The sequence below is a fragment of the Manis javanica genome, chromosome X (genome assembly GCF_040802235.1).
Source record: "Manis javanica isolate MJ-LG chromosome X, MJ_LKY, whole genome shotgun sequence".
In the NCBI taxonomy this organism is placed as follows: domain Eukaryota; kingdom Metazoa; phylum Chordata; class Mammalia; order Pholidota; family Manidae; genus Manis; species Manis javanica.
This window is the reverse complement of record NC_133174.1, coordinates 58,925,869-59,214,226: the sequence shown is the minus strand read 5'-3', so window position 1 is coordinate 59,214,226 and position 288,358 is coordinate 58,925,869. Positions and strand designations below refer to the sequence as shown.

At 40.2% G+C, this 288,358-nt stretch overlaps 3 protein-coding genes, 1 long non-coding RNA gene and 1 pseudogene across 15 annotated transcripts; 2 read left to right on the top strand and 3 right to left on the bottom strand.

The window, feature by feature from the left end:
• Nucleotides 1-57,084: 57,084 nt before the first annotated feature.
• On the bottom strand, nucleotides 57,085-103,586 carry OGT (O-linked N-acetylglucosamine (GlcNAc) transferase). 3 transcript variants are annotated; one of them, XM_017659551.3, is made up of 22 exons: nucleotides 103,322-103,585; nucleotides 100,095-100,275; nucleotides 98,984-99,227; nucleotides 90,646-90,714; nucleotides 87,242-87,358; nucleotides 83,887-83,966; nucleotides 83,201-83,396; nucleotides 82,810-82,950; nucleotides 82,118-82,218; nucleotides 81,828-81,981; nucleotides 81,638-81,739; nucleotides 81,263-81,442; nucleotides 80,430-80,588; nucleotides 80,194-80,283; nucleotides 72,970-73,095; nucleotides 72,405-72,575; nucleotides 72,177-72,293; nucleotides 71,914-72,084; nucleotides 70,510-70,662; nucleotides 62,526-62,778; nucleotides 62,167-62,290; nucleotides 57,085-59,339 (listed from the first exon to the last, which is right to left on the bottom strand). In XM_017659551.3, the coding sequence occupies exons 1-22, from the start codon at nucleotides 103,356-103,358 to the stop codon at nucleotides 59,165-59,167; spliced, it is 3,141 nt and encodes a 1,046-aa protein (XP_017515040.1). In that variant the 5' UTR covers nucleotides 103,359-103,585; the 3' UTR covers nucleotides 57,085-59,164. The 3 variants fall into 3 exon arrangements, with proteins under 3 accessions (XP_017515040.1, XP_017515042.1, XP_017515043.1); XM_017659553.3 differs by having other exon boundaries at nucleotides 100,095-100,245; XM_017659554.3 differs by lacking the exons at nucleotides 57,085-59,339; nucleotides 62,167-62,290 and adding an exon at nucleotides 69,972-70,011 and having other exon boundaries at nucleotides 62,527-62,778; nucleotides 103,322-103,586.
• Nucleotides 103,557-107,547, top strand: LOC118969203 (suppressor of cytokine signaling 6-like; annotated as a pseudogene).
• Nucleotides 107,548-127,155: 19,608 nt separating this feature from the next.
• Nucleotides 127,156-252,783, bottom strand: TAF1 (TATA-box binding protein associated factor 1). Of its 7 annotated transcripts, none has more exons than XM_073227386.1 (39): nucleotides 252,592-252,783; nucleotides 251,452-251,566; nucleotides 251,184-251,300; nucleotides 240,228-240,347; nucleotides 238,488-238,729; nucleotides 237,860-238,078; nucleotides 237,256-237,474; nucleotides 236,706-236,913; nucleotides 235,321-235,497; nucleotides 234,855-234,982; nucleotides 234,652-234,759; nucleotides 234,358-234,531; nucleotides 233,707-233,880; nucleotides 233,375-233,479; nucleotides 231,629-231,829; nucleotides 231,322-231,463; nucleotides 230,807-230,937; nucleotides 230,042-230,122; nucleotides 220,587-220,736; nucleotides 220,284-220,403; nucleotides 219,833-220,008; nucleotides 219,032-219,210; nucleotides 208,765-208,978; nucleotides 208,125-208,290; nucleotides 206,595-206,806; nucleotides 203,891-203,999; nucleotides 197,660-197,758; nucleotides 197,185-197,362; nucleotides 193,586-193,653; nucleotides 192,327-192,449; nucleotides 191,481-191,573; nucleotides 191,314-191,398; nucleotides 168,845-168,912; nucleotides 168,387-168,503; nucleotides 165,089-165,205; nucleotides 163,779-163,935; nucleotides 162,984-163,161; nucleotides 128,454-128,578; nucleotides 127,156-127,632 (listed from the first exon to the last, which is right to left on the bottom strand). In XM_073227386.1, the coding sequence occupies exons 1-39, from the start codon at nucleotides 252,766-252,768 to the stop codon at nucleotides 127,532-127,534; spliced, it is 5,673 nt and encodes a 1,890-aa protein (XP_073083487.1). In that variant the 5' UTR covers nucleotides 252,769-252,783; the 3' UTR covers nucleotides 127,156-127,531. The 7 variants fall into 7 exon arrangements, with proteins under 7 accessions (XP_073083487.1, XP_073083486.1, XP_073083485.1 ...); XM_073227385.1 differs by having other exon boundaries at nucleotides 165,080-165,205; nucleotides 208,765-208,975; XM_073227384.1 differs by having other exon boundaries at nucleotides 127,157-127,632; nucleotides 165,080-165,205.
• A 121-nt stretch (nucleotides 252,784-252,904) lies between these two features.
• Nucleotides 252,905-261,826, top strand: LOC140847319 (uncharacterized). Its single transcript, XR_012127270.1, has 2 exons — nucleotides 252,905-253,213; nucleotides 261,386-261,826. It is a non-coding gene; the product is annotated as an uncharacterized lncRNA (long non-coding RNA).
• Nucleotides 254,798-271,633, bottom strand: LOC108403317 (rho-related GTP-binding protein RhoG-like). 4 transcript variants are annotated; one of them, XM_073227391.1, is made up of 5 exons: nucleotides 271,439-271,633; nucleotides 263,251-265,127; nucleotides 262,924-263,007; nucleotides 259,943-260,040; nucleotides 254,798-259,770 (listed from the first exon to the last, which is right to left on the bottom strand). In XM_073227391.1, exons 4-5 carry the CDS (start codon nucleotides 259,952-259,954, stop codon nucleotides 259,180-259,182), a joined length of 603 nt encoding a protein of 200 aa, XP_073083492.1. In that variant the 5' UTR covers nucleotides 259,955-260,040; nucleotides 262,924-263,007; nucleotides 263,251-265,127; nucleotides 271,439-271,633; the 3' UTR covers nucleotides 254,798-259,179. The 4 variants fall into 4 exon arrangements, with proteins under 4 accessions (XP_073083492.1, XP_073083493.1, XP_073083494.1 ...); XM_073227392.1 differs by having other exon boundaries at nucleotides 263,679-265,127; XM_073227393.1 differs by lacking the exon at nucleotides 262,924-263,007.
• Between the last annotated feature and the right edge of the window lie 16,725 nt (nucleotides 271,634-288,358).

Genomic DNA, 288,358 nt, shown 5'->3' with positions numbered 1-288,358 from the left:
GGGAGTGTTCAGGTCCTGCCAGGTCACAGCTTTGTATCTTACCCTTTTTGTGAGATGGTGAGTTCTCACAGATGTCTGTAGATATAGCCTGGCTGTTGTACTATACCTTCTGGTCTCTCTTTTAGGAATAGTTGTATTTGCTGTATTTTCAAAATATATATGGTTTTGGGAGATTTCTGCCGCCCTACTCATGCCGCTATCTTGAGTGCCCCCTCTCTCCCACTATTATTTTTTTATTTTACAGAGAGTAGTGACAAAAAACCAGTCACCCAAGCCCAGTGGAAATTTTCAAACCACATTCTCTAAGTAGCATTGTGTAGGTGCTCAATGGTTCCCAAACACAGGTCTGCAGACTCATGTATTTTCACTGGCCCGCAGACAAATATGAGAAAGTAGAATAATAAAGTGGATTTTTTCCCATCAAGTTCAATTTCTTCATTTAAAGGACTGTCCTTACCTTGAGATTACACTATTACTAAACTTTTGGCACTCTTGATGAAATTATGGTGATAGTAAATGGTGGTGGGATTTTGATTCCATCATTAGACAAATTAAAAATTGGCAACTCTATGTTAGCCATGAAAAGTTAAGTTTCTAACTAGTCCCTCACTGCAGAGCTCTCAGAACAACTGATACAAGGGTGAGGAGTTAAGTCCTAATGTTGATTTACTTTAGCACTGAGAGGCCTTGGGAACATTCAGAATGTCACCACCCTCATTCAAGGGTCCTTTGATCTGGACATGTGGATGGCTTATCTACTGCCACATGCTCTCTGGAGTCTGTGTACAGCTCAGTTCCAGGTTTCTGTGATTCTGCATGTAAAAACTGAAACAACAGTACTGGCAAGATGTGAGAATACATTTATGGTGAAAAAACCCTTCATCCTAAAATTTCAGGTTTGGAGTAATATATTTTGACAGTTTCTTCTATTTGAATCAATTACCAAAGAACTTTAGATACGCAATATGGAAAGAAAAAGGAGTGGGTGTTCCTCTGGTAAAAAAAAATCATCATTACTCGAAAATTGAAAGACTTTCCACCTGCAGTTAAAACTTTTAAAAAAATAGTAGGGACATGAGAGGATTAAAGATGGTGGAGTGAGAGGTGAGACACAGACCTCCTCCTAAAACCACATATAATATGAAAATATAATTAATACAACTAATCCTGAAAGAGCAACAGGAAAGAAGGCTATGCCAGACTACATACACCTGGAGAAAAGAAAAGACCTCACAGAAAAGGGTAACGTACCAAGCCATGACCTGGTGGGACCCAAGCCCTTCCCCCACCCCAGCTCACTGGCAGGAGTAAGAGAAACAGTGGCGAGGGAGTGGAGGCCTGGGACTGCTGAACACCTAGCTCTGAAGATTTGCTCAGGGAGCATGAACCTACATTTTTTTCTCTCTTTTTTTCTTTTTTTCTTTTGGTATCATTAATCTACAATTACATGAAGGACATTATGTTTACTAGACCCCCCCTTCACCAAGTCCCCCCCCCACATACTCCTTCACAGTCACTGTGCATCAGCATAGTAAGATACTGTAGAATCACTACTTGTCTTCTCTGTGTTGCACAGCCCTCCCCGTTCCCCCCACACACACTATGCATGCTAATCGTAATGCCCCCTTTCTTTTTCCCTGCTCTTATCCCTCCCTTCCCACCCATCCTCCCCAGTCCCTTTCCCTTTGGTAACTGTTAATCCATTCTTGGGTTCTGTGATTCTGCTGCTGTTTTGTTCCTTCAGTTTCCCTTTGTTCTTATACTCTACATATAAGTGAAATCATTTGGTACTTGTCTTTCTCTGCCTGGCTTATTTCCCTGAGCATAATACCCTCTAGCTCCATCCATGTTGTTGCAAATGGTAGGATCTGTTTTTTTCTTATGGCTGAGTAATATTCCATTGTGTATATGTACCACATCTCATGAACCTATATTTTATGGTGCTCTGATGATTAGTGGGGTTGGAAAGCTAAAAAAGTTGTAATACCTTAAGAGACTGATATTCCAGCTGCTTGTGGAAAACCGGGATCCATATCTAGCTGCTCTAGTCTGGCAGTCTGAGAGACTTCCTAACAGCAAGAGGGCTGCTAAAGGGACAATGACTGACAAAACTTGTCAGGTACACTCTGCTCAGCAGGTTGGGAACTTTCAGGAGCTTCAGGCACTTCATCCCACTGGCTGGCTATGCAGCTCCAAGACCCCCTACCATGATATGCAGCCTACGGTGCCTTCCTCCCGGCCACCCCACACCTCTCTCACAAACTGGAAATGCCTACACATCATCAGGACAGCCATAGGGAAGCCCCAACTACAAAAGCTCCAAACACAAAGCATAGAGGCTTACACCTGTGTATTCAGCCCACTGCTTCTGGCAGTGCAGATAGGCACAGCATCCAGAAAGCAAGAAACACCTCTTTCCTCCCCCCAGGCAACAGGACCAATTCCCTGCAACCCCCAGCATCACTCCAGGGGCTGACCAGCTCCAGAGAGTAGAGCTTCTGGGCACTAGAGGGCACCACATAAAAATGAATTGTGAAAGGAACCTGGTTCAAACAAAAATCTCACAAACACCAGAAAAAGGATCTGTGAGGCTGAACTAATCAATGTTCCTGAAAGAGATTTCAAAATAAAAATCATGAACATGCTCACAGAGGTACAGAAAACTATTCAAGAACTCAGGAATAAATTCAGGGAGGATACCCAATCATTAAGGAACACAATGGAGGGATTTAAAAGCAGATTAGATACAGTGGAGATGATAAATGAAATGGAAATTAGAGAAGAGGAATACAAAGAAGCTGAGGCACAGAGAGATAAAAGGATCTCTAAAAATGAAAGAATATTGAAAGAACTGTGTGACCAATACAAACTGAATAATATTCATATTATAGGGGTACCAGAAGAAGAAGAGAGAGAAAAAGGGATAGAAAGTATCTTTGAAGAGGTAATTGCTGAAAACATCTCCAATCTGGGGAAGGAGATAGTCTCTCAGGCCATGGACATACACATACCTCCCTACACAAGGGACCCAAGGAAGACAGAATGAAGAGATATAATAATTAAAATCTCAAAGATCAAGGGTAAGGACAGACAACTGAAAGATCCAGAGAGACAAAAAATATCACATACAGAGGAAACCCCATCAGGCTATCATCAGACTTCCCAGCAGAAACCTTACAGGCCAGAAGGGATTGGCATGATATATTTAATGCAAATGAAGCAGAAGGGCCTCAAACCAAGAACATTCTAACGGGCAAGCTTATCATTTAAATTTGAAGGAGGGATTAAATAATTTCCAGATAAACAAAAGCTAATAGAATTTACCTACCACAAACCATCTCTACAGTGCATTTTGGAGGAACTGCTATAGATGAAAGTGTTCCTAAGGCTAAATAGCTGTCACCAGAGGTAATAAAATCAAAATAAAGAAAGTATAACAGTTAATTACTCAGCAAATGCAAAATTAAATCAACTACACCCAAGGTTAGTCAAGGGATAAACAAAGAGTACAGAATGATACCTAATGTATAAAGAATGGAGGAAGAAGAAAAAGGAGGAGAAAAAAAAAGACCTTTAGATTGTGTTTGTATTAGCATACTAAGTGAGTTAAGTTAGACTGTGAGATAGGAAGGAAGTTACCCTTGGACATTTGGTAACCACGAATCTAAAGCCTGCTGTGGCAATAAGTACATACCTATCGATAATCACCCTAAATGTAAATGGTCTGAAGGCACCAATCAAATGACATAGAGTCACTGAATAGATAAAAAACAAGACCCATCTATATGCTGCCTACAAGAGACTCACTTTAAATCCAAAGACATACACAGAATAAAAGAGAAGGGATGGAAAAAGCTATTTCATGCAACTAATAGGGAGAGAAAAGCAGGAGTTGCAGTAGTTGTATGAGACAAAATAGACATCAAAACAAAGAAAATCACAAGGGACAAAGAAGGACATTACATAATGATAAAGGGGTCAATCCAACAAGAGGATATAAACGTTATAAATATCTATGCACCCAACACAGGAGCACCGACATATGTGAAACAAATGCTAACAGAATTAAAAGGGAAAATAGAATGCAATGCATTCATTCTAGGAGACTTCAACCTACCACTCATTCCAAAGGACAGATCAACCAGACAGAAAATAAGTAAGGACACAGAGGCATTGAACAACACATTAGAACACACAGACCTAACAGATATCTACAGAACTCTACACAAAAAAGCAGCAGGATATACATTGTTCTCAAGAGCACACAGAATATTTTCAAGAATAGATCATCTACTAGGCAACAAAAAGAGCCTCCAGAAATTCAAAAAGATTGAAATTATACCAACAGCTTCTCAGACAAAAACAGTATAAAAGAAGAAATAAATTATGTAAAGAACAAAAAGGCCAACAAACACATGGAGGCTTAACAACATGCTCCTAAATAAAAAATGGATCAATGACCAAATAAAAACAGAGATCAAGCAATACATGGAAACAAATGACAACAATAATTCAACACTGCAAAATCTGTGGGATGCAGCGAAGGCTATGTTAAGAGGGATGTATATTGCAATTCAGGCCTGCCTCAGGAAAGAAGAACAATCCCATTTGAACAGTCTAAACTTGCAATTACCGGAATTAGAGAAAGAAGAACAAATGAGACTCAAAGTCAGTAGAAGGAGGACATAATAAAGATTAGAGCAGAAATAAATAAAATTGAGAATAAAACAATAGAAAGAATCAATAAAAGCAGGAGCTGGTTATTTGAGAAAATAAACAAAATAGATAAAACCTAGCCAGCCTCATCAAGAAAAAAAAGACAGTCTACACACACAAACAGAATCAGAAATGAGAAAGGAAAAATCACTACAGAAACCACAAAAATACAATGAATTATTAGAGAATACTATGAAAAATTATATGCTAACAAACTGGATAACCTAGAGGAAATGGACAATTTTTAGAAAAATACAACCTTCCAAGGCTGACCCTGGAAGAAACAGAAAATCTGAAAAGACCAATTACTAGCAAAGAAATTGAATTGGTAATCAAAAAACTATCTAAGAACAAAACACTTGGACCAGATGGCTTCACTGCTGAATTTTATCAAACACTTAGTGAAAAACTAATACCCATCCTTCTTACATTTTTCCAAAAAGCAGAAGAGGAGGGAATTCTTCCAAACTCATTCTGTGAGGACAGCGTCACCCTAATGCCAAAACCAGGCAAAGACACCACAAAAAAGAAAATTACAGACCAATATCCCTGATGAACATAGATGCAAAAACACTCAACAAAATACTAACAAACCAAATTCAAAAATACACCAAAAAGATCATCCATCAAGGTCAAGTAGGATTTATTCCAGAGATGCAAAAATGTTACAATATTAGAAAATTCATTAACATAATCCAGATCAACAAAAAGAAGGACAAAAACCACATGATCATCTCCATAGATGCCGAAAAAGCATTTGACAAAATTTAACACCCATTCATGATAAAAAAAAAACTCTCAACAAAATGAGTATAGAAGGCAAGTACCTCACCATAAAAAAGGCCATATATGACAAACCCACAGCCAACATCATACTTAACAGTGAGAAGCTGAAAGCCTTTTCTTTAAGATCGGGAACAAGGCAAGGATGCCTACTCTCCCCACTTTTATGCAACATACTTCTGGAGGTCCTAGGCATGGCAATCAGACAAAACAAAGAAATAAAAGGCATCCAGATTAGTAAGGAAGAAGTCAAACTGTCACTGTTTGCAAATGACATGATATTGTACATTAAAAACCCTAAAGAACTATTAGATCTAATATCTGAATTCAGCAAAGTTGTAGGATACAAAATTAATACACAGAAATCTGTTGCATTCCTATATACTAATGATGAACTAGCAGGAAGAGAAATCAGGAAAACAATTCCATTCACAATTGCTTTAAAAAAAATACCTACAAATAAACCTAACCAAGGAAGTGAAAGACCTGTACCCTGAAAACTATGTGACAGTTGTGAGAGAAATTAAAGAAGACACCAATAAATATAAACAGATCCTGTGCTTATGGATAGAATCAATATTGTCCAAATGGCCATCCTGCCTAAAGCAATCTAGAGATTCAATGGAATCCCTATCAAAATACAAACAGCATTGTTCAAGAAACTAGAGCAAATAGTTCTAAAACACATATATAACCACACAAGACCATGAATAGTCAAAACAATCCTGAGAAGGAAGAAGAAATCTGGGGCAATTAGGCTCCCTGACTTCAAGCTCTACTACAAAGCTACAGTAAACAAGACAATTATGTACTGGCACAAGAAAAGAATGATAGTACAGTGGAACAGACTACAGAGCCCAGATATAAATCCAAGCATATATGGTCAATTAATATATGATAAAGGAGCCATGGACACACAATGGGGAAATGACAGCCTCTTCAACAACTGGTGTTGGCAAAACTGCACAGCTACATGCAAGAGAATGAAACTGGATTATTGTCTCTCCCCATACACAAAAGTAAACTCAAAATGGATCAAAGACCTGAATGTAAGTCATGAAACCATAAAACTCTTAGAAGACAACATAGGTAAAAATCTCCTGAATATAAACATGAGCAACTTCTTCCTGAATGCATCTCCTCAAGCACGAGAAATAAAAGCAAGCAAATATGAACACAATGGACTACATCAAAAGGTTTTGTACAGCAATGGACACCATCAACAGAAAAGGCATCCTACAGTATGGAAGAATGTCTTTGTAAATGACATATCTGACAATGAGTTAACATCCAAAATATATAAAGAACTCACATGACTCAACACCCAGAAAACAAATAAATGGGCCCTATTAAAAAATGGGTGGAGGATACAAACAGACAATTCTCCAAAGAAGAAATTCAGATGGCCAACAGGCACATGAAACAATGCACCACATCACTAATTATCAAGGATATGAAAATAAAAACCACAATGAGATATCACCTCACACCAGTTAGGATGCCCAGTATCAAAAAGACTAAGAACAACAAATGCTGGTGAGGATGCAGAGAAAGTGGAACCCTCCCACACTGCTGGTGGGAATGTAAGCTAGCTCAACCATTATGGAAAGCAATATGGAGGTTCCTCAAAAACCTAAAAATAGAAATACCATTTGACCCGGGAATTCCACTCATAGGAATTGACCCAAAGAATAGAACTTCTCAGATTCAAAAAGACACCCGTTTATCGCAGCATTATTTATTACAGCCAAGATATGGAAGCAACCTAAGTGTCCATCAGTAGATGAATGGATAAAGATGTGGTACATATACACTATGGAATATTACTCAGCCATAAGAAGAAAACAAATCCTACCATTGGCAACAACATGGATGGAACTATAGGGTATTATGCTCAGTGAAATAAGCCAGGCAGAGAAAGACAAATACCAAATGATTTCCCTCATTTGTGGAGTATAACAACGAAGCAAAACTGAAGGAACAAAACAGCAGCAGACTCACAGACTCCAAGAAGTGACTAGTGGTTCCCAAAGGGGTGGAGTGGGGGAGGGCGAGTGGGGAGGGAGGGAGAAGGGATTGTGCGGTATCATGATTGATGCACATGGTGTGTGTGGTGTTATGGGGAAGACAGTGTAGCTCAGAGAATACAAGTAGGGACTCTGTGGCATCTTACTACACTGATGGACAGTGACTGCAATGGGGTATGGGGGGGGACATGATAATATGGGTGAATGTAATAACCACATTGTTTTTTCATGTGAAACCTTCATAAGAGTGTATATCAATAATACCTTAGGGGAAGGAAATCCCAGAGGTGAGAGCCATGTTACAGGTGGAGGCCTAAAGCTGATTTGATTCTTACAGAAATTAAAGAATGTGACACACTTTTCATGCCAATATTTTAGAATAAAATTCATAACCATTACAGACATTTAAGTAAAAGAAGCTAAAAGAGTCCCATATGGATATAGCACAGGAGATGACAGTTTTGAAACAATCAAAAATAAAAGGCAAAAGTTAATGTCCCAGTAGTAATGAAGAGTTGAAGAAAGAATAGCAAACAGAAAGAAAATAAACATCTATTAGGCTTCCCCATAGAAACAGAGCCAATAGTATATATATATATCTAGATCTATATTTAGATGTATCTAGATATAGTTAGATATCTACATAAATTGATGTCTATACTGAGAGAAAGAGATTTATTTGAAGGAATTGGAAGGCATTATGGAGGCCTGGAAAATCCAAAGTCTGCAGGTAGGCCAGCAGACTGGAGATGTAGAGAAGTTGAAGTTCTATCCCAAAGTCAGTCTGCTGAAAGAACTAATTCTTGCTGAAGAGAGGTCAATCTTTGTTCTATTAAGATATTCAGCTGATTGGATAAGACCTTTCCATAACATGGAGTGTAATTTGCATTACCCAAATCCACCAATTTAAATAATAACTTCATCGAAAAAACACTTTCACAGAAACATTCAGAAAAATGTTTGGCCAAATTATTGGGACACTGTGGCCCAACTAAGTTGACAAAATAAACCACCACATCAAAAAGAACTATCAGACAAAACAAAGAACTACAAGGAATCCAAATTGGTAAAGAAGAAGTCAAACTGTCACTATTTGTAGATGACATGATATTATACATAAAAAACCCTAAAGACTCCACTCCAAAACTACTAGAACTAATATCAGAATTCAGCAAAGTTGCAGCATACAAAATTAATACACTTGCTTTCCTATACACTAATGATGAGCTAGCAGAAAGAGAAATCAGGAAAACAATTCCATTCACAATTGCATCAAAAAGAATAAAATTCCTAGGAATAAACTTAACCAAGGAAGTGAAAGACCTATACCCTGAAAACTACAAGACACTCCAAGAGAAATTAAAGAGGACACCAATAAATGGAAATTCATCCCATGCTCTTGGCTAGAAGAATTAATATTGTCAAAATGGCCATCCTGCTTAAAGCAATCTACAGATTCAATGTAATCCCTATCAAAATACCAACAGCATTCTTCAACAAACTGGAACTAATACTTCTAAAATTCATATGGAACCACAAAAGACCCTGAATAGCCAAAGGAATCCTGAGAAGGAAGAATAAAGCAGGGGGTATCTCCCTTCCTAACTTCAAGCTCCACTACAATGCCACAGTAGTAAAGACAATTTGGTACTGTCACAAGAACAGACCCACAGACCAGTGGAACAGAATAGAGAGTCCAAGACATTAACCCAAACATATACAGTCAATTAATATACAATAAAGGAGCCATGGACATACAATGGAGAAATGACACCTCTTCAACAGCTGGTGTTGGAAAAACTGGACGGCTACATGTAAAAGAATGAAGCTGGATCACTATCTAACTCCATACACAAAAGTAAATTCAAAACAGATCAAACACCTGAATTTAAGTCATGAAACCATAAAACTCTGAGAAGAAAACATAGGCAAAAATCTCTTGGATATAAACATGAGCAACATCTTCATGAACATACCCCCCCCAGGCAAGGGAAACAAAAGCAAAGATGAACAAGTGGGACTATAGCAAGCTGAAAAGCTTTTGTACAGCAAAGGACATCATCAATAGAACAAAAAGACATCCTACAGTATGGGAGAATATAGTCATAAATGACATATCTGATAAAGGATTGACATCTAAAATATATGAGCTCACGCACCTCAACAAACAAAAAGCAAATAATCCAATTACAAAATGGGCAGAGGATCTGAACAGAGACTTCTCCAAAGAAGAAATTCAGATGACCAACAGGCACATGAAAAGATAGTCCACATTGCTAAGCATCAGAGAAATGCAAATTAAAACCACAATGAGATATCACCTCACACCAGTAAAGATGGCCACCGTCCAAAAGACAAACAACAGCAAATGCTGTCAAGGTTGTGGAGAAAGGGGAACCCTCCTACACTGGTGGTGGGAAAATAAATTAGTTCAACCATTGTGGAAAGCAGTATGGAGGTTCCTGAATAAACTCAAAATAGAAATACCTTTTGACCCAGAAATTCCACTTCTAGGAATTTACCCTAAGAATGCAGCAGCCGAGTTTGAAAAAGACAGATGCACCCCTATGTTTATCACAGCACTATTTACAATAGGCAAGAAATGGAAGCAACCTAAGTGACCATCAGTAGATGAATGGATAAAGAAGATGTGGTACATATACACAATGGAATACCATTCAGCCATAAGAAAGAAACAAATCCTACCATTTGCAACCACATGGATGGAGCTGGAGGGCATTATGCTCAGTGAAATAAGCCCAGTGGAGAAAGACAAATGCCAAATGATTTCCCTCATTTGTGGAGTATAGCAGTCAAGCAAAACTGAAGGAACAAAATGGCAGCAGACTCAGAGACTCCAGAATGAACTAGTGGTTACCAAAGGGGAAGGGTGTGGGAGGGCAGGTGGGGAGGGAGGGAGAAAGGGATTGAGGGGTATTCTGTTTAGCACACATGGTGTGGGGGATCACGGGGAGAACAGTGTAGCACAGAGAAGGCACACAGTGGATATGTGGCATCTTACTACACTGATGGACAGTGACTGCATTGGGGTATTGGTGGGGACTTGATAATATGGGCAAATGTAGTAACCATATTGTTTTTTCATGTGAAACCTTCATAAGAGTGTATATTAATCATACCTCAATAAAAAATAAAAATAAAGAAGAAAACAAATCCTACCATTTGCAACAACATGGATGGAGCTAGAGGGTATTATGCTCAGTGAAATAAGCCAGGTGGAAAAAGACAAGTATCAAATGATTTCACTCATATGTGGAGTATAAGAACAAAGAAAAAAACTGAAGAAACAAAACAGCAGCAGACTCACAGAACCCAAGAATGGACTAACAGTTACCAAAGGGGATGGGACTGGGGAGGATGGGTGGAAAGGGAGGGACAAGGGGGAAAAGGGGGCATTATTATTAGCAGACATAATATAGGGGGGGCATGGGGAGGGCTGTACAACACAGAGAAGACAAGTAGTGATTCTATAGCATCTTACTATGCTGATGGACAGTGACTGTGAAGGGGTATGTGTTGGGGACTTGATGATGGGGGGAGTCTAGTAACCATAATGTCGCTCATGTAATTGTAGATTAATTATACCAAAATTTTAAAAAAAGCACCGACTGCCAGAGCAACCTCCATTTTCCTGTGTAAGAGACCTTCAGCTATAAATACTTAGGTATCCATGTTAGAGATCATTTAAAGAGATATAAAATGCAAAAAATGTTACTAAAAATATTTCAAAGCAAGAGATACATCTATATGTAAGGGTCTATCGTAAAAAATTTTAAGGCTGAAAAATGAAAAACTCTTTCAAAATAGTGGAAACACTTGAAAGCTGATTTTAAAAGATTGTATCTTATAAGGAGTTTGTGTGAAGCCATTCTGTTAGGGAGAAAGACAGGCATGAGCAGGATGAAAAGAGGGTGGGACCAACAGAACTCAGGGAGTTAATCAGATAAAGCCAGAGAGCCTGAGATAACTCAGAGAGTTAATTAAATGAAGCCACAGGGACCCAGAGTGACTTGAAGGGCACAGACACTCCCCAGATAGAAAACCTGAGAGTACAGGTACTCCCCAGAAGACAAAAACTCCCCAGATAAAAAATGTGAGAGCACATCCCAAGTCTTCAGTCCTTGAATCAGATCAGCCCCCAAGGGCAAAGAATGTCAATCAAGAACTACTCTGCCCTACCAAAAACCCCATAAAAGAAGCCTCACAGTAAGGAGCCCACCTCTGTCTACCTTGACTCTGGCCTACTCTTCCATTGGAGTGTAATCAAATAAACCTGACTTTGTCTACCTTGACTCTGGCCTGCTCCTCCCTTGGAGTGTATTCAAATAAAACTTCCATTCTGCTTCAAAAAATAATAATACCTTAATTTTTTTAAAAAAAGGAGTGGGGGGGGGCGGAGCCAAGATGGCGGCGTGAGTAGAGCAGTGGAAATCTCCTCCCAAAAACACATAGAGCTATGAAAATATAACAAAGAAAAATCTTCCTAAAATAGAGACCACAGGACACAGGACAACATCCAGACCACATCCACACCTGCAAGAACCCAGCGCCTTGTGAAGGGGGTAAGATACAAGCCCCGGCCCGGCGGGACCCGAGCGCCCCTCCCCCCGGCTCCCGGCGGGTGGAGAGAAACCGGAGCGGTTTTTTTTTTTTTTTTTTTTTTTTTTTTTTGGCGAGCGCTTTTTGGAAGCCTTAGAGGGACGGGCCCCCATTGCTGGGGAGGCAGGGTGGCGGGACCGGTGAGGAGGTGCCTGGGAACAGCGCCGGAGGACAAAGAATATCCCGCGTTTCTCCCTGCGAGACCTGGGGGCGGGTGCCTGAGACCGGTGCCTGAGGACGGAGGAGGTCGCGCGTTTTTCCCCTTTATTTTTTTTTTTCTCTTTTTGGCGAGCGCTTTTTGGAAGCCTTGAAGGGACGGGGACCCCAGTGCTAGGGAGGCACGGTGGCGGGACTGGTGAGCGGGTGGCTGGGACCGGCGCCTGAGGACAAAGAATATCCCCCGTTTTTCCCTGCGGGACCGGTGGGCGGGTGCCTGAGACCGGCACTTGAGGACAGAGGAAATCGCGCGTTTTTCCCCTTTTTTTTTTTTCTCTTTTCTGCGAGTGCTTTTTGGAAGCCTAAAAGGGACAGGGACCCCGGTGCTAGGGAGGCAGGGCGGCGGGACTGGTGAGCGGGTGCCTGGGACCGGCACCTGAGGACAAAGAATATCCCGCATTTTTCCCTGTGGGACCGGTGGGTGGGTGCCTGAGACCAGCACCTGAGGACGGAAGAAATCGCGCGTTTTTCCCCTTTTTTTTCTCTCTTTTTGCCGAGTGCTTTTTGGAAGCCTTGAAGGGACAGGGACCCCGGTGCTAGGGAGGCAGGGCGGCGGGACTGGTGAGCGGGTGCGTGGGACCAGTGCCTGAGGACAAAGAATATTGAGCATTCCTTCCCTGCGGGACCGGTGGGTGGGTGCTTTTTGGAAGCCTTGAAAGGACAGGGACCCTGGTGCTAGGGAGACAGGGCAGCAGGACCAGTGAGCAGGTGCCTGGGAACGGCACCTGAGGACAAAAAAAAAAAAAATCGCTTGTTTTTTCCTTTTTTTTCCTTTTTTTTTTCTCTTTATTTCTGTTCCCTCTCTCATTGTTGCTGCTGTTGTTTTGGTTTGGAGAGTGCTTTTTGGAAATCTTAAAGGGGCAGGACAGGTCACTTAGACCAGAAGCAGGGAATCTGGGGATCTCTGGGCACTCTAACCCCCTGGGCAGCAGGGAGCACAGAGGCCCCTTACGGAGATAAATAGTCTCCTGGCTGCTCCCCCTCCAACGGGGCTCCACCATTTTGGAGGAACAGCCCCAGCCAGGCCAAGCCCACAGCAACAGCGGAGATAAACCCCAAAGCAACTGGGCAGGAAGCAGAAGCCCTGTCTGCGCACAGCTGCCCAGCACAAGCCACTAGAGGTCGCTATTCTCCCAGGAAAAGGCTACAAACCAACAAGAAGGAAAGCTCTTCCAGCGGTCACTTGTACCAGCTCTGCAAACTATCTCTATCACCATGAAAAGGCAAAACTACAGGCAGACAAAGATCACAGAGACAACACCTGAGAAGGAGACAGACCTAACTAGTCTTCCTGAAAAAGAATTCAAAATAAAAATCATGAACATGCTGACAGAGATGCAGAAAAAAATGCAAGAGCAATGGGATGAGATGCAGAGAAAAATGCAAGAGCAGTGGGATGAAGTCCGGAAGGAGATCACAGATGTCAGGAAAGAGATCACTGAAGTGAAACAATCCCTGGAAGGATTTATAAGCAGAATGGATAAGATGCAAGAGGCCATTGAAGGAATAGAAGCCAGAGAACAGGAACGTATAGAAGCTGACATAGAGAGAGATAAAAGGATCTCCAGGAATGAAACAACACTAAGAGAAATATGTGACCAATACAAAAGGAAAAACATTCGTATTATAGGGATACCAGAAGAGGAAGAAAGAGGAAAAGGGATAGAAAGTGTCTTTGAAGAAATAATTGCTGAAAACTTCCCCAAACTGGGGGAGGAAATAATCGAACAGACCATGGAATTATACAGAACCCCCAACAGAAAGGATCCAAGGAGGACAACACCAAGACACATAATAATTAAAATGGCAAGGATGAAGGACAAGGAAAGAGTTTTAAAGGCAGCTAGAGAGAAAAAAGTCACCTATAAAGGAAAACCAATCAGGCTAACATCAGACTTCTCAACAGAAACCCTACAGGCCAGAAGAGAATGGCATGATATACTTAATGCAATGAAACAGAAGGGCCTTGAACCAAGGATACTGTATCCAGCACGACTATCATTTAAATATGATGGTGGGATCAAACAATTCCCAGACAAGCAAAAGCTGAGGGAATTTGCTTCCCACAAACCACCTCTACAGGGCATCCTACAGGGACTGCTCTAGATGGGAGCACCCCTAAAAAGAGCACAGAACAAAACACACAACATATGAAGAATGGAGGAGGAGGAATAAGAAGGGAGAGAAGAAAAGACTCTCCAGACAGTGTATATAACAGCTCAATAAGCGAGCTAAGTTAGGCAGTAAGATACTAAAGAAGCTAACCTTGAACCTTTGGTAACCACGAATCTAAAGCCTGCAATGGCAATAAGTACATATCTTTCAATAGTCACCCTAAATGTAAATGGACTTAATGCACCAATCAAAAGACATAGAGTAATAGAATGGATAAAAAAGCAAGACCCATCTATATGCTGCTTACAAGAAACTCACCTTAAACCCAAAGATAAGCATAGACTAAAAGTCAAGGGATGGAAAAACATATTTCAGGCAAACAACAGTGAGAAGAAAGCAGGGGTTGCAGTACTAATATCAGACAAAATAGACTTCAAAACAAAGAAAGTAACAAGAGATAAAGAAGGCCACTACATAATGATAAAGGGCTCAGTCCAACAAGAGGATATAACCATTCTAAATATATATGCACCCAATACAGGAGCACCAGCATATGTGAAGCAAATACTAACAGAACTAAAGAGGGAAATAGACTGCAATGCATTCATTGTAGGAGACTTCAACACACCACTCACCCCAAAGGATAGATCCACCGGGCAGAAAATAAGTAAAGACACAGAGGCACTGAACAACACACTAGAACAGATGGACCTAATAGACATCTATAGAACTTTACATCCAAAAGCAACAGGATATACATTCTTCTCAAGTGCACATGGAACATTCTCCAGAATAGACCACATACTAGCTCACAAAAAGAGCCTCAGTAAATTCCACAATATTGAAATTCTACCAACCAATTTTTCAGACCACAAAGGTATGAAAGTAGAAATAAATTCTACAAAGAAAACAAAAAGGCTCACAAACACATGGAGGCTTAACAACATGCTACTAAATAATCAATGGATCAATGAACAAATCAAAATAGAGATCAAGGAATATATAGAAACAAATGACAACAACAACACTAAGCACCAATTTCTGTGGGATGCAGCGAAAGCAGTCTTAAGAGGAAAGTATATAGCAATCCAGGCACACTTGAAGAAGGAAGAACAATCCCAAATGAATAGTCTAACATCACAACTATTAAAACTGGAAAAAGAAGAACAAATGAGGCCTAAAGTCAGCAGAAGGAGGGACATAATAAAGATCAGAGAAGAAATAAACAAAATTGAGAAGAATAAAACAATAGCAAAAATCAACGAAACCAAGAGCTGGTTCTTTGAGAAAATAAACAAAATAGATAAGCCTCTAGCACAACTTATTAAGAGGAAAAGAGAGTCAACACAAATCAACATAATCAGAAATGAGAATGGAAAAATCACGACAGACTCCACAGAAATACAAAGAATTATTAAAGACTACTATGAAAACCTATATGCCAACAAGCTGGAAAACCTAGAAGAAATGGACAACTTCCTAGAAAAATACAACCTCCCAAGAGTGACCAAGGAAGAAACACAAAAGTTAAACAAACCAATTACAAGCAAAGAAATTGAAACAGTAATCAAAAAACTACCCAAGAACAAAACCCCGGGGCCGGACGGATTTACCTCGGAATTTTATCAGACACACAGAGAAGACATAATACCCATTCTCCTTAAAGTGTTCCACAAAATAGAAGAAGAGGGAATACTCCCAAACTCATTCTATGAAGCCAACATCACCCTAATACCAAAACCAGGAAAAGACCCCACCAAAAAAGAAAATTACAGACCAATATCCCTCATGAATGTAGATGCAAAAATACTCAATAAAATATTAGCAAACAGAATTCAACAGTATATCAAAAGGATCATACACCATGACCAAGTGGGGTTCATCCCAGGGATGCAAGGATGGTACAACATTCGAAAATCCATCAACATCATCCACCACATCAACAAAAAGAAAGACAAAAACCACATGATCATCTCCATAGATGCTGAAAAAGCATTTGACAAAATTCAACATCCATTCATGATAAAAACTCTCAGCAAAATGGGAATAGAGGGCAAGTACCTCAACATAATAAAGGCCATATATGATAAACCCACAGCCAGCATTATACTGAACAGCGAGAAGCTGAAAGCATTTCCACTGAGATCGGGAACCAGACAGGGATGCCCACTCTCCCCACTGTTATTTAACATAGTACTGGAGGTCCTAGCCACGGCAATCAGACAAAACAAAGAAATACAAGGAATCCAGATTGGTAAAGAAGAAGTTAAACTGTCACTATTTGCAGATGATATGATACCGTACATAAAAAACCCTAAAGACTCCACTCCAAAACTACTAGAACTGATATCGGAATACAGCAAAGTTGCAGGATACAAAATCAACACACAGAAATCTGTAGCTTTCCTATACACTAACAACGAATCAATAGAAAGAGAAATCAGGAAAACAATTCCATTCACCATTGCATCAAAAAGAATAAAATACCTAGGAATAAACCTAACCAAGGAAGTGAAAGACTTATACTCTGAAAACTACAAGTCACTCTTAAGAGAAATTAAAGGGGACACTAATAAATGGAAACTCATCCCATGCTCATGGCTAGGAAGAATTAATATCGTCAAAATGGCCATCCTGCCGAAAACAATATACAAATTTGATGCAATCCCTCTCAAATTACCAGCAACATTCTTCAATGAATTGGAACAAATAATTCAAAAATTCATATGGAAACACCAAAGACCCCGAATAGCCAAAGCAATCCTGAAAAAGAAGAATAAAGTAGGGGGGATCTCACTCCCCAACTTCAAGCTCTACTACAAAGCCATAGTAATCAAGACAATTTGGTACTGGCACAAGAACAGAGCCACAGACCAGTGGAACAGATTAGAGAACCCAGAAATTAACCCAAACATATATGGTCAATTAATATTTGATAAAGGAGGCATGGACATACAATGGCAAAATGACAGTCTCTTCAACAGATGGTGCTGGCAAAACTGGACAGCTACATGTAGGAGAATGAAACTGGACCATTGTCTAACCCCATATACAAAGGTAAACTCAAAATGGATCAAAGACCTGAATGTAAGTCACGAAACCATTAAACTCTTGGAAAAAAACATAGGCAAAAACCTCTTAGACGTAAACATGAGTGATCTCTTCTTGAACATATCTCCCCGGGCAAGGAAAACAACAGCAAAAATGAGCAAGTGGGACTACATTAAGCTGAAAAGCTTCTGTACAGCGAAAGACACCATCAATAGAACAAAAAGGAACCCTACAGTATGGGAGAATATATTTGAAAATGACAGATCTGATAAAGGCTTGACGTCCAGAATATATAAAGAGCTCACACGCCTCAACAAACAAAAAACAAATAACCCAATTAAAAAATGGGCAGAGGAACTGAACAGACAGTTCTCCAAAAAAGAAATACAGATGGCCAAGAGACACATGAAAAGATGCTCCACATCGCTAATTATCAGAGAAATGCAAATTAAAACTACAATGAGGTATCACCTCACACCAGTAAGGATAGCTGCCATCCAAAAGACAAACAACAACAAATGTTGGCGAGGCTGTGGAGAAAGGGGAACCCTCCTACACTGCTGGTGGGAATGTAAATTAGTTCAACCATTGTGGAAAGCAGTATGGAGGTGCATCAAAATGCTCAAAACAGACCTACCATTTGACCCAGGAATTCCACTCCTAGGAATTTACCCTAAGAACGCAGCAATCAAGTTTGAGAAAGACAGATGCACTCCTATGTTTATCGCAGCACTATTTACAATAGCCAAGAATTGGAAGCAACCTAAATGTCCATCTGTAGATGAATGGATAAAGAAGATGTGGTACATATACACAATGGAATACTACTCAGCCATAAGAAGTGGAAAAATCCAACCATTTGCAGCAACATGGATGGAGCTGGAGAGTATTATGCTCAGTGAAATAAGCCAAGCGGAGAAAGAGAAATACCAAATGATTTCACTCATCTGAGGAGTATAGGAACAAAGGAAAAACTGAAGGAACAAAACAGCAGCAGAATTACAGAACCCAAAAATGGACTAACAGGTACCAAAGGGGAAGGAACTGGGGAGGATGGGTGGGCAGGGAGGGATAAGCGGGGGGAAGAAGAAGGAGGGTATTAAGATTAGCATGCATGGGGGGGAGGGAGCAAGGGGAGGGTGGGCTGCACAACACAGAGAGGACAAGTAGTGACTCTACCACATTTTGCTAAGCTGATGGACAGTAACCGTAATGTGGTTGTTAGGGGGGACCTGATATAGGGGAGAGCATAGTAAACATAGTATTCTTCAGGTAAGTGTAGATTAAAAATTTTTTAAAAAAAAAGAAAGAAAGAAAGAAAAGGGGGATTACTCCTTAACAGGATAAAACTATTGGTAAATCAAAGATCAACGCATGCTTTAAATATCCTTAATGTTGATCACTTAAAGGGTGTCAGATGATCAGCTATGGAGGTACTCTTTTCTGATAATATTCCTTTCTCTTAATTAAAAAAAAAAAAAAAAAAAGCAGTTACTGTGTGCTGACCTCCAATGAGTTCTGCACAGTGGTATAGAGGGCATGTCAAAGTGTGGGTGAAGGGTCTGTTTGTTTCTACGCAGAAGATCAAGGCCTAGCTTGGATACCCAGAAAATGAACTAAGATACGATATGAGGAGGAGCTTCCGGCATCAGCACTCTCTGGAGGACTTGTGCCGGGGGATGATCATCAAAAAGCCTCCACATGTATCCAGACGATGCTGCGGTTGTGGCTGCATCCAGCCCACCGTCTCCTGGACTTGCCATAAGAAGGAGGAGGGAGATGTCTAGGCTGGCATGTGCATACAGTGAGACAACGAATTTGACTGGATCTGTACTGTTGGAACTCAACCAGGAGTTGGGAGGGGTGCAAGTTGTAGCACCCCAAAATCTCATGACTATAGACTATCTATGGTTAAAAGAACATATGGGATGTGAACAGATCCCAGAAATGGGCTGCTTTAATTTGTCTGATGGTTCAAGTACAGTTGGAAAATATCCATCATATCATAGATAAATTTTCACAAATGCCTAGGGTGCCTAAATGGTTTTCTTGGCTTCACTGGAGATGGCTGGTAATTATAGATTTGCTTTGTTTATGTCACCGTATTCCTATTATGTTAATATGTGTGTGCAAATTAGTTAGTAGTTTAAAACCTATACATACTTAAGGTACTCTACAAGAAGATATGTCAAAGAAATAATCAATCCTCCCAAGTTTCCTTCATATGCTACATCTATAGCTTTTCTTCTTCCTTCCTAATTACAAACCTTAAATAGAATTCGTGCCTCATATCGAATTTACCGAGTATCATAATTCCTCCAGGTGGTAAAGATACCTCGAGACAAGTGCTGGGCATAGAAGCCACAGGGCATAAATCTGCAAAGAAGTAAAAAGCTAACCTTTGCAAACAATATGGCTTCTCTCTCACTTACCAACTTTACATTTCCCTGTATGGCCCCGGAAGATGACTGGTTAGCCAGAGACGGGTAAGATTCCTCAAGGGAGGAACAACCTAAGACAGGCACAGTCGCAGGGGGGCCATCAGGTGAGAATTTGGGGATCAACAGAGGTGAGGCTCAGAACCTCACCCCCCCTGCTTTGAGAGAAATCTTCTGCATCCGTGGATGTCTTGCTGCCCTTGTCTAGCCTGGATTAATACTTAGTCCATAGGCACACACCTGATCATCTGATCATCTACATTTGCCTTCTTACAGCACTAAACTATGTTTTCTACCTTTATCTTGCATCTACCTACCACTTCAGCATTTTATTAAAAATAAAAATAATAATAATAATAGGAGAAATGTGGGATCAACATATAAATCAAGTACAAAAATCAAATGAATATTCATATTTGACCTGATGGTTTATAGGTCATATTGCATGATCAAAACCGAAAGTTTCTGTGATGAATGCCCTTGTACTGTTCACCATGTAAGAATTTATTCACTCTGTAAGAATTCGTTCACCATGTAAGAACTTGTTCGTTATGCTTCAGAAGATTGGAGACTGACGAGAATTAGGCTTGAGATGGATTAATGATTGTACATTGAGCATTGACCCCCCTATACTGAATTTTATTGTTGTTAACAACCATTTGATCAATAAATATGAGAGATGCCCTCTCAAAAAAAAAAAAAGAATGAAAAAAAAAAAAAAAAAAAAAGGAGTGGGGACACACTGCTTACAATCTTAAAAAAATGACTATACGTTGACAAAGGGTAGAAGTGAGGTTGGAAGTATGTGTCAAAGCTCCTCGGTCTTTTTTTTCTATAAAATTACCTAAATCCATTACAAAACAAAAGAAACGGCAAGCCGGGAGGTGCTGTCATTTCACACCCACTGAGTAGGTTCTGAACTGCGAATAAAGATCCACGCCTCCGAAAAGGCTAAAAGGACGCCTGAATCCAAAGAGACAATGATCTGAGGGATAGCGGGCCCTAAGCTAAACAGGAATCTCTGGAAAACATAAATGGAGCAGTGAAAAGCAAGGACAAATGGCTAGATGGAGAAAGCAAGGACTCCCTGAGAAGTCACCACTGCCTGCAGGCCCACAGCAGTCACCCACCTAATTCTCCATCAGGCTGCAAACAAGCCGGTGCTTCCTACTCCTCCTCATGGTTCCCACGCACAGAGGAGGAGGAAAGAGCAGGGCCGGAGGCGCATGGCAGCCTTCGCACTTAGTCTCAGTGCTTGACCTCATGCCTCCACTCCCTCGATGCCGAGCTAGTAGATGAGAACTGCCCTGAAGGGGCTCCCCAAAGTGTAAGGTAGCAAGGAAATTCACCAGCAGGTGTAGGGAACCCAGCCATACCCACATCAGGAAAGGAACGGTGGCACTTGCTACCAAGTGATTCGGAAATGGCATGCTGTGGACTCTTATGGTGAGACGGCTGTGTGTGACCCGGCTACCAGACTGCAGTTGGCTGCTTCTCTTAGGGGTATACTTGCCTTCACTACACATCTTAGACATCTTAGTTTTGTTTTGCTCATGGAAGTATTCATCTTCAGAGTCTGAGTCAAGCACCACGTAGCTGAATGAGGAGATGGAGCAAAACAAGGGAAACATGAATTCAACATTCTTCCCAGCATTCCCTACAATGGATGCGATCACTTCGAAATGTTCTGGTTTGTTTCCTGCAATAAGTGTTCTCCTTCTTCAGAACTATTCAATCATTATTCCTGAATTTTCATCTTTTCCATCTTTCTGCTGAATCTTTCCATCTGTCTCAATCCCTTCAAAAGGAGGTATCCTGTCAAGCACTGAGAGTGAAATGGGCTATCAGAGGGCATGTATTCTAACAGGGGTTTTTTTAGGGGGGTTGGGGGAGGTTGGGTAGAGAAATGTCCAGCTGATTGCTGTTTTCCTTTTTTGGTATTGAGAGCTAGCTGCCTGAGAAGGGTAGAGGGCCACAGGTGAAGAGAGGCAGCCTCCAAGCAGAGAGTTTTCTCCTGGGTGCTGCTATGCAACCCCAAGCTAGCACCCTAGCTGACAGATCGCTCTGGTGGCGGTCAGACTCAGCAGTACCCTGGGCCAAGCAGAGTGCCTGCCAGTGATGAGTACCCCTCTGGGCCCTCATTCTCGGCTGGCCCTGGTATTTGGGTCAGAAAGTTGAAATTCACCCCCTTTCTGTATTTTCTGAACAGTGTATATTAAGTCTGATATATGTTTATGATGAGAGAGGAGTACTTAAATCCCATTAGAGGACTTGTCTGCACCTGTTATAGACATGAACCAATTACTCCATTTCCATCAGATTCACCACTTTTAAGCTGCCAAGTTCATGGGCCTTTGCTATCCTGTTGACCATTCCCTCCTTAACATTCTCTCTTTTCTTGATTTCAGGGCCACTGGTCTGTTTTGGTTCTCCCTCACCTTTCTATCCCCTCTGCACTCACTTCTTTTCCTCAACTCATTCCCAGGCTTTATCCACAGCCCTTTCAGAGCAATCCAATAATTCCTAAGGCTGGGGTAAGCATTCTCCGTCTGCCAGCCCCATCCACTCGGCATCTGACCTTTGGCTCCACAGTTTCAGCTTCCTACCTGGATATCCTGTGGGTAGCACCAGTTTTTAGTCAGCATGCACAGGAATAGCCTTACCAACTAGTTATTGCTGGCATCTGTCCTGACCAGGCAGGCAGCTAACCTGACTAATCCCTCTGTACTCTATTGGCTGTTAAACTGTTTTGACTATCAGCTTTGCCCACAGGCCCCTCAGTTCCAACATGCCCAAGTAGAATTCATCACCTTCCTCCCCAGGTTCACCCTACCTACACTGTCCCACATATAGAAACCACCTGGGACTGGACCAATATCTGGGGCACTCCTTTCAGGTCTCTTAAAATGGATTTTCTTTATGTATTTGTTCAACATCTATCTAATGGAAGCAGGAAGATTTCAATCTTTCTATTTAAAAATTAGGTACTTTTTAATTTACCAAATAAGGACTTTACTGCATATAATATCATTAACCAGACTATTTCTAAGGATCCATAATAAACCATTTATAATGTAAATGACAGTGATGGAAATATCAGCATCTCTGATGGTGGTGATGGTTAGGCTACCACATCTGCTTGTCAAAATGTATCAAACTGTACTAGTCCTAAAAAGGGGCAACTTTGCTGTATGGAAATCAGACCTCAATAAACCTAACTTTAAAAGTAATAAAACCAATCATCTCCAATAAATAGCTGGATACAATACATTATTTGGTTCTTGGATTTCAGCTGACTGCAACTGCTGAGTTTAAATCACTTTTCACACATCAATCAGTGTCAGCTTTGGTGGCTTACATGTCATAAAATAGTCAACAGAGATAAATCAGAGCTGGCCAGAAAAATTCTTCCCATTTGACAGCACTATTTGGCCTGGTGGGAGAAAAAGGATGAGCAATTCATCTCTCTCCCAATAATTCAAGGAGTTGCTGTGGAAACCACAACGGTCCAGCACCATGTTTTGGATTTGTTATTTTTTCAGCACATCCTATTGTTTGATGTGTTGATATGCAACACCCCTTCGTCTAGCTCTGGTTAGAGCAGAGGTCTCCTGAATCAGAGCAGTGGTAGGTAAGTAATGCTGACAGGTACGTTAGGGTCAGATCTCGAAGGACTTTACCTATCAGGCAATAAAGCTTGATTTTCCGATGATAAGCAATTTGAATAGGGCTCAGTCTGAGCAAAGCAGCACTTCAGCAGATTAATCTGGAAGCAGATGCAGACTAGATCAGAGGAGGAAGAGATCAGGGGGAGGGGCCCACTGTCTCGCCAATGGGTTTCAGCCCCAGGAAATTTCGCTATGGATTCAGTGTGACCAAAGAAATTGACAGCAAAACGTTCTTTAGAGTGAAAGGGTTTATAACCTGGCTTGTTCTCTGGTGGTAGGTCGAGCACTAGCGTCTCTGCCTCCACCCAGAGCACTGGTTGAGCTCTCTATATAGCACAATAATAGCTTATTGCCTAAAGGTGTGGAAGTGGCAGCCCAGCAACAGGCCAGTTACATCATCAGGTGGTTTCAGTGAGGATCCTGGCCATAGGAACCCCAACTTCCCCACACTCCACCCCTCCAGGATTCTTGCCTTACAATCTACATGCTTTCAATCTTCTGCAATGGTCCCTGTATGAGAAAGCTGGAGCACTGTAACCAGATTCCACAATAGCAACAGAGGATAACAACTTAGAGATAATAAAAATTAAGATACAGCAAGATTTTTTTAAGCTCTAAAAGTATTTGGTGGCATGTGTTTATTACTATCAACATTAAAATTTAATGAAAAAATTTTAAAGTTGAATTCTGGTAGCAAAGAAGTTGGGGTAAATAAAGGACAGCATCTGCCTCAGGTGTCAATCAACTGCTAGCCACACAGACCACTCATAGGGAGTCTGTTCTCTGAACCCCTTGTTGTAAATCAGGTCGCATTTGAGATTTTTGAATCAGTCAGGGGAAGCAAACTAATTTTGTGCTAACAGCCTACTCTTACCCCTGCTGGGTCTGCTGCTGCCTGAACCATGCAGGCTGGGGATGAGGCAGGGCATGCACACCGGCTCTTAAGAGCTTTGGCCTCCAGGCACATCCCATTGGCTTGAAATAGTCCCATGGCCTCACCTGCTGAAAAGGTGCCTGGGTTAGCTGTTTGCTCTCCAAGCAAGGGTTTCCAGGATGGGAAAAGTGATGAGTATTAGTAATAATGTTATGTACCTACTCCCCATGACTACCTTTGGCCCCACTCTAGGATGATAAGAATCCCTAAAATTTAGATACAGAAGGCCTGTGGGTCACTCTTCGGGGAGCACTACTTTAGCGAGATGTATTTCACATCCAAGAAATGGAGCAGATGATTTGTTAAGCTACTTTCCTAGAGCCACACAGTGAGTTGGAGGCACAGCCTGGACTGAAACCAGTAATCCTGCCTTAACCTCCTCCAGGTGGGTCAAAAATATTTACTGTCAGATATATTAATCCATGCCAGGAAACCAATGTGGTGCTTAGGATTTTTGAACATGCCATGCTAATTCATGGAGATGATTTATAAGTAAAGTATTGTAAAGTATTTTTACACAAAGTAAAAATATTTCTTCCTAGGTTTCCAGGGGGAAATTGGGTAGTTAGCAAGGAAGGGTAATTATTTGGGATAAGCAAGATTGAGCTAGGGTTCCAAAACAGATTTTGGAAGTGGACAGCCCCTGTCTCCTGCTTTGGGCTGGCTGTTTTGCTGGGCTAGGCTGACTAAGACACAGCAAGATTTTGATACAAAAATTATAATAATCCTCAAGCCAGAGGAAGTTTCCAATCCACAAAGACTTTAGGGGCGATAGGACACGTTTTAATGTCACCAACATAGGTAAATCTTGTCCATCAGGTAGAATGCATGCAAGAGAGTGGTCCTGTGATAGGACTATAGCAGGAAGGGGGTCCTTTCCAGGTCTAGCACACCATACTTTTACTCTTTTGCCCGTGGGGGTTACTGAAGGGTCTATATATAGTGCTACTGGAGGTGTGTGCACTGGCCATAATGATAAAACAAAACTCCCCAGTAAGATGCTCCTACCTTCTGGCCGTTCAGGATATACTACTGTGACATTTGGCAGCCACTCTGTGGTTATTCCAGGAATACACAAGAGGCCAGCTTCCAGGCCTTGTCCCCAAGGTGCCAGGAGAGCCAGCCATCATTGGTCCAATTGTCAAAATGTCCAAGGCCACGTCCACTCAATGGAGTTTCCAGGGTTCAGTGCAGTTGGTGCTGGCAGCAAGATGTTATTCTGGTGGCCAAACCTCGGCTTCAGTGATTCTTCCTTGGTTTGTACTTGCAGTTGTAAAGGGGAGGCAGCCATATGAGTTAACATGTCTACGGGGCTCAGAGCTCCCTTTCGGGGTCTCTCATTCAAACGTCGTAGCACGGTCCATAAGCAAACTGACCATCCCCGCAGACTATTGTTATCTGACTTTAGTCCAGATTTTAACAAGCCATTGTGCCTCTCTATCATGCCTGCTGTGGTAGGATTGTATGGCACATGAAACTTCCATTTGATTCCCAGCTGTCGTGCCCATTCTTGCAGTGTATGTCCAGTAAAATGGGTGCCCTGATCACTCTCAATCACCTGTGGTCAGCCATAGGCAGCAAAGAGATGCTCCAGGCCTCTTTTGGTCATCTACTGGTCTGCACAATGGGTAGGAAAAGCAACCAGAAGTCCAGTAGCTGTGTCCACACAAGTCATCACATACCGATATCCTTCTGACACAGGTAGAGGCCCAATATAGTCTATCTGCCACCAGACAAAGGGTATAGGCCCCTTAGCTATTGGCCTATGTTGCTGTGGAACTCGGGGTAAGTCCCTTTTGGAGCACACAACACACTCCTGCCGGGCTCTACTAACTTTTTTGAAGGTCAAAGGCAAGCCCCACCAACAGGCTACAGCCCAAGTTGTCTTTTGCCATGCATGCAACAAATGCTGATGTAGCCATTGGGCTACATCAGAGGCAGGCTTTCCTTCTAACCAATGTATCTGGGCCAATTTATCTGCCTCATCATTTTCTAGGGATGCCAGTGGCAAATGACCTGTCACAGGGTATACTGTAATTATTTTAGTCTGACCACAGGCCTGTAAGTCTTGCCATAATTCTTGGCCCCAAAGGGGCTGGTGACCAACCAGCCAGTTGGCATGGTACCAGGTTGGTAGCCACAGGGTCAAGCCCTGATAGACAGTGCAGCTATCAGTGCAGACAACTATAGGGAAGGGCTCCTTGCTGATCACAAGCCACACAGCCCGCAACTCTGCCCATTGGTTGCTCTTCCCCTCACCATCTTCCATCCATATTGTCTCAGTCTTAGGATGGAAAGCTACGGCCCTCCATTTTGGGGGGCTGCCCACGGCTGGAGCCATCTGTATACCATGCGTCTTTGGGTAGAGGGGCTTTTCCCTCCTGATAGGGACTCTCTGCTGCTAATGGTTCAAAAGCAAGTTCTTCCTGTTTTTCACTACTATATGTCACCAGCCCCAACAAGCATTGGAATTCTTCACTCAAGGGGCTACTAGAGAGGGCGCTATGCTGCTGTAGGTAAGCACCCCACTTGGATAGTGTGGGTGTTTGTGCCACACCACTCCTTGGTTTTTGGGTCCAGTCTCGTATCCACCCCAAGATGGGATAGGTGGTTATTACCTTTATTGGGGCCATTCCACTGATGGGTTCTGTAGCCAGCAAGGCGTGATACATGGCAGCCAGTTGTTTTTCTATCAAAGTGTTTGTTTTTCTATCAAAGTGTATCGTACCTCTGCCCCTTTCCAGAGTTGTGACCAGAATCCAACGGGTTGGCAAGTTTGTTCAAGCCACTGCCAGAGACCCCAGCCATGACTATCTTCAGTGAAATGAACATCCAGCTCACAGGGCCTTGATGGGTCTATCACACTCAAGGCCTGTACGGCCTTGACTGCCTGTTTTGCTGTAGTAAAGGCAGATGCACATGTCTCATCCCAGTCCCACCTGAGGCCTTTTCGTACCAACTCGTTTAAGGGCTTCAGAATTTGTGCCAAGTGTGGGATAAATACTCTCCAGTAGCCTAGAAGACCCAGAAACTCCTGTAGCAATGCTACTGTTGCGGGGGTAGGAAAGGCCTGGACTATAACTGATTCTGGTATAACCTTGGTCTTACCTGACGAGAAGACCCCCAAGTATTTAACAGCCAAACCAGGTCCCTGAACCTTGGTGCTGTTCACAGCCCATCCTTTCTCCTGTAAAAGTTGCAGCAGTCTAGGTGCTGTACCTTCCAGATCTGAAAGAGAATTGGACGTGAGCATGACATCATCAATATAATGGTACAGCTGCACCATTGGCGGTTTCTCCCATGTAACCACGTCCTGGGCTACAAGTACATGACAGATGGTGGGGCTGTGGAGGTATCCCTGTGGGAGGACGGTGAAAGTCCACTGCTGTCCTTCCCACATGAAGGCAAACTGTTCCTGACTTTCCTGCTCAATATCAATAGAAAAGAAGGCATTAGCAAGATCTACCACATAATGGTATGTTCCTAGTTCATGGCCGAGGCTATCCATCAAGCCTGCAATAGAGGGGACAGCAGCATGCATAGGGAGTATGACTTTATTCCATTCTCTGTAATCCACAGTCATACACCAGGAGCCATCTGGCTTTTTGACAGGCTACACTGGGGAATTGAAAGGACTATGGGTGGGCTTTATAATACCCACCTTTTCCATCTCCTGGAGAGTTTCTCCAATCTCTTTATGCCCTCCAGGCAGGTTGTATGGTTATTTATTAGTCACCCATCCATGGCACAGGCAATGCTATGGGCGGGTGCCTAGCATGTCCCCTCAGAACTGCCTTCACCACATGTACTCTCAGGCTGAACTCACCTGCAGTGGTCTACAACCATAGACCATGCAGGATATCAATCCCCAAAATATACTCAGGAATAGGAGATATATACACAGTATACTCTTTTGGGGGTAGATGCACAATTCCCAAAGAGATTTTTGCTTTTTTTTACTCTGATAGCCTTCCCCCCATATCCATCTATGATAGTGGGAGTCCCAGGGAACTGCTCAGGGTTAGCATGAATCAGTGAACATTCAGTCCCTGTGTCCACCAGAGCCAGGACACATTGTACGTTCACTGGGGACCAATGGATAGCTTTTTTTAACATGTGGCTTCCGGTCCCCCTGGGCAGATACCTTGACCTTTCCCTCAGTCAAACCGTGTTCCCCAATCACCTTCCTGTGTGGGCTCAAGTGAGGTTGGCTCGCTCTCCAGCAGGAAGTCTTGCAAACACACAGGCCAGACTCATGGCTCTGTCTCTGACCTCTGCCTCTTTGGTCTTAATGGCTGGAACTGCTGCTCTGGTTTCAGCTGTTGCCACAGCTCTAGTAAGATCCTATATGACTTCCCAACTAATTTCCTTCCATCTGCTCCTGCCTGTATTAAACCAACCCACATCTGGGTCCTCATAACCTTCATAGGGCCTTGTAAATTCTTCTTGTGAGTGACAGGTCTTATTTCTTTCTGGATTCTCATTGCTTCTGCCTCTTCTAAGTCTGCTACTGTACGTGTTACCTCGCTTATGGGATGCCCTAAGTGAGGGGAAAGAATGGCCACTAGAGACCCAAAGAGGGATGTAGGAGCCGTTTGAAGTACAATATTTCTTATCCCAGTAGTGAAAATCTCTTCATCTGGGTTATAATTCTCTGGACTATAGATGGCATTTCTTATGCCTAGCTCTCGTAGCACCTGTTGGAGTTCAGCATGTCTGCCATCTAACAGGAATGGATGGCAGATCACCCGGATTGGGTCACACAGCATGAAGTGCAGCCATAAGCCAGTCGAGGAGGGAGTGACTCCCTGGGGTCTGATGTGCATTTTGTAATCACTGCCTCAATGCAGGTTGCACTGTCAGGGAAGCCAGCTTTCCCATCTCTGATCCTGACAGAACAATTCCATCCACCTCTGAGTCCCACAGACGCAGGAGCCAAGCTGATACTGACACCGAGGGCTTCTGCCTAAACCAGGAGCCCAAATCCACCAGCTCAGCCTGAGTATAGGGGTGGACCGTAGAGTGCTCCACGACCTTGGGAGGGGGCTGCTCCTCTCCTTGGGGAACTTTCAGCTGCTGGGTCTTTATTTTCTTTACAACCACTGGGAGTGCTTTCAATACAGGAGGAGCCAGTGCCTCCGGCACCACCCCTCCATTCTTCTCCAGCTCCTCCATTTCTGGGGATGATGGCACCTTTATTTCCCCTCCCCTGAGTGCCTCCTCTGCTACAAACTTTACCTTTTTTACTGTGCCTCGCAGCAATGCTACCTCTGTCTTCAGAAGCTCTCTTGCATTCAGCTCAATGCTTTGCAGCTGATGTTCTCATGCCACCTCCGCCTGTGCTTCCCTCAGGAGTTCGTCTTTTTCCTTGAAGGCCTCTTCCTCCTTCAGAACACCTGGCAGCACTGCCGTCTTGTCTCCAGTGACACCTTGCTGCCAGCGCTCTTGTGCTGCCTCCTCCCTCATCCCTGTGTCTGTGGGACTCAGGGGTGGATGGAATTGTTCTGTTGGTGATCAAAGATGGGAAAGCTGGCTTCTCTGACAGTGCAACCTGCCTTGAGGCAGTGATTACAAAATGCACATCAGACCCCAGGAGTCACTCCCTCCTCGATTGGCTTATGGCTGCACTTCATGCTGTGTGGCCTAATCCGAGTGATCTGCCATCCTCTCCTGTTAGGTGGCAGACATGCTGAGGGAGGAAGGCCATCTCCTTCCTCAGGGAATCCACACAGGTTTGCAGCTCGCGTTCTCGTGCCACCTCTTGCATCAATGCCATTTCCCTTCTCAGGGAATCTACTGAAGTTTGCAGCTCATGTTTTCGCGCCACCATTTCTTGGGTCTCCTCTATAGAACTTTTTAAGACTGTGAGAAGCAGCCAACCCACAGTACCCGCTGCCTCATGGGCACTCTGTTTCTCAAAGGATCTACTTACTATACCAAGAGCCACCCCTACTGCCTCAGGTGTCACCTCCACTTGCCTCCAGTCCTGGGGTGGGCCCCAGTCCTCTAGGAGGCAAGCCACCTCAGACCACATACACACTGGGTGATGATCCACTGTTTCCCCATTCACAGGGGCAGCCCACGGAAGTACCCCTCCCATAAGGGCAGCCTGTCTTTTTCCTTGGTCAACACTGAACCCTGCCGACTTTCACCAATTGTCTTGCCAATGGGTTTCGGCCCCGGGCAAGTTCACTATGGATTCAGGGTGACCAAAGAAATTGAAAGCAAAATGTTCTTTGGGGTAAAAGGGTTTATTACCTGGCTTGTTCTCCGGCAGTAGGTCTAGAACTACTGTCCCTGCCTCTGCCCAGAGCACTGGGTTGAGCTCTCTATATAATGCAATAATAGCTTATTGCCTAAAGGTGTGGAAGCGGCAGCCCAGCAACAGGCCAGTTACATCATCAGGTGGTTTAAGGTCAGTGAGGATCCTGGCCATAGGAACCCCAACTTCCCCACACCCACTTTAAAAGCTCCTGCACTAATACAAGAGTAAAAACTGGTGAAGCCTAACTAGCAGAGTGTGAACATGAAGGATGGTTCACAGAGACATTTTGAGGAATATGATCAATTAGATAATGGACCAGGGATAAGGAGTCTAATATTTTGAAACTGGTTGTGAGATCAAACACCCATTATGTTCCTGCACATAATGTTTGTGGAGTAAATGTGATGTTTACTCTTAAAACTCCTTACCCAGGACATCGTTCCTTAAAAAAACATCCAGTTTCACTAATTCTCCTACTCACCTCATGTTCCCTTCCTGCACGCATGCTTTTGGCATACCTAAATCAGAGAACGAAAGAGGGCATCAAAAGCATCTGAAGCATGAGAAAATCTGGTTACCCATGTCTTTCACTCCCTAAAGCCCAAGTCCTTATATTAGAGCTGGTTAAAAATTATGGTGGACTCTCACATCCCCCATGAGAGAGAGAGGAATTAAAAGGAAGGAGATCTAGAATGAAAAAGTTAAAGGAAGCAAACTGGAAAAGCAGCACAGAGATCTTCTGTGCCTAACAGTAGGGAAATAAACTTCACTTCACCAATCTAGAGAGGTGACAAACCCAGAACCAACTTAAAGCCAATGTGCCAAGTCACCTTTTGGTCATCTCTACAAAGAAGTGGGTCAATTACACTTTAAGATGTAAATTACTGCTTTGTGTGGCTCTAATTACAGGTCTTATATTCTTCATCACTGCTTGAATCCACAGAAAGAATATTACTGCAAAAATAAAATACACACTGTTTTAAAGGAAGGCTACTAACATCATAAGCAATCAAATGTTAAAAATCTCAAATGAAACATAACCCAAGAATGGACTAACAGTTACTAAAGGGAAACAGACTGGGGAGGATGGGTGGGAAGGGAGGGACAAGGGGGAAAAGGGGGCATTACGATTAGCAGACATAATGTAGGGGGTGGGGGTTACGGGGAGGGATGTACAACACATAGAAGACAAGCAGTGATTCTACAGCATCTTACTACACTAATGGACAGTGACTGTAATGGGGTATGTGGTGGGGACTTGATGATGGGTGGAGTCGAGTAACCATAATGTCGCTCATGTAATTGTAGATTAATGATACCAAAATTAAACAAAAAATAAAGAAGGTTATATAGTAAAAAAAAAAATCTCAAATGAGGAAACTCATCAGTTTCTGAAATGCAGAAAGGGTTTGAAGGGCTTATGAAATTAAATCACAATAGGAGAGGTGAAGAAAAATTAGAAGCAACAAGCTGCTTGGTCTTTACTGAGGATCCAAAGCCAGGGGAAGAATGTTAGTTGCATATCATTAGCGATCAGTGAGAAGCTAATAACCTGTGTTCTGTCAAGTGACTTGTTTTTATTTAAAGACAAGACGGGGAATCCTGAGGAAAAGGCCTGGAGGATGTCGAGGGTTCAGTTAGAAATCAAAAAGGCAAAAGAGCAGGAAGGACACCTTTCAGGGCTGGACTGCTTGCAGAGGGCCTACTTGCTGGGAATGGCTATGTAGCTGAATGGACAAACCCCATAATCCATTTCTTGGGGAGCAAACAAAAGGGTGATTTCAAAGCTGCAGCTGCTCCCTGAAGTGAACCGTGCTGTCGGGGCCTCTTGCTTCTCTGCCTCAGTTTTGCAGAGCCCCCATGGCAGGCTGTATGGCCTTGTCACCACTGTGCAGGGATGGATATCTGAGGGGCCATCAGAGCAAATTCTGGCTGAGGATCCTTCACTCTTAACCAGCCATTCATGATGTACATCCAAAATCCATCTCAGAGAAGTCAGGTTGCTGTAAGCATCCCTTCAGAGATGGAGCCGGACTACATTCTAGGACCTGACCATGGTCATCTTATCATTAGTCTCCATGCCACATGGCTTACAGAGGAAACCAAAGGTGCTCAAGAAGGCAAACAGAATGGCTCTAGGGATTTACATATATTTATATGGTTTTGCATACTTACAAGGTTTTACATATAAAAAGTTAGCCTTCACCACCTCTTGAAGACTTTTGTTTTGGCCTTAAGGTTGATTACTAGACTGATCACCTTTTGAGTCTTCCGAGACATAGGTTGGCTCACCCTCTTGATTATATTTCCTACTCATCTATTAACCTATTAATGTAAATTGGACTTATTCAGGAGCAGGTTTCAAGTGGCTTTTTTTTTTTTGAGAGGGCATCTCTCATATTTATTGATCAAATGGTTAATCCATCTCAAACCTAGTTCTCGTCAGTCTCCAATCTTCTGAAGCATAACGAACAAGTTCTTACATAGTGAACGAATTCTTACATAGTGAATAAGTTCTTACATGGTGAACAGTACAAGGGCATTCATCACAGAAACTTTCGGTTCTGATCACGCATTATGAACTATAAACAATCAGGTCAAATATGAATATTCATTTGATTTTTATACTTGATTTATATGTGGATCCCACATTTCTCCCTTTATTATTATTATTTTTTTTATTTTTAATAAACTGCTGAAGTGGTAGGTAGATGCAAGATAAAGGTAGAAAACATAGTTTAGTGTTGTAAGAGAGCAATTGTAGATGATCAGGTGTGTGCCTGAAGACTATGTGCTAATCCGAGCTAGACAAGGGCAATAAAACATCCATGGATGCAGAAGCTTTCTCTCAACACGGGGGGGAGGGGGGGTGAGGTTCTAAGCTTCACCACTGTTGTTCCCCAATTTCTCACCTGATGGCCCCCCTGCGACTGTGCCTGTCTTAGGTTGTTCCTCCCTCTGAGGAATCTTACCAGTCTCTGGCTAACCAGTCATCTTCCGGGACCATACAGGGAAATGTAAAGTTGGTAAGTGAGAGAGAAGCCATATTGTTTGAAAAGGTTAGCTTTTTACTTCTTTGCAGATTTATGCCCTGTGGCTTCTATGCCCAGCACTTGTCTCGAGGTATCTTTACCACCTGGAGGAATTATGATACTCGCTAAATTCGATATGAGGCACGAATTCTATTTAAGGGTTGTAATTAGGAAGGAAGAAGAAAAGCTATAGAGGTAGCATATGGAAGAAAACATGGGAGGATTGATTATTTCTTTAACATATCTTCTTGTAGAGTACCTTAAGTTTTAAACTACTAACTTGCACACACATATTAACATAATAGGAATACGGTGACATAAACAAAGCAAATCTATAATTACCAGCCATCTCCAGTGAAGCCAAGAAAACCATTTAGGCACCCTAGGCATTTGTGAAAATTAGTCTATGATATGATGGATATTGTCCAACTGTACTTGAACAGTCTGAGAGAAATCAGACAAATTAAAGCAACCCATTTCTGGGATCTGTTCACATCCCATATGTTCTTTTAACCGTAGATAGTGTATAGTCGTAAGATTTTGGAGCACTACAACTTGTACCCCTCCCAACTCCTGACTGAGTTCCAACAGTACAGATCCGGTCAAATTCGTTGTCCCACTGTATGCACATGCCAGCCTAGACATCTCCCTCCTCATTCCAATGGCAAGTCCAGGAAACGGTGGGGTGGACGCAGCCACAACCACAGCATCGCCCGGATCCCTGTGGAGGCTTTTTGATGATCCTCCCCTGGCACGAGTCCTCCAGAGAGTGCTGATGCCGGAAGCTCCTCCTCATATCGTATCTTAGTTCATTTTCTGGGTAGCCAAGCTAGGCCTTGATCTTCTGCATAGAAACAAACAGACCCTTTGCACAAGTGGCTTTTTTTTTTAATTAGGAAAGAAAACTCTTGCTGTTGTATAAGGTTTCCCAGGTATGGGTCAAAATGTGATCCTGGGCTATCTTGAAACCTGTTTTCAATAAAGAACACCATATACAAAAACTAAAACATGATTTATATTTCATCTGTCTTACATGTTTTTATGTGATACACACACAGGTCAGGCAAAAGGAATAAGAGATCAGAAACATGACACAGAAAGTCATACAGCAGAGTCCTACTATCCCTAAACCAAATACTGAATTCCAGGTTGGATAGTAGCCCACAGGAAAAGTGGCCTGAGGAAAGGACTAAGGAAGAAATAGGTGGTCAAAAAGGAGGCAGATTTTGTTTAGATAGCTTCCCGAGTAAAATTCACCATCAGGAGTACAAGTCCCAAGAAATTGTTTCAAGGCTCATATCACTGTTATGAGAAAATTTATGCACTTAGGAAAAGCCAGTTGGCTTAACCAGAACTCTATCATGAAAGGACTAAGAAATCACATTAGATGATACATTTGAAGATATATCAAACAAAATCCTCAAAAATTTTAAAGAATCTGAGGAAGCGCTCCAATACTGGGGCCATAAACCATGATGATTGTATATGCTTTTATATGACTATAGAAAAAGACCTAAAAGAGCCAACACCAAATTAATAATTATTACATCAGAAGAAAGGAATGGTGTGTACATGTGAGGGTAGACTTTCATTTTTTACTTAGATGCTTCAGTAATTGTTTACTTTTATGGTATGGCCTGTATTCCTTTGGTAATTTTTGAAACTCAATAAATATGGTATAATTAAATCTGATGGGTACATCTGTGGATGATTCATTCATTGATTCAACATTTATTGAGCATCTGTACTAGCCCACTCGGTGACCCATTTGCTTTCCTGATCCAATCATTTTAAGCTGTGTACAAGGTAATCTTTATAAACAGTCTTTCTGCATGTCTATCTTGTGGTAGCTTAAACAAAACAAAGAATTTGAGCTAAAAAAACAGACTGTAGTGAGCACCAAAAGGTAGTAATTAGGCTTTGACCGGCCAATGAAAACTAGGCCCCCACCCCTTGCACTAAGCATTTCAGTAGTGCTTCTGCCTTCAAACTGCCAAAACTCCTTCCCTCTGTTAATGACCTTGTCTCGTAAGTCACTGGGAAAATAGAAGCAGTCAGACAGGAACTCCCTCATCTACCCACCTGTTGGCAACTATGCCGGCTCTCTGCCTTCTGTACCATTACCACCACAAACAGTGGCCCTACCACTAGCGAGGGCCAAACCATCCCTTGTACTTTGGGTCTCATCCTCCTCTAGCCTTCTCAAGGATTTTATTCCTGCAGTTTTCCATTTTGTGCTACATTATTGTCCCCTCTCTCCTGGATCATTTGGTTTACTATCCCTAGACCACATGTCCCCTAACTTTATATTTCTGGCCTCAAACTCTCCACTGAACTCCAACTGTAACTGTCTATTGGACATGCTGGACATTTACTAAGTACCTGAAACATCACATAGCCGACATAGAATCCTTGATTCCCTACCTCAGTCTTGTCCCTATACTGTCCATCTTACCCATCTCAGTCAGTGGCACCACCATCCACCCAGTAATGCAAACCAAAACCTTGAGAGTCATCCTTGAGTTCTCTCCCTCCTCCCCCATCCAATCCATCAGCAAGACATGTTGGCTCTACCTCATAGAGTATGTTTCTTCTAATCTAAGACATAAGTACTTCTAAGAAAAAAACCCCACCACATTACAGCATACTATCAAATGTATGATGCATCCCAATTACAGAAATATTAAAATGTGGAAAAAAGGTCTTAGAATTGAGGAACTACAATTCATCCAAATCTCTCCAACTCCACTATGACCACCCTGCTCTAAGCCACCATCACTGTTCACCTAGACTTCTGTAAATCAAGTTCTTGTGCCTCAGTTGTAAAAGAACCATTTATCTCATAGGGCTATTGTGAAAATTAAGTAAGATACTGCCTGCCCTGCTGTTGGTTCACGTACTTCTCCCTCATCACACAATACTATAATTGCCTATTTATGTATCTCTATCTCCTTGCTCAGCTGGTAAGCTATAAAAGGATTTGGAAGTATATCTTTTTACATTGTTCAGTAGTACAAAATCAGTAGTCAATAAATATTTGCTGAATAAAGGAAAGAATGAATCTCAAAAAGTGGCTTTAAGGACCCCTTTTATTATGTTACGCCCTCCCACCCACACCCTAATAGAACATCATTTTTAGAGGATTTGGCCTAACAGATCTAAGTAATGATTTTCTCCATTTAAAAATTGATTATACATATCCACTTATGTGAAGGCTTGAGGTACAGAGTCAGCCCAAAGTAAAAACAAACACAAAAACTAACAATATTGTCTGTACTAATGAAAACAGAGTGCCCCGATCCTGGGATGTAATGGACCTGACTTGCAGCAAGAGTGGGTGGAGAGACTGGCAGGTTGCTGTCCAGCCTCAGGGGTGATCTCTAGCTAGGAGTCCAGGATCTGGACTCTGCACCTCTGTATTCAGCAACTCAGATTTCTCAATTCTTCATGAATTGCTAGAGGAGTGACTGCTGTTAACCAAATTTGCAAGGGACTGACTAATAAACCAGAGTGCCTGTTAATTTCTCAGGAAAACTAATGCCAACCATCTGCCCTGGGCACTCCCTTTTTGGGATGAGCAACTGGGGGTCATGGAGAAAGCTAGGATTTTGCTGTGTATATTTTTCATCACACACATTATTTTTTTTTTGCTGCAACAAGCATCTTCAGACATTTAATTACTTTCGTAAGTGGGATTTTCCTACAATTTATTCCCGAAACTCAAATTACTCAATGAAAAGTAGGACTAATTGGGGGAGAGCTCAAGATGGCGGAGTGAGTAGGGTGGTGGAAATCTCCTCCCAAAACCACATATATTTTTGAAAATACAACAAATACAACTATTCCTAAAAGAGACAACAGAAGATACAGTACAACAGCCAGGCTACACCTACATCTGAGGACTCAGCATCTCATAAAAAGGGTAAGATACAAAGTGGTGGCCCGGTGGGACCTGAGCACTCCCCCCATCCCAGGTCACCAGTGAGAGGAAAAGAATCAGAGTGGGGAGGGAGTGAAAGCACAGGACTGCTAAAAAAAACCCAGCCCTAGTAATCTGCACCGGGAGCATAGACACACATTGCATGGTGTACTGGATATTAGAGAAATGGAAAAGTAAAATCTGAGACAGAGACTGGAAGCAGGTCCCCACAGCTGGCTCCCCTGACATAAAAGAAAAGCAGGTGCTTTTAAAACTCTTAAAGGGACAGGGGCTCAACAGCTGGACAAAATTGTCCCAGCACACTAAGCCCAGCAGGCTGGGAATCTTGAGAAACTTCAGGCCCCCTAACTCCCTGGGGGGTAAAGGAGACCTGAAGCCCCTCACGGCAATAAGCAGCCTGCCATTCACTCCCCCTGGTGGGTGTTGCAAGCAAACCAGCTGACCCACCACAGCTGCAGAGCAGCCAAAGAACAGCCCCACCCACAGCAACCACACAGTCTTCTCCCAGCATGTAGCTAACCAGGACAGACAGAGGAACCCACAGCAAGATCTGGAAGGCACAAAAGGGCACCTTTCTCACAGAAGAACACACCTGAAATGACTGCCACCCCCCACAGTGAGCTAGGCTATCCCGAGGGCCGCCCCACCTGCAGCACCTCAGGAGATTATCCAAGAGAATGCTCCTGGTGTGCAGGTAACCAGCACAGGCAGCAGAAGCCAGAGCAAGGTCCAGAAGGCACGAAGGGGTGCCATTCTCGCAGGGGAACACACGTGGTGGGGCTGCCACCCCCACAGTACAATAGGCTATCCTGAGGGCTGCTCCGCTTATGGCAGCTCAGGTGATTATCCCAGAGACTGCTCCCAGTGTAGGGGTAACTGGCACAGGCAGTGGAAGCTGGAGCAAGGTTTGGAAGGCACAAAAGGGCGCTGTTCTTGCAGGAGAACACACGTGGCGCAGCTGCCAAACCCTGAACTGTGATAGGCTATCCCGAGGGTGGCTCTGCCCATGGCAGCTCAGGAAATTATAGCAGAGACCCCTTCTGATGTGCAGTTAACCAGCACAGGCACTGGAGAAGGGCAGGGTGACCAATAAGCAGGAAGAGACTTTGTTCTCCCAGCTGACACATGTGCCACCTGCCTGCAAACACTACTATGAAAAGGCAGAAGAATCTGGTCCAGTCAAACATCACACAGACAATCACAGAGAGAGGGCCTGGTGAGATAGATATAACCAATCTTCTGAAAAAAGAGTTCAAAATAAAAGTCACAACCATGCTGATAGACCTGCAGAGAAATATGCAAGAGCTAAGGGATGAAGTCTGGAGGGAGATAACAGAAATGAAACAATCAATAGAAGGTCTTAAGAGCAGACTGGACAAGGTGGAAGAGAATATTAATGGATGGAAATCAGAGAACAGAAATAAAGAGAAACTGAGGCATAGAGAGATAAAAGGATCTCTAGGAATGAAAGAATATTAAGAGAACTGTGACCTATCCAAACAGAACAATATTCGCATTATAGGGGTACCAGAAGAAGAGAGAGAAAAAGGGACAGAAAGTGTCTTTGAAGAAGTAATTGCTGAAAACATTCCCCAAACTGGGGAAGGAAATAGTCTCTCAGAAAATGGAGGCCCACAGATCTCTCAAAACAAGGAACCCAAGGAGGACAACACCAAGACATAAAATAATTAAAATGGCAAAGATCAAAGACAAGGACAGAGTATTAAAGGCAGCCAGAGAGAGAAAAAAGACCACCTACAAAGGAAAACCCATCAGGCTATCATCAGACTTCTCACCAGAAACCTTACAGGCCAGAAGAGAATGGCATGATATATTTAATGCAATGAAACAAAGGGGCCTTGAATGAAGAACACTGTATTCAGCAAGATTATCATTTAAATTTGAAGGAGGGATTAAATAATTTCCAGACAAGCAAAACTTGAGGGAATTTGCCTCCACAAACCACATCTACGGGATATTTTAAAGGGACTGCTCTAGATGGAAGCACTCCTAAGGCTAAATATATGTCAATACAGAAAATAAAATCACAGCAAAGAAAGCAGACGAAGCAAATACAACCTAAAGGCAAAAAATAAAAACAACTATCTACAAGAGCAGCCACGGGAAACACAAGAGAGTACAGAAAAAAACACCTAACATATAAAGAATGGAGGAGGAAGAGTAAGAAGGGCAAGAAATAAGAATCATCAGACTGTGTTCATAACAGCTTAATAAGAGAGTTAAGTTAGATGATTTAATAGTAAAGAAACTAACCTTGACCCTTTGGTAACTATGAATCTAAAGCCTGCAATGGCAATAAGTATCAATCTATCAATGATCACACTAAATGTAAATGGAATGAATGCACCAATCAAAAGACACAGAGTAACAGAATGGATAAAAAAGAAAGACCCATCTATATGCTGCTTACAAGAGATTCACCTCACACCCAAAGACACACACAGACTAAAAGTCAAGGGATGGAAAAAGATATTTCATGCAAACAATCAGGAGAAAAAAGCAGGTGTTGCAGTACTTGTATCAGACAAAATAGACTTCAAAACAAAGAAAGTAAAAAGAGATAAGGAAGTACATTACATAATGATAAAGGAGGAACTCCAACAAGAGGATATAACCATTATAAATACACATACACCCAACACAGGAGCACTAACATATGTGAAACAATTACTACCAGAATAAAAGGAGGAAACAGAATGCAATGCTTTCATTGTAGGAGACTTCAACACACCACTAGCTCCAAAGGACAGATCAACCAGACAGAAAATAAGTAAGGACACAGAGGCACTGAACAACACAATAGAACAGATGGACCTAACAGACATCTATACCCAAAAGCAGCAGGATACACATTCTTCTCATGTACACATGGAACATTTTCCAGAATAGCCCACATACTAGGCCACAAAAAGAGCCTCAGTAAATTCAAAAAGATTGAAATTATACCAACCAACTTCTCAGATTACAAAGGTAGAAAACTAGAAATAAATTGTACGAAGAAAACAAAAAAGCTCACAAACACATGGAGGCTTAACAACATGCTGCTAAATAATCAATGGCTCAATGACCAAATTAAAACAGAGATCAAGCAATATATGGACACAAATGACAACAATATCACAAAGCCCCAACTTCTGTGGGATGCAGAGAAGGCACTTCTAAGAGGAAAAAATATAGCAATCCAGGCCTATTTAAAGAAGGAACAATCCCAAATGAATAGTCTAAAGTCACAACTATTGAAACTGGAAAAAAAAGAACTAATGAGGCCCAAAGTCAACAGAAGGAGGGCATAACAAAGATCAGAGAAGAAATTAAAATTGAGAAGAATAAAACAATAGAAAAAAAATCAATGAAACCAAGAGCTGGTTCTTTGAGAAAATAAATAACCTAGCTAGACTTATTAAGAGAAAAAGAGAATCTACACACATAAACAGAATCAGAAATGAGAAAGGAAATATCATGATGGACCCCACAGAAATACAAAGTATTATTAGAAAATACTATGAAAATCTATATGCTAACAAGCTGGAAAACCTAGAAGAAATGGACAACTTTCTAGAAAAATACAACATTCCAAGACTTACCAAGGAACAAACAGAAAATCTAAACAGACCAATTACCAGCAAAGAAATTGAAGTGGTCATCAAAAAACTACCCAAGAACAAAACCCCTGGGCAAGAAGGATTCAGCACTGACTTTTATCAGACATATAGAGAAGACATAATACCCATTCTTCTTAAAGTTTTCCAAAAGATAGAAGAGGAGGGAATATTTTCAGCCTCATTCTATGAAGCCAGCATCACCGTACTACCAAAACCAGGCAAAGACCCCACCAAAAAAGAAAATTACAGACCAATATCCCTGATGAACACAGATGCAAAAAATACTCAACAAAATATTTTCAAATTGAATTCAAAAATACATCAAGAGAATCATACACCATGATCAAGTGGGATTCACCTCAGGGATGCAAGGATGGTACAACATTTGAATATCCATCAACATCATCCACCACATCAACAAAAAGAAGGACAAAAACCACATGATCATTTCCATAGATTCCAAGAAAGCATTTGACAAAATTCAACATCCATTCATGATAAAAACTCTCAAAAAAAATGGTTACAGAGGGCAAATACCTCAACACAATAAAGGCCATATATGACACACCCACAGCCAACATCATACTGAACAGCGAGAAGCTAAAAGCTTTTCACCTAAGATAGGGAACAAGACAAGGATGCCCACTCTCCCCACTGTTATTCAACATAGTACCAGAGGTCCTTGCCATGGCAATAAGACAAAACAAAGAAATAAAAGGCATCAGGATTGGTAAAGAAGAAGTCAAACTGTCACTATTTGCAGATGACATGATATTGTACATAAAAAACCCTAAAGACTCCACTCCAAAACTACTAGAATATCGGAATTCAGCGAGTTGCAGCATAAAAAATTAATACACAGAAATCTGTTGCTTTCCTATACACTAACAATGAACTAGCAGAAAGAGAAATCAGGAAAACATTTCCATTCACAATTGCATCAAAGAATAAAATACCTACGAATAAACCTAAGCAAGGAAGTGAAAGACCTATACCCTGAAAACTACAAGACATTTTTAAGAGAAATTAAAGAGGACTCAAAACAAATATAAACTCATCCCATGCTATTGGCTAGGAAGAATTAATAGTGTCAAAATGGCCATCATGCCTAAAGCAATCTACAGATTCAATGCAATCCCTATCAAAATACCAACAGCATTCTTCAACAAACTGGAACAAACAGTTCTAAAATTCATATGGAACCCCAAAAGACCCTGAATAGCCAAAGTAATGCTGAGAAGGAAGAATAAAGCAGGGGGGATATTGCTTCCCAACTTCAAGCTCCACAACAAAGCCACAGTAATAAAGACAATTTGGTACTGTCACAAGAACAGACCCACAGACCAGTGGAACAGAATAGAGAGTCCAGACATTAACCCAAACATATACAGTCAATTAATATACAATAAAGGAGCCATGGATATAAAATGGGGAAATGACAGCCTCTTCAACAGCTGGTGTTGGCAAAACTGGACACCTACATGTAAGAGAATGAAACTGGATCATTGAGTAATGCCATATGCAAAAATATATTTGAAATTGATCAAAGACCTAAATGTAAGTCATGAAACCATAAAACTCTTAGAAAAAAACATAGGCAAAAATCTCTTGGACATAAACATGAGCAACTTCTTCATGAAAATATCTACCCAGGCAAGGAAACAAAAGCAAAAATGAACAAGTGGGACTATAGCAAGCTGAAAAGCTTCTGTACAGCAAAGACACCATCAATAGAACAAAATGGCATCCTACAGTATGGGAGAATATAGTCATAAATGACATATCCAATAAAGGATTGACATCTAAAATATATAAGAGCTCACGCACCTCAACAAACAAAAAGCAAATAATCCAATTACAAAATGGGCAGAGGATCTGAACAGACTTCTCCAAAGAAGAAATTCAGATGACCAACAGGCACATGAAAAGATAGTCCACATCACTAATCATCAGAGAAATGCAAATTAAAACCACAATGAGATATCACCTCACACCAGTAAGGATTGCCAACCATACAAAAGACAAATAACAACAAATGTTGGCGAGGATGTGGAGAAAGGGGAACCCTCCTACACTGATAGTGGAATGTAAATTAGTTCAAACCATTGTGGAAAGCAGTATGGAGGTTCCTCAAAAAACTCAAAATAGAAATACCATTTGACCCAGGAATTTCACTCCTAGGAATTCACCCTAAGAACGCAGCAGCCCGGTATGGAAAATGGAAGCAACCTAAGTGTCCGTAAGTAGATGAATGGATAAAGAAGACATGGTACATATACACAATGGAATATTATTCAGCCATAAGAAGAAAACCAATCCTACCATTTGCAACAACATGGATGGAGCTGGAGGGTATTATGCTCAGTGAAATAAGCCCAGTGGAGAAAGACAAGTATCAAATGATTTCACTCATCTGTGGAGTATAAGAACAAAGGAAAAACAGAAGGAGCAAAACACCAGAAGACTCACAGAACCCAAGAATGGACTAACAGTTACCAAAGGGTAAAGGACTGGGGAGGACAGGTGGGAAGGGAGGAATAAGGGGGGAACGGGGAAACAAAGGGGGCATTATGATTAGCATGTATAATATGGTGGGGAAAGGGGAGGGCTGTACAACACAGAGAAAACAAGTAATGATTCTACAACATCTTACTATGCTGATGGACAATGACTGCACTGGGGAATGTTGGGGGAACTTGGTGATGGGAGGAGTCTAGTGAACATAATGTTCCTCATGTAATTGTAATGATACAAAAAAAACTAATAGTTCTTCCTGGCAGTATTAAATAAATAAGTAAATAAAAAAGTAAATAAATAAATAAGCAAGTCAGCAGGTAAATAAATGGATAGATAAATAAATAGAATAAAAGAATGCAGCATCCCAGTTTGAAAAAGACATATGCTCCCCTATGTTTATCGCAGCACTGTTCACAATAGCCAAGAAATGGAAGCAACCTAAGTGTCCATCAGTAGATGAATGGATGAAGAAGAGGTGGTACATATACACAATGGAATATTATTCAGCCATAAGAAGAAAACAAGTCATACCATTTGCCAACTACATGGATGGAGCTAGAGGGTATTATGCTCAGTGACATAAGCCAGGCAGAAAAAGAGAAGTATCAAATGATTTCACTCATCTGTGGAGTATAAGAACAAAGAAAAAAACTGAAGGAATGAAACAGCAGCAGACTCACAGAACCCAAGAATGGACTAAGAGTTACCAAAGGGAAAGGGGCTGGGGAGGATGGGTGGGAAGGGAGGGACAAGGAGGAAAAAGGAGCATTACGATTAGCAGACATAATGTGGCGTGGGCACAAGGAGGGCAGTACAACACAGAGAAGACAAGTAGTGATTCTAGAACATCTTACTACACTGATGGACAGTGACTGTATTGTAATGGGGACTTGATGGTGGGAGGGTCTAGCAACCATAATGTTGCTCATGTAATTGTAAATTAATGATACCAAAGTAAAAAATAAAAAAAATAAAAATAAAGTAAGACTAATTGTACAGGTCTTGGTACACTTGCTTAATCCTTTCCAAAGGGTTATATCAGTACACAATCAGCAGCAGTAGTATAAGAGGAATATTTTTTTTACATACTATACTGTCTTTTTTTTGGTATCATTAATATACAATTACATGAGTAATATTCTGGTTACTAGATTTCCCCCATTATCAAGTCCCCACCACATACCCCATTACAGTCACTGTCCATGAGCATAGTAAGATGCTATAGTCACTACTTGTCTTCTCTGTGCTATACTGCCTTCCCCATGCCCCACCCCCATGATATGTCTGCTAATCATAATGCCCCTTATTCCCCTTCTCCCTCCCTTCCTACCCCCATCCCCCAGTCCCTTTCCCTTTGGCAACTGTTAGTCCATTTTAGGGTTCTGTAGTCTGTTGCTGTTTTGGTCCTTCAGTTTTTGCTTTGTTCTTATGCTCCACAGATAAGTGAAATCATTTGGTATTTGTCTTTCTCCGCCTGGCTTGTTTCACTGAGCATAATACCCTCTAGCTCCATCCATGTTGTTGCAAATGATAGCATTTGTTTTCTTCTTATGGCTGAGCAATATTCCATTGTGTATATGTACCACATCTTCTTTATCCATTCATCTACTTATGGACACTTAGGTTGCTTCCATTTCTTGGCTATTGTAAATAGTGCTGCAATAAACATAGGGGTGCACATGTCTTTTTCAAACTGGGCTGCAGCATTCTTAGGGTAAATTCCTAGGAATGGAATTCCTGGGTCAAATAGTATTTTTATTTTGAGTTTTTTGAGGAACCTCCATACTGTTTTCCACAATGGTTGAACTAATTTATATTCCCACCAGCTGTGTGGGCGGGTCCCCCTTTCTCCACAACCTCACCAGCATTTGTTGTTCATATTCTTTTCTATGTTAGTCATCCTAACTGCTGTGAGGTGGTATCTCATTGTGGTTTTAATTTGCAGTTCCCTGATAATTAGTGATGTGAAGCATCTTTTCATGTGCCTGTTGGCCATCTAAATTTCTTCTTTGGAGAATTGTCTGCTCATATCCTCCGCCCATTTTTTAATAGGGTTATTTGCTTTTTGGGTGTTGACGTGAGTTCTTTATATATTTTGGATGTTAACCCCTTGTCAGATATGTCATTTACAAATATATTCTCCCATACTGTAGGATGCCTTTTTGTTCTGCTGGTAGTGTTTTTTGCTGTAAACAAACTTTTTAGCATGATGCAGTCCCATTTGTTCATTTTTTATTTTGTTTCCCTTGCCCGAGGAGATGCATTCAAGAAAAAGCTACCCATGTTTATATTCAAGAGATTTTTGCCTATGTTTTCATCTAAGAGTTTTATGGTTTCATGACTTATACTCAGGTCTTTGATCCATTTTCGGTTTACTTTTGTATATGGAGTCAGACAGTAATCCAGTTTCATTCTCTCACATGTAGCTGTCCAGTTTTGCCAACACAAGCTGTTGAAGAGGCTAAGAGGAGTGTTTTAAATCCGCTGATTTAGGAGGTAAGTAATTTTTAAATTAGCACTTTTTATCAGTTAAGATATATTTTTCAATGTTTGTTTGCTGCATTCTTTTGCTAATCCCATTTTAATGACTATCATGAAATGTTTACCAGATAATTTTGTGACTGAGAAAGAGCACTGAAAAGAGGAGTGAGGAACACTTTGCCCCTTTTCTTCCAACCATCCCACTCCCCAGAGACAAGGTAACTCAATACCTAGGAAGTTCTTTAGTATAAGCACATACTAGAACAAGTCAAGCACACACACACCTTAAAAAAAAAGTGTTATGCTATATGTAATTGTTCTGCAGCTTACAGTTTTTCACTTTATATAGCTTAGTAGTCTTTCCACTGTCAGTACCTATAGCTCTTACCACATTCTTTGGATGAACCATAATTTATGCACACCCTTAAGACATTTTAGCTCTTTCAAATTTGTGCTATTACAAAGTTGTGATGAACATCCTTGTATGTATTTCTGTGTACTAGTAATTTAGTCATATAGCTTTCTTCCACCGAATTAAACAGAGACCAAAACAGTCTGCATGTGCCTGAATATGATTAAATGAACATGGATTACAGGGAGAAAGGACACAGGAGAAGGGGGAAAGGAATCAAGAGAAGTAAGAGCAAACTACAATAAGAACATATAACCACATCTATGCACCTATGTATATGTAAATTATATGAATACAGAATTTAAATAAAATTGTTCTCAAAATGAAAGAAAAGGTCCTAGAAGTGGAATTACTGGATCAGAGGACATGGCCATTTAAAAATGTTCATATTGCCAGATTGCCCTCCAAAAAGTTTGTACCAATTTATATTCCCACCAGGACTACATGAAATTACCTGTTTCCCTACAAATTTGCCAGCTCTGGGTATTATCACATTTTTAAAAATCTTTATCTATCTGACATATAAATATGGTACCTCGTTTAAAATTTTTTCAGTTCTTTAAATATAGGTAATATAATTAAAAGTTGAATAAATTTTAATGTCCATGAGCCAATTGTATTTTTTTCCCTAAGAACTACTTTCTAAATCTTTTGCCCATTTTCTATTTGTTTGTTCACCTCTTTTTAATAGTTGATTTATAAAAGTTCTTTGTAGATTAAGGAAAGTAGCCTTTTATCATAGGTAATACAAATATTTTTCCATTTTATTATTTGCCATCTGTATGCTTTTGTTTGATATCAAACTTAGATTTTCTTCACTCCAAAATTATTGGGAAACAAAATCCAACTATGTTTTCTAACATTTTTAATGGTGTCTTTTTTATTTTTCAATATTTTATCCATGTGTAATTTATTTTGGTATAAGAAATAATGAGGAAAGAATCCGATTTTTTTTCCCAATTGGTCAGCCAATTATCTTCAAATTATTTGTTGACTAACCCATCTTTTCTGATTTGAAATGCCACTTTTTTCATGAACTAAATGTTCTTATGTATTTGGGTTTATTTCCAGACTCTCTATGGTTTCTACTTTCTCCCAAATCATATGCTTACGTGCTTGTCTGTGAAGGAGGGAAACAGGGCAGTGTTCCAGGAGGGAGAAGACTTAGTAGAGAAAAGACATCTTAAAATAGCTCCTTACCTGGGAGAAGAAAAATACTTCATCTGCATATCTCTAGGGGGCAGCACTGTGAACAATGGGATGGAAGTAACATACGGACAGGTTTGAAGTTCATCAGAGTGAAGAACTTTCTAGAAATTAACACGTACTCAGCAGTGCATTGTGTTGCTTCATGGACTTGTGCCTACATGGCAGCTAAAAGGAATACTACACAGAGAATTAATGCATTGGGGAGGATGCTGGTCTCCTATAAATCTAAGATCCCGTTTCACAATTCTCATTTTGTGACTAATCCAGTTATACACACTGCAGACTCCAAAGGAAATAAATACATACTTTTTGAGAAAGTCATTTTGCCAATGGAGTAGGACTAAACTAAGAGAAATTAGAATTTTTCAAATCTCAGCAATCATCCTCCTCCATCTTCAACTGGCCAGCTTTTTCTTTGAATATCTGCATCTGCCCTCAAGACAAAGTATTTTTTTTTTTTTCACTTATGTATCTGACTTTTATTCAATAATAGGTGTTGGAGTTATTTACATGTTGGTTCCTATAAATTCCTCTTGTTCTTTTTTTTTTTTTTTTGCTTTTCTATTTTTTTTTTTTTTTTTTTTTTTTTGAGAGGGCATCTCTCATATTTATTGATCAAATGGTTGTTAACAACAATAAAATTCAGTATGGGGGGTCAATGCTCAATGTACAATCATTAATCCATCTCATGCCTAATTCTCGTCAGTCTCCAATCTTCTGAAGCATAACGAACAAGTTCTTACATGGTGAACGAATTCTTACAGAGTGAATAAATTCTTACATGGTGAACAGTACAAGGGCATTCATCACAGAAACTTTCGGTTTTGATCATGCAATATGACCTATAAACCATCAGGTCAAATATGAATATTCATTTGATTTTTGTACTTGATTTATATGTTGATCCCACATTTCTCCTATTATTATTATTATTTTTATTTTTAATAAAATGCTGAAGTGGTAGGTAGATGCAAGATAAAGGTAGAAAACATAGTTTAGTGCTGTAAGAAGGCAAATGTAGATGATCAGATGATCAGGTGTGTGCCTATGGACTAAGTATTAATCCAGGCTAGACAAGGGCAGCAAGACATCCACGGATGCAGAAGATTTCTCTCAAAGCAGGGGGGGTGAGGTTCTGAGCCTCACCTCTGTTGATCCCCAAATTCTCACCTGATGGCCCCCCTGCGACTGTGCCTGTCTTAGGTTGTTCCTCCCTTGAGGAATCTTACCCGTCTCTGGCTAACCAGTCATCTTCCGGGGCCATACAGGGAAATGTAAAGTTGGTAAGTGAGAGAGAAGCCATATTGTTTGCAAAGGTTAGCTTTTTACTTCTTTGCAGATTTATGCCCTGTGGCTTCTATGCCCAGCACTTGTCTCGAGGTATCTTTACCACCTGGAGGAATTATGATACTCGGTAAATTCGATATGAGGCACGAATTCTATTTAAGGTTTGTAATTAGGAAGGAAGAAGAAAAGCTATAGATGTAGCATATGAAGGAAACTTGGGAGGATTGATTATTTCTTTGACATATCTTCTTGTATAGTACCTTAAGTATGTATAGGTTTTAAACTACTAACTAATTTGCACACACATATTAACATAATAGGAATACGGTGACATAAACAAAGCAAATCTATAATTACCAGCCATCTCCAGTGAAGCCAAGAAAACCATTTAGGCACCCTAGGCATTTGTGAAAATTTATCTATGATATGATGGATATTTTCCAACTGTACTTGAACCATCAGACAAATTAAAGCAGCCCATTTCTGGGATCTGTTCACATCCCATATGTTCTTTTAACCATAGATAGTCTATAGTCATGAGATTTTGGGGTGCTACAACTTGCACCCCTCCCAACTCCTGGTTGAGTTCCAACAGTACAGATCCAGTCAAATTCGTTGTCTCACTGTATGCACATGCCAGCCTAGACATCTCCCTCCTCCTTCTTATGGCAAGTCCAGGAGACGGTGGGCTGGATGCAGCCACAACCGCAGCATCGTCCGGATCCCTGTGAAGGCTTTTTGATGATCATCCCCCGGCACGAGTCCTCCAGAGAGTGCTGATGCCGGAAGCTCCTCCTCATATCGTATCTTAGTTCATTTTCTGGGTATCCAAGCTAGGCCTTGATCTTCTGCATAGAAACAAACAGACCCTTTGCCCACACTTTGACATGCCCTCTATACCGCTGTGCAGAACTCATTGGAGGTCAGCACACAGTAACTGCTTTTTTTTTTTTTTTAATTAAGAGAAAGGAATATTATCAGAAAAGAGTACCTCCATAGCTGATCATCTGACACCCTTTAAGTGATCAACATTAAGGATATTTAAAGCATGCGTTGATCTTTGATTTACCAATAGTTTTATCCTGTTAAGGAGTAATCCCCCTTTTCTTTCTTTCTTTCTTTTTTTTTTTAAATTTTTAATCTACACTTACCTGAAGAATACTATGTTTACTATGCTCTCCCCTATATCAGGTCCCCCCTAACAACCACATTACGGTTACTGTCCATCAGCTTAGCAAAATGTGGTAGAGTCACTACTTGTCCTCTCTGTGTTGTGCAGCCCACCCTCCCCTTTCTCCCTCCCCCCCATGCATGCTAATCTTAATATCCCCCTTCTTCTTCCCCCCCCTTATCCCTCCCTGCCCACCCATCCTCCCCAGTTCCTTTCCCTTTGGTACCTGTTAGTCCATTTTTGGGTTCTGTAATTCTGCTGCTGTTTTGTTCCTTCAGTTTTTCCTTTGTTCCTATACTCCTCAGATGAGTGAAATCATTTGGTATTTCTCTTTCTCCGCTTGGCTTATTTCACTGAGCATAATACTCTCCAGCTCCATCCATGTTGCTGCAAATGGTTGGATTTTTCCACTTCTTATGGCTGAGTAGTATTCCATTGTGTATATGTACCACATCTTCTTTATCCATTCATCTACAGATGGACATTTAGGTTGCTTCCAATTCTTGGCTATTGTAAATAGTGCTGCGATAAACATAGGAGTGCATCTGTCTTTCTCAAACTTGATTGCTGCGTTCTTAGGGTAAATTCCTAGGAGTGGAATTCCTGGGTCAAATGGTAGGTCTGTTTTGAGCATTTTGATGCACCTCCATACTGCTTTCCACAATGGTTGAACTAATTTACATTCCCACCAGCAGTGTAGGAGGGTTCCCCTTTCTCCACAGCCTCGCCAATATTTGTTGTTGTTTGTCTTTTGGATGGCAGCTATCCTTACTGGTGTGAGGTGATACCTCATTGTAGTTTTAATTTGCATTTCTCTGATAATTAGCGATGTGGAGCATCTTTTCATGTGTCTCTTGGCCATCTGTATTTCTTTTTTGGAGAACTGTCTGTTCAGTTCCTCTGCCCATTTTTTAATTGGGTTATTTGTTTTTTGTTTGTTGAGGCGTGTGAGCTCTTTATATATTCTGGACGTCAAGCCTTTATCAGATCTGTCATTTTCAAATATATTCTCCCATACTGTAGGGTTCCTTTTTGTTCTATTGATGGTGTCTTTCGCTGTACAGAAGCTTTTCAGCTTAATGTAGTCCCACTTGCTCATTTTTGCTGTTGTTTTCCTTGCCCGGGGAGATATGTTCAAGAAGAGATCACTCATGTTTATGTCTAAGAGGTTTTTGCCTATGTTTTTTTCCAAGAGTTTAATGGTTTCGTGACTTACATTCAGGTCTTTGATCCATTTTGAGTTTACCTTTGTATATGGGGTTAGACAATGGTCCAGTTTCATTCTCCTACATGTAGCTGTCCAGTTTTGCCAGCACCATCTGTTGAAGAGACTGTCATTTTGCCATTGTATGTCCATGGCTCCTTTATCAAATATTAATTGACCATATATGTTTGGGTTAATTTCTGGGGTCTCTAATCTGTTCCACTGGTCTGTGGCTCTGTTCTTGTGCCAGTACCAAATTGTCTTGATTACTATGGCTTTGTAGTAGAGCTTGAAGTTGGGGAGTGAGATCCCCCCTACTTTATTCTTCTTTTTCAGGATTGCTTTGGCTATTCGGGGTCTTTGGTGTTTCCATATGAATTTTTGAATTATTTGTTCCAATTCATTGAAGAATGTTGTTGGTAATTTGAGAGGGATTGCATCAAATTTGTATATTGCTTTCGGCAGGATGGCCATTTTGACGATATTAATTCTTCCTAGCCATGAGCATGGGATGAGTTTCCATTTATTAGTGTCCCCTTTAATTTCTCTTAAGAGTGACTTGTAGTTTTCAGAGTATAAGTCTTTCACTTCCTTGGTTAGGTTTATTCCTAGGTATTTTATTCTTTTTGATGCAATGGTGAATGGAATTGTTTTCCTGATTTCTCTTTCTATTGATTCGTTGTTAGTGTATAGGAAAGCTACAGATTTCTGTGTGTTGATTTTGTATCCTGCAACTTTGCTGTATTCCGATATCAGTTCTAGTAGTTTTGGAGTGGAGTCTTTAGGGTTTTTTATGTACAGTATCATATCATCTGCAAATAGTGACAGTTTAACTTCTTCTTTACCAATCTGGATTCCTTGTATTTCTTTGTTTTGTCTGATTGCCGTGGCTAGGACCTCCAGTACTATGTTAAATAACAGTGGGGAGAGTGGGCATCCCTGTCTGGTTCCCGATCTCAGTGGAAATGCTTTCAGCTTCTCGCTGTTCAGTATAATGCTGGCTGTGGGTTTATCATATATGGCCTTTATTATGTTGAGGTACTTGCCCTCCATTCCCATTTTGCTGAGAGCTTTTATCATGAATGGATGTTGAATTTTGTCAAATGCTTTTTCAGCATCTATGGAGATGATCATGTGGTTTTTGTCTTTCTTTTTGTTGATGTGGTGGATGATGTTGATGGATTTTCGAATGTTGTACCATCCTTGCATCCCTGGGATGAACCCCACTTGGTCATGGTGTATGATCCTTTTGATATACTGTTGAATTCTGTTTGCTAATATTTTATTGAGTATTTTTGCATCTACATTCATCAGGGATATTGGTCTGTAATTTTCTTTTTTGGTGGGGTCTTAAGACAAAGTATTTTTAAAAACCTAGCACCAATTAAACATTTCTACATTCTACATTTATCTTTGAGCAGCTTCTTCACCCTTATTTAAAGCCAAAACTTTGCTCTCCAAAATGAAAAGTATGTTTGTTGGAGACTTTTCCTGCATGGAAAAAACTAGATACAAATTACTGGGGAGAATACACCCTCTCCCACCTTGCCCCACCAAGGTTTTTGCAGATCAATCAGAAAGTCCAAACAAAGCACATGGCAGCCCCTGATGTTAAGTCACTCAACCTCTTGGTGTTAGAGATGTGCAAGGAGGACAACCATTCATTTATAGCCCCCAGGAAAATTATCTCCCCATTGTAAGGCTTTAGCATGCACTAACTGCTACCAGGTTCCCTACCCAGTGCATTCTTAGCCCCCCAAACAGATCCTAACTTCCTCCACATCGCTGCCAGCCCTCCACTTTCCCCATGCCTTTGCTCCCCCTGCTCCCACCTCACACCCCAAGAAAGTCTTCCACATATCAGGGCTTTGACCCCTCAACCACCCCCCCACCCCTCCAACCTCAGTCCTCCTACCCCAGTGAGTCTTGCACAAACCAGACTGCCACACCCCACATGCACCTCTGTGTAACCTCCATCCTTCCCACATTCTACTCCCACCTTCCACTTACCTTACACCAATCCGGGCACCCAACCCTCAATCACTCTCTGCCCCCACCTTCCTGTTCCCACCTTTTGCCCCAGCCAGTCTTGCCCAGATCAGGCCCCAGACCCTCCACTCACCCTTCCAGGCCTCCTCCCAACTCTTAGCACCAGGAGGTCTTACACCAGCAGGCCTTGGCCCCTCTCCCTTCTACCACCCACCCCCAGCTGGTTTTGCACCAATCAGGACTCAACACTGCCACTCAACCCCATGCTACTCATCCTCACACCTCCACCCCCATTCTTCCCCAGCTCTTAAAACAGGAGCAGGCCCCTCCCCCACCCCAGCCATTCTTGCACCAATCAGACCTCAACACTTCCACTACTCCTCCCCCACACTCCACCTTCATTTCCGTGCCCCGCCTCCCCTACCTCTCCCCACCACCACTTACACCAACAGGCTCTGCTCCTCCCCTCCCATCATTCTTGCACCAATGAGGCCTCAGCACCTCCATTCACCCCTCCTTCCTCCCCACCACCCCTTCTCCCAAGGAGGTTTTGTGCCAACAAGGCTCCCACCCTTCCCCTAGCCATTCTTGTACCAATCAGGCCTCAACACCCCCACCCCCTAAACACATCTCCCCACACACCCCAGCCTCCTCTGCCCAGGAGGTCTTACACCAACAGGCTGCCCGCCCCTCTCCTCAGTCATTCTTGTACCAATCAGGCCCCAACACTTCCCCCTACACACACACCTCCCACCCTCCCTCCCTGAGAGGCCTTACACCAACAGGCCCAGGCCCAGGGTCCCTCCACCAGTCAGTCATTATTGCACCAATAAGGCTTCGACACCACAACTCATCCCCACGCCTCCTGCCCAGTACTGCCTCTCCTCCCTAGAGGATTTTACACCAACAGGCCCAGAGCCCCTCCCACCACAACCAGACCTCAACACTACCACTCACCCGACTTCCACCTCAGACCCAGCCCATCAGGCATCGACCTCCCCCAAACACATACCCCTACCAGCCCCCACTTCTAGCCCCTACTCTGATCTCAACCAGTCAACTGGCTTTTCACTCACCCACCAGCACTCCACTTCCCCACACCCGCCATCTGTACCTTGCTTTGCCAGGCAGTATTCTGCGGTTCAGACCCAGATCCCACCAACCACACACCACCTCCCAAGCCTCTAACTCCCTCCCGCTACCACTGGAAACTGTAACCCCCATTTTCATCTGTTTTAGATTAATATCACTAACAAAAAAACCTTCCAGAAGTTGTTTTTTTTTTCTTTTTAAAGTGAAAACAGGATATTTTGCCAGAATCTCAGTCCCACAGTTCACAGGCAGTGGTCTGGGGCGTATGACGGCCCTGATTTTAAGTAAGTCTCTCAAGTAGGATGAGCTTCAAAATTGATCCCGCTTCAGTACCCACAGTAGCTTTACTAGTCACCTACCTGCTCCTGCTGCCTCTCTGGCGTAGCCAATTGCAGCTCTCCTCTGTGACTGGAAACTGGGGTAGCTCCTCAGCAACTGCCAGTAAATGCCAGCACGTGAGCTTTTACACAGCCTGGGCTCAGCACGCGGCCGGAACTGATGTGTTCCCGCCTTCTGCTGTACCCACCTATCACAGCAGGGTCACAACACAAACTTAAACTTCATGACTCTAAATTCAGTTTGGTGCCCAGCCACAGTGCTTCTGGAGTCAGGTGTATCACTTCCACAAGGTGTCACTTGTTGGTCCGGAAAATGCCATTTTATGCAGAATTCAGGGTCCTAAGCCTGTCTTTGTAGTTTGGCAAACCCTAAATTAACTTTTTGAGTGACAAGGAAAAACTGAGCAGAACCCTCCCGAATAAAGTTTCATCTTTGTGAGGACACAGATAAGCGAGCACAGTTCCTTGCTTGAAAACACCCAAACCTCTGAGTCGGCTTGCCTGTACTCCAAACCACTCAGAGCAGCAGCGAGCGGGGGGACACCCAAGCAGGAGGCAAGGGCTGGGCAGGCAGCACAGGGGTAACCTAAACCCCTAGGTAAAAGCAAGGCAGCAATCCAACAGCACAGTACTGAACTATGACATTTGCTTCCATAACCCTCCAAACCCTGGAGATAAAGAGGGGTTGGTTACTTGAAGCTTTTTGGCACCCGCTCCAATCACACCAAGAAAAACATAAGCCGGGGAAGCAGATGCTTTTGGATTGTGCCTGTTTCTCTAAGAGACGTCCGTACATTTTACAACTTAAGCACTGGGCCGATAGAATACAAATAAAATGCTCTTGCATTTAAACATATTAACAACCGAGTTTATTTCATGCTAGGCCACTGTTCAAGGGTTTTACGGAGATTTAGTCCTTACATTTTAAAACATAGGCAATGTTAGCATTCTCTTTTTACAGCAATCACACAGCTAGAAAGTGGCAGAGCCGGTATGCAAACTCTAGCAGCACTAGTTCCAAAACCTCAACTTTTATTAATGCACCAAACTGCCTACATATATAAAGGTACTAAGTTGATAGGGAATTGGATAAAAGAGGCTTATCATTAGTAACCCAATCTCTACAACAAACTTCAAGTTTACCTCTACAAGCCTCTTACACAAAAATGGGAGTTACAGATAGCTGTGTGCCTTAGAGGTTTGGGCAAAGAACCTGAATGTCAGCTGTTAGGATTAAGTGGTATGTACCTCAGGTAAAGAGGGAGTCAGAATTGGAATGAATTCCTAAATTGCAAAAGTTTATTCAAGGTACAGAAGCAAGTCCTTTAAACTGAAGGCAGGAGGAGCTGAAGTAGGCTTGAAATAAAGGATGTAGATTCCTAACAAATAGAGGAGGGTGGGGGTTTATAAGTAGGCCACAGGACACTATAATCCCCCATCATCTTTTAGGAAACAAACACTAACCCACATTAGAGCTGTGAAGGTCACAACCCACAGAAGTTGGGAGGTAAATTACCTGAAATGTTACTGAAAAACATTTTCTCATTTAATCTGAGAACACAGGCAGGCTAATAAACAGCCCATCCTCACTGAGGCATTGATACCCTCCCTTCCTCACACCTGTGTTTGAGTTCAACCACAGTACAGAGCAGGAATGGTCTATTTGAAGAATGACTTACAAGGGTAAAGCAAGCCAGAGGTCAAACAAAAAACAGGAATAAGCATGAATGGGTGTGCTGGGAGGTGCAGGCTTTGCTGCCTTAATGGATCATACACCAATCCCAGCCCTACACCACACATGGCTCAGAAAACAAAATAATTCTTAGTACATAGCTGCACTAGGGAAATCTGGTCCTGTTGTTCTTCGGAGCTGTTCAAATTTAAGTTTCACCATGGGATGACCCCATTATTCTGTGCAACACTCAATTTAACAGAACATAAAATACATGAGCCATATTAGGGGCAAATCATTCATTTATTGTTTAAAGATCACAAGACAACATCTGAATTTATGTAGCACAATTTAAATGTTTTACTTTTGATAAAGCAGAGTATAATAGAAAAAACAATCGGTTTCCAGTAATATCTATATCTCTACTCATAAGTAAGTCTTCCACAGACATGTTACCTGGAAACAAAAGCCTATTACAATAAGCAAAGCTTCAATGAGAGCGGCTACTTTTCGTGCCAGGAAAAAGTTCATCCCTATAGGAGGAATGATGTGCTATGTAAAATGGCTGTAAGGTCACAGCCTTGAGGGCATTGGAAGTATATTATCCTATTCCACATTAAGTAGTTTGGTGAATTTCACACATCAGTTTTTCTGCAACTATGCTGGCAACCTCTGATATTTCAATCATGTAAAAAATAAATTAAGAAATCGCTAAACTGATGTTTCTTGATTTACACTGTTAAAAGGTACACAGTTCATTAACATGTAATTCTGGCAAGAATTACATTTGAGACTCCTTGCACAGATTTTGGTTAACAGTAATTACCTTTCAGAAATTCAAGTTCTTATTGATCAATAATTTGTCAGCTAGGATACATTCAGGCATCAGCTGCAGCTACAAAATAGGTGCACTGCCTCAGCACTTTGGAAAGACATAATCTAGAACACTACTAGCAGACAAAAATTACCTGTTACTGATAGCATAAGTGCAGTACAGCAACACAAAACATATATTCATATGTCAGCTTGTTTAAGCCTCAAGTCCTCGATACTTTATTAAAATTCAGTAATTTTATTCCTATGGTTTTTAATACCAAGAACTCAAGCTCCAGGAGGGCTACAGTCTAATTTGTAGTCCAAACCGAACAGCAGTACAGTTCACTACTACTGAGGCTGAATCCATACAGACTTCAAGACCAAGTCCAGAAGACAGTTATTTATATAATACCTAGAAGGTCTGGAAAAGAATTACTCATATACACAGCTGGTCCTTCAGAGCTTCTTACCTATGTTTTTTGATGCAAGTTATTCATGTATTGGAGATAATTGTGACTTACTGATCTATATTTGAATACTTATACTTACCTGGGATCTCATTTCTGCTGAAAGAAATAGGAAGAACAGGACTCACTTAAAAAACAAACTTTAGAGAGGAAGGTAAAAATCTTATTATACACTATCACTTTTGGAAGCAGCATAAAGAGGCAGTCAAAGGTAAAACACTGGTGAAATAGTTGAAAACTAGGCCAAAAAAATCTCTATTATCATCATCAATGACAGTACCAAAACTGTGCCCTTCATAATTATTAACTCCTCCTAACAATTTTCATTTGGCACCAGATGATGTGTTTAAGAGAAACACTTTGGGGTGTTCAGAATCAGACTTGGTTTTGTTAGTCCAGTTACAGGAGAAATTAAGTAGGGGGAGGGGAAGAAAAGGAAATGGACCCTAAAAATGTTGAGTCATCATCTAAACAAAGCACTGATAGCTCCAAACATTAGGTCAAACACTAAAATGACTGATATAGGCTCAAGTGGTTTATAAAACCTATAAAAAAGACTACACCAGCAAAGTCCCCATTCATCTGAAGAGTTCAGAAACTAAAACAAAGAGCAACATTTTAGCTTAAAACCTCATCTTAAGAGAATCATACACACTTCACAAGAATAAAAATACCTGAAACCAAACATGTTTAAGAGCTCCACGACCCAAAATATAAAGAAAAAAATTAATTCAGAAGACTCAGTCAGTCCATGGAATCACAGAACGGCTGAATAATCTGTATCTCCCTTCCACACTAACCATCCCATGGAAGACCAAGGGAGATCAGACCTTCCAGACCTATAGGCCACCTGGTTGCTGCAAAATTCTATGGAGATTCCTTGTGGAACTGCACTTTCCCATCTGCTGTCTCTCTCCCTATCATGCAGGAAGCAAGTCTGGCTGTGCTATCTATTATCATTATTTGTCACCCATCTGCAACATGATACTGTACAGATAAGTAAAAGTATGTTATCTAGTTTCCTTTCCCCAGAAGGTCGAGGCTCAGGTATAGGGGTAATTCTCCTCTGCAGAATCTTTATTCAGGCTGACTCCGTGGCTTCGACAGGCTTAATCATGTGATCAGGTTTGTTGCCAGCTGCATAATGCTCCCACATCTGCAGATAGAGCCGCTCTAGCTCCATTGTGTACTGTTTGGTGTTGAACAGAGGACTAGATACTCTCTGCTTCCAGACTTTGCCACGAATTTTCTTCAAACTGGGTAATAAAAAAAAGAGTCAAGTTTACAAATCAGTGCAGAAACTCGGAACTAGCCCCTTTGAATACCTAGTCACCTTTGTGGTAAAATGTAAGACCAAACTTCACACTATTCTCTCTTCTGAATGGCCCCCTTATCTCAATGCTGGAAAATGAAAGGGTCATAGCTAACACTTAAAATCGAGTTCACCTCTATGTCCTCTGAAAAAATTTAGTTCTTTCCTAAGCAATTATATGCAAGAGATACCATGTTTTCTCCATTTCATCTCACTTCTACATTTAAAATAAAAACATAATTGGCAATGATACATGTCTACTCCTATGTATTACTGGTTAGAATGTCAACCTCTTATGCCTTTGGTAAACAATTTAGCAATGTGTGTATGAAGAACTTTAAATGTTCATAATCCTCTGACCTATCACTAACACTTAAATCTACTTAAAAGAAATAATCAGAGAGGCAGACACACCTGGCCATGCAAAGATTTTCACTGTAGCATCGTTTACAATAGCTAAGACACAACTGAGACATTTTGACGTAAATTTCAGACATCAGTACTCTTCTCCCTAAATACTTCAGAATGGACATTATTAACTAGAGTTTTAACATAAGATGAAGTATTCAGTTTATGACTATTCTGATGAAATAGGAAAACAAGGAGAAAAGAAATGCAGTATGTCTACCACAATTTTCCATTTGCACATTAACTGAGTTGTTTATTTAGATTTAAAGTGTTCCTAATACAACCAAGACTGTGGTTCTGCTCCAAAACATGAAAAAAAGCAATAAATTCTTTTGGGAACAGAGGGGGTAAGAATTCTCTATCCCCTTTCTGAACATATCATTTGTCATGAGATTTTTCTTATATGGAGAGAATTATTACTTTAGACTGAGAGGCTACAACATTCCTGTGCATTTTTTAAAGCAATCAGTAAAAAAGTCCTTTTCATGTTTGTTGTTGACAGGATTAATAAAATGGCTATGTATTATCTCTTGGCCTCAATCCAACCATGACCCTACTAATGCTACCTTCCAAACAAAACCATGCCTGTGCTCTGTATGTCAGTAAGAGAATGGTTAAACTGTGCTATATCTATACAATACTACTCAGCAATAAAAAGGAATGAACTACTGATAAAAATCAACATCATGAATGAATCTCAAAACATGCTGGGTGGAAGAAGCCTTTAGAGTACATCTGCCTGGCTCCATTTGTGTAAGTCTAGAAAAGCAAAACTAAAATTATGGTAAGAAAAAAAATTCAGAACAGTGGTTGTCTCTGAGGGTTGGTGAGGAGGGCCAGCTGAGAAGGGGCATTAAGAAACTTTCTGGAGTGATGGTACTGTTCTCTATCTTGTTAGGGGTTTGGATTATGAAGGTCTTTCTCAGAACTCACTTAAGATTTGTGTATTCCACTGGATATAAATTGTCTCAAAACAAAAAAATTAAAATTAAACTCTAATTAATAATGTCCATTCTGAAGTATTTAGGGAGAATACTGATGTCTGAAATTTGTCAAAATGTCTCAACTGAGATGGACTGCTAGATGGAGAGAGGACTAAATAGACAAATAAGTACTTGATAAAGCAAGTAAAATGTTAGTGGTAGAACCTAGGCAGTAGGACAGAAGTGTTTATTGTAAAACTGAAATTTTCCTTAACAAAACGTTGAGAAAAAGTATTGCATGAATCAACTAAGTTCCAAAAAGTAAAAAAATATATATTTACTGTAGTTATCTCTGGGATGATGGATATTAACCATAATTTTTTTAAATGCAAGGGCTCAAAACTTTCACTCACTTTCCTTACTGTATATGATGTCAGTAGAGAAAATACAGAATTATCTGTTGCATACCAAATACCAAGAACTGTTTTACATGGGACACCTTTTCTTAATCCTCACAACATCTCTGCAAGGTAGTACTACCATTCATCTCTGCTTTACAGACAGAAAAACCAAGGCACACAGAGACTGACTTGCCCTAAGTCACAAAGCTTGTAAGTGGGAGAGTCTGGATTCAAACTCAGGCAGTCTGACTCAAAGAGGGTGCTTCTTTAAGCTTCTGCTGTAATATGCTACCTCCCAGAGAAACATAAAGGAAAAAAATCACCCATAGCACCCCCCAAAAAAACTCATTTACGAGAGAAACACTGTTTCATTGTATGGATAAAGTATTGTGCATGTACCTAAGCATCACCCTTTGGATTTCCAGGCATTTGGGGGCATTAAGTTATGATTTTCTTTTATTATGCTATAGTGAATATGTGACATTATTAGGGTCAAAGGTCTGGCTTTAAGGCTCTTAAAACTTTTAAAGGTTGTACCCAACTTACTCACCAATGTATGAAATGGCCAGCACCTTAATGCTCCCTTACCACTGATATCATATAAAAAATATTGTTTTATATGCAAATAATGGGTATACCTCCATGTTATTTTAATTTATAGTTTTACTACACAGGTTGAAATTTTTTCTTGTTAACCATTTCTACTTCAATGAGTTGTCTGGTCATTTCCTTGTTTACCTTCCTATTAAGGGATTTAAAATCTAAATATTCTTTAGTCTTTATATAGCCAGGCTATTAAGAAACAGATTGACTTAACTTTTACCCAGCCATTTACTCTTACATAATAAAACCTATTTATTGATCACTTCATTTATAAAGTCTAAAAGCTCTTCTCCCATCCAGAGATCATACAATGAATTCACCTACTTTGTATTACCCTTATTTAATTATTTCACTTTATAACACCTATATTCTAAATTTTCCTCATTTTCTTCACTTTACCATATAATTTGTTTATGGAAAGAAAGGGTTTACTTACTATTCTAGATCAGTTCCCAGTTTCACAGCTATGTCTTCATATTCTTGTCTATTTTTAGCAATAAGCTCAAGACAACCTAAACAGGTGAGCTGGGAAGCTGCAACTCGAGAAGCAAGAGTCTCTCCTGTAATAGAACAAATGCACATCTGAGAACGCAAACAGCAGTGTTATTAACGTTAAGTATCCACAAAATGCAGATGAAAAGAATGGAGCCGCATGCTCAGACTTGGACAAGTCTCATTTTTTATCATCTTGCCTGAAATGTTACTTCTAGTATACATGATTTTACCTGAAGTACCTCCCACAAAGGAGATATTAGAAAGAACAAGGAAGATTCTGATGATTTATCAGCAACTCACCTGGCATAGTCACCATGGGTGTCCCTGCCCAGAGGACATCCATCCCTGTGGTGTGCCCATTACAGAGTGGAGTGTCCAGACAAACATCAGCCAGCTGGCCTCTCCTGACATGTTCCTCCTTAGGAGCAACAGGTGAAAAAATGATACGGTTCTGGGGAAGGCCCATGTTTTGTGCATACTGCTGAATATTGGGTTCTCCTACTGCTGGGAAACGCAACAGCCACAGCACGCTATTGGGAACACGCTTCAGAATCTAAAGTAGAGAAAATAAAAATAATTAACAGCAGCTCTGCCTTTCTCAAGAAGAGCTCCCACAGATCTCTAATAATTCTACCATACTCTATCCTTTCCACCCAGATAGCAGCCTACTGATAACTTGAGTCATTCCTTTGCAAGGATGAATTAGATCAACCAAATTACAGGTTTCAGTTCTGATCAGCTATCCCCAAAGAGAGCTCAAAGAAAGAAGTGACTGATGAGAAACAACACACAGCTTGAGTTGCTAACTGGCAAAATCTGAGGCGGCTATATCCTATGGCAACTTGATACTAACAGTGGTTTTTGTTGATTAGATAGGAATTTTCCATTTTCAAAATTTAAATCTTCCACAATGACACAACAAACAAAAGTTATCTCACCCTTAGCCCTAACTTTATTTGCCTAATCTAGATCAGGTGTTAGCAGACTTTTTCTGAAAAGGAGCAGAGAGCAATTATTTTTGGCTTCTGGCCACATGCACTCTGTTGGTAATTGCTCATTTCTTCCCCTGTCACTGGAAAGCTGTCATAAACAATATGCAAAACAAATAGGTGTGGCTATGCCAATAATATTTTATTTAAGAAAACAGGCAGTGGGGCTGGATGTGGCCCACAGGCCAGTTTGCCAACCCAATTTAGACCTACATCTATTCAATGTACCACACAAGTTCACCATCCCATTTCTGAAAGCCACGAGAACAGACAGAATTCAGAATACTTCAGATCTTTAAAAAGCAGTACAGTGCATATACAGTACACAACACTCTCAGCTGCACCTCCCTGTATACAAACACATGCATATCTCTGCATCAAGGTACAGAAATATGAGGATTGGATTAAAGATGGCGGCATGAGAGGAGAGACAGAGGCTTCCTCCTAAAACTGGATACAATTAGAAAATTTAATTGGCGCAACTAATCCTGAGAGAGCAACAGGAAAGAGGATGGTGTCAGACTGCACACACCTGGAGAAAAGAGCAGGCCTCAGAAAATGGGATAACCTACCAGAGCTGTGGCTCCACGGGACCCAAGCCCCACCCCCCACCCCAGCTCACCGGCTGGAGGAAGAGAAACGGAGCAGGGAGGGAATGGATGGCTTGGGACTGCTGAATACCTAGCTCCGGAGATCTGTGCTGAGAGCCAAACCTACATTTCATGGTGCTTTCGTGAGACTTGCATGACTACCGGGTTGGAAAGTTAATACAGGCAGAGTTCCTGGGGAGACTGGGATTCCGGCCACTTGTGGAAAACAAGGATCCATACCCGGCTGCTCGGGGACAAAAACTTACACCTGTGTGCCCGGCCCACTGACTCAGGCAGTGGAGACAGCCTGCACAGCAGCTGGGAGGCGGGGAAGAGGCCTTTCCTCTCCGCAGGCACCAGTACCACTCCCCTGCAACCCCCAACACTGCTCCAGGGGCTGAGCACCTCCAGATAGAGCTTCTGGACACTAGAGGGTGCCATATACAAACATGAAACAACAAATGAACCTTGTTCAGAGAAAAAATATTAATACAACTCCCGAGAAAGATTTAAGTGATACGGACCTCGTGACTCTTCCTGAAAGGGAGTTCAAAATAAAAATCATCAACATTCCAATGGAGGTACGGAAAGACATCCAAGAACTCAGGAATGAATTCAGGTCGGAGATCCAGTCGTTGAAGAGCATAATGGAGGGTATTAAAAGCAGGTTGGATACGATGGAGGAGACAATAAATGAAACAGAAACTAGAGAAGAGGAATACAAAGAAGCTGAGGCACAGAGAGAAAAAAGGATCTCTAAGAATGAAAGAATATTGAGAACTGTGTAACCAATCCAAGCAGAACAATATTCGCATTATAAGGATACCAGAAGAAAAGAGAGAGAAAGGGACAGAAAGTGTCTTTGAGGAGGTAGTTGCTGAAAACTCCCCAATCTGTGGAAGGACATAGGCTCTCAGGCCATGGAGATCCACAGATCTCCCAACACAAGGGACCCAAGGAAGACAACACAAAGACACATAGTATTTAAAATGGGAAAGATCAAGGATGAGGACAGACTGCTAAAAGCAGCAAGAGAGAGAAATAAGATCACATACAAAGGAAAGCCCATCAGGCTAACATTGGACTTCTCAGCAGAAACCTTGCAGGCCAGAAGGGAGTGGCATGATGTATTTAATGCCATGAAGCAGAAGGGCCTGGAACCAAGATTACTTTATCCGGCAAGATTATCATTTAAGTTTGAAGGAGGAATTAAACAATTTCCAGATAAGCAAAAGCTGAGAGAATTTACCTCCCACAAACCATCTCTACAGTCTATTTTGGAGAAACTGCTATAGATGGAAGTGCTCCTAAGGTTGAAGAGCTGTCACCAGAGGTAATAAAACCACAGTGAAGAAAGTAGAACAGCTAATTACTAAGCAAATGCCAAATTTAATTAACTATCCTCAAAGTCAATCAAGGGATAGACAAAAACTAAGAATTTGATACCTAATATATAAAGAATGGAGGAGGAAGAAAAAGGAGGAGAAATAGTAAAGAACCTTTAGACTGTGTTTGTAACAGCATTCTAAGTGAGTTAAGTTAGACTCAGACAGTAAGGAAAGTAACCTGGAACCTTTGGTAACCACAAATCTAAACTTGAAATGGCAATAAGTACATACCTATCGATAATCACCCTAAATGTAAATGGACTGAATGCACCAATCAACAGACATAGTCACCGAATGGATAAAAAAACAAGACCCGTCTATATGCTGCTTACAAGAGACTCACCTTAAACCCAAAGACGTACACAGACTAGAAGTCAAGGGATGGAAAAAGATATTTCATGCAAACAATAGGGAGAAAAAGCAGGTGTTGCAGTACTACTATCAGACAAAAGAGACTCAAAACAAAGAAAGTAACAAGAGATAAAGATGGACATTACATAATGATAGAGGGCTCAGTCCAACCAGATATATATATGCACCCAACACAGGAGCACCAGCATATGTGAAACAAATACCAACAGAACTAAAGGAGGAAATAGAATGCAATACATTCATTTTAGGAGACTTCAACACAACATTCACTCCAAAGGACAGATCCACCAGACAGAAAATAAGTAAGGACACAGAGGCACTGAACAACACACTAGAACAGATGGACCTAATAGACATCTACAGAACTCTACACAAAAAGCAACAGGATAAACATTCTTCTCAAGTGCACATGGAACATTCTCCAGAATAGAACACATACTAGGCCACAAAAAGAGCCTCAGTAAATTCAAAAACACTGAAGTTCTACCAACCAACTTTTCAGACCACAAAGGTATAAAACTAGAAATAAATTGTACAAAGAAAGCAAATAGGCTCACAAACACATGGAGGCTTAACAACATGCTCCTAAATAATCAATGGATCAATGACCAAATTAAAATGGAGATTCAGCAATATATGGAAATAAATGACAACAACAACACAAAGCCCCAACTTCTATGGGATGCAGCAAAAGCAGTCTTAAGAGGAAAGTATATAGCAATCCAGGCATATTTAAAGAAGGAAGAACAAACCGAAATGAATAGTCTTAACATCACAATTACCAAAATTGGAAAAAGAAGAACAAATGATGCCTAAAGTTAGCAGAAGGAGGGACATAATAAAGACCAGGGAAGAAATAAAATTGAGAAGAATTAAACAATAGAAAAAAAATTAATGAAACCAAGAGCTGGTTCTTTGAGAAAATAAACAAAATAGATAAGCCTCTAGCCAGACTTATTAAGAGAAAAAGAGAATCAACACACATCCACAGAATCAGAAACAAGAAAGGAAATATCACAACGGACCCAACAGAAATACAAAGAGTTATTAGAGACTACTATGAAAACCTATATGCTAAGAAGCTGGAAAACCTAGAAGAAATGGACAGCTTCCTAGAAAAATACAACCTTCTAAGACTGATTAAGGAAGAAACACAAAATCTAAACAAACCAATTACCAGAAAAGAAATTGAAGCGGTAATCAAAAAACTACCCAAGAAGAAAACCCCGGGGCCAGATGGATTTACCTTGGAATTTTATCGGACATACAGAGAAGATGCAATTCCCATTCTCCTTAAAGTTTTCCAAAAATAGAAGAGGAGGGATTACTCCTAAACTCATTCTATGAAGCCAACATCACCCTATTACCAAAACCTGGCAAAGACCCCACCAAAAAAGAAAATTACAGACCAATATCCCTGATGAATGTAGATGCAAAAATACTCAACAAAATATTAGCAAACCGAATTCAAACATACATCAAAAGGACCATACACCATGACCAAGTGGGATTCATCCCAGGGATTCAAGGATGGTACAACATTCGAAAATCCATCAACTTCATCCACCACATCAACAAAAAGAAGGACAAAAACCACATGATCATTTCCATAGATGCTGAAAAAGCATTTGACAAAATTCAACATCCATTTATGAAAAAAACTCTCAACAAAATGGGTATGGAGGGCAGGTACCTCAACATAATAAAGGCCATATATGATAAACCCAGAGCCAACATCATACTAACCTGTGAAGAGCTGAAAGCTTTTCCTCTGAGATCGGGAACAAGACAGGGCTGCCCAATCTCCCCACTGTTATTCAACATAGTACTGGAGGTTCTAGCCACGGCAATTAGACAAAACAAAGAAATACAAGGAATCCAAATTGGTAAAGAAGTCAAACTGTCACTATTTGCAGATGATATGATACTGTACATAAAAAAACCCTAAAGACTCCACTGCAAAACTACTAGAACTGACATCGGAATACAGCAAAGTTGTAGGATACAAAATTAACACACAGAAATCTGTGGCTTTCCTATATACTATCAATGACCTAATATAAGGAGAAATCAGGAAAACAATTCCATTCACAATTACATCAAAAAGAATAAAATACTTAGGAATAAACCTTACCAAGGAAGTGAAAGACCTATACCTTGAAAACTATAAGACACTCCTAAGAGAAATTAAAGAGGACACTAACAAATGGAAACTCATCCCATGCTCTTGGCTAGGAAGAATTAATATTGTCAAAAATGGACATCCTGCCCAAAGCAATATACAGATTTGATGCAATCCCTATCAAATTACCAACAACATTCTTCAACGAACTAGAACAAATAGTTCAAAAATTCATATGGAAACACCAAAGACCCCACATAGCCAAAGTAATCCTGAGAAGTAAAAATAAAGTGGAGGGGCTCTCGCTCCCCAACTTCAAGCTCTACTACAAAGTCACAGTAATCAAGACAGTTTGGTACTGGCACAAGAACAGAGCCACAGAAAGTGGAACAGAATAGAGACCCCAGATATTAACCCAAACATTTATGGTCAATTAATATATGATAAAGGAGCCATGGACATACAATGGGGAAATGACAGTCTCTTCAACAGATGGTGCTGCCAAAACTGGACAGCTACATGTAAGGGAATGAAACTGGATCACTGTCTAACCCCATACACAAAAGTAAATTCGAAATGGATCAAAGACCTGAATGTAAGTCATGAAACCATAAAACTCTTGGAAAAAACATAGGCAAAAATCTCTTCAACATAAACATGAGCGACTTCTTCATGAACATATCCCCCCAGGCTAGGGAAACAGAAGCAAATATGAACAGGTGGGACTATATCAAGCTGAAAAGCTTCTGTACAGCAAAGGACACCATCAACAGAACAAAAAGGTATCATACAGTATGGGAGAGTATATTCATAAATGATAGATCTGATAAAGGGTTGACATCCAAAATATATAAAGAGCTCACGCACCTCAACAAACAAAAAGCAAATCATCCAATTAAAAATTGGGCAGAGGAACTGAAGAGACAGTTATCCAAAGAAGAAATTCAGATGGCCAACAGACACATGAAAAGATGCTCCACATTGCTAGTTATCAGAGAAATGCAAATTAAAACCACAACGAGATATCGCCTCACACCAGTAAGGATTGCCACCATCCAAAAGACAAACCACAAATGTTGGTGAGGTTGCGGAGAAAGGGGAACCCTCCTACACTGCTGGTGGGAATACAAATTAGTTCAATCATTGTGGAAAGCAGTATGGAGGTTCCTCAAAAAGCTCAAAATAGAAATACCATTTGACCTAGGAATTCCACTTCTAGGAATTAACCCTATGAATGCAGCAGCCCAGTTTGAAAAAGACAGATGCACCCCTATGTTTATCACAGCACTATTTACAACAGCCAAGAAATGGAAGCAACCTAAGTGTCCATCAATAGATGAATGGATAAAGAAGATGTGGTACATATACACAATGGAATATTACTCAGCCATAAGAAAAAAACATCCTACCATTTGCAGCAACATGGATGGAGCTAGAGGGTACTATGCTCAGTGAAATAAGCCAGGCGGAGAAAGACAAGTACCAAATGATTTCACTCATATGTGGAATATAAGAACCAAGAAAAACTGAAGGAACGAAACAGCAGCAGAATCACAGAACCCAAGAATGGACTAATGGTTACCAAAGGGAAAGGGACTGGGCACAAGGGATGGGAAAGGAGGGATAAGGGCAGGGAAAAAGAAAGGGGGCCTTACAATTAGCATGTATAATGTGTGGGGCGGGTGCATAGTGAGGGATGTGCAATACAGAGAAGACAAGTAGTGAGTCTATAGCATTTACTATGCTGATGGATAGTGACTGTAATGGGGTTTGTGAGGGGAGACTTGGTGAAGGGGGGAGTCTAGTAACCATAATGTTCTTCATGTAATTGTAGATTAATGATAATAAAATGAATATAAAAAATCATTCAACAGTCCTAAAAATAAACTTTTTTCATATTGAAAAAAAAAAGATACAGAAATATTCATAATAAGTGGGATAAATAAAAGACGACCAACAGCCTAACCTCTGTTTCAGGTAGTTTTGCTGGCAAATAAATAAATCTGCCACCAGCTTATGAAAAAGCTTTTGGTTTGCAGACTTTATGAACATTGGAAAGTGAAGATTAAGGGACAGTTAACTTGTCCTCATCTGTTTCCTCTTTCCACCCTCCCCTTCAGAAAGACAAAAACTAACCAACCAAACACAAAAACCCAGACATCAGGGGGAACAAAACCAACCAAGAATTATCTCCATTTTTATTCCAGGGTATAAGGGCCAGTTACAGATAGCAAAGTTTGAACATTCAGATGCCATACTTATACAAACTGGTCTCATGAACTGACCATGAGGTAATGGCCCAGATCGATTCCTCCTTGGTTGCAACTGTAAAATAGTACAAGAATGTTAAACATGGGTGGATGTACATGACAGCTTTTGCTCTCAGTTTAGACCATGGGTTGGCAAACTACAGCCTGTGAGGTAAATATGGCACGTTGCCTCTTTTTGTAAATAAAATTTTATTGGAACACACCTTTTTTCATTCATTTACATAATGTCTGTGGCATTTTCCTGCTATAGGGGCAAAGTTGAGTACATGTTAACAGAGAATATGGAGTACAAAACCAAAAATATTTACTATCTGGCTCTTTAGAAGAAAAAGTTTGCTGATCCCCAGTTTTGAATAAATTTATAAGGTTCATAATGTGATATTTAGACACTGGTAGGAGAAATCAAAAATGGCTGAAACTCTACAACTCTTTTGCAGATCAGAAATGAGTACACAGCTCCTGAATGGGGGTGGGACGCAGCTTAGCAAGATATGACCTGTATACAGAATCTTTACTAGTCTCTATAGACATTATTGAATCTACGCATACTCACATTTGCCCACATCTGCAAAGTAGAAGGGTCAATTTTGTATAACTGATTAAAGTTACAGTACACGATGGCATCTTCTGGTAATCCGTACTGAGAACGTGTGGTTACAATAATGGTACGGGGAACCTCCTCTCCAGTGGCAGCCTTATTGTTGATCTAGAACAAGAATGATTACATTTAAAGTGAACTTAGTCTTTTTTTAAATCAATAAAGTTATATTTAAGGTGCAAAAGTCCTATCAAGACATACAAAGTTAAAAACAAGGGGAAAAAGCAAACAGCATTATCTTAAATTTGGGGGAACTGTGCTATGGAACTTCTCACTTAAGCCAAAAAGTTCTCTTCAAAACTCCATTTGTTCAACAGCAAGCTTTTGTTCACTCTTTTCTTCATGAATGCAATGTCCTCTTCTAAGTCATACCCACCCTTCAAGGCTGATCTCTAAGACCATCTCTCCTCACGCTGATCATCACTATTTCCAAGCACCTATGTACACAATTATAGTCATACCTTGCAATTCCCACATACCTGAATACTGTCTCACATTGCTATTTAACTGTTTTGGGTGTGTATGGACATTTCATACATGTGGGCACTGTGTTTTCACTCAAACTCTTTGTCCCTGTGTTTCAAGAACTGTACTTTTTTTTCCCTTAAGTTAAGCATGTCTGCCTTATTGTTTTAAATGCCAGGTAACCAGAGTGGGGAAGAAAAACACATCACTGTCTTTTTAGCCCAATACACATTCTGAGTGACTACTTTATCTGAATAGGAGCTGGCCTGAGAGCAGAGTTCATTTTGAGCACCTTTGGCATAAACTGCTAAAACCACTAAAAGTTTTAACTCCTAAGAGGTCAGAAATCCTTATCTTACAATCTCTTGACAGAGCTACATATTCTCTTACTAAAGTACCCAAGTACACAATATGGATCTACTGGACATATACTGCATTACTGTGGCTATGACATGGGCCCTAATGTAATTCAATTCAATGGAGAATACAAACCTAGGGAATTACAACATGTTGTGCTAAATGTAAAGATTTTTCCCAAATATTACAGAAGCAAAAAATACAGGTACCAGTGGAGCAGGGAAGGAAAGGTTAGGGAAAAGGAAAGGAATGGATTACTGGAGGAGCTAAACTAAAACTGTATGATGCCTACTATAGTTCACTGTTGATAAGAGTAAAGCCACAGGCAGGGAATGATATTAAGACAGTAGATTCTCATTAACCCATCCACTGGCTGAATACAGGAGACCTGTTAAAATCAGACACATCTATGTAAGATGCCAATTTCCACTGAATTCATTTCCTCACCTATAAAGAAGGAATAATGATGCTTACCTCCTGGAATTATGAGCATTAGAGGATATAAGTGCATATGTGGTAGTATATTTTTATTCTCACCTGGGTAGTTGCCAGTCCATTGCTAATACTGAATCCATTAATTGTTATCTGAATTTGTCCTCTGTTAATCATTTCAATAACTGCTTCTGCAATAGTATTCATAGGAATGACAGGCATATTAAGAGCAGTATTACTGCTGTCCACATTGTCTCCTCCATCAGGATATTTCATCTTTTTAAGAAATGACACAAAATGCATCATTAGGGAAAAGATCCCAAATGCATGTAATTTTATTTCAATGACAGTATTGTCTAGGTTCTGACCTTGACGATTTTCACATCTGGTAGACTATCAAGAAATGCTTTGAGGTCAATGCCATTTAGAACAATCCGGTTGTCATAAATGTGCCCATTGGACTTAAAATCGATGACTGCTTTTTTCTAATAGAAAAAAAGTTTCAGAAATGTCTTTTAGGATGCATAGCAATAATACCAAGGCAATAAATGACTGCAGTTCTTTCCAAGTCCCCTATACACTGTTTTTCTGCCTACCTTCAGGTGAGGGAACATATTAGCATGATCACCAATAAAGAAAGTATGGGGCATATAAGCCAATTTCTCAGAATACTGCTCAGCAACTTCAGCTGGTGAAGTTTCCTGATCAGTAATGATATAATCCATGAAAAGCGCACCGCTAGTCCCAGGGTATCCCAGCCACATTGCCTGAAAAAAAAAAAAAAATCAGACCAAAACTGACTAGGAACCTTCATCAAAAGGGTCCAAAATCAAGTAAACAAACAAGGAAGATTGATTTCCTCTGCAAAGACTAATCAGGTAGTATTTTAGGCTAGCTTTCAAAGTGCTAAAATGGTTTTCTAATTTATAAGGTAGAACTGTTTATACCAAACTATGAATTACACATTTCCATATATATGTACCTGTAGCCACTGTGTTCTTCCTCAAAATTCTTTGGTCCTGTGCACTTCAAGAACTATACTTTTTTTCTCAAGTCAAGCATGTCTGCCCTATTGTTTCAAATGCCAGGTAACCAGAGGGAGAAAAAAAAATCACTGTCTTTTTAGCCCAATGAACATTGTTGAGTGATTAATTCCTTCACCTGAATAGGAGCTGGCCTGAGAGCAAAGAGTTCATTTCGAGCTCCCTTGGTATAGCCATTCATATTTACAAGAATGTGTATACCATCCTGATGGATACGATCAGCTGCTTTTCCATTGCATGGAATCTGTGGGATTAAAAAAAATGAGAAATCACCATGTATAACCTCAGGCTAGTTCAATTACTTTTAATAGCGTTAAAAAGAATTCAGATTCCCAGATGCAAAAGTGGTAAGAATACAAATTACATTAATGAAGGGTAAAAATATGGTGAATTACCATTAAAATGGATCCAAAGCATTAAAGAAACAGAACACAGGAGAGTTTACCTCTAGATTGAATATACAAATAACAAGGCTTTGGAGAGGAACGGGTATCTGAAATGGGCCTTCAGAGATGGATAGGAGTTTGAGGAAGTTGGACAGACCACAGTATGAGCCAAGAACAGTTTGAACAAATAAGCAAAGTAAAGTGCGTGGTAGGTTTAAAATACTATGAGTACTGAAGAACGACTTCTCCAAAGAAATTCAGATGGCCAACAGGCACATGAAAAGATGCTCCACACTGCGAATCATCAGGGAATTGCAAATTAAAACTACAATGAGTTACCACCTCACACCAGTTAGGATGGCCAACATCCAAAAAACAAGCAACAACAAATGCTGGCGAGGATGCGGAGAAAGGGGAAATCTCCTACAGTGTTGGTGGGAATGGAAATTAGTTAAACCACTGTGGAAAGCAATATGGAGGTTCCTCAAAAAACTAACAATAGAAATACCATTTGACCCAGGAATTTCACTCCTAGGAATTTACCCTAAGAAAACAGGATCACACATTCAAAAAGACATGCACCCCTATGTTTATTGCAGCACTATTTACAATAGCCAAGAAATGGTAGCAACCTAAGTGTCCATCAGTAGATGAATGGACAAAGAAGAGGTAGTATATATACACAACGGAATATTACTGAGCCATAAGAAGAAAAGAAATCCTGCCATTTGCAACAACATGGATGGAGCTAGAGGGGATTACTCTCAGTGAAATAAGCAAGGTGGAAAAAGACAAAGTACCAAATGATTTCACTCATCTGCGGAGTATAAGAACAAAGCAAAAACTGAAGGAACGAAACAGCAGCAGAATCACAGACCCCAAGAATGGACTAGTGGTTATTACCAAAGGGAAAGGAGTTGGGGAGGTTGGGTGTGAAGGGAGGGAGAAGGGGATTAAGGGGTATTATGATCAGGCACATAATATAGGGGGACACAGAGAAGGCAGTATAGCACAGAGAAGACAAGTAATGACTCTATAAGCATCTTACTATGCTGATGGACAGTGACCGTAATGGGGTATGTAGTGGGGACTTGATAATAAGGGGGAATGTAGTAACCACAATGTTGCTCATGTGAAATCTGAGCATAAGATTGTATATCAATGATACCTTAATAATAAATAAATAAAATATGGTGAGTGGATCACTCTAAGGTACAGGGTATACACGAGAGCAAATGATGGGTGAGAAGTATTGGCAAACACGGTTGTGTTCAAACTCAGAAAGGTTATGAAGGCCATCCTGAAACATTTAGACCAGTCAATTAGCAGTTGAGAGACTCAGAGGTAGAAGGTGGTATACTTTTTGTCCACGAAAAGTCCAACTGTACATCAAAAATGGTCTGGCATACCTCTAAAGCAACAACCATATTGCACAAGATGTTGGTACACATTATTTAATAAATGCCAAGAGTCTCACAAGCCTTATGCTAGGACTTCAATGATTCATATATGAATTACTAGTATACTATACACTGCATATATTTTCTTATCACCATCACCAAAGTGGTCAACAGAATTTTATACAGAAAAAAATTAGTCTACACCCTCAGCAAATTAATTCCCAAACAAGTTTTCATCTTAATTTATCATAAAACTTTTGCCCGTGAGGAAACAGCAATAGAGCAAGTATAGAAATACAGAAAACCAAAGGCAAAGGCCCATAAAACTCTTTGAATGACCTATTTATTCTTCTTCAAAGTTACCATTTTATTCAATTTATTCAGTTAATATTAAGTGTCTACTCACTCTTAAGAGAAATTGAAGAGGACACTAACAAATGGAAACTCATCCCATGCTCTTGGCTATGAAGTATTAATATTGTCAAAATGACCATCCTGCCTAAAGCAATCTACAGATTCAATGAAATCTCTACCAAAATAACAACAGCATTCTTCAATGAACTGGAATAAATAGCTCTAAAATTCATATGGAACCACAAAAGACCCCAAATAGCCAAAGCAATCCTGAAAAGGAAGAAGAAAGCAGGTGGGATCTTGCTTCCCAACTTCAAGCTCTACTACAAAACCACAGTAATCAAGACAATTTGGTACTGGCACAAGAACAGAGCCACAGACCAGTGGAACAGATTAGAGACTCCAGAAATTAACCCACACATATACGGTCAATTAATATACGATAAAGAAGCCATGGACATACAGTGGGGAAATGACAGCCTCTTCAACAGCTGGTGCTGGCAAAACAGGACAGCTACATGTAGGAGAATGAAACTGGACCATTGACTAACCCTATACAAAAGTAAACTCAAAATGGATCAAAGACCTGAATGTAAGTCATGAAACCATTAAACTCTTGGAAAAAAACATAGGCAAAAACCTCTTAGACATAAACATGAGTGACCTCTTCCTGAACATATTTCCCCGGGCAAGGAAAACAACAGCAAAAATGAGCAAGTGGGACTACATTAAGCTGAAAAGCTTCTGTACAGCGAAAGACACCATCAATAGAACAAAAAGGAACCCTACAGTAAGGGAGAATATATTTGAAAATGACAGATCCGATAAAGACTTGACGTCCAGAATATATAAAGAGTTCACATGCCTCAACAAACAAAAAACAAATAACCCAATTAAAAAATGGGCAGAGGAACTGAACAGTTCTCTAAAAAAGAAATACAGATGGCCAACAGACACATGAAAAGATGCTCCACATCGCTAATTATCAGAGAAATGCAAATTAAACCCACAATGAGATATCACCTCACATCAGTAAGGATGGCTACCATCCAAAAGACAAACAACAACAAATGTTGGCGAGGTTGTGGAGAAAGGGGAACCCTCCTACACTGCTGGTAGGAATGTAAATTAGTTCAACCATTGTGGAAAGCAGTATGGAGGTTCCTCAGAATGCTCAAAATAGAAATACCATTTGACCCAGAATTCCACGTCTAGGAATTTACCCTAAGAATGCAGCACTGCAGTTTGAAAAAGACAGAGGCACCCCCATGTTTATCGCTGCACTATTTACAATAGCCAAGAAATGGAAGCAACCTAAGTGTCCATTAGTAGATGAATGGATAAAGATGTGGTACATATACACAATGGAATACTACTCAGCCATAAGAAAAGGGCAAATCCTACCATTTGCAGCAACACGGATGGAGCTGGAGGGTATTATGCTCAGTGAAATAAGCCAAGTGGAGAAAGAGAAATACCAAATGATTTCACTCATCTGTGGAGTGTAAGAACAAAGGAAAAACTGAAGGAACAAAACAGCAGCAGAATCACAGAACTCAAGAATGGACTAACAGGCACCAAAGGGAAAGGGACTGGGGAGGATGGGTGGGTAGGGAGGGATAAGGGGGAGGGAAGAAGAAGGGGGGTATTAAGATTAGCATGCATGGGGGGGTGGGAGAAAGGGGAGGGCTGTACAACACAGAGAAGACAAGTAGTGATTCTACAACATTTTGCTATGCTGATGGACAGTGACTGTAAAGGGGTTTATAGGGGGGACCTGGTTTTACAGAGGATCAAAGCCTTAGTTGGCTAGCCCAAAAATGAACTAAGATACGATATGAAAAAGAACTTCCAACATCAGCACTCTCTGGAAGACTCATACCAGAAGATGATCATCAAAAAACCCCTACAAAGATCCACGTGCTGCTACAGGTGTAGATGCACTCATCCCACTGGTTCCTGGACTTGCCATGGGAATGAAGAAGGAGATATCTAAGCTGGCCTGTGCATACAGTAAAACAACAAATTTGACTGGATCTATACTGTTGGAACTCAACCAAGAATTAGGAGAAGTGCAAATTGTAGCACTCCAAAGTCTTACAACTACAGACTATCTACTGTTAAAAGAACATATGGGATGTGAACAGTCCCCAGGAATGGGCTGTTTTAATTTGTCTGATTTCTCTCAAACTGTTCAAGTTCAGTTCAACAATATCTGCCATATCAGAGATAAGTTTTCACAAATGCCTAAGGTGCCTAACTGGTTTTCTTGGTTTCACTGGAGATGGCTGGTAATTATAGGTATGCTTTGGTTATGTAACTGTACTCCTATTATGTTAATGTGTGTGTACAATTTAATTAGTAGTTTAAAACTTATACATGCTTATGTTACTCTACAAGAAGATATGTCAAAGAAATAATCAATCTTCCCATGTTTTCTTCCGCCTGCTACTTCTATAGCTTTTCTTCTTCCTTCCTAATTACAACCCTTAAATAGAATTCGTGCCTCAAATCGAATTTACCGAGTATCATAATTCTTCCAAGTGGTAAAGATACCTCAAGACAAATGCTGGGCATGGAAGCCACAGGGCATAAATATGCAAAGAAGTAAAAAACTAACCTTTTCAAACAATAAGACTTCTCTCTCACTTACCAACTTTACATTTCCCTGTATGGCCCCGGAAGATGACTGGTTAGCCAAAGACGGGTAAGATTCCTCAGAGGGAGGAACAACCTAAGACAGGCACAGTCACAGGGGGGCCATCAGGTGAGAAATTGTTGATCAACAGAGGTGAGGCTTAGAACCTCTCCCCCCCTGTTCTGAGAGAAATATGCTGCATCCGTGGATGTTTTATTGCCCTTGTCTAGCTTGGATTAACACATAGTCTACAGACACACACCTGATCATCTACATTAGATCTCTTACAACACTAAACTATGTTTTCTACCTTTATCTTGCATCTACCTACCACTTCAGCATTTTATTAAAAATAATAATAAAGAGAGAAATGTGGTATCCACATATAAATCAAGTATAAAAATCAAATGAATATTCATATTTGGACTGATTGTTTATAGTTCATAATGCATGATCAAAACCGAAAGTTTCTGTGATGACTGCCCTTGTACTGTTCACCATGTAATTTATTCACTATGTAAGAATTTGTTCTCCATGTAAGAACTTGTTCGTTATGCTTCAGATTGGAGACTGATGAAAATTAGGCTTGGGTGGATTAATGATTGTGCATTGAGCATTGACTCCCCTATACAGAATTTTATTGTTGTTAACAACCATTTGATCAATAAATAGGAGAGATGCCCTCACAAAAAAAAAAAAGAAAAAAGTACACACTTCCAATTGTAAAATAAATAAGTAACCGGGAATATAATAAAAATATTGTAACAACTTGGTATGGTGATAGCTGGCACCTAGAATTATCATATATATAAATGTTGAATCACTCTGTTGTACACCTGAAACTAATGTAATACTGTGTGTCAACTACCCATTAATAAAAAATAATTATTTACAAAAAAAAAAGCCATGGACATACAGTGGGGAAATGACAGCCTCTTCAACAGCTGGTGTTGGCAAAACAGGACAGCTACATGTAAGAGAATGAAACTGAATCATTGTCCAACCCCATACACAAAAGTAAAATCAAAACGGATTAAAGACCTGAATGTAAGTCATGAAACCATAAAACTCTTGGGAAAAAAAGGCAAAAATCTCTTGGACATAAACATGAGTGACTTCTTCATGAACATATCTCCCCAGGCAAGGGAAACAAAAGCAAAATTGAACAAGTGGGACTATAGCAAGCTGAAAAGCTTCTGTACAGCAACGGACACCATCAATAGAACAAAAAGGCATCCTACAGTATGGGAGAATATATTCATAAATGATAGATCCGATAAAGGGTTGACATCCAAAATATATAAAGAGCTCACGCACCTCAACAAACAAAAAGCAAATAATCCAGTTAAAAAATGGGCACAGGATCTGAACAGACACTTCTCCAGATAAGATATTCAGATGGCCAACAGACACACGAAAAGATGCTCCATGTTGCTAATCATCAGAGAAATGCAAATTAAAACTAAAATGAGATACCACCTCACACCAGTAAGGATCGCCACCATCCAAAAGACAAACAACAAATGTTGGCGAGGTTGTAGAGAAAGGAGAATCCTCCTACACTGGTGGTGAGAATGTAAATTAGTTCAACCATTGTGGAAAGTAGTATGGTATTTCCTCAAAAAACTCAAAATAGAAATACCATTTGACCCAGGAATTCCACTCCTAGGAATTTACCCTAAGAATGCAGCAGCCCAGTTTGAAAAAGACATATGCACCCCTATGTTTATTGCAGCCCTGTTTACAATAGCCAAGAAATGGAAGCAACCTAAGTGTCCATCAGTAGATGAATGGATAAAGAAGATGTGGTACATATACACAATGGAATATTACTCAGCCATAAGAAGAAGAAAAATCCTACCATTTGCAACAACATGGATGGAGCTAGAGGGTATTATGCTCAGTGAAATAAGCCAGGTGGAGAAAGATAAGTACCAAGTGATTTCACTCATCTGTGGAGTACAAGCACAAAGAAAAAATGGAAGGAACAAAAGAGCATCAGACTCACAGAACCCAAGAATGTACTAACAGTCACCAAAGGGAAAGGGACTGGGGAGGACGTGTGGGAAGGGAGGGATAAGGGATAAGGGAAGGGGGGGAAGAGTCAATTACTATTAGCAGACATAATGTAGGGGGGTGCATGGCGAGGGTTGTACACCACAGAGAAGACAAGTAGTGATTCTATCGCATCGTACTATGCTGATGGACAATGACTGTAATGGGGTTTGTAAGGGGGACTTGGTGAAGGGGGGAGCCTAGTAAACATAATGTTCCTCATGTAATTATAGATTAATAATACCAAATTTTAAAAAAATTAAGTGTCTGCTGTCACAAGTACAGGCTCAATCCCCAGAGTTTTATGTCCAAGCACAAATATACATTTCTTTCATTTGCAACCTCAGCAAGATCCATGCCAATTACAAATGTAAATGATCAAGAAAGTAGTATCAAATCAATTATCCATATGCAGCAGATATTAAATACCTGTCATGAAAAATACAGTCTATATGCCAGTAGTTTTATTCACTATTTGCTCAAAATAAGAAGTCGAGAGTGTAACCTACCTGAGAAAGATCAATGAAATGATTGGCTTCTGCCATCACCTTCACTCGGAAGTTTGTGCCATCATCTGGGCTCAGGGCATAACAGAATACCTGAAAGGCAGCACAGGGTATATTTAATAATTGCAGCTCAAATCTTTCCAAAAGACACTAGCTTAACACATGATGGTGACAATAAAGCCATCACTATGGGTTTGTTTTATAAATAAATGACAATGCCAAAGAAACACCAGTCTTACCTCAAACTTATCAGGATTGTGCATGCCTGGAATAGACTGCATGAGGTGAGAAGTAGGATGATTCCCAAAGTCAGAACTCACATACCCTACTCGCAGCCGACCATCACTGAGCTTCAAGTCTTTTGGATGTTCATACAGTGGTTTATGAAGGACATTAATCTACCAATGGAATCCAATTGTCAGTCAAGGCTATACCTAAATTTTCATCTATGTAAAAATGACTAAAAACACAACACCAAACCTGAACCTCAGACCTGTTGGGAATAGCTTGTCCAGAATACTTCATTAAATTCATTAACCAGTTCAATGCAGCCTTAGCAGTTTATGTAACATGCTTCATACTTTGACCTGTTCCTGAAGCCTATGGATAGCCCAAGCAAATTTAAACCTTGTAGGAGGGAGGCAGTGTGGACAAAGCATGACAAACCCTGCATCTTAGAAAATTCTATAGGGAAGCATTTTTTAAAAACAAAATTACACCCAGCAGCACTCCAGTCTACTCTGCCAAACAAACTGCCACCTTTGATCGAGTAGCACTGTAATTCTCAAAGATGAGTATAAAATATCACTTTATTGAAAAGTATGGTGTTCAAATTAAAGGAAAACACCAACAGTTAGTATTTTGTTTAAAGAGTCCACGTTATGAGATGGAGAGAGTTATGACTGCAGCAGGACATAATGGAAGAGGCTTCTGGGCTGGCTAACAAAACTTGTTTTCAATTTGAGTAGTGTTCACTTGGTAATTAATTCATCAAGCCACACATTTGATGCCTGTCACTTTCTGTATTTGTGTTTTATTTTACAACAAAAAGGTTAAAACCAAAGAATCGTACCTTATCCAAGCAAAGGTTCCCATGCCGCTCAGCAATTGCCTTCCTGAAGCCATGAGAAAGAGGATACAGCATACTATGATGAGGATGCACAGAAGGCAACCTATTTTTCTCTAACTGGTCAGCCACAATACTGACCAACTTCTTCATTCGCTCATCATAGTCTGTCCAATCACAAACAATCTAGAAGAGGCAGAAAGAAGTTATTATCCAGAAACCCTATTACAGGATTTGCCATTTTATGTGTCTCTGGCCTGAAGTAATGTCAGACACATATTAAAAAACACTGTCTCCAGTCAGGCTTGGATTAATATGGCACATAACAATTAAAAAGAGATTACAACACTGAAAGACAATCACTGGCCTATTATTCCTTACCTGCAGGCAATGAGCCAAATTACAATAAGCATCAGGAAAATCAGGTTTAAGTTTCAGAGCAGTGCGGTAAGAAGCTATTGCTTCTGGAATATTCCCTGAATCCTGGAAATAGATAAAGTGGTATGGTTAAACATTTTCATAAAATTAAGCATTAAGTGCTAAGATGAACAATTACAATAAACAGTAGTACCTTGTGAATGGAAGCGAGATTGCTGTGGGCATCTGCAAACGCAGGGTTAATCTGAATGGCACGAGTGTAACACTGCAGGGCTCCCTGGACATCCTGCATCTCCTTTAGAGTGTTTCCCATGTTAGAGTAAGCATCGGCAAAGGTAGGGCTGATTCTAAAGGGGAAGACAAAAACTTTATCTAGCACAAAACCCTTTAACCCCTTATAATGTTAATTTAGATGTCATCATTAAAAACCACATGCCAAATGTAAAAAATTTGAAGACAAAGAAAGAAGGCTGAGTCTCTTACCGAATAGCCTCCTTATAATGCATAAGAGCTTCCTGCAGTTTTCCCTGCTGCTGCAGTACACTTGCTAAATTTGAATGGGCAGCAGCGAACTCCGGGAAGACCTAGAAAGAGCCAAGATGGTAACAGGTTTTACACAACACTTCTCAAAACAGCAGCAGTAACTTGCCACACCAAGAACTTGGCTGAAATACCTTTTTATCTGTTACACTTCTCTCCACCTTCTCTATGTCTACTCACTTTTCAAAGCTGAATAGCTCAAACTCTACCTCTTCCTTTTATACCTTTGTTTCAAAACATGAGGTAGACCTCTCCTCATCTTAGTTTATGCTGATTACTCTGGCATCCTTCTCTTCTGAAATTTCTCTCTTCTAAACCCATACCACACCTGCCAACCACCATTACAGCCATCAGGCACTGAAACGATATTCTTATTGGTAACTTTTCTTTAACTGTTGCTTAGTATTTTTTTTGTGTAGATCTTATCTACCCATGAAATAAACGCAATGTAAAGATTTGCTTGAATGTCAACACAGGCTCTTACTCATACCTTAGATACTCAATTACCGGTTTAATGAATGATTCAACCACTACTTATCTTTTACAAAAGAGGTGGGTGACATGGGCAGATTTAACAGTCTTCCTTCTACTATCACACAGACAAAACACCCAGCCCACAACCACCCTTAACCTACTTCTAATGCTTTACGATACAAACGAACTGCCTCTTCAATGTTTCCTTGTTCTCGTTTGATATTGGCTAGGTTATTCAGGGAGTCTGCATGGGTGGGACACAGCCGGAGAGCTGTATTATAACAATCTTCTGCTTCAGCGACCTAGAAAACAAAACAAACTATTCACAATCTATACAGAGGAATCATAGAGCCACCACCGATGTTCTAACAATTGCTTACATAAAGCCTAGTGGCTGGTAATATTCCACAAAAAGATATTTTCAGTATTCTTCCTTTCAACTAAATTTCCAAAGTAAAACAATTTACCACCTCACTACTTAATAACAATATGTATAAAAAAAAGACTTTTTAAGTCCTACCAAGTAAAAAGAGACTGAATAAAAATCCTTACACTGCCCTTCTCTTTGAGAGCATTGGCTAGGTTGCAGTAAGCATCAGGGAAATGTGGTTGCAGTTCAATAGCTCGCCTGTAGGTGTCTATTGCCAGATCTATCAAGCCTTGCTCATAGTATACACAAGCCAGGTTGCCATGTACCACTGCATGATTTGGACTCAAGCTTAGGGCTCGAAGGTAAGCTGCCACAGCTCTGTAGATAAAAATAAAAAAAACACACATACACACACAATGCAACTAACTTTTAACAGATGCTTGGTTACAATTAATTCATGCTATACTAAACTTCAAATCAAAATTGCACCTTTATAAAATGTATTTTTACAATGAAAAATTTCCTATTCCCACATAATAGGCTTTCCTTTGACAATAAAAAAATGTTACAAGTCAGGATTTACTTTTCTGAAAGGAATAATTTAGTCTCAAAGATAACCATTTTGGCAGTTTTACAACAAAGGAATTTTCAACTGAATTCCTACTGAGAAGGATAATGGCTTTGAGGAAAGCCAAGAAAGAAAAGTCAGGCAACAATACATAAAAATAAAAGGTAATACAACAGACATAAGGGAAAATCAACATACTAGAAAATTTCAATGGACCACTGTCTAATTTTAGTCCAAATTCTCAAGTGTCAATATAACAAAGACCCAAGAATATGTATCAAAAACTGAACATTCTCTCACCTGTCAAATATCCGTGCCTCTTTCAATACATTTCCTAAATTGATATAAGCATCCAGAAAATTGGGGTCAAGGGTGACAGCCTAAAAATTACAAGAGACAGTTATCTGATGCAAGTCAGGATTTTAGATTAACTTCCCAATTACAATTTTTATTCTTAGGTAATTTCAGACCTCCAACTAACCACATTTTCTAGTATGACTAAATCTTACTTCATTTTTAAAACCCAGTTGTTTTAGTACTCCCTCATTACTCACAACTCTCAGTGTTATCAAAATAACTTTTCTCAGGTAATATGAGAGCAAAAAGTGTCCTGAAGGGAAAAATTTTAAATTGGGTGGGCTTCACTTCTATTGAGCTGAATAATTTCTAATGGTTGGTCCTGTTTTATTCAAGATTAAGAAGCCTAACTCTAAGAAATACTGGCAGGCAGCAAGCTCTAACTGAAAAAGGAACTGTCTACCTCATTAACAGCAGCTATGTACTCAGGAAGGCCTTAGTAAGGTATGACATTAGAGCTATACACTCAGTGAGATACATTACTTCAAGGAGATACTATGCAATACATGGTTTCATCCAAATAGTTCTAAAGTTGTCTTAAAATACGGCCAGATACAGCTAGAACAGTGATTCTCAACTTTGGCATTCCATATTTTTTATAAGCTCCACAGGTGCAACCAAGGAAGAGAACCACTGAGCAAGAGAGGTGGGCACTCTGACAGTGTAATAAATGCAAACCGTAAGTGAAATACTGAAAAGGTAGAGGTAGTTCCTACAGTATGGGAGAATATATTTACAAATGACAGACCCGATAAAGGGTTGACATCCAAAATATATAAAGAGCTCACACATCTCAACAAACAAAAAGCAAATAATCCAATTAAAAAATGGGCAGAGGAGCTGAAGAGACAGTTTTCCAAAGAAGAAATTCAGATGGCCAACAGACACATGAAAAGATGCTCCACATCGCTAGTCATCAGAAAAATGCAAATTCAAACCACAATGAGGTATCACCTCACACCAGTAAGGATGGCCACCATCCAAAAGACAAACAACAACAAATGTTGGCGAGGATGTGGACAAAGGGGAACCCTCCTACACTGCTGGAAGGAATGTAAATTAGTTCAACCATTGTGGAAAGTAGTATGGTTATTTCCTCAAAAAACTCAAAATAGAAATACCATTTGACCCAGGAATTCCACTTCTAGGAATTTATCCTAATACAGCAACCCAGTTTGAAAAAGACAGATGCACCCCTATGTTTATCACAGCACTATTTACAATAGCCAAGAAATGGAAGCAACCTAAGTGTCCATCAGTATATGAATGGATAAAGAAGATGTGGTACATATACACAATGGAATATTATTCAGCCATAAGAAGAAAACAAATCCTACCATTTGCAACAACATGGATGGAGGTAGAGGGTATCATGCTCAGTGAAATAAGCCAGGCAGAGAAAGACAAGTACCAAATGATTTCACTCATATGTGGAGTATAAGAACGAAGAAAAAATGGAAGGAACAAAACAGGAGCAGAATCAAAGAACCCAAAAATGGAATAACAGTTACCAAAGGGAAAGCGACTGGGGAGGATTGGTGGGAAGGGAGGGATAATGGGGGGAAAAAAGAAAGGGGGCACTATGATTAGCATGTATACTGTGGGGGGAGGCACAGGGAGGGCTGTGCAACACAGAGGAGACAAGTAGTGACTCTACAGCATCTTACTACGCTGATGGACAGTGACTGCAATGGGGTTTGTGGGGGGGACTTGGTGAAGGGGGGAACCTAGTAAACAATGTTCCTCATGTAATTGTGGATTAATGATACCAAAATAAAGAAAAAAAAGGTAGAGGTAGTAACTGTGAATATATATTAAAGATTCATAAAGAACACTTCCTCTTCACTAAGATGGCAACTCTGGAGTAAAGACATGACACACTTAACCTAGATTGTCTAGTGATAGGTGTCCACCTCAAAAGCTTTTAACTTTTTATTATGGAAAATTTCAAATATACACAAAAGCAGAGGACTATTAACAAACCCCCAGGTCTCCATTATCCAGCTTCAACAATTAGCAGATCATGTTCAATCTTATTTAATCTACATTCCAACCTAACTCCACCTCTTTCCAGATCATATCAAAGCTAATTCCAGACATATGAGCACATCAGAAAATATTTCAAAGTGTACCTCAGGGACAAGACAGGAATACATTCTCCTCCCAACATAACCATAATACCAGTATCGCACCTAAAAAAACTGACAGCATGTCCCTAATATCAACTATCCATTCAGTGATTAACTGATTCGGGATCCAAATAAGACCTTTTTTTGTCAATAAGCCTTAGTGAGTTTAATCTTTAACGTTAAAGGTTTAATTTAAATCCCCATTTTTGTACCTGTAATTTGCTGAACAATCAGAGCATTACCCTGTAGAATCCCAGAGTGTGGACTTTGTTGTGTACATCTCTATGGTATCCTTTAACATATTTCCCTGTCCCATGTATTTCCTGTAAATTGGTAGAGAAAACTACAAGCTTAATCAGATTTGAGTTCTTTTCTCTTTTTGCAAGACTACTTCACTGGTGGAATTGTTTACTTCTATCACAAGGTACCTAACATCTGGCTGTGTCTCTCTTTTTTTAACTGATAAATGCCCAAATCTATTAGTAGTGGTACTGATTCTGTCATTCCTTCTTCATTCATTAGCTGGGCCACTTCTATAAATAGAAACTTCCCTCTATCTAAACCATTGGGTTACCTGAGGTCCAATTCATACAGGAGAGGGAGAAGAAATGCTTTAGTGTTCCCTTTTAACCAGTTTTCAGATGAGTTGCTCCTTATCTTTCAAAGGTGACCAATGAACTCCTTCTCAGTATAATTATGAACACATGGATTTAAACATACTTGATAAGTTTCCATGTATTTCAGTTATTATTCCTACCAATGCTCAAGTGCCATCTTTAGCCAGTGGGAGCGTCTTCCAGTTGCCCCCTGAGTACTACTGAAACAGTCAAAGTAACTTATCAGAGCTTCCTTGCTTTCTAGTATGACAAAGCACTCCAGATTATTTGGTACATTTCTGCTCCAGATCTGGAATCAGCCTTTTCACCAAGAAGCTCTGCTTCTTTACAGTAAAGCTACCCATTTTAAAAAAGGATTTTTCATTATTAAATTACATTGTCAATGCAAAACTGCAAAGTGCCATACCATATACCATCAAGCAAACACTGCAATACTGTCAGGGGAAGAAGATATTATGTGACTGGTTAAGTAAAGGCCTATTATTTAGTTCTAGTAAAAAGTACCCTGCATATATATGCATTTCATAAATACCAATTAACTTAATGACTAACCTTTTCAAAGTGATGAATTGCAAGCCAAATCTCCCCTTGTGCATTAAAAACACAGCCAAGATTACTCCAAGCTACTGCAAAGTTCGGTTGCGTCTCAATTGCTTTCAAATAACATGCCTTAGGAGGGGTTAATGAAAGAAGATGGGAGGGAAAGGAGGTAAAGGGAAAAGGGAAAATTTGTAAAGGGGAAAAAAAAAAGATTGGGGGGAGGGGGGGGAAGGTGATATCATTATTCCTTCTCTAACCAGCCAAAAGTGACCCTGCAGCATAGGCTTGCTTGCGCCAAAACTAATGCGCTGCCACAGCTGGCTGCTCCTGCGCCTGCGCCACCAGAACCCAAGTGCAAACCACCATGCTCAGTTCTGCCAACCAATGACCGACCCTTACCCTAGGACTTAACTGGGAAGCCAGTTGCCTTGAGACCCTATGCTGGCCTTCTCCTATCTGAACACCAAAGGGCTCTTGTTATGTTTTCAAGTGTTATCTAGAGGGCATCACTTAAAGCCAACTTTTCCCACCCTCCTCTAACCCCCACCCGCACACTCCCAGCCCTGCCCAGTTTCCCAAAGTGTGTTCTACAAGGTGTTAATAGGTAACACTGGGAAAAAAGGAGTTCGTGATCAAATAAATTAGGAAAACAGTAAACAGGTTTCTTTACTACAAGCCTTCTTAAGCCTTTAACAGTAAATACAGAGCTCTCTGAACTTAGTTGACCATGGAACTCCTCCTTCATTGGGCATTTTATTAGAATACTATGAAACACATTTTGGGAAATGTTGATCTAAACAATGTTCCTCACTAACATTGGAACTGTACAACTGAGGAGGAAAACGTTTGTCAAGTCAAGTATCATAAAGCCAAGCTAACAAATAATATCCTCACAAGGCCCATCTCCCAAGGGGCACTTAAGCTGAAACCTCATATGACAGGATTGCACCTAGGTTGAGGTCCCTGTAATGCGAGCGCAAACATCGCTTGCGCAACCTAACAGCATCACGCTGCGCAATCGCTGCGAACTGCTGCACTACATTGAACACCCCTAGATGCAGCAAACGGCCAACCAGATCCATTAATCTACTAGACAGGCCCATAGAGAGTATTTATTTAATGAGATTGGTCAGACTAGAGGTATGTTAAAACCCAATTTTATCCAAAAAAGCTACAGAATAGGACTGAGGGAGCCAGTCAATCAGATTACTCATCTAGTCAACCGTTCACAGGGGCTCATTCGCACGCATTGCGCATTAACGCTGCGCAGCCTTTGCGCTACTGCAGGGTCACAGCGCATCATCAGAAGAGCAGAATGCTGCAATCCAAACAAAGAAGAAAAAAGGAAAAAAATGAACAACAAGAAAAGTTAGAAGCTTTTACTAGTAAATTATCTCTAATAATTTTAAGATCAATTAACTTTACTTATCTTTGACAGAATTGTGGCTATAGTATAAAACATTCTCTTACATAACTTGCTTGTAAATAAATTATTTTAAGCTGTTTCTGAAGCCACAAGACAGAAGATTCAGGCATGGAGGCAAATTGTTTTGCTGTGGCAGTTACAAACCCGTTACCATATTTCTCATCATGTGACTTTTCGGTGCGTTCCTTGCTGGAAGAGGAGGAGGTGTGTGTCTGCCCTAGATCCAGGCCTCGAGCTCCCTTCAGCGAGGCACCTTACGCATGGAATAGGAGGTTTCACCCACCTGAAACCTTCTAAATACAATATCAATGGTGAAAAACCAAAAACGAGAGAAAATAAAAACAAGATCATTAGTAAAAGTTCAACAAAGCAATTGAAATTCTTTGGATGTCTATTACATATGGGAATGAGGACAGTCTCAAGTCTGTAACATGGGAAACATGCAGAAGGGAGAGGGTTAATCAGGGCTATTGCATACAGCAGGGATTTTTGCTGGAAGAAAGGCTCTTCATTTTCTACAAAGACAATTTTGCTTCCATGTACTAGGAATATGCTGGCTTGAATTTTCAAATGCACTGATTACAAAAGAAATACATTGCATTTCACTCGAGTATTTTCTTGTTCACTAAGTTCTCACAAAAACAGAACATTTTTCAAACTAGATGTCTCCAGAGCTCTGAAATAAAGAAGTCAGCAACCTAAGGCAGGCGCAATGTCTCAGCCTAAACCGATCTCTAAAGCTGCAGTGAAGTGCAATTCATGTTAGCTGTCCGCTTGGTGGGGTGACAATTAATAGGAGCTTATCAAATATTTGTTCTATAAATTACCAATTACATTTATCAGCTAAGATTGAAATCAATTACAATTCATTAGCTGGAAACCTACATAAGGTTAATCCAAAGCGTATGCAGAATTTATGAGCTATGCACTTAAAACTAGTGCCTTTTAACATTTGATGGTGCTGAACGGCCTTCTCCCTCCCTGGATGAAGCAGTCAAACAGACAGCTACGCTGCGCATACACTCCACGCATTAGCATGCGCGTGGGGCTCAGAGCAACAGGTGGGAGTTTCAGAAGCATTCTGGTTTCTCCCCACTCCTCACCCCTGCAGCGCGGTTGCGTAAGGTGGCTTGTAACAAGACAATTTCATTTATAAATTTAATTTTAAATTATACCAAAAGCTTTAATAACCCAACCTGGTGTTCAAATTCATTATTTGGAAACACAGAATGCTAAAAGCCACCTTTCCACTTGGGCAAGTTTTCTTTCGATCAGTCCATTTCCCAAACAAACCAGCTTTGTCCCTCTGACTTTTGTTTTCAAGGAGGTGGGGTGGGGAGGAATAAAAAGAGGAAGTAAGGAAGAAAAGGAGGTAGACAACTAGGTTTGGAAAAGAGGGGAAAGGAACTTGGGAAAGGAAGTTGGGAAAAGAAGGGGCAGGATGTTCCAATTATTTAATTTGCAATCATTTTAACAGCCTTTCTTCCACTGTAAAAAGGGTAAGGAAGATGAAGGGAGGAAGGTTAAGAAAGAATCTTAAATGCCAGTATTACAGGGTAACATTTGGATGAAATTCTTCTTCACTTACAAGCCACAAAGGACTTAGAAGAGCAGCATTTTCAATGGCACCTGCATCATATAGGAGTCTTGAGCCAAATCACAGGCGCTCTGCTTGTCACCAGCAGGCAAGCCTCAGATTTGAAGGAATGTTATTTATTCCCACATAAGATCATGACGGAGCCAATTGTTATAAAGGTGATCTAGCTCAGCAGAAAGGCTCCAAAACGTTCAGGTTCTTGCTTTACCCCCAGATTTAGAACAGATATGCCAAAGCCTGGCCCTTGTCTAGTCTGAGGCATTTCATGCCATCAGTTTTCCTCAGTTTCATAGGATTGTTTTGTGAAGATAGATCAATAAAGAGTTGAAGACTTGGCAAAAAGTACAAGTTTTCATAACACTGATGTTTAAATGTGTTCTATCAAACACCTACCTTGGCTTCTTCCAAGCGACCCAGGGCTTTGAGCAGGTTCCCCAGGTCACTGCGAACACAGTACAAATCCTAGAAACCCAGAGATACCCTGTCATTATTTATACTCTGCTTTGTCAACCAAAAATGTCTTTCTACATTTATGCATCTAGCTCCCTCCCATTTTTTTGCATCAAGAAAATACTGCTTGACAGAACTAAGTACAGAAACACAATCCCCCATCCTCAATTCTACATTACAAAATATTCCAGAAACTCATTGATTAAATTTGACTTGAACTGACACAAAGCTATTTACAGAACGTATTGATATCACTTAGTGTGACTAAATCATACCTTTTGCTGCAAAAATATTAGTATGTTTTACTAGAAGGTGCTGCTCCAGACCCACTTGGGAGTTTTAGATGTGGTGTTATCATTTTTCTAAAATCCTAAAAATTCTGAATTTCAGAATGCATTCAATCCCACCAGTTTCAGATAAAAGACCACAGACCTTACTACAGCTTCTCCTCTTCTCAAAAGTCAGTCATGTTTTTTTTTAAGCATCAATTTTTGTTCAAGGTTGTGATGAATCAATCCTACATCAAGGGTCAAAAATTTTCCACAGTGAAAAATAGTATTTAGCTGTGATTAGCTATCCAGCCAACCTACCCTTAGGCTGTCAGGCATATTTAGAAACCTTGACTTCACTATCAAAGATTACCATCCAATCCAAGCTTCAATCCTGGCACCTACCAGTAGATTACTCATTAGTATTTAGTGCTATTAGAATTGAGTGGGTGAATAATGAAAAGCAGTTGACTCTGCTTTTTATTAGCAGTGCAATTGTGTTGCTAGTTATCTGACTCACCAGTCTGTTCATCAGTATGAAAGGCAGATCAAAACAGTGAGTTAAAATTTTTATTTGTCCTTGTTTTCCTTTGTCAGTCAAATCTATCCATCAACAAGCAGAGACAAGAGAGTGGTTTACCATTCCAAACTGTTTCACAGGTGGAAGAGCCTTAAACTAAGTCCTAGAAAGTGAAATCTTGTCAACTGTGCCAAAGTATCGTCATATATATTATTGTATGTGCAAGTGTACTATGGCTTCCAGAATCAGATGACTGATTTTTACTGAGAAACAGCTTTTGTATGTATATTATCATCCATTCAGGTGAACTATAAGTCAGCCAGCAAAGAACAGGCTGCCACAGAACAAACACCCTTATGATTGGACACACTGGGTCACTTCCATAATCAACCCTATCTGTCTTTGCATCAAGCAGTAACGAGTGTTTTGGGAGAGAATGATTGTCTCCTGTGACCTCAAGCACAACAAGCTAATACTAATCTTCAAAACATGATAGGAAAACTACAGACCAATATCCCTGATGAACGTAGATGCAAAAATACTCAACAAAATATTAGCAAACCGAATTCAAAAATACATCAAGAGGATCATACACCATGATCAAGTAGGATTCATCCCAGGGATGCAAGGATGGTACAACATTCGAAAATCCATCAACATCATCCACCACATCAACAAAAAGAAGGACAAAAACCACATGATCATCTCCATAGATGCTAAAAAAGCATTTGACAAAATTCAACATCCATTCATGATGAAAATTCACAACAAAATGGGCATAGAGGGCAAGTACCTCAACATAATAAAAGCCATATATGATAAACGCACAGCTAACATCATAATGAACAGCGAGAGGCTGAAACCTTTTCCTCTGAGATTGGGAACAAGACAGGGATGCCCACTCTCCCCACTGTTATTCAACATGGTAGTGGAGGTACTAGCCATGGCAATCAGACAAAACAAAGAAATACAAGGAATCCAGATTGGTAAAGAAGAAGTTAAACTGTCACTATTTGCAGATGACATGATATTGTACATAAAAAACCCTAAAGACTCCACTGCAAAACTACTAGAACTAATATCAGAATTCAGCAAAGTTGCAGGATACAAAATTAACACACAGAAATCTGTAGCTTTCCTATACACTAACAATGAACTAATAGAAAGAGAAATCAGGAAAACAATTCCATTCACAATAGCATCAAAAAGAATAAAATACCTAGGAATAAACCTAACCAAGGAAGTGAAAGACCTATATCCTGAAAACTACAAGATACTCTTAAGAGAAATTAAAGAGGTCACTAACAAATGGAAACTCACCCCATGCTCCTGGCTAGGAAGAATTAATATCATCAAAATGGCCATCCTGCCCAAAGCAATATACAGATTCGATGCAATCCCTATCAAATTACCAACAGCATTCTTCAATGAACTGGAATAAATAGTCCAAAAATTCATATGGAACCATCAAAGACCACGAATAGCCAAAGCAATCCTGATAAGGAAGAATAAAGTGGGGGGGATCTCGCTCCCCAACTTCAAGCTCTACTACAAAGCCATAGTAACCAAGACAATTTGGTACTGGCACAAGAATAGAGCCACAGACAGTGGAAAACAGAATAGAGACTCTAGACATTAACCCAAACATATATGGCCAATTAACATACAATAAAGGAGCCATGGACATACAATGAGGAAATGACAGTCTCTTCAACAGATGGTGCTGCCAAAACTGGACAGCTACATGTAAGAGAATGAAACTGGATCACTGTCTAACCCCATACACAAACGTAAACTCCAAATGGATCAAAGACATGAATGTAAGTCATGAAACCATAAAACTCTTAGAAAAAAACATATGCAAAAACTCATGGACATAAACATGAGTGACTTCTTCATGAACATATCTCCCTGGGCAAGGGAAACAAAGGCAAAAATGAACAAGTGGGACTATATCAAGCTAAAAAGCTTCTGTACAGCAAAGGACATCACCAATAGAACAAAAAGGTGTCCTACAGTATGGGAGAACATATTCATAAATTACAGATCCGATAAAGGATTGACAACCAAAATATATAAAGAGCTCACACGCCTCAATAAACAAAAAGCAAATAATCCAATTAAAAAATGGGCAGAGGAGCTGAATAAACAGTTGTCTAAAGAAGAAACCCAGATGGCCAACAGGCACATGAAAAGATGCTCCACATCGCTAATCATCAGAGAAATGCAAATTAAAACCACAATGAGATATCACCTCACACCAGTAAGGATCGCCATCATCAAAAAGACAAACAACAACCAATGTTGGCGAGGTTGTGGAGAAAGGGGAACCCTCCTACACTGCTGGTGGAAATGTAAATTAGTTCAACCATTGTGGAAAGCAGTATGGAGGTTCCTCAGAATGCTCAAAATAGAAATACCATTTGACCCAGGAATTCCACTTCTAGGAATTTACCCTAAGAATGCAGCAGCCCAGTTTGAAAAAGACAGATGCACCCCTATGTTTATCGCTGCACTATTTACAGTAGCCAAGATATGGAAGCAACCTAAATGTCCATCAGTAGATGAATGGATAAAGAAGATGTGGTACATATACACAATGGAATATTACTCAGCCATAAGAAAAAAACAGATCCTACCATTTGCAACAACATGGATGGAGCTAGAAGGTATTCTGCTCAGTGAAATAAGCCAGGCGGAGAAAGACAAGTACCAAATGATTTCACTCATATGTGGAGTATAAGAACAAAGGAAAACTGAAGGAACGAAACAGCAGCAGAATCACAGAACTCAAGAATGGACTAATAGTTACCAAAGGGAAAGGGACTGGGCACGAGGGGTGGGAAGGGAGGGATAAGGGCAGGGAAAAAGAAAGGGGGCCTTACGATTAGCATGTATAATGTGGGGTGGGGGGGCATAGGGAGGGATGTGCAACACAGAGAAGACAAGTAGTGAGTCTATAGCATCTTACTACGCTGATGGACAGTGACTGTGAAGGGGTATGTGGGGGGGACTTGGTGAAGGGGGGAGCCTAGTAAACATAATGTTCTTCCTGTAATTGTAGATTAATGATACCAAAATAAAAAAAATAAAAATAAGTAGAATTTTTAAAAAACATGATAGGTAGCATTAATCTGATTATATACACTTATCCTCCTCTAAGGAGTCTAAGTACTTTTTACCCTACTGATGTATTTTATATATTATGTATTTTAGTATATACTACATATATTTTCTGTAGAATACATAAAAATATGTAGTATATTTATATACAATGAATTCTATAGTCTTGCTATCTCCTTTGTATTATTTTCCCTAAACTTTAAGGGTAACCCTTCTGGTTTTGGCAGACCCTGACTAACAATCCAATTTGTTCATACAAGCTCCTTCTGCTAACACCTGATTATTGTGGTTATTCATCTTGGAACTTTTACCAATTCCTATGCCTCTTCTGAACCACAATAATCAGAAGTCTTGCAATAATTCTCCAACAATGACCCTAATGGGCTACACATTTTAGCCAACTGTTAATTTTACCCTCTAGTTTCTATAAACTCTTGCATGGATGCCATACAAGTCTTGACAGTGTGTCTATCTATATTTAGTTATATCATCTAGCTACTAAATCAAGTTAACACAATGCCCATAGTTAAAAACAGACTACCTTCAAGATCATGTAAGATCATCCATAAGGCAGTTTTAGAAAAAGGGTAAAACATCATATTAAATATAATGGTGAAATCCAATTCTCCCACTTAAGAGCTCCAAACCTTTATGTATAACAGCTAATTTCTAGAGAATTCAAGGATACCACTATTCTCCCAAAAGATCAAAACCTAAGACATCAATTCTGCTTCATTCATCAAATCAAAACAGTATCTACTAAGAGAATCCCATTTCTTGAACCTGGCCCATTCTATCCTTTTATGCAAACCTTTATTCAATTTAATAATGCCTGAACTATGGAGAAAAGAAACTAAAAAAAAGCCCTTATTATCAAGGGGCATACAATCTATGTGGAAAGGCAAGGCACACATACACATTAAATAGCCACATGGTAGCAAAGAATTTCAGAAAAGTAAATGAACTCAAAGGAGAAATTTAAGCTGAGCCTTACAGGATGAATAGGGCTTTAACAGACAAGAGAGGAGGGCTTTGTAGACAAGGGAAAACAGTATGAATAAAGGTAAAGAAATGGAAATGAGTAAGAATTTCCTGTATAAAACCACCCCTCCTAAGAGAGCACCTATTTCCTGCCTTTCCTCCTAGGACCCACACCCACACCCACACCCACAAGATCTATATACACACACATACACACAAAGTACAATCAGGTTGATAAAAACCTACAGTATTTCTCAATTGCCTCTCAAATTAAATTCCAACTCCTCAGCCTCTCTATTCTTTCTAAATCCTCCCATTGACTTTCCTCTACTACACTCATTTACTACTTGACTCACCACTTCAGCCAAGAAATTCTACTTGCTATTTACCTTCCTACAGAATGCTTACGTTATAAGCACCCACTCAAGAAAATCTTCTCATTAGTACTCTTAAACAATAATCATCCGAGGAGCTTACACCTTTTGTCCTTTATGTGTCGGATCCTGCCTCATGTTATAATCCCCAACTTTCCCCCCAACACATCACCCCAATTCCTAACAGCATCATACACACACAATAGGCACCTGAATATTTAAATGTGACATTTACATAGCAAACTGAACAAAAAGCAGAACAGGGAAGAATGGAAATATATGGTTTTCTACAGTTTAGCTGTGCAAGTGAGGCTCAAGACAGTAACAAGTAACAGGACACTAACGTGTGAGGATCAAGATGCCAGTAGCTCTCAGCACTGTGCAGCTACAGGCAAAGCAGAAAAGATCAGTTCAATAACCTACAGACTCAGACACACAGAGCTCCGCAGAGCAACAACAGGTTACAGCCAGTTTACAAAGGACAATTTTATGCATTATTCATAAAAGGCATGCCACTCTAATGAGCCACATTATGTGGCTAGCCACATTCTAATGGAAGCTAACCAGCTGCAATAGCACCTTCAAACACGATGGACTAAAATTTTAGTGAAATTATTAAATCATTCAACATTAAAGAAGACAACTAGCAATGTAAGAATATGAAACAGCTGTCTTAAAAGTTATTTCTATAATCAAATCACAGAATAACCTCTAAATTGTCAACTTAAAAAGATAAACACTGCTGAAAACAGGTTACCAAGAATACTACCTTAACTCTTTACTTTTTCACTGCTGCCAAACTAAAATAACCTGACTTTCTTTACCTATTTTTTATTGAGTGCCAATTACATCTATAATTCATGCCAACAATGCACTGCTAGCAAGAGCACAATTTAGGAACAGACTCAAAATTCTGTCCTGCACTGACAAAGGCTCATTTGACAGGAAGCTTTAATCTATTTAAGGCTAGATATCCCGAAATATACAGGACCACTATATAGCATATTTAGGTGAAATCAAGGTCAGTTGCACAATCCCTTTTTTAAATCTTACTGGTAAAGACAGAGAAATAGAGCAGCACCTTCCACTAGCAGAAGCACCAGACAGGAATGCACAGCAGTTCAAGACCATCAAGGCATAATCCCTTGAGATATTTTAGCAGTGTCTTATTTCTTTGGTAGCGCACAATGATAAGCAACCTGTTAACAGGTTAGATACTGAAAAGCAAGATTCTGTCTCCCACTTTATTTTCCCTTCACATCACTGTCTTAATGTATTGCTATACTTTCAGCAACAATGACTGGTCTGCTACCTATGTATGCAACCGGAAACCTGAGCTAAAAGGAATCAGAGTTCAAGATGTTTAGGGCCACAGCTCTATAAGAGGGCACAAGCAAATTTCCGTTACTCAAATCAACAAGAAAAGCATGGAACCAGCCCTGAGTAATAAAGGGAAAGAACTTACTGTGACAAGTAGGTGCACAAGTGAGCCCTGAACCTTGGCAAGAACAGGGTCCAAGCCCCAGTGGCAGCACGTAAAGGGTTCCCTAGAACTTCTTGCGGACAACTAGCTAGGTAAGACTTCAGTGAAGATTACAAAGTCACTCAAATTTACAAAATATGCATTGACTATCTCTGAATGGCTGCAGTAAGAAATTAGTCTCATTGGTTACCACTAAGAAGGACAGCCCGGGAGACTTTTCACTGTATCCGTACAAAAAGCAATGGATAAAAAATTTCTTTTTAATTGTCAAAATTAACTGAAAAAATGATCATTAATAGATATCATAATAAAAACTGATTCCTGATCTTTGTGCAAACCACTAAATTAAGCTTCAATTTCCTAACCTGTAAAACAGGGATTAAGAGACAGCAGGATATGTTCAATGGTTTTCAAACTTCCTGGGGTGGGTGCCCTATGGGCACACCATTCCCTTTTTATTTCTTCTCTCTTCATTGTTTGCTTTCAAAATATTCTGGCTCAGGATTTAATATCCACTACACCATTACTAGCTGTGTGATTCTCAAAAAAGATACATAACCCGAAGTCTTTTAATTGGTAAAATTGGAAATAATACCATCTACCTTGAAGAATCATTCTAATCATTAAGTAAGACCAACCTCTGAAGCAACTGGCATACTATCTGAGCACATAGTAAACTTTTCAATAAATGGTAGCTATAACAGTTAATTATTAGCCACTTACAGTGTTGCTGGCAAAACTAAACACTGATGATGTGGCTTGGAAATGTATTCTTAAATTTTTTCAGGATTCCTACAGTCCCTCTGTCACTTGCCTCTTTAAGTTTATCTTCTTTTCCTAACTACATCAAAAGTTCTGAGGACAAGTCTTTCTTTTTCTGTGTATCTTTCAGAGACCCTAATATAGTATAAAATCCATGTCTGCCAACTGGACCCCACCTGTTCCCTTAGACAACTGCCCAAGACATCTGCAACTGAGACAAAAAAGTTTCAAGAACTAATTAAAAGCCTGGTGTGGATATTATCGCCTCAATTCTACCACTTCTAATTATGTTGGAAAAAAAAAAAAAAAAGAAAAGGATATTGAGCAACAAATTTCACAGCCTAGTCTTCATGTCACTGATCCATATACTGGCATCTTGTTTTTAACTATTTTATATTACAGATTAAGGCCCCCTATCCACTATTCCTTGGAAATCTTTTAACTGTTGCAAACACCTATCAGAATTTACCCAAATTTAGTCAAAACAGCCCAAAGAAAAAATGTCATGTGTTCTGTACTTACACAGGCATTGTAAAAAAAAGACAGTGTCTTGTAATAAGAACAATTTTTATGCTAATATAAGTTGTAAGATAAAACAAATTTTTTAAAACATAATGCAGACCTGGTCAAAGCATTTCACCATTTTAAGAAGACAAACATTTCTAAACTTGGACTTTCTGCCACGCAAAAAGATATTTTTGTGTCTGAAGCATCAAACTATGTTTCTGGGCTTTTGTGAAGGGAAATAACTCATTAAAACTTTACTCACAGGATTGTACTGAAGAGCAGAGACGTAAGCTTGTACTGCCCCTTCCATGTCGCCTGCTGCTACCAATGCGGCTGCCAGGTTAATATAACCATCGATGAAATCTGGTTTGAGACGTAATGCATGCCGGTAATGCTCAATTGCTTCCTGCAACTGCCCTCTTTCCTTGTACACATTCCCCAAATTCGAATAGGCTTCTGCCAGAAGGGGGTTCTGTTTAATTGCCAAAGTGCTAAAGTGAGCAGATCTGGAAAAGACCAGAAAAGTGTAGATGCATGGGTATACATGTCACAAAAAGAAGGTATGCCCTATATGCAACTCAAACAGTTGCTGAACAGCTTGCACCATGGCCAAGTGTATATATAACAATGCATTATCTTTTAACTGGTGCATGGTAGGAAAAATGTTGGAAATTTAGAACTTTCCAGAAGTGAAAGTATTCCAGATTTCAAATTGGAATGCTTTTTTCTTATAAGATAAAACTCTTAACTAGAGTCCTATTAGCAAACTGCTGCATTGTAAACTATGATCATTATGATCAAGAATGAAAATGTTATGTGTATGTGTCTCACTTTCTATTTGTTGGTAAGATTTAATGATGCATATCTTTAAGGGTCTAAATAAGCCAGAATGACAATTTATTTTAAAAATGTACCTTCTTCCCTTTTAATTCAATTAATTAGTTAAAAGTAGAGTAACGACTTAAGGACGGCATTTGCAACTTGAACCACATACGCACCTCCTTGACACATCACATACACCATCATTTCTGAGCTTTTCTGTCCCTCAAGGGGATATATGTCTTATGAAGGTGAGACTAGATGCTCAGAAGTATATGAAGAACAAATTATTACCTGAATAGTTAAGTACGAAGATGGAAAGATCTCGAACATGTCCCTAGTCATACTGATAATAATAATAACCACCACCACAAAAGAAAGGGACAGAAACTGGCATCTGGGCATGTCACAAGTGGGCAGGGGAGCAGATGTGCATTGGTGGCTCAGTTGAAACCCAGCACTGAAGAAATATCAAGTTCAAATATTTAAGTATCATTTTTCAAGCTCAGCACCCATAAGCAGCAATCACCAGCAGGTACCCCCACATCTCCTACCTGTCCAGCCTTCGACACTGGAAGTGTATAGATGAAAGTAATAAAAGCACACCAGTATTGTCTGGCTCTTGTCTCCAGAGCTGCATGCAGTGTCTCTCAGCTGCCTCAAAATCTCCTGCCTGATATTCTCGATGTGCCAACTCAGCTAACCCTTGGAAGGAAAGCATACGTTTCGTTGGTTCTGGAGAATCATCAAAACATTTGAGGGAAGGAGGGGGAAAAACAAAAAGTTAGAAATGCAAACAAAAAAATGTAAAAATATGGCATATTAAACTTAAAGATGAAAACGCTTGAAACTATGTAAAGCATTAGAGTGTTCTGCACGTTATTTGCACCCCCAAGATAACATTAGGTGCAGAATTGGCATTTTCAGAATTCACCCATTAACTCTTTCCAAAACTAGACACACTTACTTCCAAATCAGATTACATTTTATGACCAAACATACTTTGTACTTTTAAATTATACATCAGAGGTAGCCTAAAGATTTCACTAAACATTCCTTACAGCTTAGTTAACATACAGAAACAAAATAGGAAACGTGATTCTGCAAGGTTACAAAGATGTTTTAACAATGTCAGAACAACCTACTGGAAAACTTAATACTTTGTCCTATGCTTTAGGTTAGATCTGTGGGGGGAGGGGTGGTTCTGACAACAGTATCTCTTAACCTGGATGGGAACTCCAGGTGTGTTAACTCTTGCACTGATGTTTTTGTGTATTTCACAACGTAGTTTTAATTAAGGGCAACACTAGAAACAAGCGTTTGGGGGGCAGGGGGCGGGAGGATACGTAAAAGTCAAGGTGCTGTTTTTTTAAACGGATAAACAAGATTCATTCATCTGTCAAGAGCCAAAATGCTTAGACTCTAGAACTTCCTAGTTCCTTACTTTAACACATTATCAACTTTCCAAAGCTGCTTATCTGCTCTTTTAACACCTGAAATGACAACTTCCTCTAAACAACACACAGAAAAGGGCAAGCTAGTACAGAATCTAACACAGAATCTTTAATCTTTAAAAATCCCTGGGTAGGAAGGGAACACGGACTCATTAATCCCACTACCTGCAATCATGGGTAAGATACGATTGCAGATTCACCTATTAACATCTTCAAACATCTTCAAACATCTATCAAACATCTTCAAAACCCAAGACTGCTTATGACTCCTCTACCACCCCAAACTGACAATGAGATATTAGCTAAATCCCATCCACACTGGTTTAATACTAACATTTTCCAAAAAGCACTGACATGACTAATTACAACATTGCCAACAACCCTATGTAAACCAAGCAGTTACCTACAACCGCAATGATTTTAAAAACAGAATGGGAAAACACTACAATATAAAACCATTTGATAAAGTGCAACAGAATCAGTAACAAATGAAAACACTTTGCTGCATGAGATTTAATCAGATACAGAAAAACAAAGAGTATAGGTAAAGCGGGGGAGGGGAGAACAACAAACTAAGTCTTAATTGTAAACACTTTAACTATGACACATTACTAGGAATTTGACCTTTGCGTTTTCAAGAGATGGTTGGAATGGGAAACTACATACAAATTAAATTCTACCGACGTCACAATGACAAGCTCGAATTTGAGCCTAGCTCCCCAATCATTTAGAGCTGGGGAGTGACCTGTATATTCAGGAAAGCAAAGTCTATTTCCTGACAGAATGCACAGCTGACCACTAACACAAGAGCAGAGAGACTTGCATCCAAATCTGGGGGAGGTTTTATCTCCATTAGAAACTACAATATTACGTTTTAAACAAGACTCTAGAACTTCCTAGTTCCTTACTTTAACACATTATCAACTTTCCAAAGCTGCTTATCTGCTCTTTTAACACTTGAAATGACAACTTCCTCTAAACAACACACAGAAAAGGGCAAGCTAGTACAGAATCTAACACAGAATCTTTAATCTTTAAAAATTCCTGGGTAGGAGGGGAACACGGACTCATTAATCCCACTACCTGCAATCATGGGTAAGATACGATTGCAGATTCACCTATTAATGCACCACGTCCAAAAACAATAAATAAAATCCTTGACACGTCTCAACTGAGAAACAACAAAATAACCTCGCGGTAAACCTTAGAACCTCAGGCCAATCTCCGTCCCCCCACCCCGCCCCAATAGCCTCCATATGGAAAGGCTGCTGAAGGGCACTCCTATAATTTGGTTGTTTTCTCATTTTCAGTACCAAATGCTCTTGACTGAATTTTCTAAAAGGGCAACCGCCTTGAACTTGTGCAGCTACACTCCAGTTGCTTTACAAACTCTTCAAGCAGGGATGAAAACTTAAAAAAAAAAAAAACACCCTATGAATAAAGAGATATCGAGCTAAAGAATGGGATGGAAGATCCAGAGGCGGCGGCGGAGGTATACGCAGAGAGAATTACACAAAGCAAGAATTCAGCGGGCAGGGTGGTCGACGCCAAAGTAACAGCACCAAGGCAGTTTCTCCCTGAGGATAGGAAGCGGACCGCAGGACTGGCGACCTCGCGAAGGAAAGGGTGTGGTTCCCCGCGGGAGGGGAGGAAGCACACGGTGGGAAACCCAGGCTGGGGGCAGCTGGTGGAAGTGGGCGACGGCAAAAGGAAATTTCCCTGGAAATTTGCAACCTAAATCGGGGCCGCTCAACCGAAGCAACACCGGAAAGGCGCTGCCCAATATCCTCTCCCCTCGAGGTTATTGGCAGCACACCGAGGAGCTTTATGCTCCTCCTAGGGTGATGCAAAATGAGGGTATGATTACATTGGAATGGCACCCCCACCCCAGATCAACAGAGGAGGGCCAAATCTGGCTCCGGAGAGAGGGCTGGAAGGGGGAGGAGAGGGCTGGGATGGGGAGAGGGAGATGAGCTGAATTAGGGGAGAAAACGGTCGCGACGGAGAGAAGGCAGGGATTCCAATGCAGTCCCTTTCAAGATATTCTAAGCGTGCACGTGTGGTAGAAGCGTTCCGAGAGCGTAGAAAGCTAGAAAATGGATGGCATCAAAAAAAAAAGAAAAGAGGTAAAAAGCAAGCAAAAAAGAGGAAACGTTTGCGGAGCGGACCACAGCGGAAAACCCGAACAGATGCCAGTAGACGACGAAAAGCTCAGCAACGCCACTAATGTAATGGGGATGGCTAGAAGGAAGGAAGGGGGTGAGAGAGGTAGGGTCGGCGCGAGACCCCAACGGGGGCTTCTGCCAAGCTAGAACGGACACCGGTACCTGTGCTGTCGGCCACGTTGCCCACGGAAGACGCCATCTGGAGCTTCTTGAGAGCGAGCGAGAAGAGTAATTGAGTCCTGCTGCCGCCACCAATGGCAAGATGTTTCTAGAGGTAGTAAGAGGACAGCAGCCGTACCAGTGCTTTGGCAGGCTTGAGCGGCGGCAGCAACGACAGGCTTCGAACCTTAGGACTTCTAGTTGGCCATCTACCGCTCACGGTCTTGAAATGGCGGCGATGGCTCCTCGGCCAAAACAACACGAGCCGGAACTACTTTCTGTTACAATCAAGTACCAGCGCGGATGTAGCGCGGTAAGTAATGAGGCTAAACCCGAAGAAATGACTACAATCAAAGTGCTGGCTCTGTGTAACTTTCCGCGCAGGGCCCATTGCGACAAACATGATTGTGTTGAGAGCGCATGCGAGCCACCCTGTCAACCCGAAGCGCGACCAGGGCACTGTCTGGGGCAGGAGCGGCCAAGTTTTTCAATAGCGAACCAGCAGGTTAAAAAGAAACCCGTACACCTGATGGATACATTTTTGTCAAAGTGGTAAGGAATAATCTGTTACCTAGCCGATAATGTGGACGCCATATGCCAAAGGCATCTAAGAAATTTAACTTTATTCGCACAAAATGGAGTAGTTACATTCATGGCTCAGTTCTGAGCTAGTAAATTTAAATGGTTATACTTCAAAGACTGAGCAGTTGTTCAGAACGATGGCAGAGAAGGTTCCACTTTGAACATGTCTGAATTCTGACCCCAGCCATTCTTTAAACACTTGGATGAAAAAGACTGATACTTTCACAGCCTCAAATGAATCTAAACGTCTCGGATTTTGGCCAGATTGCCCGAAATTTCAAAAATCGTTTTGGTATTCAGGATAGTTCTACCCACGGCGTTAGGGCAAAAGCTTCGTAGCTCAAGCACAGGCTGAGACTGCACTCCAAAGGCAGCCATAAAAATGTTAAAAAGATATTCACGCGTTCATCAAAATCCTAGACTCTCTTCTGAGTTGTGACTTCATTTCCACTACATAGCTTTGCAAATCACAATCCGTGATTTCATTTAGCTCAAGGCAGTTCAACAATTATAAATGAATTCCCTTGCCATCTACCTAAACCACACATCTACATTGAGTCTGAATTGCCTCCACTTCCTTGAACAAATCAGCTCTTAGGATCCTACTGCAGTTTCAAGTCCACTGTTCAGACATTGTATCACAATGGTATTATGTCTCCCCTTGTTGCAGAAAGGATTTAAGGTAGCTTGCCACATCCGCAAGAAATTATAAGCCAATGGAGGTAACAAGTTGGATCTCTCAGAGCCTCTTTATTTCAAAAAGTTATTGATCTAAGAAAACAAGACAATGCATTTCTTCAAAACGTTTCTACTACCTAGCCATTTGACTATATTAAAAGAAAAAAAAACACTAAGTCCTCAAGTTCTTCAATTTATTGGGCAGTTCAAAAACTGTTAATCATGGATATGAGCACAGAAAATTCATAATACTGATCATTTCTGCCATCACATCCACACTTAAGAGTCACATTCAGTGAAAAGACAAAGTTCACTATACAAACTCTTATGGAAATGGGGCACCAACCCCTTCTCTTAATGTGCTTTAACTGGTACAATCTCCATCAGGTACACTCCCCAACTACAAGTGCCCCATCTATGGTGAAATAAACTCAGCTTTTCAACTTTCAGAACAGACTTCTCAGATTCCACTGGCAGATGTTTAGGCCTTACTGATTAGTGGGTGCTAGCTAGTTAAGTAAAGGTCTTTCTGTTGTTAAATGCTAGTAGTTTATGAGTTTATGTTCCCGGGCAGGCAGGCTATATGGCCCATCCATAATTGTGGTCTAAGTTTCCTTGTCCTGAGAGGAGAGTCAGAAGATGTTAAGATACATTTTGCTGCTGTGGAAAGCGCACAGTGGTTCAATAAGGAGAAAACTCTGTAGGAATCTCAAGAACCCCCCTCCAGGTACCTTTCAGGAACAGCACAGGGAGGGGTTAGTTTGCAGGATCTACTCTAGGACAAACACCTTCTTTGGCCAGTCAACTGACATTTTTGTGCAAGGTACTGTGAGGGACACAAAAATCAACAAGTCAAGACCTTTGCGCTCAAGGAACTTGAAGCCCAGTTAGGTAGACACAAAAAGCCACTAGAGCACAAAACAGAAGAGTGTTCCTTAGGCTTTAAAATACACTTCACTGTCCATAAACATCTGAGGGGGGAACAGTCATGTCAGGCTGGTGGAGAGTGACAAAGCAGGTCTGACCTGGGCATGGAAGGAGGTGCTTTTGTGTGTTCTTTTTCATGCTAATTTCTGGTTTGGTTGGTTGGTTTTTTTTTTCCTCTTCCCTTTTATGTGCAGCAATTCTAAATTCAGAATCATCTGAAATAAATCAGCCGCTTCTTCCACCCCAATTCTCAACCTCGCCACCCCTGCTAACACCGCTAGTGGTATGCATTTTCCGTTACGGTGTAACAGATCACCACAAATTTAGCTGCTTGAAACAACAGCGCTGGCCAGGGAGCACAAGACATGCTCTGGCTTCCGCCGCCGCCGCCGCCGTCGCGGGAAAATGGCTCCAAAGGGTCAGTGAAGCTGGAAAAATACATAGATGTAGCACCTCAGGCTCTCCATCTGTTTGGGGATTATATTCCAGGGAGAAAGATTGATCCCCTTGGATTAAGTAGTCAGTCATAACGAAGAAAATGAATTTAAAACCTTCCATAAATCTTCGAGCAGGAATAAAAGTGAAGAAACTGACTCCGCGGTAGTACAACCACCACCACTAGCCAGTGAGTTTGGAAAACACGACTCCTTATTTGGTGGCTGCTAGGATAAAGATAGGGGCCGCTGTGATGTTCGCAGTGAAGATAAAAAAAGGTGGCGGAACTAGATCAAAGCGGGAAAGCCCAGAGGATACATTTAAAAGGTGACTGGCTGCCGAACAAAAACATAAAGGCCAGGGGAGCACACCCACCCAGAGCCCTGCCTGAGGAGGATGCGGTTTCCTCTCCTCAGCACCCAGGCTCTTTTAAGATGTGAGAGCTCAGAAACTAACAAGGTCCACTTCCCTCGGCGATCAGCACGCCACTCCTACCCCGTGGCCTCTCAGTCTCCCAAGCTCTGAGGGAACGTGTAGCAAAATGGATGAGGTGAGAGTCAAAGCCTTAGTTCATTTTTCCCAATCAAGTCAGGCACGGAATGATGTTCCAAAAGATCTTCTCAGTCTTCAGCTTGAAACGGTGGCCAAGAGCGAAGTAATTCATGACAGAGCTCAGAATCTCAGAAAGGATACTCGCACCTTCACCTCACTGAACGCACCTGTGGTTAGTGGATGTATGACCCAAGACTGCAATTGATAATCTGCGACTATAGATGACGGGATGTAATCCTTTGGAAAAAGGATTGTCTGGCTACTGTCTACACTATTCTTCTCCCATGGAAGTGCAAGTGAATTCTCTGAAAATGTCAATCGGGTAGAGTAGGACCTGGTTGCACAGTGCAGAGCCCAAGAGTAAGTCCTGATAATGTTCCTTCATACTCATCCTTGCTACCTCCAACGCAGAATGGTCAGATTCAAAGGAATGCCAGTGCACTCACTGGCGCTGATGTCCACGTGTCTGCGAGTATGTCCTGTCATTTGATTTTTGATCCTGACTCTCTTCCTGGGGTTGCAAGTTTGTGACTCAATGCAAAGTGGTAGCCTAATGGTTCTGACAAGCCTTACAGAGGAGGTGGAAAGATTTGTTAACTAGATGGTACTAGAGACCAATCACAGGGAGGCAGAAGCAGAATCTGATAAATAACGCCAGATGGTTTCTTTTCTTGTTCGTGATAGTTCTGAGGACCATTATATTTTAAGCCCCCAGCTTTCATTCCCATGGTAAAACAACACTTCACTCTAGAATTGTGCGCTCAAATGGTAGGCTTCGCTTTTATAAACAACCAAATGTGGTTGGACAATTAGCTAATCTAATTAAACATTCAACTAGGGACTGAAAATGGAGCTTTTTGTTATTCAAGTTCTCAGTTGCCTGGATCTGCAGCTCACCCCGCCAGACTGACCAACTGAGTATCATGATTCATGCAGGTACATTCTTGCAATGCCTGTCTCGTTTTGTTATAGGTCAGTATACCTGAATAACCTTATTTCAAAAACTGCCTTTGCCTAACAAAATGAAGAATGATTAACAGGGGAAGCATTTCTGAAAAATGAGGAGAACCCTGCATCTTGAAACTTTCATTGCTGTCAAAATCTTTTGTCTTTTGCTGCCATAACTGTTACAATTTTAGGTGAAAAGAGTAATCAGTTTGTTTAAGGCTGGGGAAGTGTCCCCCAAGGTGTCTTGAGTTGATTTTGGGTTCTCAAAAAAAGAAAGTTGAGGTTTTAGAATTTGAATTATCTCCCATCATGTGCAAAATAATCACAATGTGAAATATCAGATTCTCCTTAATCTGTGCTCCCTTCCCCAGTCCTTTGCTGCTATCCACTGTGATTTTTATGCTTTGAGAGCACACTTCATGTGTATGTAGAGTTGAATGAAACCTTTAGAATAAAAATTGTCCCTTAAAATGGCCTAGTTTCAAGATACTGTTGAAAGAACATATCTATGTGATGAAACACAGAATTTACATATACACTGAAAATGATTTTTACCTTCATACTTAGATTTAGAATGATGAACTGACATAATCTTGGGTAGTGGAATGCAGATCCGCAACATATCTTTTACAACAGCCTTTCTAAATTATTGTTAAGCTTGTGCTTATTTTTTAGTTATGAAAAGTTGAATTTTTCTTTGCCTTCATTTTCATCTAGTGGCTTTAAGTGGCCTTTAAAATCTTTAAAAAATGTATGCCACCAATTTAGAAATTGTTCCCTTTTCTGTCATTAAAGTGATACAAATTGGCATAACATATAAAGATCCATATAATAATACTGTTATTTCAAAAGTATTCCAAGACTTTAGATTCCCATGATAATAGTTTTTTGTTATCTCTTCTTTGGCAAAAGTTTTACCTCAGTTTCTTCAGCTTAGTGAACATTTTCTTGGGTAAAACTTGATGGATTGGATTCTCTTGCAACATTAAAGTTTATACATATTAAGTTTTGAATAGATTTAGATAAAAGGAAACATTATTTTGCAGCTGGATTTATATTTTTCTTTAGTCACTAGTGAAATGTGCTAGATTTGATCCCTGCCCCCACCAAATACTTTTTAGTTGAAGAAAATGTGGGAATTGTAAAGCATTATGGAAGAAAGATACTAAAACCATATCAGATATAGGGGAGTCTTATTGCCTACCATATGTACTGCCATTTTTTTTTTGAGAGGGCATCTCTCATATTTATTGATCAAATGGTTGTTAACAACAATAAAATTCTGTATAGGGGGGTCAGTGCTCAATGCACAATCATTAATCCATCTCAAGCCTAGTTCTCGTCAGTCTCCAATCTTCCGAAGCATAACGAACAAGTTCTTACATAGTGAACAAATTCTTACATAGTGAGTAAGTTCTTACATGGTGAACAGTACAAGGGCATTCATCACAGAAACTTTCGGTTCTGATCACGCATTATGAACTATAAACAATCAGGTCAAATAGGAATATTTGTTTGATTTTTATACTTGATTTATATGTGGATCCCACATTTCTCCCTTTATTATTATTATTATTATTATTTTTAATAACCTGCTGAAGTGGTAGGTAGATGCAAGATAAAGGTAGAAAACATAGTTTAGTGTTGTAAGAGAGCAATTGTAGATGATCAGGTGTGTGCCTGTAGACTATGTGCTAATCCGAGCTAGACAAGGGCAATAAAACATCCATGGATGCAGAAGCTTTCTCTCAACACGGGGGGCAGGGGGGGTGAGGTTCTAAGCTTCACCACTGTTGTTCCCCAATTTCTCACCTGATGGCCCCCCTGCTACTGTGCCTGTCTTAGGTTGTTCCTCCCTTGAGGAATCTTACCCGTCTCTTACTGCCATTTTTTTTAAGTGTTTGTTTCTTTTTAATTTCGCTGAAGCTTGAGTAATTTGGAACCATTTGTTCACCATTTTACCTCTGGTTCAGTAGTCATGGGAGTGGTTAGCCCTAATATTTTTTAGTTGTTTTGAAAATGCAGAGTGTTTCTTCATTGCTCAATGCTGTAATGTAGTGTTCTGAGATTGCTCCCTCTTGAAAATGTTTCCAGTTACACAGCTTTAAATGAAAATGTTTCTAATTTCCTTTGTTACTTAGTTTTCTCTACCCTCCTTTAAACACCAGGGTGAAAATCAAGTCAAACCTATTGGCTTTCTCATTCAAACATGTCTGTGTCCCCACTTTTTCTCCATATGTTTTTTAGGCACACAAAGACACACTATCACAGTACTATATATTTTGACTAAAAGGGGGAAAGGTACCTGATTTTGGTGGAATGTTGATTGTACCTTGTATGAAGACTCCTCTTCATTTTCTGATGTTTTTACCTTAATAAAACGAACTATGGAGAATATTGTGATAATATGATTATGTGTTCACTATAAGCTATTTGCATTAAGATTTATTGAAGAGTTGTAAACTTGTATCAAATTATTTTTAAGATATGTAAACTACTCTTGCACAGCTATTCATTTTTAAACAATTTAAAATATATCTAGAGTGAGTTAAGAGTCCTTGCACATATATAATTAGATGGTGGGTATTGGCAGAGAGCCACTGTATATTAATAACAACCGTTGAAATGATTTCTCCATGTTTCTAGAAGCATTTACATGTACTCTGTGAAATCACGGTACACAGAGGTCTTTGGACTGCCCTGAACCCCATTTATCACATATACATAGCTTGTTCCCCATGTTTCCCTCATGTGATACCATGTATGTAGTATGATTGTTTAGTGTCAAGCTAAGATTATTCTGATATCTATCTAAATGTTTTAAAAATTTTATTTTGTGTTGTTCTGGAAGGCAAATTTGATACTGTTCCATTCAGAAAGCCAATTTTTGACGTGCCTTTGTATATCTGTAGTATCAAATACTTTAAAGAAATATGCCATTATAATGCACACTGAAATTGTTAAGCTCTGATACTGTATCAATAAAAATTAAAGTATGTCAAGAAATTAAATTTATAAACAGAAAAAAGGGATGTTGCAATATTTTCTGCTTCTGTATGGAGAGACAGCCATCTGACGTAGGCAGCACAACATAATGTGAAATGTCAGCTTTATTTGATACTCAAATACTCTGGTTAAAAATGGAAAGGGGAACAGAGATAAAATTTCATCCTGTAGTTTGGCCTAAGTACATTTTGATTATACTTTTGGGTTCTATTCAATGGTAACTTAAATGACATATAGAACCACCTATAACTGATTTTTAAATTCTTGCTTCTAAAAATATGAGCTGAAGGCAAAGAAAAAAAAAAGGAAAACTATGTCCATGATAAATAGACCATATTTTTATTTGTCAAGTGTTTCATCATGTAACAACATGACAGAGGCCAGAACTACTCTCAGGCTTATTAGGAAACTATTATGCATTTTTACAAGTAAATCAGAAAGCTATAGAGATAATTTGGAAAATTTATCTGTCACTGTTGCTGTCTCTCTAAGAAAAACTATTCCCTTTGGTGCAATAATCTGAAAATTTAGAAGGTCAAAAAATATTTATCACAGAAAATCATCACAAAACTAAAAATATCTTTTAAGGAAACCAGCTACACAGTGTAACCATCTTGCTCTTGAAGAAAAGCATGTGCCAAGAACTATTAAAACGAATAAACAAATTCGGTAAAGTTGCAGGATACAAAATTTAAAAAAAAAAGAAGAAATAAAGAAAGAAGGAAAGGAAGAAAGAAAATCACGTGCCAAAAGGCTAAATCATTGGTATATATGAAATAAACAATAAAATATATTCTAATTTCTGAGCCAGTATTATGGAAACAGGATACAAGTTGCTAAAACTTTAAATAGGTTATGCACAATATCTCTGTTAATGCTACAAGTTCAAGTGTTTTCTTTAAAATGCCTTCAGAAATGGCAATTTTATTTATTGCACATTTCACATTGTAAATGAGATATTACTTTATTAATGATTCAAAAATACATTTTATATATATTTAGATTTTAATGGTTTTTCATCAAATGTGAAACCTTAATTTGAAAATGAAATCATACTATCAGCAATAGACAGTCGAATGAAGAAAAAGTGTCATAAATAATTGAATTTATAAAATAGACTGTTGGTACACTAATAATCACAGATTTAGTTTCTTTTCCTACTTTTGTAATCCTGTAAAGATTTTTTAACAAATTCCTTTTTTTCTTATTAAGGTATCATTGATATACACTCTTATGAAGGTTTTACATGAAAAACAATGTGGTTACTACATTCACCCATATCAAGTCTCCCCTATACCCCACTGAAGTCACTGTACATCAGTGTAGTAAGATGCCACAGTCACTACTTGTCTTCTTTGTGCTACACTGTAATGAACTCTCTTTTATTAACCAATCAGGACAAATTGTGTAGTTGCTATTTCTGAAAAGTATTACAAACTATACAACTACAGATGATGAAAAATTCTTACAGAATTTCGTAATAAGTATACATGTTGCATCAAAGAAATTTTATAGTGATATTGGAGTGTCATGAATTAATTCTTGCAATCCATAGTTTATACTTTCTCTGAATATTTCAAATCAGGTGTGTACCATTTGTACTTAGAACCCCACAGAATGAGTCATCCCAAAGTCCATTGATTGTAATTTGTGGTATGGTTTGTAAGTAAATATGGTAATTTCTTGTACATTTCTGGAAATAAGAATTTATGTATCTGCTTCTAGATAACATATAAATAAAAATTTCATTGAAACACACTCTCTCTCTCTCTCTCTCTCTCTCTCTCTCTCTCTCTCTCTCTCTCTCATTTTTTCAGTTTCCATGGTCAGGAATCCAGGCACAGGTCAACTGGGTCTTCTGCTCAGGGTCTCACTGGCTGAAATGAAGGTACCAGCCAGTCTACAAATTCATCTGAGGCTTAGGGTCCTCTTCCAAACTCACGTGGTTGTGGCCAGATTTAGTTCCTTGTGGTTGTAGGACTGAGGTTCCCATGTCCTTGATGGTGGTCAGCTGGAGGCCTCTCCCAGTTCTAAGAGGCAACCCATGTTCCTTGTCACAGGTCCCCCTCCATTTTCAAAGTTGGCAGTGTGGAATCTGTTCCACTTGCAATTCCTCTCACATTTAGAATCTCATCAGAAAGAGCCCAGTCCCTCCTACTTTTTAAAAACTGTGATGAACACATAACAAAATTCGCCATCTTAATCATTTTTAAGTATACAGTTAGTAGTGTTAAAAAAGAAAATTCAACCAAGTAAGTGTGAAGATCTAATTGGCTTCATTAAGTGACTCATTTATTGGGCAGCATCCCATCCAGCAATAAGAGAAATGCTCTAAGGAGGTGTACAAAATGGAAGATTTTTATAGCAAGGAGGTTGGGGCAAGACATTATTAGCAAAAGAAAAGAAGGGATTCTTTCAGATAAGATCACCCTGCCTCAGGAGGAACAGCAGCTTACCTCACAAGTAATCAGGAAATTGCATACTGATTGGTTTAAGAGTCCACTCCCTGGAGAAGCTAAAACTGCAATTAGGTTAGGCATTAAACCCTGGGTTAGTGACTTGGCCTAGCAGAAATGACCTCATGTTGGGCTTGTGGCTTTCTTTTTAACAGTAGTGTTTTAAGTATATTCATATTGTGCAACGGATCTCCAGAACTTTTTCATTGTCCAAATCTGAAACTCTATATCCTTTATACAACTCCCCACTTCCCGCTCCCCTGACCCTTGATAACCACCATTCTATTCTCTGTCTCTGAATCTGACTACCTTAGATACCTCATATATGTGGAAATCATACAGTATTTGTCTTCTGTGACTGAAGAGCCCAAACCCTTTTAAGAGCTCACCTGAGTAGGTCAACTGACATAGGATAATCTCTATTTCTTCAAGCTAGCTGGTTTGGGATCTAAATAACATCTGTGCAATCCATTTTATAGCAGCACCTACATTAGTTTTTGACTAACTGGCAGAATGTGTGTGTTCACCAGGGAGGTAGGAATCTTGGGGGCATGTTAAAATTCCACTTATCACAAATGGCAGAGTAACTCTGAAAAAATAGGGATAGTGCTAACTGGAGCCAGTTAGACAGTTTCACATACTGAGTTCAACCTGCATAGACAGTATTAGTCCCTTCAGTTTGTCACAGGTGTGCCTCCAGACAGTAGAGTGCTGAAAAAGTGAAACGGCTTGGTCCCATATGTTTTCAAGGTATCAAATTCTGGCCTCATATTAACCGAAGGATTTAGTAGAGGGAGACAAAAGCAACTAAAGAAAATAAATCAGCTGAGACCAAAACCTTATGACAATCACATCCCCTGCTTAGGCTGTAGACAAAGTGGAGATATTAGTGATAAGGATGCCTGCTGTTCTCAAAGGTCTTGACAGCTGTTTCTGGGGTGAAGAGCCAGCCTATAAAAGCATAAACTGAAAGGATAAACCCACCCAGCTTCATGATGCATGCAGAAAATAGGTGAAAGGGTATAGAGCTGCCATAACACATGTATGATATCAAAATAGCTCTGGGATCATCTGCCCCCTCCATTGCCAGCACCACTCTGCAAGCCTCAGCCAGGCAATTGCACCAGCCCTCAAACTGGTCCCTAGCGTGCTACCTTAGATACCTCAGATATGTGGAAATCATACAGCATTTGTCTTCTTCTGACTGAAGAGCTCTAATTTGCCACACTTAGAAGATCTCAAGTGCAAATCAGAATTAAGTGACTACTCCGCTTCAAACACCTCAGGGGCTGTGCATCCTATGTCAGCTCCACCTGCTTATCCAACCTCATCTACTGCCACATCCCTGTATTCACACCCATACTGGTTTCGGTTCCCTAAAAAGATCAGGCTGTTTTCATGCGTCCAGCCATGCACTTTCCCAGTCCTTTCTCTCTCTCTCTCTCTCTCTCTCTCTCTCTCTGGAATTGCCATCTGCTCCATCCAAGTCTGCCAAGAAAATTCTTCTATATCCTGCTCTCCCCCTTCCTTAAGTAAAGATACTGGCACCCAGCCCAAGATCTCCCTTCTCCACCCTAACTCCTGGAGCTCAGACTAGGGGGATCTCATTGTCCAAGGAGGTGACACAACTAACAACAGCTGGGGCCTTTGACTCTCTCATTCTCCACCACATCACCCACCCATGCCCAGAGAATTGCCTCTTGACCTTTAGAGTGGCCCAGAATTGCTCACCTCTAAAGTTTCTCTCTCCAATATTCCATTTTAACCTCAATCTCTTTTCCACCTGCTGCTGCAGGCCTTCACCCACATACCTCTTGTTCTTTACCTCACTGGGACCCCTTTAGTCCTTTGAGCCCCTCATTTTCTCCCAGTCTGTCAGCCCCTCCTGGCCTCTTTTCCTTCCCTTCCCAGCGTTTCTTAACTCCATGCTTGATCACCTGACCTACTCTCACCAGCACCTCAGTTCCCTTTGCATTCTCATCTGCCAAACCAGACCCTCAGGCCTCTCACCTTGGGTCAAGGCCTGCTCCCCTCCTTCACCTGGGTGTTTGCACCCTGCTAGAGAGAATCCACAGAACCATATAAATTGGTGTCACTATAAATCCGCAGTCTTCAGCCTGGCTGAACTCTTCTACAAACAATGCTACATTCACAGCCGTCCTTATCTCCGTTCCATCTTACCTAGCAAGGCCCTGTCGCCCTGTGCCCTAAGGGCCATCTGTTCAAATCTCTTTCAGAACCGTCCTCCGTCAATTATCTTTGCACTCTGACTCCAGGCTGTGGTGCCTTTTCTTCAGCCTTAAACACACTTGGGGCTCTCCCATTAAAAACAAAACAAAACTCTCACTGAATCTTCATCAGGGGCCAATTTCTCTCCTTACCTTCTCAGCTTAAGCTTCTCCAAATAGCAGTAGTCCACATTTGCTGTCTCTGCTTCCTCAAATTTATTCATTCCTCAACCTACTGACAAATATTCCCATTGAAATTTCTTTTGGCAAAAGTCACCAGTGACCTCTGAACTGCCAAAGCCAATGGCTGCTTTTCAGTCTTGATGTTATTGGCTTCCTCATGCATTTGACACTGATAATTGCCTCCCACTTGAAGTGTTCTTATTCCTAGGTTCCCATCACATTGAATTATGTTTCCTAGTTATTCTGTACTTCTCTGACCATTCTGTTTGTTCTCTCTAAGATCTCTTCCTGCTTCCACCACTTAAGTGTTAACGTTCCCCAATGTTTTGTCAGTAACTGTGAAGGGTCTGAGAGGCTACCCCACCTGCAGAGTTATGTACTTTATATGTATGAATAAAAGAAACACAAGGCGCCTAGATCAGGGAAAAGAGGGTTTTTTTTAGTAATACTCACAACCAGATCAACAGCCAGAGTAACCCTGCCACCTCAGCCCCCTACACCCACACCCACAGGTGACAGAACGAGAACTGTTGGAAACTTTCTGCATGAGTGGTGGGATTCACCCCGTAGATGAGGGGTGGAGAACAATGGATTTTCTCCATTCATATAGGGAAACCTTCCTGCTCCCTTCCAAAAGGAGACAGAAACCCTTTACTCCTTGGAGACAAGACGGAAAGGATCCAGGTTCTCACACTAACCTTTTGGAATGTCAACACATCTTTCTACAGGCCAGATAATCCCTGTCTCTCCAGCTTTTACAGTCTGGAGATGTCTCCAGGGTCTAGGCTTCATCCCTTTTGAAGTGTTACTACCTAGGGAAAGAGGGCTCCAGTCTTCCCGCCCCTTGGGAAATTCACCTGGAGACCTAGCTCTGGCTGTAATCATTGGATGTTTCATTACCTATTTGGATCCAAGCAGTTAGCTAGACACATGGCTAGAGATATCATCCTCATGGCACATTCAAAATGTAATGTATTTAGGGGAAGTGAAGGCAAACATTCTTTTCTTTATATTGTCTGCATCCCTGTGTCTCAGGTGGCTAGGCCTTTTCACAGGGTAACTGAACAATCCAAGGAGTTTTCTTTCCCCTACAAGGACTCCTCTCTGTCTTTTTCTCACCTCACTCTACATGCTCTCCCTGGACCATTCTACCCACTCTTGCTGGTTTAACTGCTACCGTATGCCAAGAACTTCAAATATCTCCCCACCTGCTGGACATCTATATCTGAATGTTCTCCAGGCTCCTCAAACTGCACATGTTCAAAGGGCAACTCTCAGCCATGCCCCCCCAAACTCTCATATTTTCATTAGATGATGGCAGCACCATCTGTGTCATGCTTGTGGCTGCCCTCGTTATTTGAATAGCCTTTCGCTGTATGGAAGAATTTCCATGTTATGAGCTCTACCTCTCACGTGAAAGTCAGGACTATTTGACAGCCTCCCTTGCAGCTAGGACACAGTCAGGGACTTAGGTTCCTCCAATCAGACACACGTGCAGGAGATTGATTCCACTGAGGAAATCGGCTCTATGTGGAGCTTCCATGTTTTTGCTATCGGGGAATTTCCAGGGTTTTCAAGGTTGACTGCTTGCAGCAGCAGCTGTAGCAGTTCCCTCTTGTGCCCTGGGGCAGGGGACCTCTATCATCTGGCCGTTTATGCAATGGTTTGGCGCCTTGGTCCTGGAAGCTTAGCCTCCAACCTTGGTTCTCCAGCCCTCTCAACAATTGTGGGAGCTCCTAATATCCTTTTATAAAATGCGTTTTCAGTTTAGTAAACTAGAGTCAGCCTCTGCTGCTGTCAACTAATATCTCTGACAAATACATACTCCATCACACAAAACAGGAACCTGACTCTCCCTTACCACCAATGTTCAATCACTCAAGTTGTGTTAATTTTACCTGTTAAGCATTTCTTGATTCTGACCCTGACTCTTCATCCCAGTTACTACTTCCCTGGTTCAGCCCTAATAATTTTTCAACTTGACCACTGCAACAGCCTCCTAATTAGTCTTCCTCCAGTCTTGTCCCCTCCCAATCCTAGCCTTCATGCTATTTAAGAGGGATTTATCTGAAACATAAGACTAAGCGCCATTCATTTGCTTTAAACCTCATTATTTGCCACTCCCTATTCTGAAAATTTTTGCTATTACAACATGGAACCACTTGTAGTTACTCCCCACCGTATACACAATGCACACACACATACACACAAACACACACAGTTTCACAGATCATCTATCTCTCAGCTCCATGCCTTTGCTTGTGCTGTTCCCTGACTAAAATGACCTTCCTTCCCCTCTTCCCTTGGCCACTCCCTGCTCAGTCTTCCAAACACCCCCAGGCTGCAATGGGTGACTCTCCCCCTTATTTCCAAACTACCTTTCAAAAACATCTATCACTGTACTTGACACAAGGCACTGTCATTGCCTATCTAAGTATCTGCCTTTCCCACCTAGATTGTGAGCTGTCTGAGGGGGTAAATGAGCTCTGAATTCATATATATATATATATATATATATATATATGATCTCTTCAATGCCTGCCTTACTGCTTGGCATTTAGTATGCACACAATTGACAGTTTGACAATTGATTTGTAAATTGATTGACTCAAATCAAACACCACTTCTGCGAATACTTCCTTACACCTTCCCATACTCCAATCTTCTGGACCTTTCCAAAGCAGTTAGTGATTCTTCCTCTATGCACTTTGTACATTTCTCTTCTTTTTAATTGAGGTAAAAGTCACATAACATAAAATTAACCATTTTCACATTTCCACAGTTCAGTGGCTTACAGTACATTCACAATGATGGGTGACTATCACCTCTATCTGGTTCCAGAACATTTTTATCACCCCAGTGAGAAAAAACATTTCCCATTCCTCCCTCCTGCAGCCCCTAGCAACCACAAACCTGTTTCTGTCTCTATGCATTTATCTATTCTGGGTACATAACAAAAATGAAATCATACAATATGTGACCTTTTGTGTCTCTCTTTTTTCACATAGCACAATGTTTTCAAGGATCATCCATGCTGTACCATGTATCAATACTTAATTCCTTTTCACAGCTGAGTAAAATTTCACTGTATCGCAATACCACATTTTATGTACCCATTCATCCATTGATGGACATTTGGCCCATTTATACCCTTTGGCTACTGTAAATGGTGCAGCTCTGAACATTTGTGTACATGTTTTGTGTTGAATACCTGTTTTCCGTTCTTTTGGGCATATACCTAGGAGTGGAATTGCTGTGCCATAGAGTGATTCTACATATTTTCTAAACTTTTACAGGAACCATCAAACTGTTTACACAGTGGCTGTGCCATTTTATATTCTCAGCAGTAATGCACAAGGGTTCCAATTTCCCCCACATCCTTATCATCACTTGTTATTTTACTTTAAAAAAAAAACTATAGTCATCCGAGTGGGTATAAAATTGCATTTCATTGTAGGTTTGATTTCCATTTCCCTAATGACAAGGATGCTGAACATCTTTTTGTGTTTGTTGGTCATTTCTATATCTTCGTCAGAGAAATGGCTATTCAAGTCCTTTTTCCATTTATTTTAGTAGACATAATTTTTAAACACGCTTGTAGACTTACAACATTAATTGAACAGATATTACAGAGTCCATTTATCCAATCTGCCGTCTCCACTCCTACATGCTCCCACTCCAATATGCACAGTTTTCCCAGTTATGAACATCTTGTGGTATGAACAATACTGTGGTACATTTGTTACAAATACTAGAACAATATTGACATGTTATGGTCTATTAGGCTACTGTTAACATTAACATTCACTCTTCATGTTGCACATTCTGTGGGTCTTAACAAATGTATAATGATGTTTAGCCACCACTGCAGTATTATACAGTGTAGTTTCATGGCCCTAAACAGCCCCAGTGTTTCTCCTTCTCCCTTCTTACTTCCGCAGAACCTCAGGCAAACACTGGACTTTTATACTCTACATAGATAAAATTTATTTATTTTTATTTTGGTATCATAAATCTACAATTACATGAGCAACATTGTGGTTACTACATTCAGATGAGAGAAATCATTTGATACTTGTCTTTTACCACCTGGCTTATTTCACTAAGCATAATACTATCTGGCACCATCCATGTTGTTGCAAATGGTATGATTTATTTTCTTCTTATGCCTGAATAATATTTCACTGTGTATATGTACCACATCTTCTTTATCCATTCATCTACTGAAGGAAACTTAGGTTGCTTCCATTTCTTGCCTATTGTAAATAGTGCTGCGATAAACATAGAGTCCATATGTCTTTTTCATACTGGGATACTGCATTCTTAGGGTAAATTCCTAGGAGTGGAATTCCTGGGTCAAATGGTATTTTTATTTTGAATTTTTTGAGGAACCTCCATACTGCTTTCCACAATGGTTGAACTAATTTACATTCCCACCAGCAGTGTAGGAGGGTTCCCCTTTCTCTACAACCTTGCCAACATTTGTTGTTGTTTGTCTTTTCGATCATGGCAATCCTTACTGGTGTGAGGAGATACTGTGGTTTAAATTTGCATTTCTCTGATGACTAGCAATGTGGAACATCTTTTCATGTGTCTGTTAGCCATCTGAATTTCTTCTTTGGAAAACTGTTCACCTCCTCAGCCAATTTTTTTTTTTTGAGAGGGCATCTCTCATATTTATTGATCAAATGGTAGTTAACAACAACAAAATTCTGTATAGGGGAGTCAATGCTCAATGCACAATCATTAATCCACCCCAAGCGTAATTTTCATCAGTCTCCAATCTTCTGAAGCATAACAAACAAGTTCTTACATGGTGAACAGTACAAGGGCAATCATCACAGAAACTTTTGGTTTTGATCATGCATTATGAACTATAAACAATCAGGTCAAATATAAATATTCGATTTTCATACTTGATTTATATGTGGATCCCACATTTCTCCCTTTATTATTATTATTACTATTATTTTTAATAAAATGCTGAAGTGGTAGGTAGATGCAAGATAAAGGTAGAAAACATAGTTTAGTGTTGTAAGAGAGTAAATGTAGATCATCAGGTGTGTGCCTGTAGACTATGTGTTAATCCGAGCTAGACAAGGGCAATAAAACATCCACGGATGCAGAAGATTTCTCTCAAAACAGGGGGGGTGAGGTTCTAAGCCTCACCTCTGTTGATCCCCAATTTCTCACCTGATGGCCCCCCTGTGACTGTGCCTGTCTTAGGTTGTTCCTCCCTTGAGGAATCTTACCTCGGCCCATTTTTTAATTGGATTATTTGGTTTTGTTTGTTGAGTGGGTGAGCTCTTTATATATTTTGGATGTCAAGCCATTGTCAGATCTGTCATTTATGAATATATTTTCCCATACTGTAGGATGCCTTTTTGTTCTCTTGGTGGTGTCCTTTGTTGTACAGAAACTCTTCAGCTTGAGACAGTCCCACTTGTTCATTTTTGCTTTTGTTTTCCTTGCCTGGGGAGATATGTTCATGAAGAAGTTGCTCATCTTTATGTCCAAGAGATTTTTGCCTATGTTTTTTTCTAGGAGTTTTGTGGTTTCATAACTTACATTCAGGTCTTTGATCCATTTCGAGTTTACTTTTGTGTATGGGGTTAGACAATGATCCAGTTTCATTCTCTTACATGTAGCTGTCCAATTTTCCCAACACCAGCTGTTGAAGAGGCTGTCATTTCCCCATTGTATGTCCATGTCTCCTTTATCATATATTAATTGCCATATATGTTTGGGTTAATGTCTGGAGACTCTATTGTGTTCCACTCATCTGTGGTTCTGTTCTTGTGCCAAAACCAAATTCTCCTGATTACTGTGGCTTTGCAGTAGAGCTTGAAGTTGGGGAGTGAGATCCCCCCTGCTTTATTCTTCCTTCTCAGGTTTGCTTTGGCTATTCGGGGTCTTTGGTGGTTCCATATGAATTTTAGAACTATTTGTTCCAGTTCATTAAAGAATGCTGTTGGTAAATTGATAGGGACTGTATTGAATCTGTAGACTGCTTTGGGCAGGATGGCCATTTTGACAGTATTAATTCTTCCTAGCCAAGAGCATGGGATGAGTTTCCATTTGTTAGTGTCCTCTTTAATTTCTCTTGAGTGTCTTGTAGTTTTCAGGATACAGGTCTTTCACTTCCTTGGTTAGGTTTATTCCTAGGTATGTTATTCTTTTTGATGCAATTGTGAATGGAATTGTTTTCCTGATGTCTCTTTTGGCTAGTTCATCGTTAGTGTATAGGAAAGCAACAGATGTCTGTGTATTAATTTTGTATGCTGCAACTTTGCTGAATTCCGATATTAGTTCTAGCAGTTTTAGACTGGAGTCTTCAGGATTTTTTATGCACAATATCATGTCATTTGCAAAAAGTGACAGTTTGACTTCCTCTTTACCAATCTGGATGCGTGTATTTCTTTGTATTGTCTGATTGCTGTGGCTAGGACCTCCAGTACTATGTTGAATAACAGTGGGGAGAGTGGGCATCCCTTTCTTGTTCCCGATCTTAGAGGAAAAGCTTTCAGCTTCTCGCTGTTAAGTATGATGTTGGCTGTGGGTTTGTCATATATGGCCTTTATTATGTTGAGTTACTTGCCCTGTATACCCATTTTGTTGAGACTTTTTATCATGAACGGATGTTGAATTTTGTCGAATGCTTTTTCAGCATCTATGGAGATGATCATGTGCTTTTTGTCCTTCTTTATGTTGATGTGGTGGATGATGTTTATGGATTTTCGAATGTTGCACCATCCTTGCATCCCTGAGATGAATCCCACTTGATCATAGTGTATGATCCTCTTGATGCATTTTTGAATTCAGTTTGCAAGTATTTCGGTGAGTATTTTTGCATCTATGTTCATCAGGGATATTGGTCTGTAATTTTCTTTTTTGCTGGTGTCTTTGCCTGGGTTTGGTAGTAGAGTGATTCCGGCTTTATAGAATGAGTTTGGAAGTATTCCATGCTCTTCTGTTTTTTGGAAAACTTTAAGGAGAATGGGTATTATGTCTTCTCTATATGTCTGGTAAAATTCAGCGGTGAAACCATCTGTCCCAGGGGCTTTGTTAAGGGGTAGTTTTTTGATTACTGATTCAATTTTGTTACTGGTAATTGGTCTGTTTATATTTTGAGTTTCCTCCTTGGTTAGCCTTGGAAGCTTGTATTTTTCTAGGAAGTTGTCTATTTCTTCTAGGTTTTCCAGCTTCTTAGCATATAGATTTTCATAGTATTCTATAAAAATTATTTGTAGTTCTGTGGGGTCTGTCATGATTTTTCCTTCCTCATTTCTGATTCTGGTGATGCATGTAGATTCTCTTTTTCTCTTAATAAGTCTGGCTAGGGATGTATCTATTTTGTTTATTTTCTCAAAGAACCATCTTTTGGTTTCATTGGTATTTTTCTATTGTTTTATTCTTTTCATTTTTTTTATTTCTTCTCTGATCTTTATTATGTCCCTCCTTCTGCTGACTTTGGGCCTCATTTGTTCTTCTTTTTCCAGTTTCAATAATTGTGACTTTAGACTATTCATTTGGGATGGTTCTTCCTTCTTTGAATAGGTTGGGATTGCTATATACTTTCCTCTAAGACTGCCTTCGCTGAGTCCCACAGAAGTTGGGGCTTTGTGCTGTTGTTGTCATTCGTCTCCATATATTGCTTGATCTCTATTTTAATTTGGTCACTGATCCATTGATTATTTAGGAGCATGTTGTTAAACCTTAATGTGTTTGTGAGCATTTTTATTTTCTTTGTTCAATTTATTTCTAGTTTTATACCTTTTTGGTCTGAAAAGTTGGTTGGTAGAGAGGCTCTTTTTGTGGCCTAGTATGTGGTCTATTCTGGAAAATGTTCCATGTGCACTTGAGAAGAATGTGTATCCTACTGCTTTTGGTTGTAGAGTTCTGTAGATGTCTGTTAGGTCCATCTGTTCTAGTGTGCTGTTCAGTGTCTCTGTGTCCTTACATATTTTCTGTCTGGTGGATCTGTCCTTTGGAGTGTGTGGTGTGTTGAAGTCTCCTAGAACGAATGCATTGCATTCTATTTCCTCCTTTAATTCTGTTAGTATTTGTTTCACATATGTCGGTGCTCCTGTATTGGGTGCATATATATTTATAATGCTTATATCCTCTTGTTGGACTGAGTTCTTTATCATTATGTAATGTCCTTCTTTATCTCTTGTTACTTTCTTTGTTTTGAAGTCTATTTTGTCTGATAGAAGTACTGCAACACCTCCTTTTTTCTCCCTATTGTTTGCATGAAATATCTTTTTCCATTCCTTGACTTTTAGTCTGTGTATGTCTTTGGGTTTGAGGTGAGTCTCTTGTAAGCAGCATATAGACGGGTCTTTCTTTTTTATCCATTCTATTCCTCTGTGTCTTTTGATTGGTGCATTCAGCCCATTTACATTCAGTGTGATTATTGGAAGATATGTACTTATTGCCATTTCCCGCTTTAGATTCATGGTTACCAAAGGTTCAAGGGTAGCTCCTTCACTATCTAACCATCTAACTTAACTCGCTTATTAAGCTATTATGAACACAGTCCATGGATTCTTTATTTCTCTCCCTTCTTATTCCTCCTCCTCCATTCTTTATATGTTTGGTGTTTTATTTTGTACTCTTTTGTGTTTCCTTTGACTGCTTTTGTGAATCGTTGATATTATTTTTTTGCCTTTAGTTAGTATTTGGTTGGTCCGCTTGCTTTGGTGTGATTTTATTTTCTCTGGTGACATCTATTTAGCCTTAGGAGTGCTTCCATCTATGGAAGTCCCTTTAAAATATCCTGTAGAGGTGGTTTGTGGAGGCAAATTCCCTCAAATTTTGCTTGTCTGGGAATTGTTTAATCCCTCCTTCATATTTAAATGATAATTGTGCTGGATTCAGTATTCTTGGTTCAAGGCCCTTCTGTTTCATTGCATTAAATATATCATGCCATTCTCTTCTGGCCCTGTAAAGTTCCTGTTGACAAGACTGATGTTAGCCTGATGGGTTTTCCTTTGTAGGTGATATTTTTTCTCTCTCTCGCTCCATTTAATACTGTCCTTGTCTTTTTTTCTTTGTCATTTTAATTATTATATGTCTTGGTGTTGTCCTCTTTGGGTCACTTGTGTTGGGAGTTCTGTGGGGTTCCATGGTCTGAGAGAGTATTTCCTCCCCCAGTTTGTGGAAGTTTTCAGCAATTATTTCTTCAAGGACACTTTCTATCTCTTTTTCTGTCTCTTCTTCTTCTGGTACCCCTATAATGAGAATATTGTTCCGTTTGGATTACTCACACAGCTGTCTTAATATTCTTTCATTTCTGCAGATCCTTTTATCTCTCTCTGCCTCAGCTTCTCTGTATTCCTGTTCTCTGATTTCTATTCCATTAATGGTCTCTTGCACCTCATGCAGTCTGCTCTTAAATCTTTCCAGAGATTGTTTTATTTTTGTATTCTACCTCCTAACTTGATCCTTTAGCTCTTGCATATTTCTCTGCAGGTCCGTCAGCATGTTTATGACCTTTATTTTGAATTATTTTTCAAGAAGATTGGTTGTATCTGTCTCCCCACATCCTTTCTTGGGGGATGTCTGGGTCATTCTGGAGTGGATCGAAGTTTTCTGCCTTTTCATGGTGATAGAGGTAGTCGTAGGCAGGTGGCACATGTGTCAGCTGTAAGAACAAAGTCTCTTCCTGCTTGCTGGTCACCCTGTCCCTCTCTGCTGCCTGTGTCGGTCACCCTCACACTGGGAGCAGCCTCCGGATTAGTCCCAAGCCACCCTGGGCAGGGCATCCCAGAGCCCTGCAGGGAAAGGGAGGCACACCAAGTGTGCTGTCCTGCGAGAGCGGCACCCCTTTGCGCCCTGCTCTGGCTTCCTCTGCCTGCGCCGGGCAGCTGCGTGCCGTCGGTGGCCCCAGGTCTGGCCTGGGTGGCTGTGCGCCAGGAGACTCTGGACAGCTGCTGTGGGCGCAGCCACTCTCAGGCTGCTCAGCCACTGTAGCGGGGCCACGCTGGATGGGGAATGAACGGCAGGCTGTTAGTGCCATGAGGGGTTTCAGAGCTGCCCTGCCTCCCAGGGGGCTAGGGTGTCCGAAGCTACTCAGAATTCACAGCCTGCTGGGCTGAGTGTGCCAGAATGATTCCATCCTGCTGTGAAGCCCCTGTCCTTTTAAGACTTTCAAAAAGCACTCACTTTTCTTTTGTCCCAGGGGAGCCAGCTCCAGGGACCTGCTCGCAGATTTTACTTTTCTGTTTCCCTAATATCCAGCACACCATGCAATGTGTGTCTGCGCTCCTGGTGCAGATTACTAGGGCTGGTTTTTTAGCAGTCCTGTGATTCCACTCCCTCCCTGCTCCGACTCCTTTCCTCCTGCCGGTGAGCTGGGGTCGGGGGAGCACTAGGGTCCTGCCGGGCCTCAGCTTGTATCTTATCCCCTTCATGAGATGCCGAGTTCTTGCCGATATATATGTAGCCTGGCTGTTGTACTGTATATGTATCTCTCTTTTAGGAATAGTTGTATTTGTTGTATTTTCAAAAATATATATGGTTTTGGGAGGAGATTTCCGCTGCCCTACTCACGCCGCCATCTTTGCTCCTCCCTCCCATAAATATTTTTGTAACTAATAAAAATTGTTGCCTCTGGGGCAAGTTAGTAGGAAGAAGTCTGGAGAAAAAAAGGGAAGGGAGTAGGCAGGGAACTTGTTATTCATCACCCTTCTCAATTTTTAACTATGTATTACATAGATAGCAATTTTAAAGAATTGTTTTTGACCACTGCCCAGTAATTCCATACTCGGGAACTGATGCTAGAGAAACAATTCAATAGAAGTAAAGCAGTATGCATGAAACTTTAATTGCTGTGTTATCTAAAATTGAGAAACCTTGGAAATAATCAAATAACACAATAATAGGGTAATGATTAAGTAAGGATAAATCAATTACTAAAAGTGACCATTTCATAAACTATGTGGAAGCATGGCAAAGGGTTTAGAGTATAATGTTCAGAAAGCATAATAAAAAATGGTATGTGCAAGCATGACCTAATTTTGGTATACATTATATACATACGCTACATAGAAATGTATACACACACACACTGTATGTATTATATATACAAGTGTGTAAAGAGAAAGCCTGGAAGCTAGCTGTACACAAAACAAATTAAAACTGACTTTTCTCTGGTGGAGGAATTACAGGTTTATATCTCCTTTTTGCGTATCTATATTGTTTTAACTTTCTACAATGAGCAATAATACCTGTACAGTAATAATTTTTAAGTTAAAACATGCCTTCTAGCAGGTAAAATCATGCAATTTCTGGCAGCAAAAATGGGGAAGTGATATGCAAAAGTGGCAACAGTTACTGTGTTGGAGTAGCAGGATTATAGGTGACTTTAATCTTTTAACAAAATTTATTTTCAGTATTTTTATGATGAAAGTAGTATGTTTGTAAAAATGAACAAAATAGCAGGAGACTCATAGACACTGAGAAGTGACTGTTGGTTACCATGGGGGGAGGGGTTGGGGTGGCTGGGTGGGGAGTGGGAGGGGGATAATGGGCACAAAGATTCTTAGTCATAACTTGGTCACCAGGACAGTGCAGCATGGAAAATATAGCCAATGATTCTGTAACATCTTCCTATGTTGACAGTAGCTGTACTAGTGTTGGAGGGGGAGGGTTTAATAATATGAGTAACTGTTGAACTAATATGTTGTGTACTTCAAACTAATAAAAGATTATATATCAACTATACTTTAATTTTTAAAATTCTAAGGCTCTTGATGCACATGGAAACAGCTTTCAGCAAAGTTTTATTAAGTTACACTCCAATACACATGTCAATGCTTTATCACATCCTCATATAACATTTTCTGTTGTGAATAAAGTGAAGGTTCCTATGGCCAGGATTCTCACCTGGCCCTGGTCGGCTAGCTCACTACACACATGTGGGCAATACATTATTATTGACTCTATATAAAGAGCTCCACCCAGTGCTCTGGGTGACACAGTGGCACAGCTGTAGGAAAGCAGAGGCTGGAGTGGTGGTAGTGCTGAGGACAGAGACTGAGATGGCTGTGGGGGCAGAGAGACCCAGAGGCAGAGACCAGCTTCCTGCATGCAGACTTGCTCTGAGTGGACAGGATTCTGGTGATTGACTTGCAACCGTGTTAATGAAGTTGGGTATGAACCCTTTCACCCCTAGAACATTCCATTGTCATTTTTCGGTCTCATTGAATCCATAATCAACTTGCCAGGGGCTGAAACCCTTTCCCAAGTGGAAATAGCTCTTGCAGTTTACATTCAAATGTCCTTACTTTGTGGAAGATGGGAAAGTACAAATTTCCTAAATTTCAAAAAGGGCAACAAGAAAACTGTAAGCTATATAAATAAGGGAACTACAAACATAAATGACAAAATAGTAAGCTTTGTGTCCATGTTTAGCTATTGGAAAACAGGGGGAGAAGAGAGAAATGGTACATGTCAGTGTTTCTCAAATTTGGTCTCAGAATAAGAATCATCTTGGATGCCTTAACGCTTGTTTCTAAGCCCACACCCCAAACTGAATTGTAATGGTAGAGGAGGGGCTTGGCCACCTTTAGTTAAACAAGTACCCACTGGTGAATATGATCATCAGACAAGTCTGGGAAACTGCTGTACAAAATTTAAGTACCTACAGCTTTCAGGAAGGCAACGACAAATTTCTAAGAACCTCATGGATGAAGAAACATGAAGCAGTTGATGGATAGTGCAGGTAATATTGGTAATGATAATGAAATTAGTTAGAGTCAACATGTAAGGCGTCTACCAAGTTTTTTAATTACTGTGATAGTTTTAAAAATATGCCCACAACTTCTTTGCTACTTCTCCCTCTAGGAGGAGGAACTTAATTTCCCTTAACCTTGAGTGTGGACTAGTCTAAAGAACAGTATCTGGAAAAGGAAAAATAGTAATTACATAGTGGACAAACCTGGAAACAGCTCCCTAGCCACATAATCAAGGTTAGCATCACCAGTAATAAGTCATGTTGCTATTGTGTGTAGCACCTGGTACAATTCAATAAGAAAGACACTTCACCTCTGTGGTACTCTTCCCCAAAATGCCTAACACAAATCTCATGAGAAATATATCAGACAAACCCAGATTGAGGGACATTCTGCAAAATACCTGACCAGTGCTGTTCCAAAGCATCAAGGTCATACAAGACAAGGGAAGACTGAGAAACTTCCACAGACGAGAGGAGACTAAAGAGACATAATGAGCAAACCCAGTGTGGTATCCTGGAATGGATCCTGGAACAGAGGAAGGACAGAAGGGAAAAAACTAGTCAAATTTGAATGAAGACTGTAGTTTGGTTAGGACAACTGTACCGATGCTAATGTCTTAGCTTTTATAGATGTGCCATGGTAAGATGGTATTATCAGGGTAAGCCAGGTGAGGGTATACAGGAAATCTCTGTACTATATTTGAAACTCTTCCATAAATCCAAAATTATTTCAGAATAAAACTACTGAGGAAAAAAATGTGATTTCTTAAGTTAGATGGTGGGTACACACTTAGTGGTTTTATCATTCTTTACACCTAGTATATCCATTACATTCTTTTATACACATGAACTATTTCATAATGTAAAAATAATAAAGGAAAAAAGGGATCTAAAATAAGCCACCTGTGGTAGGAATCTATGAAATTTTTAACACTCCAAACTCAATTAAGTTGATTGGGGATAAGCACAGGATGGATTGTTCCAGTAGGTAAGAAGCTTTTATTTCAGCAATTATACAAGTGCCATCTGATGAAATGATGCATGATCATAATGATAGTCTGCTTGTCATCAGATAAGGGAGTCTAGAGTACAGTCTAGATTTATAAATATTCACCAGCACTGTCTAGGTGGGGGAGATTTTCTGGTATCAAATCCTTCCCTGTAGGTACATGAGGCTATCACAGCTTGATGATACCACCAATTAAAATAGGCCAATGTGACAACCAGCTATCATGTGCCTCCTGACATGATGCAATAGGAAGCACACATCATCACTCAGGAAGCATCTTGTTCCTTCCTCTCACTCGAAAATAAAAACATTGGAAACTTGGATCTAATTAAGCCTCGTGGTCTAACTGCCCATTTATAGGATATACAGGGGCTAGAAGAATACTAGAGATGAAATTAACCAAACTGTGACAAAGTCAGAGTGACCTGGTTGCCTCAACAAATAAATGCCACTTAAAAAAAAAGAGAGGTGGAACCATTAAAGATTAGAAAGGACTTAAAAAACAAGCGAAACAAATACAATGTTTGAATCCTGATTTCAACAAGTCAAATGTATCAGTAGTTTTTTGAGACAATGGGGTAATCTGAACATAGGTCAGGTGTTAGATAGTATTAGGGGATTGTTATTTTTGATGTGCAATAAAGGCAGAGGAGTTAAGTTTTTATCTTAGGAGATACATACTGAAAAATGTACTGGCAAAATATGTCTGGGATTTGCTTTAAAATACTATGACACCCCTCCGAGCAAGGGGGCAAGGACAGATGAAAGACCAGCAAAATGTTAGCAATTGTTAATGCCAGATAAGGGGTTCATGAGGATTCATTATACTGTTTCTAAGTCTGTTTGAAACATACCATAGTCAAGTTAAAAATACGATCCAGTGCACTGTCCTGGTTGATTTTCTCCTCACTGAGCAACATTCTGGTCACAGTAGATTTGTCAACTAGTAGAGAATGTACTAATGTGTAGATATGAGTACTTGCCTATTTGTTAAAGATCTCATTGCTGATTAATAAATTAGTAAATATTTATCTATCAGTTTAAGGTCTGGATCCTGACTGGATTGGATCCTGATTTCAATCTGTATTGCACATCAAAAATAACAATCCCTTAATACTATCAAACACCCGATTCAGATTACCCCATGTCTCAAAAAAAACAGCTGAGACTGAGCCCATTGGCTGGGATGAATGCCATCAGTGGTCATCTGAGTGGTCACCTGGTCTTTGTGTGAACACACTACCTTTCAATAATTTTGCACTCACTGTTCTATCAGCATGCCTCACTCTTCTACTTGAACTGCAACACTCGTAGATTCTGATTTAGGAATTGATGAGCTGCGGAATCAGAATGAAGGAAGGCCCACCTCCCTTCTCCTACCCATTCTTATTTGTAATGCTTAACATATACCAAACACTTACTGTGTGCCAGACATTATCCTAAGCACTTCACAATATATTATTTCATTTAATCTTTGCAATGATCCTGCTATCCCACATTCAGAGGAAGAAACTAAGGCCCAGTGGACTTGCCTAAAGAACCAGAGTTTGAGCATAGGAATTTGACTTCAAAACCATGTTCTTAGGCACTAAGACATATTATCTTAATTGGAAAACAATGTCAGAAATCATCTATTTTAATTATTTTGTAAATCATGCATATAAGCATCTCTGAACTGTATCTAGGCTCTGAAGCAGCATAGTTACAGACTGGGCAAGTAAATATGACCCTGGCAAAATGCACACGGATAGCATATGCTGGAGAACAGAAGAGTTATGAAAATTCAGTCATTATTTTGTAACAAGTACTGGGGAAAGGAGACAGGGAAGCACAGCCTCCTTTATCTCTCAGAGACTATCTTCTAAGTCTGGGGACGCTATGTATGGTTAAGACTTGAAACCTAGGGAAAGCTCCAGGCAGTCCTCTTTACCCAGATCCAACTGATATCAAAAGCAGTCTAAGTGCTTGAAGTTTTATTAATTAGAGGCTTGCATGAAAAAACACAGAATTATATATTATAAAATGAAGAACCCCTGAAACTAGAAATCAACTAAACTAAACTGGGATGGAAAATATATATATTAATTGAATAGGTGTATTCCTATGTAATAACTTCTAAATAATGACTTAAAAAAAGCATCATGCTAGGATGTAGTTAAAGGCAATAACTACTGGTTTAATTTTAAGAAAGTGTGTCTTACCCTTTTAAGAATTTAAATTCCATTTTCTGGTAAACAAGTTCTGCCTAGTCTGGTATTTATTATTCAAAGTTAGGAGAACCCATACTTGCTTGACCTGAGAGTTAAATCTGATACCTTACAATTTGATGCTCAAATTAAAAAAAGATGAAATCGTAAGAGAGAATGAAATGACCAACAAACCTTCTTAAACTCCCAACTTTTATTCCACACAGAAATTTTGCTAACACAGCAAGAAACTGGGAAGAAAAGCTAAAATAGTATTTAAATTACAAATGTTTGTGGTGAGCAAATCCATATGCCTTTCACATCCACAATACAGTTTGACTGTATTATGTACCTGGAGCTGCCTAGAGCCCTCAAGTATTTGTGTTTTCCTTTCATTTGACCATGTCATAAAGAGGAGCTTATTTTAAATAAAGGAGAGTAAATTGCACAGTTCTGTTTTCTGGCCCTGCCAGAATAAGTCATTATGTGGTTCTGAAGCTTTTCCCCTACATTTATACATTTTAATCTCTAACAGTGGCTCACTAAGGGACTGACTTTCAGCCAAGGGGATAATACAACTCTGGGTGATAGTGGAAGCCAATCAGAATGTGGGGAAGATTAATGGGGCAAGGGGAATTTGAAAGAGTCTCTCAGGTAACTGACAAACCATTGTCTCTTGAGGATTTCTACTTAGTCTGGGATACAGGAAGACAAAGTGGTGTTTGGAATTTAACATTAAGATTTCATTTTAAGGAGTCAGAATTGGTTTAAATGTATGAACTCATTTAGTCAGAATAGATAACCATCAGAACTGACATTTACCAGGTGTGTACTATGTACCAGCCACTGTGCCAAGCACTTTATATGCATTACCTCCTTTAATTCTCACAACCCTGTCAGATGGTTGAGAAAATGGAACCTTGGTTAATTAATCAAGGGCACATAGCTAGTAAGCCAAAGAAGCCACAACTATGACACTCAGGTCTGTATTTCAAACCACCACACTACGTTGATTCTAAGACACTTGGACCTGAAATTAGGTTTTGTTGAAAACAGTTTTTCTTTCCCTGTTAGATCTACAAAGAGACTCTACTGGAATCTGGAGTTATAGCTGACATTTAGAAGGTTGGAGGAAGTGGAAACACTTGTGTATTTACCTGAAGAGAATGAAAATATATTGCCCCAAATTTTCTTTCTATTGTAAATTAGCAATCCAGCCTCTAACTTCCTTGTGATTTTTTCATTTTTTTCTTGAGACTTAGGAGTAAATTATGTTCTATTGTTTGAGACTTAGACACCTTTCGAGAGAAAATTACTTTCAACCTCAGACCATAACCTCTTCCTAAATTGGTTTCTTAACTAAAAGGTCAAGAACATCTAATAAAATATACAAAAAGCTTATGTGGAGGACTTGGAGGAGCCAAAATGGCGACATGAGTAGGGAAGTGGAAATCTCACGAAGGGGGTAAGATACAAGCCATGACCCAACGGCACCTGAGCGCTCCCCCAACCAAAGCTCCCTGGCGGGAGGAGAGGAGTCGGACCAGGGAGGGAGTGGAAGTGCAGGACTGCTAAATAAGCAGCCTTAGTCATCCACACTGGGAGTGCAGACACACAGTGCATGGGGTCCTGGATATTAGAGAAAGAAAAAAGCAAAATCTGGGAGTGGGTCCCTACAGCTGGCTCTCCCAGGACAAAAGAAAAGTGAGTGCTTTTTGAAAGACTTAAATGGACAGGGACCTCACAGGTGGGGGGAATCGTCACAGCACACTCAGCCCAGCAGCTGGAATCCTGGGAAATTCAAGACCCACTAAACCACTGGGCACAGCACTGAAGCCCCTCACAGCGATAAGCAGCCTTCCAGTTGTTCCCCCGGCCAGCGCGGCCACCGAAACAGCAGTCCAGTAGCCTGAGAGAGGCCATGTGCACCCGCGGCGGCAGCAGAGCAGCTGGGGAGAGGCCACACATGCCCACAGCACAAGTCGAGCAGCTGGGGAGTGGATGTGTGTGCCCGTGGTGGAGCGCCCTGGAAGCGGACGTGCCTGCAGCAGACGCCCAGAATTTCCTCCTGGCGCACAGCTGCCCAGGCCAGACCAAAAGATCACTGCCAGCGCATAGCTGCATGGCGCAGGCAAAGGAAACAAGCGCAAGGCACGAAGGGGCGCCACTCTCCCTGGAGAGCACACGCGGCACGCATGCCACTCCCCACAGGGCTCTGGGCTACCCTGATGGTGAACCCGGCCATGGAAGCTTAGGTGACGAATCCAGAGGCTGCTCCAGGAGTGCGGGTAAAAGACACAGGCAGTGGAGAAAGGCAAGGCAACCAGCAAGCAGGAAGGGACCTTGTTCTCCCAGCTGACACATGCGCCACCTGCCTACAACCACCACTATCACCATGAAAAGGCAGAAGAATTTGGTCCACTCCACAAATACCCAGACAAACCCAGAGAGAGGGTATAGGGAGATAGATTTAAACAATCTTCCTGAAAAAGATTGAACATAAAGTTCATAACCATGCTGATGGACGTGCAGAGAAATATGCAAGAGTTAATGGAGCAAATAGGGAAGGTGAATACATAAATAAGACAATGTCTGGAAGGACTTAAGAGCAGACTGCATGAGGTGCAAGAGGTCACTAATGGAATAGAAATCAGAGAACAGGAATACAGAGAAGCTGAGGGAGAGAGAGATAAAAGGATCTCCAGGAATGAAAGAATATTATGACAACTATGTGAACAATCCAAACAGAACATGATTCACATTAAAGGGGTACCAGAAGAAGGACAGAGAGAAAAAGAGACAGAAAGTGTCTTTGAAGAAATAATTGCTGAAAACTTCCACAAACTGGGGAAGGAAATACTCTCTCAGACCATGGAACCCCACAGAACTCCCAACACAAGGGACCCAAAGAGGACAACACCAAGACATATAATAATTAAAATGACAAAGATCAAAGACAAGGACAGAGTATTAAAGGCAGCAAGAGAGGGAAAAAGGTCACCTACAAAGAAAACCCATCAGGCTACCATCAGACTTCTCAACAGAAACCTTTTCGGCCAGAAGAGAATGACATTACATTTAATGCAATGAAACAGAAGGGCCTTGAACCAAGAATACTGTAACTAGCACGTTTATCATTTAAATTTGAAGGAGGGATTAAATAATTCCCAGACAAACAAAAGTTGAGGGAAATTGCCTCACACAAACCAACTCTACAGGATATTTTAAAATAACTGCTCTAGATGGAAGCACTCCTAAGGCTAAATAGAGGTCAACATAAAAAATAAAACCACAACAAAGAAAGCAGAGTAAAGAAATACAACCTAAAGGCAAAAAATAAAATCAACAACTCATAAAAGCAGTCAAAGGAAACACAAAAGAGTACAGAATAAAACACCTAACATACAAAGAATGGAGGAGGAGGAATAAGAAGGGAGAGAAATAAAGAATCATCACACTCTGTTTATAACAGCTTAATAAGTGAGTTAAGTTAGATGGCTAGATAGTAAAGGACCTATCCTTGAATCTTAGGTAACCACGAATCTAAAGTGGGCAATGGCAATAAGTACATATTTTTCAATAATCACTCTAAATGTAAATGGACAGAATGCACCAGTCAAAAAACACAGAGGAATAGAATGGATGCAAAAGCAAGACCCATCTATATGCTGCTTACAAGAGACTCACCTCAAACCCAAAGACATACACAGACTAAAAGTCAAGGAATGGAAAAAAATATTTCATGCAAACAATAGGGAGAAAAAAGGTGTTGCAGTACTTCTATGAGACAAAATAGACTTCAAAACAAAGAAAGTAACAAGAGATAAAGAAGGACATTATGTAATGATAAAGGGGCAGTCCAACAAGAGGATATAAGCATTATAAATATATATGCACCCAATACAGGAGCACCGACATATGTGAAACAAATACTAACAGAATTAAAGGAGGAAATAGAATGCAATGCATTCGTTCTAGGAGACTTCAACACACCACACACTCCAAAGGACAGATCCACCAGACAGAAAATATGTAAGGACACAGAGACACTGAACAGCACACTAGAACAGATGGACCTAACAGACATCTACAGAACTCTACAACCAAAAGCAGTAGGATACACACTCTTCTCAAGTGCACATGGAACATTTTCCAGAATAGACCACATACTAGGCCACAAAAAGAGCCTCTCTACCAACCAACTTTTCAGACCAAAAAGGTATAAAACTAGAAATAAATTGAACAAAGAAAATAAAAATGCTCACAAACACATTAAGGTTTAACAACATGCTCCTAAATAATCAATGGATCAGTGACCAAATTAAAATAGAGATCAAGCAATATATGGAGACGAATGACAACAACAGCACAAAGCCCCAACTTCTGTGGGACTCAGCGAAGGCAGTCTTAGAGGAAAGTATATAGCAATCCCAACCTATTCAAAGAAAGAAGAACAAACTCAAATGAATAGTCTAAAGTCACAAATATTGAAACTGGAAAAAGAAGAACAAATGAGGCCTAAAGTCAGCAGAAGGAAGGACATAATAAAGATCAGAGAAGAAGTAAACAAAATTGAGAAGAATAAAACAATAGCAAAAATCAACGAAACCAAGAGCTGGTTCTTTGAGAAAATAAACAAAATAGATAAGCCTCTAGCCAAACCTATTAAGAGAAAAAGAGAATCAACACAAATCAACAGAATCAGAAATAAGAACAGAATAATCATGACAGATTCCACAGAAATACAAAGAATTATTAAAGACTACTATGAAAACCTATATGCCAACAAGCTGGAAAACCTAGAAGAAATGGACAACTTCCTAGAAAAATACAACCGCGCAACACTGACCAAGGAAGAAACACAAAAGTTAAACAAACCAATTACGAGCAAAGAAATTGAAATGGTAATCAAAAAACTAAGCAAAAACAAAACCCTGGGGCTGGACGGATTTACCTCGGAATTTTATCAGACACACAGAGAAGACATAATACCCATTCTCCTTAAAGTGTTCCAAAAAAATAGAAGAGGAGGGAATAATCCCAAACTCATTCTATGAAGCCAACATCACCCTAATACCAAAACCAGGCAAAGATCCCACCAAAAAAGAAAATTACAGACCAATAACCCTGAAGAATGTAGATGCAAAAAAAATACTCAATAAAATATTAGCAAACAGAATTCAACAGTATATCAAAAGGATCATACACCATGACCAAGTGGGATTCATCCCAGGGATGCAAACATGGTACAACATTCGAAAATCCATCAACATCATCCACCACATCAACAAAAAAAAAGACAAAAACCACATAATCATCTCCATAGATGCTGAAAGAGCATTTGACAAAATTCAACATCAATTCATGATAAAAACTCTCAGCAAAATGAGAATATAGGGCAAGCACCTCAACATAATAAAGGCCATATATGATAAACCCACAGCCAACATTATACTGAACAGCGAGAAGCTGAAAGCATTTCCTCTGAGATCGGGAACTAGACAGGGATGCCCACTCTCCCCACTGTTATTTAACATAGTACTGGAGGTCATAGCCACGGCAATCAGACAAAACAAAGAAAAACAAGGAATCTAGATTGGTAAAGAAGAGGTTAAACTGTCACTATTTGCAGATGATATGATATTGTACATAAAAAACCCTAAAGACTCCACTCCAAAACTACTAGAACTGATATCAGAATACAGGAAAGTTGCAGGATACAAAATTAACACACAGAAATCTGTGGCTTTCCTATACACTAACAATGAACCAATAGAAACAGAAATCAGGAAAACAATTCCATTCACAATTGCATCAAAAAGAATAAAATACCTAGGAATAAACCTAACCAAAGAAGTGAAAGACCTATACCCTGAAAACTACAAGTCACTCTTAAGAGAAATTAAAGGGGACACTACCAAATGGAAACTCATCCCATGCTCATGGCTAGGAAGAATTAATATCGTCAAAATGGCCATCCTGCCCAAAGCAATCTACAGACTCAATGCAATCCCTATCAAATTACCAGCAACATTCTTCAATGAACTGGAGCAAATAATTCAAAAATTCATATGGAAACATAAAAGACCCCGAACAACCAAAACAATCCTGAAAAAGAAGAATAGGGGGGATCTCACTCCCCAACTGCAAGCTCTACTACAAAGCCATAGTAATCAAGACAATTTGGTACTGGCACAAGAACAGACCCACAGACCAGTGGAACAGATTAGAGACTCCAGACATTAACCCAAACATATATGGTCAATTAATATTTGATAAAGGAGCCATGGACATACAATGGCAAAATGACAGTCTCTTGGAGGGAGCCAAGATGGCGGTGTGAGTAGAGCAGTGGAAATCTCCTCCCAAAAACACATAGAGCTATGAAAATATAACAAAGAAAAATCTTCCTAAAATAGAGACCACAGGACACAGGACAACATCCAGACCACATCCACACCTGCAAGGAACCAGCGCCTTGCGAAGGGGGTAAGATACAAGCCCCAGCCCGGAGGGACCCAAGCGCCCCTCCCCCCGGCTCCTGGCGGGTGGAGAGAAACCGGAGCGGTTTTTTTTTTTTTTTGGCGAGCGCTTTTTGGAAGCCTTAGAGGGACGGGCCCCCGTTGCTGGGGAGGCAGGGTGGCGGGACTGGTGAGCAGGTGCCTGGGAACGGCGCCGGAGGACAAAGAATATCCCGTGTTTCTCCCTGCGGGACCGGCGGGCGGGTGCCTGAGACCGGTGCCTGAGGACGGAGGAGGTCGCGCGTTTTTCCCCTTTTTTTTTTTTTTTTTTTTTTCTCTTTTTGGCGAGCGCTTTTTGGAAGCCTTGAAGGGACGGGGACCCCAGTGCTAGGGAGGCAGGGTGGCGGGACTGGTGAGCGGGTGCCTGGGACCGGCGCCTGAGGACAAAGAATATCCCACGTTTTTCCCTGCGGGACCGGTGGGCGGGTGCCTGAGACCGGCACTTGAGGACAGAGGAAATCGCGCGTTTTTCCCCTTTTTTTTTCTCTTTTCTGCGAGTGCTTTTTGGAAGCCTAAAAGGGACAGGGACCCCGGTGCTAGGGAGGCAGGGCGGCGGGACTGGTGAGCGCGTGCCTGGGACCGGCACCTGAGGACAAAGAATATCCCGCGTTTTTCCCTGTGGGACCGGTGGGTGGGTGCCTGAGACCGGCACCTGAGGACGGAAGAAATCGCGCGTTTTTCCCCTTTTTTTCTCTCTTTTTGGCGAGTGCTTTTTGGAAGCCTTGAAGGGACAGGGACCCCGGTGCTAGGGAGGCAGGGCGGCGGGACTGGTGAGCGGGTGACTGGGACCAGTGCCTGAGGACAAAGAATATCGAGCGTTCCTTCCATGCGGGACCGGTGGGTGGGTGCTTTTTGGAAGCCTTGAAAGGACACGGACCCTGGTGCTAGGGAGACAGGGCAGCAGGACCAGTGAGCGGGTGCCTGGGACCGGCACCTGAGGACAAAAAAAAAAAAAAAAATCGCTTGTTTTTTCCTTTTTTTTTTTTTCTTTCTTTCTGTTCCCTCTCTCATTGTTGCTGTTGTTGTTTTGGTTTGGAGAGTGCTTTTTGGAAGTCTTAAAGGGGCAGGACAGGTCACTTAGACCAGAGGCAGGGAATCTGGGGATCTCTGGGCACTCTAACCCCCTGGGCAGCAGGGAGCACAGAGGCCCCTTACGGAGATAAATAGCCTCCTGGCCGCTCCCCCTCCAACGGGGCTCTACCATTTTGGAGGAACAGCCCCAGCCAGGCCAAGCCCACAGCAACAGCGGAGATAAACCCCAAAGCAACTGGGCACGAAGCAGAAGCCCTGTCTGCATACAGCTGCCCACCACAAGCAACTAGACGTCGCTATTCTCCCAGGAAAAGGCTACAAACCAACAAGAAGGGAAGCTCTTCCAGCGGTCACTTGTACCAGCTCTGCAAACTATCTCTATCACCATGAAAAGGCAAAACTACAGGCAGACAAAGATCACAGAGACAACACCTGAGAAGGAGACAGACCTAACTAGTCCTCCTGAAAAAGAATTCAAAATAAAAATCATGAACATGCTGACAGAGATGCAGAAAAAAATGCAAGAGCAGTGGGATGAGATGCAGAGAAAAATGCAAGAGCAGTGGGATGAAGTCCGGAAGGAGATCACAGATGTCAGGAAAGAGATCACAGAAGTAAAACAATCCCTGGAAGGATTTATAAGCAGAATGGATAAGATGCAAGAGGCCATTGAAGGAATAGAAGCCAGAGAACAGGAACGTATAGAAGCTGACATAGAGAGAGATAAAAGGATCTCCAGGAATGAAACAACACTAAGAGAAATATGTGACCAATACAAAAGGAAAAACATTCGTATTATAGGGATACCAGAAGAGGAAGAAAGAGGAAAAGGGATAGAAAGTGTCTTTGAAGAAATAATTGCTGAAAACTTCCCCAAACTGGGGGAGGAAATAATCGAACAGACCATGGAATTACACAGAACCCCCAACAGAAAGGATCCAAAGAGGACAACACCAAGACACATAATAATTAAAATGGCAAGGATCAAGGACAAGGAAAGAGTTTTAAAGGCAGCTAGAGAGAAAAAGGTCACCTATAAAGGAAAACCAATCAGGCTAACATCAGACTTCTCAACAGAAACCCTACAGGCCAGAAGAGAATGGCATGATATACTTAATGCAATGAAACAGAAGGGCCTTGAACCAAGGATACTGTATCCAGCACGACTATCATTTAAATATGATGGTGGGATCAAACAATTCCCAGACAAGCAAAAGCTGAGGGAATTTGCTTCCCACAAACCACCTCTACAGGGCATCCTACAGGGACTGCTCTAGATGGGAGCACCCCTAAAAAGAGCACAGAACAAAACACACAACATATGAAGAATGGAGGAGGAGGAATAAGAAGGGAGAGAAGAAAAGAATCTCCAGACAGTGTATATAACAGCTCAATAAGCGAGCTAAGTTAGGCAGTAAGATACTAAAGAAGCTAACCTTGAACCTTTGGTAACCACGAATCTAAAGCCTGCAATGGCAATAAGTACATAACTTTCAATAGTCACCCTAAATGTAAATGGACTTAATGCACCAATCAAAAGACATAGAGTACTAGAATGGATGAAAAAGCAAGACCCATCTATATGCTGCTTACAAGAAACTCACCTTAAACCCAAAGATAAGCATAGACTAAAAGTCAAGGGATGGAAAAACATATTTCAGGCAAACAACAGTGAGAAGAAAGCAGGGGTTGCAGTACTAATATCAGACAAAATAGACTTCAAAACAAAGAAAGTAACAAGAGATAAAGAAGGCCACTACATAATGATAAAGGGCTCAGTCCAACAAGAGGATATAACCATTCTAAATATATATGCACCCAATACAGGAGCACCAGCATATGTGAAGCAAATACTAACAGAACTAAAGAGGGAAATAGACTGCAATGCATTCATTGTAGGAGACTTCAACACACCACTCACCCCAAAGGATAGATCCACCGGGCAGAAAATAAGTAAAGACACACAGGCACTGAACAACACACTAGAACAGATGGACCTAATAGACATCTATAGAACTCTACATCCAAAAGCAACAGGATATACATTCTTCTCAAGTGCACATGGAACATTCTCCAGAATAGACCACATACTAGCTCACAAAAAGAGCCTCAGTAAATTTCACAATATTGAAATTCTACCAACCAATTTTTCAGACCACAAAGGTATGAAAGTAGAAATAAATTCTACAAAGAAAACAAAAAGGCTCACAAACACATGGAGGCTTAACAACAAGCTACTAAATAATCAATGGATCAATGAACAAATCAAAATAGAGATCAAGGAATATATAGAAACAAATGACAACAACAACACTAAGCCCCAACTTTTGTGGGATGCAGCGAAAGCAGTCTTAAGAGGAAAGTATATAGCAATCCAGGCACACTTGAAGAAGGAAGAACAATCCCAAATGAATAGTCTAACATCACAATTATTAAAACTGGAAAAAGAAGAACAAATGAGGCCTAATGTCAGCAGAAGGAGGGACATAATAAAGATCAGAGAAGAAATAAACAAAATTGAGAAGAATAAAACAATAGCAAAAATCAACGAAACCAAGAGCTGGTTCTTTGAGAAAATAAACAAAATAGATAAGCCTCTAGCCCAACTTATTAAGAGAAAAAGAGAGTCAACACAAATCAACATAATCAGAAATGAGAATGGAAAAATCACGACAGACTCCACAGAAATACAAAGAATTATTGAAGACTACTATGAAAACCTATATGCCAACAAGCTGGAAAACCTAGAAGAAATGGACAACTTCCTAGAAAAATACAACCTCCCAAGACTGACCAAGGAAGAAACACAAAAGTTAAACAAACCAATTACAAGCAAAGAAATTGAAACAATAATCAAAAAACTACCCATGAACAAAACCCCGGGGCCGGACGGATTTACCTCGGAATTTTATCAGACACACAGAGAAGACATAATACCCATTCTCCTTAAAGTGTTCCACAAAATAGAAGAAGAGGGAATACTCCCAAACTCATTCTATGAGGCCAATATCACCCTAATACCAAAACCAGGAAAAGACCCCACCAAAAAAGAAAATTACAGACCAATATCCCTGATGAATGTAGATGCAAAAATACTCAATAAAATATTAGCAAACAGAATTCAACAGTATATCAAAAGGATCATACACCATGACCAAGTGGGGTTCATCCCAGGGTTGCAAGGATGGTACAACATTCGAAAATCCATCAACATCATCCACCACATCAACAAAAAGAAAGACAAAAACCACATGATCATCTCCATAGATGCTGAAAAAGCATTTGACAAAATTCAACATCCATTCATGATAAAAACTCTCAGCAAAATGGGAATAGAGGGCAAGTACCTCAACATAATAAAGGCCATATATGATAAACCCACAGCCAGCATTATACTGAACAGCGAGAAGCTGAAAGCATTTCCACTGAGATCGGGAACCAGACAGGGATGCCCACTCTCCCCACTGTTATTTAACATAGTACTGGAGGTCCTAGCCACGGCAATCAGACAAAACAAAGAAATACAAGGAATCCAGATTGGTAAAGAAGAAGTTAAACTGTCACTATTTGCAGATGATATGATACTGTACATAAAAAACCCTAAAGACTCCACTCCAAAACTACTAGAACTGATATCGGAATACAGCAAAGTTGCAGGATACAAAATTAACACACAGAAATCTGTAGCTTTCCTATACACTAACAACGAATCAATAGAAAGAGAAATCAGGAAAACAATTCCATTCACCATTGCATCAAAAAGAATAAAATACCTAGGAATAAACCTAACCAAAGAAGTGAAAGACTTATACTCTGAAAACTACAAGTCACTCTTAAGAGAAATTAAAGGGGACACTAATAAATGGAAACTCATCCCATGCTCATGGCTAGGAAGAATTAATATCGTCAAAATGGCCATCCTGCCCAAAGCAATATACAGATTTGATGCAATCCCTCTCAAATTACCAGCAACATTCTTCAATGAATTGGAACAAATAATTCAAAAATTCATATGGAAACACCAAAGACCCCAAATAGCCAAAGCAATCCTGAAAAAGAAGAATAAAGTAGGGGGGAATCTCACTCCCCAACTTCAAGCTCTACTACAAAGCCATAGTAATCAAGACAATTTGGTACTGGCACAAGAACAGAGCCACAGACCAGTGGAACAGATTAGAGACCCCAGAAATTAACCCAAACATATATGGTCAATTAATATTTGATAAAGGAGCCAAGGACATACAATGGCAAAATGACAGTCTCTTCAACAGATGGTGCTGGCAAAACTGGACAGCTACATGTAGGAGAATGAAACTGGACCATTGTCTAACCCCATATACAAAGGTAAACTCAAAATGGATCAAAGACCTGAATGTAAGGCATGAAACCATTAAAATCTTGGAAAAAAACATAGGCAAAAACCTCTTAGACATAAACATGAGTGATCTCTTCTTGAACATATCTCCCCGGGCAAGGAAAACAACAGCAAAAATGAGCAAGTGGGACTACATTAAGCTGAAAAGCTTCTGTACAGCGAAAGACACCATCAATAGAACAAAAAGGAACCCTACAGTATGGGAGAATATTTTTGAAAATGACAGATCCGATAAAGGCTTGACGTCCAGAATATATAAAGAGCTCACACGCCTCAACAAACAAAAAACAAATAACCCAATTAAAAAATGGGCAGAGGAACTGAACAGACAGTTCTCCAAAAAAGAAATACAGATGGCCAACAGACACATGAAAAGATGCTCCACATCGCTAATTATCAGAGAAATGCAAATTAAAACTACAATGAGGTATCACCTCACACCAGTAAGGATAGCTGCCATCCAAAAGACAAACAACAACAAATGTTGGCAAGGCTGTGGAGAAAGGGGAACCCTCCTACACTGCTGGTGGGAATGTAAATTAGTTCAACCATTGTGGAAAGCAGTATGGAGGTGCATCAAAATGCTCAAAACAGACCTACCATTTGACCCAGGAATTCCACTCCTAGGAATTTACCCTAAGAACGCAGCAATCAAGTTTGAGAAAGACAGATGCACTCCTATGTTTATTGCAGCACTATTTACAATAGCCAAGAATTGGAAGCAACCTAAATGTCCATCAGTAGATGAATGGATAAAGAAGATGTGGTACATATACACAATGGAATACTACTCAGCCATAAGAAGTGGAAAAATCCAACCATTTGCAGCAACATGGATGGAGCTGGAGAGTATTATGCTCAGTGAAATAAGCCAAGCGGAGAAAGAGAAATACCAAATGATGTCACTCACCTGAGGAGTATAGGAACAAAGGAAAAACTGAAGGAACAAAACAGCAGTGGAATTACAGAACCCAAAAATGGACTAACAGGTACCAAAGGGAAAGGAACTGGGGAGGATGGGTGGGCAGGGAGGGATAAGGGGGGGGAAGAAGAAAGGGGGTATTAAGATTAGCATGCATGGGGGGGAGGGAGCAAGCGGAGGGTGGGCTGCACAACACAGAGAGGACAAGTAGTGACTCTACAACATTTTGCTAAGCTGATGGACAGTAACCGTAATGTGGTTGTTAGGGGGGACCCTGATATAGGGGAGAGCATAGTAAACATAGTATTCTTCATGTAAGTGTAGATTAAAAATTTAAAAAAAAAAAAAAAAAAGAAAGAAAGAAAGAAAGAAGGAAAAGGGGGATTACTCCTTAACAGGATAAAACTATTGGTAAATCAAAGATCAACGCATGCTTTAAATATCCTTAATGTTGATCACTTAAAGGGTGCCAGATGATCAGCTATGGAGGTACTCTTTTCTGATAATATTCCTTTCTCTTAATTAAAAAAAAAAAAAAAAAAAAGCAGTTACTGTGTGCTGACCTCCAATGAGTTCTGCACAGTGGTATAGAGGGCATGTCAAAGTGTGGGCAAAGGGTCTGTTTGTTTCTATGCAGGAGATCAAGGCCTAGCTTGGATACCCAGAAAATGAACTGAGATACGATATGAGGAGGAGCTTCCGGCATCAGCACTCTCTGGAGGACTTGTGCCGGGGGATGATCATCAAAAAGCCTCCACAGGGATCCGGACGATGCTGCGGTTGTGGCTGCATCCAGCCCACCATCTCCTGGACTTGCCATAAGAATGAGGAGGGAGATGTCTAGGCTGGCAGGTGCATACAGTGAGACAACTAATTTGACCGGATCTGTACTGTTGGAACTCAACCAGGAGTTGGGAGGGGTGCAAGTTGTAGCACTCCAAAATCTCATGACTATAGACTACCTATGGTTAAAAGAACATATGGGATGTGAACAGATCCCAGAAATGGGCTGCTTTAATTTGTCTGATGGTTCAAGTACAGTTGGACAATATCCATCATATCATAGATAAATTTTCACAAATGCCTAGGGTGCCTAAATGGTTTTCTTGGCTTCACTGGAGATGGATGGTAATTATAGATTTGCTTTGTTTATGTCACCGTATTCCTATTATGTTAATATATGTGTGCAAATTAGTTAGTAGTTTAAAACCTATACATACTTAAGGTACTATACAAGAAGATATGTCAAAGAAATAATCAATCCTCCCAAGTTTCCTTCATATGCTACATCTATAGCTTTTCTTCTTCCTTCCTAATTACAACCCTTAAATAGAATTCGTGCCTCATATCGAATTTACCGAGTATCATAATTCCTCCAGGTGGTAAAGATACCTTGAGACAAGTGCTGGGCATAGAAACCACAGGGCATAAATCTGCAAAGAAGTAAAAAGCTAACCTTTGCAAACAATATGGCTTCTCTCTCACTTACCAACTTTACATTTCCCTGTATGGCCCCGGAAGATGACTGGTTAGCCAGAGACGGGTAAGATTCCTCAAGGGAGGAACAACCTAAGACAGGCACAGTCGCAGGGGGGCCATCAGGTGAGAATTTGGGGATCAACAGAGGTGAGGCTCAGAACCTCACCCCCCCTGCTTTGAGAGAAATCTTCTGCATCCGTGGATGTCTTGATGCCCTTGTCTAGCCTGGATTAATACTTAGTCCATAGGCACACACCTGATCATCTGATCATCTACATTTGCCTTCTTACAGCACTAAACTATGTTTTCTACCTTTATCTTGCATCTACCTACCACTTCAGCATTTTATTAAAAATAAAAATAATAATAATAGGAGAAATGTGGGATCAACATATAAATCAAGTACAAAAATCAAACAAATATTCATATTTGACCTGATTGTTTATAGTCATATTGCATGATCAAAACCGAAAGTTTCTGTGATGACTGCCCTTGTACTGTTCACCATGTAAGAATTTATTCACTATGTAAGAATTCGTTCACCATGTAAGAACTTGTTCGTTATGCTTCAGAAGATTGGAGACTGACGAGAATTAGGCTTGAGATGGATTAATGATTGTACATTGAGCATTGACCCCCCTATACTGAATTTTATTGTTAACAACCATTTGATCAATAAATATGAGAGATGCCCTCTCAAAAAAAAAAAAAAAAAATGACAGTCTCTTCAACAGATGGTGCTGGCAAAACTGGACAGCTACATGTAGGAGAATGAAACTGGACCACTGTCTAACCCCATACACAAAAGTAAACTCAAAATGGATCAAAGACCTGAACGTAAGTCATGAAGCCAATAAACTCTTGGAAAAAAACATAGGCAAAAACCTCTTAGACTAAACATGAGTGACGTCTTCTTGAACATATCTCCCCGGGCAAGGAAAACAACAGCAAAAATGAACAAGTGGGACTATATTAAGCTGAAAAGCTTCTGTACAGCAAAAGACACCATCAACAGAACAAAAAGGAACCCTACAGTATGGGAGAATATATTTGAAAATGACAGATCTGATAAAGGCTTGATGTCCAGAATATATAAAGAGCTCACATGGCTCAACAAACAAAAAACAAATATCCCAATTAAAAAATGGGCAGAGGAACTGAACAGACAGTTCTCTAAAAAAGAAATACAGATGGCCAAAAGACACATGAAAAGATGCTCCACATCGCTAATTATCAGAGAAATGCAAATTAAAACTACAATGAGGTATCACCTCACACCCGTAAGGATGGCTGCCATCCAAAAGACAAACAACAACAAATGTTGGTGAGGCTGTGGAGAAAGGGGAACCCTCCTACACTGCTGGTGGGAATGTAAATTAGTTCAACCATTGTGGAAAGCAGTATGGAGGTTCATCAAAATGCTCAAAACAGACCTACCATTTGACCCAGGAATTCCATTCCTAGGAATTTACCCTAAGAATGCCGCAATCAAGTTTGAGAAAGACAGATGCACCCCTATGTTTATCGCAGCACTATTTACAATAGCCAAAAATTGGAAGTAACCTAAATGTCCATCGGTAGGTGAATGGATAAAGAAGATGTGGTACATATACACAATGGAATACTACTCAGCCATAAGAAGAGGGAAAATCCTACCATTTGCAGCAACATGGATGGAGCTGGAGGGTATTATGCTCAGTGAAATAAGCCAAGCAGAGAAAGAGAAATACCAAATGATTTCACTCATCTGAGGAATATAAGAACAAAGGAAAAACTGAAGGAACAAAACAGCAGCGGAATTACAGAACCCAAAAATGGACTAACAGGTACCAAAGGGAAAGGGACTGGGGAGAATGGGTGGGCAGGGAGGGATAAGGGGGGCGAAGAAGAAAGGGGGTATTAAGATTAGCATGCATGGCTGGGAGGGAGAAAGGGGAGGGCTGTACAACACAGAGAGGACAAGTAGTGATTCTACAACATTTTGCTATGCTGATGGACAGTGACTGAAAAGTAGTTTATAGGGGGGACCTTGTATAGGGGAGAGCCTAGTAAACATAGTATTCTTCATGTAAGTGTAGATTAAAGATTAAAAAAAAAAAGAAGGAAAAGGGGGATTACTCATTGATAGGATAAAACTAACGGTAAATCAAAGATTAACACGTGCTTTAAATATCCTTAATTTTGATCACTTAAAGGGTGTCAGATGATTGGCTATGGAGGTACACTTTTCTGATAATATTCCTTTCTCTTAAAAAAAAAAAAGGCAGTTCCTGTGTGGTGACCTCCAATGAGTTCTACACAGTGGAATAAAGGGCATATCAAAGTATGGGCAAAGGGTCTGTTTGTTTTTATACAGAAGATCAAAGCCTAATTTGGCTACCCAGAAAATGAACTAAGATATGATATGAAGAAGAACTTCCAACATCAGCAATCTCTGGAAGAGTCATACCAGTAGATGATCATCAAAAAACCTCCCCTAAGATCCAGGCGATGCTGCAGTTGTAGCTGCATCCACCCCACCGTTTCCTGGACTTGCCATTGGAATGAAGAAGGAGTTATCTAAGCTGGCCTGTGCATACAGTAAAACAATAAATTTGACTGGATCTATACTGTTGGGACTCAACCAAGAATTAGGAGAAGTGCAAGTTGTAGCGCTCCAAAATCTTACAACTACCGACTATCTACAGTTAAAAGAACATATGGGATGTGAACAGTTCCCAGAAATGGGTTGCTTTAATTTGTCTGATTTCTCTCAGACTGTTCAAGTACAGTTGGACAATATCCATCATATCATAGACAAATTTTCACAAATGCCTAGGGTGCCTAAATGGATTTCTTGGCTTCACTGGAGATGGCTGGTAATTATACATCTGCTTTGGTTACATAACTGTATTCCTATTATGTTAATATGTGTGCATAATTTAGTTAGTAGTTTAAAACCTATACATGCTTAAGTTACTCTACAAGAAGATATGTCAAAGAAATAATCAATCCTCCCATGTTTTCTTCCGTCTGCTACCTCTATAGCTTTCCTTCTTCCTTCCTAATTACAACCCTTAAATAGAATTCGTGCCTCATATCGAATTTACTGAGTATCATAATTCCTCCAAGTGGTAAAGATACCACAAGACAAATGCTGGGCATAGAAGCCACAGGGCATAAATCTGCAAAGAAGTAAAAAGCTAACCTTTTCAAACAATATGGTTTCTCTCTCACTTACCAACTTTACATCTCCCTCTTTGGTCCCAGAAGATGTCTGGTTAGCCAGAGACGGGTAAGATTCCTCAAGGGAGGAACAACCTAAGACAGGCACAGTCGCAGGGGGGCCATCAGGTGAGAAATTGGAGATCAACAGTGGTGAAGCTTAGAACCTCACCCCCCCGTTTTGAGAGAAATCTTCTGCATCCGTGGATGTTTTATTGCCCTTGTCTAGCTTGGATTAACACACAGTCTACAGGCATACACCTGATCATATACAATTGCGCTCTTACAACACTAAACTATGTTTTCTACCTTTATCTTGCATCTACCTACCATTTCAGCATTTCATTAAAAATAAAAATAATAATAATAAAGGGAGAAATGTGGGATCCACATATAAATCGATTATAAAAATCAAACAAATATTCATATTTGACCTGATTGTTTATAGTTCATAATGCGTGATCAAAACCAAAAGTTTCTGTGATGACTGCCCTTGTACTGTTCACCATGTAAGAACTTATTCACTATGTAAGAATTTGTTCACCATGTAAGAACTTGTTCGTTACGCTTCAGAAGATTGGAGACTTACGAGAATTAGGCTTGAGATGGATTAATGATTGTGCATTGAGCATTGACTCCCCTATACAGAATTTTATTGTTGTTAAAAACCATTTGATCAATAAATATGAGAGATGCCCTCTCAAAAAAAAATAACAATAGAAAAAAATCAATGAAACCAAGAGCTGGTTCTTTGAAAAAATAAAGAAAATGGATAAGCTCCTAGCCAGACTTATTAAGAGAAAAAGAGAAGCTACACACATCAACAGAATGAGAAAGGAGAAAGGAAAAATCGCAATGGATCCCACAAAAATACAAAAAATTATTAGAGAATGCTATGAAAATCTATATGCTAATAAGCTGGAAAACCTAGAAGAAATGTACATCTTCTTAGAGAACTACAACCCTCCAAGACTGACCAAGGAAGAAATAGAAAATCTAAACACACCAATTACCAGGAAAGGAATTGAATCAGTAACTAAAACACTACCCAAGAATCAAAACCCTGGTCCAGGTGGATTCACAGCTGAATTTTGTAAGACATATAGAGAAGACATTATACCCATTCTCAATAAAGTTTTCCAAAAAATAGTAGAGGAGGGAATACTTCCAAACTCATTCAATGAAGCCAGCATCACTCTAATACCAAAACCAGGCAAAGAACCCACCAAAAAAGAAAATTACAGATGAATATCCCTGATGAACACAGATGAAAAATACTCAAAATATTAGCAAATCAAATGTAAAAATACATCAAGAGGATCATAAACCATGACCAAGTGGGATTCATCTCAGGGATGCAAGGATGGTACAACATTCAAAAATCCATCAACGTCATCCACCACATCAACAAAAAGGACAAAAATCACATGATCATTTCCATAGATGCTGAAAAAGCATTTGACAAAATTCAACATCCATTCATCATAAAAACTCTCAACAAAATGGGTAGAGAGGGCAAGTACCTCAACATAATAAAGGCCATACATAATAAAACCACAGCCAACATCATACTGAACAGCAAGAAGCTGAAAGGTTTTTCTATAAGATCGGGAACAAGACAGGAATGCCCACTCTCCCCACTGTTATTCAATATAAAATTGGGGGTCCTAGCCTACAGTAATCAGAAAAAACAAAGAACTACAAGGAATCCAGACTGGTACAGAGGAAGTCAAACTGTCACTATTTGCAGATGAGATGATATTGTACATAAAATACCCTAAAGACTGTAATCCAAAACTACTAGAACTAATATCTGAATGCAGCAAAGTTGCAGGAGACAATTAATACACAGAAATCTATGGCTTTCCTATACACTAACGACGAAATAACAGAAAGAGAAATCAGGAAAACCATTCCACTCACAATTTCATCAAAAAGAATAAAATTCCTAGGAATAAACTTAACCAAGGAAATGAAAGAACTATACCCTGAAAAATAAGACACTCTTAAGAGAAATTAAAGAGGACACGAACAAATGGAAACTCATCCCATGCTCTTGGCTAGGAAGAATATCGTCAAAATGGCCATCCTGCCCAAAGCAATCTACAGACTCAATGCAATCCCTATCAAATCACCACCATTCTTCAACAAACTAGAACAAATAATTCTAAAATTCATATGCAACTACCAAACAGCCCGAATAGCCAAAGAAATCCTAAGAAGGAAGAATAAAGTGAGGGGGATCTCGCTCCCCAAATTCAACCTCTAATACAAAGCCACAGTAATGAAGACAATTTGGTACTGTTACAAGAACAGACCCACACACCAGTGGAACAGAATAGAGACTCCACACATTAACCCAAACAAATATGGTCAATTAATACACGATAAAGGAGCCATGGACATACAATGGGGAAAATGACAGCCTCTTCAACAGCTGGTGTTAGCAAAACTGGACAGCTACATGTAAGAGAATGAAACTGGAACATTGTCTAACCCCATACACAAAAGTAAATTCGAAATGAATCAAAGACCTGAATGTAAGTCTTGAAACAAATAAAACTCTTGGAAAAAAACATAGGCAAATAGCCACATTGTTTTTTCATGTGAAACCTTAGTAGGAGTGTATATCAGTCATAACTTAATAAAAAATTAAAAAACAAAACATAGGCAAAATCTCTTGGATATAAACATGAGCGACTTCTTCATGAACATATGTCCCCGGGCAAGGGAAACAAAAGCCAGAATGAACAAGTGGGCCTATATCAAGCTGAAAAGCTTCTGTACAGCAAAGGAGACCACCAATAGAACAAAAAGGCATCCTACAGCATGGGAGACTATATTCATAAATGACAGATCTGATAAAGGGTTGACATCCAAAATATATTAAGAGCTCATGCACCTCAACAAAAAGAAGTGAACAATCCAATTAAAAAATGGGCATAGGAGCTAAACAGACAGTTCTCCAAAGAAGAAATTCAGATGACCAACAGACACATGAAAAGATTCTCCATATCGCCAGTCATCAGAGAAATGCAAATTAAAACTAAAATGAGATACCATCTCATACCATTAAGGATCACCACCATCCAAAAGACAAACAACAACAAATGTTGGTGAGGTTATGGACAAAGGGGAACCTTCCTACACTGGTGGAGGGAATGTAAATTAGTTCAACCATTGTGGAAAGCAGTATGGAGGTTCCTCAGAATGCTCAAAATAGAAATATCATTTGACCCAGGAATTCCACTTCTAGGAATTTACCCTAAGAATGCAGCACTCCAGTTTGAAAAAGACAGATGCACCTGCACCCCTATGTTTATCGCTGCACTATTTACAATAGCCACGATATGGAAGCAACCTAAATGTCCATCAGTAGATGAACGTATAAAGAAGATGTGGTACATATACACAATGGAATATTACTCAGCTATAAATAAAAAACAGATCCTACCATTTGCAACAATATGGATGGAGCTAGAGGGTATTATGCTCAGTGATATAAGCCAGGCGGAGAAAGACAAGTACTAAATGACTTCACTCACATGTGGAGTATAAGAACAAAAGAAAACTGAAGGAACAAAACAGCAGCAGAAGCACAGAACCCAAGAATGGACTAACAGTTACCAAAGGGAAAGGGACTGGGGAGGACGGGTGAGAAGGGAGGGATAAAGGTGGGAAAAAAGAAAGGGGGCATTACGATTAACATGTATAGTGTGGGGGGGCCATGGGGAGGGCTGTGCAACACAGAGAAGACAAGTAGTGATTTTACAGCATCATACTATGTTGATAGACAGTGACTGTGAAAGGGTATGTGGGGGGACTTGGTGAAGGGGGGAGCCTAGTAAACATAATGTCCTTCATGTAATTGTAGATTGATATCAAAATAAAACTAATAAAAAAAAGACGTGGTACATATACACTATAGAATACTATTCAGCCATAAGAAACAAACAAATCCTACCATTTGCAACAACATGGATGGAGTTAGAGAGATGCTCAGTTAAATGTGCCAGGCAGAGAAAGACAAGTACCAAATGATTTTCATCATTTGTGGAGTATAACAATGAAGCAAAACTGAAGGAACAAAATAGCAGCAGCCTCCCAGACTCCAAGAACGGACTAGTGGTTACTAAAGGGGAGGGATGGAGGAGGGTGGGTGGGGAGGGACGGAGATAGGGATTGGGGAGTATCATGATTGGTGCACATGGTGTATGTTGGGTCACAGGCAAGACAGGGTAGCTCAAAGAGAAATAGGAACTCTGTGGCATCTTACTACACTGATGGACAGTGACTGCAATGGGGTATTGGGGGGGATTCAATATTAAGGGTGAATGTAATAACCACATTGTTTCTCTTGTGAGACCTTCGTTAGAGTGTATATCAATGATACCTTAATAAAAAAAACATGAAAATTCAATCATTTTGTGATCATTGATATGACATGCCCTCTGCCTATTAAAATGTAATTTAATTCTGTTCACTCTATTATTTGACCACTTCTCACATATATTAACATTAATAGATATATTAATAGATAACTGAGTCAATTTTTGGTTGATGGAAGTTCTTGTACTCTATAAATGAATCACAAACACAGGATTATCAGCGCACATTCTTTTTTATTGTAAATCAGGATGAACGGATATTTTTAAAAGTTGAAAACCTGTAACATGGCGTTAATTGAAAACACTGGACTCTTGAGTCCTCAAAATGTGGAAAACCCAAACCTATATAGGAAATTATTTTGAAGGTCTTGTGTCTATTTAAGCCAACTTGCAGAATTTATAACTTACATGTAATTTAATTTGTAATAGTTTATGCATAATATTTAAGTAACAGGTGTGATACATAATATTAAAGGTAATTTGTTATTTTTTAAAATCCTGACGATTAAAGTATTATGAACCAAAAAGCAAAGCGAACGTAAAGTTGCAATATTATACCTGGTAACTTAAAAACTGTGATGGCTTAGTTCTTCTAAAGTATTAAGTTTACCAAAGGATTATTTATATTGTTGCTATTATTATTTTAAGGACTATCTGCATCAGAAAATTATAGGTGTGCAAATTAAAAATGCACATTTCAGGCCTAGGACTTTAAATTTACAGTAAGCAATCCCTATTCCCATTTTGATGTACATTCCCATTTTGATGTACATTATTTAAAAGAGCTGAGATACAGAGAACATTAATTTGGGAATGTTGTTAATTCAGAGTTCCAAAACCTCTCAGATAAGAATCACTTGGGCCATCTGTAAAATATAGTCCATTAGGTCTCCTTCCCTAGATATTCTGACACAAGAGGGCTGAACTGTGGCCTCGGAATCAGTGATTTTAACAAGCACACTAAGTTGTTCATCTTCAAAGTCGGGGGAACAAGTGAGATTACTTATACTAAGGCAAATATTGTACTATGATACCTAAGACCCTGAAGTTGCAAAAGAAGCTTAAACTACCAATAGGACAAAATTTGCTATTTTTACACTGATATGGAACAGACATTTTGGGAACACAAACCTGAGGTTACCTTCTCAAGCTCCACCCTACTCCCAATGAAAAGTTTCCCACTACAGTTGACCTTGAACAACACAGATTTGAACTGCATGAGTCCACTTATGTAAATATATTTGAAAATTAAATATATCAGGAAATTTTTTGGAGATTTGCAACAACGTGAAAAAACTTGCAAACTACATAGTTTAGAAATATCAGAAAAATTAAGAAAAAGGTATGTCATAAATGCATAAAATACATGTAGGTAGTATTTTGTCATTTACTACCATAAAATACACACAATCTATTATAAAAAGTTAAAACTTTATCAAAAGTTCTGCACCCAAACACAGACCATACATTGCACCATTTGCAGTTGAGAGAAGTGTAAACAATATATATAACATACAAATACCTGTTAATTGACTATATTATTAGTAAGGCTTCTGGTTAACAGTAGGCTATTAGTAGTTAAGTTTTGGGGGAGTCAAAAGTTATACTTAGATTTTCATTTGCATAGGGGGTCAGTGCCCCTAACTCTCATGTTGTTCAAGGGTCAGCTGTGCTTTTAGGATAAAGACAAAACTCCTTATTAGGGTCTACAATGCCTAGAGGCATGGTTTACCATATTCGTACTCCTTATGTATGGCCAATACCAATTTTTCCGATCTTAAAGGTGGTTCTTGTCCAGTCCATGGCTAATCCCTCTACCTCTGTGTCCCTGAACACTTTTCTTCATTTGTAAACTAGGAGTACTACCTATCTCATAGTTGGCTCAGGATTAAATGAGGTCAGGTAAGAAGAGCTCCCTGCAGAGGCTGGCACAGTGAATGACAGCTAGCATTATGTAATCAGATTAAGCTGTTTCTACTTCCTCACATTCAACTCTTTAAAACATTTGCCATCTGGTTTCGGTACCTACCATTCCAAAGAAGCTATTTTCACAAGGCTCATCAATTGCCAAGTCCAAATGACAAATTTCAGGCCTTATCTGAGTGACGGTTCTGCAAGTACTGGACATTGTTGACCACTCCATCTTCTGAAATTCTCTTACTTTGGCTTCCTTAAAAACAGGGTGTCCTGGTTTCCTTACACTTTTCTGGCCAGTCTTTTAAAATATCTTTTGTGGCTCTTCCATTGCTTACCTTTTCAAATTTTTTAAAAATGTTTTAACTTTATTGAAGTCATACATGCGTATTTACATGCCAATGACCACTGCTCAGCAAGGTCTCCACTGACCATTAAATTAGCATGCTAACCCTGCATACTCTCATGTCACTTCATTTTTTTCTTCATAGTTCTTCTTACTTGTCTATTATCTACTTCCCCCCTAAATTCTAAGCTCCTTGAGGGAAGGGGCTATGTCTTATTCTCTGCTGTATCAGAGCCCCTAAAATAATGTCTGGCACATACTAGGCTCGATCAATATTTGTTGACTAATTAACTGGAATATCCCCCATGTATAATCAGTCACTTGTAGATTCCACCTCCTAAATTCTCTCCAATTGCTGCTCACTGTTCTTGCCTTACAACTGCCTCCTATCTTGCCTAAATGACTGCTCTCCATGCTAGGGACCCTGGCTAATTCTAAGGGTAGCTCTGGCCAGTCTGTTCCATGTGCACCATGCCCTAACCACCCCTAGCTATTTACAGGCACATGCTCTTTGCACATGCTATTTTCTCTGCTTGACATGGTGCCCATTCCCCACCCCAAATGCCTTCTTTCTCTGGCTAACTCATGCTAGTCTTCTCTAGGATGGTCTTTCTCCCTTATCTCCAGAGTCAGGGTTACATGTCCTCCTCTACAACTTCACAGGATATGGCACCCGTCATTTCGTTTACCACACTCTCGTGGGTACTTGTCCATCTCCAGCATGGTATTCACAGCACCCAGCACGATGCCTGGTGCAGGTAGGTAGTCAAGAAATGGTTACTGAAAAGAAATCCACCCATCTACCTTTTATACTCAGGTCTTCACCCCAAACTGCTTTACCTTTTCTGCCTCTACACCCTGACAGCTGTGTTGCTAAGCACCTTTGGAGAAAAATCACCAAATAAACTCATACTATTTTAAATGAACAGTCTTTAATCTCATTAGTGCATTCAACACTCCGCAAACCTCTTATTGATCCCATCAGCTCCAGCTCCCATTTCCCTCAGTGACCATTAAAAACAACAAAAACCGTTGATAGGAAGGTTTATAGTGAAAAGAATAAACCATCCCCCTGCTGCCTACCACGCCGCACCCAGATGTGTTATTAACAGTTGAAAGTGTCTTTTGCCAAATCTTTTCTGTGAGTATGCAAATGCAGGTTCATCGCCTCCTCATATCCCAAACAAATGAAATCAAATGCCACCTACTATTCCATGACAGGTTTTCAATATTAGCTGTGTTAGCATATAGACTTTTCCCATTCTTTTGTAACAGCTGCATTATTTTTTCACTTATTAATGGATGTACCATTATTCAACCACTCTGCTACCAATGGACATTTAGCTGGTTTCCAGTTTTTCATTATCCATTCCATAGTTCAACACCTTTATTCAAGCTCTTTGAACATCCCTTCAGTATCCAACATCTTTATCCATCCCACTTTTCACTTTTCTCACAAGGGTGATACTATCTATTTTACAAAGGAAAGTGAAGCTATGAAAAAATGTGGACTCCTCCAACTTCCTATCTCCCTTATCTACACACCAATCCGTAACTTCATCTATCCTTTTATCTCGGGAAAAGATCTCTTCTACAGGAGGGAATGTCAGCTGTGCTCACATTACCTCCTGTTTTCAGAGGTCTTTCCAAGTTATCCTCTCTTGCTTTTTCCCAACTCCCCCTTCTCTATTGCTTTCTCCCCTAAGCCTATGTAAGCCTTCTCAAGACTCTTCCTTTTATTCCTCACAGTTTAGCTTCTTTAAAGAGTAGTAATACAATCACAATTGTCCCTTCCTCATCTTCCATCCGTTTCCTACCAGCTGCTGGCTAGCTTCCAATCTCACTACGGTGCAACTTGCTTCTGCTAGTGAAGGTCACCAGGGACCTCCTAGCTGCCAAACCCAAAGGCTCTCACTCAGGCTTCATTTTACTTTACTTCTCTGTGGTATATACATGCATTAAGTCTGGTTTTTTTCCATTAAAATTCTTTCCTTGGTCTGAGAATTACCATTTTTCAGGTTTTCCTTCTATTTCTGATCACCTCTAAATGCTGGCCTTCACCAGGATTCTGACCTCCATGGTCTTGACTCTACATATGCTTCCTGGGTGATCTCACCTACCCTCAAGATTGCATAAACCCTAAGCTTTCTACCTATCATACTTTAAACTTACAGGCTTCCAACCAAAGTTAACCATTTATTCTACCTTCCACTCAACTTGTTCAGTGAATGGCATCACCATTTACCCATTCACCTAAGTCAGAAACCTGGGTTCTACTCCTTTTTACTTTCCATTATCCAGTCAGTCACCAGACTGTACCTACCATTCCTTCCCTACTGCTCAGGCCAAGTTGAAGTCTCCATCACCTCTCATCTGGCATTACCTCTCCCAAGTCCCTCCATTTTCCCACTGCTGCCAGAGTGATCACTCGAAAATGAGCATTCGATCCTAAGCCTTGTAATCACTACACCATGTATACTCCCCCTCTGGTCTACCCATCTAGAACTATTTGTTTGCTGTTCCATGAACAGACCATATGGCTTCATGCCCCCAAGCACTGTTCCCTCTGCCTAGAATGATGCCCTCCAACCCTCCCCTCCTGACTGTCTGACAAACCCCTCCCTATCCTACTCTACCCGATCTATCTCAAGGATCTCCTCTGTGAGGCCTTCCCATTCTTACTCCCGAAGCAGAGTTGGTATCTCCTTCCTTTCACCATATCTTACTTCTGTACAGCATCTAGCAGACTGCTTGATAAAAACAGGTGGCTTGGTAAGTGTTGAATGAATGAATGAATGAATGAATGAATGAATACCATGTACCTATACAATCTCCCAAACCAAAATTCTGGAAGCCACCTTCCATTCCTCCATCTCCACCCCCAAGTGCCAACTGGTTATCAAGCCCTGTTGACTCTATCCCCTAAATATCTCTCAAATTCATTCCCCTCCTCCCCATCTTAACGTCAATGCATTCGTTCATTCAGCCTCCATTATCCTTTACTTGAACTACATTTGCTCCCCTCCAAACCATTCTCCACACTATTGCTGGAATTTAAAAAAAAAATTTTTATTACAAATATAATACATACTTGTAAAACAATTCAAATACAGAAATAAAAGCACAATAACCCACTCAGTATACCAACCATAAAGGGCCAGTCCTCTCCCCTATGATCCCATTCCCCAGAGGTTATCACTGTAAACAGTTTGGTATATATCCTTTTAGACCTTTTCCTTTGCATATAATACAAGTATTATAAACACATATAAACATAACCACATAGATTTGTCTTTTACAAAAATGGGATTGTACTTGTCTGTTACACATAATTCTTCATTCAATATACAGAACATTTCTAGAACACAAATCTGGTACCATTCCACTAGCACTCCTCAATTCCTATAATATAAAACTCACACTTGTAAGCATCAAATTCAAAGTTTCTGATGATATGCTTCCTGCCCATCTTTCGGTCTTATCTCTAGCCATTCCAGCATTAAAGGACTGGAACATAAACCACCTTAAATCCTTTCTGGAACAAGGCAGATACAAAACAAACAAACAAACAAACTAGGAACACACTCTGCCATTTCTAGACTTTGGCCTTTTCACTTCATGTAATACTCTGCCTGGACTTTTCCATCTGGCAAGCTCCTACTAATTCTTCAACAATCAGCTTAAAAATTACCTCCAGGAAGACTTCCCTGACTTCTTCAGATACGATCACTCCTCTATTTTACCCTGCACTTTGTATCTAGCTTCTTAACTGCACTTATCTCACATTATTGTAATAATTTATTAACATGTTTTAAATCCCACTCCCCCTCCCCCAACTTCATGGTGAGCTCTTTGGGTAAAAGAAATGTGTCGTATTTACCTTTGTATCCCAAGGACCTGATAGAATGCTTATCCTGGAGCAGATGCTCAACAACAAATCTGTTGAGGACTTTATGTCTCTAGGAACATTTACTGAGTACCTATTATGCACAGAACGATATCCTAACCATGAAAAGAAACAGAAGACAGTCCTTGCCCTAAGGAACTTACCATTTTCCTACTATTTCCCCTGGGGGTGGAGGGCAGAACACACTTACATGGCAACATATCATTTCTGACATATAGGCTGTTGCAAAGATTTATACTCATTTGAGCCTCAAATCCACTTAGGAACAAGGCACTGCATAATCAAATAAAGCAACAGGCAATTTGTCCAACAAATATGTTTTTAGTGTGACACAGAGTCCACCAGAACCCAATTCTCTGTCCCAGCAAGGGGGCTGTCACCTGTTCCAGCCTACAAATTAGAAAACTGAGATGATACCATGCTTGGAAAATTTCTAATACATCAAGAGGACATAAAGTTATTAGTCCTTTCATAATTTCTCCTCCCTCCCTAGGGAAAAATGATACCAAGAGCAATTAAATGGATTTAAAGAGGGCTCTAGAGATGGAAGAAATTGCTCTCTTTTTGTTAGTAGTAGGGGAAGGGGTTGCTTTTAAATTGAAGGGTGGTGACATTGCCCCAGGAAGATCAGGAGAGGTGATCTGTTATCATTTACTTACTACTTTTAAAAGGCTAAGGTGTTAGTTAACCTGGTGATTTCAGGATCAGACACTGTACATATATAAACAAATTGGGGAAAGGTGAACCACCTAGGCTGGAGAACAGGGAAGGCTGACCAAGGAGGCCCAAAGGAAGCCTCATTCATCAGAGTCCACGTCACTGTCCCCAGCAATGGAGTGGAAATCCTCACTGTCCTCCTCGTCCTCTGACAGTTGGACCTGGCTTAGTACGCTTGGCCCAGAGCGCTGCTCTTCCTCCTCATCTTCTTCCTCCTCTGATACCTCATACCCACCGATGCTGCTGAAGCTTGTGTCTTGGGTGTTCGACTTGGGATCAGGCTCCTCATAGCTCCCATAACTGAGAAGAGAAACATGTCATCTCTCAAGCTCGGGCACCATCCTCTAGCTGACCAGTCCCATTCTCGGTGCCACCAAGGGATCATCCCGTCTCACCTCCCCTGGACACTAAAATGATTGGTTCTGGACTATTCTACAGATCCCTGAGAGAAAAATGATCCTACTCAAAAACATCAACTAGCCAGCTTCATATACACAAGCACCTGAATGAAACTCCCCTACCCCTCAATGACACACTTCCTGCTGACATGACCATAAATGCTCTGACAACCTGTTTCATCTACCACTTACAGCATTACTGATCTACGGATCCAGTTAGTGAACAGTACTGAAGATTCTACCTCTTCAATATACCTTGTCTCTACACTCTCCTTTCCATCCCTACTCTGCCTCCCTTAGCTTAGTCTTTTGTTTTCTCTGGCCTGCACCACTGAAATCCAATTAATTCTTTATACTTCTACCAGAGTGCTCTTTATTTTTTGTTTGTTTGTTTATTCTTAATTTTACTTAAAAAAAATCAAACAAGTAATGCAAGTTCACTAGTCAAAACAATTAGAATATACACCAAAAAAAAAGAAAAAAAATCACCAATAACTCCACCACCTAGAGATAAAACTTTTGGTATATGACCTTCCAATTTTTTTTTCTAGCACTTTGCTTAGATACTTAAACATTTTTTTATTTACAAAATTGGAATACTCTACATACTCCTCAGGAGTCTGCTTTTTTTTGCTAATAATTATGATGAACATCTTTTCATGTCAATAAACACACATCTATAGCATCATTTTAATAGCTGCATGGTATTCCATGTACGGCTGTAACATGATTTAACAGTCTTTCACTGGGACACTTAAGCTGACTCCAATTTCCCCACTATCAGAAACAATGCTGTGATGAACATCCTTGTACAAACATCTTGATGAAAGTGTTTTACTATTTCCATAGAATAATTTCCTAAACATGGACTTTTGGGGCCAAAGGGGATGCACATTTTTTAAGTTTTTGATTTATAATGATAAATTGCTCTACCTCTCTTCCACCCACCCCATTTTATCAATTTACATTTTCACCAGTCATTTTTGAATGTCTTTTCCAACACTGGGCATAGGCATTATCATTCATTTTAATCATTGCCAATCTCATAGGTAAAAAATTACATTTCATGGTTTTATTGCCTTTCTTTAATTCTTATGGAAGTTATTTTTTCATATATTTATTGGCCATTTGCATTTCTTTTGTGAATTATTAACTCAAGTATTTTGCCCATTTATCTTTTGGGGCACAGAGCAATCTTTCCAAAATGGAGACCTGATCATACTATACCCTCAGTGTCTACCCAAAATGTTCAGGCCCTCGTGACTTAGTCCTTACCAACCTCTTTATATTATCTCTATCACATGAATAATGGATCAAAAGCTCCAGTCACATGAGCTACTTGCATTCTCTACAAGTGTTTCATGCCTTTGTATCTTCCAACAAGCTGTTCTTGCTCTCCAGAGTGCCTTTTGCTTTCTTCTTCTTCTATCTAATTCCTACCCTGATTCAGCTCAGCTTTTCTCCAAACAGCTCCCCTTCCCTACTCCTACCCAAGTCCCAGAAAATCTTATGGCTACCTATCATAGCACATTTCATGTTGCACTGTGACTATCTGTTTACCTGTTTTAGGTTTCCCACTAGACTGAATTCTTTGAAGGAAGGGACTGCATCTTAATTGCTTTTATACTTGTGATAAGTATTTGCTAAATGAATAAAGATTTTTAACTGTTTGCCAGACACCTCTGCCTAGATACATCATATATACCTTAAATCCAACATGACCAAAAACAAATTAATTTTTTTTCTTCCTTTCCCACCTCATCTAATACTTGTTCCTACTCTGTCCTATCTCAGTGAAATTTCCATTCATTATATACCTGATCTCCTTACCTCCTAAATCCAATTGATCTACTCTCCAAATAGCTCTTGAATACATCCCTTCCTTTTACCCCTGCTTCTAACAGATCCCAGTTGAGATCCTCATCATTGTCCTAGAATTACTTATTTAATACACAAATTTGATGTTGCTTCCTTTTTCTCAAAGTAATGATTCCCATTACCCAAAACTGAAATGTCTGAGCATGCCATTTAAGATCTTCTACAATCCAATCCCTTGCTACTTCTAGAGCCACAGCTCCCAACACCTCTGCTCTGGAACAAACTTTGTTATATTTCTGTGCCTTGGAACATACTATTCTATCTCTAAGAATCTCTTACAGTAGACTCCTATTCATCCTGTAAGGCCCAGTTCAAATGTTCCCTTGTCCGTGAAACTTTCCCTGATTACTCCAAGCAGAGTGAGAGACTCCCTTCTCAGTGATGACTTCGCACTTTGTACTTAACTTAAGCTATAGAACTTACTACATTGCATCTGTAATGATTTTGTTTTTATCAGTCTCTTCCACTAGACTGTGACCTCCTCAAGGGCAGGATATGTCTTGCTCCTTTGTATCCCCAAGGGCCTAGCAGAGTGCCTGGCCCTAGTAGGTGGCCCAGGAAATGTTTGATGGATGAAAGAAATCTGATGCTGGGCCCTTTGACATCATAGCTGGGCAGTGATGCCACAGCCCTGTAGCATGTTGCTGTCGATTACCTGATGTTGCTATCCTCCAAACCATGAGAAGCCTCCCCACCGTCTCCCTCATAGGACATCATGCTTTCTTCATTTTCCAGGCCCATCCTTGTGTTCTCTTGAAGCATGCAGGGCTGTTTGGGTCTTATCCCACCAGATCCTACATCGGAGTCACTTCCACTTTCACTCAGCTGGATAGCTGTGAAAAGAGACAGACCCTGAGATAAGCTTGACAGAATTACCATCTTTGGCTTGGTCTTCCAAAACTAGTTACTTGTGTACATCTATACAGGCATCTTGCCTGGATGCCTCACATCCAAGGAGTGCATACAGTCAACAGTGGCAAGATCTGTAGTATGGAAACTGAGTTCAAACAATTATTCCTTTTTCCATCTCAGTCCAATCTACCTGTTTTTTCCCTATCATCTTTTCCTATACTTTTCCCTGCCATTGTCATTAATCCACAAAATATCCCAAAGCAGGGTCTTTTCCTCCTAATTTTCCTTCCCTATTATCCCATATAAGACATTTCTTCTCGTCTTTATCAAATATTCAAACCAAAGCTGCTACTCAGGCATTGCATTGCCTTTTCCCCTGTCATTTTTTATACCTTCTTCTCCTGTTTTATTTCCTCACTTCCTCTAAGGCTAAAGAATCTGATCACCCTATAAGTCCTCAGGCCTCTAAGGCCTATAAATGGAACTTCAATAGAAGAGCAGTTTCTGGCAACAGCGTATGTGGCCAAGAGCTTCTTATCCAGTCCTGAGGGTGTTATGGTGAGCTACATAGGAACAGAAGCAAAGGAAACAGCTTTACCAGAGAAAGGATTATCTCCTTCTTCTTCACTCCCAGCATCTTCCTCATCATCTTCTCCTTCAGACATAAGCAAATCCTCATACAGGACACTGGCTTGAGGCGGTTGCACAGTTCCTTCCTCTTCATCTGCAAGATCACCATCTGCATCTTCACTTTCCTGAATAAGACCAGTTGCGTGTCAAAGTCCCATCAACAGACCAAGTAAGAGACCAGAAGATGCCACCAGCTGCCCTTGCTGTTTCGTAAGAAGTTTAGTAATTGTGGTGGACAGACTTCCTTAGCTAGTTCCAAGGATTAAAGTCAGATTGGACCCCACTATGGAGACCCTCTGATACCTTGGGATTTGGCCTGCCCTGTACTACTGGGGCTCCTACCATGTAAGAGTGTAATGTAACCATAAGCTTTCTATAAGCATACTCACTGGGGGTGGAGTCTTAGGTTTCCCATCCTCCTCCTCCTCCTCCTACCCTTCAATATTTACATCAGAGACTTCCTCACCCAGACTACCTCGGCCCTGGTGTATCTGAGTAAGGAACACAAATAGCACATCACTGAGGGACGTGCCTGTGGGAGTTAACCAAGGGCTCTCACCCAGACAGATGCTCCTCACTGATATCCCAGTCAACCACACAGTTAGTGGGGGCTGTTTACACAGCTTAAGGCATGTGTATTTTCCCCCATTTGTTCTTTGGAAGTCATGGGTAGGGTAAAAACCCAAAGAACAGGAAGGTCCTTTGTCTCCTCTTACTGTATCACCATAAGAAGACTCTTCCTTTCTAACCCAAGCTTTCCATAGCTTGTGTTGGACTCTGGGATAGAAAAACTCTCCAGGGTTTTTGCACTCGCCAGTGGATCCCTGACTGAGAAAAGCTGATAGAGGATTTCTGGCTTCAGATCAGCAATATCTTCTGGTACCTCTAGAAAAGACCAATATTAAAATTTTAATTTTACTTTATACATAGTTTTCATTTAGATTATAGCACACATAAAGTAAAGTAGCAGGGCAATTATTTTGAACTGTCTCTGAGTGCAGCTGGTCTCTCTAGTCACCTGTCAGGTTGCTCTGATGCCTCTTACACTTCCCTGAAGTTCTGCTGTGTCTAACTCTGCCCATGGGGAGAGATAGAAGATGCCAGTCACATGATCTGCTACCATCCCACCTTGAAATTACATTTCTAAGCCTTCATTCCCAGGGACAAGGGGCACAATCATCCTTGACACAGGTCATATATCATCACTACCATTGCTCCCCACCTCAAAGCATACTACCAATCACACAAAGAGAAAAAAGAAAATCCTACCTCTGTTACCTGCTTTTCTGGAGTGCCAGTAGGAATATCCAGGACAGACATATTGCTCTCATCTTGAAATACAGAGGCATCTCGAGACATACTGAGGGATGTGTTGTTATCATACAAATCAGGAGGCTGTGGCATAAATCATACAACTTAGCTTCTACTTAGGAAAGGGGGAAATACAGAGAACTCCCCCTTAAAATGTTCACTGCAGAAAAAGGTCATGCAGAATTATCAGATTTAAGGAGAAAACATAGTTTGGCACAGGTTTATGGACAGGTTTTTGGGAACCTTACAAATGTTGCTCATTCTAGCAGAGAGACATCTGATGCACATGATCAGAAGCCTGAAGCAGAAAACCGTCAAAGCTATGGGACCATTCTATATCCTACAGCAATTCTAGGTTATTTCTGGTCAATAACATAGTTTCTTCTAAGCCTTGCCTTATTATTGTTTTTAGGCCCAGGGCTTCATACCAGTGCTATTTTGATTGTTTGGTTGGGAGATCTAACAGGAAATGGGATAAAGGAATTTTAAGTCCAACAAGAGCATGGAATGGGTTAATAGCTAATGAGCTCTTCAGAGGATGCTATGAGGCAAAATGGTGTGAAAAACCATGGGCTTTGGAATAAACTGCCCTGGGTTCGAGTCCTGGCTCCATCACTTGCTAGCTGAGTAACCTTAACTAATTACTTACTCTAAACCTTGGTTTCCTCAATTGTAAAACCTACCTCACAAGGTCGTTGGGAGAACTAAGAGAGAGATGTGTTAAGCCCCTTACCCAATGCCTGATATTCAATAAATTATAGACCCCTTCTCTCTTCCCTCTCCTGAAGAGAACAGGGATTTAGCAAAAGGACTACTCAGTGACAGGAGAGCAAGCGGATCAATAAAGAACAGGCTGGAGAAGTAGAGTTCTCTAAAAAGCTGTCTGAGGGCAGAAATATTATACAACTATTTAAAAATCATGTTTTTAAAGACTACTCAATGAAATAAAATGCTCTTAATGTGAAAACAAGACAGAAAGCTATAATGACCATTTCACTTTAAAAGTGTGTCTATAAAAGCATGCACATATGTATATACTCACACACACTCACATCAAGGACTTGAAGGAAACACACCAAAATGTTCACAGTGGTTGGTTCTGAGTGGCGGACTTGATTTTAGGTAATTTATTTATTCTTTATATTTCTCAATTTTTCCCAACGAACACATAATTTTGATCAACCAAAAATTCACATACATGATACGTTCTTTTATTTAAAAAGCAAACAAGTGAGGCTCATTGAGAAGAGGGTTTTAGAGAAAAAGAGGCAAGACAATTCAAATCATTACAGAGCAGATAAACTAGTTATGGAACATGAGAGAAAATCAGGAATGAAAGGCTTTGTGGGGAACTGCAAAGTGAGCAGTTTTAGGTAAGGGGTTAAGTCGAGTGTATGATACAATGACAAGCCAGGTGGAAAAAGTTGAGTGAAAATGCATTATTGACTACCACCATTTAGAGCTGTTAGTAAAGTATTACTGTTATGTTTCTATACAACCAGAGCTGTATAATGCCTGGTCAAACTTCTGCAAACACTCTTTGATTAAACATTTGAGTTAGAAGAGTAGTAATGAGTAAGGACAATCACTCATGTGCATCTTCCTCAGGTTAAGAGGTAGTAAATTGGGCTTACTATTTTAAAATGTATATATAAGAGTGAAGGCTACAATGAGAGGGTGAGCTAGAATGATGCAGCAGCAATCTACACCCCACCCTTCCCCGGAGATCCTCTAACTGCACCAAGCAACAGCTACTGCTCAAGTCGGATTAACAGTTTCCAGGTTTTCCTCAGCTCTTTCAGGTAGTGTGGGAAGGGTAGGGAAGAAAAGGGAGATGGCTTTTAGGTTTAAGGCTCTGACTCACCCAACTAGGTTTACACTGTCATAGAGTAGAGCAAACGATGCGCCACGGAGTGGCTCGTCTCTCCTGGGAAATGGTGGCTAAAACCCAGGCTTTCACTTACCAGAAAGGGCCTTGTGGAATCTGTGGGCCTATTAGTAAATAGGGCTTTCCCGGGCAACAGCACTCACCCAAGCCCCCTTGACCCCATATGCCCACACACTGCAAGAGCCTTTCCTTGTTCTGGGCCTGGAAGAAGTATGTTAGGGTTCTTTATACTTGACCCCTCAGTAACCTAGGTTTGGGGGTGAAAGAGAAAGTAAAAGATAGATAAGGAATGAGACACAGACAGCAATAATCCAACAAAGATCACATAGGTCACATTATTAGTTCAGAGCAAAACCTGAGTAGAATGAAAAAAAGTTTTCCAGTGGAAATTAGGAGAATTTTGCATTCAAAGATTTGGTTGAGTCTGAAGGGGCCTCTGAGGACTTTGTAGACAACTTTCATACAGATAAGGAAACATTTACTGAATGTCTACTATGTGCAAGGCAAACTAAGTTATTAAATATTTACAACAATTTTGAGAAATATACTTTAGAGAAAAAGGAAACTGGGTTAGAGAGGTTAACTTAGCTTCTCAGGCTCACAAAGCTAGATAGTAGCAGAGCTAAGATCCAAACCCAGGCCTGTTTTATCCAACCGTCATGTGCTTCCCACTTTACCATAGTGCCTCCAATAGAGAAACCAAGCACCAGTTGTATTCTGGTAAGTCCATTTCTTCAAATATGCCAGCCCTCTAAGAGTATAGTATAGATGAAATATACTTAATATATATTCAAGGGTCAGAACAGAAAGACTAAACATTTCTTTTTAATCCTGCTTTCTAAATCTTTTGACATGGAAATTTAGGAATATTATAAATGTTACCTATCTTCATTTATGAGGAGAGGGAGTCAATCCAGGAAAATGGGTGACATCTGAGCTACACTAAGATAGGGATGAGTAATCAGGCATCTATAAGGCACAGAAACAATGTGGCCCATATCTATAACTAAGTCTATACTTAGTTATATAGGCTCTAGGATGTCCTAGAGCCAGTTCATGGGCAAGAGGGCTCCAGAGACTCAAAAAGATGCCTCTGGCCATAATGGTCAGGAATCTGGTATTCCTAAATACTGCCTAAAGAACAAACACCCCACCCCACTCATTCATTCCATATCTGCCTCTTTTGGATTTAACAAGGCCACCAAGACCAATGGCCCTCACTCACCTTAGCCTTTGAGAAGACAAGAAAGCACACGAAAGGCATATGAAGAGGAAGGACAGAGAAGAAGGGTATCTCAGTAAATACATCTGTTATGCTCCCAACTTTCCAAACCAATAAGAAAACTCTAAGAGAAAGTTCCTAGTCCTCAGACTCACCTGGGGTGTGTAAGGGCCTGGAGTCATGGGGTCCAAGCTTTCTAAATCTACTTCCTCCAAAGCTGCTTCTTTAGCTGTACAAATATCCTTCTCAAGTTGAGTCAAATGCTCATCATACTGAGAAATAAAGAAAATTGGTGAATTCATTCAACATGTGCTTTAGACCCTGGAGATACAAAAGTAAACAGAGCAGACAAAATTCCCTGTCTTCATGGAGCTGCTATTCTAGTGGCAGAACACATATGAAAATTAAAATAAGTAATTGTATAGTTTGGTAAAAACATTTAATGCTAAGGAGGAAAATAAAGCATGGAAGGAAATATGGGATGTCAGGTGAGGGTGGGGGTGGGACGTTACATTTTAAAATTCAACAGGCAGGGAAGGCAGGCCTCCTCAGTCAAGGCAACAAAGGGATTCCAGAAAGCTGGATTCCAAGGGGACCTCCTCTTAGCACCTACCTCAGTCAATGTCTGGTAACAGATGTTCACAATCTCCTGAGCAGTCTTAGTATACTGACTCTCAGGCCCTACAAATGAAAAAAGGAAATGTCATTAATTTTGTAGACTTCAGTTCCAGAAATTGAGATTCTATAACCTACAGTGGTTGTCCCATTATCCCAGACCCCAAAAATCATGCTTCAGCTTTAACTTGGACTTCTGCTCTGCTTTTGGAGGTGAAAATTTTCAAACATATACAAAAACAGAGACAGTAATATAATGAACTCTCATGTACCCATCACCCAGCTTCAATGATTACCAATACATGCTCAAGTTTGTTTCATTTATAACTAAACTTTCATACTGGTCCCAAATTATTTTGAAATAAATTCCAGTATCATTTCATTTCATTCATAAATCAGTATGTGTCTTTAAAGACTCTTAAGAAAATAACTATGATATTATAATGGCAGATACATATCATTCATTATACATGTCAAAACCCCAAAAATGTGCAACATCAAGAGTGAACCCTAATGTGAACTATGGGCTTTGGGTGATAATGCTGTGTCAATTTAGGTTCATCAACTATAACAAATGTTATCACTTTGGTGGGGGATGTTTATAATGAGGGAGGCTACATGTGGAGGGGCACAGGGTATATGGGAACTCTGCAGCTTCTGTTCAAGTTTGCTCTAAAGTGCTCTAAAAAATAAAGTCTATATAAAAAAAGAAAAACCAAGCCAACTATGTAACATCTAAAATAATTAACAGTAATTGTTCAATATTATTAAACAGCTAGTCAACATTCAAATTTCTCCAACTGTTTCTTAAATGCTCTTCTACATCTCATTTATTTGCATCAAAATCCAAGTAAGGTCCACCCACTGCATTTGGCTGATGTGCCTATTTAAAGCACACTTACCTATCAGGTAATTCTTAACTAAACCATGTAGCTAGCTCCCAAATGGCCTTTGTCACAAGTTGCAAACTGGTGGCCTGCAGGTCAATCCTGTTTTGTTCGGTCCACATAAAAAATCAGTTCAGTTTGTGAACATGGACTGAGGTGTATACCCTTAATATATATACATGCTTTTTTGGTATGTAAATTACACCTCAATAAAAGGGTTTAAGAAACTTGGCTGACAATCATAAGGTTTCATATAAATACCCAAAGTCTGGCTTCTCTTAAAAAATTTAAAGGTGTGGCAACAGTCAGCATTCCCACAAGGCACCAATGGGCTGGAGTGAAGTAGCAGTTGGCCCTTTTAGGTAAGGCAGGGGTTCTCCAAGTTACCACAGAAGAGTCCACCAGATCTGCTTAACTCATTTATGCCTGGACCCTGAAGGCATGTGAGGTTTTGATCCCTTCCTTAAGGGCTTTCTAATATTCTTTAATACACTGTTCATTCACCCATTCATTCATTCATTCATAACACATTACTGAGTACCTTCTACATGCCTGGCTTTATACCCTGAAATGAGTAAGACATAGACTATGTCCTCCAGAAGCTTAGAGTCTAGTATACTGAGAGAGACTATAAACAGGGTGATACAATGCAGTAAAAAAGCATACACAGGGTTCAGAAGAGGCACAGAGGAGGAAGTGGACAATTCTGGGAGGTACGAGAGAAAAAGGAATTAAGGAAAGGCTTCACAGAGGAGGTGATCCCTGAATTAAACCTGTTTATCAGAATGTAAAGGATAAAAAATATACACATGTGTCTGTGAAGTTTTCATGCCATACCTACTTGGTTATTACAAGTTATTATACAATTAAGTCTCTTTCAGTTAAAAGCTCTCACAAGTATAGGACATCTATTCTTTAAAAGATATAAAGTAACTCTGTGTCCTCACACAGGCTGACTGACTGTGCCAAACACAAATACACCAGAAAGAAAACTAAGTCAACCATCCAGGTATTTAGGACATACATAAAAGCCAGCCACAGCTGGCTTATAATCAAGAATATTTTGAGTGACAGAAGACTGCAACTCAAGTTTTCTAGAGTTCTAATCTCCCAGGGTCATCAGTAGGTTGGTCCCCACTACTGATGGTGACAGACTGCCAAAGTTATCAGAAAAGCTTTCATCTTAACAGTGATGCATGATGCTAGAGAAAACAGACTGCGTACCAGTCACAGGCTGCTTTCACCGAGCCAGTACATTAGCTTCAGAGAGTGTACTGGCTATTTTACCTATAGGAATCTGCCCCATGGCTAAAATTCCAGCCTACTGATTAATAATTTCACCCTTAGTATACTTCAGTTTTGAAACTTAAACATGAACTAAGACTTCAATATCTCAACACTCTCATTTATAATACAGGGAAAAATCACTTTCATACATTTGCAAAATTTTCTCATACTTTAAACCATTCTGAAGATGGGACCTGTTCTCTCCCTATTTTCTTTGTGACACTCAACTCTGAAGAAATACCTAATAATACCAGCAGAATATGAAAAAGTACACTGTTTACATAGCTGATACAGTTGTCTTGTATTCTGATTACTAGCCGTTTGTGTCTCATCTCAGTTTTTGACAATCCATGTTCTCAAGGGTTACAAGGTTTAAACTATTTACCTCTACGACTCTACTATATATGCAAAGTAGCATTTAAGTTATTTTTGATTAAAGATGGTAGTGGAGTTGGCAAACCACTGTTAACACCACTGAAAAAGAATAAAAATACCCAGATGCTTTCTTATCTCTATGTCTACCAGGAATTCTTGAATGGGGTGGTAATGAAAGAGCAATCCATGAACCTCCTGAAACTGTAAACAAAATTATATATGTAATATACATTTTTCTAGATAGAAGACCTGTGGTTTTTCATGAGACTCTCAAAGGAGTCCATAACCACTGCCCCCCCACCCCAATAAAGCTAAAAATATCACTCTATATTCTCCAGCAATCAGAAGCTTCCTAAAATTAGAATGATCAACTTTAGGTGTCACAGCTTATGAAGAAAAGGAGCCCAGTGAAGAGACACACAAAGCTAACAGGGCCTCTGTGGGAATAATAAAGGTACTGGGGGAAATAGTGTGTGGGGAAAAAGATTAAGTAGAAACTGAATCCCAAGTTCCCAGTCCATACAGGGCTACTATATGGAAAATGAGAACTCACAGAGTAGTTTCCAGAATGACATGGAAATGAGTATGAAAAATAAGGTCAACTATGAATTATCACTGGTCCTACAGGAGAATAAGTTACCCATTTACAAAAAGAAATGTTTTCTGAATATATTTTGCTTCTCCCCTCTCTTCTTATTAAATCATGGCAAAGCAACTGTAAATGTCTTGTCAAAGAAATACATTTGCTTATATTTTGCCTCACTTCAAACAAGGATTGCCAGTAGCCTACATATAATTCAAATCTCAATGTTCTTAAATAGTGTAATTCCAATGACAGCCTGGGAAAGCTGATGCTCAACCAAAATCAAGAAAACTCCTTCTGTCATTTCTAAGCTAATTTTCCTATTTAGTGAGGTAAGGAGAAGACAGGAAAGTTATAAGATTTGTGGTTCTATTTAGAGAAAGCACGCATTATTGCTATCTGAAAGGTTTCAGAGAAAAGTCCAGTCAAGTTGGTGAGCAATGCCACACAACAAGGAGAGGTTTGTGATCACTTCTAAGCTCATATTTCCTTTGAGAGCTTTTACACCAATACGAAAAATAACCTTCCTCCTTAAGAAAATGACTACTCTGCCAAAACAAGCATAAATTATTAAGTGAGGGGGATTATGCATGTATTCCAATGTGAATCATTAAAACTGAAAAATAAAATCTCAGCATGACAGAAAGCTTTTTAAGAAAAAAATTAGTGCCAGATTTAAAAAGAAAAGAAGAAAAAAATCTGCACAGCTAATTTCTAAAAAACTAGAATTACTAAATTTAACTACACACAGTCCACAGATCAAAGAGATGAGCTTGGCCTCTCCCAATTCATAGATACATTATCTCAAAGTAGGTCCAGAAAAAGTAAAAATAAAAGTGAATCTAATCTTCCAGACTGCAGCTAGGCTCTTTACTATTATGCAGAAGGTGGATCAAATGCAAGATAAGATACTTAGTTTCTGACATAAGAGGTCTGATCTCTCAAACTAGAGTAACGAACCTCAGTCAGAATCTGGACTAGAAACTCAAGAGGCTAGAAACTATCCAGAGGGGAACTGGGGTAATAAATTTCACTGAGCAAGGATAGGATTTACATTCAGGATCTACCCAAAGAAAAGCCCCAACAGCCTGAAAATGTTTTTTTCCCCCAAATGAACTACCATTCCACTTAGCAACTTAAACAATATATATACAGATTTGTCTAAACATACCCATACACATCTCTACAACAATTAGAAAAACAATACAGACAATTCAAAACACCTTTTCCTGCAGAATACAATTTATAATAGGGCTTGACTCTTCATTTTTCAGCACTTACTATAAGCCAGGTATAGTGCCAAGCTCTGGTGACACAAAGATGAAAAATTAAAAAAAAAACAAACAGAACAACAACAACAAAAAACAAGAGACAGTCCTTATCCTTGATGCCCTTCACGGCCTTATGAAGAACATGTACAGAAACTCCTAATCTCAGTAACACACAAAGTACTATGGGATGATAGAGAAAGCAGCACCCATGTCAGAGAATGAGACAGTGTTTAACAACACTCCATTAAAGTTGTTCTCATCAAGTCAACAGTGATATGCTAACTGTCAAATCCAATGAACATTTTTCAAACTTGAACTTAGATGCCCTATGTTACATATGCAACTGACAATCACTTCTTCCTCAAAACTCTCTAATCCGGTGTCTTCTATAGTACCATTTTCCACTCTTTCCTGGTACTGTGCCTCTATCTTTGGCCACTACTTCATTCAGTAGCTATTTACTCAGTGTCTACTATATGCCAAGCATTATTCTAAGCACTAGGGGTATTAGGCAGACACAGATCCTGCTTTCATTGAGCTTACAGCAATCACTTATTAGATTTAGTTCACTTAAGTCTAGCTGTGCCCATTTTTCTTTCTACACTCTTCACACAACTCCACATGATGCCAAACTACAATAGCTTATATAGAATAAACATGGGGTAAGTTAACATTGATTTATATCCCTCATGGTAAGGTTTTGTTTTGTTTCTCATAGCACTACATGATTGCTCTGAAAATACATTACAGAAATGTCAAGGCTGAAGGAAAGCATGTTTTTCTGTGTCTCCTTTTTCTAACAAACAACCTTTATTGTCCCAAATGGTAATTTAAAAAAAAACATGGACTTGATTATGGGATTAAAGATGGCACCATGAGAGGTGACACAGAGACCTCCTCCCAAAACCACATAAAATACAAAAATATAGTTAATACAAATAATGTAAAAGAGCAATAGGGAAGAAGGTGGTGCCAGACTGCATACACCTGGAGAAAAGACAAGACCTCATGGAACAGGATAACATACCAAAGCCATGATCTGGCTGGACCCAAGACCTTCCTCCACCCCAGCTCACTGGCGGCAGGAAGAGAAACAGAGCAGGGAGGGGGTGGAGGCCTAGGACTGCTGAACAGCCAGCCCTGGATATCTGCTTTGGGAGCACAAACCTACATTGCATGGTGCTCTGGAGATTGGTGGGGTTGGAAAGCTAAGACAGGTGGAATACATGGAGAGACTGAGATTCCAGCTGTTTGTGGAAAACAGGGATCCACATCTGGCTGCTCTGGAACAGAAGAAAGGCAGGCAGTCTGAGAGACTTCCTAACAGCAAGAGAGAGGGCTGCTAAAGGGGCAAGGATTGCACAGAGCTTGCTCCTCAGGAGAAAAGACAGGTAGACAAAACTGTACAGGCGCACTCTGCCCAGCAGGCTGGGAACTTTCAGGAGCTTCAGGAGCTCCATCCCCCTGCCTAGCTTCTTAGCTGCCAGGACCCCGACCGTGATATGCAGCCTGCTGCACCTTCCTCCTGGCCTGCTGGCACCAGCTCACAAACCGGCAAACCCTACCGAGGTGTCAGACCAGCCAGAGGGAGGCCCCGCTTACGGCAGCTACAAACCCGAAGCACAGAGGCTTACACCTGTGTGCTTGGCCCACTGGTTCAACAGTGGAGACAGGCACAGCAGACAGGAATCAGGAAACAGCACTTTCCTCCCCCCAGGCACCAGCGCCGCTCCCCTGCGACCCCCAACATCACTCCAGGGACTGAGGAGTTCCAGAGATTAGAGCTTCTGTGCACTAGAGGGTGCCACATACAAATATGAAACATCAAAGGAACCTGGTTCAGACCAAAATATCACAAGCACCAAAAAAGGTCTAAGTGAAACTGAACTCACTGATCTTCCTGAAAGAGAATTCAAAATAAAAATCATAACGATGCTCATGGAGGTACAGAAAAATATTCAAGACCTCACAGATGAATTTAGATGGAGATTCAATCCCTAAGAAATCACATATGTGAAGTGAAACATACAATGGAGGGATTTAAAAACAGGTTAGATGTAGTAGAAGAGACAGTAAATGCAATAGAAACTAAAGAGGACTACAAAAAAGCTGAGGCACAGAGAGAAAAAAGGAACCCTAGGAATGAAAGAATATTAATAGAACTGTGTGACCAATCCAAATGGAACAATGTTCGCATTATAGGTGTACCAGAAGAAGAGAGAGAAAATGGGATAGACAGTGTCATTAGGAGGTAATTTCTGAAAACTTCCCCAATCTGGGGTAGGAGATAGTCTCTCAGGCCATGGAGGTGCATAGATCCCCTAACACAAGGCACCCAAGCAGGACAACACCGAGATACATAGTAATTAAAATGGCAAAGGTTAAGAATAAGAACAGACCATTACAAGCAGCCAGAGAGAGAAAAAAGATGACATACAAAGGAAAACCCATCAGGCTATCATCAGACTTCTCCGCAGAAACATTACAGGCTAGAAGGGATGGCATGATATATTTAATGCAATGAAGCAGAAGGGCCTCGAACCAAGAATACTCTACCAGCAAGATTATCATTTAAATTTGAAGGAGGGATTAAGTAATTTCCAGACAAACAAAAGCTGAGAGGATTTACCTCCCACAAACCATCTCTACATTGTATTTTGGAGGGACTGCTATAGAAGGAAGTGTTCCTAGGGCTAAACAGCTGTCACCAGAGGTAAGAAAATCAAAGTAGAGAAAGAAGAAGAGTTAATTACTATGCAAATACAAAATTAAATCAACTACCCCCAAAGTCAGTCAATGAATAGACAAAAAGTACAGAATATGATACCTAAATGTAAAGAATGGAGAAGGAAGAAAAAGGAGAAAAAAAAAGAACCTTTGGATTGTCTTTGTAATAGCATACTAAGTGAGTTAAGTTATTAGACTCTTAGATAGTAAAGAAGTTACCCTTGAACCTTTGGTAATCACAAATCTAAAGCCTGCAATGGCAATAAGTACATACCTATCGATAATCACCCTAAATGTAAATAGTCTAAATGCACCAATCTAAAGACATAATAGAGTCACTGAATGGATAAAAAAACAAGACCCATTTATATGCTGCCTACAAGGGATTCACTTCAAAACCAAAGACATACAAAGACTGAAAGTGAGGGGATGGAAAAAGATATTTCATGCAACTAACAGGGAGAAAAATGCAGGAGTTACAGTACTTGGGGTATGGTGGGTGACTTGATAATATGGGTGAATGTAGTAAACCACATTGTTTTTCTTGTGAAACTTTGATAAGAGTGTATATCAATGACACCTTAATAAAAAAATGAAAAGAAAAAAGAAAAACATGGACTTTGTTGTATCCCTAATATATTCTGGTGCATATTTGTTGACTGGCATATTGTACTATTTCACTCACCAAAAGTAAAAGACTCTAAGTAAAGATGCTGCCTTATACCAAAGATTGCTATATCACTATCTACGAGCTCAATACAGTATGTAAGGGAAGAGGGCTTGCTAGTAAGTTACAGACATCACATACCTAGCCTATTCTCTAAAGAATTCTTGAACAAAGCAGTATTCTCAGGGAAATGAAATACCAAATGACAATTACCAATGGGCAATCTCCCACTAATTCAGCCACAGTACTCTTAAAAACAATGGTAGATTTTTTCTTGAGAAACCGTCATAACAACATTCATTTAACTCTTGCCCTTTGGAGAGTCACACATGAACTGATTTGTCTTTTTTATATTTATGATAAAAAATTTTGCCTTAAGTTATATACTTGAATTTTACAGATTAGCGAAGACTTTCAACATCACCAGTGTTGGAAAGGTTGTAGGGAAATAGGCATTTTTCCCTCGCTGTTACTTTTACTATGAACAGGCACAATTTTTAGAACATAACTTCAGAACATCTATTAAAATTTCCGATAGAAATAGTGGTATAAGTGCACAATGATATCAACAAAATGTAAAAATAGTAAAAAGCTACTTACAAACCAGCATTACAGAAATACATTAAATGCCCAACAGGTAATAGTAAAGCAAACTATGATACATGTATCTATACTGTAGAAGACATTAAAGGATGATAGATATCTGTATGTACTAACAATTAGACAGGATAAGTAAAGAAGTCAATTTCCCCGAAACTAAGATGCATGTTTAACTCAATTCCTATCAAAGTCCCAGCAAGAGTTTTTTGTAGATACAGCCAAGATTCTTCTAAAATTTATGTGGAAAGGAAAAAGAATAAGAAAACAATTTGGAAAAAGAATAAAATGAAGGGAATCACACTATCTGATGGTAACACTTACACAGCTACAGTAATCACAATAGTGTGCAGAGGATAGATACACAGACCAGAGAGGCTCAGGATGGCAGTGTGAGTAGAGCAGCAGAAATCTCCTCCCAAAACCATATATACTTTTGAAAATACAACAAATATAACTACGGCTAAAAGAGAGACCAGAAGATACAGTAAAAGAGCCAGGCTACATGTACATCAGCAACTCAGCATCTCACGAAAAGGGTAAGATACAAAGCCGTGACCTGGCGTGAGCAGAGCACTCCCCCAGATGCAGCTCACTGGCGGGAGGAAAAGAATTAGAGTGGGAGGGAGTGGAAGCACAGGGCTGCTAAATAACTAGCCCTAGTAATTGCACCACGAGCATACAGAGACATTGCATGCTGTATTGGATATTACAGAAACTAAAAAGTAAAATCCAATACAGACTGCGAGTGGGTCACCACAGCCAACTCCCCTGGGACAAAAGAAAAGCAGGTGCTTTTTAAAAGTCATAAACGGATGAGGGCTTCACAGCAGGATGGAATCATCCTGGCATACTCAGCCCAGCACGCTGGGAATCCTACGGAAATTGAGGTACCCCAAGCCCCTGGGGGGTAACCCAGCCCCAAAGCCTGTCGTGGCGATAAGCAGCCTGCCTTTCATTCCCCTCTGCTGGTGCTGCAAGCAAAGAAGCAGACCCGCCACAGCGGGGGAGCAGCCAGAGAGTAGCCCTGCCCACAGCAAACACACAGTCTCCTCCCAGCACGTAGCTGCCCGTCACAGAAAGAGGAAGCTGGAGCAAAGCAGTAAGGGGCACCGTTCCCGCAGAACACACGCTATGCGTCCACCACTGCCTGCAGGGCTCTGGGCTAGCCTGAGGGATATCCCACCCACGGCAGCTCAGAAGATTATTCCAGACACTGCTCCCTGCCTGTGGGTAACTGACACGGGCAGGGGAGAAGGGCAAGGTGACCAGCAAGCAGGAAGGGACATTGTTCTCCCAGCTGACACATGCGCCACCTGCCTACAACCACTGCTATCACCATGAAAAGGCACAAGAATCTGGTCCAGTCAAGAATCACTCAGACAACCCCACAGAGAGGGCCTCAGTAGACAAATATAACCAATCTCATGGAAAAAGAATTAAAAATAAAGGTCATAACCATGCTGATGGACTTGCAGAGGAATATGCAAGAGCTAAGGGATGAAGTCAGGAGGGAAAAAACAGAAATGAAACAATCACTGGAAATACTTAAGAGCAAACTGGATAAGGTGCAAGAGGCCGTTAATGGAATAGAAATCAGAGAACAGGAACACAGAGAAGCTAAGGCAGAGAGACATGAAAGGATCTCCAGGAATGAAAGAATATTAAGAGGACTGTGTGACCAATCCAAACGGAACAATATTCACATTACAGGGGTACCAGAAGAAGAGAGAGAAAAAGGGAAAGAAACTGTGTTTGAGGATACAATTGCTGAAAACTTCCCGAAGCTGGGGAGGAAATAGTCTCTCAGACCATGGAAGCCCACAGAATTCCCAACACAAGTGCCGCAAGGAGGACAACACCAAGACATATAATAATTAAAATGGCAAAGATCAAAGACAAGGACAGAGTACTAAAGGCAGCCAGAGAGAGAAAAAAGGTCACCTACAAAGGAAAACCCATCAGACTTCTCAACAGGAACCTTACAGGCCAGAAGAGAATGGCATGATATATATAATGCAATGAAACAGAAGGGCCTTGAACAAAGAATACTGTATCCAGGATGATTACCATTAAAACTGGGAGGGTTTAAACAATTCCCAGACAAGCAAAAGTTGAGGGAATTTATACCTCCTACAAACCACCTCTACAGGATATTTTAAAGGGTATGCTCTAGATGGAAGCACCCCTAAGACTAGAATAAAACACCTAACATAAAAAAACAATGGAGGAGGAATAAGAAGGGAGAGAAATAAACAATCATCACACTGTGTTTATAATGCTTCATAAGAGAGTTAAGTTAGATGGTTAAATAGTAAAGAACTACCCTTGAACGTTTGATGACCACAAATCTAAAGCCTAAAATGGCAGTAAGTATGTATCTTTTGATAATCACCTTAAATGTAAATGGACTGAATGCACCAATCAAAAGACACAGAGTAACCCATCCATATGCTGCTTACAAGAAATTCACCTCAAACCGAAAGACATACACAGACAAAAAGTCAATGGATAGAAAAAGATATTTTATGCAAACAATAGGGAGAAAAAAGCAGGTGCTGCAATACTTGTATCACACAAAAAAGACTTCAAAACAAAGAAAGTAACAAGAGATAAAGAAGGACATTACATAATGATAAAGGGGTCAGTTCAAAAAGAGGATATAACCATAATAAATATATATACACCCAATACAGGACCACCAACATTTGGGAAGCAAAAACTAACAGAACTAAAGGAGGAAATAGGATGCAATGTATTCGTTGTAGGAGACTTGAACACACCACTCACTCCAAAGGACAGATCCACCAGACAGAAAATAAATAAGGACACAGAAACACTGAACTACATACTAGAACAGATGGACCCAACACACATCTACACAACTCTACACCCAAAAGCAGCAGGATACACATTCTTCTCAAGTACACATGGAACACTTTCCAGAATAGACCACATACTAGGCCACAAAAAGAGCCTCAGTAAATTCAAACATATTTAAAATACTACCAACAAACTTCTCAGACCACAAAGGTATAAAACTAGAAAGAAATTGTACAAAGAAAACAAAAAGGCTCACAAACACATGGAGGCTTAACAACATGCTTCTAAATAATCAATGTATCAATGACCAAATTAAAATAGAGATCAAGCAATATATGGAGACAAAAGAAAACAGAACAAATCCCCAACTTCTGTGGGACGCAGCAAAGGCAGTTCTAAGAGGAAAGTATATAGCAATCCAGACCTATTTAAAGAAGAAAGAACAATCCCAAAAGAATAGTCTAATGTCACAATTACTGAAACTGAAAAAAGAACAAAAGAAGAAATGAGGACAAAAGTCAGCAGGAGGGACATAATAAACATCAGAGGAGAAATAAATGAAATTGAGGAGAATAAAACAATAGAAAAAAATCAATGAAACCAAGAGCTGGTTCTCTGAGAAAATAAACAAAAAAGATAAGCCTCTAGCCAGAATTATTAAGAGATAAAGAGAATCAACACACATCTACAGAATCAGAAACGAGAAAGGAAATATCATGATGGACCCCACAGAAATACAAAGAATTACCAGAGAATACTATGGAAACCTATATGCTAACAAGCAGGAAAACATAGAAGAAATGGAGAACCTCCTAAAAAATACAACCTTCCAAGAGTGACCAAGGAAGAAACAGAAAATCTAAACAGACCACTTACCAGCAACGAAATTGAAATGGTAATCAAAAAACTAACCAAGAACAAAACTCCTGGGCCAGATGGATTCACCACTGAATTTTATCAGACATATATAGAAGATGTAATACCCATTCTCCTTAAAGTTTTCCAAAAAATAACAGAACACGGAATACTTCCAAACTCATTGTATGAACCCAGCATCACTCTAATACCAAACCCAGGAAAATACCCCACAAAAAAAGAAAATTGTAGACCAATATCCCTGATGAACATAGATGCAAAAATACTCAACAAAATATTAGCAAACCGAATTCAAAAATACATCAAGAGGATTATACACTATGATCAAGTGGGATTCATCTCAGAGATGCAACGATGGTACAACATTCGAAAATCCATCAAAATCACCATCACATCAACAAAAAGGACAAAAACCACATGATCATATCCACAGACACTGAAAATGCATTTGACAAAATTCAACATCCATTCATGATAAAAACTTTCAAAAAAAGGGGCATAGAGGGCAAGTACCTCAACATAATAAAGGCCATACATGACAAACCCATAGCCAACGTCATACTTAACAGTGAGAAGCTGAAAGCTTTTCCTCTAAGAATGGGAACAAGACAGGGATGCCCACTCTCCCCACTGTTATTCAAAATAGTACTGGAGATACTAGCCAAGGCAATCAGACAAAACAAAGAAATACAAGGCATCCAGACTGGTAAAGAATAAGTCAAACTGTCACTATTAGGAGATGACATGACGTTGTACATAAAAAACCCTAAAGACTCCACTCCAAAACTACTAGACAAATACCTGAATTCAGCAAAGTTGCAGGATACAAAATTAATACGCAGAAATCCGTGGCTTTCCTATACACTAATCATGAACTAGTCGAAAGAGAAATCAGGAAAACAATTTCACTCACAATTGCATCAAAAAGAATAAAATACCTAGGAATAAACCAAACCAAGGAAGCAAAAGACCTATTCCATGAAAACTACAAGACATTCTTAAGAGAAATTAAAGAGGACACTAACAAATGGAAACTCATCCTACGCTCTTGGCTACGAAGAATTAACATTATCGAAAAAGCCATCCTACCTAAATCAATCTACAGATTCAATGCGATCCCTATCAAAATACCAATATCATTCTTCAACAAACTGAACAAATAGTTTAAAAATTCATATGGAACCACAAAAGACGCCAAATAGCGAAAGCAATCCTGGGAAGGAAGAATAAAGCAGGGGGAAATCTTGCTCCCCAACTTCAAGCTCCACTACAAAGCCACAGTAATCAAGACAATTTGGTACTGGCACAAGAACAGACCCACAGACCAGTGGAACAGAATAGAGAATCCAGATATTAACCCAAACATATATAGTCAATTAATATGCAATAGAGGAGCCATGGACATACAATGGGGAAATGACAGCCTCTTCAACAGCTGGTGTTAGCAAAACTGGAAGCTACATGTAAGAGAATGAAACTGGATCACTGTCAAACACCATACACAAAAGTAAATTTGAAATGGATCAAAGACCTGAATGTAAGTCACGACCCCATAAAACTCTTAGAAAAAAACATAGGGAAAAATCTGTTGGACATAAACATGAGTGACTTCTTAAAGAACATCGCTCCCCGGGCAAGGGAAACAAAAGCAAAAATGAACAAGTGGGACTACATCAAGCTGAAAAGCTTCTGTACAGCAAAGGACACCACCAATAAAACAAAAAGGCATTCTACTGCATGGGAGAATATATTCATAAATGACAGATCTGATAAAGGGTTGACATCTAAAATATACAAAGCGCTCCCCCACCTCAACAAACAAAAAGCAAATAATTCAGGTAAAAAATGTTCAGAGGAGCCGAACAGTCAGTTCTCCAAAAAGAAATTCAGATGACCAACAGGCACATAAAAATATGCTCCACATCGCCAGTCATCAGAGAAATGCAAATTCAAACCACAATGAGATATCACTTCACACCAGTAAGGATCATCACCATCCATAAGAAAAACAACAACAAATGTTGGCGAGGTTGTGGAGAAATGGAAACCCTCCTACACTGCTGGTGGGAATGTAAATTAGTTCAACCATTGTGGAAAGCAGTATGGAGGTTACTCAAAAAACTCAAAATAGAAATACCATTTGACCCAAAAATTCCACTCCTAGGGATTTACCCTAAGAATGCTGGAGCTCAGTTTGAAAAAGACATATGCACTCGTTTGTTTATCACAGCACTATTTACAATAGCCAAGAAATGGAAGCAATCTAAGTGTCCATGAGTAGATGAATGGATAAAGAAGATGTGGTACATATACACAATGGAATATTACTCAGCCATAAGAAAAAAACAGATCCTATCATTTTCAACAACATGGATGGAGCTAGAGGGTATTATTCTCAGTGAAATAAGCCACGCAGAGAAAGACAAGTACCAAATGATTTCACTCATCTGTGGAGTATGACAGCAAAGAAAAAAACTGAAGGAACAAAACAGCAGCAGACTCACAGAACCCAAGAACAGACTAACAGTTACCAAAGGGAAAGGGACTGGGGAGGATGGGTGGGAAGCGAGGGATAAGGTGGGTGAAATAAGAAAGGGGGCATCATGATTAGGATGTATAATTTGGGGAGTGGCATGGGGAGGGCTTTACAACACAGGCAAGACAAGTAGTGATTCTACAGCATCTTACTATGCTGATGGACAGTGACTGTAATGAGGTATGTTGGGGGGACTTGGTGATGGGGGGAGTCTAGCAAACATAATGCTCCTCATGTAATTGTAGAGAAATGATACCAATAAAAAAAAGTCTTCACTTGGATGCTGTGCCTCAGTACAGCACAACCCTGATTACATCTACCACTTCTCCAAAACCACTCTTCCCATATTAATCAGTGGCACCAGTTGTACAAGTCAAAATTCTGGATGTTATCTGGTTTATCCATCCCTCCAAAAATGTAAGTTTCTTCTTAAAAAACTTACAAGCATGCTCAATTTTAAAAATCCAAACACTAAGTGCAAACAAGAACAAAGTGAAAAGTATCCTCCAACTATCCCTTTAATAGCTCTCATCTGTGGCAACAACTGACCTAAATACTGACTGATCCCTTTAGATGGGGTATGTGCTCTCCAGTTCATCAGTCCCTATTGAGCCCAATGTCACTCAATGATGTACTCTATACGATCTGAATTTGCAACCCCCTCTATACATACTGTTGAGTAATCAGTTTCCAACAATACATGTCAGATATATTTTGATATATGCCTTGTTACCTAATCTACATTTTGATTACTAAACAGTATTTGTAGGTGCTCAATCATTGTTTAGTTATTGACAAGCAAGTCATTACAAACTGAACTTCTGTCAGATTGTTTTATCACCAAAGCCTTAGGGGAAAGCGTTCCTTCTGTGTCTGAAGTGTACTTTGTCCTTCTAATATACCCCTTGTCAAGCTACATTTTAAATTTGTCTACCAAGTAGAGCATGAATCACATAAAGAGAGTGACTACGTCTTTCCTATCAGTAGACTAAGTAGCTAGCACATAAGTAAGTAGCCAGCTGGCATATATTACTCAATCAGTTCATGTACAGAGCAAAAACTCCATGGTTTGAAGAAGGTCACTATCATCTACAGTCACATATTTTCTTTTTTTTTATTTTGGTATCATTAATCTACAATTACATGAAGAATATTATGTTTACTAGGCTCCCCCCTTCACCAAGTCCCCCCCACATACCCATTCGCAGTCACTGTCCATCAGCATAGTAAGATGCTGTAAAAACACTACATGTCTTGTCTGTGTTGCACAGCCCTCCCCATGCCCCCCATGCATGATACATGCTAATCATAATGCCCTCTTTCTTTTTCCCCACCCTTATCTCTCCCTTCCCATCCATCCTCCCCAGTCCCTTTCCCTTTGGTAACTTAGTCCATTCTTGGGTTCTGTAATTCTGCTGCTGTTTTGTTCCTTCACTTTTCCTTTGTATAAATGTTCTTATACTTCACATATGAGTGAAATCACTTGATACTTGTCTTTCTCTGCCTAGCTTATTTCACTGAGCATAATACCCTCTAGCTCCATCCATGTTGTTACAAATGGTAGGATCTGTTTTTTTTTTATGGCTGAGTAATATGCCACTGTGTATATGTACACCTTCTTTACCCATTCATCTACTGATGGACATTTAGGTTGCCTGCATATCTTGGCTATTGTAAATAGTGCAGTGATAAACGTAGGGGTGCATGTGTCTTTTTCAAACTGGAGTGCTGCATTCTTAGGGTAAATTACTAGAAGTGGAATTCCTGGGTCAAATGGTATTTCGATTTTGAGCATTCTGAGAAACCTCCAAACTGCTTTCCACAATGGTTGAACTAATTTATATTCCCACCAGCAGTGTAGGAGAGTTCCCCTTTCTCCACAACATTGCCAACATTTGTTGTTGTTTGTCTTTTCGATGATGGCGATGCTTAATGGTGTGAGGTGGTATCTCAGTGTGGTTTTAATTTGCATTTCTCTGATTAGCGACATGGAGCATCTTTTCATGTGCCTGTTGGCCATCTGGATTTCCTTAGAAAACTGTCTATTTAGCTCCTCTGCCCATTTTTTCATTGGTTTATTTGCTTTTTGTTTGTTGAGGTGTGTGAGCTCTTTATATATTTTGGATGTCAGTCCTTTATCGGATCTGTCATTTATGAATATGGTCTCCCATACTGTAGGATACCTTTTTGTTCTATTGATGGTGACCTTTCCTGTACAGAAGCCTTTTAGCTTGATATAGTCCCACTTGTTCATATTAGCCTTTGTTTACCTTGCCCGGGGAGATATGTTCATGAAGAAGTCACTCATGGTTATGTCCATGAGATTTTTGCCTATGTTTTTTCCTAAGAGTTTTATGGTTTCATGACTTACATTCAGGTCTTTGATCCATTTCCAATTTACTTTAGTGTATGGGGTTAGACAGTGATCCAGTTTCATTCTCTTACATGTAGCTGTCCAGTTTTGCCAGCACCATGTGCTGAAGAGGCTGTCATTTCCCCATTGTATGTCCATGGTTCCTTTATTGTATATTAATTGGCAATATATGTTTGGGTTAATGCCTGGAGTCTCTAATCTGTTCCACTGGTCTGTGGCTCTATTCCTGTGCCAGTATCAAATTGTCTTGATTACTGTGGCTTTGTAGTAGAGCTTGAAGTTGGGGAGCGAGATCCCCCCAACTTTATTCTTCCTTCTCAGGATTGCTTTGGCTATTTGGGTCTTTGGCAATTCCATATGAATTTTTGAAGTATTTGTTCCAGTTCGTTGAAGAATGCTGTTGGTAATTTGATAGGGATTGCATCGAATCTGTATATTGCTTTGGGCAGGATGGCCATTTTGACGATATTAATTCTTTGTAGCCAGGAGCATGGGATGAGTTTCCATTTGTTAGTGACCTCTTTAATTTCTCTTAAGAGTGTCTTGTAGTTTTCACGGAATAGGTCTTTCGCTTCCTTGGTTAGGTTTATTCCTAGGTATTTTATTCTTTTTGATGCTATTGTGAATGGAATCGTTTTCCTAATTTCTCTTTCTATTAGTTCATTATTAGTGTATAGGAAAGCTACAGATTTCTGCGTGTTAATTTTGTATCCTGCAACTTTGCTGAATTCCGATATTAGTTCTAGTAGTTTTGCAGTGGAGTCTTAAGGGTTTTTTAATGTACAATATCATGTCATCTGCAAATAGTGGCAGTTTGACTTCTTCTTTACCAATCTGGATTCCTTTTATTTCTTTGTTTTGTCTGATTGCCATGGCTAGGACCTCCAGTACAATGTTAAATAAAAGTGGGTAGAGTGGGCATCCCTGTCTTGTTCCCGAACTCAGAGGAAAAGGTTTCAGCCTCTTGCTGTTGAGTATGATGTTAGCTAAAGGTTTGTCATATATGGCCTTTATTATGTTGAGGTACTTTCCCTCTATGCCCACTTTGTTGAGAGTCTTTATCATGAATGGATGTTGAATTTTGTCAAATGCTTTTTCAGCATCTATGGAGATGATCATGTGGTTTTTGTACCTTCTTTTTGTTGATGTGGTTGATGATGTGATGGATTTCCAAATGTTGTACCATCCTTGCATCTCTGGGATGAATCCCATTTGGTCGTAGTGTATGATCCTCTGGATGTATTTTTGAATTTGGTTTGCTAATATTTTGTTGAGTATTTTTGCATCTACGTTCATCAGGGATATTGGTCTGTAATTTTCTTTTTTGGTGGGGTCTTTGCCTGGTTTTGGTATTAGGGTGATGTTGGGTTTATAGAGTGAGTTTGGGAGTATTCCCTCCTCTTCTATTTTATGGAAAACTTTTAGGAGAAAGGGTATTATGTCTTCTCTGTATGTGATAAAATTCCAAGGTAAATCCATCTGGCCCCAGGGTTTTGTTCTTGGGTAGTTTTTTGATTAATGATTCAATTTCGTTGATGGTAATTGGTCTGTGTAGATTTTGTTTCTTTCTGGGTCAGTCTTGGAAGTTTGTATTTTTCTAGGACATTGTCCATTTTTCCTAGGTTTTCCAGCTTGTTAGCATACATATTTTCATAGTATTCTCTAATAATTCTTTGTATTACTGTGGGGTCCGTCGTGACTTTTCCTTTCTCATTTCTGATTCTGTTGATGTGTGTTGACTCTCTTTTTCTATTAAGAAGTGTGGCTAGAGGCTTAACTATTTTGTTTATTTTCTCGAAGAACCAGCTCTTGGTTTCATTGATTTTTTCCTATCATTTTATTCTACTGAATTGTATTTATTTCTTCTCTGATCTTTATTATGTCCCTCCATCTGCTGACCTTAGGCTGTATTTTTTCTTCTTTTTCCAATTTTGATAATAGTGACATTAGACAATTCATTTGGCATTGTTCGTCCTTCTTTAAATATGCCTGGATTGCTATATACTTTCCTCTTAAGACTGCTTTTTCTGCGTCCTACAGAAGTTGGGTCTTTGTGTTGTTGTTGTCATTTGTTTCCATATATTGCTAGATCTCCATTTTAATTTGGTCCTTGACCCACTGATTATTTAGGAGCATGTTGTGAAGCCTCCACGTGTTTGTGAGCCTTTTTGCTTTCTTTGTACAATTTATTTCTAGTTTTATACCTTTCTGGTCTGAAAAGTTGGTTGGTAGGATTTCAATCTTTTTTAATTTACTGAGGCTCTTTTTGTAGCCTAGTATGTGGTCTATTCTGGAGAATGTTCCACGTGCACTTGAGAAGAATGTGTATGCTGTTGCTTTTGGATATAGAGTTCTACAGATGTCTATTAGGTCTATCTGTTCTAGCGTGTTGTTCAATGCCTCTGTGTCCTTACTTATTTTCTGTCTGGTGGATCTGTCCTTTGGAGTTAGTGGTTTGTTAAGGTCTCACAAAATGAATGCATTAAATTCTATTTTCTCCTTTAATTCTGCTAGTATTTGTTTGACATATATTGCGTGCATATATGTTTACAATGGTTATATCCTCTTGATGGACTGAGCCCTTTATCGTTATGTAGTGTCCTTCTTTATCTCTTAGTTTCTTTACTTTGAAGTCTATTTTGTCTGATACTAGTATTGCAACACCTGCTTTTTTCTCTCTGTTGTCTGCATGAAATATCTTTTTCCATCCCTTGACTTTTAATCTGTGCATGTCTTTGGGTTTGAGGTGAGTCTCTTGTAAGCAGCATATAGATGGGTCTTGCTTTTTTATATATTCTATTACTCTGTGTCTTTTGATTGTTGCATACAGTCCATTTACATTTAGGGTGATTATTGAAAGATATGTACTTATTGCCATTAGATTCCTGGTTACCAAAGGTTCAAGGTTAGCTTGTTTACTACCTTACTGTCTAACTTAACTCGCTTATTGAACTATTATAAACACAGTCTGATGATTATTTCTCTCCCTTCTTATTCCTCCTCCTCCATTCTTCGTATGTTGGGTGTTTTTTTTCTGTGCTCTTTTTAGGAGTGCTCCCATCTAGAGTAGTACCTCTAAGATACCCTGTAGAGGTGGTTTGTGGGAGGCAAATTCCCTCAACATTTGCTTGTCTGGAAATTGTTTAATCCCTCCTTCATATTTAAATGATAATCGTGCTGGATACAGTATCCTTGGTTCAAGGCCCTTCTGTCTCATTGCATTAAATATATCATGCCATTCTCTTTTGGCCTGTAAAGTTTATGTTGAGAAGTCTGATGATACCCTGATGGGTTTTCCTTTGTAGGTGACCTTTTTTCTCTCTGTGGCTACCTTTAATACTCTGTCCTTGTCCTTGATCTTTGCCATTTTAATTATTATGTGTCTTGGTGTTGTCCTCTTTGTGTCCCTTCTCTCGGGAGTTCTGTGTGCTTCCATAGTCTGAGCAACTATTTCTTCCCCCAGTTTGGGGAAGTTCTCAGCAATTATTTCTTCAAAGACACTTTCTACCCCTTTTTCTCTCTCTTCTTACTCTGGTACCCCTGTAATGCAGATATTGTTCCTTTTGGATTGGTCACACAGTTCTCTTAGTATTGTTTCATTCCTGGAGATCCTTTTATCTCTCTCTGCGTCAGCTTCTATGTGATCCTGTTCTCTGGTTTCTATTCCATCAATGGCCTCTTGCATCTTATCCATCCTGCTTATAAATCCTTCCAGTTTGTTTCACTCCTGTAATCTTCCTCTGGACTTCTGTAATCTCCCTCCGGACTTCATCCCTTAGCTCTTGCATATTTCTCTGCAGCTCTGTCAGCATGTTTATGATTTTTATTTTGAATTCTTTTTCAGGGAGACTGGTTAGGTCTGTCTCTGCAGATCCTCTATCAGGTGTTGTCTGAACTATCTTGGACTGGACTAAATTTTTTTGCCTTTTCATGGTGATAGCAGTGGCTATAGGTAGGTAGGTTGCGGGTGTGTCAGCTGGGAGAAGAAAGTCCTTTCCTGCTTGCTGGATGCCTTGCCTTTCTCCGCTGCCTGTGTCAGTTACCTGCACTCCTGGAGCAGCCACCGGGTTAGTCCCCTAAGCTGCTGTTGGCGGGGTCTCTGTCAGAGCAGCACATAGCCCTGTGGGGAATGGCAGGCATGCCAGGTGCGCTCCTCCATGATAGCGGCGCCCCTGTTGGGCAGGTGTGTGCCAACAGCAGCCTTTGGGTCTGTCCTGGGCGGCTGTGCATTGGGCTGGGATTCCGGTCAGCAGCTGGGAGTGTGCCTGCTTCCTCTGGTTCCGCTGCAGGTGCGCGCTGGCCTCTCCCGCACGGCTTCTCTGGCTCCACTGCCGCCAATGCGCGCAAGCCACACCCGGGCTGTTCGGTCACTGCTGCTGCGGGTTTGCACTAGCCTGTCCTGGTCCCCTCTGGTGCTGTTGGTGCATGCAATCTGCTCCTGGTCCCTTCTGGCGCCGCTGCCCCTGGCACGCGGTGCCACTCTCCTGCTACTGGGCCGGTGTGTCGGGGTCTGCGCCAGTTGGAGGAACAACTGGCAGGCTGCTTAGTGCCGTGAGGGGCTTCAGAGCTGTGCTGCCTCCCCGGGATTTAGGGCACCTAAGGTTTCCTGGGATTCCCAGCTGCTGGCTAAGTGTGCCGGGACGACTTCGTCCAGCTTTGGGATCCCTGTCTCTTTAAGACTTTCAGAAAGCACTTGCTTTTCTTTTGTCTCGTGGGCGCCGGTTGCGGGGACCTGCCCACAGGTTTTGCTTTTCTGTTTCTCTAATATCCAGCACCCCGTGCCCCTTGTGTTTACACTCCGGGTGCAGATTTCTAGAGCTGGTTGTTTAGCAGTCCTGGGCTTTCACTCCCTACCCATTCTGACTCCTTTCTTCCCACTGGGTTCTGAGGTGGGGGAGTGTTTGGGTCCCCCCTGGCCGCAGCTTGTATCTTACCCCCTTCATGTGATGTTGAGTTCTCATAGATGTAGATGTGTCCTGGCTGTTGTACTGCATCCACTGGTGTCTCTTTTAGAAATAGTTGTATTTATTGTATTTTCATAAATATATGTTTTGGGGAGGAGATTTCCTCTGAACTACTCACGCCACCATCTTCTTATGATCCCACCTACAGTCACATATTTTCTTAAGTTTCATCTAAGTGCCTGGGGCATCGGTGAATTTTATATCTCATGGAAAACAGTGATGGCTCCAACCTCAAAGTGATATCCATTTGATTTTCATTTTCATCTCATTTTTTGTGCTTTCCAAAGTTAAAAAGTATACATTGCTTTTTCATCATTAAAAGTAGCAAACTTTACAGAATATGTACAATAAAGTATGTTTTTTTAAAAAAGGCAAAGTCACTTGACTTATTCTGCTATCAATGCTCAAAGCTATTTTACACACTTAAATTTTAATAATGCTAACTAATATTGGATGGATAGACTGATGGAAAGAGGGGGGAAAAAAGGAGAAATACACACCATTATACTTAACACTGTTGGCCAGAATAAGGTTGACATCATCCAGAAAGCTGTCCCGACCCTGATACTTGTGCTTGGAGATATTCTGTGATTAAAAGAATCAGGGACTCAGATGTGCATACGATGTTGCTTAATTCCAAAAAGACATCTTAGGACAAACCACTCACCTTACGTATAGTCTCTAAATCCATTGGACTCACAATCACTTTGTAATAATCTGGAACGAACTTCTTATTAACTGGGTGATGAAATGGCCAAGACTAGTTAAAAGAAAGCATGAGAAATAATTAAATGGAAAATCATTCTTTATACCAGAAATTCTCAACCTAATCACTAATATTCCTAAGAGTCTGACAAAAGCTATGAACTCTCTCCCCAGAAAGACATAATCACATAAAACTTTGCATATAATTTAAGAGGTTCATGGAATCATTTAAAGGTTCCTATGCCCTGATAGGGTAAGACCTCCTGCTCTATACTTACAATTAAAATTTCTTATCCCCAGCTTCATCCAGAAGTTTTATAGCATTGCACATATATAACATATGCCTACAACCTGAATGCTAACAGTTCAGAATTCCTAGGGAGCATCATTACAACAAAATGATACGTAGAGTCAACACAGTAGCCCTGGACATGAAGTTGTAAAAGAGAAAACATGAAGATGACGACAAACACTGGTTAACTATCAAACTGTCATTTGTCATGAAGCACCTCTAAATTCAAGCCTCCCACTAGCTGGCATCCTAATCTCTCTACAGAACTATTCAGGAACATTGAAATACTGAATGAAAAAATAGGCAGAATAAGGCTCCTATATCCATAGATTCCTGACCTCTTTGATTTCAATGATAATGCCTCACACAGCAAAAAGGTTGGTTTTTAAAATTACATCACTTTGAATCGATAAACACCACCCCCTCCAGACTCCCCAACATACATATACATGCAAATCCTATTGTTTTCCTTCCCCCTGTACTGTCTTCACAATATTTAGCACAAACACCACTTACATCTGCAACTGCCATCATTTTCTGGGTGACAATGTTGTCTAGAATGAAAGAAAATGCCACTTGGTCATCATCATCCAGCAACGGGTTGATAGCTTTCTCTAAACGAGCCAATTTGTCTTCTTTCTGACACAAAACAAAGCAAAAGGAAAGACAGCAGTTTTCCTGAGGTGTGATCACCACAGAAAATTAAGGAGAATTTACAGTTCAGTTGTCTATTGTCCTTGAGCCAGAAAGTCTAACTTTTGAATTGTCAGCTACTCAGTTCCAGGCAAAAAGTCCAGATAAATGATACTCCAGTAAAAGATCAAAGAGAGGTAGGGATCCAAAAGGATCCAAAAGGTAGATCCAAAAGGATCAAAGGGATATACCCACCACTCTCTTAGGTATTCTACCTTCTATTCCTACAGATCACCAAAAATATACATTCCTGGGTCTCAATAGCTTAGCTCCCACAACAAAAACACCTTTACCAAGTTAGATTTTAATATCATGTTCTTTCTGCTACAACACTATTGCTGAAAGCACTGAACACTTTATTGGTGCTTACTGACTTCTCTATAAGGGAATCTAACCCAATAAACTGATTTCAGACCATACTAGGAAAAAATTTATGTTTTAATTATTCCTCATCCTCACAAACACTTAGTATTTTCAGAGTTTTGTTTTGTTTGTTTTTTGTCTTTTTAAATTTTAGCTTCTGGTAGGCATGTTGGTTTAAATTTGCGTTTTCCCAATGATCAAGTTGCGAATCTTCTCATGTTTATCGGTCATTTAGTAATCCTCTTTTATGAGATGTCTACTTCATATTAACATCATTATCAACTCATATTTTTATAAGCCTGTAAGGTGCCTTTCTTTTTCTTTTTTTTGGTAAGAAGATGGAATACAGACACATTATCTTTTAAAAATTAAAATTCCTCCCTGCCAGAACTGTCTCTTAGCTCCAGCTGGCTTCCTGGGAAGTCACTTTCCTTGGCCCTTTTTGAAGAGTTATGTGGGTTCTAGAATTTAATCCTAGCTCTACTATTTAGTAGTCATGGTGCCCAGGGCAAGTCATTTTCTTCTATGAACCTCAGTTTTTACATCTACAAAAAAGGATTGGACAGTATGATTTCTAAGGTCCCTTCCAGACTCTAACATACTGAAGATATGCTACTCCCACACTCCTCTACTCCTCTTTCTGTTAATGTCCTACTTCCTCAACCCTGCTCCCACCACCTTCAAATTCTACTGCCTTTCTCTCATGTTAAATGTCTTACCTCTTTGAGTTTTTCATCACAAAGATCCAGCATGGATTGAGAGATCTGGGTCAGTGAGTGCTTCGGACCTAAATTACAGCGGAACATTATGAGAGGGGACAATTATGATTAGGAGGCAAGAGCTGCCAATACCTCTCCAGACTTATAACATATTTACTCAAGCATCTAATACAACTATGTGCCAGGCACCAGCCTTGCTGCTGAGTGAGACAGGTATACTAGTCTTAGCTCCATTTTTCAGGGCTTAACACAGCAGATCCACACTACATATGAATAAACTAATTTTAACTCTTCCTTATTTGTGTATCTCTACCCATAGTACTACTACTATGGATACTGCTGTCTTTAATACCTTATAAATGATACTATAGACAGGGAATGACAATCTGCTGAAAAATGGCTGAGAAGATCAATGCATGATTTATATCTTTTCATACTTAGCATATAAAATTTGTGATTGCAATTTTCATTTACAGAACTCCTGGTTTATGATGTCCTCCCAAAATATGGCTAATCCAAAGCCTTTGCCACACAACAATACCTGTACCATGCCAGACTATTATTTTAGTTTCCCTGAACTCCTTTAGGAAAATCCTTGAATGATCTTTTACACTCCTCCTTCTTACAGTTGCCCTAATTTAAGCGAATTTAATGTAAGATGGTGATATCAGTGGATACATGGTACCTGAAGTCATGAGAAAGAAAAAGTAGGAAATGATTAGATAAAGTCCCCCCAGAAAAGGGAGAGGATTGAGGAGGAACAAGTGGTCAACAGTGCTAAATGAACTAAAGTTCAAGAAAAAGGTATTCCCAAGCACATGATAAAATGTTCAACAGCAAAGACAAATACTGTATGATCTCACTTCTATGTGGGATCCAAAAAAATCAACACCACCACTACCAAAAATCCAAACTCACAGAAAAAGATATCAGACTTATCAAAGGTGGTGTTGGGCAAGGGAGGTATAGGAAGGTGGTCAAAAGGTACAAACTTCCAGTTATAAGATAAACTAAGGACTAGGGACATAATGTACAACATGATGACTATAATTAACACTGCTGTATAGGAAAGTTGTTAAGTATATTTTAAGAGTTCTCATCAAAATGAAGCAAAATTTTTCTTTTTATTGCACCTGTGTAAGATGGTGGATGCTAACTAAACTTACTGTGGTAATCATTTGACAACACATGTAAGTCAAATTTACCACGCTATACACCTGAAACTTACACAGTGCTGTACATCAATTCTATCTCAAAGATGGAGAGAAAAAAGGATGCTCAACATCATTAGTCATTAAGGAAATATAAATGAATACAACAGTAAGATACCACTTCACATCCACAAGATGGTTAAAATAAAAAAGATGGACAATAAGTAACAAGTACTGATAAAAAATGTGGAGAAATTGGAACTCTTATTACACACTGGGATTGCAAAACAGTGAAGTCGCTCTGAAGAAACAGTTTGACAGTTCAAAAAGTTAAACATAGAGTTACCATCTGTTACAAGCAATTCCACTCCTAGATATTTATCCAAGAGAAATTAAAACAAATGTCCACATAATAGTTTGTACACAAATGTTCACAGCAGCATATCTCTATTAGCCAAAAAATACAAACAACCTGGTGTCCATAAACTGATGAACAGATTTTTAAAAACAGGGTCTCTGCACAAAGGAATATCATGTGGTAATAAAAAGAGGTAATAAATACCGATACATGTTACAACATGGATAACTCACATTAAAACTGACCACTTTAAGTGAGTGAATTATATAGCATACAAATTATATCTCAATGCTGTTTAAATAAAAGATTTCTGAAATAGGCCATCTGATCCACCAACAGTTAGGAAGCTGCTAGTACTTCTGCAGAAGGCAACTGCAGAGTTGTGAGGTACAAATGGGAAATGAGGAAGTGGAGGAGTATATGGAGCATGATGGTCAAGAGCATAGGCTTTAGATAAGATATACTTGTATTCACATCTCTGCTACTTGTTAGCAGAATGACTACCACCTTGGTCTGAGGAAGAAAGAAGATTGAGCTAGAGAGGTATGTAAGGCTGTAAGACAGTCCTAACTTTAAAATTTTCTTTCTTCTTTTTTTTTACTAACATCTCCACCTAAATGACCCACAGATACCTCAAACTCCGTATACTTAGCTTTCCATTCCCCTTCCAATCTGATTTTTGCTTTAAGTATTTATCCTTGCAACTTGAATGACAGTTGGACCTAACAAAGTTATTCTTCCCTTGTGTGTGTCTGGCACTCTGCTAGGCCCTGGGAATACAAAGACGAGTAAGACATGGTCTCTCTAGGAGGACACAAAGTGGTGGGAGAATCAGACACATAAATAATTATATATAACAAAACAAGACCTAAAAACATAGATTTAATTGTGCTGGAGAGCACAAAGGACCAAAAAATGGATACTTTAGGCAATTTGAGCAAGTCTTCATGAAAAGATGATATGAACTGGTCTGGAAATATGAATGGAAATTTACCACTGAAAGGGAAGAAAGGGCATTCCGGAGAGCAAAGACTGTACAAAGACATGAAGAAATAGCATAGGATATTTAGTGAAGTATATGTAGAGTGTGGCAGGAGTCTACAGTAGTTGTGGGAACCAGTCACAAGTGATGAGACTAGATAAATGGGTTAGGCCTGCTTGTGAAAGGTCTTAAAATCTAGGTATTACTAATATCCCAGTTGTACAGATGAGAAAACTGAGGAGATTATATAACTTGTCTGAGGTAATTCAATAAGTGGTAGAGCCATTATTCATACTCTGGCTGTACTCTTGATCCCTATGTTTATATATGAACCTATGGTCAATGATATAACTAGAAATCAGAAAATGTTATCCTTTACATGCAGAAGCTATATTGTTTACCCTCTTTTAAGACTCAGAAAACAGATTTCTTCCTCCTTGCCTTTCCAGCTTTTGAGCAAAATGGACATGTAACTTCCCCTATGTTAAAAGATCTGTAGATCAAATCAAAGATTCACATACAGCAAATATGGTCACAAGCACAGTTTCTGCACAGGTTCCATCCACACAGAATCTCTCTCCCTTCTGCTTACTTAGGCCCACTTCTTCCCCCACTACTCACCATGAAATTCTTTCAGTTCAACAGATACACTCCAAATTATACAGAGGGTACATTAAAAAGTGGGAATAAGCAGCAGCACTATTTGTGACTTCAATGGGGTATGAGGGAGGACTTGATATGGGTGAATGTAGTAACCACAATGTTTTTCATGTAAAACCTTCATAAGAGAGTTTATCACTGATACCTTAAAAAAAATCTCAGGCTTGTCCTGAGAATTACAGTATGTAAGTAAATAGATGTAAAGTGCTTAACACAGTGCATGACACTTAGAAAATGTTAAATAAATGTTACGATTTATTGTCCTCTTCTAAAAAAAGCAGTATTTATTAAATGACTAAAACATGTATACATGATTTTCATAACCTCAAAAAGCCCCAATACATTGTGTGCTCTTTCAGTGTCCAAGCTAGTGTGAATTTAGGACTATTAAGGGATAAATAAGGATCTGAAAGGTGACCTTTGTAGTCAAGGATCAGGTGATTCTTACCATTGTAAGTTGCACTGTTTTTTACAATTAATTCCAAATGGTCTCTGAACTCTTCCCGAGATGGGTAGAGGCGTTTACGCACATTTTCACGGAGTGTTTGTAAGTCCATTGGTCGAGTGATAATTTTGTAGTAGTCCTTTACAACCTTTCCATTGACTGGAGTGTGGAAAGGGTATGTCTGTGGAAACAAAACCCATCACCATTAATGAGCAAAGAACACTTGCCAGAGCCAATTCCTGAAGACTCACATCTTACCTGTATAAGTGGCTATCAACTCTCAAAGGAATCTTTCTAGATGGAACAGTTCTGACTTCCTCTTTAACTAAACCGCTAAAGAAAAAAACAAAACAACTATATGCCTAAAAATTAGGAGGTCCAGGCAGCTACCACTCTATCTACTGCCCTGTATCTGTAATCACACACAGAGGAAAGGGACTTGCCATCCCTACTGTAGATATGAATGCAATGAACTCACATTTGGAAGCTCTCTCATGTCACTGATGATACACTCCAAGATGGAGGACAATGTCACCATGGGGTCTGTCCGGCGCCGGTGGATGGACTTATGAGGTCTCTAAGAGAAATAAGAAATAAGAATGCTACTTTTTTATTTTAATTTTTTGGTATCATAAATGTGCAATTACATGAGCAACATTATGGTTACTACACTCCCCCCATCATCAAGTCCCCACCACATACCCCACTATAGTCACTGTCCATCAGCGTAGCAAGATGCTATAGAATCACTACTTGTCATCTCTGTGTTGTACTGCCTTCCGCATGAGCCCCCCCTACATTATGTGTACCTATTGTAATGGGCCTTTTGCCCTCGTATCACTCCCTTCCCAACCATCCTCCCCAATCTCTTTCCCTTTGGTAACTGGTAGTCCATTCTTCAGTTCTGTGACTCTGATGCTGTTTTGTTTCTTTAGTTTTTTCTTTGTTCTTGTACTCCACAGTTAAGTGAAGTCATTTGATACTTGTCTTTCTCCGCCTGGCTTATTTCACTGAGCATAATACCCTCTAGCTCCATCCATGTTATTGGAAACGGTAGGATTTCTTTTCCTCTTACGGCTCAATAATATTCCATTGCGTGTATGTACATCTTCTTAATTCATTCATCTACTGATGGACACTTAGGTTGCTTCCATTTCCCGGCTATTGTAAATAGTCCTGTGATAAACATAGGGGTGCATATGTCTTTTTCAAACTGTGCTGATACATTCTTAGGGTAAATTCCTAGGAGTGGAAATCCAGGGTCAAATGGTATTTCTATTTTGAGTTTTTTGAGGAATATCCATACTGCTTTCCACAGTGGAAACTAACTTACATTCCCACCAGCAGTGTAGGAGGGTTCCCCTTTCTCTACATTCTTGCCAACATTTGTTGTTATTTGTCTTTTCGATGGTGGCTATCCTAACTGGTGTGAGAAAATATGTCATTTTGGTTTTAATTTGCATTACACTGATGATTAGCGCTGTGGAGCATCTTTTCATGTGCCGGTTGGCCATCTCCATTTCTTCTTTGGAGAAGTGTCTGTTCAGAACCTATGCCTATTTTTTAATTGGATTATTTGCTTTTTGTTTATTGAGGTGAGTGAGCTTTTTATATTTTAGATGTCAACCCTTTATCGGATCTGTCATTTATGAATATATTCTCCAATACAGCAGGATGCCTTTTTGTTCCATTGATTGCTTCCTTTGATGTACAGAAGTTTCTCAGCTTGATAAAGCCCCATTTGTTCATTTTTGCTTTTGTTTTCCTTACCTTGGAGATATGTTCATGAATAAGTTGCTCATGTTTATGTCCAAGAGATTTTTGCCTATGTTTTTTTCTAAGAGTTTTATGATTTCATGACTTACATTCAGGTCTTTGATCCATTTTGAATGTACTTTTGTGTATGGGGTTAGACAATGATCCAATTTCATTCTCTTACACATAGCTGTCTAGTTTTGCCAACACCAGCTGCTGAAGATGCTGTCATTTCCTCATTGTATGTCCATGGTTCCTTTATCGTATATTAATTGACCATATATTTTTGGTTTAATATCTGGATTCCCTATTCTGTTACACTGGTCTATGGGTCTGTTCTTGGGCCAGTACCAAATTGTCTACATTATTGTGGCTTTGTAGAAGAGATTGAGGTTGGGAAGCGAGATCCCCTTTACCTTATTCTTCCTTCTCAGGACTGCTTTGGCATTCGGGGTCTTTTGCGGTCCCATGTGAATTTTAAAATATTTGTTCCAGTTCATTGAAGAATGCTGTTGGTATTTTGATAGGGATTGCATTGAATTTGTAGATTGATTAGGCAGGATGGCCATTTTGACAATATTAATTCTTCGTAGCCAAGAGCATGGGATGAGTTTCCATTTGTTACTGTCCTCTTTCTCTTAAGAGTGTCTTATAGTTTTCAGGGTATAGGTCTTTCACTTCCTTGGTTAGGTTTATTCATAGGCATTTTATTTTTTTTTGATGCAATTGTGAATGGAAATGTTTTCCTGATTTCTCTTTCTGCTAGTTCATCATTAGTGTGTAGGAAAGCAGATTTCTGTGTATTAATTTTGTATCCTGCAACTTTGCTGAATTCAGGTATCTGTTCTAGTAGTTTTGGAATGGAGTCTTTAGGGTTTTTTATGTACGATATCATGTCATCTGCAAATAGTGACAGTTGACTTCTTCTTTACCAGTTTGGATGCCCTGTATTTCTTTGTTTTGTCTGATTGCTGTGGCTAGGACCTCCCGTACTATGTTGAATAACAGTTGTGAGAGTGGGCATCCCTGTCTCGTTCCCAATCTTAGAGGAAAAGCTTTCAGCTCCTCGCTGTTAAGTATGATGTTGTCTGCGGGTTTGTCATATATGGCCTTTTTTATGTTGAGGTACTTGCCCTCTATACCCATTTTTTGGAGAGCTTTTAGCATGAATGGATGTTGAACATTATCGAATGCTTTTTTGGCATCTATGGAGATGATCATGTGGTTTTTGTCCTTCATTTTGTTGATGTGGTGGATGACGTTGATGGATTTTCAAATGTTGTACAATCCTTAAAACCCTGAGATGAATTTCACTTAATCATGGTGTATGATCCTCTTGATGTATTTTTGAGTTTGGTTTGCTAATATTTTGTTGAGTATTTTCGCTTCTATGTTCCTCAGGGATATTGGTCTGTAATTTTCTTTTTTTATGGTGTCTTTGCCTGGTTTTGGTATTAGAGTGATGCTGGCTTCAAAAAATGAGTTTTGCAGTATTCCTTCCTTTTCTATTTTTTGGAAAACTTTACAGAGAATGGGTATTATGTCTTCTCTAAATGCCTGATAAAATTAAGCGGTGAATCCATCTGGCCTGGGGCTTTTGTTCTTGGGTAGTTTTTTTATTACCAATTCAATTTCATTGCTAATTTTTTCTTTTCTGTTTCTTCCTTGGTCACTCTTGGAAGGTTGTATTTTTCTAGGAAGCTGTCCATTTCTTCTAGGTTTTGCAGTTGTTAGCATATAGATTTTCATAGTATTCTCTAATAATTCTTTGTATTTGTGTAGGGAACATCATGATTTTTCCTTTCTCATTTCTGATTCTATTTATGTGTGTAGATTCTCTTTTTCTCTTAATAAATCTGGCTAGGGGTTTATCTATTTTGTTCATTTTCTCAAAGAACCACCTCTTGTTTTCACTGATTTTTTTCTACTGTTTTATTTTTCTCAATTTTACTTATTTCTGCTCTAATCTTTATCATGTCCCTCCTACTGTTGACTTTGGGCCTCATTTACTCTTCTTTTTCCACTTTCAATAATTGTGACTTTACACTATTCATTTGTGATTATCCTTCCTTCTTTAAATAGGCCTGGATTGCTACATATGGTTTCTTCTTAGAACTGCTTTCACTGCATCCCACAGAATTTGGGGCATTGTGCTGTTGTTTTCATTTGTCACCATATATTGCTCAATCTGTTATAATTTGTCATTGATCCACTGATTATTTGGGAGCATGTTGTTAAACCTCCATGTGTTTGTGAGCCTTTTTGTTTTCTTTGTACAATTTACTTCTAGTCTTATACCTTTGTGATCTGAGAATTTGGCTGGTAGAATTTCAATCTTTCTGAATTTACTGAGGCTCTTTTTATGGCCTAGTATGTGGTATATTCTTGAAAATGTTCCATGTGCACTTGAGAAGAATGTGTATTCCCTGCTGCTTTTGGGTGTAGAGTTCTGTAGATGTCTATTAGGTCCATCTGTTCTTGTGTGTTGTTCAGTGCCTCTGTGTCCTTACTTATTTTCTGTCTGGTTGACCTGTCCTTTGGAGTGAATGGTGTGTTGAAGTCTCCCAAAATGAATGCATTGCATTCTGTTTCCTCCTTTAATTCTGTTAGTATTTGTTTCACATATGTTGGTGCTCCTGTGTTGGGTGCATATATTTATAATGGTTATATCCTCTTGTTGGACTGCCCCCTTTATCATTATGTAATGTCCTTCTTTATCTCTTGTGACTTTCTTTGTTCTGAAGTCTATTTTGTCTGACACAAGTACTGCAACACCTGCTTTTTTCTCCCTATTGTTTCCATTAAATACCTTTATCCATCCCTTCACCTTTAGTCTGTGTATGTCTTTGGGTTTGAGGTGAGTCTCTTGTAAGCAGCATATAGTTGGGTCTTGCTCTTTTTTCCATTCTATTACTCTGTGTCTTTTGATTGGTACATTCAGTCCATTGACATTTAGGGTGATTATCGATAGATATGTACTTATTGCCATTGTAGGCTTTGGATTTGTGGTTACCAAAGGTTCAGGGGTAGATTCTTTACTATCTATCTAACCATCTAAGTTTAACTGAATTACGTTATTATAAACACATTCTGATGATTCTTTATTTCTCTCCCTTCTTATTGTTTCTCCTCCATTCTTTCTTTGTTAGGTGTTTTATTCTGGGCTCCTTTGTGTTTTCCTTGACTGCTTTTGTGCATAACTGATTTATTTTTTGCCTTTAGTTAGTATTTGGTTGGTCTGCTTTCTTTGGTGTGATTTTATTTTCTCTGATGACATGTATTTACCCTTAGGAGTACTTCCACCTAGAGCAGTCCCTTTAGATATCCTGTAGAGGTAGTCTGTGGGAGGCAAATTCCCTCAATCTTTGCTTGTCTGGAAATTGTTTAATCCCTCCTTTGTATTTAAATGATAATTGTGCTGGATACAGTATTCCTGGTTCAAGGCTCTTCTGTTTCATTGCATTAAATATATCATGCCATTCTCTTCTGGCCTGTACAGTTTGTGTTGTTGCACTTCATCCAGTCTCCTCTTTACATCCTTCTATTTATTGTTTCATTTTTGTTATCTCCCTCCAGACTTCATCACTTAGCTCTTGCATCTTTCTCTGCAGCTCCATCTGCATGGTTATGTCTTTCATTTTTTTATTCTTTTCCAGGAAGACTGGTTATATTTATCTTGCCAGGCCCTCTCTCTGGCGTTGAGTGATTTTGGACTGGACCAGGTTATTCTAGCTTTTCATGGCAATAGAAGTGATCACCGGCAAGTGGCACGTGTGTCAGCTGGGAGAACAAAGTCCCTTCCTGCTTGCTGATCACCTTGCCCTTCTCCGCTGCCTGTGCCAGTTAACCACACACAGGGAACCTTCTCTGGGTTAATACCCTGAGCTGCCAAGTGCAGTGCGGCCCTCGGGATAGCCCAGGGCACTGCCAGAGGTTGCAGGCGCATGGCATGTTCTCCTACGAGAACGGCACCCCTTCGTCCCCTTCTGGACTTTGCGCCAGCTTCTTCTATCTCTGGCATAAAGCCTCGGGGTCTGGCCTGGTTAGCTGCGTGCTAGCAGAAGACTCTGTGTGGTTTCTGTGGGCGGGGCTGCTCCCCAGCTGTTCTGCAGCAATGGCAGGTCAGCCATTTCCTTGCAGTGCCAGTGGAGGGGAACGAACGGCAGCCTGCTTATTGCCATGAGGGGCTTTGGAGCCGCATTGCCACCCAGTGGATATGGGTGTCTGAAGTTCCTTAAGATTCCCAGTCTGCTTGGATGCGTGTGCTGGGACGATTTTGTCCACCTGTTAAACCATTGTCTTCTTTAAGACTTTTAAAGCACCCGCTTTTCTTTTGTCCCAGGAGAGCCAGCTGTGGGGACACACTCACAGACTCTGTCTCAGATTTTACTTTTACTTTTCTCTAATATCCAGTACACCATGCAATATGTGTCTGTGCTCCTGGTGCAGATTACTAGGGCTGGTTATTTAGCAGTCCTGTGCTTCCATTCCCTCCCCACTCTGATTCTTTTCCTCCCACCGGTGAGCTGGGGTGGGAGGAGTGCTCAGGTCCCGCCAGGTCACGGCTCTGTGTCTTACCCTTTTCGTGAGATGCTGAGTTCTCGCAGATGTAGATGTTACCTGGCTGTTGTACTGTGTCTTCTGGTGTCTCTTTTAGGAATAGTTGTATTTGCTGTATTTTCAAAATATATATGGTTTTGGGAGGACATTTCCACCACTCTACTCATGCTCCCATCTTGAGTGCCTCCGTCCCAGAATGCTTCTTCAGATTTGGAAAACCCAATACTTTCTAGCTAGATAACTATAGTTTGGAAATCTTGTAACAAACACAACACATAGTTTTCAGGACAAAGCCAAAAGAAGAATCTAAGGATGTGCCATAGCCATGGCTTAGAGGGTAGGGGGAATCAATGCAAACCCCATCTGTTCCTAAAGAAGCAATACAAATACTCACATTCAAATAGTCACAGTGAACAGTGGTTCCAACTCGCCGTTTCTTCTTTGGAGGAAGTTGCTGTTTAGGGAACTTGAGAACCAGAGATTTTCTGCGAACTTCATCTGCGCTGCAATTAATAAGACTTTCATAGTGTGCAGTCCCTATTTCTAGTTGCCAGAAAAAAAGCAACTACAATGAAAATGTCCAAAGTACCAGCAAGAGCCTGGGGAGGAAAAAGCCAAACCAAAAGCTCGACATCTACATTCTAAGGCTCAGATCAGCCAAGGCCTTATAGGATCTCCAAATTAATAAAGAACTAGGCAAGCTGCAACTTCACCTCAGTTTCCTTTTTGGAAGATAAGGGAACTAGGCTTAAAGGAATTCCAAGAATCCTTCCAGCTCCAACATTTTTAGAGTTAAAGTGCTAGGAAACTTAACTTATTCAGAATGGAAACATGAATGGTATTAAAAAGTGGTTTGAAAAGAAAAACAAGTTTGTGTTTCCCTCAGTCATTAAAAACCTACCTTCTTCCCTTCTATTTTATGGGATCAAGATACTACATTCCCCTTTTTCTAGTGTGCTGCAAAACATGACTGTTACAGATACAGAAAACATAAATCAACAAGTATGGAAAAAAGATCCCAAAACTTAATAGAAACTGAAACAAATTGTATGGTGATAGATGGGAACTAGACTTATGGTGGTGATCACGATATAAATATCAAGTTAAAATGTTGTACACCTGAAACTTAAATGATGTCATATACCAATTTTACCTCAATAAAAAAAACAAATGAATATAACTATATCAAATTCATAAGGAAATTACACACAAAAAAGAATTTGAATATATGTTGAGTATCATACCCTGACTGCACAACTTCAGTGACATACAGTCCAAGGACAAACTACAGAAAATATCATGAATCTACTTCATATATTTGTTGTTGGTAGTGGTATTAGTATTATAATTCTCAAACTATATTAAGAACAGAGAAAATGAATAAATATGTTGATGTTGGGAATGACAGGAAGGATACAAATATGGAATGGGGAAGATGAGGAAGAATCCATAGATACAATCTGAATTAGAGGTATCATTATGAAGTTGTGATGTACAGATATATGTACACTTCCTAGTTCTGTCTACTAAAAGCCTAGAAGCAATGATATCTTAGTGGCAATGAGCATACCTAACATCTAGATCTTGTTTTTCTAAATACTGTTCCCTAATAAAAGGAACCAGGGCTCCTTGGGAAACTGGCTGACTCTAGATCTTGGACAGGGAAATTTCAAGGACAGCCTGGAACATCTTGTGTCAGAAAGACAAGAAGTTCTCTCAAAGGTTTATAGGGTCATTTCAAAAGGACAAAGGATCTAGCTGGAAGAGGTCAAGTTTGAGACAATATGAACATCAAAATTAATAATGATGTTAATGAGTTATAAGACATTAAGCTTACAAAGGAAAGAATTTCAGAATCCATAGCAATACTCAAACAAAAGGGGGGGAAAGCTCTTCTTTAGAGCATGCCAGTTAACATGGGAAGAACACTACATACAAAAACCACTGTCAAAAGAATTGAGTTAAGCAATGATCATCAATGCTAAACCTACTAAGAGAAATATTGTTTGGGAACAGATTATTCACCCTCGTTACTTACAAAGGGAAAAACATATCTTTATTAAAGAGGGATCTGAGGGATCACTTTAACAAGATCAAAATCATGAGAAAACCTGATATAATGTGCTTCCTGATGTGGTGTAGTAAGTACATAATATCACCTGTTTACTAATCTTGCCAAAGACATGACATGAAAAACAAAAGAGGTGCAGAGGACAGTTCTAGATTGAGAGACACTCAAAATGCTTAATGTTTGAACTGGGATTGGATCCTGTAGGGGGGAACGGAGGATATGCAACAGAGCATTGAGACAACCAGGGAAATCTGAATAAGGACTGAATATAAGATATGACTTAATCAATGTTAATTTTCTTAGCTGTAATAACAGTATCATAGTATGTCCTTATTCTCAGAAGATGTGTGCGAAAGAGTTCATGACTAAAATGTCATGATGCCTGCAACTTACTTCCAAATGGTTCAGGAAAAAAATGGTTTAGATTTAAGATGAAGCAAATGTGACAAAAGTTTTAACAGTTGGTGAGTTTAGAGGACTAGCATACTGTATTATTATTACAACTTTCTGTAGTTTTCCAATTTTAAAACTAAAAAGTTAGGGGGAAAATCTTTTTTCATTTAAAAACTTCTCCACTTTATTATCAATATTAAATTCTCTGAGGGCAAGAGACAGGTACATACAAGCATAGTTTGTTTCCTTGATCTATATGGATGCCCACTACCAGAATACTGTGGTTAGGGACCTTAAAAATATTACCAGTGCTGGCAAGTAGAATAGGAAGAGCATCTATTATATGCCAGGCACTGTTCTACATGTTCTATATAGTTCCTCTCACTTTATCTTCATAGGTACCCTGGTATAGGTAGTTCTCTTTTGTAAATAAGGAAACTGAGACTCAGGAAAGTTCGGTAGCACATGCAAGGGTAATTAGTGGAACCTGAGTGCTTCATGACAAAAGACTAATTTTCATTACTGGCAACAATTACTGAGGAAAGTCCATCAATGTTAACTGCAGAGAACATATCACATCCACCCCTGCCACCCATCAATATCATCAACCTCCAAAAGATCTGCTTTCCCTTACCTCTCAATTAGCTGTTTCCCCAAGACAATCTTGGTCCCTTCAACCTTGATAAGTTCTTCATTATCATTATGAATGACTGTCTTTTCCAACTCCTCCTCCTGCTCTTCAGTCATGGCAACAGGGTTGGAAGGTGGGGCATTTGTTTGATAATAGAGGGGGCAGAATTTGTTTGTCCTCATGTGCCCAATCGCACCACAAGCCCCACATTTCAGCTGCAAAAAGAAAAGTATCAACATGACAGGAGTAAGTAGGCTGCATGCTAGTATTAAAAAATACATGTGAGCCAGGAGATAAACAAAGGCAGGTTCAGAACTTTTTTCTAATTGTTATAGGCCTTTCAACCAGAAACCACTAGACAAAAGTGCATGTATGGAACTGACACATTGAAAATAAAATGAAATACAGAGACCAATCATTTCTTTAAATATTAAGTGAGGAAGAAAAGGGAGAGGATTTTCACTTCCAGTTTAAGTTGTAAACATTCATAATATCAAATTTGCAGAAGAAATGCTGCTGGAAGCCCAGGACTGCATTCAGCCACATAGGCAGCTAGCATGGGTATATTCTGAGCTGAAAGGAAAAGGCTCAATAATACCAAGTCTCCATCTCAGTTTTGAAACTGACCTGTTTCATCTATAAACTAAGGTCGGTACTCAGTGTAGCACAGAGAAGACAAGCAGTGACTCTGTGGCATCTTAATACACTGATGGACAATGACTGCAATGGGGTATGGGGGAAACTCAATATGGGTGAATGTAGTAACCAGATTGTTTTTCAAGTGAAACCTTCATATATCAATAATACCTTAATATGTAAAAATGAGGTCAGTACTGTGTCACATTTATATCATATCACCTACAAGAAACACTAAAAGACTAATGACCTAAATACACATAACAGCAGTTCATATCTGTCAAGAATTTTATAGTTTATAAAGTGCTTCCCATGCATTAGTTCACTTAATACAATACCACTGTGCGACAGCTGTCATTTTATAGAAAATAGGCTTGGAGAGGTTAAGGTCACAGAGCTATCAAATGGCAGAACCAGAACCTGAGTCCAGATCTTGTTTCCAAGTCCATAGCTCTTTCCATTGTACCACAGTTGCCTCATTTTATGAGGCATATTACAGCTACATTGTACAGTACCATCTGCATTCCTATCTGGGTTATGCAAAGCAACCCATAGTGCTTTTTTTCTGTTTCTTATGTTAATTTGTACAATTTAAAAATAAGATACAAGTGTGTGTAAATATGTATCTAAGTACATAAATGTGCATGTAAAAAAAATCCACCAAACCTATCTGGACTCCTAGAAAATTCTTCCAACAGATGAAGTATAAAATTACCCGCAAGGGCACCAGATTGGTGGTATCAGTATCAGTCACACCAATACTGTGAACACCCAAGCAGCCACATCATTTGAAACTAGCTTTCCATGACACTGCCCTCATTCCCAGTAAGGGAGGATACGAAAAGCTAAAGAGAAAGGTATGCTTTCTTCTTTATGATTATGCCACATCATACTTACTTTCAGGTCAGGACGCTCCTTCATTTTTTTGGGCTTCTTCTCAGGAGGGCCCTTAAGCTTCTCCTTTTCCTGGTTTCTCTTAAGCCGCCTCAGCTGCTCTTGAATCCTGCGCCGTTCTTTTCGCATCTCTTCTCGATGCTGCTCATCAAAAAGGGCAAATTTTCGACTGATAACAAGGGGAAAAATATCAAAGAACCATGAGCACTTTAACCAACACGACTATTCTATTAGCTGAACATCTCAAAACTAAAGTAATCCACCCAGACAGAAAAACAAGGGACTACCTGGCACTCCCATTTCCCTTACTCATCAGCCTTGCACAGGCACAGAGGCCTCTCTCCCAGAATGAGAAGTTGTGAGTAAACCCTAATATTTTTACCAACCAACCAACCAACCAAAATGTGAAGGACCCAGGTGGAACTGAAAGCATGCCTTTTTGGTGGCACATTTGGAGTTCTCCCTGTGATCTTTGGCTTCAAACCCAAAGATGTAAACAAAGACAAGACTGTTCCCAGTTAATAGATTTCTAGGGAAAACGGTACAGAAACCAGTTTCTAAAACTCAAGCACCGACCCTTACCCCAATTCCTGACCATTCTTCTCATTCTCCTTATCACGCCACACTAGTGAATTAAACTCACATGAATTCCTCATCTTTTGTGTTCCGTATGCGCACATAGGCATCAATGACAGCTGGCTTTCTAACTGTCTCACAGCGAACATACTCTTTCCCTTCTTCATCTCGAAATGTGCGATAAATCTTGAGACAACGGCCAGTGGCAGAAGAGTTCAGGCTAGTCACAGAAGCTGTGTCATCATCTCTGTGATTGTTACCTGCTGCTGCTGAGCCTGCTGCTGCAAGGCAGAAAAAGATTTCGAAAAACAACCCGTATGACTCAAAGAGCCATTTTCTTGGGATTGGGCAGAGACACTGAAGCTCAACATGCCACAAAACCATGGTTCTACAGAAAGAACCAAAGTCACCACCAGATCCCCCAAATACATTAATTTGTCTTTTCATGACTTCTTTTTACCACCACCAATGTTCCTGTTTTTATAAGTACAAGATATAAAAAGTTCTCCAAAAACTACATGTTATTATAGGGGACAGAGCAGTAAGAGGTGTATTCTCATTCCTCTGAATAGCACAAGAGAAAAGTCAAAGCAGGAACAGCTGATGATCACATTAAAGAAAAGTACCCAGATTCAATGAAATCCCTATCAAAATACTGACAGCATTTTTCAGTGAACTAGACCGAATACTTCTAAAATTCATATGGAACCACAAAATAAACCAAATATCCAAAGTAATCCTTCGAAGGAAGAATAAAGCAGGGTGGATTACGCTCCCCAACTTCAAGCTCTACTACAAAGCCAAAGTCATCAAGACAATCTGCTACTGACACAAAAACAGAACCATAGATCAATAGACTAGAACAGAGAGCTCAGATATAAACCCACACATATATGGCCAATTAATATATGATAAAGGAGCCATGGGCATACAATAGGGAAATGACAGCCTCTTCAACAACTGCTGTTGGCAAAACTGGACAGCCATATGTAAAAGAATGAAACTGGGTTACTGTCTGACTCCATGCACAAAAGTAAACTTGAATGGATCAAAGACCTGAATGTAAGTCATGAAACCATAAAACTCTTGGACAAAAACATAAGCAAAACTCTCTTGAATATAAACATGAGTAACTTTTGTATGACCACATCTCTTCAGGCAAGGGAAACAAAAGCAAAAATGAACAAGCAGGAGTACTTCAAACTAAAAAGCTTCTGTACAGCAAAGGACACCATCAGTAGAACAAAAAGGCATCCTACAGTATGGGAGAATATATTCATAAATGACGTATGAGACAAGGAGTTAACATCCAAAATATATAAAGAACCCACATGCCTTAACACCCAAAAAGCAACTAACCCGATTAAAAAACGGGCAAAGTATCTGAACTAACACTTCTCGAAAGAACATCAGGAAGGAGGATTAAAGATGGCGGGGTGAGAGGTGAGACAGAGGATTCCTACTAAAACCGCATATAATAAATACAACAAATCCTGAAAGACCAACAGGAAACAGGATTACGCCAGACTGCATACAACTGGAGAAAAGAGCAGACATCCCGGAACAGGATAATGTACCAAAACTGGCCCAGCGGGACCCAGACCCTTACCCCACCCCTCCTCACTGGCAGGAAGAAGAGAAATGGAGCAGGGAGGGAATGGAGGCCTGGTACTGCTGAATACCTAACTCGAGAGATCTGCTCTGTGAGCACAAACCTACATTTCATGGTGCTTGCATGGTACTCCCGTGATTAGGAGGTTGGAAAGCTAAGACAGGCAGAATTCCTGGAGAGACTGAGATTCCAGCTGCTTGTGGAAAGCAGGGATTCTTACTCAGCTGCTCGGTGACAAAAGAAAGGCGGGCAGTCTGAGAGACTTCCTAACAAGGAAGCCCTTAGCAAGAGTGCTGCTAAAGGGGCAAGTATTGCACAGAGATTACTGCTCAGGAGAAAGGAAAGTAGACAAAATTGTCCAGGTGTACTCTGCCCAGCAGGTTGGGAGCTTTCACAATCTTTAGGTGCTCCAGCTTCCTGGCCGGCAACACACCACCAAGGACCCCCTTGGTGATATGCACCCAACTGCGTCTTTCTCCCAGCCAGCCCCACCTGACTCACAAACTGGCAAGCCCTACTCAGGCGTTAGGCCAGTAATAGGGAGATCTGTTTACAGCAACTACAAACGCAAAGCATAGTCACTTATACCTGTGTGCTCGGCCCACTGGTTCAGGCAGCGGAGACAGGCATAGCAGCCGGGAAGCAGGAAAAAGCTCTTTCCTCCGCCTAGGCAATAATACCAGTCCCCTGCAACCCCTGATACTGCTTCAGGGACTGAGCAGCTCCAGACAGTAGAGCTTCTGGGCACTAGAGACCGCCATATACAAATATGTAACACCAAAGGAACCTGGTTCCAAGTAAAATTATAAAGACAACACCTAACAAAGATTTAAATGACATCGACCTCATGAATCTTCCCGCAACGGATTTCAAAATAAAAATCATTGACATGCTCATGGAGGTACAGAAAAATATTCAAGATCTCAGGAATGAATTCCGGTCGGAGACGCAATAGTTGACAACCACAGTGGAAGCTATTAAAAGCAGTTTAGATACAGTGGAGGAGACAATAAATGAATAAGAATCTAGAGAAGAGGAATACAAAAAAACTGAGGCACAGAGAGAAAAAAGGATCCTTAAGAATGAAAGAATATAAAGACAACTGTGTGACCAATCCAAACGGAACAATACTTGCCTTATAGGGGTACCAGAAGAAGAGAGAGAAAAAGGGATAGTAACTGTCTTGAGGAGGTAATTGCTGAAAACTTCCCCAATCTGGGTAAGGAGATAGTCTCTCAGGCCATGGAGGTGCACAGATCTCCCAGCACAAGGGACCCAAAGAAGACAATACCAAGACATATAGTAAGTAAAATGTCAAAGATCAAGGATAAGGACAGACTACTAAAAGCAGCCAGACAAAGAAATAAGATCACATACAAAGAAAGGCCCATCAAGCTATCATCAGAGTTCTCAGCAGAAACCTTACAAGCCAGAAGGGAGTGGCATGATATATTTAATGCAATGAAGCAGAAGGGCCTCAAACCAAGAATACTTTATCCAGCAAGATTATCATTTAAATTTGAAGGAAGGATTAAATAATTTCCACAAAAACAAAAGCTGAGAGAATTTACCTCCCACAAACCATCTCTACAGTGTATTTTGGAGTGACTGCTACAGATGGCAGTGTTCCTAAGGTTTCATAGTTGTTACCAGAGGTAATAAAACCACAGTAAAGAAAGTAGAACACTTAATTACTAACCAAATGCAAAATTAATTGACTAGGTCCAAAGTCATTCAATGGATAGCCAAAGAGTACAGAATATGATACCTAATATATAAAGAATGGAGGAAGACAAACAAGGAGGAAAACAAAAGACCCTTTAGATTGTGTTTGTAATAGCATATTAAGTGAGTTAAGTTAGACTCTTAGATAGGAAGGAGGTTAACCTTGAACCTTTGATAACCATTAATCTAAAGGATGCCATAGCAGTAAGTACATACCTATCGATAATTACCCTTAATGTAAATGGACTGAATGCACCAATAAAAAGACACAGAGTCACAGAATGGATAAAACAACAAGACTCATCTATATGCTGCCTACAAGACACTCACATTAAAGACAAACATATACACAGACTAAAAGTGAAGGGATGGAAAAAGACATTTCATGCAACTAATAGGGAGAAAAAAGCAGGAGATGCAGTACTTATATCAGAAAAAATAGACTTCAAAACAAAGAAAGTCAAAAGAGAAAAAGAAGCACATGACATAATGATAAAAGGGTCAATCCAATGAGAAGATATAGGCATTAAAAATATCAGTGCACCAAACACAGCAGCACATACATATGTGAAACAAATACTAACAGAATTAAAGAGGGAAATAAAATGCATTCATTCTAGGAGACTTACAGCACTCCACTCGCTCTGAACAGAGATGAACCAGGCAGAAAAAAAGTAAGGAGAGAGAACTGAACAACACATTAGAACAGACGGACCTAAAAGACATCGACAGAACTCTATGCCCAAAAGCAGCAGAATACACATTCATCTCAAGTGCACATGGAACATTTTCAAGAATAGATCATATACTAGTCCACAAAAGAAGCCTCGGTATATTCAAAAAGATTGAAATTGTACAAACCAGTTTCTCAGACAACAAAGGTATAAAACTAGAAATAAATTGTAAAAGAAAACAAAAAGGCTCACAAACACAAGGAGGCTTAACAACATGCTTCTAAATAATCAATGAATCAATGAGCAAATTAAAACAGAGATCCAGCAATATATGGAGAAAAAAGACAATAGCACAAAGCCCCAACTTCTGTGGGACACAGAAAGGCACTTCTAAGAGGAAAGTATATAGCAATCCAGTCCTACTTAAAGAAGGAGGAACAATCCCAAATGACGGGTCTAAAGTGACAATTATTGAAACTGGAAAAAGAAGAACAAATGAGGCCCAAAGTCAGCAGGAGGGACATAATAAAGATCAGACAAAAAATAAATAAAATTGAGAAGAATAAAACAATAGAAAAAACTCAATGAAACCAAGAGCTAGTTCCCTGAGAAAATAAGCAAAATAGATAAACCCCTAGCCAGATTTACTAAGAGAAAAAGAGAAACTACACACATCAACAGAATCAGAAATGAGAAAGGAAAAATCATGAAGGACCCCCCAAAAATACAAAGAATTATTAGAGATTACTATGAGAATCTATCTGCTAACAAGCTGGTAAACCTAGAGAAAATTGACACCTTCCTAGAAAAATACAACCTTCCAAGGTGAACAAAGGAAGAAACAGAAAACCTAAACAGACCAAATTCCAACAACAAAATTGAATCACTAATCAAAAAACTACCCAAGAACAAAACCCCTGGGCCAGATGGATAAAGTGCTGAATATTATCAGACATATAGAGAAGACATAATACCCATACTCCTTAAAGTTTTCCAAAAAAACAGAAGAGGAAGAAATACTTCCAACCATTCTATGAAGCCAGCATCACTCTAATACGAAAACCAGGCAAACACCACACAAAAAAAGAAAATTACAAACCAATATCTCTAATGAACATAGATCCAAAAACACTCAATAAAATATTAGCAAACCGAATTCAAAAATACATCACGAGGATCATACACCATAATCAAGTGGGATTCATCTCTGGGAAGAAAGGAGAGTACAACATTCAAAAATCCATCAACATCATCCACCACATCAACAAAAAGAAGGACAAAAACCACATGATAATCTCCACAGATGCTGAAAAATCAAACAACAAAATTCAACAGCCATTCATGATAAAAGCTCTCCAAAAAACGGGTATAGAGGGCAAGTACCTCAACATAAAAAAGGCCATATATGACAAACCCACAGACAACATCATACTTAACAGCGAGAAACTGAAAGCTTTTCCTCTAAGATTGGGAACGAGACAGGGATGCCCACTCTCACAACTGTTATTCAACATAGTACGGGAGGTCCTAGCCACAGCAATCAGACAAAACAAAGAAATACAGGGCATCCAGACTGACAAAGAAGAAGTCAACTGTCACTATTTGCAGATGACATGATATCGTACATAAAAACCCCTAAAGACTCCACTCCAAAACTACTAGAACAGATACCTGAATTCAGCAAAGTTGCAGGATACAAAATTAATACACAGAAATCTGTTGCTTTCCTAAACACTAACGATGAACTAGCAGAAAGAGAAATCAGGAAAACATTTCCATTCACAATTGCATCAAAAATAAAATAAAATACCTACAAATAAACCTAACCAAGGAAGTGAAAGACCTATACCCTGAAAACTATAAGACACTCTTAAGAGAAACTAAAGAGGACAGTAACAAATGGAAACTCATCCCATGCTCTTGGCAACGAAGAGTTAACATTGTCAAAATGGCCATCCTGCTTAAAGCAATATACAGATTCATTGCAATCCCTATCAAAATACCAACAGCATTCTTCAACAAACTGGAACAAATAGTTTTAAAATTCATATTGAATGACAAAAGACCCCGAATAGCCAAAGGAATCCTGAGAAGGAAGAATAAAGCAGGGGGAATCTCACTTCCCAACTTCAAGCTCTACTACAAAGCTACAGTAATTAAGACAATTTGGTACTAGTACAAGAACAGACCCACAATCCAGTGGAACAGAATAGAGTCCAGATATTAACCCAAAAATATATGGTCAATTAAAATATGATAAAGGAAGCATGGACATACAATGGGGAAATGACAGCCTCTTCAACAGCTGATGTTGGCAAAACTAGACAGCTACATGTAAGAGAATGAAACTGGATCATTTTCTAACCCCATACACAAAAGTAAATTCAAAATGGATCAAAGACCTGAATGTAAGTTATGAAACCATAAAACTCTTGGAAAAAAACATAGGCAAAAATCTCTTGGACATAAACATGAGCAACTTCTTCATGAACATATCTCCCAGGCAAGGGAAACAAAAGCAAAAATGAACAAGTGGGACTATATCAAGCTGAAAAGCTTCTGTACAGCAAAGGACACCACCAATAGAACAAAAAGGCATCCTACAGTATGGGAGAATATATTCATAAATCACAGATCCGATAAAGGATTGACATCCAAAATATATAAAGAGCTCACACACCTCAACAAACAAAAAGCAAATAATCCAATTAAAAAATGGGCAGAGGAGCTGAATAGACAGTTCTCTAAAGAAGAAATTCAGATGGCCAACAGACATATGAAAAGATGTTCCACATCGCTAGTTATCAGATAAATGCAAATTAAAACCACAATGAGATATCACCTTACACCGGTAAGGATGGCTACCATCCAAAAGACAAAAAACAACAAATGTTGGCGAGGTTGTGGAGAAAGGGGAACCCTCCTACACTGCTGGTGGGAATGTAAATTAGTTAAACCATTGTGGAAAGTAGTATGGAGGTTCCTCAAAATGCTCAAAATAGAAATACCATTTGACCCAAGAATTCCACTTCTAGGAATTTACCCCAAGAATGCAGCACTCCAGTTTGAAAAGACAGATGCACCCCTATGTTTATTGCTGCACTATTTACAATAGCCAAGATATGGAAGCAACCTAAATGTCCATCAGTAGATGAATGGATAAAGAAGACATGGTACATATACACAATGGAATATTACTCAGCTATAAGAAAAAAACAGATCCTACTATTTGCAACAACATGGATGGAGCTAGAGGGTATTATGCTCAGTGAAATAAGCCAGGCAGAGAAAGACAAGTACCAAATGATTTCACTCATATGTGGAGTATAAGAACAAAAGAAAACTGAAGGAACAAAACAGCAGCAGAAGCACAGAACCCAAGAATGGACTAACAGTTACCAAAGGGAAAGGGACTGGGGAGGATGGGTGGGAAGGGAGGGATAAGGGCTGGAAGAAAGAAAGGGGGCATTACAATTAACATGTATAGTGTGTGTGGGGGCACGGGGAGGGCTTTGCAACACAGAGAAGACAATTAGTGATTTTACAGCATCATACTAGTTGATGGACAGTGACTGTGAATGGGTATGTGGGGGGGACTTGATGAAAAGGAGAGCCTAGTAAACATAATGTCCTTCATGTAATTGTAGATTAATGATACCAAAATAAAACTAATAAAAAAAAAAGCTCACCCACCTCAACAAACAAAAAGCAAGTAATCCACTTAAAAAATGGTCAGAGAAGCTGAACAGACAGTTCTCCAAAGAATTTCAGATGGCCAACACACACATGAAAAGATGCTCCACATCCCTAATCAGAGAAATGCAAATTACAACCACAATGAGATATCACCTCACACCAGTAAGGATCACCACCATCCAAAAGACAAACAACAACAAATGTTGGCAAGGTTGTGGACAAGGGGGAACCCTCCTACACTGCTGGTGGGAATGTAAACTAGTTCAACCATTGTGGAAAGCAGTATGCAGGTTCCTCAAAAAGTTCAAAATAGAAATATCATTTGACCCAGGAATTCCACTTATAGGAATTTACCCTAAGAATGCAGGAGCCCAGTTTGAAAAAGACATATGCACCCCTATATTTATCGCAGCCATATTTATAATAGCCAAGAAATGGAAGCAACCTAAGTGTCCATCAGTAGATGAATGGATAAAGAAGATGTGGTACATATACACAATGGAATATTATTCAGTCAAAAGAAGAAAACAAAGCTATCATTTGCAACAACATAGATGGAGCTAGAGGGTATTATACTCAGTGAAATAAACCAGGCAAAGAAAGAGAAGTATCAGATGATTTCACTCATCTGTGGAGTATAAGAACAAAGAAGAAATCTGAAGGAGCAAAACAGCAGCAGACTCATAGAACCCCAGAACAGACTAACAGTTCCCAAAGGGAAAGGGACTGGGGACGATGGGTGGGAAGGGAGAGATAAGGGCATGGAAAAAGAAAGGGGGCATTATGATTAGCATGTATAATGTGGGTGAGCTGCAACAGGGAGGGCTGTACAACACAGAGAAGACAAGTAGTGATTCTACAGCATCTTACTATGCTGATGGACAGTGTCTGTAATGGGGTTTGTGGGGGGGGACTTGGTGATGGGTGGAGTCTAGTGAACATAATGTTCCTCATGTAATTGTAGATTAATGATACAAAAATAAAAAATAAAAAAGGCCTATGCTCCCTGATGTTTATCACAGCACTTTTTACAACAGCCAAGAAATAGAAGCAAACTAAGCATCCATCAGTATATAAATTGATAAAGAAGATGTGGTATAAATACACAATGGAACATTATTCAGCCATAAGAAGAAAACAAATCCTACCATTTGCAACATGGACAGACCTATAGGGTATATGCTCAGTGATATAAGCCAGCTGAAGACAAGTACCAAATGATTTCACTCATCTGTGGAATATAACAACAAAGCAAAAACTGAAGGAACAAAACAGCAATGGATTAACAGTTGCCAAAGAGTAAGGGACTGGGGAGTGTGGGTGCAAAGGGAGTGATAAGGGGATTAAGGGACATTATGATTAGCGCACCGAATGTAGTGGGGGGCACGGGGAATGAAGTATAGCACAGAAAAGGCAAGTAATTACTCTATAGCATCTTACTATGCTGATGGACAGTGACTGTAATGGGACATGTGGTGGGGACTTAATGGGGGAATGTAGGAGCCACAGTGTTGCTCATGTGAAACCTGAGCATAAGATTGTATATCAAGGATACCTTAATAAAAAAAAAAAGTACCCATGTACCACAAAAGCAAGTCGAGAGTATCCTTCTCAAACTTTAATTATGAATGAGTAGGAATCACCTGAGGATCTTGTTAAAATACAGAATCTGATCAGTAGATTTGTGGTGAGCCCTGAGATTCTGCATTTCTAACAAGCTCCCCTGTAATGTAGATACAGCTGATCCAGGACCACACTGGTGAAGAGGCTTCATCACATCTTTATAAAGTAGTCAAAACAACAAAATTACACAAAGCTTTTACAAACAGGAGGAAACAAAGGAAAAGACTACTATGAATGAGAACAGTTATGTAAACCTTCATCTTCAGCCTTTATTCTCTCTCCGTATCTACATCCAAGTTTTCAGTTGCCTGCTTGCCATCTACACTAGGTAGTGGTATGGGGACTTCAAACTCCACACCTCCCCATGTTAAACCTGCTTCTTTCATTGAAATTTGCTACTTTAATCAATGGTATCACCATCTTCCTAACAAGCCCAAAGAGAAATCTTAAAGTCAGCTTGTTTTTTTTTTTCCTCTTTTCATTTCCAAAGTCCATATATACCCCACACCACTTCAGGCCACTATCACCCTTCACCCTCAACTTCTGCATTTCTGTCTGGTTGTTTTTTAACTCTTTCTAGGGGCTCACTCCTGAAAATCTTCTGAAAGCCATGGATATCTCAGAAAAGGCACATTTGCACAGAGTTTGAGATATTGATTGCAGGAGGTTCAAGAACCAACCCCCAAATTCATCCAGATTCTGTATTAAAAATAAAAACTCTTACCCTCTACAAAGAATGCCCAGAAAGCTAACTTGATGGACAGCACTTAGAGCCCTGGCTTGGCCAGGCCTGATGCAGAGACAGCAGCGGACTGATTGCATCTCCCCCATCTGTGCCCCACAACCTAGAGACCAGTTTGCAGTCATCTTTCTTACCTCATCTACAGATAATTTTTCTACACTCATCCCTACATCTGCTGCCTCCAGTATTGCCTCAGTGATTAGTTTGCAGTTATTTATACTTTTTTATCTTTCTCGTTTGTCTGTGAAGTCACTACCCTCACCCAATAACATCCGCTGTAGTTCCTTCCGCTCCTGCTCCTCCCGTTCACGTGATAGCTGAGAACTGGTTTTCTTATTCTGCAACATGTTCTCGATGTTCTTTCCCATTTCTTCAAAGTCACTGTCTTCAGCTGAGCTGCTGTCTGTGTCAGTTGATAAGACTTCAGTTGATGACAAAACCCTAAAAAGAGAAAAAGACAATTTTAAATTAAGGGGAAATACAAAAGTTTACAAAGAGCTAAAGAAACAGTTTGAGGCTACAGTAGGAAATTGGGAAGTCAGCCTTAAAAACAATACTCAAAATCCACTAAGACATGGGGCCCTTAACAGAAAAGCTTTACAAGTTTTCCTAAACATTTAGTCAACAAGGCAAGTTTGAAATACAAAATAGCACAACTCTTCCAGAATTCCTGGAGAGAGCCTGAGAAACACATCAATATATTAGTCATTCTGAATAGGGCATTACCATCCTCTCAACAGTAAGCCTTCAGAGAACATACAACTTCCTGTCCCCTATCACCACTGTAATGGTTGCTAGGCCCAAGTAGGCCATAAAAGTTGCCATGGAACCCAGAGCTCAAACCTAGTACCACTTGCCATTCAAAACCTTTGCCAATTTGCTTTGAATGAAGTAGGTACTCTAGCAGTATATGAACAGATGCCATCCTGAAATCTCCATATACCTTACTACCTAGTTATATTATTAGGTGTGACTAAAACATAATTAGGTTTCTCCATTATAAAGAAGTGTCTTGGACTCGACCACTTATTCAGGTTGGATTTTCTGCAGCACTAAAACACACTTGTTCTGCAGGTCAAAGATGCGCTGACATTCCTCTTTGTAACGCTCTTGATGCTCAGCCACAGAAAACCTTGATCCACGAGCAAATTTACTCATGGGTCCCTCTCCAGAGCGGGCCTGTTCTGTTGACATTGTGCGTACCACATCAATCACTTCCCAGCGGGACAACTTTTTAATCTACAAGAGAGACAGACACACACATACAGCAATTGTTCAGGGATTTCAACGAGCAAACCAAGACACATGGTTAGAGAGCTAGACCAAAAAAAACAACACCCAAAATATTTTAAACAGAAAGCTTTAGAACTAACCCCTGAAAAAGGATCCAAGACCCAGGCCACCACAACTTACACCACAAAATCCTCCAGACAGTTTCTTACATCTGCCTACTAGCTCTTCCCTCCCTGTGCAAAGCTCCTAGGAGCCTCTACATTTTCCTCTTCCACACTCACCTCTTCCTCAGGCACGCCGAATTTACGAAGAAGTTGCTTGGCATTTTTCAGAGAGAGGCGACGGAGATCTGCATCTGTTCCTGTCACTGTTTTCTTCACTGGCTGAGGCTCCTTATCATCCTACCTCAAAAACAAAATACAATAAAACAGGTAAGAATCCTGTTGAGCTCAATTCCTTGTAGTAGCCACTTAAATCATCCTGTCAACTTAACTACTTCCTAGATCATGCATCCTATTCATCACCACTCCTTAATCTTCCTTTCTTCCTTGATTCTCATCCTACAGAAATTCAGACAGTCTCACCTTCTGCTGTGTTGGTTTGTTTGGAATCTTCACATACGAGAACCCTTCACCACACCCTGTGGGATCTGCCACTCCAGTCACCTCTAGGAGACACTTGCCCTTCATGGCAGCAATGAAGGCCCTTGTGGTGTTCCAAGGAGCTGTGCGAACCTGATGTATAGAAAAAGATTCTAAGGGTTATGGAGAACATTTGCTCTATGTCTAGCCATGATAGAAAGTTAGATGCTTCTGTAAACTATCCACAAAAACCAATTGTTACACAAAGCTGCGCAGGACTCAGAGCTTCCTGTTCTTCTTTCCCATGGTAATTAAATCATGATATTAAATAGAAGTTAAGATTTCAACCATTACAAGAAGGAATATGTGGAACAGTGGTATTCTTCACTCCCATATTCGTTGGGCTTCCCTGAGAGTTCTCAGAGATGGTGCTGCCCCCATTCTCGTGATGCACAAAAAGTTAGACTGACAACTGCATTTGACTGTCCAATTACTTCTTTAGAATGCATATTTTCATAATTAGGTGATAAATCATGCTTTACAAAACACTAGCCCAACCCCAGGAGCACTAAATCAAAGTCTACTTCACCTCTGCCACTGGTTTGCTCAAAATGGTCTGTCCTCTCTCTCCTGGAATCCTAAATACCTTTTAGAAATCCCACAAAACAGCAAGGGAATTAAGAGTAGGGAATGTGTTTCTCCATACAGACTAGTCAAGACTATAAATGATTACCTAGAAAGTGATCAAGGAGGAGAGGATTAAAGATGGCAGCATGAGAGGTGAGATGGAGGTTTCCTCCTAAAACCACATACAATACGAAAATGTAATTAATATGACTAATCCTGAAAGAGCAACAGGAAGGAGGGCTGCGCCAAACTGCATAAACCTGGTGAAACAAATAAACCTCACAGAACAGAGTAAGGTACCAAAGCCGTAGCCCGGCTGGACCCAAGCCCTTCCCCAACCCCAGCACACTGCCAGGAAGGAAGAGAAACAGAGTGAGAAGGAAGTGGAGGGCTGAGACTGCAGAATACCTAACTCGAGAGATCTACTCTGGGAGCACACAGATACATTCCATGGTGCTTGCATGGTACTCTCATGATTAGGGGGTTGGAAAGCTACGACACACAGAATTCCTGGAGAGACTGAGATTCCAGCTGCTTGTGGAAAGCAGGGATCGATATCTGGCAGCTCTGGGACAAAAGAAAGTTGGGTAGTCTGAGAGAATTCCTAACAAGTCCTTAGCAAAAGGGCTGCTAAAAGGGCAAGTATTCCACAGAACTTACTGCTCAGGAGAAAGGAAAGTAGACAAAATTGTCCGGGTGCACTCTGCCCAGCAGGTTGGTAGCTTTCACAATCTTTAGGTGCTCCAGCTACCTGGCCAGCTACGCACCTCCAAGGGACCCCTTGGTGATACGCACCCAACTGCACCTTTCTCCCGGCTAGCCCCACCTGGCTTGCAAACCGGCAAACCCTACCCTGGCAGATCTGTTCACAGCAACTATAAATGCAAAGCATAGAGGCTTATACCTGTGTGCTCGGCCCACTGGTTCAGACAGTGGAGACAGGCATAGTAGCCAGGAAGCAGGAAACAGCTCTTTCCTCCCCCCGGCACCCATACCACTCCCCTGCGACCCAACATTGCTTCAGGGGCTGAGCAGCTCCAGACAATAGTGCTTCTAGATACAAGAGGGGCCCATACAAAAATATGAAATGCCAAAGGAACCTGGTTGAAATTTAAATTATTAACACAACTCCTCAGGAACACTTAAATGACACTGACGTCATGAATCTTCCTGAAAGAGAGTTCAAAATAAAAATCATTAACATGCTTATGGAGGTACAGAAAAATATTCAAGAACTCAGGAGGGAATTCCGGTCGGAGATATAATCATTGAAGTGCCCAATGGGGGTATTAAAAGAAGATTAGATACGATGGAGGAGACGATAAATGAAACAGAAACTAGAGAGGAAGAATACAAAGAAGCTGAGGAACAGAGAGAAAAAAGGATCTCTAAGAATGAAAGAATATTGAGAGAACTGTGTGAACAATCAAAACAGAACAATATACACATTATAGGGGTACCATAAAGAGAAGAGAGAGGAAAGGGAATAGAAAGTGTCTCTGAGGAGATAATTGCTGATAACTTCCCCAATCTGGAGAAGGAGATAGTCTTTCAGGCCATGCAGGTTCACAGATCTCCCAGGACAAGGGACTCAAGGAAGACAACACCAAGACATAAATTAAAATGTCAAAGATCAAGGATAAGGACAGACTATTCAAAGCAGCCAGAGAGAGAAATAAGAACACATACAAGGGAAGCCAATCAGGCTATCATCAGACTTCTCAGCAGAAACCTTATAGGCCAGAAGGGAGTGGCATAATTTATTTAATGCAATGAAGCAGAAAGGCCTCAAACAAAAGGGGCCCTGTGAAACAAGATTACTTGATCCGGCAACATTATCATTAAAATTTGAAGGAGGGATTAAACAATTTCCAGACAAGCAAAAACTGATAGAATTTACCTCACACAAACCATCTCTACAGTGTATTTTGGAGGGACTGCTATAGATGGAAGTGTTCTTAAGGTTTAATGTCTGTCACCACAGGTAAGAAAACCACAGTAGAGAAAGTAGAACAGCTAATTACAAAGAAAAAGCAAAATTAAATTAACTGTCCCCAAAGTCAATCAAGGAATAGACAAAGAGTACAGAATATGATACCTAATATATAAAGAATTGAGGAGGAAGACACAGGAAAAAAAAAGAACCTTTAGACTGTATTTGTAATACCATATTAAGTGAGTTAAGTTAGACTCTTAGTAAGGAAGTTAACCTTGAACCTTTATAACCACGAATCTAAGGACTATAATGGCAATAAGTACATACCTATCAATAATCACCTTAAATGTAAATTATTTGAATGCACCAATCAAAAGACACAGAGTCACTGAATGGATAAAAAAACAAGACCCATCTATATACTGCATACAAGAGATTCACATTAAAACCAAAGATATACACAAACTAAAAGTGAAGGGAAGGAAAAAGATATTTCATGCAAATAATAGGGAGAAAACAGCAGGAGCTGCAGTACTTCTATGAGATGAAATAGACTTCAAAACAAAGAAAGTAACAAGAGGTAAAGAAAGACATTACAAAATGATTAAGGGGTCAGTCCAACAAGAGGATATAACCATTATAAATATCTATGCACCCAACACAGGAGCACCAACATATGTGAAACAAATACTAACAGAATTAAAAGAAGAAATAGAATGCAATGCATTCATTTCAGGAGACTTCAACACACCACTCACTCCAAAGGACCAATAAACCAGACAGAAAATAAGTACACAGAGGCACTGAGCAACACATTAGAACAGATGGACCTAAATATGTCATACAAATGCCAATCTAATTAAAAGGGGAAATAGAATGCAGCGAATTCATTTGAGACTTTAACATACAACTCACACCAAAACACCAATCAACTAGATAGAAAATAAATAAGGAAACAGGCAACAGAACGCGACATCCAAAAGCAGCACAATACACATTCTTCTCAAGTGGACATGGAACATTTTCAAGAATAGATCATATACTAGGCCACAAAAAGAGCCTCGGTAAATACAAAAAGACTGAAATTGTACAAACCAGTTTCTCAGACCACAAAGGTATGAAACTAGAAATAAATTATGCAAAGAAAATGAAAAACCCCACAAACACATGGAGGCTTCACAACATGCTCCTAAATAACCAATGGATCAATGATCAAATAAAAACAGAGATCAAGCAATATATGGAGACAAATACCAATAATAATTCAACACCTCAAAGTCTGTGGCATGCAGCGAAGGCTGTGCTAAGACAGAAGTATATGGCAATACAGGCCTACCTCAGCAAAGAAAATCAATCCCATATGAACAGTATAAACTCACAATTAACAAAACTAGAAAAGGAAGAATGAGGCCCAAAGTCAGTACAAGGAGGGACATAATAAAGATTAGAGTAGAAATAAATACAATTGAGAAGAATAAAACATCAGAAAGAATCAATGAAAGCAGGAAATGGTTCTTCGAGAAAATAAACAAAATGGATAAACCCCTAGCAAGACTTATCGAGCAAAAAAGAGAGTCTACGCACATAAATAGAATCAGAAATGAGAAAGGAAAGATCACGAGAGACACCACAGAAATAAAAAGAATCATTACAGAATACTATAAAAAATTATATGCTAACAAACTGGATAACCTAAAAGAAATGGACAACTTTCTAGAAAAGTACAACCTTCCAAGGCTGACCCAGAAAGAAACAGAAAATCTGAACAGAACAATTATCAGCAACAAAATTGAACTGGTAATCAAAAACCTGCCTAAGAACAAAATCTCTAGACCAGATGGAATCACCACTGAATGATTATCGAACATTTAACTTAAGACCTAATACTCATCCTCCTTAAAGTTTTCCAAAGAGTAGAAGAAAAGGGAATACTTCCAACCTCATTCTATGAGACCAGCATCACTCTATTACCAAAAGGAAGGAAAAAGACCACAAAAAAAGAAAATTACAAGACCAATATCCCTGATGAACACAGATGCAGAAATACTCAACAAAATATTAGTAAACCGAACTCAAAAATACATCAAAAAGATCATCTGTCATGATCAAGTAGATTCATTCCAGGGATGGAAGGATGGTATAACATTAGAAAATCCATCAACATCATCCACATCAAGAAAAAGGAGGACAAAAACCACGTAAGCATTTCCAAAGATGCAGAAAAAGCATTTGAACAAAATTCAACATCCATTCATTATGAAATCTCTCAAAAAAATGGGTACAGAGGGTAAGTACGTCAACACAATAAAGGCCACATATGAAAAACCCACAGCCAACATCATACTTAATAGAGAGAAGCTGAAAGCTTTTCCTTTAAGATTAGGAAAAAGACAAGGATGTGCACTCTCCCCACTTCTATTCAAGATAGTACTGGAGGTCCTATCCATAGCAGTCAAACACAAAGAAATAAAAGGCATCCAGATTGGCTAAGAAGAAGTTAACTGTCCCTGTTTGCAGATGACATGACATTGTAAATAAAGAACCCCAAAGAATCCACTACAAAACTACTAGACCTAATATCTGAATTCAGGAAAGTTGCAGGATACAAAATTAATACGCAGAAATCTGTGGCATTCCTATACACTAACAATGAACTACCAGAGAGACAAATAAGGAAAACATTTCCATTCACAGTTGCATCAAAAAGAATGAAACACCTAGGAATAAAACTAACCAAGATAGTGAAATACCTATACTCTGCAACTATGAGACACTCATGAGAGAAATTAAAGAAGATACCAATAAATGGAAATAGATCCCATGCTCATGGATAGGAAGAATTAATATTGTCAAAATGGCCATCCTACCTAAAGCAATCTACAGATTCAATGCAATTCCTATCAAAATTCCAACAGCATTCTTCAATGAACTAGAGAAAATCGTTTTATAACTCATATGAACCACAGATGACCCTGAATAGTGAAAGTAATCCCGAGTAGGTAGAATAAAGCAGGGGGAATCCCACTCTACTACAAAGCCACAGTACTCAAGACTATTTGGTACTGGCACAAGAACAGAGCCACAGACCAGTGGAACAGAATAAGAGAGTCCAGATATTAATCCAAACATATATAGTCAATTAATATACAATAAAGGATCAAACATATATGGTCAATTAATATTCAATAAAGGAGCCATGGACATACAATGGGGAAATGACAGTCTCTACAACAGATGGTGCTGGCAAAACTGGACAGCTACATGTAAGAGAATGAAACTGGATCACTGCCTAACCCCATACACAAAAGTAAATACAAAATTGATCAAAGACCTGAATGTAAGTTATGAAACCATAAAACTCTTAGAAAAAAACATAGGCAAAAATCTCTTGGACATAAACATTAGTGACTTCTTCATGAACATATCTCCCTGGGCAAGGAAAACAAACACAAGTGGGACTATATCAAGCTGAAAAGCTTCTGTACAGAAAAGGGCACCATCAATAGAACAAAAAGGTACCCTACAGTATGGGAGAATATATTTGAAAATGATAGATCCCATAAAGGCATGACATCCAAAATATATAAAGAGCTCACGCACCTCAACAAAAAAAAAGCAAATAATCCAAATAAAAAATGGGCAGAGGAGCTGAACAGACAGTTCTCCAAGGAAATTCAGATGGCCAACAAACACATGAAAAGATGCTCCACATCACTTGTCATCAGAGAAATACAAATTAAAACTACAATGAGATATCACCTCACACCAGTAAGGATCACCACCATCCAAAAGACAAACAACAAATGTTGGCGAGGTTGTGGACAAAGGGGAACCCTCCTACACTGCTGGTGGGAATGTAAACTAGTTCAACCATTGTGGAAAGCAGTATGGAGGTCCCTCAAAAAGGTCAAATAGAAATACCATTTGACCCAGGAATTCCGCTTCTAGGAATTTACCCTAAGAATACAGCACTCCAGTTTGAAAAAGACATGCACCCCTATGTTTATTGCAGAACTATTTACAATAGCCAAGAAATGGAAGCAACCTAAGTGTCCATCAGTAGATGAATGGATAAAGATGTGGTGCATATACACAATGGAATATTACTCAGCCATAAGAAGAAAACAAATCATACCATTTGCAACAACATGGATGGAGCTAGAGGGTATTATGCTCAGTGAAATAAGCCAGGCGGAGAAAGACAAGTCCCAAATGATTTCACTCATATGTGGAATATAAGAACAAAGGAAAAACTGAAGGAACAAAACAGCAGCAGACTCACAGAACCCAAGAATGGCCTATAGTTACCAAAGGGAAAGGGACTGCGGAGGGTGGGTGGACAGGGAGGGATAAGGGGATAAAAGAGGGGCATTACTATCAGCAGACATAATGTTGGGGGGCGGCACAGGGAGGGTTGTACAACACAGAGAAGACAAGTAGCGATTCTATAGCATCTTACTACACTGACGGACAGTGTGTGTATTGGGGTATGTCGGGGGAATTGGTTATGGGGGGGAGTCTAGTAAACATAATGTTCCTCATGTAATTGTAGACTAATGATACCAAAATAAATAAAATAAAATAAAGTAAAAAAAACAACTGAAGGAAGAAATAAAAATAAATAAGTAAATAAAAATATGAGCCACAGACAGGGAGAAAATCTTCGCAAATCACATACCTCTTTAAGGACTTAGACCTAGTATACATACACAACTTTCAAAACCCAATAATAAGAAAAGCAACTAATTAAAAAAAAATGGGAAAAAGAGATGAACAGGTGACCAAAAATGTTATGTGTATAAATAAGCAGACACTCAACATCCTTAGCCATTAGGGAAATGCAAATTAAAACCACAAGGCACTAGAAAGGCCATAATTTAAAAAATCAGATAATAGCCAGTCTTGACAAAGATGTGGAGAAACTGAAACCCTGATACACTGTTGGTAGAAATGTAAAATGGTACAGCCACTATAGAAGCCTGACAGTTCCTCCAAAGGTTAGACACAGAATTACCACATGACCCAGCAATTCCACTTTTAAGTATTTACCCAAGCAAAAAGGAAATATACATCCACACAGAAATTTATACATGAATATTCATAGTAGTTTATTCCTAACAGCCAAAAACTAGAAACAACCAAATATCCTTAGATAGGTGATTAGTTAAACTAACAGTGGTACATCCATACTATGGAATACTGTTCAGCAATAAAAATGAAACAAACTTTCAATATATACAATAACCTGAATTAATCTCAACATAAGTACAGAGTGAAAGACAGACAAGAAAGAATACATACTGTCAACCAGTGTTGCTGGAAAAAAAGAATATCCACATGCAAATTAATGAAGTTGGACCTTTACCTTATACCACATATAAAAATTAACTCAGAATGGATTAAAGACCTACACCTAAGAACTAAAAACATAAAACTCTTAGAAGAAAACATAAGGGAAAAGCTTTATGACATTTAATTTGGCAATGATTTCTTGGATAAAAGCATAATTTACAAAAGTAAAATTAGATAAATTGGAATTCATCAAAATTTAGAACTTCTCCGTATCAAAGGACACAACACAATGTGAAAAGGCAACCTGTGGAATGGGAGAAAATATCTGCATATCATTTATCTGATGAAAGGTTAATATCCAGAATATATAAAGAACTACTACAACTCAACAAAAATAAACAATCTGATTGAAAAATAAGCAAAGGACTTGAGTAGCTATTTCTCAAAAGATGACATATACAGATGGCCCACCAGCACATGAAAAGATGCTCAACATCACTGACCATTAAGGAAATGCAAATTAAAACGACAATGTGGTACTACCTCACACCCATTTGGATGGCTGGCTACTATCAAAAAAACAATAATAACAAGTGTTGGGAAATGTGGAGAAACTGGAACTCTTACACAGCTGAGAGGAATATAAAATGGTGCAGCTTCTTTGGAAAACAGTATGGAGCTTCCTCAAGAAAAAAAAAAAAACCTAAAAATAGAACTACAATATGATCGAGTCATCCCATTTCTAGGTATATATGCAAAAGAAAGGAAGGTCTTGGATAGTTATTTGCACAGCTGTGTTCCTAGCAGCGGTATTCCCAATACTCAAGAGGTGGAAGCAACACGAATGTCCATCAATGGCTGAGTAAACAAAATGTGGTATACACATACAACAGAATTATTTTTACCCTTAAAAAGGGAAATCCTGGCACATGCTACAATATGGATGAACCTTAAGAATATTACGCTAGATGAAATTAATCAGTAACATAACAAATACGTAAAGATTCCACTTAGGTGAAGTACTTAAAGTAGTAAAAGAAAGACAAAAAGTAGAATGGTGGATGTCAGAGGCTAGGGGAGGGAGGAGTGGAGAGTTACTGTTTAATGGGTAACAGTTTCAGTTTTGGATGATTAAGAGAGTTCTGGAGATTGGTTGTACAACAATGTGAATATACTTAAGACTACTGAACTGTACACTTGAAGGTTAAAATGGTAAATTTTATCTTATGTATATTTTACCACAGTTTTAAAGAGGAATACATACTATATGAATCCATTATCTAAAATTCCATAAAATGCAAACTAATCTATAGTTACAGAAAGTAGATCAGTGGCTGTCATGGGACGTGGAGGGTGGAGAAGGGAAGAGGCATGACAAAGGGACTTCAAAGAGGCATAAAGAAACTTTTGGGGGTGACAGAAACACTCGTCATGACGATTTCACAGGTATCAACATACATCAAAACATATACAACATATATACATATAAAAATAGTACACTTTAAATGGGTTTTCTAAAAAACCTCAATAAACAATAAAGCTTTTTTTTAAAAAAAAGGATATAAATGGTATGTACTAATAAAAAATTAGTGTACTTCCTTGCCTCATCATCAATCTTCATCTGAAAATCTTCTTCATTTTCTTCTTCTGGAGCAAAAAAGGACTTCTCACCATAGCCAGCATCCTGGAAGAGGACCAATTCATGCAATCAATTATCAGTCAACTGGAAAGCACAAAGCACAATTTCACTGAACACCAAGTACAGAATATCAAAGCACATTTTGCACAGAAAATGGATTCTGTTAACTATCACCATAGGCTATCAGAGGATATATTACATTTCAAGAAACTTATCAGCTGATATATGGATAGTTAAGGCCCACAAGGGAGCTAAATATAGATGCTCATTAACTCAGACTCATTAATTCAGTGGGACAGAGTTGTGCCATCACACACCAGCTAGATCTTTTCTATTTTGGCCTGATAAGAATACTGTGCTTCTCTCAACTACATGTCCAGCACCAACATCATCATCTCTGCCCACCCATAAGGCTGTGGAAAACAACTGAGAAATACTTCCCTGCTTACATGCTTGTCTTGTAAAGAACAAGATTAAAGTCACCACCCAAATGGATTTCCACAGCAAAAAGTATTCCCTACATCCCTCACCAACCCTTCCCACTGATATGTAGATAAATTGTAGTTTTCCCCAGAACTGCTACACAGAGTACCTCATACAACATGAATTTTTAAATAATTGGCAATAATCTAAATCACCATCATTTCTAAGCCAGTGAAAATGGTCTTCATCTTTGTCTCTCTGAAAAAACCCATAGGCATAAGCAGTGCCTAAGAGGAAGGTGTCCACCTTTAGTCGCTGCTCAGCAGCTATCATGCTATAATAAGCACAGCACTGCTCTGGAGACACCATAGCTCTGATCTCCTCTTCAGTTGGTAAACGAAAATCAGATTTCAGCACCCACCAGTTTGAGTCCATCCCTAAAAAAGATAAGAGAGAATGAAACCATTCTGAATTCCCAAGGCCCTTTCATTGACAGCAACAGGGATAGCAAACGAAGACGGAACCAGGAAATGTCCTAGAAGGTATGAGGCCTAGCCAAAAATAGCCTGACGGGTCAAGAAAACCCCTGCTAGGTTTCCTACATCTCAAATAAGACATCCAGCAATCACACTGAATTTCCTGGCAGGCAAAATCAAAAAGCAATCAGAACCTCCACAATTAGAAGATTTTCTATCTTCTCCTTTAGATGACTAACAATTTCTTTTTCCATTTTGTTAGCTGTACACTTATCCTTTAACAGAAATCCCTAATTCCTTTCTTGGAAAGGCAGAGAGGACAAATAATCAGTCATAACTGATGACCTGTGCGTTTGAAGTCAGCGCAGAGCTTTAGCCTCTTCCGGATGCTGCTTTCTGAATGGGAAGGAAAGGCTTTTTTTATATCTTCCATTCGGATCCGCCGTGGCCGATCTTTACTCTTCCAGAAGAGGCGGTAAATAAAAACCTGCCCAATAAACCAAATGTTTTTTATCTGACAAATAATAAAAGTCCTCACCAGGGCCCCTTCCCCTGCTAAGCCCCTGTGTGTTTTGATCTTTCTTGATGTGCCCCCAAATTTATATACCCTTTTATGTGCATCCTGACCTCCTCCCTATCCTCTCATTCTTACCTGCAGAAAGTCTCGAATGTGTGTATTCGCCCTTTTGGAGTTAGGCCCAGGAACTTCAAACAAGGGGCACTGCTGGCCAACCACAAAAATATCCACTAATTCCCGAATATAGTAACCTTGTCTTGTCCGAATGATAAGAAAGTCAGTTTCTGGCATTTTATGAAGGTAAATTGGGGCCCGAAAAAGGTTGTTCTCAAATGCCTAACAGAAGGAAAAACACAAAATTATATACAGAGAAACCCTAAGAAATTTGGTCAACTAATGAGAAAGGATAATCAAGCTGGTCTGCTCTTGTCCCCATTATGCCACCTAAAATCCATCCAGTAATATAAACAAATTATAATATGGAATATCAAGTGGGATTAGACAGGTTAATTTTTTATCCACTGACAATGTTTAAGAGTCAGTAGAGGGGAAACTACAGGATTTGGAGTCATATGACACTGGCTCTGTTACTATATGATGTCAGGTAAGTTATTTAATATCCCTGAGTTTAACTTTCCACCATCTACAAAACAGAGATACTTAAAATGCTTATACCTCACAGGATTACTATAAAGATTATATATGGAAGTCATCTGATAAACAAGTACTATACTACTACCCTAGACCCCAGCATAGCCTCTGACATAATACAGATGAGATTAGAACATTTGTTTAAAAAAATTAAAAATAAAACAACAAAAGCTAATGAGGTATAATATGTGCTAGAGAAGACAGACTAAACATGGAAGAGAGAAACATTTTGTACTTAAGTAGCAGCCACATGGGAATCAACTGTCACAAGAAACCTATGCATCTAAGGAAAGACTTCTCAGAAAATCAGAGTTGTGGACAAGAAGAAAAGAGGATCTTCAATATATGAGTGTGCAAACAAAATTCTAATTGTGAAATACAGAAAGAAAAAGAATTACAGGAGAAGATAAAACAGGATTTTTCAGAAACTACAAAGGTAGCCATAAAAGAAGGGGATGGATTAATAGAACATCTCAACAGAAAGTTACAGGAAGAAAAATGCCAGTAGTAGAATAAAGATAATACTCAAAATCTGTTGGAAAATGGACTGTAGATGTAAAGGATAAAGAAAAATGGGCTTTGCAGATACTTTAAGAGAATAAGCAACAGTAATAATGGAACACACAAGGTACAAGAGCAGGGGAAATGGTTAAGATTGCCAAGAGAAATTAAGCGGAGGAAAAACAAAGCAGGCAAGTGCTAGAGATTTCCTCACATCATTTGTGGACCTCTATATTTCCCTGTAACAAAATGTGTGAAAGCTAGGTTACCAGAGGGCCTTTCTACAGCCATCAAAGAAGGAAGAAAAAACATTTTACCACAGTTGTAGACCATAAATAGCACAGTTTAGGTGTGGTTCAATACTCAAAATGACCACAACTAATATAGTCAAAATATACCACTTAGACACATCCAAATTAAACATTTATAAATTAACTATAATTTTTAATCCCAGGTTGACTTCCCTTTGCCACCCAGATGTTTCTGGATTTACCAGTGTGTATTTTTAAAAAAACTACTTTAAATTTAGCTTATGAATAACATAATTAGAAACCAATTTTATTAAAAAGATCACAAAAATTTTGGATTACAACCACTCTTGGATTATGCTGATCTTCCCCACATTTGATGCAATAGTACCTCAATGAACTAAAATTGGTTCTCTCTGGGCTGACTAGCTCATCTGTCAATTTCTTCAGCAAAAAGTTACGACAGTAAAGAATTCCTCACCTGCAGTAATTGGCCAGGATGGAGAGATCCCAGAAAAGGAGATGTATGGCAGTAAACAGTTTCTCCGTATTTACAATCAGGGGCTCCAGGGTCTTTTCCAGGTTTCTATAAGAAACACAGCAGACCCACTTATTATCATGGAATATAATCAATAAACCTACACAAAATATTCTATGAGCATGACTGACACTTTACTAGTATTACTACCTCTAAGATACCATTCCTTTCTTCCAAGAAATCTATAGTATAAAAAAGACAAATACACGTTTACAGATTATCACTGGACATCTGACTAGCTACATTAACAACAAAGATCTTCTGAGTAGACTCACCCGCTTATAGTAGTTTTTTATCTTGGTTGCCATTCCAACCTGCATCATTAATGGTCCATTTTCCTCACTGTATTCTGCAAGAATAAGATCTCCATCTTTGCCTGTGAGGTCCTGAGGTGTGCGCATAAAAAACATCTCTCCACCACCTGAAGCTTGCCTCTCCTGTTCTCTCATCTGCCCAGAACAAGGAGAATACAGTCCAGCTCCTGATAGGGTAACTGAAACTACAGACTGATGCTGTTCATTCTGAGACAGTGACACCAAACACTACCTCAACGTGCCTTTTCTTTCATTTCATCACAAAAATTTTGAAACATTATAATAAAGCTAAAACTATGAACACTTATCATCTCACCACCTAGATGTAACTGTTCATATTTTGCTATATATGTTTTATCTATAACAATCTCCTATGGATTCTGCGGAACCATTTCTGAAAATTGCAGTCATCAGAGCACTTCAGTCATGAAGTACTTCTGCTTGTATCTCCTAAAAATAAGGACAGTCTCCTAAATAACCACAGTAACATTCTATGACATCTAAGAAAGTAAATAATAATTCCCTAATATCACCTAATATCCAGTCCATTTCCCCAATTTGTACTCCAATATCATTTATGGCTGTTTCTTTCTAACCAGGATTCAATCATACCTTAGCCTTCTTTTTGATATGCTTTAGCAAGGGCTGGACTGAATGAGGACCTGGCTGAGATAGTGCCCCAAAGGAATACTTCTTCAGAGGTGGGCGATGGAACTGCCGGAGTTTGATGGGCCCCATGTGGGTGGGAAAGAAGGGCTGCCGTAACTCCACAGCAGGAATTGAGTGCTAAGGCAAGAGATAAAAAAGTTCTAATTAAATACTAACTCTAGCTTAGGCAAGATTAACCCCTATTCTCCAGTAGAACAAAGCAGTGATTCCCATCCACCACAGAAAAAATGCTTTTACCTGGATAATATTTCCTCCAAAAGTGCCTCTAAGACCCTGTTGCTTGGGGTAGTAATATTCATCATTGGAGAGATTCCATGGATCTTTCACTTCTGGCTGACACATGTTCTAAATGACAGGTCAACAAATAAGCCTTAGTCAGACTATCCTTCTCCATCACCTTTCTTTGTTCTAAACACTAAGTCCCTTTTCCCTTCACAGACCTGCTGTGGTTCCTCCTTGATGACACCTGTTTTCCCTAAGAGAATTCTACTCTTCTTCAGAGATGATTCCTTCTTGCTCTCCTTACAGGGGGAGTTAGAGGTGGCTTCTTCCTTCTCATCAGGAATTTCTAAGGATGAAACAAAAGTCACTCTGGAGGTGCTATCCCTAAGATTCACCTTTCCTCCCAGTACCTTTGTACTTCCTAACCAGATCTCTCATCCCACTCCAAACCACTTCTAGTCCATGATTTACTCTCACCAAATACTCAGGACATCTCAAAGGTACTACTTTCCAACTTTCCTACATTACAAGTTTTCCCTAAATGATACACAAATATTAGAAATTAACAGGCACTGCTTTGCTCCCTCAAACTGCTAGATTCTAGTCATGACGTATCCATTTCCTCCTGCCTCTTGACATTAACAGCAAGCTGTCAATTATAAAACTGGCCTTGCAGTACCATACCCAAAATGAGGTTCTCATCATTGGGATCAAGTGTCAGAACAGGAGGCTCCAACAGTCGGGGCATGGCCTGGGCATCCCAAATGATATTGTCCTCCCAGCATCCATATACTAGCTCCTCATTGTCAATGGGGAAAATGGAATACCAAGGCTTGTCATCATCCAGGGTGGCTGCAAAACCTAGTCAAAACAGGAAGTAACACTCAGCAAATAGACAAAACATTTATGCCCCTTTCAATCATGATTCTAGCAGAGGGAAAAGGAACAAATGTTAGAAGAATTACTTATGTTGGCTACTGAAAAGAAACCTAGTGGACACAGTGTATTTCTCACTTTAAAAAAACATTGCAGAAAAAAATGCTCCTTGCAATAACTTTTATGAGTCAAAATTTAAACAGCCATATGTTTAATAAGGAACTCGTTAAATTATGGTAATAAATGATATGGCAAAATATGGTAACAATAAATGGTAGTAAAATATATTAAAAATACAATTATTGTTGTAGTTTATAAAATCATCCACGTAAGAATACTGTGCAACCAATAAAGTGTGTGAGGGAGGAAAAAACTAATTTCTTAGATTTAAAAATTAAGACATTTTTGTTCTTCTTCCAAATTATATATGTAATCCATGTTAACTGAAAATCTGGAAAATACAGAAAGGTATAAAGAAAACTGAAGCTATCTGTGATCTTACAAACCAGAATAACCACTTTTGACACCCATAGTGTATTTGCTTTTAGTCAGCTTTCTGTGTTTAGATAGTGCTTTTCTTCCCCACTTACACAAGCAGGGAGGGTATCAAGTATGCCACTTCGTATGTTTTTTCTGTTTAAAATGAGTTTCCCATGTCATTAAACATTTATGAAGAACTTAGAACAGAATACTTATGTTAAAAACTGTATCTATAGAGATGAGCCCAGCTACTACATACACATACACAAGACAGAAAACTGAAAACAAAGTATATAAAAAAGTTAATAGTCAATACTCTTTGGATGGTAGGATTACCAGGGACTTTTGACCACATATTTTCCAAGTTTTCTACAGTAATTTTTAACATACCTTTTTTTTGGCATGTTTAAAGAGAAAGAAGGCAAATTCTGAATGATAAAGACAAAGGGGTTTTAGAAACAAAGTGAACCATATAAAGAATTATTATAGCTCAGAAAGATCTTTAATTTCAAAATGGTTTTCACATTCTTCTAATGAGAAATCCCAGCTCATTAATAATAGTGCAAAAAAAATTTATTACAGACTAGAATGAGGGCTCAGATCCAAACCATTTCACTGTCCTGACTCAGCAGCACCAAAGATTACAGCTAAGCCCAATTAGGATGACTAAGATGAAGGGCAGTGTGCTGGACACAGCCAGCATAGAAACAAACCTTGCTGAACGTTATAAGCCATGGCATTACGTGTCATGCTGGAAGGAAGCCAGCCTGCCAGGCTTGCACGCTGAGGTTTTGTCCCTTTGTGTTTGACATCCTCTCCATCCCAGATGATATCATCCTCCCAATGCAGCTGTGTCACCATCAGGAAGTTTTCATCAGCCAGAAGATCAGAGCCATTGCTTTCCTCAAGCTTCCTAAAGTCCTGTATAAGTACGGAAAGAACAACAAATCCCTGAATGGTCACTGGTCAAAGTTTTCACCCCAAATCCCGTATTACTACATACATCAGGTGTGGTTCTTGACTTGAGAGAACCACCCAGTAATGGAGGACCACTCCTAGTCTGGCACAGCACTCATTTCACAATTAAAATCCTTACAGTGGGACCTAGATGCCAGGGTGATACATCTTACCAAGCAAAAGGCTTAAATACCCACATCTTTCACCAAAGAAACCCTACCCAGTATCTTCCTAGTTGGGAAGTAAAATAAAACTGATAGGTCCCTGGGCACATTGATTCCATTCTTACATACTAGTGTTGCTTACCTCCATCAATCTATTTTTTATCACAGGTTCATGTTCCATCTTTCTCAGTTTGAAGCCATAGTCAAACCCACTGCCATCTTCAGGGACACCCAGCATATCATACCACAGTCGGGCAGGGCCGTAACGCCACTCAGCCACTCTTGGTTTGGTATCTGTCACTTTATCTGTATCTCCAGTTGACTGGGAAAATTTGGACTCCACAGGAGCCATCATTGTGATCTGTAACAAAACAAAGTAGTGGAAGGGGAAGAGGATATCCTGATCCCAGGTGTCCTAAGAATATAGGCAGGAGAGCAAGTTAAAAGAGCCATAAGGATGATTCTTGAATAGAACTGGAGTTAGAATATAAGCAAATGAGGTATATCATGGCACACTGTGCTTATCATTTAAACTCTCCTATTCCCCAGTGTACATATCACCATCTTCCAGCCCCCAGTACTTTTTTATTACAATAAGGAAGGGACAGCCACTGGGACTGAACTCATGATTACTTGTAATCACCACAGGACTCTGCCTACTAAGTTATTTCTAATTTAGACATATGCTAGGGGGAACTCATTTGTTCCCCTCCTAGGTCTTAATTGCAGGTCCCCATTTTGCCTACTTCATCATCAGAGAGACACTGTTCTGGAGGTGGTGGTGGAGCGTAGTCATAGTTCCACAAAGACTTCTGGTTGGCTTCTGATTCTACTGAGCACTCCACCTCCTGGATCTGCTCTTCTTGTATCAGCTCACGGTGCTTCTTTTTCCTCTTTCTCCGAGCACTCCGCCAAACAGATGGGACGTTCTTCCCTGGCCCAAAAAGACGTAGGAAGCGTAACACCTAGTACACAGAACACATTACCATATCAGAAACTCAAATGCCAGATACAAAAACAGCAACATCTGGGTCTGGAAACTCTGAGGGGTCTACTCAACTGTGGAGAAGAGATCAAGGAGCGCTAAACTCAGATTTATAACCTCTTCCAAACAAGGAAAGAAAGAAGTATCCCTTAGTAATTTGGACTAGTTCTTCTAAGACAACAAGAATAATTTCTAAGGAGAACTATGTAAATCATGTGTGCTATCAATGCATGCAACTTAAAAAGAGACTTACTACAATGTCATTGGGTAAGGAAACCTTTAGATTTTAAGAATAAGGAATCCAGTCTATATTCAGTACCTTAACAACAGGTCTCAGTATTTAGAAGAAGTCAGTGGTTTGCAATGTGGGCATTCTCCACAGAAAGTACCTTTCCAGGTCGAAATTCTGGGAAAAGTTCTGTGACACTTGGCAACAGCTTGGTGGCATCATACTGCATAATCCCAGCCAATGGTAGGGTCAGCTTTCCGTTCTCAGATTCTGCCTGTGTTACTTCCTGAGGTCCCATCTCAGATTCTGAGTCAGAGGAACTACTGAAGTCCACTTTCTCTGAGGCCAAAGAGGAAGGGGCAATGATGGAGGGCAAGATGATGCCTTCTCCATCCTCAGACACTGCAACAAGGAAGAGAAATCCCTTTGGCATGTAGCTGTGAGCATTATTTCCTCAAATTCAGCCAACAACTCCCAATCTAGGCTTATATGCATGGCTCAATGGCAGGGGATATAGTTCCAAGAACCCAGATTACTAGAATGCAACCCAAAACACTGATTCCAATTCATTATCTCCCACCATCCCCCAACTCACCTTGTACCTGGTACCCTAGGGTTGTGATGAAAGAAAACAAACACTATTACTACATTTACTACTTCCTGTAAATATATTAGGTTAAATGAATGTGACCAAAATTATACATTTTTACATCAGTCAGGCCTTAACATGTCTGGTTCAGACACCCATAAGATGAAGAATTTTTTAAGACAATAGGATAACAATGAAATTATTTAGTATAAAATAAGATCTATGATATAAAATTATAGCTGCTATTTAGCCCAGACTAAAAAGGAAATGGCTTAAAATTCTAATAGTAGCAGCTTTGGTTAACATAAGCATCAAAATACAGGAGATCAAAAAAAATAAAAATAAAGCATTTGTAATATTAAAAAATAAAATACAATACAATACAATAAAATAAAATAAAATAAAATAAAATAAAATAAAATAAAATAAAAAAATTAAATTAAAATAAAATTAAATTAAATTAAAATAAAATAAAATAATAATAATGAAATGAAATAAAATTAAAATAAAATAAAATAAAAAATAAAATAAAATATTAAAATAAAATTAAATTAAATTAAATTAAATTAAAATTAAATTAAATTAAATTAAAATAAAATAAAATAATAAAATAATAATGAAATGAAATAAAATAAAATAAGATAAAAATAAAATAAAATAAAATAAAATAAAATAGCATAATAACTTGCATTTCCTTAAAAAAAAATACAGGAGATCAAAAACACTGCTCTTCCCCAACTTCTAGCATAGGACAGACAGGGTTACTACTCTTGCAGACTTAGGAAGAGGTGAGATGATCAATGAGGACTCTGCCTTTATAATCTCTGAATCTGGCTATTGGCTATATATGATTTATACACATTCTAGAGTGCCTTCCCCATTTAATTTCTTTTAAAGAGAATCATCTAAACAGGTAGCTTCCAAATAGCAGTACACAAATGAGTTGCATCAGAAATCACTTTGGGATACTGTACTTTTTGAAATTCCTGGGCTCTATCCCATATCTTCTGAATTAGACTCTCCAGGGATGAAGAGTCAGAAATCTATATATTCTTTAAAGACCTAGGGTGATTCTGATGGGCAGCCAGATTTGAGTACCACTGGCCAGTTTAAACTATCTCTTCTTGAGTGCATGTCAAGATACTGCTGCCACATGTTTTAAAAGGAAAGCTTCCCTTTAATACAGAAATTTGTATGAATCACTTTGGGAAGTTGTATCTTGTCCTAGCAGCTTAATAGCCCCCTATGTGCACACCAAACGTCTGGACTTATGAATCGAACTCGCTCCATCAATAAAAACAAACTACCTACCACAGGTAATAGCATCTTGGTCTTTATCCTTCTTCATAGGTCCTGCAGGTGGAGGTGGAGGAGGCATCAACTTGCAATCAATGTCTTCACAATCAGCATCATAGTCATCTTCATCATAATCTAATAATACCAAGAAGGTAGCTCAGTATTCAGAATGTCACACAACAGTCTGGAGCTCCCTTGTCACTCAAGAATTTGAAGCACCAAATGAAGCTCTATGCAGATCCCAAAGAACACACAGGGAAGATGCACCTTCTGCCTTTAGAAGGAAATGATATCAACAAATGCTCTTCCATTATGTATACGTCATACAGGAACTTAGAGAGTTCCCAAGAACTGTTTAAAAACCTTTGATCCTTGTCCTGAGCAAATCTTGCTTTATTTTTTATTTTGCCCTGCTTAATCTCATAATTGAATTTAACATTCTTCTGTCACTTTCCTTGAGACTGGACATTCTCTTTTCTCACCTCCCAAGTCTGACACATTTGTTGTCCACCTTCTGCAGATGGTTGTCCTTTTCACTGTCCTTTAACAACAGGCATCACTCAAAACTTGGTCTTGAACACTCTTTTATTCCTCTATACTCTCCATTCCCTTCCTCAAAAATCACCTTTTTATTGAGATTAAACCCAAATCTATATGCCTTGACCTGACTTACCCCCTCTACAATTGTACCATGTTCTTCTACCAAAAGACTTTTCACTCTACATGAAGACAAATGAAAACAACAACTCAACGGCTCAAAACCTGTGGGATGTAGCAAAGGCAGTTCTAAGAGGAAAGTACATATCAATACAGGCTTACTGCAAGAAACAAGAACAATCCCAAATAAATACTCTAAACTCACAATTAATGAAAATAGATAAACAACAAATGAGGCCCAAAGTCAGTAGATGGAGGGACATAATAATAATCAGAGCAGAAATAAATAGAATTGAGAAGAATAAAACAATAGAAAGAATCAATGAAATGAGGAACTGGTTCTTCGAGAATATTAACAGATAAAACCTTAGCCACACTTATCAAGAAAAAAAGAGTCTACACACATAAACCAAATCAGAAATGAGAAAGGAAAAATCACTACAGACACCTAAGAAATACAAAGAATTATTACAGAATACTATGAAAAATTATATGCTAACAAACTAGATAACCTAAAAGAAATGGACAACTTTCTAGAAAAATACAACCTTCCAAGGCTGAAGCAGAAAAAAACAGAAAATATGAACAGACCAATTACCAGCAACAAAATTAAACTGGTAATCAAAAACCTACCTAAGAACAAAACCCCTACACCACTGAATTTTATCAAACGTTTAGAGAAGACCTAATACCCATCGTCCTTAAGGTTTTCCAAAAAGTAGAAGAGGAGGGAATACTTCCAAATTCATTCTATAAGGCCAGTATCACTCTAATGCCAATACCAGACAAAGACACCACAAAAAAAGAAAGTTACAGACCAATATCCCTGATGAACATAAATGCAAAAATACTCCACAAAATATTAGCAAACCAAATTCAAAAATACATCAAAAGATCATACATCATGAGCAAGTGGGATTTATTCCAGGGATACAAGGATGACACAATATTCGAAAATTCATCAACATCATACATATCAACAAAAGAAGGGCAAAATTCACATAATCATTTCAATAGATGCTAAAAGAGCATTCAACAAAATTCAACATCCATTCATGATAAAAACTCTCAGCAAAATGGGTATAGAAAGCAAGTACCTCAACATAATGAAGTCCATATATGACAAACCCACAGCCAACATCATACTTAGCAGCAAAGAGCTGAAAGCTTTTCCTCTAAGATCGGGAACAAGACAAGGATGCCCACTCTCCCCACTTTTATTCAACAGAGCACTGGAGGTCCTATTCACAGTAATTAGACAACAAAGAAATAAAAGACATCCAGATTGGTAAAGAAGAAGTTAAACTGTCACTATATGTAGATGATATGATACTGTACATAAAATCCTAAAGACTCCACCAAAAAAATACTAGGACCAATAACTGAATTCAGCAAAGTTGCAGGATTCAAAATTAATACACAGAAATCTGTGGCATTCCTCTGTACTAATGATGAACTAGCAGAAAGAGAAATCAAGAAAACAACTCTACTTACAATTGTATCAAAAGGAATAAAATACCTAGGAATAAACCTAACCAAGGAGATCAAAGACCTATATCCTGAAAACTACAAGACACTCATGAGAGAAATTAAAGACACCAATAAATGAAAATATATCCCATGTGCACAGATAGGAAGAACTAATGTTGTCAAAATGGCCATCCTACCTAAAGGAATCTACAGATTCAACTGAATCCCTACCAAAATACCAACAGTATTCTTCAAAGAAGTAGAATAGTTCTAAAATTCATATGGAACCACAAAAGACCTCAAATAGCCAAAGCAATACTGAGAAGGAAGACCAAAGTAGGGGGGATTACGCTCCCTAACTTCAAGCTCGACTACAAAACCACAATAATCAGGGCAATTTGGTACTTGCACAAGAACAGACCCATAGATTAATGGAACAAAATAGAGAACCCAGATATAAAGCAACACGTAAATCCTAATTAATACACAACAAAGGAGTGACGGATATACAATAGGGAAATGACAGCCTTTTCAACAACTGGTGTTGGCAAAACTGGACAGCTACATTTAAGAGAATGAAACTGGATTACTGCCTAACTCCATATACAAAGACAACTCAAAATGGATCAAAGACCTGAATGTATGTCATGAAACCATAAAACTCAGAAGAAAACATAAGACAAAAATCTCTTGAACATAAACATGAAAAATTTTTTCCTGAACACATCTCCTTGGGCAAGGGAAACAAAAGCAAAAATGAAAAAGTGGAACTACATCAAACTAAAAAGCTTCTGTACAGCAAAGGACACCATCAGCAGAACAACAAGACATCCTACGATACGGGAGAATATATTCATAAACGACTTATCAAACTAGAGGTTAACATCCAAAATATATAAAGAACTCATGCCTCAACACCCTGAATTAAAAAATGGGTAGAGGATCTGAGCAGACACATCTCCAAAGAAGAAATTCGAATGGCCAACAGGTACCTGAAAAGACGCTCCACATGGCTAATCATCAGGGAAATGCAAATTAAAACCAGAATAAGATATCACCTCACACCATTTAGTATGGCAAACATCCAAAAGACAACAATAAATACTGGCAAGGGTGCACAGTAAGAGGAACCCTCCTACACCATTGGTGAGAATGTAAATTCGTTTAACCATTGTGGAAAGCAATATGGACGTTCCTCAACAAACTAAAAATAGAATACCATTTGACTCAGTAATTCCACTTCTAAGAATTTACCCAAAGAAAACAAGATCCCTGATTCAAAAAGCCATATGCACCCCTGTTTATCACAGCATTATTTACAATAGCCAAGATATGGAAGCAACCTAAGTGTCCATCAATAGTTGAATGGATAAAGATGTGGTACACAAACACAATGGATTATTATTCAGTCAAAAAAAAAAACAAATTCTACCATTTGCAACAACTTGGATGGAGCTAGAGGGCATATGGTCAGTGAAATAAGCCAGGCAGAGAAAGACAACTACCAAATGATTTCATTCGTCTGTGGAGTATAACAAAGCAAAAACTGAAGGAACAAAACAGTAGCAGACTCACAGAACCCAAGAATGGAACAGCAGTTACGAAAGGGAAAGGGGTTGGGGAGAGTGGGCAGAGAAGGAGGGATAATGGGATTAAGGGGTATTATGATTAGCTCACATAATATGCGGGGGGCACAGGGAAGGAAGTATAGCACAAAGACAAATAGTGACACTACAGCATCTTACTACACTGATGGACAGAGACTGCAATGGGGTGTGGGCGGACTTGGCAATATGGGTGAATGTTGAAACCACAACATTGTTCATGTGAAACCTACCTAAGATTGTATATCAATAATAACTTAATTTAAAAAATAACCTTTTCAAAGATGGCGGAATGAGTACAGCAGCGGAAATCTCCTCCCAAAACCATACCTATTTTTGAAAATACAACAAATACAACCATTCCTAAAACAGAGACCATTAGATACAGTACAATAGCCAGACTACATATTCACCTGCGAGAACCCAGCACCTCACGAAGGGGGTAAGATGCAAGCCGCGGCTAGCGGGACCCGAGTGCCCCTCACCCCAGCTCCCCAGCAGGAGAGCAGTCATGGCAGGGAGGGAGAGGGAGCCCAGGACTGCTAAATATTCAGCCCTAGCCATCTGCACCGGGAGCACAGACATACAGTGCTTGCTGAGCTGGATACTAGGGAAATGGGACAGTACAACCTGCCAGCAGGTCCCCGCAGCCAGCGCCCCTAGGACAAAGAAAAGCGAGTGCCTTTTGAAAGTCTTAAAGGGACAGGGACCTCACAGTTGGACAGAAGCGTCCCAGCACACTCAGCCCAGCAGCTGGGAATCCCAGGGAACTCCGGGCACCCTAATCCCCTGGGCAGCAGCACAGCTTGGCAGCCCCCCACGGCAATAAACAGCCTCCCGCCCACTATCCCTCTGGCGCGGCCCTGCCATAGCGGAGTAGCAGCCTGAGGCTGGCCACGCCCACAGCAGCCAGGCAGAGATTCCTCAACAGCAGCCAGGCGAGAAACAGAGACTACGTCTACGCGCAGCTGCGCAGCACAAGCTGCTAGGGGTCGCCATTCTCCCAGGAGAGGAACACTACAAAGTAGCAAGAAGGAATGTTCTCCCAGCAGACACACGTGCCAACTCCCCACAACTATCTCTATCGCCATGAAAAGGCAGAAGAATTTGATCCAGACCAGAACCACACAGACTTCCTCCCCTGAGAGGGAACCTGGGGAGACAGACCAAACCAATCTTCCAGAAAAAGAATTCAAAACAAAGGTCATAACCATGCTGATGGAGCTGCAGAGAAAAATGCAAGAGCTAACCAACAAAGTAGGGAGGGAGACTACAGAAATAAAACAATCCCTGGAAGGACTTAAAAGCAGAATGGACGAGATGCAAGAGGCCATTAATGGAATAGGAACCAGAGAACAGGAACGCATAGAAGCTGACGCAGAGAGAGATAAAAGGATCTCCAGGAATGAAAGAATATTAAGAGAACTGTGTGACCAATCCAAATGGAACAATACACGCATTATAGCGGTACCAGAAGGAGAGAGAAAAAGGGATAAAAAATGTATTTGAAGGAATAATTGCTGAAAACATCCCCAAACTGGGGGAGGACATAGTCGCTCAGACCACGGAAGCACACAGAACTCCCAACACAAGGGACACAAGGAAGACAACAACAAGACACATAATAATTAAAATGGCAAAGATCAAGGACAAGGACAGAGTTTTAAAGGCAGCTAGAGAGAGGATAAAGGTCACCTACAAAGGAAAACCCATCAGGCTATCATCAGACTTCTCAATAGAAACCTTACAGGCCAGAAGAGAATGGCATGATATATTCAATACAATGAAACAGAAGGGCCTTGAACCAAGGATACTGTATCCAGCACGATTATCATTTAAATATGAAGGAGGAATTAAACAATTCCCAGACAAGCAAAAGTTGAGGGAATTTGCCTCCCACAAACCACCTCCATAGGGTCTTTTAGAAGGAATGCTCTAAATGGGAGCACTCCTAAGGCTAAATAGATGTCACCAGAGAAAATAAAATCACAGCAAATAAAGCAGACCAAACAAATACTAACTAAAGGCAAAAAATAAAATTAACTACTCACAAAAGCAGTCAAAGGAAACACAAAAGGGCACAGAACAAAACACCCAACATATAAAGAATGGAGGAGGAGGAAGAAGAAGGGAGAGAAATAAAGAAACGTCAGGCAGTGTTTGTAATAGCTCAATAAGCAAGTTAGACAGTAAGATAGTAAAGAAGCTAACCTTGAACATTGGTAACCATGAATCTAAAGCCTGCAATGGCAATAAATACATATCTTTCAATAATCATCCTAAATGTAAATGGACTTAATGCACCAATCAAAAGACACAGACTAATAGAATGGATAAAAAAGCAAGACCCATCTATATGCTGCTTACAAGAGACTCACCTCAAACCCAAAGACATGCACAGACTAAAAGTCAAGGGATGGAAAAACATATTTCAGGCAAACAACAGTGAGAAGAAAGCAGGGGTTGCAGTACTAATATCAGACAAAATAGACTTCAAAACAAAGAAAGTAACAAGAGATAAAGAAGGCCACTACATAATGATAAAGGGCTCACTCCAACAAGAGGATATAACCATTCTAAATATATATGCACCCAATACAGGAGCACCAGCATATGTGCAACAAATATTAACAGAATTAAAGGAAGAAACAGAATGCAGTGCATTCATTTTAGGAGACTTCAACACACCACTCCCTCCAAAGGATAGATCCACCAGACAGAAAATAAGTAAGGACACAGAGGCACTGAACAACACACAAGAACAGATGGACCTAACAGACATCTACAGAACTCTACACCCAAAAGCAACAGGATACACATTCTTCTCAAGTGCACATGGGACATTTTCCAGAACAGACCACATACTAGGCCACAAAAAGAGCCTCAGTAAATTCAAAAAGACTGAAATTCTACCAACCAACTTTTCAGACCACAAAGGTATAAAACTAGAAATAAATTGTACAAAGAAAACGAAAATCCATCAACATCACCCACCACATAAACAAAAAGGACAAAAACCACATGATCATCTCCATAGATGCTGAAAAATCATTTGACAAAATTCAACATCCATTCATGATAAAAACTCTCAACAAAATGGGCATAGAATAAAGGCCATATATGATACACCCACAGCCAACATCATACTGAACAGTGAGAAGCTGAAAGCTTTTCCTCTGAGATCGGGAACAAGACAGGGATGCCCACTCTTCCCACTGGTATCCAACATTGTACTGAAGGTCCTAGCCACGGCAATCAGACAAAACAAAGAAATACAAGGAATCCAGATTGGTAAAGAAGAAGTTAAACTGTCACTATTGGCAGATGACATGATATTGTACATAAAAAACCCTAAAGAATCCACTCCAAAACTACTAGAACTGATATTGGATTTCAGCAAAGTTCCAGGAGACAAAATTAATACACAGAAATCTGTTGCTTACCTATACACTAACAATGAACTAACAGAAAGAGAAATCAGGAAAACAACTGCATTCACAATGGCATCAAAAAGAATAAAATACCTAGGAATAAACCTAACCAAGGAAGTGAAAGACCTATACCCTGAAAACTACAGGACACTCTTAAGAGAAATTAAAGAGGACACTAACAAACGGAAACTCATGCCATGCTCTTGGCTAGGAAGAATTAATATTTAGTCAAAATAGCCATTGTGCCCAAAGCAATATACAGATTCAATGCAATCCCTATCAAATTACCAACAGCATTCTTCAATGAACTGGAACAAATAGTTCCAGAACTCATACGGAACCACCAAAGACCCCAAATAGCCAAACCAATCCTGAGAAGAAAGAACAAAGTCAGGGAGATCTCGCTCCCCAACTTCAAGCTCTACTACAAAGCCACAGTAATCAGGAATTTCTTACTGGCACAAGAACAGAGTCACAGACCAGTGGAACAGAATAGAGACTTCCAGGCATTAACCCAAACATATATGGTCAATTAATATACGATAAAGGAGCCATGGACATACATTGGGGAAATGACAGCCTCTTCAACAGATGGTGCTGGCAAAACTGGACAGCTACATGTAAGAAAATGAAACGGGACCATTGTCTAACCCCATACACAAAAGTAAATTCGAAATGGATCAAAGACCTGTACATACATCATAAAACCATAAAACTCTTAGGAAAAATATAGGCAAAAATCTCTTGGACATAAACATGAGCAACTTCTTCATGAACATATCTCCCTGGGCAAGGGAAACAAAAGCAAAAATGAACAAGTGGGACTATATAAAGCTGAAAAGCTTCTGTACAGAAAAGGACACCATCAATAGAACAAAAAGGTACCCTACAGTATGTGAGAATATATTCATAAATGACAGATCCGATAAAGGGTTGACATCCAAAATATATAAAGAGCTCACACACCTCAACAAAAAGCAAATAATCCAATTAAGAAATGGGCAGAGGAGCTGAACAGACAGTTCTCCAAAGAAGAAATTCAGATGGCCAACAGACACATGAAAAGATGCTCCACATAGCTAGTCATCAGAGAAATGCAAATTAATATCACAATGAGATATCACCTCACACCAGTAAGGATCACCACCATCCAAAAGACAAACAACAACAAATGTTGGCGAGGTTGTGGAGAAAGGGGAACCCTCCTACAATGCTGGTGGGAATGTAAATTAGTTCAACCATTGTGGAAAGCAGTATGGAGGTTCCTCAGAAAGCTCAAAATAGAAATACCATTTGACCCAGGAATTCCACTTCCAGGAATTTACCCTAAGAATACGGCAACCCAGTTTGAAAAAGACAGATGCTCCCCTATGTTTATCACAGTAGTATATTTAGAATAGCTAAGAAATGGAAGCAACCTAAGTGTCCATCAGTAAGTGAATGGATAAAGAAGATGTGGTACATATACACAATGGATTAGTATTCAGCCATAAGAAGAAAACAAATCCTACCATTTGCAACAACATGGATGGAGCTAGAGGGTATTATGTTCAGTGAAATAAGCCAGGTGGAAAAAGACAAGTACCAAATGATTTCACTCATATGTGGAGTATAAAAACAAAGAAAATGAAGGAACAAAACATCAGCAGATTCACAGAACCGAAGAATGAACTAACAGTTACCAAAGGGAAAGGGACTGGGGAGGATGGTTGGGAAGGGAGGGATAAGGGCAGGGAAAAAGAAAGGGGGCATTATGATTAGCATGTATAATGTGGGGGGCGGCACAGGGAGGGCTGTGCAACACAGAGAAGACAAGTAGTGATTCTACAGCATCTTACTACACTGATGGACAGTGACTGTAATGGGGTTTGTTGGGGGACTTGGTGAAGGGTGGAGCCTAGTAAACATAATGTTCTTCATGTAATTGTAGATTAATGATACCAAAATAATAAATAAATACCCTTTTCACTCAGATATTCAATTGCATATCACTGAAATATTCTTTTAAATTACTTTTTCTTACTATCAATACCACTTCTATCCTCATTTTCCCAACTTATGATTTTAATCTCCTGTCTCCTTCATCAATTTCTTACCCCTCAAAACACACCTTTTCTATTTCCAAGAAGGTGCTGTCAAATTCTTCTACCCTGGGGTCTTGCTATTTGGCAGTATGTTTTCCACTCCTTTCAAGAAAACCTGCTGGCCAATTCCCCCCACACTATTCTATTTCCAAACATTTTAGACAAGCCATGTCTCCAAATCAAATGCTCTGCTACCTCTTCTCCATCAAACCTTGTCTTTCAAAACTTTGCTCAAAATTCTCCTCCACGAAGCCTTTTCTAATGAGCTCCATGCAATTCCAGTTATTCCAAAGAAGCACCCATATAAATCAGGCCATGGGAAGGGGCCAATGCCAGGGAAGGAGGAAGATAAGGGCAGAGACAAAGGCACCCTCAGAGGACAAGAGAACTCAGAATTTAGATTTATCAAACTCAACATTCTCCTTTCCTAGGTGGTCAGCTCATAAAACCCAACAGGAAACCACCACTATCCTCTTCCGTATCATCCCTAGAGAAATAAACCCAACCCTGAAATTAAGACATTCCCTAAAAATCAGAGGTACTACCACCTCCCCCTTAGCCTAAGTCAGGCGGCTCAAAACAATAGTTATGCTACTTACCTTAGCTATTCTAGCAGGCTCTCAAAACTAAATATAACACCCCACACAGAACTATGAGCTTTTAGCTGATTTCTGTCTTCTTCTTACTAGTAATTATGCTTTGCATTGTCTACCCCATCTTCCTAATTTCCCTGTGAAGGTAAGACCTGTATCTTCTATTTTTCTGGGTTACTTCTTGTGTATGTGGTACAATTCATCTCTTTATATAGGAAGCACTCAAATCCATTAACTGACCCTGAAATTTAATTCAAAAAGATGGACAACAAATAAACAACTTCATATAAAAGTTTCAAGCAGTGACAGGTAGCAAAGGGCAGTAGAAAGAGTGGACTATGATGGTAGCTCTAGGTTCCAGACCATGGAACTGAGTTCAAGATTAGAAAATGGATTTTATTATCTTTGTTCCATACTGTCTACTCATTACATAGCACGTATCAGGTATTCCAAAAATGTCTAATGCACTGAGTTGTTGAATTATTCAAGGTTGTAGCTAGCTGACTATAGAACTTTTAATAAAGTTCCACATTATTAAAGTTCTCTCAAGTTCAAGTTTTCCTTATCTATCATGAGGTGAAAAGAAAATAATCACTAAGACCCCTTCCAGCTCTGACATTCTGATTCTCTAATGTAGTACCTTACACCAAGGAGAAAAACCTATGGTGTGTGCATGCATTAACTGTACTGTCAGCAAAGAGCTGGTGAGTGATTAACAGAAGCTGAGCCAAGAAATGTGTGTGCTTGTTCATATGTGATCATATATATTAATCCTCCTTGAACTACCAATTCCTTGAGGGCAAAGACTGAGTTTAAATAGCATCTACAACAGTGCTATGAACACAGTAGGTACTCAAATACCAGATGATAAGGAAGAAAGCATTATCATCCTTACTTGGCATTCACCACAAGTTTGGGAATAATCAGTACGAGGAATAAAAGCCTGAGAATGGTAACACTGCCTCGGAACACCAGAGGAGAGCAGCTACTTGGAACTGAGCTGACAAAGGGAGAGAAGCAGAGCAAAGGCATAGAGAGCATGAACAATGGCAGAAAGCACACAAAGAAACAAACTGGACTATACAGCAGGATAATATACTGGTATGCTCTACAGAGGACACCAAATAATCACCTGAGTTGCAAAGGGGCTGTAAGCTCCCCATTGTCTGCTGACACCTTCGGCTTTCGTCTTCCGCTACCTCATTGATGTCTGAATAGTCCACAGCATCTTCTGTACTCCTGATCCAGCCTATGAATAAAAAAAAGGCAGGGGGGGAGTATATGTCAACAAATAGCAAGCAAATAACTCTCACTCCCTTAGGTAACTCCCATTGAAAAGTACATTTACCCTAAGTGGCTAGCCTCCTCCCCCACCTTACTCCCCATGACCCAGACTTCACCTTCATCATTTACCAGGGCACCATCAGTCCCAGTCAGTTCTTCATTTGCGGTGAGTTCAGTGATCAGGCTGCCCAGACCCAAAGCCCCCAAGCCTGCCAAGTGCTTCTTACACTCCTGAAAAAGGGACAGCACCAGAGTCGAAGACAAAAACTACACCAAAGCTTCCTATACAAGGCGTATTTCCTAGTCCACGACAAAACTATAAAATCCGCATGAAAAATGACTCTGCAGCGTGCTAAAAGGAGCTTCACATTCAAGTGAAAAGTAAATCTTCCACTAAACTCTTTATTCATCAGGTCTTTATTGACATATTGTGTCCAATTTCATCACCCTACTTTAAAGTAATATAAAGAAATATTCAAAAAACCACCACTAAGACTAAATGAATGTAACAGTAGTTCTCAGAATAAAGGCTAAAGCAACAGAGGTCGTTTGGATCAGACAAGGCAAGGCAAGGAAAGAACTTTTCTGCTAGTTTTTGTGTACTTGTGTGTGCTCCACGGGAGAAGGAATATTGATCATTATTCTCTCCTTGAAAAGATGAACCTTAAACGGAAGGTGAGTTTCGCTTGGCCACAGGCACCGATAGCATGAATGAATGCCAGTGAACACTGGGAAAACTACTTAAGGGCGCTGGGCCCAGAAGGGGTCTGCCTGCCCCAGATGGTTTGAACATTCATTGTTCTAATAACAGGGAGGTGAACCATGATTTGTTACAGGCTCTGTCCAGTCCTCTTGCTCTAGAGCCACCTTAGGTCGGCGGTGGCAGAAATGCAGTTTCAAGAATCTCCAAGTAGGTTCCCATTGCAATAGTTTAAAAGCAACCTCCCTAGGTTAAAGTGCAATAAATATTTCCTACTGCCTGGTCAGGTGGAACGTTCTGTCCAAAGCCACCCACACCGGCACCCCTGACCTACGGGGGCTGGTCTACCATCCTGTCTCCTTCTCACGCTCGTCCACAAAGAAGCCTCCTCTCTAACTGCAGTCTACGAAGGCAGTATCCGCTTCTCATTTCCTCTTCTCTTAACTGCGCCCTCTCAGACAGAGAGAGGACCACATCCTCCCCCGAATCTAAACACCCTCTACACTACACTCCAGCCGCATCACCCCCAGCCCTAACCCCACGCCCACCCCCTCACATCATCCAAGATGCTTTCCCCCTCCAGCTGCCCGGCTCCATTGATGTTGCCAAAGAGGAAACCGGTTAAAGAAAATGAGCCGCCTCCCGCAGAATCCTCATCGCTGTCCGTGTCTGACATGATGGCGGCAGCGCCAAAAGCGGAAGCCACCAAGAGCAAATCCCAGCCTGATCCCATAGCCCGGAAATAAAAGCATTAGTCGCCCAGAAGTCACTTAGGGCCCTCCTTGACCCCTACCGGAAGTGGAATAAAGGAAAAACTAACCGGAAAGACCTGCCGTCTTACGAGAAAGTAGAATTGCTTTAACTACTTTACAAACGGCTTTTGATTCGACCGTAGGTGAGCAGGAGACTGGATATTTGGAAAGCGGTTGGCCAAAGAAGCGGCTCGGTCCCACCCCTTCCCGCTGATCTGCGCACGAGCAGAAATGCCAGTGCCGGATGAGCGCCACAGCTCTTCCCCCAATCAGGAGGAGCTGGCTGGGTCACATGGTCTAGTTCCGCAGGTCGTTGCGCTCCGGCAGACGGAAGTAGTAAAGATAAGAGCTCCTCTCTTTGTGCTTGCTGTTGCTCCGCTCTTTCGCCCCAAAAAGAAACTGGCCATAGACTGCACTGTGCCAAAGGTACCTCTGACAGTTTTGGATTCACTTTCCCCATTGAAATGAGTTTTGCCTGGCTTTAATTTATGGAAATGTAAAAGTAAAAGATTAGTAAAAGGAACCGATCCTTCACCTAGATTTATAAGTGTTAACGTTTTGTCAGGCTTTTATTTTCCTGAGCCATTTGAAAGTGCGTTACAGATATCGTGACTCTTCACTCCTAAAAATAGACGTTTTTCTACATAATGCCATTACACATCTTGAAGAATTAACAGTAATTCAGTATTATTTAACATACAGCCCATATTGAAATTTCCCTAGTTGTCCTAATCGGAGCATTTTACATCTCAATCCAGGTTCGAGCGTTCTATTTGGTTGTCTTCCTTTAGGCCCTTAATTTAAAATCCGCCATCTTATTTCTTAGTATTTGACACTACTTTTTGGGAAGACTCCAGGCAAACTGCCTTGAAAATATTCCATGTTCTGGAATATGTCCTAGCATTTCTTTTAAATTGGTTCAAGTTAAGTATATTATGACCATCAGAAGCCACAATGTCAGGTTCTCCCAGTATTGGTGATGCTGAGTTTGATCACTTCAAAAAGATGTTGACCACCATAGTAAGTAAGTAATATTATCTACGGGGTGATGCTTTTGAGATTGTGTGAATGTTTTGTTCCAGCACCCTTGCACCCTATGGTTTTAGCATCCATTGATGATCTTGCCTGAGTCAGTTGTATTGGGAAAGTGCAAACGGGTGATTTTTCTAATTCTTAAATTCCTTCTACATTTATTAACTGGACTTAGTAAGGAAGAACTTTTCTTACCTCCTTGCTCAAATTTTATTTTAATGTGTTGTAATCTAGCACCATCATCCTTTTTGAGGTTCACTGTCCCAGATTTGTTCAATGGCATCCACTTCACTCTGGCTTCTGTGTCCTTTTGACGTGACCCCGTTAGTCTTTGACACAAGATATTTCAGGCTTACTCTGTATTTTCACCTGTTTGATAGAAGCCCTTTCTACAAGGAGCCCTGGTTCCTATTAATGGGGAATGATGTTTAGAAACTGGGGCATCATTACTTGTGGGCCCTTTCAGTGGAGAGCTAAAAATAAGTAAATAAAGGAGTTTATACTAATATCACCAATTCAAATCCAATACTACAGGGTTCTCCCTCACTTTTTCTCCATATCATCTTTTTGTCATTATTCTCTTACATTAAAAATTCTGATTCCCAACACTCATATGTTTACTCTTAAATATTAACAAGACCAGTAGGGTCTACCAACAGTAACCGTAAATTCGTAAGTTGTTTGCAGTTTTCTGTCAGAATATATCCTACTAAAGATGTACAGTGTACTGTGTTTAAAAATTACTTCAATCATTTTTTTTCCTCTGTGGAATTGTTTGTATTCAACTTTAGGATTTGCTTTCATTATACATTTTTATAAAATTTTGTGAACCTTTGCATGGTTCAAAGTCAAAACTATAAAAAAAATTATTCCCAGGGAAGAGTTGTTCCCATGCCATCTACCCCATTCCCACCCACTATATAAGTAACCATTTTCATTAATTTCTGCACCCACCATGTAAGTAACCATTTTCATTAATTCCTGGTTTATCCTTCCTGTTTTAATTTAGATGTAACTGACATATGACATTACATTAGTTTCAGTGGTACAACATAATCTGGTACTTGTACTTCCTGTGTTTTTTGGGCAAAAAGAAGCCAATGAGTATATACTCAATTCTCTTTCTTTGTTAACATAAAAGGTAGCATACAATATTTACTCTTTTCACCTTGCTTCTTATCACTTAACAATATAGCCTGAAAATGACACTGCACCACTCATTGCACTCTTCCTCATTCTTTTTTATGACTGCATGGATGTCCCATGGGATATTTTAACAGGCACATTTCTAGACCAGATGACCAAGGTCTACCAAAACCTGCATAGTAGCTGGAGTGCTGCACTTTGGTAATGAAAAGTTAGTAGAATACTACTGCTATTCTAAGACAAAAAAGCAAAATGGAATCCTTTTTAACATACCTTATACAGCCTCTTGGATGCTTGTACTTGAGTAAAAGCATTCAGTGAGAGGTAGATGGAGGCTTGTAGAATGTGGATGGGACTTCAGGTACTTAAAGATGTCATTCTTGATAAATTTACCACATGACCCAGCAATTGAAAATATGTTTACACAAAACCTTGTACATGAAAGTTCACAGCAGCATCATTCATAATAGCCAAAAAAAGCACAAACAATCCAAATGTCTCAACTATGAATAGGTGAAGTACAATATGTCCATGTAATGGAATATTACTCAGCAATAAAAAGTGAAGTACCATGTATATCAATCATACCTTAATTTTAAAAAAAAGTTAAGTACCCATACAAGCTACCAAGTGGATGAGCCTTGAAAACATTATGCTAAATGAAGGAAGTGAGTTCCAAATGACCACATACTGTTTGAGTCTGTTTATCTGAAATGGTCAGAAAAGACAAAGTAGATCCGTAGTTGCCTAGGGCTGGCGTGGGAACAGAGATTAACTGCTGGAGGGATCTCTTTGGGGTGATGAAAATGTTCTCAAGCTGGATTTTGGTGATGGTTGTACAACTCGCTAAATTTTCTAAAAATCACTGAATTGTATGTACACTTGAAATGGGCAAATTTTATGGTTAGTAAATTATATTTCAGCAAAGCTTTAAGAAAAAAATCAACATGGTTTTGCTCTTTCCTACCAGTAGTGTACTCGATAGAGCAGTGGCACTATACAGCATATGTTTAAGAGCCAGATCAGTTCATTTTTGTAAAAGGAAGCCTATTTTCCTCAGATAATTGGCAGAAACAAGGGAGATTAAATACTCTATCTTATCTTTACAACCCAGCCCCTAGTACAGTAATGCTTATATAACAGTAGGAGCTTGGTAATTGTTTACTGAATGTGTCATAAGTGAGAAAAAATAACCTACAGAGAACTGACTGGCCTGTGGTTAGTGAAAACAAGCTCAGTCCTCTAGAGGAATTGTGTAGAGGTGTGTAATGGGGGGCCAGGAACCAGAGAATCAATGTTAGCAGGGCAGACAGTCCGCTACCCTAACCAATGTAGAAACATAAGCACAGTTATACATAGGTACAATGTGCAACATGACAATTATAGTTATTTCACCCTTTGCAATTTGAAAAGCATTTATTTAGAAGTCACTCAAAACAAAGTAGGGGAGAGGTGTGGAATTGCTTTGATTTTTTAGAAAACAGACCCAGTAAAATCAGAGAAGTTTATTATTACCATTCAGTATGAATAACTAAAGTGATATTAGCATGTTACTCTTCATACAAATCCCTTTTAAGTATAAAAATGTAGATGCCATTGTATGCTTAGGACCATCAAATCAGCCCAATACAAAACCACTCTCTTAGGCTTATGGATCATACCTCCACTTATTAAAGAACATGAGTTTGTCCAAACCAAACCCAGACTTACATTTGGGAATTTGCCAGGCAAAATGGCAGCAGGAAGCACTATTCAATTAAAAGCCAAATAAAAAGATTTCAGTAGCTAAACAGAAAGTTCCCAATGACAGGGTACAGCCATGTTTCTAGCCCTTTCAACCATGACACGATGTCCTGTGAGCACCCCAGGCAGCAACCATCAGAACATCCTGGAATACTTGAGCAATGGGCACTTACATGTCGCTGCCTGAGGAATATCAGTGACTACCCGGGATAGTGGGCACACATGCCCACAGGCTGACTGACTCCTATAGTGCCCCTGCTACTATAATAGCAGCCCCACTTTCCAACGTGCTACCAGGCCTCAGTTAAGGAGGACCACCCTCACCTTCTTCTGTTAACACCCTGTTCATACAACAGAGTCCCTACCACCCTCCACAGGAAGCACTGGGTCACACACCAGGAAATAGACACCTACGTTGGAATTGAGAGAGAAGGCATATGCTGAACAATACTATCCCTCCTGGATCCTCCGCAGCTGTAGACAATCAATGGTGGAGAAATATATGCCAAGAAGTACTGTGTGAGTGCAGTGATGAAGAGAAGACAAAACACTTGAGTCCATGTTGAAAGAAAAGGAGGAAGAAAAGAGAGTGTAACATAACCTTTGTCTCCTATCAATATTTGGTATCTGCTTGACCTCCAGGTTCCAGATTCTCCAAGAGTAGGGTTGCCAGACTTAGCAAATAAAAATACAGGATGCCCCACTAAATTTGAATTACAAATAAAAACAAATAATTTTTTAGTGTAAGTAATGCCTCAAATGCTGCGAGGTACATACTTACACTAAAAAATTATTTGTAAAAAATTGTGTTTTATCTGGCAACCCTATCCAGGGGGTTCAGTTAAGCCTGAGGCTACTCATCATATCTTGTTGAAGAGCAACAGCAAACATATCACAGAGCAAGAAACAGACACTTCACTACCACAGGAGAAGGTATGTGATCCTTTTAGCTCCATTTCCTAAACTCTCAAAAATCCAATGCTATTTTGGCAGGGTGAGAAGGTATGTGAATGATAGAACTGTCAACCACTGTTGGCCAGGTGGAGAATTAAATCATAATGAATGAAAGTCAAATATATAACTAGGGAGAAGCAGCAACAGGCCCACTGCGATATGGAATCTGACTAGGCAGGCTGAGCAACTCCAGCAAAATCCCCATAAGGACTAAAGGCACAAAAGGGCCACACACACACACACACACACACACACCACACACACACACACACACACACAGAGCTATACAGAGGAGGGAAGAATAGGAAGAGAGCAAGGTAGCCTTTACGGTGACTCAGAGGAATGAGAGCAGTAGAGAAATCCTAGAGGACATCACAAAAATCCCTGACTGACTGGTAGGACATTTTTTGTGGTTGGTTGGTTGCTTTTAACCTTCAGTGGTCTTTCCCTAAAGTAGAAGGTGACCAAAAACAGGTCCGCACAGAAGCCTCAGAGATACAGCATTTGGGAAGGATTAATTCTACATCAGCAGACCTGCAGTGCTATCAGAATCTGAGAGCTGACCTGACCATCAGATCCCACATCCAATGCACTAGCATGACTAAGCGCCCAACCCCTCTCCTAAGAAGAGGAACCAATAAAAGTCCATGGCTGATAAATCTTTCAAAGACATGAAGAGGAAAACATCAAAAAGAACAAGACCCCATTGTGCTTTTTATTCCCCCACAGCCACCTCCGTGGGAATTCCTAGTTCCAATTAACCCAGCATCTCTTAAGCTGTTCCCAGAGATAGGTGTTGCATGGGGTCCAGAAAAAAAAACTGAAATAAGTGGGAAATGTTGCATATAAAAGTTATAAATTCCTATGGTAGAGGAACCTGTTCAGCTTTATTTAAATTGCTGACTTACTTGACCCTTTTAAGGAACATCTGTTACCATCTCACACAACTTTAGAAAATGCTGCTTAACAGTTTTTGCAAAAATGTCTCATCTCAGAATGGGAAGAGCATGTCAACATTGGGAACACCCAGGAATCACAAATATAATGGTTTTCAAAAATTAGTATGTCAGAAGGTTCAAGGCAATGCTTTGAAAACTGGAGGAACTTGTCCTTCTGTGAGGCACTTACTCAATAGTAAATAGAGCCAGGAAAAGTTGGCTTGTCAGATTTAAAAGCAGACAAGCAAAAGCCTACCAAGAACAGTAATACCAGGCTGCTCTGCTTAGTTGTGGCCTGGCCAGGACAGAAAAGAACAACCCTTGGTGGTATCTTCTTACTGCTCTGACGGGAGATACCTCTCTCTCTCTCTTTCTCAAACTTCCTCCAAAAGGTTCAGACCAAACTTCAAAGCAGCCATAAACAAACTAGCCTGTCTTCATTCCTCTAAAAGCCAAATAACCTAGAGTCTCGGGTTTCCAAGAGAAGAGACAGATGGCTCATGCTGGCATTGTTAAATGCTGCCAAAGGGATCTTTCCCTATTCCCCTTAGATGCAGTTCCCAAGCAATGCCCCAAAAGCTATAAGAGGACACACTTCTTGGTGGTCTTCTTTGTGGCTGGGTAAAGCACAGCCCGCACAGCTTCTGAAAATACCTCATGTACCCCATCCTGCATCAGGGCCGAACACTCCAGATACTTCACAGCCCCCACCTGCTTAGCCAGGGAAGTGCCTTGCTGAGGTGTTGTGGGCACTAGGCTCTGTTCCTTCAGCTTCTTCACTGTCTCAAGGTCACTCCGCAGGTCCCTCTTGGTGCCTACCAGCAGAACAGGTACATTGGGGCAATGATGAGAGACCTCTGGGTGCCACTTATGCCTCACATTGGCATAAGAGGACGGGTTGCCAATGGAAAAACAAATGACAAAGATATTTGTCTGGGGATAGGACAGTGTTCGCAGTCGGTCATACTCCTCTTGGCCAGCTGTGTCCCAAAGGTTCAGGCTGACAATTTGGCCATCCACAGATGTCTGGGCGCTATAGTTGTCAAAGACAGTGGGGATGTACTCTTCAGGAAAGGCATTTGTTGTATAACTGATGAGGAGGCAGGTCTTACCTACAGCCCCATCTCCCACAACCACACATTTGATCGTCTGCATTCTTCCCGTGGAGTCCTATGTCCAACAGAGAGAGAGAACATTCATAGACCCTTGGCGATTTAGGGAGCCTACGCTTTATAAACACTTCTCTCTGAGGAGAAAGAGAAGAGGTAAGACCCCCACTGCCCATTCCCTTAACACCATAGAAGAGTCAGGTGGGAAAGTTCTATAGGGCAAGAATTCTTACCATGGAGCCCATGGATGGTTAGACAGGCTTCAGCAGATCCTAGAAGCCACCTCTGAAGTTGTATGCAGTATCACATGTATGTGCACATGTGGATTTTTCTGGAAAGAAGATCCAAAGCTGCCATCAGATTCTCAAAAAGGGCTGTGAACCCAAGATAAAGAACCACTGGTACACACAGCTGCTTATGTAAACATTGTTGTCATAAGGTGTAAATATACTGTATCAAAGGTGCTAAAATACAGTAGTGCTCAATAAAATGGTAACTAATTTTTAAAAAGCACTGGTATATAAAGAAGATTCCCAAGGTTGAAACAAAAGAAATGTGACTCTCAGTTCAGGTCTGTGGCTGTAGACTCACCAAAGGAACCTCCTTCTGAAAAACAGTGACATCATATTGGAGAGAAACAGTGGCCAATCAGACTCAGCCATATAGATAAGTGGTTAAGAGTCCAAGCTCTTAACTTGAAGTCAGACTGCCCAGAATAAAAAACCAGCCCCGTCTTCTCTTTAAGCTTTGTGAACTTGGGCAAGTTTTTAACCTGAGTTTTAAATTAAAGAATGTATGGCTAGAACTTACTACATCAAGTGTTAGAAGCTACTATGACTTCATAGTAATTATCCTCCTTTTACTGTTCTGCTGCTGTGGAAGGCAAACGTTCTTTAATGTGATCATAGTGCCAGACAAACCAGGGGTCTCATCCCTTCCCACTTTATCTGAGTAAAACTACAGGGCATAGCACCACCATACTCTCATCCACTTCTTCATGATTCAAGTATTCAGAAGTTAATGGTAGGGCACAGATGATCTCCAAGAAGCATGTTTACTGGGAGCTCCCTGTTTATACCCTCGATATTAATACCTTGTCAGTGCCCCACAGCACTCCATTTTCTATAGTTTCTTTACTGTCCTAATTTAAGACCCAGTTACAGCATTAACTTCAAGTGTCAGAACACAGAGGAAAGGGGATAAAGTGTCATATAAAGGGTCCTGTTGTCTTACTAGCTATGGTCTATATTAGGCCCATATCATAGACAAAAACAAAACACCTCATTTTGGGTCAGAGTTAAGAAATGTTGGCCTTCCAAGTATGCTTTACACAGGCCCACTAGGAGTAGCTCTCTCCCCATATATCCAGTTCTGACCAGGGAGGCATTCCACCTAAAATGTTTCATTATTCATTAGCACAGGTCCCACAGCTAAAAGTCCAGAGCATAATTCAGCTCTAGCAGGCAACCATCCCAGGGTATTCACTGTCCCATCAGCTCTGTCTTTTTCCATTTAGAAAAAGGCATAAGGCTCAAACACAAAAGGTCAGTGGAAACAGGGCAAAGTCACCATTACTTTCCTTGAGGATAGCTTTCCTTTATTTTCCCAGTTTGAATGAATTTCTTTCTCCTTGGAATTCCTATGGTAATTACTACCTGTACAACTTATCTTTCCAGCCTCCTCTAGGTATCATCTAGTGTCCAGCATCCCTGCTCAAAGTGACTGCTTTCAGGACAACAGTGCATCTGAGGGCGTTGCTGGACCAGAACAAAACTCTTCTGCACAGATCACTTTGCAACCCAAGCTCAGCTCCTCATCTGTATGACCAGGAAAAGGCAAATCTACACTCATTTTTACTTGTTTATATCTACTAATACTCCTGGTATATATGCTCAGCCAATGGGCACTCAAGTCACACTGATGGCTGAAGGCCTAGATGATGAAGTGCAGATGGAATATCCCAGGTCTGAAACAAAACCCAAAACATCCTCACTCATAACTAACTCTCTGTGAAAGGGAGGGTTCAGCAAAAGTCCCAGGTATTTTGGGGGGTCGGGGCTGCTTTGTACAATTGATAATCTATTCAGCCCACCTGTTCATTACATTATTTTTCTCTATTTGTGTCTATGTTTGAAATTCTCCATAGTTAAAAAGTTTTAAAACAATACTAAAAATATGTCCAAAAGAATTGAACACAGGATCTCAAAGAGATATTTGCGCACCATGTTCATTGCATCATCATTTACAATAGCTAAGAGGTGGATGCAACCTAATTGTTCACTGATGGATGAATGGATAAAGTAAATTATATGTATGAGAGATATATGAATATCATTCAGCCTTAAAAAGAAAATTTTCATTTTCATCTTTTGCTACAACATGAACCTTAAGGACATTATGCTAAGTGAATGAAGCCAGTCACAAAAAGCCAAATACTACATGATTTCACTTATACGAAGCATCTATGATAGTCAAACTCACAGAATAAAATGGTGGTTGCCAGGGGCTGGGGGAGGGGGTAAATGAAGAGTTGTTTAATGAGTATAGAGTTTCAGTTTTGTACGATGAAAAAGTTCTAGAGATCTATTGTACAACTATGTGCAAACAGTTAACACTACTGCACTGTACACTTAAAAATGGTTAAAAATACTAAAAGTAAAAATACACTTTTTCAAAGGGTTGGGAGCTCTGAGAGAAGGCTGAGTTATAAGAGAAAGGCAAATATTCTGTTTGTCACCTATATGAGCAAAGCTTGTTTACCTCAGCTCCAGGATCTAGCACAATGCTATCCAGTTAAATGGATCACCCCTCCTGTCCACATACTCCCAGGTATTACTGTGGACAATACACTGCTAGAAGGGACTCATAAAAGATTAGGAAAAAGAAAAAGAATGCTGAAAGTTTACCATCTTGTGATAAAGGCAGAACTTACATAAAAAGGCAAACAATAATACACAGCTACTGCTCAGAGACAAAAAAGGTTGCTATGGGGAAGCAAAGGGAAACAAAAAATTGAGAGCTTGTTAATTAATAGGTGTTGTGCCAAGTACTGTGACATATCTTATTTAAGCCTCACGGTTGCACTGTAAGGTAGACATAAGAGCAGCTCCACGATCTTTAGTAATGCCCCTAGGATTGGAAATGGGAGAAGCCTAGAGCTGCAACGACCAGCAGCCCAGAAGGCTCCTTTCTGAGTTAATCATTCCCTGTTAACCTTGAAATTAGTTTCTTCTCAATCTCCCAATCTCATCTGACAAGCATTCTTCTTCACAGGTACAGTCTGCACAGCAGTTTTCACCTAGGTTGGACACACAGTACAATAGATCCAACAGTCAACACAGGAATGCAGCTCAAGGTATTACTATTTCTAGCACATTCTCCAAGTCTCACCCTTTCTACAAGTCTGGGGTCTAATCGACTTGAAATCACTCTGTAACTTTCCAAAACCAAAACAATTCAGCAGAAGACCCCCATTTGTATTTACTACTTTCTGCAACTTATTTATTTACTCAATCAGGGACATTTTCACATTGAAACTTACTTCTTTGGTTCAAGTCCAGTTAAAGAAATCTTGAGGACGCCCAGGGGTGAAGGAAGCCATGCTAACACTCCCTAACCCGGACCCAAGAGCGACTATCCTACGCCTGGAAATCACAGAGGCAATCCTAGAGACCCATCAATAGCCCCACGAGCCCCTTCAACACTCCCCTCGCATCTTCACACCGAGACTGGTCGGTTCTGGGACTTCACAAGGCCTCGTGAGCCTGAGACAGAGGCGTGCCCCACACGTCGGATTCACAAATAGGAAGAGCTGGCTCAGTCTCCCCCGCCATACACACTGCTCATTCCACCCTCAAATCCCTTCCACCCAAGGAGTGGCTCATATACTGAAGCAACTGTTCCGGGGATGGGGAGATTACAGAAGAGAGCGGAGGTGGGGCCCGCCTCGGGGTTCGACGTAAAGATTACCGGATAAGGTGGTTGTCTTCCCACGCCGATTGACCAGAGCTGGCGGGGTGACACTCGCTGGGCTGGGCAGGCTCGCGCACTGGGCGCCACATCCGGGCAGCTACCGAGTCCCATCCCGTCGTCGCGCGCAGTCTCAGCTCGATGCCCCGAGACCTCCTGGGAAGTGGAGTTCCAGGACCAGCCTCGCCATGTAGAAGTGCCAGAGTTCTAAACTATCCTTTCGGGTAATACAGGATTACTTTGATCCCCGGACCCCAGTAGGAGCTACTCCCTTAGGAGACTGCCAAACCTCACCTTTCCCTTTGCAAAGTGAGGACACACCCACTCTCTCCCCAAATGCCTTTTTTCTTCTCAAGACCAATGTTACCATAGGCAGTCAGGGAACTGAAAAAATGTTTGGGAAGATGGAGGGGATTAGAAAGTGAGGTAGTGAGCCAAGTAGGGTTGCTGTCTGTCACCATATATTAGTTTGCATTTTCTAGAGTTGTAGATAAATGGAATCATCCAGTATGCACTCTTTTCTAAGAGCTTTATTGAGCTATAAATTCACATATACAATTCATTTAAATTGTACCATTCAGTGGTTTTGGTATGTTACATTATTAGTTTTTTAAATTGTGGTAAATAGGTATTAACTGTCTTTAAGTGTACAACTCAGTGGCATTGATTACATTCAGTGTTGTGCAACACCATTATGTATCTCCAAAACTTCATCACCCCAAACAGGAGCTCTGTAGCCATTAAGCAAAAACTCACACCCCACTTCCCACAGCCCCTGGAAAGCGATCTCTAATCTACTTTCTCTGTGAATTTGACTTTTCTAGCTACTGAAAGGAAAGGAGCGACACATAGCAATTCACCAGAGAGTTCCGCTTTATTAGGGAAAGGTGCTGGGTTATATAGGAAGGGGCATGAATTGATTGAGGTGTCACTTCTACGGGGCTGGTGGCTGTTGGCTAGGTGCTGGGATTGGGAGGGGGGCGAGAGGTGATTGGGCTTCAGGTGGCGCCAGCGGGAACTGAGGACCCCGAAGAGAAGCCGGAAGTTTGCCATCTTACTGGTGCGGACCCTTCATTCCCCCCTTTCTCCTCTATGGGTTTGTGGACGTTGCTTTCTCTCTGACTGCTTCTTGATGAACAGGGGCGTAGAAGGGAGTGAGGGTTTGAGGATTGGGAGGAAAGGGTTGATAGGATTCCCCACAGTAAGGATGAGTAGATGTGGACTTCTTCAGGTTGGAAATCAATGAAGGTTCTTTATAACTATAGGTGGAGGACCTGTTGATTCTAATGGTGCTAAGAGGATATGGGTGTCAGGAGCCAGGCGTCTGCGGCCATTGTTTCCAGGAACAGTTTCCAGTGGAGAGAGAGGTCCATCTCAGCATGTGGTGAGGAGGTCACGTGAGGGTGAGGGATCTTCTGTGGCCAGAAGCTGGTAGTTCCTGAATAAAAACTGGTTGAAAGCTTGATTAGAGATTTTTCCGACTTGGGATTTGATGAACTTTATTATACAGGGTAAGAAGAGACAGGTGAGAAGAATGATTATTATGGGGCCTGCGATGGACCAGAGCCAGGTGAGAAGGGGGTTTGTTAGTATTGACGAGAAGGGGTTGGAATTGGAAGCAGAGTGGAGATTAGAGGCAAGGTCAGTGAGTTTGGTAATGTCAGTTTCTACAAGCAGAGTGGAGACTGGAGGCAAGGTCAGTGAGTTTGGTAATGTCAGTTTCTACAATGCCGGATTCGTTGATGTAATAGCAGCACTCTTCCCGGAGGAAGACGCAGGTGCCACCCTTCTCGGCTGTAAGCAGACCTAGGGCCCGCCGGTTTTGAAGGGTGATTTTAGCTAGCGAAGTGACCTGTCTTTGGAGAGAGGCTAGGGAATTGGCAGTGGATGTCAGGGATCCCTCAAGTTTGGCGTTGAGATCTCTAACTGCCCATAGAGAGTGACCCAAGGCTTCTCCCAAAAACCCTGCTCCAATGGCTGAGGTGATCTAAGAGATACCGACTATGATGGGAAGGAAAGCAGCTCTTTTTGTGCACGAGGGCAAGGGAGGTTGGAGCTCAAGGAATTCTGCCATGCTGTAAAGTGTAAACGGTGGGATTAGGGTGACGAGAATGCAGGGTGTATCGGAGCTGAGAGGCAGTGAGTTGAAAAGACTGCCATTACACTAAAAGAAGTATCCCGGTTGTGTAAAAGTCTTAGAGCTGGAGGTAGGGGTGTAAATAGAGAGGCAGTGAAGTGCACTGGAGGGGGGTGGAGTTGGGCCTACACAGTGGTGGATGGTGAGATTATCTGCGTATTCTGGTTCCCATAGGGGTATGTCTGCCAGGGGGCAGAGGGGTTGTCTTTCTGCATGGAAGGAGTAGTTAGAAATATTAAGGGGCACGGCGGCCAGCAGTGGGCGCTGTAGTGATGCGCACAAGAAACGATTGGCTGTGTTAAGGGTGTGGTTGAGAAAGATGGTGGTGTCCTGAATGAGCTGTAATGAAGAGTAGGAGAAATGGGAAGAGGGGCGGGGATAAGAAGATGAAGAGGCGCCGTCAAGAGTTTGGATAATGACTTTTTCGGAATGTCTGCTATCTGATGCAACTTGAGAAATCTGGGAATGAGAGGGAACATACTTTCAAGAGATATGAAGGGTACCGTGGGGGGTCGAGGACCCCCCGTAGTAAACTGAGGCTGTGACTCTGGCAGCCCATCGAGAGTCCCAGGGATCTGGGATTGATAAGGAGAATGAGCCGTTGGGATATTTCATGAAACGGTTGGAGGAGTAATACTGTGGGTACTGGAAGTTACTCATGTAGTGAATGGCGCAAGACTGGTAGGGACATCCCCTGTAGGTGTCTGGCCATCACCTGCAATAGGCTTGTTTTTGGCCATAGAGGAAGCAGAGGTAGGGAGAATAAGGGTAGCTGCTAGTGAACACTTCAGTGGAGGGAGGAAAGTGGAGGTACAAAGGCTCAGAGCAGCTTTTCAGAGGGCAGTCTGGTGTGGCAATGAGGGCAGTAACTTTTGTTTGATGCTGTGTGTACGTCTGTCTGACTTTGAATCGCCATACAAAGGAGGCTGGGGTAGTGGGGAAGACAATAGGAATGAGGAAAAAAGCAAGAGAGCAGTAAAAGAGGAAAAAGTCATGATTCGGGTATGGATGGCAAAGGGGGTGAACGGGATTTTGGAGGAAAGAGGACAGTAAGGTCAGGAGTCTGGAGGGAGGGAGAGTCTGTAAACTTTTGTAGGTTAAGAGATCTTTTAGGTGATGTGGGGACAGAATGGTAAGGGGCGCCCTGAATGTCAGTCTATGAGCTGCCTTCTGCAAGAGCTGTCTAGCGGCTAATGCCCGTAGGCAGGGGGCCCATCCCTGAACTGTGGGGTCTAATTGCTTGGAGAGATAAGCTACTGGGGCAAAGGATGGGCCATAATATTGGCCTAGGACTCCTAGAGCTTGACTGGACCTCTCATGAATGTATAATGAGAAGGGCTTCGACAAATCAGGAAGATGGAGAGCTGGGGCTTCTACAGGGGCTTGACGGAGCTTAATGAAGGAGTGTCGGGGTGAGGAGGATAATGGTTTTTTAGGGGGGGCTCTTGCTGAGGTCATATAGGGGTCTTGCCAACAGGGAGCAGGGGGAAGTTAGGGATTTACGCTCTAAAATATCTAGCCAGGCTTAGAAAGGAAAGGATTTCTGTCTTGGTTTTGGGAATGGGCAGGTCAGAGAGGAGCTATTTTCTGTCTAAGGTAATGGACTTTCTTTGTTGAGATAGAAGGAATCTGAGGTAAGTGACAGGAGGGGAAGAGATTTGAGCTTTGACAGGGGATACTCGGTAACTTCTGGACGCTAGAAGGTTAAGTAGGGAGGCAGTGTCAAGTTGAGACTGTTCTCACGAGAGACTGCAGAGTAGAAGATTGTCTATGTATTATAATAAGGTGGACTTGGAGGGATCATGATGAAACTGTTTGAGGTCCTGAGCTAGGACCTGTCTAAAAATATGGGGACTATTTCGGAAGCTTTGTGGCAAAACTGTCCAAGTGAGTTGTTCAGAATGTCTTGTGTATGGGTCCGTCCAGGTGAAGATGAAAAAATCTTGGGAGCAGGGGCTTAGAGGGATAGAAAAATGGGTCCTTGAGATCTAGGACTGAGAAGTGGGAAGCTGAGGCAGGGATCTGCGATAAAAGGCTGTATGGATTTGGAACTAAGGGATGGATAGGGAGAACGGCTATGTTGATGAGGCGAAGGTCTTGGACAAGGCGGAAAGATCTGTTGGTTTTTTTAACAGCTAATATGGGGGTATTAAATGGGGAGTGAGTGGGTCTGAGGTAATTTTTGTTTAAGAGATCTTGAATGATGGGTTGGAGGCCTATGAGGGCTGAAGTGGTTAGGGGGTATTGGGCCTGACAGATATACTGAGAGGGGTCACGTAATTTGATAGAGGCAGGGGGACATAGGGCCACGGAGGGGCTTGTAATGTCCTAAACTTGGGGATTTACAGGGTGTATGAGGGCAGAACTGGAGCTTTCATTTGGTAGAGGGGGGTTGTTGGCTATGAGGGCCATCAGAAAGGGAGTACTGGGGGCTGTGGGAGTGGATATAGTTATGGAAACGTGGAGGAGGGAAAGGATGTCTCATCTTAGTAAAGGGATGGGACACTGGGGCATAACTAGGAAGGAGTGGGAGAAAGGTATGGGATTGTCTTGGATTGTGCATAAAGGGGGGGGCGGTTTAATGGGAAAATCTGATTACCTCTTACCCTGACTATAGGAGTAATGGCAGGCATGGTAAAGCCCCGGTATTCTCGCAAGACTGAGAAGGTGGCTCCTGTGTCTAGGAGGAAGGAGATGGGGCGACCGTCTACTGTTAAAGTAACCCTGGGCTCCTGTTTGGTGATGGAAATGGTCGGGCGAGAAGCCCCCAGGTCCCATCAATCTTCTTCTGCCAGCCCCACTACAGCGGGCTTAGGATGGGGGTTGTTCGTCCAGCCTCCCCTTCGGGTGGTTGGGCAATCAGATCCCCAGTGGCCCTTTTTGTGGCATCTGGGGCATGGGGTGGTAGGAGATCTGGGGGAGGGGCACGCCCTTGACCAATGTCCCTCTTTTCCACACTTGAAACAAGCTCCTGGGGGGGGCTTGTTTGTAGAGGGGCGCCCAGGTTGTGGTTTTATCAGCTGGGCCAACATTTGGAAATTGGCCTGATCAGCCTTTTGTTTACGGCGTTCTTTCTCCTCCTCCCGCTTATGGAAGACTTTAAAGGCGACTGTTAGGATCTCAGTCTGTGGGGTAGCGGGGCCCTATTCTAACTTTTTGAGTTTAGCTTTAATGTCGGGGTAGCCTTGAGCTAGGAAGTATGTCATAAGGACATGTCTTCCTTCAGATGTTTCTGGATCCAGGCTGGTATACTGTAATAGGGCTTGAGTGAGTCTGTCTAAGAACTCGGAGGGGATTTCATCTCTTTTTTGAATTATGTCTTGGAGCTTTTGAAAATTGACTACTTTATGAGCTGCCTTTTTCAGACCTGCTATTAAGCAGGAGGCAAAAATATCTCGAGAGCAGAGACCCATGGCGGTGTTATAATCTCAGTGTGGGTCTTGTTCCGGGACAGCAGTGGGGCCAGGGGGATAGGTGGTGTCAGTCCTGTGGGTTTCGGTAGTGTGCGTTTGGGTGAAGTCCCAAACTCGTCTACGCTCTTCAGGGAGGAGAGTATTGGCCAGGAGCATGAAAATGTCATGATGTGTGAGGCTGTAAGACTGGAGGGTCTATTGAAACTCCCTGATGTATGTCATGGGATCAGTGGAAAAGGAACTTAGGTGTTTCTCTAGTTGGGCTTAAGAGTAAGGAGAAAGGGACGTGAATGCGCACGATGCCTTCGGATCCTGCTACCTCCCAGAGGGGGGCGATAATTTTGGGAGGCTCTCGGGACTGAGTCTGAGGGGGACTAAAGGGTTCTGGCTCAGTCTGTGGGGGAGTGACGCGGTCTAGCCGTGCCTAGTCAAGCAGGTCCTGAAGTGCAGAAGGGGGGCAAAGAAAATAAAGATAGAATCGGACCCACATGTCGCCAGCTAGCAGCTCAGCTGCTTACTTCTGCCACTCTAGTTGGGCTTGAACTCATGACTCTAAATTAAGAGTCCCATGCTCTACTAACGGAGCTGCAGCAGGGCTCTAGTTAATTGCTTATGGAATGCGTAAACAGAATGTTCTTTCTTCTCCATTCCTGCCACATCCGCAAGTGGGGGAAGGGCATATTTAGAAGCAGGGGCGGTGTTTCTACACATCTTCAAGGTCTCCCTATTTTCAGAGTGAGGAGTCTTGGCAAGATATGTTTTTGTGGACAGATAACTTCTAAGGACTGCACCGGTTGTTCTCTAGCTTGTGCTTTCCCATGCTGCGTTCAGACATGGGGGAAGGTGCTTTCCCATTCTCCCTACAAACATGTGAGAAGACAAAGGCGGTCCCTAACAGGGGAGAAACAGGTGATGAGGGCAAAGACGGAGGAGGCCCCTGGGCCCTAGTTAAAGGGGGGCTGAAAGGCTCAGGCTTAATCTGCAGGGAATGAAGGTGGAGGAGGTGAGATGGGGGAGGAGATGGTGGGGGAGGAAGGGAGAAGGGCTGTTGTAGGAGAAGAAGGGGAAGGGAGTGAACGGGAGGCTTCTGCGGGGGCGGTGGCTTGCAGGCTAGGAGAACTTGGGAGGGGGCAGGGAGAGGAGGAGGCGGAAAGCTTCGATATAGGGAATCTCCTTCCATTTTTTCAGGCGCTGGCAGTAGTTAAAAAGATCGTGAGTGATGTTAGGATCAAGAGTTCCCCCTGCGGGCCATTGGTTGTTATTGTCTAGGGGGTATGTTGGCCAATCTTGGGAGCAATATTTATGGAGAAGTTTTGGTTTATATCAGGCTTCAGGGAGGGGGTAGCCAGATGCTTAAGCAGGCATTCAAGAGGTGAACTTTCAGGGAGGGATGAGGAGGCTCCTATGGCTAAAGGACAGAGAAGGAGACAAACAGGGGAAGACGAACGGAGATCCTCGGACCGGAGGCAGACGGCAAGGAGACAAAGGGCATCCCCGATGATCCTTGGTGGTCTGCGGAAACTCGTATACGAGTCGGAATTTCTTGGTAAGTGTGGGTCGTCACCCAGACTTCCCTACGAAGGCAGAGTGCCAGAGTCACGAGGTAACTAGCGCTAGGCGTTTTCGGCAGACAGAACAGATTTCGGAGGACGGAACAGAAGGAGGAGGGGGCAGGGAAAGGGAGCGTTCTCATCCGCAAAGGAGTCACCTTGTTTACGGCTGTTGGAGAGGGGGCCTGAGATTCTGTCACAGCCGTGAAGGCCTGAGGCAGGGATTTATGGCTTTCGGAGGAGGGGCCTGAGGGTCCGCCGCAGCCGTGAAGGCCTGAGGCGGGGAGAGTTCCCTCCTCATCCCCGAGCGTCAGGGCCTTGCCGGACGATCACGGTCAATGGCACTGCGATAGCTCGGGGAAGAGTGGCCCACCCCGGGGAAATTTTGCTTAAAATCTTTCAGCACTGATGGAAGGGACGGTGAATGCGTTTATGACTGTCGGAGGAGGGGCGTGAGCGTCTGCTGCAGCTGTAAAGGCTTGAGGCAGGGATTTATGGCTTTTGGAGGAGGGGCCTGAGGGTCCGCCGCAGCCGTGAAGGCCTGAGGCGGGGAGAGTTCCCTCCTCATCCCCGAGCGTCAGGGCCTTGCCGGGCGATCACGGTCAATGGCACTGCGATAGCTCGGGGAAGAGTGGCCCACTCCGGGGGGGGGGAACTTACCTAAAGGCCAGAGAGGAGTGGTGAGTGTGATGAGCCAGCGCCGGAAAAAGAGGACGAGGGCAAGCTGCTGCTGGTGTCGGGGGGAAGACAGGGCCCAGTTGGGGTGTCCCGTCTCCCGGGTTTCGGCACCAATGAAAGGAAAGGAGCGACACATAGCAGCAATTCACCGGAGAGTTCCGCTTTATTAGGGAAAGGTGCTGGGTTATATAGGAAGGGGCATGAATTGATTGAGGTGTCACTTCTACGGGGCTGGTGGCTGTTGGCTAGGTGCTGGGATTGGGAGGGGGGTGAGAGGTGATTGGGCTTCAGGTGGCACCGGCGGGAACTGAGAACCCCCCCCCCCAAGAGAAGCCGGAAGTTTGCCATCTTACTGGTGGGGACCCTTCAGCTACCATTCATCTATTGATGGACATTTGGGTTCCTTCCAACTTTGGACAATTGTGAACAAGACTGCAATAATGAACACTGACATATAAGAATCAGGTTTTGTTGATTTTCTCTATTTTCATTTTCTGTTTCACTGATTTCCACGTTGATCTTCATTATTTTTGTTCTTATACTTTGAACTTTACTTGCTCTTTTTACTGAAGTGAAAGCTGAAGTTGGGGGTTTGAGACCTGTCTTCTGTTAATACGGGTATTTAATGCTTAAAAGCTACCCACCAACAACTGCTTCAGCAGAATTCTGTTAGGTGGGAAAATAGATACGAGCAGGGTGGAAAGAGAAAAAGGCCAGGAAATTCCACGAAAAAGACCCAGAGTTAATCAATTAAAGCTCAAAAAGCCAGGAGCAACTTGGCCTGGAATGTTTGAATATTCCCAGATAACGGAGGGTACCTCAGCATATCCCATGTCTTTATTGTGCTAATCATGCAGGCCCAGCTTCTTTTTACCTTTACCTGTATGCTGTTTTTTTCCTATTTCCAGCCCTAATCAAGTAGTTTGTAACCTAGGCAACTAATTTAGCATGCAGGCCCAGCCTTAAACAACACGGTAAAAGGCAGGAAGGATTCCATCTTACAGATTGTATTTTAACACCCAAGAAGTTAAGAACTAAGATTCTTAACTGACTCTGTAGCAAACAGACAATAACTCAGCCCACTTTAGGGGCTGGGCAGGCAGCCTTGTTTGTATCTGCTCCCAGACCAAGAACCCAGGTAACCCAGGGAGAAATCAGAGCAGGAAGTTGCTTGTGTTAAGTTAATTCTAAGTATTCAAAGACCACTTAACAGGTGTGCACCCCCAGGCCTTAGTCACATTCCTGAAGAATCCATAAAAGGGGGAACCCCCAACCTTTCAGGGCGCTCCTCTCTCTGAGGTCACCCACACTTTATAAGTGTGTAACTTTTTAATCTTAAACTTTTTCTCCAATTTTTCAGGGCGCCACCTCTCACTGAGGTTGCCTGCTATACTTTTTCTCTCTTTAAGTAACTTTAAATAAAACTTTTACTCTGCTTCACTACTGTGTCTCTTCCCTTCAATTCTTTGTTACAGCGGGGACGAGGACGGAGGAAAATACACAACGCTCCCGCAACACAAAGAAAGATGTTACAGAATCATTGGCTGTATTCTCCATGCTGCACTTTCCATCCCTGTGACCAGCTTATGTCTTCATTGAGATTTTTGTGCATCTTTACTCCCCTCACCTTCCCCACCCACCCAACCCAAGCCATTCCTCCATGATAACCACCAGTGCCCTCTCAGTGTCTGTGAGTCTAGTGCTGAGTTTTGTTCATTTTGTTTGGTTTGGTTTTTAGATTCCACAAGTAAGTGAAATCATAAGATACTTGTCTTTCTCCACCTGGCTTATTTCATGTAGCATAATACCCACTAGGTCCATCTATGTTGTCCAACTGGCAGGATATCTTTCTTTTTTATGGCTGAATAATATTCCGTTGTGCATGTGTACGACTTTTTTTTTTTGAAGTATCATTGATATACAAGTACCACTTCTTCTTTATCCATTCATCTACTGATGGAACCTTTGGTTACTTCCATATCTTTGCTACTGTAAATAATGTGGCAATAAACATAAGGGTGCATATATCTTTTTGAATCAGAGATTTTTCTTTCTTTGGGTGAGTTCCTAAAAGTGCAGTTACTGGGTAGTATGGTATTTCTATTTTAAGTTTTTTAAGGAACCTCTATACTGCTTTCCACAGTGGCTGCATGTGGGGAAGTTGGGGTTCCTATGGCCAGGATCCTCACTGAACTTAAACCACCTGATGATGTAACTGGCCTGTTGCTTGGCTGCCGCTTCCACACCTTTAGGCAATGAGCTATTATTGCACTGTATAAAGGGCTCGGCCCGTTGCTCTGGGAAGAGGCAGACATGCTAGTGCTCAACCTACCACCAGAGAACAAGCCGGGTAATAAACCCTTTCACCCCAAAGAGCATTTTGCGGTCAATTTCTTTGGTCACGCTGGATCCATAGCGAACTTGCCCGGGCTGAAACCCACTGGCAAGACAATTGGCGAAAGTCAGCAGGGTTCACTGTTGACCAAGGGAAAAGACAGGCTGCCCTTATGGGAGGGGTGCTTCAGCGGGCTGCCCCTGTGAATGGTGAGACAGTGGATGTTCCCCCAATGGGTATGTGGTCTGACGTGGCTTGCCTCCTAGAGGACTGGGCCCCACCCCAGGACTGGAGGCAATTGGAGGTGACACCTGAGGCAGTAGGGGTGGATCTTGATATAGTAAGTAGATCCTTTGAGAAGCATAGTGCCCGGGAGGCGGTGGGGACTGTGGGTTGGCTGCTTCTCACAGCCTTAAAAAGGTCTACAGAGGAGACCCAAGAAATGATGGCATGAGAACCCAAGCTGCAAACTTCAGTAGATTCCCTGAGGAGGGAAGTGGCATTGTTACAAGAGGCAGCATGAGACCGTGAGCTACAGACTTCTGTGGATGCCCTGAGGAGGGAAACGGTATTGATGCGGGAGGAGGCGGCACAAGAGCATGAGGTGCAAACCTCTGTGGATTCCCTGAGGAAGGAGATGGCCTGGATGTGGGAGGAGGCAGCAGGAGAGTGCCGGCAGCAAGGAGCCATTGGAGATGAGAGGGCAGCGCTGCCAGGTGTTCTGAAGGAGGAAGAGGCCATCAAGGAAAAAGATGAGCCCCTGAGGGAAGCACAGGCAGAGGTGGCACGAGAACATCAGCTGCCAGCATTGAGCTGAAGGTAAGAGAGCTTCTGAAGACTGAGTTAGCATTGCTGCGAGGCACAGTAGAAAAGGTAAAGGCTTTAGCAGACGAGGCACTCGGAGGAGGGGAGAGAAATGTGCCATCAGCCCCAGAAATGGAGGAGCTGGAGAAAGATGAAGGGGTGGTGCCAGAGGCACTGGCGCCTCCTGTATTGAGAGCACACCCAGTGGTTGTAAAGAAAATAAAGACCCAGTAGCTGAAAGTTCCCCAAGGAGAGGAGCAGCCCCCTCCCCAGGTCGTGGAGCACTCTATCGTCTGCCCCTTTACTCAGGCTGAGCTGGGGGATTTGGGCTCCTGGTTTAGGCAGAAGCCCTCCGGGTCAATATCAGCTTGGCTCCTGTATCTGTGGGACTCAGGGGTGGATGGAGTTGTTCTGTCAGGATCAGAGATGGGAAAGCTGTCTTCCCTGACAGTGCAGCATGCCTTGAGGCAGCAATTACAAAATGCACATCAGACTCCAGGGAGTCACTTCCTCCTCAATTGGCTTATGGCAGCACTTCGTGCTGTGTGGCCCAATCCGGGTGATCTGCCATCCTCTCCTGTTAGATGGCAGACATGCTGAACTCCAACACGTGCTACGAGAGCTAGGCATAAGAAATGCCATCTATAGTCCAGACAATTATGGCCCAGATGAAGAGATTTTCACTACTGGGATGAGAAATATTGTACTTAAAATGGCTCCTACATCCCTCTTTGGGTCCCTAGTGGCCATTCTTTCCCCTCACTTAGGGCATCCCGTAAGGGAGGTGACACGTACAGTAGCAGACTTGGGAGATGCAGAAGCAATGATAATCTGGAAAGAAATAAGACCTGTTACTCACAAGAAGAATTTACAGGGCCCCATAAAGGTTACGAGGACCCAGATGTGGGTTGATTGAATATGGGAAGGAGCAGATGGAAGGAAATTCGATGGGAAGCCCAATAGGATCTTACTAGAGCTATGGCAACAGCTGAAACCAGAGCAGCAGTTCCAGCCATTAAGACCAAAGAGGCAGAGGTCAGAGACAGAGCCATGAGTCTGGCCTGTGTGTTTGCAAGAATTCCTGCTGGACAGCGAGCCAACCTCACTTGAGCCCACACAGGAAGGTGATTGGGGAACATGGTTTGACTGAGGGAAAGGTCAAGGTATCTGCCCTGAGGGACCAGGGGGGGGACTGGAGGCCACATGTTGAAATAGCTATCTATTGGTTACCAGTAAACAAAGTGTCCTGACTCTGGTGGACACAGGGGCTGAATGTTCACTGATTCATGGTAACCCTGAGTGGTTCCCCGGGACCCCCACTATCATAGATGGATATGGGGGGATGGCTGTCAAGAGTAAAAAAAGCCCAAATCCCTTTGGGAATAGGGAGTCTATCCCCAAAAGAGTATACTGTGTATATATCTCCTATTCCTGAGTGTATTTTGGGGATTGACATCCTGCAGGGTCTATGGTTGCAGATCACTGCAGGTGAGTTCAGACTGAGAGTACGTGTGGTGAAGGCAGTTCTGAGAGGACATGCTAGGCACCCACCCATAACTTTGCCTGTGCCTAGGCGGGTGACTAATACCAAACATTATAAACTTCCTAGAGGGCATAAAGAGATTGCAGAAACTCTCCAGGAGCTGGAAAAAGTGGGTATTGTAAAGCCCACCCATAGTCCTTTCAATTCCCCAGTGTGGCCTGTAAAAAATCCAGATGGCTCCTGGCATATGACTGTGAATTACAGAGAACTGAATAAAGTCTTACCCCCTATGCATGCTGCTGTCCCCTCTATTGCAGGCTTGATGGATAGCCTCAGCCATGAACTAGGAACATACCATTATGTGGTAGATCTTGCTAATGCCTTCTTTTCTATTGACTTTGTGCAGGAAAGTCAGGAACAGTTTGCCTTCACATGGGAAGGACAGCAGTGGACTTTCACTGTCCTCCCACAGGGATACCTCCACAGCCCCACCATCTGTCATGTACTTGTAGCCCAGGACGTGGCTACATGGGAGAAACCACCAACGGTGCAGCTGTACCATTATATTGATGATATCATGCTCACGTCTGATTCTCTTTCAGATCTAGAAGGTGCAGCACCTAGACTGCTGCAACTTTTACAGGAGAAAGGATGGGCTGTGAACAGCACCAAGGTTCAGGGACCTGGTTTGTCTGTTAAATTCTTGGGGGTCATCTGGTCGGGTAAGACCAAGGTTATACCAGAAGCAGTTATAGACAAAGTCCAGGCCTTTCCTATGCCCACAACTGTAGCATTGTTACAGGAGTTTCTGGATCTTCTAGGCTGTTGGAGAGTGTTTATACCACACGTGGCACAAATTCTGAAGCCCTTATAACGGTTGGTATGAAAGGGTGTCAGGTGGGACTGGGATGAGACATGTGCATCTGCCTTTACTACAGCAAAACAGGCAGTCAAGACTGTACAGGCTTTGAGTGTGATAGACCCATCAATGCCCTGTGAGCTGGATGTTCATGTCACTGAAGACAGTTATGGCTGGGGTCTCTGGCAGTGGCTTGAACAAACTCACCAACCCATTGGATTCTGGTCACAACTCTGGAAAGGGGCAGAGATACGGTACACTTTGATAGAAAAATGACTGGCTGCCATGTATCACGCCTTGCTGGCTACAGAACCCATCACTGGAATGACCCCGATAAAGGTAATAACCACCTATCCCATCTTGAGGTGGGTACAAGACTGGACCCAAAAGCCAAGGAGTGGTGTGGCACAAACACCCACACTAGCCAAGTGGGGTGCTTACCTACAGCACTGTAATGCCCTCTCTAGTAGCCTTTTGAGTGAAGAACTCCAATGCTTGTTGGGGCCGGTGACATATACTAGTGAAAAGCAGGAAGAACTTGCTTTTGAACCATTAATAGCAGAGTCCCTACTGGGGGGTAAGAGCCCCTATACTCGAAGACGCATGGTACACAGATGGCTCCAGCCGTGGGCAGCCCTAAAATGGAGGGCCGTAGCTTTCCATCCCAAGACTGAGACAATATGGATGGAAAATGATGAGGGGAAGAGCAGCCAATGGGTAGAGTTGTGGGCTGTGTGGCTTGTGATCAGCAAGGAGCCCTCCCCTATAGTTCTCTGCACTGAGAGCTGGGCTGTCTATCGGGGCTTACCCTGTGGCTACCAACCTGGTACTATGCCAACTGACTGGTTGGCCACCCTTTGGGGGCAAGAATTGTGGCAAGACTTATGGGCCTGTGGTCAGACTAAAATAATTACAGTATACCATGTGACAGGTCATTTGCCACTGGCATCCCCAGGAAATGATGAGGCAGATAAATTGGCCCAGATACATTGGTTAGAAGGAAAGCCTGCCTCTGATGTAGCCCTATGGCTACATCAACGTTTGTTGCATGCAGGGCAAAAGACAATGTGGGCTGTAGCTCGTCGGTTGGGCTTGCCTTTGACCTTCAAAGAAGTTAGTAGAGCCCAGCAGGAGTGTGTCGTGTGCTCCAAAAGGGACTTACACCAAGTTCCACAGCAATATGGGACAATAACTAAGGGACCTATACCCTTTGTCAGGTGGCAGATAGACTATATTGGGCCTCTCCCTGTGTCAGAAGGATATCAGTACGTGATGACTTGTGTGGACACAGCTACTGGACTTCTGGTTGCTTTTCCTACCTGTTGTGCAGACCAGCAGGTGACCAAAAGAGGCCTGGAGCGTCACTTTGCTGCCTATGGCCAACCACAGGTGATTGAGAGTGATCAGGGCACCCATTTTACTGGACATACACTGCAAGAATGGGCACGACAGCTGGGAATCAAGTGGAAGTTTCATGTGCCATACAATCCTACCGCAGCAGGCATGATAGAGAGGCACAATGGCTTCTTAAAATCCGGACTAAAGTCAGATACCAATAGTCTGTGGGGATGGTCAGTCTGCTTATGAACCGTGCTATGGTGTTTGAATGAGAGACCCCGGAAGGGAGCTGAGCCCCATAGACATGTTAACACATATGGCTGCCTCCCCCATACAACTGCAAGTACAAACCAAGGAAGAATCATTGAAGCTGATATTTGGCTACCAGAATAACATCTTGCTGCCAGCACCAACTGCACTGAACCCCGGAGACTCCATTGAGTGGACGTGGCCTTGGACCTTTCGACACATGAACCAACGATGGCTGGCACTCCTGGCACCTTGGGGACAAGGCCTGAAAGCTGGCCTCCTGTGTATTCCTGGAATAACAGCAGAGTGGCTGCCAAAGGTCACAGTAGTATATCCTGAATGGCCAGAAGGTAGGAGCATCTTACCAGGAAGTTTTGTTTTATCATTATGGCCAGTGCATGCACCTCCAGTAGCACTATATATAGACCCTTCAGTAACCCCCATGGGAAAAGGCTAAAAGTATGGTATACTAGACCTGGAAGGTACCCCCTTCCTGCTACATTCCTATTACAGGACCACTCTCTTGCATGCATCCTACCTGAAGGACAAGATTTACCTATGTTGGTGACATTAAAACATGTTTCTTATTGCCCCTAAAGTCTTTGTGGACTGGAACCTCCTCTGGCTTGAGGATTATTATAATTTTTGTATCAAAATCTTGCTGTATCTTAATTTTTATTATCTCTAAGTTGTTGTTATCCTCTGTTGCTATTGTGGAATATGGTTACAGTGCTCCAGCTTTCTTGCACAGGGACCATTGCGGAAGATTGGAAGCTTGTAGATTATAAGGCAAGAATCTGGAGGTGTGGAGTGTGGGGAAGTTGGGGTTCCTATGGCCAGGATCCTCACTGAACTTAAACCACCTGATGATGTAACTGGCCTGTTGCTTGGCTGCCGCTTCCACACCTTTAGGCAATGAGCTATTTTGCGCTATATAAAGGGCTCGGCCCATTGCTCTGGGCAGAGGCAGAGACACTAGTGCTCAACCTACTGCCGGAGAACAAGCCGGGTAATAAACCCTTTCACCCCAAGGAGTGTTTTGCAGTCAATTTCTTTGGTCACACTAAATCCATAGCGATCTTGCCCGGGCTGAAACCCATTGGCAAGCTACTGCACCAATGTACATTCCCACCAACAGTGTAGGAAGGTTCCCATTTCTCCACATCCTCTCCCACACCTGTTATTTCTTGTCTTTTGGATAGTGGCCATTCTAACTGGTGCAAGGTGATATCTCATTGTGGTACATTAACATGATTGTTGATATGGTTAGATTTGAGTCTGTCAGCTTGCTATTTGTTTTCTCTTTGTCCCATCTCTGTTATCTTTTCCCTCTTTTTCTGTCTTTTGAATTAATATTATTTTTATTCCATCTTATCTCCTTTGTTAGCTTACTAGCTATACCTCTTTGTTTTTTTATTTTGGTGGTTGCTCAAAGGTTTATAATGTACATCCCTAACTTAACAGAGTGTACCTTCAAGTGTTATTATGCCACTTAACGAAGAGTATAAAAACCCTATGTTAATATACTTCCATTTCCCTCTTCCTGGACTTAATGCCATTACACATTTTATTTTACCCCACAATACATTGTTGTTATTTTTGTTTAAGTAGTTCATTTTTAATAGATTGTTTTTTAGGGCAGTTTTAGGTTCAAGGCAAAATAGAGTAAAAAAAGTACAAGAACAGAGAGTTCCCATATACCCAACAAGGCACAGCCTCCCTCACTATCACAACATCCCACACCACCAGAATTGCACATTTGTTACAATCAAGGAACCTACATTGACATTATTATCAAGCAAAGTCCATAGTTCACATTAGGGTTCACTCTTAGTGTTGTACATTCTATGGGTTTTAACAAATATATCTACCATTATTGTATCATACAGAATAGTTTCATTGCCCTAAAAATCCTGTTTTCCACCTGTTCATCCCCGACTCCCACCCCAACCCCTGACAGCCACTGAACTTTTTATTGTCTTCATAGTTTTGCCTTTTTCAGAATGTCATATAGTTGGATTCATGCAATATGGAACCTTCAAGACTAGCTTCTTTCACTTAATTATGTGCATTTGAGGTCTCCTGTGTCTTTCCATAGCTTGATAGCTCATTTCTTCTCAAAAATAGTTTATTTTTAAGAGCAGTATTAGGTTCACAGCAAAATTGAGCTGAAAATACAGAAAATTCCTGTATACTCCCTGCCCCTACACATGCACAGCCTCCCTGATGATCAACATGCCACACCAGAGTGTTACATTTGTTACAATCAAGGAACCTACACTGACACATGATTATTACCCAAAGTCCATAGTTTACATTAGAGTTCACTCCTGGTGTACATTCTGGGTTCTGACACATGTACAATGATATGTATTCACTATTACAATAGTGCACAGAATGGTTTACTGCCCTAAAAATCCTCTATGGCTAGCCTGTTCATTCCCCTCTCCCCACTGTCCCTGACAACCACTCTCCAAAGTTTTCTCTTTTCCAGAATGTCATATAGTTGGAATCACAGTATGTAGCCTTTTCATATTGGCTTCTTTCATTTAGTAGTGTGCATTTGAGGTTCATCCATGTCTTTTTTTCTCTCTTTTGTTTTTTTAATTGTGTTTATTTTCTTTTTTTTCATCCATGTCTTTTTATGGTTTGGTAGCTAATTTCTTTTTTTATATGAGAAACCAACAAAAATGCCATTTTATTTCAATATTTTAAAAGACATTTCAATCCAGATTTGTATCAGTAAACAAAAAATAAAAATAATTTTTGACAATGACTATATAAGAAATACAGTTTTTCACAAGATTTTGAATGAAGAAATACGACACAGAAGTTTTCTATTGCTTAAACCATTTTTGTCAACTTGGGAAATATAGTTTCAGCAAAAATACTTAGGTCTATATTGTAATTTTTAACATGCAACTGTCATGTACTGTCCTGGTGATTTTTTAATTATTTTATCTAAAAGGTAAAGATGCTTTTTAGGCATAGAATATGTAAGAACACACATCTACTTTTCAAAAATTGAGATACAATTCTCTTAACATACATAAAATGTGCCCTTTTAATGTGAACAGTTCAGTGGTTTTTAGTATTCACAAGGTCATGTAATCACCACTAACTCGAGAATATTTCTATTACTCCAAAAAGAAACCCCATGCCTCCCAATTTCTCACTCTCCTGGCAACCACTAATTTATTATCTCAATGGATTTGCCTATTTTGAATGTTTGATATAAAGGTCATACAATATGTTGCTCCTTGTGACTGGCTTCTTTCACTTAGTACAGTGTTTCCAAGGTTCATTCATGTAGCATGTATCAGTACTTCATTCCTTTTTATGGCTGAATGATATTCCATTGTATGAATATGCCACATTTTGTTTTTCCATTTATCAGTTGTTTAGATTGTTTCCAATGTGGGCTGTTATGAATAATGCTGCTATGAACATTCCTGTTCAAGTGAGTTCTCCTTGGTACATACTTAGGAATTGCTAGGTTGTACAGTAACTATACATTTAACTTTTTGAGAAACTCTTTTCCCCAGTGGCTGTACCATTTTACATTCCCACCAGAAATATTTGAAGTTTACAATTTTTCCACATTTTTGCCAACCTTTCTTACTGTCTTTTTTAATATGGCCATCCTACTGATTGTGAATTGGTATCTTAATGCGGGTTTAATTCCTATTTAACCTAAAGAGTAATGATGTTGAGAATCTTTTCATTTACTTATTAGATATTCATTTATATTCTTTGAAAATTTCTATTCAAATCCTTTGCCCATTAATTGTTGTCTTTTTATTTATATAAATTTATATATATGTTCCCTATATATCCTGTAAAGGGAACCTTTATCAAAAATATGATTTGCAAATATTTTCTCCCATTTTGTGGATCATCTTTTCATTTTCTTGATAGTTTCCTTTAACACATAGATATACTTTTTAAAGATGACAAAGCTCAGGCACAGGATTGGAAATTGACTTTGCCAAGATTTGGATAGTTCTGTTGTATTAAAATGAAGAAACACTCAAATGGGTCACTTACTTTATTTCAAACTAATTAGAAAATGAAGTCCCAAAAGGGTAAGTGGTGGTTTTATTGGCAAAATTATAAAATAGAGGTAGTGTTTGAAGTTACTTGAGATGACAAATTTAATTGTTTTCCTTACAAATGGAAGCTTACAACATTAAAACTTTAATTTAGAATAGCTACATATGGAACTTTAGTCTCAGGCCTGGAGCAGCTATGAAATGAAAGTTACCACACCATTCTAGTCCCTGGATATCTGTATATTGCCCTTTGCCTTCCACCCTATTTTCATTGAAATTTCCAGTGTACTTTGCTCCAGTTGGGAAGGTGTATGTCCCCAATCCATGAAACATATTGTCCTTAAAGTGTCCTTCGTACACTGCCCCTGAAAAATGTTCAAGTCTTCTAAAACCATTCATCTTGTCATCTTCCAGCTTTCTGTGTAGATAATCCCATTAGGAGTGGTATGAATACCTATTCCATTTCTCTCAAAGATTCCAGATGTTCTTGTATAGTCACCATCATACTTGTTCCCATTTGGAAATACAAAGTTTACCGTGTACAACTTCTGCAGTTGAGAAAGAGATGTTGGAGAGATTTTCTTGACTCTGAGATTCCCCCAGGGTCACCAGGTCTGCAGCCTGTGGGAACCAAGCGCTTGGCTCATCTAATTTCTTTTTAATGCTGAATAATATTCCATTGTCTGGAGGTACCACAATTTATTTATCCATTCACCTACTGAAAGACATCTTGGTTGCTTCCAAGATTTGGCATTTATGAATACAGCACTGTAAACATCCAAATGCAAGTTTTTGTGTGGATATAACTTTCAAACTCATTTGGATAAATATCAAGGAGTGTGATTGCTGGCTTACATACTCAATTATCTTCCTTAAACAGCTTTATCAAGATATAATTAACATAAGTTCACTCATTCTAAGTATACAATTAAAGTAATTTTGTAAATTTATAATGTTGCACTACTATCATCACAATCCAATTTCAGAACATTTCCATTATCTCCAAAAGATCTCCCATGCTCAATTGCAGTTACTCCCTGTACCCAATCCCCAGGCAACCACACAGACTTATGTCTCTATAAAGTTATCTTTCCTGACCATTTATCATAAATGGGATCACACAGCACATATATCATAATTTTGTATCTGGCTTTCTTTTAAGCATAAAGTTTTTCAGTTTCATACATGTAACATGTATCAGTACTTCATCCCTTTGTATTGCTGAATTGTATTTTTTTTGTTAAATTTATAGAGGTATAATTTATATGCCACTAAATAAGCTCATTTTCAGTTTATAGTTTGATGACTTTTGACAAATGTTTGCACCATGGAATTACTACCCCAATGAAGACATATGTTCCCATCACCCAAACAGTTCCCTTGTTTGGCAGTCAATCCCTACCATCCCTCACCCCAGAGGGACACTGTTCTGCACTCTGTCACTAAAGATTAAGTATAACTTTCTAGCATTTCATACAAATGGAATCATACAGCATGTACGTTCTTGTATCCACTTCTTTTGCTCAGCATAATGTTTCTGAGATTTATTGATGTTGTTGGGTATAACAGTAGTTCATTCCTTTTTATTGCTCAATAGTATTCAAGGGCAAGGATATATAGCAATTTGTTTCTGGTTTGGGGCCATTGTGGATAAAGCTGCTCTGAATAGTTCTGTATAAGTCTCTTTGTGGACATATATTTTCATTTCTCTTGAGGAATATGTAGGAGTGGAATTGTTGGGACATTGGGTAGGTGTATGTTTAACTTTGTATATTTAACATTGTTAGAAACTACCAAATAATCATGGGGAGAACAGTGTAGCACAGAGAAGGCACATAGTGGATCTGTGCCATAGTGGATCCGTGCCATCTTGCTGCACTGATGGACAGTGACTGCATTTGGGTATGGGTGGGGACTTGAAAATATGGGTAAAAGCAGTAACCACATTGTTTTTTCATGTGAAACCTTCATAAGAGTGTCTATCAATCATACCTTAAATAAAAAACTAAATAAATACATAAATACATAAATAAACTACCAAATAGTATACCAAAGTGGTTGTGCCTTTTATACTCTAATATATGAGAGTCTTGGTAGCTCTACCTCTTCACCATCACTTAGTATTGTCTGTTTAATTTAAGCAATTCTAGTGGGTATAGTGGTATGTCTCTGGTTTTTATTTGCATTTCCCTGATGCCTAATGATTTGGGCAGCTTTTAGTTAATGGCTGTTCATATATCTATCTTTCTGAAGTGTCTGTTCAAATCTTTTCACCATTTTGTTGTTAGGTTGTTTTCTTATTTTGAGTTGTAAATGTTGTTTATATATTCTGGATACAAATCCTTTGTCAGATATATGTATTGCCAATGTTTTCTCCACACTCTAGGGCTTGCCTTTCATTTTCTTAAATGAACATTTAATCTTTATGATGTCCAATCAAACTTATTTCATGCTGAGTGCATTTTTTGGTCCTTTCCTGTGTAAGAAATCATTATGTATGGGGTTTCCTCAAAAAGCTAAAAATAGAAATACCATTTGACACAGGAATTCCACTCCTAGGAATTTGCCCAAAGAAAAAAAAAATCCCTGATTCAAAATATATATGCATCCCTATGTTTATTGCCTCACTGTTTGCAATAGCCAAGATATGGAAGCAACCTAAGTGTCCATCAATAGATGAATGGATAAAGAAGAGGTGGTACATATACACAATGGATTATTCACCCATAAAAAAAAAGAAATCCTCCCATTTGCAGCAACATGGATGGATCTAGTATTATGCTCAGTGAAATAAGCCAGGTGGAGAAAGACACATACCATATGATTTCACTTATTTGTAGAATATAAAAACAAAGTAAAACAGAAGGAACAAAACAGCAGTAGGCTCACAGACAGAGAAGTGACTAGTGTTTACCTAGGGGGTGGGGAGTGGGTGGAAGTGGGGGAAGGGGAAGGGGGACTGTTGGACCACTGTGATGTACATTTGACAAAAAGAAGTGGAGTATTGAACTCCCCAATTTATTGTAGAGCTGTCTATTTCTCCCTTCAATTCTGCCAACTTTTGCTTCATATATTTTAGGGCTCTGTTGTTAGGTGAATATATATTTACAATTATTATATGTTCTTGTTGGGTCAAAACTTTTACCAATATGTAATGTCCTTCTATGTTTTGTGTAACCTTTTTTGACTTAAAAGCCTATTTTATCTGACAATAACATAGTCACCCCAGCTCTGTTTTTGGTTACTATTTGATTGAAATATCTTTTTCAGTCCTTTTACTTTCAACTTTGTTTCCTTATATTTAAAGTGAGTTTCTTATAGACAGCATATAGACAGATCCTGATCCTGTTTTTTAAATCCAATCTGCCAAGCTCTGCCTCTTACTAGGAGAATTTAAACCATTTTCATTTAATGTGAGCACTGATAAAGAGGGATTTGCTTCTGTCATTTAGCTATTTGTTTTCTTTCTTATTTATTCAATCATTTATTTGTATCAGTATGGGCTCATGTATATACGTACTTATTTTCTTTGTTCTTTTTTTTGTTATCATTAATATAAAATCACATGAGCAACATTGTCGTTACTAGATTCCCCCCATTATCAGGTCCCCACCACATACGCCATTACAGTCACTGTACATCAGTGTAGTAAGATGCTATAGAATCATTACTTGTCTTCTCTTTATATACTGCCTTCCCAATGTCCCCCAACCCCCTACATTATGTGTGCTAATCGTAATGCCCCATTTTCCCCCTTAACCCTCCCTTCCCACCCATCCTCCCCAGTCCCTTTCCATTTGGTAACTGTTAGTACATTCTTGGGTTCTGTGAGTCTGCTGCTGTTTGGTTCCTTCAGTTTTTGCTTTGTTCTTATACTCCACAGATGAGTGAAATCATTTGGTACTTGTCTTTCTCCACCTGGCTTATTTCACTGAGCGTAATACCCTCTAGCTCCATCCATGTTGTTGGAAATGGTAGGATTTGTTTTCTTCTTATGGTTGAATAGTATTCCATTCTGTATACGTACCACATCTTCTTTATCCATTCATCTACTGATGGACACTTAGGTTGCTTCCATTTATTGGCTATTGTAAATAGTGCTGTGATAAACATAGGGTGCATATGTCTTTTTGAAACTAGGATCCTGCATTCTTTGGGTAAATTCCTAGGAGTGGAATTCCTGGGACAAATGGTACTTCTATTTTTAGTTTTTTGAGGAAACTCCATACTGCTTTCCACAATGGTTGAACTAGTTTACATTCCCACCAGCAGTGTAGGAGGGTTCCCTTTCTCCACATCCTAGCCAGCATTTGTTGTTCCTAGTCTTTTCTGTGTTGGCCATCCTAACTGGTGTGAGGTGATACCTCATTGTGGTTTTAATTTGCATTTCCCTGATAAATTAGTGATGTGAAACATCTTTTCATGTGCCTGTTGGCCATCTGAATTTCTTCTTTGGAGAATTGTCTGTTCATATCCTCTGCCCATTTTTTAATCGGGTTATTTGCTTTTTGGGTGTGAGGCATGTAAGTTCTTTACATATTTTGGATGTTAACACCTTGTTGGATATGTCATTTACAAATATATTCTCCCATACTGTACGATGCCTTTTTGTTCTGATGATGGTGTCCTTTGCTGTGCAGAAGCTTTTTAGCATGATGTAGTCCCATTTGTTCATTTTTTATTTTGTTTCCCTTGCCTGAGGAGATGCATTCCACAAAAAGTTGCTCATGTTATATTCAATAGATTTTTGCCTATGTTTTCTTCTAAGAGTTTTATGGTTTCATGACTTAAATTCAGGTCTTTGATCCATTTTGAGTCTACTTTTGTATGGGGTTAGACAATAATCCAGTTTCATTCTCTTGCATGTAGCTGTCCAGTTTTGCCAACACCAGTTGTTGAAGAGGCTGTCATTTCCCCACTGTATATCCATGGCTCCTTTATTGTATATTAATTGACCATATATGCTTGCATTTATATCTGGGTTCTCTAGTCTGTTCCATTGGTCTATGGGTCTATTCCTGTGCCAGTACCAAATTGTCTTGATTACTGCAGCTTTGTAGTAGAGCTTAAGTTGGGGAGCCTAATCCCCCCTACTTTATTCTTCCTTCTCAGGATTGCTTTGGCTATTTGAGGTCTTTCATGGTTCCATATGAATTTTAGAACTATTTGCTCTAGTTCATTGAAAAATTATGTATTTTGATAGGGATTGCACTGAATCTGTAGATTGCTGTAGGCAGGATGGCCATTTTGACAGTATTAATTCTTCCTATCCAAGAGCATGGGATGAATTTCCATTTATTAGTGTCCTTTTTAAATTCTTTTAAGAGTGTCCCATAGTTTTCAGGGTATAGGTCCTTCACTTCCTTGGTTAGGTTTCTTCCTAGGTATTTTATTCTTTTTGATGCAATTGTGAATGGAATTTTTTTCCTGATTTCTCTTTAGTTTTGGAGACTTCAAGTCCAAAATCAGGATGTCAGCAGAACCATTCCCCCTTTAAAGGCTCTAGAGATGACTCTTCCTTCATTCTCTTTGTGGTTACTGGCAAGCCTTAGCATTCCTTGGTTCGTGGCATCATAGCTCTTCTCTCTGCCTCCTTTACATGGCCTTCTCTGGGTTTACTCCATGTTTTCCTCTCTCTCTCTCTCTCTCTCTCTCTCTCTCTCTCTCTCTCTCCCTATAAAGATCTGGGTATTTTTTTTCTTTACAGCTCTTTTTTTCTTCAGTTCCTCCATTATTGCCTTTATTGGTAGTGTCCCATTTTGATCCTCTTTTTTCATTTTTT

Bases quoted from the DNA above. Each gene is read 5' to 3' on its own strand.
- OGT (XM_017659551.3), bottom strand. From the start codon at position 103,358: ATGGCGTCTTCCGTGGGCAACGTGGCCGACAGCACAG. The intron at 73,096-80,193 runs GTAGGTTACACT...TTAATCCCACAG, and splicing joins ATTTCATTGATCTTTCTCAG to ATTCCATGCAATGGAAAAGC. The intron at 70,663-71,913 runs GTGAGAATAAAA...TTCTTGTTCTAG, and splicing joins ATGGACTGGCAACTACCCAG to ATCAACAATAAGGCTGCCAC.
- TAF1 (XM_073227384.1), bottom strand. From the start codon at position 252,768: ATGGGATCAGGCTGGGATTTGCTCTTGGTGGCTTCCGCTTTTGGCGCT. The intron at 233,881-234,357 runs GTATGATTGAAT...TGTTCTGGGCAG, and splicing joins ATATCAAAAAGAAGGCTAAG to ATGAGAGAACAGGAGAGGCA. The intron at 230,938-231,321 runs GTCATCAGTTAT...TATCTTTTTTAG, and splicing joins CGCTGACTTCAAACGCACAG to GGATGGACTCAAACTGGTGG.